This window comes from Enoplosus armatus, chromosome 17, assembly GCF_043641665.1.
Source record: "Enoplosus armatus isolate fEnoArm2 chromosome 17, fEnoArm2.hap1, whole genome shotgun sequence".
NCBI classification, from domain to species: domain Eukaryota; kingdom Metazoa; phylum Chordata; class Actinopteri; order Centrarchiformes; family Enoplosidae; genus Enoplosus; species Enoplosus armatus.
This window is the reverse complement of record NC_092196.1, coordinates 13,652,409-13,937,110: the sequence shown is the minus strand read 5'-3', so window position 1 is coordinate 13,937,110 and position 284,702 is coordinate 13,652,409. Positions and strand designations below refer to the sequence as shown.

The 284,702-nt window shown below is 41.8% G+C and overlaps 21 protein-coding genes across 34 annotated transcripts in view; 9 read left to right on the top strand and 12 right to left on the bottom strand.

The window, feature by feature from the left end:
• adgrl1a (adhesion G protein-coupled receptor L1a) overlaps window positions 1-21,712 on the top strand; it is a 48,591-nt gene extending 26,879 nt beyond the window's left edge. The window contains exons 5-25 of the mRNA XM_070923435.1: window positions 1,197-1,404; window positions 1,625-1,889; window positions 3,028-3,355; window positions 4,848-5,141; window positions 6,517-6,620; window positions 7,627-7,812; window positions 7,979-8,017; window positions 9,830-10,010; window positions 10,174-10,296; window positions 11,166-11,374; window positions 11,476-11,649; window positions 12,243-12,452; window positions 13,016-13,236; window positions 13,533-13,599; window positions 13,779-13,870; window positions 14,047-14,215; window positions 14,499-14,654; window positions 15,792-15,888; window positions 19,061-19,183; window positions 20,618-20,635; window positions 20,790-21,712. Coding sequence (XP_070779536.1) covers window positions 1,197-1,404; window positions 1,625-1,889; window positions 3,028-3,355; window positions 4,848-5,141; window positions 6,517-6,620; window positions 7,627-7,812; window positions 7,979-8,017; window positions 9,830-10,010; window positions 10,174-10,296; window positions 11,166-11,374; window positions 11,476-11,649; window positions 12,243-12,452; window positions 13,016-13,236; window positions 13,533-13,599; window positions 13,779-13,870; window positions 14,047-14,215; window positions 14,499-14,654; window positions 15,792-15,888; window positions 19,061-19,183; window positions 20,618-20,635; window positions 20,790-21,712 — 4,187 coding nt within the window. The remainder of the gene's footprint in view (window positions 1-1,196; window positions 1,405-1,624; window positions 1,890-3,027; window positions 3,356-4,847; window positions 5,142-6,516; window positions 6,621-7,626; window positions 7,813-7,978; window positions 8,018-9,829; window positions 10,011-10,173; window positions 10,297-11,165; window positions 11,375-11,475; window positions 11,650-12,242; window positions 12,453-13,015; window positions 13,237-13,532; window positions 13,600-13,778; window positions 13,871-14,046; window positions 14,216-14,498; window positions 14,655-15,791; window positions 15,889-19,060; window positions 19,184-20,617; window positions 20,636-20,789) is intronic.
• Window positions 21,713-29,405: 7,693 nt separating this feature from the next.
• Window positions 29,406-33,456, bottom strand: LOC139300727 (uncharacterized). Its single transcript, XM_070923906.1, has 12 exons — window positions 33,398-33,456; window positions 33,216-33,261; window positions 33,038-33,082; window positions 32,820-32,919; window positions 32,587-32,703; window positions 32,319-32,399; window positions 32,099-32,185; window positions 31,893-31,949; window positions 31,738-31,794; window positions 30,968-31,045; window positions 30,567-30,666; window positions 29,406-30,455 (listed from the first exon to the last, which is right to left on the bottom strand). Coding segments are annotated over exons 3-12 (717 nt in total). The 5' UTR covers window positions 33,039-33,082; window positions 33,216-33,261; window positions 33,398-33,456; the 3' UTR covers window positions 29,406-30,416.
• A 12,788-nt stretch (window positions 33,457-46,244) lies between these two features.
• ppap2d (phosphatidic acid phosphatase type 2D) lies at window positions 46,245-62,319 on the bottom strand. The gene is made up of 6 exons (XM_070923111.1): window positions 61,966-62,319; window positions 50,490-50,647; window positions 50,021-50,307; window positions 49,848-49,905; window positions 48,007-48,183; window positions 46,245-47,803 (listed from the first exon to the last, which is right to left on the bottom strand). The coding sequence occupies exons 1-6, from the start codon at window positions 62,168-62,170 to the stop codon at window positions 47,699-47,701; spliced, it is 990 nt and encodes a 329-aa protein (XP_070779212.1). The 5' UTR covers window positions 62,171-62,319; the 3' UTR covers window positions 46,245-47,698.
• A 9,531-nt stretch (window positions 62,320-71,850) lies between these two features.
• Window positions 71,851-74,957, bottom strand: tnfsf14 (TNF superfamily member 14). The gene is made up of 4 exons (XM_070923775.1): window positions 74,748-74,957; window positions 73,327-73,360; window positions 73,166-73,240; window positions 71,851-72,971 (listed from the first exon to the last, which is right to left on the bottom strand). The coding sequence occupies exons 1-4, from the start codon at window positions 74,940-74,942 to the stop codon at window positions 72,589-72,591; spliced, it is 687 nt and encodes a 228-aa protein (XP_070779876.1). The 5' UTR covers window positions 74,943-74,957; the 3' UTR covers window positions 71,851-72,588.
• Window positions 74,958-77,970: 3,013 nt separating this feature from the next.
• On the top strand, window positions 77,971-81,366 carry tmed1a (transmembrane p24 trafficking protein 1a). Its single transcript, XM_070923718.1, has 4 exons — window positions 77,971-78,195; window positions 80,465-80,562; window positions 80,803-80,989; window positions 81,148-81,366. Exons 1-4 carry the CDS (start codon window positions 78,019-78,021, stop codon window positions 81,364-81,366), a joined length of 681 nt encoding a protein of 226 aa, XP_070779819.1. The 5' UTR covers window positions 77,971-78,018.
• A 4,231-nt stretch (window positions 81,367-85,597) lies between these two features.
• On the bottom strand, window positions 85,598-110,402 carry dnm2a (dynamin 2a). Of its 5 annotated transcripts, none has more exons than XM_070923947.1 (21): window positions 109,952-110,402; window positions 102,602-102,675; window positions 102,244-102,393; window positions 101,050-101,253; window positions 100,684-100,782; window positions 100,445-100,605; window positions 100,205-100,347; window positions 99,753-99,888; window positions 99,564-99,631; window positions 98,796-98,934; window positions 96,792-96,878; window positions 95,429-95,499; window positions 94,086-94,137; window positions 93,031-93,042; window positions 90,529-90,639; window positions 88,660-88,769; window positions 88,397-88,508; window positions 88,040-88,204; window positions 86,843-87,066; window positions 86,274-86,537; window positions 85,598-85,950 (listed from the first exon to the last, which is right to left on the bottom strand). In XM_070923947.1, exons 1-21 carry the CDS (start codon window positions 110,110-110,112, stop codon window positions 85,878-85,880), a joined length of 2,616 nt encoding a protein of 871 aa, XP_070780048.1. In that variant the 5' UTR covers window positions 110,113-110,402; the 3' UTR covers window positions 85,598-85,877. The 5 variants fall into 5 exon arrangements, with proteins under 5 accessions (XP_070780048.1, XP_070780050.1, XP_070780051.1 ...); XM_070923949.1 differs by lacking the exon at window positions 93,031-93,042 and adding an exon at window positions 92,794-92,826; XM_070923950.1 differs by lacking the exon at window positions 98,796-98,934 and adding an exon at window positions 97,982-98,120.
• A 236-nt stretch (window positions 110,403-110,638) lies between these two features.
• qtrt1 (queuine tRNA-ribosyltransferase 1) lies at window positions 110,639-115,131 on the top strand. The gene is made up of 9 exons (XM_070923742.1): window positions 110,639-110,926; window positions 111,057-111,125; window positions 111,257-111,395; window positions 111,505-111,699; window positions 112,148-112,286; window positions 112,394-112,469; window positions 112,562-112,671; window positions 112,987-113,071; window positions 114,271-115,131. The coding sequence occupies exons 1-9, from the start codon at window positions 110,639-110,641 to the stop codon at window positions 114,421-114,423; spliced, it is 1,254 nt and encodes a 417-aa protein (XP_070779843.1). The 3' UTR covers window positions 114,424-115,131.
• Window positions 115,132-116,640: 1,509 nt separating this feature from the next.
• On the top strand, window positions 116,641-150,171 carry kcnt2b (potassium sodium-activated channel subfamily T member 2b). The gene is made up of 30 exons (XM_070923326.1): window positions 116,641-116,729; window positions 127,457-127,536; window positions 128,391-128,493; window positions 128,771-128,833; window positions 129,636-129,684; window positions 130,128-130,187; window positions 130,924-130,998; window positions 131,212-131,295; window positions 131,751-131,845; window positions 132,513-132,693; window positions 135,652-135,816; window positions 136,418-136,554; window positions 137,199-137,262; window positions 138,173-138,281; window positions 142,026-142,134; window positions 142,275-142,331; window positions 143,561-143,713; window positions 143,799-144,052; window positions 144,497-144,821; window positions 145,171-145,276; window positions 145,361-145,533; window positions 146,001-146,072; window positions 146,263-146,397; window positions 146,611-146,722; window positions 147,594-147,695; window positions 147,795-147,878; window positions 147,963-148,091; window positions 148,687-149,032; window positions 149,857-149,941; window positions 150,054-150,171. The coding sequence occupies exons 1-30, from the start codon at window positions 116,641-116,643 to the stop codon at window positions 150,169-150,171; spliced, it is 3,714 nt and encodes a 1,237-aa protein (XP_070779427.1).
• Window positions 150,172-152,362: 2,191 nt separating this feature from the next.
• LOC139300289 (C-signal-like) lies at window positions 152,363-154,961 on the top strand. Its single transcript, XM_070923328.1, has 6 exons — window positions 152,363-152,555; window positions 152,803-152,857; window positions 152,956-153,143; window positions 153,284-153,445; window positions 153,568-153,678; window positions 154,779-154,961. Exons 1-6 carry the CDS (start codon window positions 152,412-152,414, stop codon window positions 154,890-154,892), a joined length of 774 nt encoding a protein of 257 aa, XP_070779429.1. The 5' UTR covers window positions 152,363-152,411; the 3' UTR covers window positions 154,893-154,961.
• LOC139300288 (E3 ubiquitin-protein ligase TRIM39-like) lies at window positions 153,760-158,002 on the bottom strand. Its single transcript, XM_070923327.1, has 6 exons — window positions 157,372-158,002; window positions 157,020-157,115; window positions 156,108-156,338; window positions 156,000-156,022; window positions 155,785-155,903; window positions 153,760-155,639 (listed from the first exon to the last, which is right to left on the bottom strand). The coding sequence occupies exons 1-6, from the start codon at window positions 157,903-157,905 to the stop codon at window positions 155,080-155,082; spliced, it is 1,563 nt and encodes a 520-aa protein (XP_070779428.1). The 5' UTR covers window positions 157,906-158,002; the 3' UTR covers window positions 153,760-155,079.
• A 1,518-nt stretch (window positions 158,003-159,520) lies between these two features.
• On the bottom strand, window positions 159,521-162,307 carry gipc1 (GIPC PDZ domain containing family, member 1). The gene is made up of 6 exons (XM_070923384.1): window positions 161,932-162,307; window positions 161,635-161,820; window positions 161,332-161,512; window positions 160,588-160,700; window positions 160,415-160,496; window positions 159,521-160,325 (listed from the first exon to the last, which is right to left on the bottom strand). Exons 1-6 carry the CDS (start codon window positions 162,229-162,231, stop codon window positions 160,174-160,176), a joined length of 1,014 nt encoding a protein of 337 aa, XP_070779485.1. The 5' UTR covers window positions 162,232-162,307; the 3' UTR covers window positions 159,521-160,173.
• A 2,640-nt stretch (window positions 162,308-164,947) lies between these two features.
• On the bottom strand, window positions 164,948-168,586 carry dnajb1a (DnaJ heat shock protein family (Hsp40) member B1a). The gene is made up of 3 exons (XM_070923329.1): window positions 168,373-168,586; window positions 166,840-167,423; window positions 164,948-166,748 (listed from the first exon to the last, which is right to left on the bottom strand). Exons 1-3 carry the CDS (start codon window positions 168,581-168,583, stop codon window positions 166,518-166,520), a joined length of 1,026 nt encoding a protein of 341 aa, XP_070779430.1. The 5' UTR covers window positions 168,584-168,586; the 3' UTR covers window positions 164,948-166,517.
• A 2,867-nt stretch (window positions 168,587-171,453) lies between these two features.
• On the top strand, window positions 171,454-176,232 carry tecra (trans-2,3-enoyl-CoA reductase a). The gene is made up of 11 exons (XM_070923316.1): window positions 171,454-171,621; window positions 172,382-172,433; window positions 172,546-172,590; window positions 172,706-172,809; window positions 174,190-174,305; window positions 174,540-174,645; window positions 174,778-174,850; window positions 174,939-174,982; window positions 175,092-175,149; window positions 175,282-175,370; window positions 176,059-176,232. The coding sequence occupies exons 1-11, from the start codon at window positions 171,454-171,456 to the stop codon at window positions 176,230-176,232; spliced, it is 1,029 nt and encodes a 342-aa protein (XP_070779417.1).
• Window positions 176,233-177,362: 1,130 nt separating this feature from the next.
• Window positions 177,363-185,332, bottom strand: samd1a (sterile alpha motif domain containing 1a). The gene is made up of 7 exons (XM_070922961.1): window positions 184,937-185,332; window positions 182,015-182,363; window positions 181,450-181,592; window positions 181,267-181,327; window positions 179,459-179,540; window positions 179,054-179,168; window positions 177,363-178,675 (listed from the first exon to the last, which is right to left on the bottom strand). The coding sequence occupies exons 1-7, from the start codon at window positions 185,297-185,299 to the stop codon at window positions 178,529-178,531; spliced, it is 1,260 nt and encodes a 419-aa protein (XP_070779062.1). The 5' UTR covers window positions 185,300-185,332; the 3' UTR covers window positions 177,363-178,528.
• Window positions 185,333-188,709: 3,377 nt separating this feature from the next.
• Window positions 188,710-203,651, bottom strand: prkacaa (protein kinase, cAMP-dependent, catalytic, alpha, genome duplicate a). 4 transcript variants are annotated; one of them, XM_070923827.1, is made up of 10 exons: window positions 203,642-203,651; window positions 194,682-194,743; window positions 194,051-194,179; window positions 193,281-193,379; window positions 193,089-193,171; window positions 192,801-192,927; window positions 192,594-192,689; window positions 192,234-192,356; window positions 190,943-191,107; window positions 188,710-189,863 (listed from the first exon to the last, which is right to left on the bottom strand). In XM_070923827.1, the coding sequence occupies exons 1-10, from the start codon at window positions 203,649-203,651 to the stop codon at window positions 189,738-189,740; spliced, it is 1,020 nt and encodes a 339-aa protein (XP_070779928.1). In that variant the 3' UTR covers window positions 188,710-189,737. The 4 variants fall into 4 exon arrangements, with proteins under 4 accessions (XP_070779928.1, XP_070779926.1, XP_070779924.1 ...); XM_070923825.1 differs by lacking the exon at window positions 203,642-203,651 and adding an exon at window positions 202,811-203,525; XM_070923823.1 differs by lacking the exon at window positions 203,642-203,651 and adding an exon at window positions 200,566-200,692.
• Window positions 203,652-204,298: 647 nt separating this feature from the next.
• asf1ba (anti-silencing function 1Ba histone chaperone) lies at window positions 204,299-208,404 on the bottom strand. Its single transcript, XM_070923630.1, has 5 exons — window positions 208,309-208,404; window positions 208,015-208,148; window positions 207,147-207,262; window positions 205,766-205,942; window positions 204,299-205,074 (listed from the first exon to the last, which is right to left on the bottom strand). Exons 2-5 carry the CDS (start codon window positions 208,121-208,123, stop codon window positions 204,883-204,885), a joined length of 594 nt encoding a protein of 197 aa, XP_070779731.1. The 5' UTR covers window positions 208,124-208,148; window positions 208,309-208,404; the 3' UTR covers window positions 204,299-204,882.
• A 2,003-nt stretch (window positions 208,405-210,407) lies between these two features.
• On the top strand, window positions 210,408-213,174 carry crb3a (crumbs homolog 3a). The gene is made up of 4 exons (XM_070923930.1): window positions 210,408-210,519; window positions 210,835-211,037; window positions 212,496-212,542; window positions 212,637-213,174. The coding sequence occupies exons 2-4, from the start codon at window positions 210,866-210,868 to the stop codon at window positions 212,844-212,846; spliced, it is 429 nt and encodes a 142-aa protein (XP_070780031.1). The 5' UTR covers window positions 210,408-210,519; window positions 210,835-210,865; the 3' UTR covers window positions 212,847-213,174.
• Window positions 213,175-215,174: 2,000 nt separating this feature from the next.
• Window positions 215,175-217,631, bottom strand: tubb4bl (tubulin, beta 4B class IVb-like). Of its 7 annotated transcripts, none has more exons than XM_070923626.1 (5): window positions 217,575-217,631; window positions 216,601-216,709; window positions 216,360-216,470; window positions 215,884-216,232; window positions 215,175-215,409 (listed from the first exon to the last, which is right to left on the bottom strand). In XM_070923626.1, exons 1-5 carry the CDS (start codon window positions 217,629-217,631, stop codon window positions 215,175-215,177), a joined length of 861 nt encoding a protein of 286 aa, XP_070779727.1. The 7 variants fall into 7 exon arrangements, with proteins under 7 accessions (XP_070779727.1, XP_070779728.1, XP_070779729.1 ...); XM_070923627.1 differs by having other exon boundaries at window positions 215,175-215,414; window positions 215,916-216,232; XM_070923628.1 differs by having other exon boundaries at window positions 215,175-215,392; window positions 216,092-216,232.
• Window positions 217,632-219,649: 2,018 nt separating this feature from the next.
• Window positions 219,650-223,054, top strand: LOC139300504 (zinc-binding protein A33). The gene is made up of 6 exons (XM_070923621.1): window positions 219,650-220,171; window positions 220,413-220,508; window positions 220,589-220,819; window positions 220,905-220,927; window positions 221,021-221,139; window positions 221,218-223,054. The coding sequence occupies exons 1-6, from the start codon at window positions 219,773-219,775 to the stop codon at window positions 221,754-221,756; spliced, it is 1,407 nt and encodes a 468-aa protein (XP_070779722.1). The 5' UTR covers window positions 219,650-219,772; the 3' UTR covers window positions 221,757-223,054.
• Window positions 223,055-223,267: 213 nt separating this feature from the next.
• On the bottom strand, window positions 223,268-224,236 carry LOC139300809 (G-protein coupled receptor 183-like). The gene has a single exon (XM_070924000.1). The coding sequence runs from the start codon at window positions 224,234-224,236 to the stop codon at window positions 223,268-223,270; it is 969 nt and encodes a 322-aa protein (XP_070780101.1).
• Window positions 224,237-237,801: 13,565 nt separating this feature from the next.
• gcgra (glucagon receptor a) lies at window positions 237,802-269,379 on the top strand. Its single transcript, XM_070923203.1, has 14 exons — window positions 237,802-237,862; window positions 260,104-260,252; window positions 260,799-260,895; window positions 262,225-262,332; window positions 262,480-262,574; window positions 262,730-262,824; window positions 263,485-263,668; window positions 264,901-265,060; window positions 265,246-265,306; window positions 265,939-266,008; window positions 267,645-267,733; window positions 267,840-267,984; window positions 268,881-268,922; window positions 269,014-269,379. Exons 2-14 carry the CDS (start codon window positions 260,199-260,201, stop codon window positions 269,377-269,379), a joined length of 1,566 nt encoding a protein of 521 aa, XP_070779304.1. The 5' UTR covers window positions 237,802-237,862; window positions 260,104-260,198.
• The last annotated feature ends 15,323 nt before the right edge of the window (window positions 269,380-284,702 follow it).

The window sequence follows — 284,702 nt, the reverse complement described above, 5'->3', positions numbered from 1 at the left end:
TATTGGGATGGTTATTCGTGTGTGTGTGTGTGTCTGTCTGTGCATCCGAGTGTGCTGTATGTCATCTGTGTCCAAATGCCCCTGCAGTGTCCAATTAGTTCAGAGATGCGTTCAATCATGAGGTGACCAGCAGGTGTCTGTCGCAACCCCAAGCCAGAGAGCCACATAAATACGCTGGCAGAGGAAACATGGGGACTCCTCAGCTGTTTTATCTTGTAGGGCCTCCAACTCTCTCTCTCTCTCTCTCTCTCTCTCTCTGTCGCTGGTACCCCTGTGATGTCAGAGTGGCGATGATGCCAGCCGCTTTCCTCATAGATCACCTGACACGCCTGGTGGTCCCAGGGCACTCTTTCTGTCAGGCAGGGACACAGTGTGTCAGACAGCCAATTTACACCAATCCCCAGTGGATGACCTCCACCTGCCTAAAGTAGGCATCCTCTGTGTGTATGTGTGTGTCTGTGTGTGTGCTTGCTATATGGATTGTGTGTAAGGGATCCCATGTATTTTTGTGCATGTATCTATGTCTATGTTTGGATTAGGGACTGTTGTTTGTGGGTGTGTGAAGCTGAGTTGCAGTTGCAGAGGAAGGGGAGGCCTGGCCAACCTCACATCTTTACCCCAGGATGCTTTTTTCTTTGAGGCATTACTCTTGACTGAGAGCCAAATTTGAGTCCTAATAAAACAAGCACTACAATTACCATTTTACCACCCAGTAGCAGAGTAGAGAAGCAGAGGTCTTTGAAATAGAAAATGCACAATCACATAAAAAGTAGGCCACGATAAATTAGATTAGAGACTACATCTAAGTCGCCGTGGCAGCCAGAAATCTCCCATTTATCATATCCAGACGCTTTCCGACCACAATGCTGATGTTCTACAAATGAGCTTTTATATGTTCCTTCATTTTAAATCTGATATTGTACCTCACCTCACTCCCCCTCTCCCCCGCTCTCCCATTCTTCTCCAACTCTTTGTCTCCTTTTAAAATCTCAACTTACTTTTATCTGCTCACATCTCTCTTCCGTCCCCTCCATGTCTCTCTCCTGTTCTATATCCCATGGTCTTTGGCCTTTTCCCATTTCCCCTCTCCCTCCTCTGCCATCTCCATAATATCTCTCATTCTTACAATGCTTTGTTTTCATTCCTTTTTGCCTTCTTCTCCTCCTCTCTGCACCAACACACCGTCTCTGCGCCAGTCTTTGTGTGTCCGGGCACTCTGCTGCGGGTACAGGCGGCCAGCTCTCTGCAGGAGGCGGAGCACCAAGCAGGGGCGTGGTGTAAGGACCCGCTGCAGTCTGGAGACCGTCTGTACGTCATGCCCTGGACCCCCTATCGCACCGACATGCTCTATGAGTACGCCTCCTGGGAAGACTTCAAACAGAACCGAGCCACCACCACCTACAAGTGAGGGCGCCTCCCACTGTCCTGAATGATCAAATAGCATCTGCTGCTGTATTGATTTATTGGCTTTTGATGTGGATATGGATGGTGATAGCAGAATGGTCCCACTGTGGTGTCAGCTTGCTCACAGTGAGGCCATCTTGTAGGATTGTGTCATGCAGAGCAGATGAATTGACTTGTTCTCCTGGATTTCTGCACCACTCATGTGATTCTCTCGCAACAGGTTGCCCAACCGAGTTGACGGCACGGGGTTTGTTGTGTACGATGGTGCAGTATTCTACAACAAAGAACGAACACGAAACATAGTCAAGTATGACCTACGGACGCGCATCAAGAGCGGCGAGGCCATTATCACAAACGCCAACTACCATGACACCTCACCCTACCGCTGGGGAGGGAAATCGGACATTGACTTGGCTGTGGATGAGAATGGCCTCTGGGTGATCTACGCCACTGAGGCCAACAACGGGCGACTGGTGGTCAGCCAGGTGGGAGAGCAGCGCAGCACAGAAGGGGATGAGACGCGGATTATAAATGCAGGAGTGGATTATATCAAAATCTCATCAGACTAGTCAGGCAATAGGTCATATGTCACACATGAATGATTTACTATTGAGATTACACAAGTGCACTGACAAATGAGAAACAGGCCAAGAAAAAGGGTCACATAAAAATCAGCTTAAAAGGTTTTCAAATCCCATCATATCCAAAAACTAATCTTCACTTGTAAGGTAAATATTTGATTTGTTTTGTAGGTGCAACACAATCAGTTTCTCTCTGTCTTCAAACATTGTATGATTGAATTACTTACAATCATAAAAATGAGGCATTGTTAGGTTGCCTATACATTTATATAGTTTAGAACCACATACTGTACATACTGTTTTAAACATATCATACTGTTTGTCATCTGTAACCCAAAGTCACATTTCTTTGTCCTGCCCACTTGACAAACTCAAAACATGATCCATCGCTGTGAACTTTGGAGCGTTCTTATTTAAATACCAGTTGGTTCTTTGTTTCTTAACAAACAAAACTGCAATCAGGCAGCAAGTTTCCACACAAACAGAGTTTGAATTAATGTGTTGTTCAGATAGACGGGTCCCATTTATTATCACTATCTTTGACCTTACCAGGAAATTGTTTTTCAAACTGTATAAGTTAAACTATCCATCTAAAATATCAAACCCCGCATGAGCTATGAGAGTGTAGAAGCAATAAAGTAATAAACAAGAAAGTGATCACTTTTAGTTTTTATTATTTTTTCTACCCAGAGTGCTACAAACACATGGATTATGCCTCAGCATGCAGTTTGAAGGTATATTGAGCAGAAGCAGCTTTACATTAAGGAAAATAAATATCCCTTCTCCAAAGCTGAGGGTTTAATTACTTTTTAAATGTTTTTACAAGCACTTATAATTCTTTACATTATTGTTCAGAAGAACCATTTGTGCTGCCGTGTAAAATGAGTATTAAGGGAAATGTTATATCAAATAATTTCTTCTTTAATGGATTTTGTAGATAATCTATTACAACATGTAGCTTTGTTAACCAGACATTCATACCCTATACGATCATTTATACATTAAGCCTTGGCTCAGTTCAGCATTTCTTCTTTGCCCATAGGTGAACCCTTACACCCTGCGCTTTGAAGGTACCTGGGAGACCAGCTTCGACAAGAGGATGGCATCCAACGCCTTCATGGCGTGTGGTGTGCTTTACGCTGTGCGGTCTGTCTACCAGGACGATGACAGCGAAGCAGGCGGCGATCTAGTGATGTACGCCTACAATACCAACCACGCCCGCGAGGAGCCTGTCAACATCCCTTTCCCCAACCCCTACCAGTATATTTCCTCTGTGGACTACAACCCTCGAGACAACCAGCTTTATGTCTGGAACAACTATAATGTGCTACGTTACCCGCTGGAGTTTGGACCACCAGACCCCACCACGGGTAAGGAGTGATCCCACAGATACACAATGTGTGTGTGGAGTACTAAAGAAGCTTGTGGCATGCACATCTCTTTCAGAGGAACATTTGCTTCTAATCTATAAGTATGATACATTTTGAGTTTGTAAATTGGTGGAAACTAAAAGGTTATTACAAAAAAGTATGCATATGTTTCCTCCCATTATACTTGAGATGGAGGCTTTTTAGTATTTGCTGAGCTCAAGCTGGAACGGCCTATAAGGGTTAACATCACACAAGTTGGTAATAAGGTATTATGGTAGCATTGATTTATTCATAGAATATTTGAAATTGAGAATTACTATTGGACAGTATGATACTAAGTAAAAAAAAGTAATGTCCGATTAAGTTGTAAAACCCTTCTGATTGTTGATATTAAGAGTATTAACTCTTGACTCTTCAAAGAAAGTAAAACTCTCTGCTCTTGACTCTACAGCAAATATTCTGAGTAGAAATATTATGAGTGTACTTTATAGACCTCACACTGTTTTCTTCCAGAGGAAATTACTTTGATTAGAAATTTACAGATTTATAAGACATGTTCTTGCCATGACTGCATTTCGCTCATGATTATTTGATATTCGCAGAACATGAAGTTACGAAGAAGAACCTTTTAGAGTGTTTGTTTGATTTAGTGAAAAAAAGATGCTTTTTTGCTTGATCAGGGAACACTTCAAACAGCCCGTGCAGAATGTGTTTGTGACTGTTTCTTATCTGACATTTGGGTTCCTCAGATATCAAATCATTGTATTTCCATCCCCAGCCATAGTTACAGTAAAGAGCAGCCTCTCAGGTATGACTGCTGTAGCACTTCATATCAACTTCCCTGTGTCATGGATAATGAAAAAGTCATTCTGAAATGATAAGGGGGAGGATGAAATGAGAAGACCACACTGCATTTTGGCAGTCCATCAATATGAGAGGGAGGTTTGGATGTATTGTATATCTGAGCCGCATAAAGGCCTGTATGAAGCTCGGATTAGGCCCAGAGAGAGTAGAGAGGCAGAGACACACGGGCGGCGGCTCAGCGTTTGATCAGCTAGGATTTTGTAGTTGTGATGTGTTGCTTTTATCTTCGCATTAGGTTTGGTTGTTAGTGATGGTGACTTCTCTGATACATTTGATCAATTATTTACTTCTCCCTGACTTGTGATGATGCCTTCTCTCCATCTCCTCCCCTGCTTCTCCTCGTCTCTCTGGAGAGCAGGCTTTGAGAGGCTCAAAAAAGTGTTTGTCACCCCAATTATTGTCGGGATAACTTTTGAACTCAACTTCTGAGAGACATAGTACATTCATATGCATGTGTCCTTCACTCTCTTGATCTTTTTTTTTGGCTTTTGCTGTCAGGTTTTGCTGCTCACTAACAAATTCCTTACATCCTTTTATAACTCTCTAGATGTCTCTCACTCACTCTGGGTGTCATTCATAGCCTCCAACTCTGTCTTCTCTTCTCTCTGTATTACTTGGGTTACCTCAGGCCCTCTGACCACCACCCAAGTGACCACCACTCTTCCAGCCAGGCCCTTCACCTCCAGTGCCAGTCCCTCTACCGCCCGCCCCGTGGTCCCCACCTCTCGCCCAATCGGCTCCATCAACAAGCACCCTGATCTTCGACCGATCACAGCCACTGTGCCTGTCACCCGCCGTCCACCCCGTCCTCCTCAAGGCCCGGAGCCCCATGTCTGTGAGGCCAAGCTGGTCCGCGGTGTGCAGTGGCCCACCACGCAGAGAGGAGAAACAGTAGACCGCCCATGTCCCAAAGGATCTCTAGGTGAGGACATCTGCATGTGTGTATTTTTAAACTTGTGTGCATTTTTTCCACTCCATGAAACAAACAACATGGGTGTTACATGTTGTGCTCACACAGTTTGTCCTCCATGCATGTCGGTGCTCGTGCGTGCAATATATGTCTGTGCATGTGCCCAAGTGATCAGCATGTTTGTGCTTTCACACTTGTTATTTTCCGCTGTTGTCTTCTTCTGTCCCTTCGCCGGTCCCACCAGCAGGCACAGTCCCCGAGGACTCACAGATGAAAGCCCGTCCTCCACAAACGAAAGGCTCATCTCCCACAGAAACAGAGCTGATTGAAAGTGGCGAATAATAAAATGAAAGGCTAGACAACACAGGCTTCACCTCCCTTCATGCTAGCTTCTATACCTCTAAACATGCAACCATCAAAAAGCTCTCTTTAGTCACAGAAAAAAGATGTCTCCCTCCATCTTGCTCTCCAAGGCTCACTTTCGCTGTTTCTGTATGTTCTCTCTGCTAAAACAGCAGTAACATTAAATTAGCAGCTGGCTTAATTGCCGTGTCTTGGCAGAGCTCTCAAACCCAATCTGTGGTCGATGGAGGAGAGTATAGAGAAAAGTGGGAGAGGGGAGAAAAAAATCAGTGGGAGAGAGAAAAAAGGGGGTATGAAATGCAACGCCACATCTGCTCTGATCCTTCAACAACTGTGAAGCATTGTTGCATTGTCTCTGTCATCTCTGCTCTTCTGTTGTGCTTCTATCTCTCGCTCTGTCTCTCTATGGTCCCTCTTCTCCTCTTTTCTCTGCCTTGTCTTTGTGACTTGACGTTGGTTATGTGTGTTAGCAGCAGCAGATAGACCCTCTGGTTTTATCCCTGCGTGGTGTCCTTTCTCTGAACCCTTGTAACTAAAGAGAAAACCTAGCTGGAAATGAGGGTTAGTGGAAGGTGCTTCCCTGTGTTTTTATTTGACAGTGAGGGATCATACCTGATGTCTTTGGTGTGTGTAAATGTTATGTGGTGTGTCGGCACATGTTCCTTTTTAGACCGTTCCTTTTAGAGCATGAAAGCCTGTTCCTGCCCAGCCATCTTCTTCCTCTCTCTTCCCTCACTTTCTAACTGTCCCACACTCCATTATTTAACCGTTTCTACTTCTGACCCATTTTCTCTAAGACTTTTTACTCTACCTCCTCCCTCCTTCTTCCCTCTCATCTTCAAACACTTTGAGTATTACATTTTTAAAATTTATTTCATTCCATTTTTCTTGAGTTTGAAATCATACCTTTTTTTGTGCTCATCCCTCTCCTCCACACTTCCCCCTTTAATTGCAGACACCTAACGCTTATTATCTCTCCATTACTTCCCCCTCCTCTGTTTCTTCTCCCTCTGCTCCTCTCCAGGCATTGCTTCGTTCCAGTGCTTGGCGGAGCAGGTCACGTGGAACCCGCGGGGTCCTGACCTGAGCAACTGCACCTCCCCGTGGGTCAACCAGGTGGCCCAGAAGGTGAGACCTGGAGCCACACACCCTGGCCATGGGCCTGTCCCCTTCCTCTGCCCCACTGCCCCGACCATCCTCCCTATACACCTCCACACACACATTAACATATCTCCAAGGCTGGCCTGATTAAAATACAGACTAATTTCAACTGGCCCTTCATTACAAAGCATCTGCTCTTGATATTTAATTAACTCTCTTTATACTTAAATTACAGCTAGGTAAAATGATTTTTAAAAATCATACTGAAGGCCTCACAGCTTGCAAAGTACTCTGCCACTTCCGTTTCTATATAATGCATTATACCTGTGCAGTAGCTAAACATCATGGTTTCTAGATGATGTACAATGATTTTAACTTACCTCACTGCTATTTAAATTGCCCAACTGTGTTATTGTATACACTGTAGTAATCTGATTAATCCACAATTTAGGCAGTAATCAGATGTCAGAAAAGCCCACATAAATGTGAATTAGGAGTAAACTGGTTAACGTGGATACATTTCTGCAGGAGAGAACCCTGATTATTTTGCCATGCGTACCCTTTCTTAAAGGTTTTTTAAGTGTGTGCATGTGCCTGGAAGGGAAAGTAGCATCACGTTGAAAAGTAACATTGTTGGAAGAGTCCATTACACCTTCTCCTTTTGGCAAAAATCAATTGCAATTGCAAACTGATTGTTTAGGGTGTGATTTGCAATTGAAACTGCACTAAGGAGAATAAAAACCTCACAATGTGTTCTACAAGGTCCATCTTTGTTTACAATGATGCGAGAGGGGCTGATAATAAAGATCCTTTTTTCGGAGGGGGTCTGGGGAAATCTGATTGCTGAACAAACAAGCAGCATGCAAACTCAAAACATGTGATTCCTTCCAGTGTTAGTGCCTGTAAACATTTAACAGATTGAGTTTTCCAACCCCTTTCAATATGACTCCAGTCATGAAAGCAGATCTGTTTTATCATCCTTATACTACCACTGTATGTAAACATGTATGTGTTTGTGTGTGTCCATGTGCAGATAAAGAGCGGTGAGAATGCTGCCAACATAGCTGGAGAGCTGGTGAACCACACACGCGGTCGGATCCAGGCTGGAGATGTCAGCTCGTCCGTGCGACTGATTGAGCAGCTGCTGGACATACTGGATGCCCAGCTTCAGGCCCTGAGGCCTGGAAACAAGGAGTCAGCTGCACGAAACTACAACAAGGTAAAAGTGTACACACACGCCCACGCCTATATTTAAGTCAAGCATTAGGAAAGGACGCTGAGGTTAATGTAAATTTACCCCCCTAGTGCACATGCAAGGACGAGTGAGTTTTTAATTTACAGTTTTTTTTGTTTAGCTGTTTAATTCTTCGTTTTCTCCCTTCCAGCTCCAGAAGCGAGAGCGGACCTGTCGAGCCTACATCCAGGTAGCTTTTCTCTTTTATCTGCCTGCTTTACATGCCTGTGGAGTAGGACTGCTCTGTGACTTAGAATAACTGGGGGAAGATAAATCCTTGAGTAGACTGGGTTTGTGGATGAGATTCCTTTGGCTCAGTGTTCTGTATTATGATTTATATTGCCTTTTGGAATCATCACTTATAAAATTTCTGGTTTGTGCTGAAGAGCAGTGTGAGTAAGTTTTGGTATAACTCCTGGCAGACATCATATACAGTTTTTAAATGTTGGTGTAGTATTTCCTAGAGCAGTGAAAGCTGATTTGTAGTTTTTCTATTGCTCATTGTGTACATATCCTTGAAATATGGGTTCAGCTAATGTGGAAGTCATCTGTCTTTGACATACTCTTGGCTTTGTTGGACCGTTATACAGCCTAACTGTAATATTGGCATTGACCTCATTGTGCTGCACAGTAAGGTACAATATCTGCGGCTCTGTGAAAATGTAATTTGACTATGGTATGAAAGGCAACAGTTTGTGTTACTACACCCTTCTGTGCTTTTTCAATATTTGTGCAATATCTCTGGTTCTGAGAGCTGTAATGTAATATCATGAAAAGGCCTTGTGTATGCTCCTCTGTAATGATGAAATGCGGCACTCTGCAGCACACAGTCTTTTGTGTGTCTTGACCTGTCTGCAGCGTTCTGTAATATGACACCACATCTTCTGATCTCTGTTGGTGCACAATGAATGTAATGGCTGCTGTGTAGTATGTAACTGGCCGTTATTTTTTGTCACATACCCACGCTGTTCAGAGTAAAAAAACAAAAACACCCTTCGTCTTTAGCGTAGCGGACAGGGTGCATTCTGATGCTAAATTCATTTTGTTAACGGCAATGCTCTTTATTCCACGCAGCAGTCAATCCTTCATTTTGAGAGGCCTGAGCAAGAGAATTACATGATTCATCAAGCAGGCTACTCCAATAAATTGGATAGCTGATACAACCATCAAAATTGCCATTAAATGAATTGTAAGTGTGAAATAGAATGGTAATATGTCTGACATAGCATAGTAATAAATGTAGTACAGGGAAGTGGTGAGTTTCTAAGAAATTGGAATAGTGGAGACTTTGTACCTTGAAGTGGTCACGTAATATGTTTACACTTTATTATATGGTACAACAAAAAGAGTAATTACCAAGGAAAGAAAGAAATGAAGAACTAACTGATAATTACTGAATAGCTAATTAACAGCTAATAGCACTTCCTGAAAGCTGAGAGCAGACTGCTAGACACTGTGTCGAGAAGCAGTGTCTAATGATTAGTCACTAGATATTTGTGAATCTGCATACTAAACACTTTCTTAATGAATTGTTCTCGATTTTCTTAGAATTGTGTACGAAATGGCACAAAAACAATAACTAATCATTACTGCCCTATTATGAACATGGTATTTTGTGTCCCCTTGTGTGCAGTAATATTAGTTGCTCAGAATGCATCTTTACTTCATGATTATCTTAACATAACTAACATTTTTTGTTTCCTCAAGTACTGTAAAGTCGAGCAAAATCCTAATGAACTGCGAAAAAGCTACTACTTTTTCAGTGCAAATGAGCTATCAGTTCAAGAATGACACAAGGATAAGAATTCTAAAAAACACAATTTTTTCAGAGCATTTACATGTGCTTAAATATTCACATCGTATCTGTAACTACGTATGAGCTATTCATTAATTATCAATAAGTTTGTTACTCGTTCCTTGTCAACTACTCAGGATTTTGCATACCTTGTTGAAAAGTGTTCCCAGTAATAGTAATGAATGCTACACATTCTGCATGTGCCAGGCGGTGGTGCAGACAGTGGACAACTTGCTGCGTCCGGAGGCCCTGGAGTCGTGGCAGGACATGAACAGCACGGAGCAGGCCCACACTGCCACCATGCTACTGGACGTCCTGGAAAAAGGAGCTTTCCTGCTCGCCAACAACATGTATGGGAATCGCTTTTCCGACCGAGCACCCAGCATTGGTAAGAAAACAGTATTAATGGTGTCAATTATGGTGGATGTGTGGATGAACCACAGTTTGGACCACCTCCGGGTTGTGACTCTCATTCTCTTGGGTGTTTTTTTGCATCTTTGACAGCGCAGAGGTTTTCATAAAATGTTTGCGTGCTGTGTTTCCACCAACAGATCTCGAGGTGCATGTTCTAAACACAGAGATGGACCTGCAGGACTTATCCTTCCCACAGAACTATGCCAGTGACAGCACCATCCAGCTTTCAGCTTCCACTATCAAACAGTACAGTCGCAACGGTCAGCAGCCCTTAACCCCACCCCCATCCTCACCCCTGAAAAATTGTACTCTCCCGTGCAGCCCACTCTTATGTTTCCATTTGCATTTTCATGCAAGCTTAAAACAATCTGCATGCAGTTGACTTAGTTATTGGTTCATAATAATAGGCTAATCAGATTAACAAAAGTGCTGAGACAATTTCTTTTCTTGATGGTTTCTTAACAGCAGTCTTAATAGAATAGCTGGGGAGGCGTGTAGATTACAATCGGCCCCAGTCTGGCAGAGCAATCTCAGCACTCCCTCTCTTCTCTCTTCCCCATTCCATTCCCTCGCTCCGTCTCTCCGCCATCTTATCCCCCTCTCTCATCTCTCTTGTTTCTAACCCCCCCCCCTTCTTTCTGTCACCCCCCTCTCCATCACTCCCCTCCTCCCTCCATGGCCCCTCATCCCATACCCTTTTCTGTTTTCTGTCTCCGCTCGGCTCTGCAGTGGGAACGAGATTAGAATGATTGAAACAAACGCACATGAAATATTCATATGGAATAATAAGAGATCTGTGAATGCTTGAGGGATGAATGTTCCATTGCCCTCCACATTAAATCTCGCTCTCTTCCACCAGTCAAAATGAAACGGTCCTTACCATCATTCTAACCTTCACTAACTCCCTCTCTCTGTCTCCCTCTCGCTCACCCTGTCACTCCCCACTCTCTATCTCTGTCACTCTCGCTGCCATTACCATATTATGCCCCCATTTCTGTACCCCCCCGCCTCCTCCTTTGTTGTTCTGTCTCTATCTCCCTTTTCATATAACATCTGCCTTTTTTGCTTCCTTTTCTTTTCTTTCATTCTCTCTTTTCATCTTTCTGTGTTTCTCTGCCTCCATGTGCAGGACAAGTCAAGGTGGTGTTCATTCTATATAAAAACTTGGGATCCTTCCTGTCCACCGAGAACGCCACAGTGAAGATGGAAGTGGAGGGGCCAAGCCACGAAAAGAAGCGCCTGGCCGTTAACTCCCATGTAATTGCTGCCTCCATCAACAAAGAGTCCAGCAGAGTATTTCTCACTGAGCCGGTGGTCTTCACACTCAAACACCTACAGGTGGCCTAATTCAGTCCTTATCATGCTTAATTTACATTGTGACACATAGACTCCCATCACCATTTTGCATCATCCCTCTCTTTGTTCTTCTTTTTCCGCAGTTGGAGAATTATTACACTCCAAATTGCTCCTTCTGGAACTACTCTGAGCGCTCCATGACGGGCCAGTGGTCGTCGCAGGGCTGCAGGCTGCTGGACACCAACAACACACACACCACCTGCTCCTGCAGCCACCTCACCAACTTCGCCGTGCTCATGGCTCATCATGAGCCCGATGTAAGTAAACAAGGGCGTGGCAGACACACGGTTAAAATGGAAGTAATTTATGCAGACGTTCATTCGTGCAAGCATTAGTGTTTGCTCACTCTCAGTCACACACCCTCACGCACATGCACATTAATGTACCCTCTCAAGGCTGACAAGCTCTTTGTTTTGAATTTTCTCTTTTCCTTCTTTCACTCCGAAATTCAGGGAGGCACATGCTTACAAATTCATGTCCTGCTACTTCTAGCTGACATTCACATGAATTTGAATGTCATGTATTTTTTTTCAGGACGTCTTGTCTCTTGTCTCTACACTTTAGCTCCTTGCATATATTTACAAATATTAAATAAAGCAATTTTGCTCTTTCTCTCCCCTCCCCCGTGTTCTGTCTATCTATCCCGCTATTGTTTCTTCCTGCCACTATTCTCCCATCTATCTCTGTACTCCTCATCTCCCATTCCGCTGTCTTATCCTATATTTTTCGCTCTCCATTTGTCTCATTCTGTTGTGTATCTATGTCCCCCTGCCCTTTCTCTTTCCCCCATTCCTCGCTCCACACTCTCAACCCCCCATCTTTTGTTTACGCTACACCACCCGGATCTCAGTACCAGGGGCGAATGCACGAACTGATCCTGTTTGTGATCACCTGGGTGGGGATTGTCATATCCCTCGTGTGTCTAGCCATCTGCATCTCCACTTTCTGCTTCCTGCGGGGCCTGCAGACCGACCGCAACACCATCCACAAGAACCTCTGCATCAACCTCTTCATCGCCGAGCTGCTCTTCCTCATCGGCATCGACAAGACAGAATACCATGTGAGTTTGTAGCCACACGCGAGGATGTTAGGTTCTCACTCATGAACTGGGTTTTTCTTGTTGTTTTGGAAAGGAAATATATTACTAGATTTTTACTGCTCTTTTAAAAAAAAAGCACTGCAGTACATCCCCTCCTTTACAACTCACTTGATACACCTGTGCCCCTCATGAAAGTGGCTCACAAGATCAGGTAAGTTTTTGTATTTTCCAGCTTAGAAATGACATAGAGCGTTATAGTACAGCATAACACAAGTGACAACGTTTTTATTGAATACTGACTCTGAAACTAAAATTGAGGCAGTGTGTCTCTATAAAACATTTACTGCATGGAGTAATGAATTACCACTCAATAATATGCACAGAGCATCATCCAGGGGGCAGCTTTTCATTTTTCCTCTGTGAATGTCCAAAACTACTACCTGATAGTGACTCTGTTCTTTCCTCTCCTGTTTTTCACTCAGTTATATGCCTTAACCTTAACTGTTTCTCCTCCTTCATCTTAATATTTTCATTCCTACCTCTTCCTCTCCTCTCTGTATTCTCTCCCTCGCTGCTATCCTCAGATTGCCTGTCCCATCTTTGCTGGCCTTCTGCATTTCTTCTTCTTGGCTGCCTTCTCCTGGATGTGTCTGGAGGGTGTGCAACTCTATCTCATGCTGGTGGAGGTCTTTGAGAGCGAGTACTCCCGCAAAAAGTACTACTATCTGTGCGGCTACTGCTTCCCCGCGCTGGTGGTGGGCATCTCTGCGGCCATAGACTACAGGAGCTATGGGACCAAGAAAGCGTACGTGTGAAGACAGGCCTTTTGCACCTGCAGATTGAGAAGTAGGATTATGCTATTCCCCCAGCTGGAAATGTAATATGCAGTGCTGTGTGAACGGCTCTTGCACCTCCCCGCGGACTGGCTTTTCTGAACACACTTAGCCAAAGCCTGATGATTAGCCTTCATGAGATAATCCGCTGAGACAGGGAAATACTGTGTGTGTGCATGCCTGCCTGTGTGTGTGCACGTTTCTGTGTGTGTGTTTGTTCATACGATTCGTTGCGCGTAACTCTCTCTTCTCCTCTGTGCCACTCCAGATGCTGGCTGCGAGTGGATAACTACTTCATCTGGAGCTTCATTGGACCCGTTTCATTTGTTATTATGGTATTAGCTTTACTGTCAGACAGTATTATTCCCTTCTCTATTTTGATCACCCAGCCAAACCAAAAGTATTTCACCACGCTTGCTTTGTGAGGTTATTAAGAGTGCAAAGGCAGTATTTTTGGAGCAGACTGTAAAGTTCACTACACATTATTTTGATTATTCCTATCTTCTCTCCTCAGCTTAACCTCATTTTCCTCATGATCACTTTACACAAGATGATACGCAACTCTTCAGCACTCAAACCTGACTCGAGCCGCCTGGATAACATTAAGTGAGTTCATATCATTCAATGGGAGTCATACTTGAAACATGTTTTTTTTTTTCAAGAAACATAAACTTATGATAAATAAAGCACACTGTCAGATGGATTGCAAATTGATTCAGTTTCTCTGTGTATCTGTGTATCAAGTCATTATTTGTGAACATTTCCTTGTCCACTTCCTTCAGGTCATGGGCTCTGGGGGCCATTGCCCTGCTTTTCCTGCTGGGGCTGACGTGGGCTTTTGGCCTCCTCTTCATCAATGAGAACACAGTAATCATGGCCTACCTCTTCACCACCTTCAACGCCTTCCAGGGCATGTTCATCTTCATCTTCCACTGTGCCCTGCAGAAGAAGGTAACAATGCGAGAATAGACTCTGCAGAGTTACTATATATCGTGGATGTCATTTTGAATAAGCAGATGAAATGTTGTGGAGATGGATGGATGAATGGATGTGCATGTCTGATTGATATTCAGCATACATGTTCAGAGTGATTGCATTAAGTACATTTTGCTGTTGCCATGTGTTAAAAGCCTCTGTTGCTCCACATTGGGTCCAGGCTATTGAAAGTAAGTGTTTGTGTTTATGAGTGGCTTTAAAACCTGCCCACTGTGCCGGTGGTGTTATTTCTTTATAGGTCCATAAGGAGTACAGTAAGTGTCTGCGTCACTCCTACTGCTGCAGCCGCACCTCCACCACCAGCTCCCACGGCTCCCTGAAGAACTCGGGCCTGCGTGCCAACAACCGCTACTACAGTGGCAGCCAAGCTCGCCACGCAGCGGCCCACAGACAGGTGCGGGCAGGACAGACCAACACACATAAATGATGGCACACACAAAGCAGTATGCAGGCGCACCTGCTCATCTTTACACATCAATCAGACCTCTGTTGAGTTTTAAAATTGTGTTTTTCTTTGAACAAATGAAAAGAAAATCTGCCTGTACGGCAAAATGATTTCACTTGTTTTCAGTGGAAATCAGCTTGTTTCAGTTGGAATGAAACAAAAAATCAATTGTCTTGAATCAAATGACTCTCTTGATACAATCTGACTGTCAAAAAGGGTGTCCAAACTAAATAAATAGGTTCGGAAAATTTCCTCACCATGCTGGTATATTTTTCCCTTGTTTAAAAGGTCTGTTATGTAAGACTCTGAAGTACGAAATGAGTGAATCTGCGGGGGTTTGATTGCTGATCAATACCAATGACTCACCGATTACTTGGCGAAGCACTTGAATTGACTTACTTGCTTAACTTACTTTTCAGCCCACAGTCACGTTTTCATTAGCCAATGATGTGCAGCAAGTGAAACACCGGTGTTATAATACATTTTGTTCTCAGTGACAGAGCAGTATTAAAGTATGTTAGATCGTGATGTATGATGTGTTCATTAGACATTAATCAGCCGGCATGCTCACTTCTGTGGTGAAAATGTTGCTTTTTTGTTTCTATCTATTACTGGCAGCCGTGTGCTTACCAGAGTAGATGACTCATTAATAAAGACATCCTTTGAAGTGCATGTACTATATATAGACACAGGCACCATACAAGGCAAGACTGTGCATGATGGCATATGTGCAATGGCACAGACACATAAGGTACACACACACATTGACATTGACAACAAACAAGCTTTCCCACAATGTAATAAGATGCTTTCAAACAACAATTGTATCAGCTCCTGCGATCATGTCTTACACATCTCGAGTTTATTAGCCCCCCTCGTGATAACATGACATAGCTGTGTGCCTCTTTACCCAACGCCTCAATCTCTTTGTCTGCCGTGTTTGCCTATTGTTCTTTGCGGATTAGAGCGAGCCCCACAGTTTTGATTACAGCAGCCCCACTGAGTTACAAAGTCTACCCGCCGAGTTTCTATATTTAACTTGTTGTCTGTTTGCTGCCACTCACTGCGCTCTGCTCCTTCTTCCAGAGTCGGATCCGCAGGATGTGGAACGACACGGTTCGGAAGCAGACGGAATCTTCCTTCATGGCGGGAGATATCAATAGCACCCCGACACTCAACCGCGGTGAGGCCTCCCTCTATCACTGCTCTGCTTCCCCTCTGTTAATATAGCACACTTAAATGCACACAGACACACACTCATATAGACTTACAAAATAAAGCATGGGAATAGAGTGGACAGAGCCAAGGCAGAGCACTGTTATTAAGAGTTAAATGTGCTCATATAACATAGTATATGTTGTCATATATCAAGTATACACAATGATGAATGCACACATGTCTGGTGTATTAGGGTTAACTATTGATTCTGATTCCCTTGTAGCCAGCAAACAGCAGTTAACAGCAGCAGTAGCTTAAATTGAACATATTGTTGGAGGCTGGTTGGTGAGTGGTGGGCTTCAGTTTGCAATGCAGTGGCAGCCACTGGTCAGTGAAAGCACTTAGCAGCAGCTGAAATATATGGACCTCAAACGCTCCATATGTATTGGCTAAACAGGTACGCATGTACTTGATTACAATGTAAAGATGGAGCATTTGCGTTCTCCTGGCATTTGTAGATGTGAAGTCTCTCTATGAGCTGTAGGTGAAACTCACTCACTCACAGGATCACGATTAGCTAGGCGCACTACAATGTTTGCAGTCATGTGATTCTGATGACACTCAAAATTCAAAATGAGGCAGGAAGTTAAAGGCAGAATGGCTGAGATGGAGGAAAGCCCGCACTGTGCTAGTTGTTGTTTACTCATTGTGTCATCCCAGCCGATGTGTGTGAAGACCTTTGACCTGTGAGTCAAAAGTGTTACCTATTCAGTGTCCGACCAACTGTGAAATATGTTCATCAGTTCTTGAGTTACAGTCAAAAACATGTTTTGTAAGGTCACAGTGACCTTGACCTTTGACCACAATTCCATTCAGTTCATTCTTGAATCCAAGTAGGCGTTTGTGAGAAAGTTGAAGAAATTCCTTCCCGGCGTTCCTGAGATATCACATTGGACGGACAACCCACAAACATAACGCCTCCGGCCACGGCTATTGCCGGCATGGAGGCACAAGAACATAATTTGAAGAAGGACTGAGACAAATAATCAATATCACAATATATTGTGTCATGGTCTCTTGCTGTAAGTGTGGCACTTTCTGTTGCATTACCAAACCAGACATATTTTCTTTTTTCTGCTAATATAGGTTTGATTTCCCCCTTGTAAAAAATGTTCTTCCTATTTAGGAGGATATTTTCCAAATATCCACATGTCTAGCAATATAACATAGAATTGAATGTGTTGTGATACCATCATTCTAGCAAAATGTTGTAATAGCAGTGTGCCATGAGTTAACCCGAGATTTCCAGCCCTAGTTTGAACTCTTCTCAGCCTTTTATAGTTGCATGGGATCAATCACATCCAAACACACATCCATATCTTCTTTGCCTGAGTGCAGTGACGCATGCAGTCCCCTCTGAACTCCACACAGCACATGAATAGGGCACTAGCAATTACTTAAGACCTGGAGATGTGAAAAATGTGTGTGGAGTCACTGATTGTCTCCGCCTCAGCAACTGGTGGCGTCACCGCCGCAGCCATCAGTGACACAGAGACGATCAAGGTTGGCTCAGGTTCCGGGTGGGGGGGTGTTGTGTTGATGATGGCACAGAGGCAGTTGCTAAATCAGCCGTCACTCTCTATGCTAATTTCATCCATTTTCTTTTTAATGAACTGATTAGCTTGTGAGCGAACAGGGGGTAATTATTCTAATTGAGGAGAGTGACAGGAGCAAGGCAGGGGGTGAGGAAGAGGGGTGCTATGAGTGAGCTGGATAGATGAGAGGTGTGTGTGTGTGTGTGTGTATGTGTGTATGTCTGTGTGTGTGTGGGTATGTGTGGTCGGGCGGGTCGGTTTCCGGGGCTTTTCTTCACGATAGAGCAATCACCAGGCCTGGTGGAGACACAATGGGGATCATTCCATGTTGCGCTGTCAAACACAAGCAACTGTGCTGTGAAGCCTTTATTTTCTGTGCTTCTGAGAAAAGTTTGTCAGTTGGCAGAAAGTGAAAGACGAAGGGTAGTGCGGGAGGGAGGGAGAGGAAAAGAGAGATATAGAGAGAGGCGCTATCATGGAGGAGTAATTAAAGAGGCCGAATCTGGAGAAGAGACGCTGCGTCGTTATCACTGGCATCTCGGATCTCTTTGATTTCTCCACTTCACTTCTTCATGAACCACAATCTCTTCCTGACAATAGTAATGTGTCCAGAAAAAAAAGGCGTGCAGTACACACACACACACACACACACACACACACACACACACACACACACAAAGCCTCCCATGATTCCCCTTGCCCTACTTTCTCTCCCCACTTAAAGCTACTTCCTTTAATTTTCTACAGGGTATTCCTATGAGGTACACAAAGACAACTAATCCCAACTAATTTGGTGTTGTTTGTAACAATTCTGGCATGAGGAACTGCCAGAGAATGGAGGGAGAGGGGTTTGTGTGGCATGCCAGAAAGATGGACAAGGGGAAGTCTAAGAGGAGGAAAAAATGACAAATAAATAGCTGTGTGTGAGTGCATATTTTATTTTATTTTTTTGGAATTCCCAGCTCCCTTGCTGTGTGATGAACGGTAGGCGTGAGACCTGAAGGTTGCACTTTGCCTTGGACTACTCTCCGTCATGCTGTCCTATTTTTAATTTCATGGCATTTCTGTTCGAGTTGCCTCAGGCTGGAGCCATACATGGGCATTATACAACATTCTCAGTGTGCCATTTCTTTGAATTATATTTGTCTTGTAGTGGCATTCACATTTCACTGGGAAATTAACTGTGTTTCAATGGCTGCACCCCTAGACTACATAATGGCATGCATTACTGTTCTCCCCCATCTGACTACATTGTCAGGAGCCAACAGAGAAAAAAAAAGAATGGCAATGCTCCAAACAGTACCTTTCCACTGCAATTGTATTTTTACTCAAAGGTTACAATCAGCCTGCATAAACATCGAGGAGAACACTGTGAAATGCATTACTCCATAAAGCACCGGCAAAACAAAAATAGCCCCATCTGAATAAACAGTAAATATTTTTATGATTCCAGATGTTATTACTGAGTCTGGAAATGGGAATTCAAAACGTTACACCTACTGTATACACTGTTTCTGCTTGTGCTTGCTTTGCATACATTTGTGGCCAAGATAACAGCCCTTTTCTGATTATGCTCATTTTTTAAATCTCTGTGTCTAGCAGCGACCATGGGCAACCACCTTTTGACGAACCCGGTGTTACAGACTCGCACTGGTACCTCTCCTTACAACACTCTGCTGGCTGAGAGCTTCACCCCGCCCTCACCTGGCGTCTTCAACTCTACAGGTTAGCTCCTCATAAACGCTCCAGTCTGTGTGTGCATGTGTGTGTATATACAGCATGCACTCGGCTTGCTGTCTTTCTGTCCATTACTCTGTCAATAGTTTGACACAGTATACACAAACTCACTACTGTATTTGAGTGTTTACACATGTGTTTGTGTGTGTGAGCCTGTTTGTGTGTTGTTTTTTTAGACTATTATATGTAGCTGTCATACGGATTCACTAGGCTGAGCAGAACAGAGCCAAACATTGCCTACAGCCTAACCAGCCATCTGGTCAGATCTTGAATCTTCATGAGAACAGCCACAAATTGATTAGAAGTTTAGCTACAGCTGTGACTGCCAGAAATCTTCAGGAGTTTTCCTGTTCCCAGACAGAAAGAGTAGTCGGCTTAAATCATGACGGCCACAGAAAGGGATCAGACAGCTCGGTGGCCAGGGACAGTCCATCTGGGTGTAGGTCAGTCAGGTGTGAGTGCTCACTGTAATTGCCTGTGAGTGTGTATGTGTGTATTTGCTTCTATCTCAGAGTGGGACTTTATAAACAGCCTCATGGCTGTTTTATCGCATTGCTGCATTCCCACACTACTCTTTGGATGCCTGCAGCTGCTGAATTAGACATGTTCTGGTAATTGCCCCACTACAGTACCAATATTCACTTGGTAATGGAGAACTATGACTGTGTGTGGCTGGTCGCTGGCTGAGTGTGCACCCGCAGAGTATCAGGCCCAGTGTCTGAGGACTGAAATTTAATGCGGCGTTTCTGTTAAATATTTTAAAGCCCCTCCGCACAATACGTCAAGCCTGATGGCCACAGGCCTGGCAGCCAAGACATTTTTAGAAGAGAGTGGGAGAGGAAGTAGGGAGAGCACTTCATTAGAATGTCTAATTACCCACACCACCACTGAAGAAGAACGTTGATTAAAGTCATACTACACATTAAATTTAAAAAATGAACACACTTCTCACTTTTTGGGCTTTTGCTTTGCTGTGTGACGGTAATTTGGGAGAAAAAGCACAACATCTTCGGCATGTTGGAGGAAGTCGTAAAATAAACATCACTGCTACTGTACAAGGTTTTTGTATGAATTATGTATGTATCCAGGTGTCACTGACAGGAGTAAATAAATATCCAGAGTATTTTATGTGGCTTAGATGTAAATGTTGAAGAAATATGGTGTCAAACAAACAGGACTTAGTCTGCATAAATCAGAGTTAATGTGACTGTGCGTGTGATAAGAGTTGGGTGTGAGAGTATGAAAGAGACAGCGAGAAGAAAAGGGGCGGATGGACAAGGATATTTTTTATTCTGTTAATGGTTCCCTTTTGAAATGTCTTAAAAATGAATACATCAAGTTAATGTTGTATCATTAAAGAACACTTACTGACTAGTGTCTTTCATTTTATTCACTCCACATTACTTTCTCTGGTGTGCACAGGAACCTTCCGTGACCCAAGTAAGTGTAATTCACCTCAGTTCACATCACTGTAAGCTACCCCAGCTTTCCTTTTACCATCTGATAGTTATTCCTCCTCTCTTACTGACACTTGCATCTGACTGTATGATAATAATGCCAAAACCCTCTGTCTTCTGTTTGTGTTTGGGTCCAGAGAGCACGTTATCTAAGGCCCGCGACCCCTGTGGGATGGAAACTCTGCCCTTGAATGGTAACTTCAACAACAGCTACTCCCTGCGCAGTGGCCCAGGAGGTGGAGGCGGGGGCAGCTGTGATTTCCTTGGTGGCGGCGGCGGGGACAGTCCCCCGCCCCTCCTCAATCCCCGTGGCTCAGAGGCCCTGGGAGGCGGAGGCATCCGACGAAACCTCTCTGATGCCGCGGCTTTTGAGAAAATGATCATCTCTGAGCTAGTGCACAACAACCTGAGAGGTGGTGTTGGAGGAGGGAGTGGAGGAGGAGGAGGTGACGTAGGGGACAGGGTGTGTGGTAGCCTGGCCAGGGGACGTCCTCATGGTGGGGTTGGCCGGGGGACAACGGGGGTTGGGCCAGAGCCGTCTATGAGCATGGATGAAGACGAAGACTTTCTGAGAGAGGGGCGGCAGCGCACCCCGCAGGATGTAGAGCTGCTCTATAAAGCTCTGGAGGAGCCCCTGCTGTTGCAGCGCGCCCAGTCAGTCCTCTACCAAAGCGATCCAGAGGAGTCGGAGAGCTACACGGCCGACCTCACCGAGAGCCTGGGCCACAGCGGCCACAGTGGCCAGAGTGCTGGCGGGCAGGGAGGCAACAGAGTGCCAGACTCCCCTGCCCGTGACTCCCTGTACACCAGCATCACCAACCTGCGAGACTCACCCTACCCCGACAGCAGTCCTGAGCCCCTGGAGGTGGTGCCTCGTTCGGCCCAGCCCCCTGAGGAGCTGTACTACAGTTCTGGGAGGCCCGCCCTGGGCTCTCGTGGGGCCCCCATGCAGACCTTCTACCAGGCCCCACCCCGGAGACCGAGTGGGGAGGGACACCAGGCTCAGGAGCCTGCCCACAACGAGGGAGACGGACAAATGCAGCTGGTCACCAGCCTGTGACTGGAGCCTAAAGGAGGAAGTTGGGGACTTATGTGATGGCCAGAGCCGCCTCCTTGCCCACCTCGTTCTCACGTCTCTCCACTTTCTGCTTGTTTGGTTGCCTTTCTTTCTCTTGACTTTTATTTAACTAACAGATGAGCAAACAGAGTGACCTTCAGGGGGAGTCGTGGCTGACTCTGCAGAATCAGCCTTTATCTTTAGCCCTCCTCCGTCATATGGAGATGAGTGATGGGTGTTTCTCTGTAGAGCATTCATCGGCTCTCTCCAGTCCCAGTCCTCCCCAGTTCCTTTGGTAAGGCCAAGTCCAGCACTCTGAATGTACCGATTCACCCCCTTTACCTTCAGATATTTCAAAACTTTAAAACTTTGTTAAAGTTTTTTTATGTAATTTTTCTTCAGACCTGCCTCCGGAGATGGGACTATCATTTTATATTTTATCTCATTTCCCTTTCGTACCATCCATAGGTCTTTTTTGAGTCATCATTTGATAGGAGTAGTTAGCTGTGGAGATGGGAATATAGTACACTATTATAACCTAAAAAATGTCTCACAGAAAGCTCTTCATTGTTGCCAAAAATATCTTTTATTGAGCCAGAACAGAAACTAGAACATTCACAAGGCAAACACACACACACACACATACGCTCACTCGTCCGGAAGTGCTCATTACTGAACATCAAAAGTGAAAACAGAACGCCATCTAAGTAAAAGGGAGCAAGAGCTTTTGTTCCGAGCAGGCAGTGGGAGCGGATTCAGTGTAGTTGCCTTCATTTTCACTTGCTGTGAATCAACGACTATGTACAGAAGTGGAGTAGAGGCAGAGACAGAGACTGAGGAGGCGCTGCACCACCCCTCCAGAGCAGGAGAACCTGCATCCATAAGACTGGCCAATCCTCTCCACTCTTCTCTCTGGTTGTTTGCTTTAGGCATTTGAAAAGTTAAATGACTGCCTTGCTATTGTTTTGAAGAGAGTATTCAATTTGTTGACTTTGGGTCTGCATCCTCTGGGGGGCTGCAAGAGCGGACTGGTGTCGCCCCCTCCCCCTGTACTTTGCTGTTAGAGCCTAGCCAGTTGAAGTGGACTTGTTTCCTGTGTGTGGTTGTGACAAGCAAGACTGCAAACGTTGCAAACCCACTGGTCGACCAATTGGTATAACCGTGTACATAGGAATCACACATGAATCTACTTTATTCCTACTATGTAAATAGAGACACCAGATGATCAAAAGCAACAAAAAGTAACGAATACTATGAAAAATGACTTCTTGTACTGCAACAAACCGACGAAAGAAAAAAATAAAATGTTTTGGAGTTTGTGACCTGAATGATACACTCTATCTCTCTCCCCCGTTGCTTGATCTCTCGCTCTTGTGCCCCAGCACTGTGCCATTCAGTGAAAAATCCTTAGTGATCGGAGAGAGAAAGGCAGAGAGAGAGACAGATTATAATGTGTAGTAGATTTTATTTATACAAATGAAAAATGGAACAAAAAAATTCCTGGCACAATTTTTATGTAATATAATCCGTTACATGTTGTTAATGTTTGACCTTTGACATTCCCTGGGTGGAATTTGCCGAAGGCAGCGGGGGGCGGGAGGTGGGGGACAAGCGAGATAGATGTCGTCAAATGTCATACTGTGCCTCACAGGCATGATAAAGCATTGTGGGGGGAACGACAACATCCATTAAGTGATTTGGTTTGCTCTTGTATTATTTGGGAGGTATAACCAGATTACATACTTTTAACAACATGGGTTTTTAGCATGTATGATAATGACATTTGTTTTGCCATCAGAGAATATTGCATTTTGCTGTTTCTTAAAGATAGTTTCAGCATCACTCCAGAGCCTAATGTGACAATTCATTAATTTCCTGTGTGCATGTGTTTGTGTGCATGTGTGTAAGTGTGAATGTGTCTGAATGGCTGGTTGTGTGTATTAAGTCTCCAGTGTGTGAGTGTGAGTGTGTGGCGTGCACCAGACATTTGTATGTGCACACACATTTGAAAGGCTATTTTTTTGTGACATGACTTGAATGCACATCAGACAAGGGGGATACTCATCTCAGAGAGCTGCCATTACTTCTCAGCCTCAAATGGAAGTTGCTCTTACCGTGGCGTTCAGGTACAAGGAGGACAGGAGAAATCAGACCGCCTTGGGAGATGTGTGATAACCATATACCATGAAAATGACAAGCAGGGTTGACCGATGGGGAGGAACATGTTTCCAATATGCCACCTTATGCAAGCGATACATTTGAGAAATTAGCTGTCAAGAGAGAGCTGCTCGTGAGGCTCCTTTCATCCAGCTGAAATCTGTTTGACCTTTAAAGAAAACTGAGAGTTTGCCTTCTTCTACGCTGTATTTATAGGTATTTCTTATGGTTTATTTATCAGTTTTTATGTATGTTTTTGGAATATTTATTCACATTGATTTATTCATGGCATTTTTTTTTTTTTACTGTCTCCCTTGTAAACCTGCGGCAAGCGAAAAGAGTGGGATGTGTGGACGGAACGTGAGCAGAAAATAGATGCATCCACTGCAGTGTGACATTTGGCTAGGGCTTGACTGTCCCACTTCTAAGAGAACCCAAAGGACAGCTTTTAGCTGTGGCTCCTGGGGCTGAAAGAGAGAGAGGGTTAAAGACAGATAAGGGAGAGGGATTACAAGGATTTGCCACCATTTATTCTTGTTATTCAAATCACTTGTGTAACGATGAAGCTCAGAAAGAAGGCCCTAGTATCATCACTTGAGCCACAGGGGGAAGATGTGCAATACTGGTTTGATGGTACATGACTCGGATTTGAGGCTGAATCTTGGAGCTGTCTGTGTTTACAAATGAAAAGACAATATGCACATGTATTCTGCTCTGCTGCAGTGCTGGACAATGTGAAGCACGAATCTTATGGCTCAGTGGTGGGGCACCGTACCGAGGCAGCACTCGCTGGTCAGCTGAGGACAACTGAATGTATTTTAACAAGCAGGACTGAAGATAAAACAATTCACTCCAGGGTGGAAGTGTTAATGGGAAACACAAGACGGCCATCATCATCTCCATCCTCATCATTCTCATCGCCATCATCATTAACTCCATCCCTCCCTCCATTGTATTTGACATAATGTGCTGATGCCGATCTCTGCTGCTCAGCTGGGACCCGCCCCAGGGAGAAGCACTGTTTAGACAGACACTCCCCATGAGAGGAGGAATGTGCGTCACCTTGGGCCTGCTTCTCTTTTTTTCCAGCACCTCCCAGCTTCTTCTCTTTTCCTCCCTCTCCCCCCATCTCATCCACATTTTAATATCAATCTCAATGGACTCCATTAGTGCAGCACTTCTTTGAGAGTGTTAATTTGTTTTGTCAAAAGCTTTGTTTATCCCAGATTAATATCTCAATAAACAGAGGAGTGCTGTACTGTGGTAAATGATAGTGATTATACAGTAGAAGGTCTGCGGCCCATGCTGTTGGACGGAGGCTCACACAATGAAAGTTTCTCCATCATTCAAAGCCCTCCAAACCTCTGATTACAATAATAACACTGTGGGTACTAATTTACTGCAGTGAACTCACCCTCACTCTCTTTTCTGCTCTCTGTTTCTCTCTTTTTGCAAATGTGTAACACAATTCCCATTCCATGATGGTGGCAAGCCTGAAATGCTTCTTCTCCAGTGGTTAGGTGGGAAGTTGTTTAAAAGGTGGGACGCCCAACCTTTGACACAGTGCTGTCTCACCCCTGCAGCTTAGTGTCAGTGGAGACTGAGCTGTGGCATTGTTCAGTCTATCATTAGACAGCAGAGGTCCCAGCAGGCCTACAGTCCGTTTACTTGCATTTGACCCTTTCACACACACAGCCTTTTGGGTTTTTTTCCCTTTTCTTACCAGTGATTTTTGTGGCGCATATCACACCAGGAGGGCGGTTGGGAAGAGGGGGGGCAGGGGGGTGGCAGGATACTGGTGTGTGAGTTCAGCAGCAGAGGAGCAGAGGAGCAGAGGAGCAGAGGGTCATTATGTCTGCAAAGACTGGCCCAAGAGGGGACAGAGCAGGGATGCAGCAGAGATGTCACAGATGTCACAAATTCATAGCCATAGGCAGTGAGAGAGAAGGCTGTGCAGGGCTGGATCTGAAGATAAGGAGATGGATGTGCTGCTTTGTTTCAGATGGCTCTCTGTTGGTGGTTTGCAGTCCAGAGGTTATCACTTTATTGTTTAAATTGATCAAGCTGGTATGTCAGATCTCAAGATTGTTCATATAATAAAACAAATCTGCCTGTAGAGGAAGAAAGATGATGTGATTGTTATTTGGTCTAATGGATGCTTCCTTTAAAAAAAAATGTGAAAATGAATCCACTGCCGCATCAGCCGATTAAATCCAGATTTTTAGAGTGCTAACAAATGCAACAGGATTTTCCTATAGAGATTTTTAAAAAGCAAATGTAAACAATGATAAAGTAGTACTATTTTGTTATTGGTCTCTTGTTACGTGTCCACATGACTGCTATACAGTACTTAAAGCGTACATTTAAGAATATGTAGGGGTATGGCATAAACCCAGTGATGAAGATTGTGCTGTTTCTTGTTTGTGTTGGATATGTGTCCGTGGAGCTGTGCCAGCAATTCAGGCCAGCTGCCATCTTTGATGCAGAGGCTGGGACCAACAACAGAGGGGCTTTTGGATAGGATGGGGTTCTCCAAATGCTGAACATGTGAGGCCCATTCTACATAGAGACCCCAAGGTCCAAAACCAAAACAAACATATCTTTTGACACACAGACATATATACAACACAAATCTTCAGTCAGATTTGGTAGTTTTATACACTGAAGTGGAGAAAGACATGTATCTGCTGTTTACTTGTTAATATACTTCCATGTACAGCAGGCTGAATCTGTAGGCATGATTTTTTCTTTTTCTTCCTTTCCTCCACTGGGTGCACTGTCTCTGAGAGTGGGGAGGAGCTGAATTGTGCCTGCATGTGCCTGTCCGTGGCTGATATTGTCTATGGGACAGGCCAGGAAATGCTGCCCCAGACGATGTGTGTCCATCATCAGAGGTAGAATAGCTGGCTATAGCCGGTGTGAATGGGATATTCTGAGTAGCAGCTTAGGGCTGTATTAATTAGCTCAGTACAGTAGAACCTGGTCAGTATTGGACATCCCTGAAATGCTTAAATTTATGAGAATAAATGATTGGGTGCTTGTGGTTTTACATAGCAGGCTGTAGGCATGGGTAGAAATGCCATGTGGGGTTCTACATATTGCACCATTTCCAGAGCTTTCTGTGATTTCTTTTTATGAAACAGATACTTTATCATGTACCACTGAGACGTGTAAACTGAAGTTAATATAACACCTTGATTCTGTTTCTATTTTCTTTGAGGAATGGTGTTTATATGTTTTTTGTTTTGTTTTGTTTTTCTCATGGTCATTGCTTTGACAGCTGTCTGGGCCAAAGGGGATGATTTTCCTTGAGTGTTTGCGTCATTGCAGGTCAGAGCGACCTTGTATCAGCACATATTAATAAAAAACTATTGAAAATATACACCATTCATTCTTCAGGGTTTCTCTGGGAATTTCTTGAAGGGGCTCAATTGTGGTGTGTGTGCGTGCATGCGTGCGTGCGTGCGTGCGTGCGTGCGTGCGTGCGTGTGTGATGTTGTACGCTGTTGTACAGCATAATTGCTTGTGTGCTTTGTGTGGGCCAGTGTGATAAAAGCGTAACAGCACACAGAAATTATTAATCCTTTGCCGTACCATATGCATATACTCTTCAATATACCTCGTGATTCAAACTGGAAATGAAAAGACGTCTTTAAGCAATAATACGGAGGTTATGCTTTATTCATGGGCTGTTCTGCAGGTTACGACAGCATTGTGCTGCTCATCTTTGCACCATGGGAAGCCGGGACTGAAGCCAAGCAACCCAGCCCCTTCCTGAGTCAGCTCCCCTTTGAACCACACACTGTATGCATATGCAGATTTGACCTGCTGGTTGGGATGATGATTTTGTCAAACACTGGTCTCTGTCCAGTGATCAAAGAGATGCAGAAAAAAGCAAGCCGTCAGTTTAAGAGACAAAACCTGGAGCCCCAGCACTTTTAGTGACAGCGTGAGCTTCACGCACTGGGAAAGAGGAGAGGACTGGTCCCATACTAATTTGGGAAAAAAAGCAAGGCTTTGTTTCACTACAGCGACCCTAAGTCAGTATTACCGAGTCCATCTACAGTGACTCTTTCAACCATCTCATATGTATCTGTATGTACATGCAGACCTGTGGGCATACTTGCTCAGCTGGATTCAGCTTTACAAAGCATCAGTCAAGGTTAATTAATCATACGGTGTGGTGTGATCCCCGATGTACTCTTTTAATAACTGCCGTATGAATACAGCTCACTGACTTTTGAATGCAACACTGTTTGCTTGGAGCTGTCTGTTAAGCCACAACAGCACACACTAGTAAGCAACCTTTAGTACACTCCAGAGTAAGCATAAACATTGTGATCAACTAGAGATCAGTTAGGGATAACGCACCTAAGTGTCTGGGTTATTGCAGACCATCTAGCTTCCCTTAAGCCCTCTTACCCCCGATGTGGTGTGATCAGTGTTCATCTCCCACTGAGTTTTGTTTCCTTGACTGCTCATAACACCGTTAACAGTGGAGTGTGATTGGTAGCTAATTAGCCGATATCTAATTATTATGTGCATCAGAGCATAGAATATTCATCCATAATTACAGCCTCTCCCATGTACCTCTTTTTTCCATGTCATACTGTACGCTGTACATGTGTGATTACATGTGATGACTCACCCCCTACCCATCCACCCATCTGCCCAGCTCCTGCCCTGCTCCCATCTCGCTTGTGTCCCCTCAGTGAAACTCCCTGAGAGGGGAGGCTCTGAGGCCTTGACCATTCAATCACCCTCTTTTCACCAATGGTACAGTAACACTTTCACATGCTGACATACCAAACATGAGCAACAAAGCCTCTAACCCTGACACACTCGCTTCCCAGTACTTGGTCCATCTGAGAGGAAAAAAGGGTTTCTTTTTCAAGGTCATTGCACATTTATAGAAGCTTAAAATAGAAACAGACATGAACTAAGACTAAGACTCACAGCAACAGATCCCAAGAGATAGAGAAAAGAGATGTATTAAATTCAGCCTGAACTTCTGTGTGTTTGTCTGTAACTGTAATTACTATGACACATCAAGCCAAGGGGGAAACAAATCTTTTAAGTATTGTAACATACGTATATAACACAGACACTGATTGCATAAAAGAACCACACTATGGTAAACAGTACTATAATGGAGCCTTGATTTATTTGATTGATTTATTTCAATTGATTTATTTAAACAAAATTATTTTTGGCCCCACCCACAGTGGTTGATCATAAAAACACATTATGTGAAAATAACATTCACAAATTTTGAAGCTATTGCGATCTGGAATAAATACGCATTGATTGAGGTGTAGTTATGTTGCCTATGTACCTCAGTGTTGTAGGACTTATGACTATTTACTGCCCCCTCATGGTATAAATGAATAAGATTGATACTCCAGGTCTGCAGTGTTGCCTTAAATAGTTAAGAAACAAAGGTAAAAATGAGCAGGCAGTGAAATCCAGGGTGGAGTAAACCATTTATTTCATAATTCAGGACAAGAAATCATCATTTTTGAATATACCTATACCTCATTATTACTATATTTAAATTTATCAACTAATAAGCAAAAGCAATGTAACTGAGTACATAAGCAAGAAAAAAAAAACACAGAATCACAATAATATAACCTCCAAATTCACAAATGCGGCATGAAAAGCAAAGTGTGTTGTGATTCAGGAGGTAAAAATAAACAAGTTGCTAGATTATGCAGCAATAATGGAGTAAAGGCAGGCTTACTTATAACTGATTGGATAAATAAGAAATTACATGTAGAAAAGGGAAAAAAACATTATGTATTCTATTATGCATTATCTCATTAACATCATACATTCTAATGAGGCATAATTGATATAATAAACTATAATATAACATTTTATATGATACATTTGTTTAGTTTCGAAATATGTATTTATGCTACACATTATGCCTGTCATATAGGCACATTTATATTAAGTTGTCTCACAGCTGCGTTTGTGGTACTTTTTCTGACATGTTTTTGGTCCACCCATCCTTTGGTCAAGCCAAGCTCTTCATATTATCATTGTTGTTGTTTTTTGATGAGACCATCAATCAACCTATACTGCCATTAGTGTCAGGTAATTTAATAGTTTAGCAAAATGTAATAACTACTGTTCATCTAAATGTTGACCAAAATGAACATGTTACCTGATCAATGTGATTGACTGATCGTAAATCAATGAATAGGCTGAAAGTAACACATGGTCAACACCAGTTTCCACCAGGATTGTCAAATATTTCTATGAAGAAAAACTTAAGAAGTTGTAATAATATAAACTTCTGCACATAGGTCTTGTAAAAATATATCTGTCAGCATGCTCTTCAAGAGAGAAAAACATCGTGGGATGAAAATGATTAATGAAAAGTGCTGGACTTGATCCCAAAGGATCTGCCAGTAAATGTACCACCTACTCTGTGAGAATACTTTATGTTGTATATATAATATAAGTTATTATTATTATTATTATTATTATTATTATTATTATTATTATTATTATTATTATCAACAATCAGTATTTATGTATACTAGTTCTTCATGTTGGGTGTTGACTCCACGTCAGTGTCCTGCAGCAAACAAAACAATTGCTAAATCAAACACATGAAAAAAAGAGCACAGAAAAAAAGTATGTAAGTAAGTAAAGATAATGAATCATATATTGAAAGCTTTCTACTTACTGGTGCAGTAGAGCCCCTGCTGACCGGGTCTGGGTCTTGGCCGCGCCTGTTCACCAAAGCTGCGGCTTCACCTTTCATGTCAAAATGTTGGATGGCAGATCTGGAGACAGAAACAATAAGAAATAGAGACATGAGCCTCTGCACAGTAACAGCAAAGCTCGGTTTATGCTCACTTTCCGAGCAGATGTCAGAGACAAGTTCTGAAGTTCAGATTGGCCCTACAGATCTGGGATGGGGGTGGGGGGAGCAGTTCATAAAGTTACCCCTGACAGCTGTCCACACAGCAGCAATAAGCAAAATGAGAAAAGGTATGAAGGAGACTGGAAATTGGAAAGCGACAGCGATTTCTCTTTGGTCACAGTTTTGAGTGCAGAGTGACAGAGAGCAAGAGGCAGTCTCACAGCAGAGGTTGTCCTTCAATCTCATGATCTTCAGGACCGCCATCACCAAGAGTCCGTCCACCGCGCACTTCCAAGATCCTGGAGGAGAATTCACAGCCATCATCAGTTAACAGATGGACACAGAAAAACCCAGAGTGCGTACTTCCGGTCTTTTCACAAGACGATCAGGCTGGATGCTTCTCTGCATTTTTTGCACATTTGCCAAAATTAAAGTTAAATTTGATTTGATTTTAGATCAATCTATAGTCGTCTCATTGCCTTACCAGGATGATTTGTTTGTACTGGTTTTGTTTACATTTCAACTCAAACATTTCGGAAATAATAGTTTTTTGTGTTAGGGCATGTTGGCAGGCTGTTTAAATAACTCCATATTTAGTTTTTTTCTGTTTATCTTCATCTCATCCGCAAATTGGTAATTTGCATTTCGTCTTTCTAGCTTTCATTACATTTTATCACTGTGGACTTTATTTACATTTTTTGCAAACATCCGAAACAGAAGCCAACATAAACTGTGGGTGGCTGTGAAATAATTACATTTAACACAATAAATAATAAATGTTTCATACTGAACTACTAATAAGAAGTAATTAACCTCTTGGAGGCTAATATATAAAATACGTACATAACCATCTTCAATAGGACACATTCTTACCTCACATGCTTCATAAATGTGCCATAAATATAATACAAAAATTATTAAATTGTATACAATTATTAAATTGTATGTACTGTAATAATAATCATTAATAATTATTACACTAAATACTTACTTAACAATGTCTTTTCCTTTGTTGTCAATCACTCCTCGTGGATCATCCCCCAAGTTCCTGAGGCAGACATATACAATAGTTTTTAGATGATAGTGATGACTGAATAAATAATAAAAATTATTGATAATAAACACACTGACAATCCAAAAGCTTACCTGTGCATGGCTCGATGATCATAGGCACTGTTAGCGTCAGGGGTACTTGTGTGTCCACTACAAAACAAATACTAGATAAGAATGGCACTGAGTCTCTTCTGAGAAATCTCATTCACTGTCTGCCCAGTTAAAGGGACAATTCACCTCAATCTTAAAAGGAAAAAAGGCTACAGGCACAAGCAAAAGTAAACAATTCTCCTTCTCACTTTTTAGACAGCTGGATTCCCTCCTTGCTCAAGTTGCAGTGCAGACTGAGGGATTGAGGAGCCTCGCCATCAGCCTTAAGATCAATGCTATGGAGACAAAGGTAGCTTTTAGCAGATCACAGTCTAGACCTCCAATTGTTAATAAAAAACACACTTTGACAATTTTGACAAGCAGGCTAACAAGAGGTCAGAGTGGATATTGTTAACATGGCAGTCTAACCTGTGAACGTGCACACTTTCAAGTGTGTCATCTTCCTCAATATCATCTTGTGAACCAGTGGGAGATGGTTTATCACTCAGCCTAAAATGATGAAGGAAAGATGAGGATGTCAATAAAGTAATTTTCAAGTTTCCAATTCATTTTTTCTCTAGAGCATCGTTTTTACTAACTTTTCTTCATGTAAAAAGTCAGAGGTCAATGAGAATTTACTGAAACTTATTGACAGACAAATGAACAGTGCTAGCTGAAATGAACATGAAAGACTGACCTAGGTTCTTCTGCCTGTCCTGTCTCTGGCTGGGAAATAACCTTTCTGAGACAAGAGGAAGTCTGCAGGTATCTTAAAAAACTGAGCTGCGAAACTTCAGCTGTGTTGTGCTGCTTCCTGGCACATGAGACAAACAACAAACAAACATTTCTTAATCCATGCATGACACTGTGTAGGTAAACGTGTAAATGGCATTAACAGTCGATTGTTATTGCAAATAGAATAGAACTCACCTCAATTCCCTTTTCCAAGGCAGGTAAAGACAAAGCATCCCAATGATCCCAATGATCCCAATGATCACAATCAGCGCTATCACACAATATAGCACAAACACTGGACGAAAACACAATGCAAACATGTTATCATCAAATATTAATTTGAGGTATTTTATAGAAAATGTATTCATAATATTGTTAATAGTATTGTGAGGCATTAGAGTAACTGTACTCACTGTTGTAGCGCCATGGTGTTGGTAAATCTTTGGGATCCTGATTCTCTGCTTAAAGTAAAGAGGTGGGATAATTGTGTATATAATTTATATATGATATATATGATGATGTCTTTATGATCGGCGACATAAGATAAGATTCAGTAGTAAATCAGGTATTCATAACATCTCACTTCCTTACCAGTAGTTTTATAATTCCAGCAGATCTCTTTTACATGGCGCTCTCCCTAAAAAGCAAAATCAACGTCTATATTGTGACAGTGTATAGTACGTATTTCACATTTACAAACAAACAAAACAAATCAATATGACTTTTGTGAATTCAATTCATATAAGTACAAATTAAATTAGAGGGAAACTCACTTCACGAACATAGTATTTTACTTGCAGGTCCTGGCAGTCTCTTAAGATGACCGAATGGTTGTTCATGCTCATCACTTCAGGCAAACATTTAAAAGACTGACTGGCAAGCACAGCATGAGCAATCAAGGTCTGTTGGGAAAGTAATAAAAATGTACTTTGATTGACTGCAGTCAGAGCAAAAAACATTTGGGTTATTTGTCAACCTCAGTGACAAACTTTCCCTTTCCCTCCTTCCCCTTTTCTAATCCACATTGTAAAACCTTTGTAAAACTTACTTTATAAAACAAAACTATGTACTACTACAGAGTTAATAAGCAAATAAAAATACCTTATTATAATACACGTAAATCTCACTTCCCTCAGGACCTCCATGAAAGTACTTGAATCCTTCAGCAGTCTTAATGTCTTTGCAGGAAGTGTTTTTCTGAGAGCACCCTGTGAGACAACGAAGTTGTACAGTGTATCGTTACTGAAGCTCACAGCTACCGGAAAAGTTGAGAACAAGCCTAAAAACAACAAAAACAGGAGAGACATACATATGCAAAAAGCTCCATCTCTTACCTAGTGCTTTTCCCACACAGAGTAGTATCGTCATGGTAAAAAGTGGATACATTTGAAAGGTCATTTTGTCGAAGGAAAAGAGGTAAAGACGCTCAACAATGTCAACTGAACAATGAGGAAGTAGCACAATGTAGCTGAAGCAGGAAGTGAGGCATAAAAGAAAGTTGGATCCTGATTGGACCAGATTTATCTGGTAGTGCAAGGATACTTGTCGTCGTCTGGGCTATAATAATGATATGATATAATAATGATAATATATAATATAATAATGATTAGAATGATAATCAACGTATACAGTGTGGGAAACCATGTGCTGTTATTTTACACTTTCTTTTATGTCTTGCTTTTAAAATAAGATGAGACTTCATGCAAGCTATATGCCACAGTGCCAGGGTTTCGTGCCAAATTATCCTGAGTTATGAATTAATTACGTAAGTATTTAACCATGTTGGTTAAAATATTGGTTGAACTACTTTTGGATTTGTAGTTCACACATTGAACACCGGGGGAGGCCCTCGTCCTACAGGTCAGAAACACACATTGAACTGACCGCCCTGACTGACTGTGAAGAGACTTAGTCTCAGATCTTAATATCTATCTATCTAAGTGCTGTGGTTTCAACATGATCTCTGAAAAATACACACATCAGATGTGTTATTAGATAAGCCCATCCTGTGGTCCTTTATGGATTCTGTTCTGCGGCAGGATTTTTTTACTGCTCAGGTGGATGCATTTGTATTTATCCATGTTCACATTTGTGTTGTGTATATACGCCTGTTATCTTTGGAGATGGGTCGTGGACAGAGGATGGCAATCCTCCCGATATATTACCAACCATGAGAGAACAGAGGGAGAACAGAGGGCACCGAGTACTCAAAGAGGCCTCTGTCATTTCTCTTTCTCACACACACACACACACACACACACACACACACACACAGTGCGAGGATAAAGCAGAAGCCGCCATGGTGCAGCACGCTTCATTTACACTGCATCTTCTCTGGTCCACCGAGAAAACACAGACCATAGTCTGTGTCACTCAATATGGGCCCCTCTCTATCTCTTCAACTCCATCTACTTCCCCAACTCCATCTCTCTGTCCCTCTCTGCTTCTCCTTTGCCCTTTGCAATAGTCCACCAGCGTAGTCGAGCGAAAGGTTTCCACCTTAAACATAACTATCATATTGGCTTAGAAATAGATGAAATGACATTGAGACCAAGCAGATTTACATATTAGCCAATTTGGTGTGACTAACCAGTTCAACATTGCATCATTCTTGATTGCTTCATCCCTCCTTGGCGAGACCCTTACTGAATAAAGGTGACAGCATCACAACAGGCATGAATGAGGGAGCAAGTGATCCATTTTCCATAGACATCAAGTGACAGTGGGAGGCTTGGATATCTTACCATCCCTCTGCATATCCACACAGCCCCTATGTAAACAGAGGAGAGCAAAGATGACGCAGGACAGGCTGAAAACACACACACAAAACTATGAACACGCATGTCCGCGGCCCACACTCCAACAAACACTATGCATCTAGTTCTGAAGTCTGAAAGACGGAGTGAATTCCAAACAGTCTAAACGGGACTTTTAGGGTAAATAATTACAATTCTGCTGCTTTTGAGTCCCCTCCCCATCTGCCTCCACTCTTCCCTTCTTGTTCCGTTCATGAGAGTGACGATGAGAGATAAACAACTCTCTTCCCGTCTCACTGCCACCCCCTCAATCCCTCATTCTCTGTCCATGTGGATGAGGGTAGTACTCTTAGAGTTTGAAAGGTACAGAGTTTTGGCTCTGGAAGGAAGGAAAGAAGGATAGGGGTAAATTAACCCCCATAACAGCTGTACAGTTCACTATTTTGAACCCAAGTTTAACACAAAAACTGGGTGCACCATTCAGGGCGTGTGAGTTGTTGAGTCAAAGCTGAGGCAAAGCAACACCCTGAGAATCCTGAGTAGCTCTGAAACAATAGTGCTGGCTGCTCAGTACCCTGCTTGGCTTGAGTTCGCGTAGCTCCACAACGGTTTCAAAATACACCCGGTAGAAAGTCGGCCACAACCAAAACAGTATACACAGGCCAGGAGTGACTCCTTTTAAGAAAACAGTATCATGTTCACACCCTGACTTTCTCTGTAGATAACACATTTTCCAGTTTTTCAAGTACAGAGCAACATCACAGGCCTTTACGTGGCATTTTCCCCTCAACCCCAACCTTAGAAGTGATTGACCCGAGGCTAGGAAAAGCATTGAGTCACAAGGGGTGCTTTCAAGAAAAATGGTATTAAGCATAATCCTCATTCTCAGTGCAAGACCAAAGGAGAGGTGAGTTTAGAGAATGAAAATCGTGCTGGGACTGTTACAGACGCTTTGGTCAGTCCAGTCGGCTCAGTATGAAGCCTGAAACCCCCACTTGCACAGGTTGAATATCACAAAGGGACACCTACACGCTGCCAGCACAGGAAACCCTCCAACAGCAACACACACTGACATACAGAGAAATATGCACACAGTAATCACATTCACCTGGGCATTCAACCAGCTTACCCACTGGATAGCGATGTGTCCGTGTGGTCTGCAGTACATAAACATTCAATCATGCTATGTGGTTACATTATGGCACTTACATGCCAAAAAATTGAATAGCTAATAAAAGTAAATTAGCAAGTCTGAAAGAATATACTTCAGGAGTGCTAGGGGTGGAGGTGCCATGGGAATATATGAATATATGAAGTCACAGGGCCTCACACAATACCATGTACACCCCCCTCTCCATCTACTCCTACACACATATTAAAGCCCCTTCCATAGCGGCCAACTCACCCCCTCATTTCCAAAACCACAGCTCCCCTTTACAGAGCTTGGTTAGCCTGTGCACAGCAACCTGATTCAGCTGAGAAAGTCTTATAAAAGGAAGCAAATAAAACAATCCAATCAAAAACACCTCTCCTCCACAGAGCCAGACATGAAAGATCTGACCAGCCCCTGCCTGAGGGCCCATCAGTGTTTGAATATAAAGGCTCAGTGAGGCTGTATCACATACAATTGGCTATAACATACAAAGAGCCACGTCAAAGCACTTAACAGTATAATGCACAGCAGCTCTTATTCATATGGTGCTGAGGCACATGTTGTGCAATATCAGAGAACAACTTGGACAGCCTCTATTAATCTGTTTTCCAGCTCAATCTCCTGAGAGGGATCTCTGTCAGAAAACAAACCTCTCTGTTTGAAGCATGGCCTCCAGTTAAACTTCAACTTCAACTTCTGCCTTTCTCTGTGCATTTCACTCTCCCACATTCCCTCTCACTCCACTTTTCTTACCGTCACCTCTTCCTCCCTCTCTCTGCTCTTTCCTGTCCTTCGCCATCGTTTTCCCCTCTGTGTGTCTTTTCTTTACCCTCTCCATTTCTTTCCCCCCTGTGATTCGTTGCTGGCGTAAGTCTCAGTATTTGGCTGGGTGAACCCAGGGCGAGCGTGTCTTGTTACAGCAGTCCAGGCCCTCTGATAAAGCCCTACATTGTGAAGGATAATCCCTCAGAAACAATCAGGATTTTTATACCGTGCCCTCTGTTATTCCTGTAGCCTCACACATAAATATACATACAGCATGCACACACACACACACACACACACACACACATACACACACACACACACACACACACACACACACAGTATAACTCAACTCGCACACACCACCATTTGTTTTGACACACAAACAAGTACATGTGCAAGCACTGGCATGCACTGCACACTAAGTGGACTCATGAGAAAGTATGCAAGACGTTCACATGAAATTACCCTTTTGGTTAATTTTGTTTATGAGCTACTCCTCTGTGCATACTGCTTTCTGTCTCTCCCAGCAGAATCCGAGGCTGTCTCACCTAAAGCCATGAGTGACATGACTGGAGTTTTAGGGGACAGGGATTTGTAAAAGGGGAACTGCTGCAGCGCTGTAAAATGTCAGTTAAGTCAGTATGTCTATCACTGTCATGTTTTGTTAAGGCAGCCCTTATATAGCTGTTCACATTTGGCTGAGCCCTATTGTTAAATAAACAAAGCCTTGTGTTTGGCTGTGCTGCGGATCAGTGAGGCGATCAGGCACTCACCTGAAAAATTGGAGAGAGGGGAATGGAGGACAGAGCAGGAGAGCAGCACACTGCAAGAAGTGTACATTTTTACACACTTAAAAAACTTAATTAAAACAGCAACAATGGAACAATGTGCCAATAGATCATTTTCTGACATTTCGGCATGTAATAGCATGAAGAGCATTACAATGGCTGTGTTCCATTTAGGTGTTCCACTTCAAGGACCCTGGCACCTTACAGGGACACAACTGAGTGGAGACTGTTATTTGTTCCATCTGTGATTTTCCTGCTGTGACAAGTCAAAATATCAAACATGATGTAAGTCTGACCACTCTACCGATAAGTAGTACCAAGATAATGGTGTTCAATTCAATAACGTTCATTAATAAAGCTGATTTTTCACTGCAAAGAAGTTAAGTTGTTTAAATGCATTCTTTTTTAAATTTTTAGGTTTCTGACTTGTGTCCCCTTTTTTGCAGTGTGCGAGTTCCAGCCAAAGACAGCTGTTCAGTGTCTAGACAGGTAGATACCTTTGTGGTTCCAGGTCTGGGATTGTCTCCCTGTCACCCCTGTCACTGCCATCATTCCTAACGTTCCAGCAGGAGGCTTCCTTCACTGTTTTCCACGGCCTTCGTCATCTGTCACCACGACCAGTGGGAAGGAGAAACATAATTACAGGACCAAGGCAGCCATAACTCACCCCCCAAGGATAACACTAATAACAATGGTAGCCAGAAGCCGTGACTGTCGAACTGACATTGTTCAACAATTACACCAAATGACTGTAAACAATGCATAGTAAAAGCTGTTGTAGTCCACCTGTTGCCCAATACCCAATTTATTTTAAGATGCTAAGAGAAAAATAATAAAAGAAGAAAAGGAAAAACGAGCATGGGCAACCAATTAGATAATGAGTTATTACTGTTATTAAACTTAATATCTGCTAGTTACTTTACTGTACTTACTGCCCTCTATCTACCAATTACACAAGCTCTCCTTGGCAAGTGATGTTAGTGGATCAGCATTACACACACAAATTACTCACTAGTTCACCTCATTCATAACTAGGAATTACAGGAATTTTGTCGGGTGTCTGCTGTGTGCATGCTCATTAAACTGTTGGCACTACGCTATCATCACACTTACATGCAGACAAGCGAAGATGAAAGTATATAGACACACACAGCAGCAGAAAGAGAGAGGCCTGCACTGTATTTAACAGTTTCCTGGGCTCCAACAAGCACGTTTCATTGGCTCTCTAATGTACTGCAGTGTTGTAAGTGTGACCTCAGCACCCCAGGTTTTTTAATTCTCCATGTTATTCCAGCTGCTTCCTGGGGAGGGCTGTAATTAGGAGCACCACTGCACTGATAGCAATATCCTCACTATCACGCACACACTCTGCATCACGGTCTGGCACATACACCACTTTACTGTCCCACACACAGTGCTGCACTATAAGCTCTTACATGCTCAAGGCCAACAGCCATATACACCAAGAAGGAGACAGGGTAAATAATCGAAAAGAGAAAAATGGTGGATAATTTTAGTAAAACAAGCTGAATTTTAAAGTTGTCCCAAAACTGACACTATGTGACTTTTTCTGAACAGTGGCTACTTTTACCACAAGTGGCAGTTACAGAATAATGGCACATTGAATTTCCCTGTACTATCTGTTTTATGTTTGTGATGAAACCATTGAAATGTTTATCTGTGACATGATACAATGCAGTGAAAAAGTATCACATGTAGAGAAGAGTCATAAAGTCAGGAAACAAACTGGTTATTATTCAGCAATATCTATCTAAAGTTCTATCACTCATACCAGACCAAGTGAGACTCTAGTAACAAAACCCCTGAGATGTGCGTTGTATTGTTTTTCAGTACGTATTGTTATTGTAAGATTGTGTTATTTCTTCTTACTCTTCTGTGAGACTTTATACGTTACCATACTGTCCACACACCCCTATTCTCTTCCTCACAAACACTATCATTCTTTCTCTTTCTTTACTATTCTTCTTTAACATATGCGATCCCACTCACGCACACAATAATACTCTGAACAACATCAATATTTCTCATACAGACCAGTGTTACAATAGAGGGTGAGATGATATATGTAGGAGAGTATGATTGTGTGTGGGGGAGTGTACAGTGGTGTATACACTAAGTGAGAATATAATGTTTTTTTATTTATGACCTAAACAACCTCTGAAACACACACACAGATGTGTATACAGGTATGCGCATGCTCATACACATTTTAACATGTAAACATGCAGTCCAGTAGGCACAGATTAAACATACACACAGATGCTAATACACAAATGAGGCATACACTAAGTGTTTTATACACAGAAGAGATGTTTTCTCAAGACATATTGCTTGTGAGATCATCTCCTTCAAGATAAAGACTGAGCACTGAGGTCAGTTGTATACATCTGACTTTATGAGGTTCACTTGAGTAATATACTGTAGTTTCCTTAAGTGATGAATGGGCTGTTTGTATGATTCCCCGGCTTGTATTAACATGGGCTGAGTGTCATGTCACTATTACATTACCTCTGCATGTGGATGTGTGTTGCAGGAGGCTTAGCTTGTTGACCTTGGAACCCAGGATCATCCTCCCACCTTTCCATTGCAGTCGTCACCGACACCTCATGGATCCTGACTATTGTTTTTATTCCCATGATCTTGTTTTTGCATTCCAGTCTGCCCTCAGCAGCCTGCAAGTTATGGAACCGACATGAACACACACACACTAAACATCTCTCATTCTTCAGACCGCACAATATAAACAAAGTGGTTTGGTATCTCTATCGACAACGTGTCTTGTCTGGGTGCTGGTAGATAAGCTTGTTTTGTTGAAGAATGTTATGTCAAAGTCTAATTTGCTTGCTGTGCTCAGTCAAATCTTAACCTGTCGGTTTTATCCTCGTGTGTGGAAAGACTATTTAAATGTGTTTACTTCTTTTCACAGGTGACAGGGAGAAAGGAAGAGCTGGATAATTGGCTGAAAACACCTCTAAGGAGAAGCTGCAGGTAACTAAGGTCACCCTACCCTAAAACACCTTGACACTAAAATAAACACACCACACATTGTGGCGCCAAGTCTTATCAGGTAACCTTTTCCATTGCATTGTACTTTCGTAACACCTCCTCACCCTTACAAAGACAACAATATGACCTATTATATGGTAAATAGTGGCTTATGGGTATGTTGAGGCATGGTTTCTTTTCAACAAACCTAAAAATATAATTTAAACAATTTGTTACCTAAGGAAATGTGCAGCCCTGAGCAGTCATAAATGTTTGAATGTTCTTTTAAAAGGCTGACAGGAAATAGTTCTTAGAAAATTGTGTGCATCTTGTTTCTATTAATTGATGCTACTGTAAATCTTGTAACAGAAATACATAGGGAGGTATTTCATCACACTCTCACACATGCTCACACAGTGACTGACTGTCTCTCTACAAATCATTAGCGATTCATATAAGCTTCAAAAATATACTTCAAAAATGCTGTGCAGTCTCAGCTGACTAGCACGGTATGTAAGCGATGCAATCCTCATCAGATAGCACAATGACACTGTCCTCATCAGATAGTATGTGTACAATCTGATGTGTACATATGTGCTGGACTGATGAATTAGGTGTGCATTTACTTGTTGTGTAGTGTGTACACCTACACAAACAGACAACAAGGTTTCCACATTTGGCAACGAATGTGGCCCTGCTGTCATCCCGTAGTTCGCGTCAGTCAGTTTTTTTGGGGTTGATCTCTTTGCTTATTCAATGAGCCAACACGGCTTGGTTAATCCTAATCCGCAAAGAGCAGAGAGAGAAGAAAGGCGAAGCGAGAAGATTTATCTAACTAGGAACATGCAAACTAATGCCTTTCACAGACTCATATCAGGACACAATGTGCCCACTTGCAGTTCTAATGGCTGCAGCTAGTGCATTCACTGACTTTCATTACTATGGGAGATTTAGAAATATGCACAGCAGTGAGGCTGGGGGAGCAAGCCTGAACTTGAGCATACTAAAGAGCCCATTAATCCTTTTTAATTCTATTAAGAATTGGACTACAGCTGGATAAGAGGCCAGCAGAGTTCCAGAGACTACGTCTGTAATGCCTTGGAGACCCACAGCGAAAAGCTCTTACTTAACAAAAATTCATTTGCAAGGAAATTTCTTTCTTTCTTTACAGTTGAATCAATTCATTAAGCAGCTTTCACTTGGTAGTAAACAAAGATAGGTTGATAGGCTTGTGAGGCCTCTGCATGAGAAGAGGTATGTTTTACATCTTCATCATAAGGCCTATTTCATCACTTCAAACAGGGGCAGAGTTTGGCTAAGCTGCACATGCCTTGAAGATGTTATCAATGTCAGACAAAAAAAAAACAACATGTATGATACAAGTGTCCTTTCCTCAGACATGGAGGGATATGCAGGTGAGCTACGTGCCTTCCGCAGCACCCTTATCGTTGTGTTGATTTGGATCAGTGCTCTCTAGCATCCGCCCTGCTATTTTTGCACCTGTCCAATTTCACAAAAATCATAATCTTATCAAGGAATTCCCCAAAGTATGAGAAAGAGGGAGAAAGTGGGTTTTCTTTCACAGTGAAGCGTGCAGGCAGTAATGGCTTTCACCTGTTGAGATAAGAGTTCAAATAGCCCCCATTCTAAATGACCACAGTGCCCGGCTACTGTTCCTACTATGTGTACAGTCACAGCAGTGTAAATAGTGAGGCCTTTCTGCCTGGACCTCAGTAATCTGAACATACAGAATGTGCTTCTGCTTGTCGACCCCCGCATTCATTTCCATTAGGGCCAAGGGGTTAGCGAGGAGGACGCCGGTCCCAGTGTAAACGAGATGTCATGTTTGACAGGGTGTGTAAGCTCAGTTCAGTAGAGCAGCCATCCTCTCGCTCAGCTCAGTCACACACACCTAAACATGAGACAATAACAAGGAGTGAGGCAGACACAGATAGACAAGAACCTGTCACACAAGCACAGGCATATATGTTGCTCAGGAATGAAATGTGTCTCCTTAGTTACAGTATTATGAAACAAAACAGGCCTGAAAACCACAATCGCATTCCTTCCCACCCCAACACCCCACGCCCATCACCCTCACTCTCTCATATCTACCGCCCCAGTTCTGCCAACTGCTCCATTACTCCTTCCCTTCATTACTGGACCACTTTCCCTGCTCGTCTGTCCCCCTTACCTCAGCGTTATGCACAAACCCATTACTGAAGTTCTCCCTCTTTCTCTTTCTCTCTTTCTCTCTCTCATTTGCCCTCTCCGTCTGATCTGCTTTTTATTCTCCTCCCTCAGCCTGGAAGTGGATCGGAGAGAGAGGGAAAAAAAATAAATGAAAGAAAAAGCCTCAGACGCCCCAACCTGTATCTGGCTAAAGCATCTCCATGGTAGCATGACCCCCTGAAACAGCCCATCATGCTCCACTGCACTCAAAAAGAACCGGGAGCAGGGAAGGGGCAAAGCGAGGAAGGGTATGAAGGGGAGAGAGAGAGTTGTAAAGAAAGCAACTAGGAGAGCACTGGAGTGGAAGCTTCCAAACACAAGGAGGTTAAATCACTTATCATTTCAGTGTTTACGTTCGCTTTCAGCCCAGGCCTCCTCACAGAGTCTGGTATCCTGTTTCTAAAAAAGAAATTATGGCTGTATGTTGACTGATTTACAAATGGCTTAATGGCTTGCTTTACTAACTCTGCTTATGAGTAGCCAGAGACAACCGAGATGGCACTGAGATTAAGTATGTGTGTGTCTTGTACGCATGAGGCAGAAATTAAAACTTTCTAAGCCTGTTGTGAGAACTTCGAAGAAGTGGACCAGTGAAGCTGCAGAGGACCTGAAGGCGTGTTTGGACTGTACTGACTGGGATGTTTTCAGGACTGCTACCAACAGTCTGGATGAGTACACAGAGGCTGTGACTTCATATATCAGCTTCTGTGAGGACTGCTGTGTACCAACTCGGACCAGGGTGAGTTACAACAACGACAAACCCTGGTTCACAGCAAGACTGCGACAGCTGAGGTTGGAAAAGGAAGAGGTGTTTAAGAGTGGCAACAGAGCAGAGTTTAAGGAAGCCAAGTACAAGTTTAGCAAGGCGGTGAGGGAAGCTAAACGACTGTACTCAGAGAGCCTACAAGACCAGTTCTCCTCCAACGACTCTGCTTCTGTGTGGAGGGGGCTCAGGCAGATCACCAACTACAAGCCAAGAGCCCCCAACTCTGCTAACGACCGACGCCTCGCCAACAGCCTCAACGACTTCTACTGTCGCTTTGAAAGACAATGGGACAGTCCTGACACCATCCCCCACACCATCACCCACCAGCTCCAGCCCAACAGCCCCAACCCCCTCATCACACCTGGGGCTGAACTCTCACACCTCTTACCACCACAGCTGCCCCCCACAGCACCCCCCACTCCTCCAGCATCGACACCTCTGTCTGTCCTTGAAAGAGATGTGAACAGACTCTTCAAGAGACAAAACCCGCGAAAAGCTGCTGGACCAGACTCCATCTCCCCATCCTGCCTGAAGCGCTGCGCCGATCAGCTGTCTCCGGTGTTCACGGACATCTTCAACACGTCACTGGAGACATGCCACGTGCCAGCCTGCTTCAAGGCCTCCACCATCATCCCCGTCCCCAAAAAAACAGGGCCCACAGGATTAAATGACTACAGATCCGTCGCCCTGACCTCTGTGGTCATGAAATCATTTGAACGCCTGGTCCTGTCCCACCTCAAATCCATCACAGACCCTCTGCTGGACCCCCTGCAGTTCGCCTACAGAGCTAACAGGTCTGTAGACGACGCCGTCAACTTGGCTCTACACTTCATCCTCCAGCACCTGGACTCCGCAGGATCCTATGCCAGGATCCTGTTTGTGGACTTCAGCTCTGCCTTCAACACGATCGTTCCGGCTCTTCTTCAGGACAAGCTCTCCCAGCTGAACGTGCCTGACCCCACCTGCAGGTGGATCACAGATTTCCTGTCTGACAGGAAGCAGCACGTGAAGCTGGGGAAACACGTCTCAGACTCGCGGACGATCAGCACCGGCTCCCCTCAAGGCTGCGTTCTTTCTCCTCTACTCTTCTCCCTGTACACCAACAGCTGCACCTCCAGTCACCAGTCCGTCAAGCTCCTGAAGTTCGCGGACGACACCACCCTCATCGGACTCATCTCTGGAGAGGATGAGTCTGCCCACAGGTGGGAGATTGACCATCTGGTGACCTGGTGCAACCACAACAACCTGGAGCTTAACGCTTCAAAGACAGTGGAGATGGTTGTAGACTTCAGGAAGAGCGCAGCCCCACCTGCCCCCATCACCCTGTGTGACTCTCCAGTGGACACTGTGGAGTCCTTCCGTTTCCTGGGCTCCATCATCAGCTGAACATCAGCTCCCTCATCAAGAAAGCCCAACAGAGGATGTACTTCCTGAGGCAGCTGAGGAAGTTTAACCTGCCACAAACAATGCTGGTTCACTTCTACACTGCCATCATAGAGTCCATCCTCACCTCCTCCATCACCGTCTGGTACGCTGCTGCCTCCACCAAGGACAGACGCAGACTGCAGCGTATCATCCGCTCTGCAGAGAGGGTGATCGGCTGCAACCTCCCATCTCTTCAGGACCTGTACTCCTCCAGGACCCTGAGGAGAGCCAGGAAGATCGCTGCCGACCCCTCCCACCCCGGACACCATCTGTTCGACCCCCTCCCCTCTGGCAGGAGGCTGCGGTCCATCAGGACCAAAACCTCCTGCCACAACAACAGTTTCTTCCCCTCTGCAGTCAACCTGACGAACTTACATTGACACCCCCCCCCCCCCCCCCCCCCAGAACACAAACACAAGTTATACGTTATATAACCCCCTGCGTTACATTAAGGCACCCACCCCCTACTGGACACTTTACCTGGACACTTTACTTTATTCTGGTCACTGCACTGTTGTTATTTATCTTATCTTATTTTAATTTTTATTGTTATTCTTATTTAGCTTTTATATTCTACTTATTTGTTATCAAAACAATAGCACCTTCAGACCACAGTAAATTCCTTGTAATGTATGTTACTTGGCAATAAACAGTTTCTGATTCTGATTCTGATGAGAGGGACTGTGGTGCACTACTGGCACTAAAAACAGGACAGAAGAAGTTAAAAACATTCAACATTCATTTTATTGGTTTGGTTTTTTTGAGTACAGTGGTTATTTCTGCCTTTCTGGCATTCACAGACACAACAGATAACAATAACTGGGAACACAAAAAATATAGCTTTCTGATAATATCTGTGGCTCAGTCTAGTAGTTACAACAGATACAATAGTAACTCTCCGTACCTGATTGACACAAACGTAAATACAAACACTTAATAAACATGTAAAAACTGTCCAAAACTGGAACTAATACTTTTGAAATTCTGCGTGGTTTATAAAATGACAATAACTATTTACATTCAATTTGAATAATTATCATTTAAAGAAAAAAAAACATAGTGTATGAGTCAACATTAACAAAAATAAACACTGATTATTCAAACGTGTGATAAAATATATAATATTGATTATAATTAAAAGGTTCCATTATGTACGTTCAAGTGCTATTAATAAAGATGCACAGGAGAGCCACTGGGCTCGCAGCCACTTCGGCTCTCCTGTCAGAGTGGCATAAATCAAGGTGCAGCTCAGAGAGTCAGGGGACAAAAGTCAAAGGTTATAAAATTCAGTCAAACCTCCACCTCTGAGACACAGTCAAAGTGGTTAGTACAGAAAAGTGGTAGTGATGGGGAAGGAAAGCTACTCGGTCAGATTCCTCCCCATCACTCCCTTGGTTAGACAAGTAAGATAACATTGTATTACAGCACAAATACTGTTTTCTTTTCTTTGCTTACGAACAGGTTATTGTTTAGTCATAGTGATGTAGGGCAGTCTGATAAGAGCAGCGGCACATCAGGCCACTGAAGGTAAAGATGGTTAGAAGTTGAAGCCAGTGCTTGTTCCTTATCACTGCCAGTTCTGTCACCTGGTACAGAGCTGTCTTTACATGTGAGGTCTAATGGTCTCAGTTCACAGCTGCTGGGCGATGTTTTCCAGGCTGGGCAGAGGGTCAAAAACAAAGTGGAGGCTAGCGTTTTTTTCCTCTCTCACCCAAGACCAAAGAGCGACCAGTTCTGCTTAGAAGCTAACTAAAAGGACTGACCGAATGCCTCCATCACAGAAAAAAAGTTAAAACTGGAAACTATCAACATTAGCAGCTTCTAAAAATCCTCTTGAAAAATAGACACTTTTATTTTTTTCATATATAAAAAAATATCTGTAATATTACTATGCAGTTCTTTTCACTGGACGGGTTTGACTTACAGTCAAATGTGCTTCTTGTGTTTCACGCGTGAGTGTGTGTTAGATTACTGTGTGAATGTATGCGTATCAGTATGCCCAAAAGAGCAAACATGTGTTAGATTGTACTTTAATAGTATCATTCTCTTAGAATGATTCCCTTTCGTAAAAACTAACGTTTTTCTCTTTTCTCTGCTCTTCACCTGTGCTATCTAACATTCTGTCTGTCTTTCTGCAGTCCATCTTCTCTTCTGATTCCTGGAATGATTGCATGTGCCTGCTAACAGACAGTTTGCTGGCTGGACAGTGGACTCTCCAGAGACATGCTAGTGGGAGACAGGTCTGGACGGGCGCAGGGCTTAAACATGGAGGAAATGTAGAAGGCCTGCAGGCACAGACACAAAACATGTCAGGAAATATACACAGACCACACACGCTGTCAATCATTCACTGTTTATAAACACCATGAGAGATCAGAGTGAGGAAAATGAGGGAGGGAACCTATTGTTTAAGCTAAGAAGCAAATCCTGTGAAGACAGAGATAGCAGTTATTCAAGGCTATTTAGACAACAGTGATTTTCGACATACCACCCAGTATGCGGTGAGCCCTCCTTGGATGAAGCCTGTGAGGACGTCAGTAGGGTGGTGACGGTAGTCAGAGATACGGCTCAGGCCGGTGTAGATGGCGATCATCACTAAGAGGAACTGTATTAGCGGGCGCAACAGCCGAGCTCCTCGCCACGACAACCGCGCCTGCAGGTAGAACTGCAGGAAAGAAGATAAATATTGTAATTTGTTACTGACTTTATAATTACTACAGAAAAGTAATTACATGCATGTGGGTGCCTGTGTGTTAATGTATGCCCCACAAGCATAAACTGATGATTATGTCTTATAATTCAAGTTCTATAAACACAGGCAGAGCCCTTTAAGTGAAACATGGCCATCTCCTCAGTCTGCTAACCCAGAGGGGAAAGAGAAGCTTGGCACGAGTCCATTAACACTATCTAAACCCCATTTCCTCCTTTTGTTCATCCTCATCTCCTGCACCAGTGCTGCAGTACAGAATGGATGTTTGTGTCTGTAAAAATGGGGTCACAGGGTGAGCATGATGCAGAGGCAGGGCTTGCTTTATGAGGTGGCTGGAGGTCTGTCTGGACCCATCAACAACTCTGGAGCACATGGCCTACATTCCTGCAGTGAGGCCGACCCTCACCGGGTCCTTCTCTCCCTTTCCTATCCCAACTGAGAGCAGGTGTCATTGATCCTGTCTTAAACACTAGCAGCTGGCCACTGTCCGGGTGGCATGTAGCTACAGGTTTGACGACACAATCTCTCCAGGTTGTCTACAGTCTGCTGAAACACTAGCAAGCAGCAAACTTCCCTGCAGTGTGTGTGTGGAGAAACAATGGAGTGAGATGCAGAGAGGAGAGAAAACAGGTGTAACAAACACAGAGACTGTTTTTCTCAGACCACTTCTTTCCTTCAGTACTTTACCCTTTTATTCCTCTAATTCAGTCCTCCCCTACTCATCCTTGTCTGTCTCTTTCTGGTCAGAGATGAGCTGCTTTTCATTTAGACTTCTATAGTACACAAATGCAAATAGGAGAGGCAGTGATTTTCTTTTCTCCTCTCTTTGAATTTTGCACAGCAACATCCTCATTTCATTAATTTTAGCTTTATTAACAATAAAATATTTAAGTCACCTAAAACTATATTCTAAGGGTTAATGACGGGGAATACATGAGGAATGTGGACATTTTATGGTTAATAATGTGCTTTTGTCTCCCTCTAACTGTCGTTTCTCTCCCACAATGCACCCATGCCTACTGGGCAGAGCAGTGTGAGAGAAAGAGAGAGCTTGGGGGAGGCTGGTGGGGTTGAGAGGGTGTCTCTTGCTGAAAGAAGCCTGTCGATCTCTCAGCAGGCATATTCAGCCCTCCACCCCCTCCTCTAAATGAGACCCACAACAAGGCCTCCTCTGTCTGCGTAGTCTCTTCATCTATTCATGTTCCCTGTGGAAAACATTCTCCCTCATTCTCTTACTCTCCCACTCTCTCCCCTCCTCTCTGTCTCTCTGTCTCACCAGCTCTTTCAGTTTGAAGCGGGATGCCTTTGGAGAATTGCTGCTCTCAAAGATCTCCTCCCTCACGATGAGGAAGTGTGAATATATTCAACAGCACATGTCTTGGTGTGTGTTTGCGCATGTTTAATTAGCTTATCAAGTTAAGTTGTGCACAGTGTTGTTGGCCCCGAGGGATTGGTGTTGACTCTAATAACTGAAACGAAAGTGAGAGCTGTAATATTCCCCCAACTTTGTAAAAACAGTACCAAATACTGTAATTACACAACACAAGCTCAGGTGAATGTGAAGGTCACATTCCAGATGTGTGTGTGTGTGTGTGTATTTAAAAGTAGATGTGACTTACCGCCAGATAGAGCATGGTGTACATTGCGAAGGAAGCATGGCCGGAAAAAAAAGACTTCCTGAGGGGGTAATATCAATAAGATTACACATTAACTGGATGAGTCAAGCTATTGTACAGTATACCCCACCCTTAGTAAACAAACCAAATCATTTCTGAGCACACACACTACACACCTTGCTTCCTCCACCATCTTCTGATTATCCTGCCTGCAGACGACCTCGGGCACATAACTGCCCGGAGTGCAGTTGATGGACGCATAGGTGACGTTACAGACAGACATGAAGTTGGGTCGCAGGCGTCCCACACTTAGCTTGGCCATATTGGTGAGAGACTGACCCACACAGCAACCAAACAGGAAGCTGCCCAGCTCCTTGTACAGGCACGACACATAGCAGTTTCGCACAAAAGCCCGTGAGTGGACACCTCGGTAACGCACCCGGTAGCATTCACCCAGTGCGATCTGAGAGAGAAATAAGACAAGCGAAACTGGTTAACATAAGTCATACAGTACAGCTGCACAAATACTGAAACAGTGAAAAGTATATTTGTTTTACTAAAACACACATGCTTCATTACATCATATTAAAGCGATGACAACTTTTAACTCACTGTGCCAATACTTAACAGCTGTCATTGTCTCACCGTTAGGCCAGTGATGGCTATACCACCAGCAATGAGCAGGCCGTCAGGGATGGCCTCTCTCTCCACGTAGGGATAGGTGATGCTGGAGTCTCCACAGAAGAGGCCTCGTCTGTACGGAGTCACTGCCTTCAACTCACATGCAAAGAATGGGATGGAGGCTGATGAGATGTGGGGGAGAAAGGGAGGGGAGGCAGACAAAAAACAAAAGATGGCTTGATGAATGTCTGTGAGCATGTGCTCTGTGCAACAAAGATCACAGGGTGAGAGAGAGAGAGACGGAGAGAGCAAGATACAGAGATAGTTGGTACAGTCGGCTAATATAAAGATGGCCTTCTCCTGCCTCACAGGAGCAGCTTTAAAGAGTGTCAGTCATCCGGTGACATGATTTCCAGATTCCAGGGGGATAAAGCATTCCACACATAGCTGCTTCCACCAGAAGATCAGAGAGAAGGAGAGATGACAGACACAGAGAGACAGAGAGACGGGGAGATGGGCATGACAGTGGAGAATTAAGATGAGGAAGGAGGAAGAAGATATTAGGGGGCATGTTAAACAGGAAGTTTCACTGTGCCAGAAGAGGACAATAGGCCCACTGTAGGAAGGGCATGGTATTGTTTAGCAATGACACTTTGTTCCAGTGAAAGGCAGTTCAATCCATCTAATCTTACATCAACAATTAACCTACATATGTGTTCACTATGTTTCCTGGCTGGTCACTAATTAAAAGAACTCTGTATCAGGTGAAAGGCGGTCAAGGTCTGGCACACTTAAGCAAACAAACCTCACCGCCTGATGGTGAAAGTTCATAGGGTAAAAGTTGCGCCACATTTTAATGAGGGAGATTGTGCGTTTGTATCCCAGAAACTGAGGCCGAGCTGCACAGCTTTTTCTTCTGTGTTGTACTTCAAATAGCCAATAGCCCTGTAAAAGCCTGCCCAGCCTGCTCCATTTCTCTGTCCCTTATCCCATGTCCCCTCGTCACCCCATGGAATGCAGCGAGAACATGGGACTAATCATTAACCTCTGTGCCTCTTCCTGTCATCCCAGGCCTGCTGGTTGGCTGGAACGCACCCAGGCCAAAACACTGCTTCTGCCAGGGAATCTCTCAGAGTACGTGACTGAGTAGTCCACAGGATACACACAAAAATACACACTCGAGCATGCAAACAATGGCACACAAACATGTCTTTAAGCTTGATAAATCAACAAGTATTGACGGGCAAAGAACAGGACATGAATACCTGACCTACTAAAGGTAACTATTTGCACTTTAAGATTTGTCCACATTGGCTTTGTCTCGGTTTTAGCCATCATTCTGTGTGTTTGCAATCACAACCATACAGTCCACTTGTAAAACATACCATATCGGCCGCTCAGCCTGATAAACAAGGATAACAAGGGAAATAATCATGAAGAGGCAACTCTTAACTGCTGTGTGGCCAATAGCCTGACTGGATTAAGAATGTTATACTGTTGTCAAAAGCATGTGTTAGTGACCTGTGTGGTCAAAGTCATGCTGCCCTAACAGAAAGACAAAACACAGATAAAAGCCAGCCCACTTCCATATATGTTAATGGGGGTAAGAAAGTGAGGGAGGGAAACACGTTGCAGGCAGATAGCAGAGGCCGTGACGTCAACAGAGAGAGAGATAGAAAACACCTCTCATCTGACCCCGATCTCTCACTCATTCAGTCGCCACGTCCACAGGCGTCTCCTCACACATGTAGCTACATAAATTCAGCTCAGTCACGCACTGATGTACCTCATGTAACACACACGGCCACATACAGGTCACATACAGGTGCTGTTTGTTTTTTTAGACAAAAGGAATTCATCATCTGTTTTGAAGCTCTGCTGTTGTCTGGCCAGGATTCCTGTCTTTATAACAAATGCCAGTTGAATCTTGTCAAACAATAGGATGATTACTGAGTGTATTAGGTAGAGTATGTAATGCAATCCACAGAAATAACCCTTCTGTAGTCAAATCTTATATTGTAAGAATCTTGTAATGTTGGATTTTGTGTTGCCACCATAGTTAGTAGTATGTTGTATTTGACTGCATTATATTACAGAAAAGGTGATGTCATCTCATTGCTAGGATGACATATTTCTAGGAACAGTAATATTAAAGAAAACTGCTTGCTTGAATAATTCTGATTAGTTTATATCGGCTAAGATTGCTGGGAGTATTAAATAAATACTTTGGGAAAGTCCTTTTTTCTTGTTCGTTTAAAAATACATATCCTGAATGAGGGTTTCCTGGTTCTCTTCTGCCACCTGCATAAAATGCACACACCTCTCTTAATCTCCTAATCATAATCCCTTTATCTGTGTGTATCATACCTTGGTGGAGACCTGCAGAGATACGGTCTGGTTCGTCTCTGGTTCAAACTGAGTGGGTGTGGATTATTTTCATTTGATTTTAGTGCACTGCGCTCCATTTTAAATAGGTTTTAAATGAAAAACTATCCAACACACAGTCAACAGTCACAGTTTGTGTCATTGTAATTTTAATATTCCAAGTAATACCTAATAGTGACATATTGACCATTGATTGGGGAATGAAATTTAAATCTACTGATTGTATAATCGGCATTATACAATAAGTAAAGCAACTGTTTTCAAAGTGTCATTTATGCCCAAAAGTGGACAGAGCAGCTTATAATGAAGGGCTTTGTAAGCCATTTTTACACAGACTCGGACATGCTGCATTTTCTTCTGAAATGTGTTTTTGATCAAGCACATCAAAGGTTGCAACATAAAGTACAGCATTTGACATTTATTCTGCCATAAATAAATTGCTTTGGATGAAATCAGGTCAGTTTTGTGGCACATAGAGACCTTTTTTGCTTTCCATATCATCCATTAACAGGCTTACTCCTCATCAGATTCCACAATATGGCCAGTTCTCTCTCAATAATCAATATTTTGCTGCATTGACAGAGAAGTAATGGACAGATTCTCCATTAAGGACCAAACGCTCTGCGGTTACAGTAGGAACGTGGACTTCTAAAGGGATCATTTTCAATACATATGGAGGTCTAATGGGAACCATTAAGTGCTGAGCCAGATAACAGCATATTTTATGACCTAAGGCCTGCCAATACTGATGGTTGTGAAGTCCATGGACAAACTCGGCACTAATGGCCAAAGATCACGCTACTGTGGCAAAACTGTTTGCAAAGTTTTGCAATAAAATGAATTCACAGAATTGACCTCAACCAAAGTTGTGTCACAAATTCTTAGTACTGTAAGATAAATAAAAAACATAGCGATAGTGCTGCAGTTATACAAGTTACAAGTTATTCAGTATCTGCACGATCCTATACAAATTACAAGCTCCTGTGTCACAGTCAACCTCTATGCTTTACAACTACATTAAAACCGTTTTCACAACAAGACACAAAAACACTCCAGAGACCCTCACATCATCTGTCAGGCAGCTGTGAGCAAACCTCTGCACCTGGCCAAGACATGCTCAAAAGAGAGCCAGACCAGGAAAAGCCTGCGAGGGGACCCAAAAAGAGGCGGCGTGGGTTGGCTCACTCTGCCAGGCCAAAATGTGCTGCTTGCTGGGCCTGACACTCAAAGCAGGAATGCTTTCAAATAGTCAAAAGGAATAGAAAGAAAGAAGGGGGGGAAGAAGAGAGGGAGGGAGGGAGGGAGGGAGGAAGGAGAAGAGGAGGAATGAGAGCAGAGGGGATATGTGCCTCACTCTGAGAAACTCTTCTGGTTCTAATTTACACATCTATGACCACAGCCCAGAATGAGCTCACTGTGAGAGAAGAACAACAACAACCAAAAGCAAGAAATAAAAAAGAAACCTATGGAGAAAGTGATTAAAGGCAAAAAAAGAGGGCAGATGGTAGCTATTCATCGACATGCTTTACGGTCATATTGCTAAACATCTGTTGATCAATACAGCATCGAAGTAAAAACTAGGCTAAAATTCATGGCCAGGAGGCTAGAATTGACTAATGGGTGTGATGGCAGTAATACTGGGGTGAGAGAACACTGGAGAGATGGGGCCAAGAGAGATGCGGCAAGGGTTCCTCTACAGAGAACAGCAGACGGAGGCGATTAGTGGTGGTTCTGGAATGTGAGGGTCAGAGATCTGGGCTCTGCTGGGACCCGCTCTGTAAACACGACCCCACCTCAACCAGAAGAATACCCCCAACACACATACACATAAAAACCACACTGGGATGCAAACAGATCCAAACCCATAGCCACATAGACTAACAGACAACCAAACAAACCGCCAAAAAAACCCACCAGCACCTGGAAGAAAAACTAACCAACCAAATAAACCACGCTAAAGCCAAACAATCAGAGAGACATGCATTGAGGCGAACAGCCTATTCGCTATCACAGACCTAAATTAACTCCTGTGGATGCTGCTGCTGTCGGACAAGCATGACACTGAGCCTAAAGCTATATCTAAACCACAGTAATGACCATCTGCTTCATCACACCCAATAATGTTCAACTGAACAGGCCTCGTTCTACATTTGCCCTTTGATAGAACTGGAGGACAAACAATTAGTGACCTGTCAACGCAGGTCCATCTGGCCTGCAGTTTTGGACTGGCCTGGGCTGTGCAGCACCCTTCAGGGGCGGTCCACCCTTGCTGGGCCCCTGATCAGCTTGCATGTGCCAATGTTTCCCAACTAAATTTTATGCTGCTTTTTTACCTTCAAGTCAACCTTGAAAAAAAAGTAATAAAGAGAAGTGAAGTGTTGTAATTTGAATCTTTGCAAACACGATAATCCTTAGTAACAACATTACAAGAAGCAGTGTCACAGCCTGCCTAACATGCTCATAAAGCGCAGTCTGCAGTTGGGCTGGGTGGGCTTGTACTATTATTTGTTCAATAATGACTTTACCTGCACAAAGCTGCCAAGATAGCCTTGATTTGTTCTTTCATCTAATCACTATTCAGTTTGAATCACTTTAAGGTCTTTGTTTGTAGAGGCAGTCTGGGAAGAGACTGTATGCACCATCAGACAGACTCAAGCACACAAAAGAGAGAGAGAGACACACACACTGTTGTACTGTAGGGCAGGTAACACTTAAACAGGAGGTGAAGTCATTCGCATGAAGGCTATGATTATGATTGGCAACCATAAACTGCCACAAACCCAATTAAATTACTGTGCGTGTGTGTGAGTGACTCCCTGTTCATCCTTGGTGGCCCAATCCAAGTAGTGGAGAGGTGGGATGAGGGTGAGTGGTGGCCCCCTGCACTCACACACACCCATTTCTGTTTCCATAATTGGCCAGATCTGTTTTGTCTGCCCTGATCGCGACACAAAGAGACTAATCGGTGAAGAACAAAAAGGGACTGAGGAGCCAAAACAGGCCTGGATCTTTGTTAACCATCTGCTATCATCAGCATCTGCTATGCCTGGGCTCCACACAACCTGTTTAAGTAGACACCCACTGCTTCTTTTATCATGGCGCATTACCAACACCAAACAAAAGTGTGAGCAATGGAAGGCCTTTTGTTCTCTAAGACATATGGTGCACCTCATATACAGTGACATACAAAGACAGGGCACCCAAAAAGGCCAAGAAAGAAGCAGTGAGACTGCTGAAAGTGACCTGCAAGCTTGAAGCTTGAAGCTTTTGGTGCGCAAATTCACAAACTCAATCATCAAAGTCACACGTAGCAAAATAAAGTGTGTGTAAAGTAAAATATAATGTTTCTTGGGGGCAAGGTACTTTCGACTGCCTTTATGTTGCTTTACCTTCCACCAGCACACCAGGAGAACTCTTGCCACACTGTTACTGCTGGCCAGTGGAGACATGCTTCCCACAGCTGCTTCTGTTCTCTCCACACTTCACTGACCTGCTTCCTGGAGCCCGGATCTGGAGTTCAGGGCATGAGTGGGGAGGTCTGAAGTGGGCTGTCTGTCTGGCTGTCTGATTCAGCAGGAACATAAAGGACCCGCCACTCTGGTATGTACCTTGGAAACTTTAAAGGGGCTCTCTGGTGGTTTTTGTGGTGTGAAGGTAAGGGTGTGCGCAGCGAGGTGAGGGCTGGCAGTCTGCAATGTGAGAACAACACACGGTTGAGACTGTGGCTGAGACTGCAGGGGAGGTATTTGGCATGGAGCAGCCTGATTGTGGTGGTGCTGTATGTAAGGAAAGAGTTGAGGGCTGCAGGGTTGTTTTGTCAGTGTGTTTTGGTTTGCAGGAGAACATGCAGTTGGAACAACTTCAGAGTGGAGCTTGAGAGGATGAAGGGAGGGAAGGCTCCAGCAAATGAGATGTGACACAATGATAAAATGGTCCCGATGATGGGTAACCATGCTATGGCGCCAAGGACAGTCTAAGTCTCCTTATGGGGGGACAGACAGAAGAGGACTAGTCATTAGTTCTGCAGGCTGTATTCGGATTCAGGTAGATACTTTGATGGTAAGCCTCTTCAAACCCATTCTAGCTAATGAACACTGAGGGTTAGAGTACACATCTTTATTCAGTCATTACGACTAATACCTATGGACCACCCTGGGCACTTATGGTACCATCATCGAGGAGAAGACTGCAGCTGCCTCATTAAAAGTACATTTGAAGCTATTTCCTGTCTGAACCGTTCCTATCCCTCAGTACCACTTCCTCGGTAGGACATGAGCAGACAGCTGTGGATAAGATCCTTCAGGCGCCCCTGCGTCTGACCTGTGACCCCTACTGTAGATCCTCAACCCCTTCTCTCTTTCCACGCCTCCCTCTACTCTCCCACCCCGGGGCTGTTCACTCATTCAGGCTCTCACTTGCCCCTCAGCCTCCAGGCAACTGAGACATTTCTAAGGCCTGAGCTGGCTCTGGCGTGCTAATGGGGGAAGGAAGACGTATTGACAGCGAAAAACATGTGCCCATGTAGTCGATCTGAGGAACGGTGCAGCTAATGGATTCCTGCACCTCTGCAGTGCTGTCAAATGGGGAGGCGATGCATTAATACACTAACAAGGGAGTAAGCAAAATCATTCCTTCCACTAGCTAATGACTTGACTGAGCCCTTTTAATGGCTGTCAGCCGCAGAGTGACGCCAGCGTGTTCCATAACTTCAGAGTGTGTTGGATGAGGGCCTAAAACATGCAGCAAAACATTACCGGCAAATTTGTCAACAAACAGCACGCACATGGCAGCTGTAGTAGGGTGTCGAGCCACGATGACGCATATACAAAAACACCCACACCCACACTTTCACTCATAAACACACACACACAGGAGACAATTTAATATTCCTGGCCCTACACACACCGACATGCTGTGACGTGTTGCTGTCTCACTCACTTGGCAGCTTTCTCTGCCAAAAGAACAGCACCAGGATTCCTCTAACATAAACCTGCCACCCGCCCAAAACACACAAGCAGACATAAAACAGTCACACTCACACACCTCACTACATGGCTAGAACACCGTCAGTCCCGAAATAGAGTTTGCCTGAAGAAAAGAGGAGACAAAAGGAAGGGGGCACAAGCGGAGATAAACTGGACAGAGGGAGCTTTTAGAGTTAAGATCACTTAGGTAGATACCGGTCCTCTCGTCCTGGCATGCTGCTTCACGTCTAGAACAAAAACTCACACACAACAGTGATCAACTCATTCCAGCTTTCTCTTTCTATAGTATCCCAAAACTAGTTGTTTTTACTATTGACAGAAATGACCTTCTTGTTTTAAATAGACAAATCTATGCAGTGTGTCTACAGTTTTGCATTATTTTAACCCAGCCTAACATCTTGTGCATATCAAGTATGAAACAGTTTCAAACAATTAACCTCTACAAGAAGGTCAAGCCTACAGACAATCATAAGGTTCCTCTAAGCTGTATAAGCTAATAATGGGCTTTAAAGTGCCACCTCCAATAATTTCCCAATTACCCTCAAGAGAGTCAATAACTGGCTTTATTGGGGTGATGACAGAGTAAGGACCACCTGTGCAGGAGGGAAACAGCAGTGCAGGCTGGGAGGCCTGTCCCTACATGCTCAGCAGATATGACAAACGCCCGACACCTCCTGACCTCTGGGTGGCTGGACGCAACATCTTAGATGCAGCCACAGGGCGCAGACTCTGTCAGCTCTCTCCTGGTCAAACCCCTACAGCACTGCTACCAGGAATGCATGCACACACTTAGACACACAAGCTAACACTTGCACTCTGCAGCTACCATGGAACTTACTAACACTGAGCTGAACCAGGACAATCCATCTCTGTGAAGCATCCCTCGTGTGCATGTCGGAACAACCCCATAAACAAGACTGCCTTATTACTGGAGTACAACGTTAGACAAGCCCCGTGTTGAGTAAGAGTGTGATCAGGTAACCTGAGTTAAAGCCTCAGTTAATATCCTCAATATCCCAGCATTCCACAGACAAATTAAAGTTCATTCTTAATGCCACACCATACTATATGTCGACACTTTAAATGTAAAGTAAATACTAAAACGCATGGAGAGGCTGTGAAAACCTCAGATCATTGTGGAACCCCTCTTCAGCTGATGACATAATGAGGATGGGATGCTTCAGGGTGAAATTCCACAGTTACAGTAGTGAATGAGCCCCTTTAAAGGATGAATAATGCCGGCGGGTCAACCGTCTAAGGGAATCTGATGGTGGCATTTTTAAGGGAAAATTGGGTTAGTCAGAGATAAGAGGGTTTAGCTAAATGAAGGGTCCAATTCATTTCCCCGAAGTGATGGCATTCACTGCAGACAGCCCACAGATGAGTCAAGGTCAGGCCTGTGCTGATAACTGACTTGATGGTTAACAGGGCAGAGACAGGCAGGATGCAGTCAGACAGCAAGGAATCCATAAGTAATGTCATTACTAATAAGGTCCACCAGTAGAAAGAATGGGCGTAACAATACCTTACATTGTACTATATCATTCAATATTATGCTCTCATTTCAGTACACACAGTGCATTGAACATTTCACCACGTGTGTTGTGGTTATTGATGGTTATATAGATGATAACTCTGGTTTTGCTTGATAAAACTGTAAAGCACTGTTTTTGTTTTTGCTGCAGACAAACTACACTAAATAGTTGAAGAAAAAACCTCAAGTTTTCATCTCAAACTCTACTAACCTAAAACCTAAACTAACTAAACCTAAACTGAAAATGGAAACGTATCACCCTATCAACTCAAACCAGGTGAACTCCTTTTACTTTTTGATCACAAGACTAACTGACTCTCTAAATCCTCTCAGCTGTGTCCTGCTTAAGGCTCAGTGACTCAGCCTCTGTGTTGTAATCTAGTCAGAGGTGGGAGAAGAGGGGTCAGGGCGCGCAATTTTGTTAGAAAGCAAGTGGCGTTCTCAGTGCTTGTCTTAGGAGGAGAACTGAAAGAGACAATTTCCTCCGTTGTGCTGACCGATGCTGGGTCCCTAGCTACTTCCTAAACACAAAACAAAACTGCTGAAAAGTGAACATCTAATAGCATACCTGCAGGGGTTAAGAATAACACGACAATGAAACTAACTGCCTCACACTGTCTTTTTGTCGTTTTGTCTGCCGTGCTACTTCCTATGCCTTAACTGCCAACTAGGCTGGGACCTGTCTGTCTGCCTTGACGGGTTCCTCCTCTCTCGTGTTTGCTGCCAGTCCGAGTAACCACTCACTCACACAACACCGATGCTTCCTTCCCTATCATAGTCATGTGAGATGACAACATGAAACCTATGAAACTGTATTTTGTCTCACTCTTCACCAAATATCACCGTCCAGTACAGCAGGTGCCAAAGTGAAACTAGGAACCTTATCTGAGAGGATTTCAGATAATTCTTCACTAGACTGAAAACAGGTGGAAAGTAATTAAGTACTTTTATTCAAGTTCTGTAAGAGTCCAGTACAATTCTGAGGTACTGGCAGCTCACTAGAGTATTCCCATTTTGTCACACATTTACGGCACAACATTTGAGAGAGAAATATTGTTCCTTTTCCTCCCCTTCATTTCTCTGACCGCTTCAGTCACTAGATTCTTGGCAGATAAACATTACACATGAAAACATAGAATAATCTTCTAAAATATGATGCATTATTATTTGAATAACCTAAAAACATGAATCACTTCTACCAAGCACAACATGGACAAAGTTACTAAATGTAACTTCTACTTTGGGAACTTATGAACATGTTACTGCTAATAATTCTTCATTTTCAGCTTCACCGTCTGTTTTTGAGGTAACATTTAAACATTTTTTAAGAGACTTTTTCTGCCAATGAAAAGTTCACTCTCACTATTACAGTAATTTATGAACTGTGAGGGCACAATGAGAGAATGTGTAATTGTGTTCATATTAAGCTTAGCTTATATAACTGTGGTAATCCTGCCCAACATAATGACATTTATTTATTTAATTATGCTGCTCTATATTAAATTGATAAGCACAATTTGACCAAATCTTATCAGACAGAGGTGTCTGATATTATATGTCTCCATATAATAGATAGCGCAGATTCATTTGACTTTTTATTATCTATATATACTGTTTTCCATTTATCAAGTAAAAATACAAAACATTTTTCAATCTAGCTTTCCTCATTTGTAAATTTAAAACTTTTGGGTTTCTTGACTTCTGGTTACACAAAATAAGCAAAAATTCATCATGTGATAATTAGAAGTAGGTTCAACATTTTAAAACTAAAAATCTTTTGTTTACTTCATGGAAAACAATAATTACTTGTCACAATTATCTCATTAAATCCACTGTCAAATGGAATCCATTAGTAATGTCTATTGAGACTAATTTTGACCACTCCTTTATTATGGTTATGTCAGTGGCCCCTGACTTGTTGTTACTGAGTGATGTTCTCCTTGTGAAAGCTGCTGGTTAATGTTATTGAATGAGCACTGTTAATTGTTTGTGGCTGACATTCAGTAATCCTGCAGTGAGACAGACTGAAGCGCTCAGTGAACAGAGGTAATTTTCGGCACGAGAACACAAGCACGGGGCATGTTTTTATCCTAATTCCCACGTTCTTCTTTGGGGGTTACCATGGGAACAGATGAATTCCCGGGACAACTCTGCTCCTGCCAGCTGAGCCCCCCACCTCTCTCCTCTGTCCTGCCCCCACGTGCACCGAGGGGACCAAGCTGAAAGTTTTCTGCCCGTTTGAACAGTTTCCATTTGACTTCTGGAAAAATGCTTTGCAGCGTCGTTAACTTCAACAAATCCCCATCCAGTGTGTGTTTTTTTCCCTTCGTTTAACCTCCTTATAACCTCTGAAAGGTTGATATGATCCACAACGCTGGTGTTGACATATTCTTGCAATCAAAAGACAAGCTGACACGCTTCTTTTCAAAATGTTAAAAGTTGATTATTGTAAATTCAAAGCTTTAAAATGACGAGCGGTCTTTAGTGTTTTTAAATTGGAATTATGGTAAAACTACAGTCATTCCGCAATAACACAAAACTGTTTGCCTGAGGTCAAAACTATTAATTTAAAATAAGTAAATAGACCAATTCTTACCGACACAGAGGCATATTAAATCCAAACCGACAAGCATCTTCCTCTTGGTGCAAAACGAGCTCTCCTCCTCAGGTTGGGTGAGGAAATGCTTCCCCGCTCCATTCTTCCCCTCCGCGGCTACTCCGCTGTCAGTTAACCGCAGCTGGAGGTCCGCGTCCCGGGGCAGCGTGCTGCTGTGGGTGCCGGTGGAATTGAACTTCTGCATGTCTTTAACTTAATAAGTTAATGACAACTTGTTTAATAAGCAGTTGCAGCGAGTCTGTTTTGTCGTAGCTAGCTGGTGAATGATGGAAATCCTCAAACCTTTCAGTCCGTCCGTCGTCGGTGCAACAAATCCATGTCAACAAAAGTTTGACAGCAGCAGACCCCGGCCAGCCAACCAACCAACCAACCGCTGGTTGAGGAAACGTTACACGTTTGTTATCAAAAAGCAAAAGTGCAGAGAAAAAGAAAGCTGGACGCTAACTGGAAAGAGGAGGGAACACAAACATCGGCTGAACTCCTCTACAAACTTCTTGTGAGTGGGAGCATGTTGTGCTCTCCGCTCTCTAAACGTCCTGAACACAAAGCGCTCACATTCAAACATGAATCAAAAACAGGACTTTTGGCTCAAACTTTCAAAATAAAGTGCGTTCTTGATGAATGATAGTCTCGCCCCTGGTCGAGTGACTGCGAGACATTAATTTTGGTTTAAAAAATGATGTGATTTCCGGTATTACTCGGTTTGACTTGACGCAGCTGCGGTCCTGAAAAACCTCCACGTTAAAACCAACAAAATCAATGTGTTAACGATGAGCCTGGAGCTCACAACATGTTCGATCCACCTGACCTGACAGCTGTGTAATGACTGCTCCTCTTCACTGAGATGTCTCCTGTCCCATTACACTGTCCCACCCATGTGAGGACACGTCCCACATGCAGCTTCTGCTCTTCTCCAGACTAATAACGCACATCTAAGAAGATGTTTTCGTTTGTTGCACAAACCCTGCAGAAAAGAAACAAACTCAGCAAAACCTTTCAGATATCGATATTTAATGTAACAATTAATGCAGCCAACACAGTGGAGATTTCATTCTGGCTTAGCTGGGCAAAAAAAAAAAAATCAATAAGGCTGTCCTTTATTTTGATTAAAAATATATAATCATATTTATTGCACAACACTGATTACTGCTGTTTGACTGTCTGCCAATCATTAGCCAGATTAAAATATATATATATATGCAGGCAGACCAAACATAATCTGAACACATGATACAGTCTGTCACTTAGTTTATAATAAACTCATGAAATCTTATGGAATAAATGTTCCCACAAATGTTATTTCTTAAATCAGTCAATTAGCTGCAAATGCCATTTGACTCCTCACAGGATCCTGGTTGTTATTAGTAATGCCTTGCTCACTGTGTGTAGTAGATGGTGGGTAAGTGTTTTCCTGCCACCTGGTGTAAAGACAGAGACACAGCTGCTCATGTCTTCTTATTTAGATTCAGATTTCTATCATAAAAGACAAAGAAAAACAGCAAGTGAATTTTTGTCATTTTTGATTAAAGTTCTGTCATTCGACTAATCAATTCATTGACTGATCATTTCAGCTCTAAATCAGCTTTTCGCTGAGTTACATTTAACACTGCTTTTTGTGCAAATTACATTCGTATTTATGGGCACGTACAGTCCTAGATTTTAGAGAGAAAATGGAAAATCGATGATCTATTTATTAATTACATTGAAAATTACCAGGAAAATATAAAAAAGCCTTTTCCCCCTCAACTTTCCGTTTTCTCATCTGCTTCTTTTATTTTCATTTTATGAGCTGTATGTAAACTAGAAGGTGTAATCCTCATAAGGCCTTGAAGTCACTGATGGTCAGTTTGTCAGTGTTATTTTCTTGGAATTACAGTTAATCTAACAAATCTAACTCTCACTGTCTCACTTTCCAAAACAACGAGTTCTATTCTCTCCTTGCAAAAAGTATACTGTAATTTGTGAGTAAAAACAATGTCAAAATCTAGATTTAAACCAACATTTTGACCAGCTAGTGAGCCCTCACTGTCTAAATAAATGGGTCTAATGACATTTCTAATAGTGACAGATAGGCTGACAGAGTGCTCTACATCTTAATTAGTGATGCAATATCATCTCTGTGGTCCAATGAAACTAAAAGACAAATAGTTTCAAATAGACATCATTTTAAAGTTTCTCAAGCTTGATAAACAGGCCCAAACACGTTAGCACAACAGAAATGTGATACAATCTGTTAAAAAAATATATTTTTCATGTACTTATACACCACAGCTGTATTGCCACCTGTGGCTTGTCTGAGGGGATTCCCTCTCTGCTGTAATGAAAACAGACTTCACATGTGTTTTCGGACTGTACAGTGTTACAGTTATACATTTGCTGTAGGTCAAGACTGATAAAGCATAAAGCATATTGTTTTAGTTTTATAGGTGTTTTATTATTATTTTAATACCAGGTCAGGTGCATTATTGATTCACAACCACTAGATGGCTGTAAATCATCATTTGAAGGCCAGAGAAATCAGAGGAAGTAAACATACTGTACATCAACAGCAGTCATTGAGGAGTGGATCTAAAATGGCTGGAGTCACAATGATTCCTCCTCTACTGATTTGATATAATTTTGTAATGTGTATTAAAGGACGTCAAGTTAAGGCCTTTGACATGTTGTAGTAATATGTTGAATATCTCCACCATTGCTGTGTTTTGTTTAGTCAGTCTATGACAATCTACATGTTATCATCGACTTCAGATGATTTGGATCAGATTTTCCATCCTCCACTGACATTACACGTCACTCTTTCCACTATTAATTGAACCCATTATCACAAGTATCCATCCTCAGCCACTTCAATAATGTTGGATCAAAGGTCATTCTGAATGATTTCTGACACCAATTTCTACCTCCTCTGAGCCTGTCAAGTAAAACTATGAAGCATTCACAGTGATACCATTTGGTTTGGCTTTTGTTTGGAAAGTGTCACATCCCCTGAAAATGCAGAACTAAGCTATAAACATTGCTGAAACGATTTATTTTCCTTTGCATTTCCACCATGTTTGTCATCACAGGCCAAGTAACACAAGTTATTTCTCACTATGTATTGAACATGCACATGACTGCATACAGCTGACTCTGAAAAATGCACTTCTGCTTTCCCATCTAGTTCACATATGGTCTGCCATTTTTTAACTAAAATACTATCCTACTATTCTGCTGTGCACATACAGGTCTTCACCCACTGTGGATTAAAGTCAGCAACAAATCTGCAAATGTTGTTTGTTATTGTGTTACTTGACCATTACCAGTCATGAAGGTAGCCTACTACAGGTATCATTTTCCATCATCTATTCGGTCTGATGACACATACCTGAACCAAAGCCCATCCTGTTTTGCTGCCATGAAACTTTCCCCAGGCAAAGTACAAACACAGAAAGTGAAACCACATTGACTGACCTCAACCAGAATTTTAGATGCAGGTGGGAATTTTCACAAAGTGCAAAGAGTAAACAACATATGACATTTTGTGAGTGCCACCACTCATTTGACTGTGACATTTTGTTTGATGCATTGGGCCTCTATCTTGCTTTTTCAGATGAGAGCTGAGATAATTATGTGTTGATTGTTTGATTTAATCTAAATACATACATAATCTAACCACATGTTGATTGAATAAAAGTATAATGGTGTAGCCAACGTAGAATTACAAAATAATATTTGTAGTATGTGTAATTTCCTCCTGGGATTCTCAAATGTTTCTTATACTCTGTACTCATTATATCTCTGTAGTTTCTGGTCTTATTAGCCTTTTACCCAAATATATTAATGGAAACATTTGTACAGAGAAAAATGCTGCCAAAATCTAGCCTTCCGTGTTGAAAGTTCAAATAATTCAATGCTGAATTAATAAATTAGATTCTTCTCAATGCTAGCAAAAAACAAAAAGAGGATGATATACATACACCACCACCACCCGAACACTCTCATCATAAATAAGGAACTGAATGATTCATTTTGGAATCAATATGTCTGCACTCCTTCCTTCTCTCCCTGGTAGTGAGTCTTGTTCCTCCTTTTTTGTGTGAGTAGGAGAACAGGGCCAGCCCCAAGATGCAGATACAATCTGGGCCTGCTGCGTTTGCCTTCAGTAATATACAGGGGAAAGTACCATCTGGATTCCTCTTTGTTCTATATATACTCAGGGCACAGCAGAACACAGTCAGACATCAAAACGTCATCATCACATGCACATACTGAGCTCAGGAAGCGAACCCACACACTGCTTTGGTGCACAACAGAGGAAACTCAGGACCTGTACAGTCATCAGCTCTTAACATCTGTCTTCCTTCGCTCCCCAGGCTCCAGCTGCTCTGAGCTCTGCCGTCGGACTTACGATGCCACAGCCTACCCAGCCTTCCCTCATCTATGTCCTCCTGTTGTGGACCACCATCCTTTCTATTATCCAGGCTGTGTTCATCACCCTCTTCTTCACAGCTAGACATCATGGCCTGGTGAGACCTCTTAAAATATCCTCAGATTGAATTTACAGAATGCTACAGTATCTCATGGAGATACGAACTTTAATTATAAACTGTAAACAGTTTTACCATAGCCCTGTCACATTTGAATTAATTGACTTGAGTATAGGCTGAATCTCAGTGCTGGTATGTTCAAACACCTGTGCAGTGGATCTGTTCTTTTTTTGTGGTTTTGGTAGTAGCAAAGCTGGTGAGAAAGACACCCATGTCTGTGGTCTGCAGCTGGTTACACAGACCCCGGCCATGACTCCCAAACAGTGAAAGTTTTGCAAAATGTTCAGATAGAAATGTTTGTTTTGGATCAATCCATACCTCAGAGATAATACAAAGCAACACAAAAGATACAATCATAATGGAGCATAGCTGGTATTATCTACAGGAATAAATATAGCAATATGGTTGACTAATAAGCAAATATGTTTACTCTTAGTGTTTAGTTAGATATTCTACAGGAGAATGCTTTTGATAGACAATGCTTTGCTTTTGAAATTTTAATTTGGCAATGCAATTTAGAGACCTTGAACGGCCTTCAAAACCCTTTCGTAACATTTATTATGAGCATATTTTGTGCTTCTGTTTCCTTCTCCAGTCTCAGAACAGTAGTGCTGTAGCACCAGAGCTCACAATGCAAATCCCCACACCTTCGGTAAGATAACCACACCTTCAGAGTTTGTGCTTCTCCTGTTGACCTCACTGTGTTGTGTTATTTATTCTCACAATATGAACACGCATGTTGTTGTTGATTAAGATGTCATGCTATTGTTATTCGTTTTTTAGATGTTTTTACAATCCCAATATTCCATACACACAAATCTTGCAGACCAGGCAGATCTCAAATTACTTTTTTTCTGAGTTAGTTATGTCAGACAGTCTAACCGCTCTCATCACGTCTTGGAGGAAGCACAGTGACGTCATTGCCACATTCGGGGAAATGCCACTAAACTAAACTGTTGTCTCTTCATTTTCCTTCTGAAGATAGTTCATGATCTATTCTGTTCTCACTTTTAAGATGGAGGAACTAGTCTCATCGCCACGTTTAAAAAACAAATATAACATCAATGAGGCCGGACTGTGTGTCACTGTGGGAGCCATAAAGTTCACCACATTTAATGTTATTTTTTCTTTCAACAGTCCCTCTCTGAGCAAGGTCTTCTCTTGGGCAAAGGCAAAATGCTCACCTTTAAAGCTACCGAAGGTAAAGCTCTGCTATTTTAAGTATTTCCTTTCTCAGAATGTACAACAAAGGCTGTAAAAATGTTATACATATCTGCAGCTAATAGCATCTTTTCTGTCACCCACAGCCAACAGGACAATTAAATGGGTAGCAAAGAATCCAAGTAAAAACCTGGTCTCAGAAAAAGGAGAAGTTCTGACCATAATGAATGATGGATATTACTTCCTAAATCTTCAGGTGACACTGAAGACACCGCCTTCATGTAAAGAAACAAAGGGATCGGACCACACGGTCAGTCTGAATAGGAACAACAATGTTCTCCTGCAGGGCCGGATTAACACAAACACATGCAGCACAGGCCTCCTCGGCAAGGTAGAGGAGCTGTCTGCTGGAGACACCCTGGTGGTCGCCATCAACCTGCCAACCACTGACATTGAAGAAGCTGAATCTCTTACCCACCTGGATATCATCTTCATGCTCAAGCCTTAGATGCAGCTCTGATGTTATACATATCTGTAACCCTTGGCCTGTTCCAGGGCACCTGTCCAGCTCTGGGACCCCCTCTGCAGCAAACCTGCTAAGATGCAAAGATGGTAGAGTGAACTTATTGTTTCCCTGTTGCCAAACAGACCTCTGTCTTTGCCTTTGGATCACCAGATCACTTAACTGACTTCCTGCCATCAGAGAGGTGACTGAGTCACAGAGAGCGGATGACAGGGCCAGATTCAACATTGAAGACTGTCTCTTACCCACAGGCTCAGTAAAAACCTCACCCAGTTAATTTCTGGTGTACTAAAAAGAAAAATCCACCCTAAAACAGAATTTGCATTGATTCAATTATTTTGGCCAGTAAATATATTGTAGCGCAGCTCAGGATTGGTCTTAGGTTGACATCATCACTACAAACCAGTTTCTCTGAAGTTGTGCTCAAGGGAAGACTTCAAATTCACACTTTAAAACTCAGCTGTATAGTACTTTAGAAGTACTTTAAGTATACTGTGGGTTTGGGGGGATTTTCCCTTTTATATTGCATAGATTAGAAAAGCAAAGTTGGACTGTTGGACTCGTTGCTTCTCAAATAGCTGTGATCACGGAGCACATTTTTAGTCAGTGAAGCAGGTATTCAGAGTGAACCAATCTTACTTGATTGTTTAAATTTTCTTTCTTATTTATTTCTTACATTTAAAATGTGTAGAAGTGAACAGGAATGTATTATTCTAAAGTGGCAGAACTGTGTTATTTGCACAGCTCCTATTTGCTACTTTCTGATTTATTTCTTGATATGTTTTGAACTATATGAATTATATATTTATGTTGTATTTATTTATTGTTTAGGCTTAAAATATATACAGTATACAGGTCTATACTGTCTCAAACAAAATTCCATGGACAGGCCAGCGAATAACCAATGAATGTATGTCACTGTGTGACAATGTGTGTCATTGTGTGGCATACATATGCTATTATACTGAGTTACTGGAATGTATGTACAGTGTTTTCTTTATCAATTATTGCAATAATATGTAGCTAAAATTGGACAAATTGGACAACTTAGTTGTAAGGGTTTTTACAGGGGTTTAAGAAAAAGATCCAAAATGTCTTTTCACATATTTTTTCTTAATCATGTAAAAACAAGAACCACAATTGCATGCAGAACATTAGTATTTTATTTTCATAATCTAAATTTGAAATGAAAAGTGAAATGACTTGAACTACAAACCTTCACTACTTGTATCACACATTGTGACACATGAAATCACAACTCATAGTGGTTTATGGAAAGTTTCATGTGTTAACAGATATCGAAAGAAATATTTGGTTTTGTCAATGATTTTCAGTTGTCTTTAATGCAACTGCTTGCACTGCTGATGATGTGTGTACATTAGTGTGATTATGCATTCAAAAAGCATTGGATTTGTTCAGGAAAACCTTTAAACATGTGTCATATATGTATGTATGTATGTATGTATATACATACATCTGTCTACATCAACATAACTGCTGCCATGAAAAACATTGTTATAATTAAAGATTATATTTTCTTCATACTGTTCTTCATTTGATGTGTTTAAAAACCCCAATATGGAGCTAAACAGAGCTAATGAAATTACAATGATGAGTTAGTGCCTTAGTCATTTTCAAGACCCTGGGTATGAAGTGAAAGTGAGAGGTCAAAAGTTAATGAGTCACTAATAGAAAGATATAGTGGAGCACTCCCTCCGTATGCTGTCGAAGAATACCCCCTCCAGACTGACAAAGCAAAATAAAAAATCTGCCCCTTACACCATATTATACCTACTGACATACATCACAACAATAGAGATTATGAAAGGTTATTGGAACATGTCATTAGTCATCACAGCCAAGACACATATTTTCCAAGTTACTGTGGTTTCATCTGAAAAGTCTTCATTTCCAAACCTCAGCTGCAGTGTCCCATATCTCTTACCACTCGCTTATTAGCTGTTGCCACCGCAGCTTTCGATTACACTGAGGAGAGGTCTAAGCTGTTGAATTCAAATGCAGATAACAGACAAAGCCAGTTAACACCCACTCTGTCTCATTTATTAGAGACATCTGCATGGGTTGGTTTGTTCCTACCCTTGCTTTCCACTGCCCGATGTGCAAGAGTTGTGTATCCACATAAAGATGTGTGGCAGCTTCTGTGAAAACCTTGTTTCATCATTTCCACCCAAACGTTACTGCGTGTCGTCAGACATGTTTTCGATGAGCAGTCATTGAATAACATACCAGGACCTGCCAGTTAATAATCAACGAAGGATGATAATGAATGATTGCCCAGAATACAAGACATGTGAGATGGTTTGGGGGGAAAAGCAGCATCATGAATCCAGCCACTGGACCTTATACCTTGATTAAAAATGACATTACTATGTAATGTATGTTTTGCTACTATGTGTTAGCAAAAGGTGTGAATTTCCTAAGTGAAAGATATTTTCAGTGAACTCTGGACCCTCTGAATGCACTGCTTACAGATAATTAAAATGTCAACACTCCACTGCTACTCTACCTCACCTAGAGACCAACACAAGGGGACAGCATTTAGCTGTGGACTGTGTGCTACGTACCATGGCCACCTCTTTCAGTTTTGCTTTTCATAAAAATGTCGCTCTAGGCATCACCTGTTGCGTCATTGTAGATAAAAAGGCTTCTAAGTGACAAACAGGTAGTGGTTGATTTCCAAAGTAGCGTGTAAACAGCGTGTCTTGACAGGACAACCCTGCTTTATCAATGGAAAATGTTGGTTTCATATATGGAAGTGTGAACAATTTGTACTATAATAATGAATACTCTCATCCCACATATATTCTCTGTAAGTCATGTCTAGACCAAAGTGTAATGACTAGAGAAAAACCAACATCATGAATCCCAACCACACAGCTTCACCTCCTTTGCTACTACTGTTTCACACTTTACAGGTCTGCCAGCGCTGGAAGATAATGACTCACACATGCATCAAGAAGCACAAATAGAGAGAGAATGTACAAAACGTCTGAGCCAAGGCCACCCATGATTTGACAGATAATATGTTTACTTATGCATTCAGACTATATATAGCCAGACCCCAAACTGTAATTAGTCTCAACTCAGAGTGTTTTAGAGATTTGAACAAAACTTGTAGTGCATGCCTGATGGAAAATTAATTTGAGGTTCACTTAACCTATATACACCCACCGATATACACACACGCACACACAGTCCTGCTACAGTACATTTTCACCCGCCATTGCTCTCCGGGTCTGGGGTTGGAAAGTGAGTCAGGCAATCTGCAGCTGACACCCCTCCCTCCCCCAGCGGTCCCCACCACCACTTCCTCTTCAGTTTACAAATATACAACACCGTGGGTGTTTTCAAGAGCAGCTTCTTCGAACAGATACAGCTAAAGGGAAAGCGTAACAGTGAATGCATGAGAGACACCAAAGAGAAAGAAAAAGTTTGCTGTTTGTGCATGCATGCCAGCGTGCTTGTCGCCATGGTGATGAATTGAAAATGATCATCTATAGCATTACATGATGTGTGGAATTACATGATGTGTGGAATACACATATTGTCTTTGTATATATATATGTATATATTTGTCATAAAAGTTTTTACAGCATGAACACATTCTGGTTGAAGATGGTTGACATATTTTATTGTTCTGGGTCACTGTGGTATTAAAACAATACCCCCTCCATAGTGCCATGTGGTTGGACTGGGTGGGTGTTTTTTTTTTTTTTTTTGCAACTGTGACCACTTAGCAAAGGCCTGGGCACAGCCTCACCTGACGCAGCAGGAAGTGCATGCCGGAGCTCACTTAAACGATATGACGGCCTGAGGAAAGGCTTTCGAAAACCAACAAACAAAACTGTTAAATGATGATTTCTTTATTTCATTATTTTGTATACATTATTGCACATAAATAGAGCAGAATCAAAAAGCAGTTGTATCATTCATTCTACCTCTGGAGGAATAAATAAATACTGTGCAAAGTGAGTCACAGCATGAATGAAAAGAAATGTGTGGGGTTACAGTTTGTATGTTTTCAATTTTAGCATGAACATGACACATACGTCTATACTATACTAAGTTTTTTTAATTAATCATTTTGACAACATTCAGAAGATTAAGTAAGTATACAAGTAAGCATAGAAAAAAGCACATGATGTGAAAATGAGCTTTGTTACACTGTCAAACATAATTCTAAAATTGTTTCACACCCCAATAAGACTTGACCTCATAAAGCTCCGATACACAAAGAGGTTTTCACACCTGCCTCTCTTTCCGGTTACTGACCTGGTTTTTCATTGCAAAGAGAATCATTAATCCTCGAGAAGATTCTATGCTTCTCTTACTACAAACGTTCAGATTCATGGTAAAATATCAATGTGATATTTATATCATATATGCACCAAAGATGTTCTCAAAGGATTTGTGTCGCACAATTTTTGATGCATTGCTCACTTGCACAAAGAGGGCATCATCTTTGTGGAGGAGAAACACTCCACCCAGGTAACTGTTGGATTGTATGTTGCTGGACCTCTGTGAGTATTTCCTGGATGCCAGGAGGGGAATACTTTTGCCATACCGTTTAGTGTTCTTATTAACAGTGTGGTGAAATACTTTGGCATCTAAGAAGGAAACCTTGGAATAGACATAGTAATGACCCTCCTGCTGAATGACAAGACTTCTGTCTTTGTAGTCCATTTCATAGAGGAGAGGGTCTGCAATCATGCTCCATGCCATGATTTCCTTTTCATGAACTACATCTAGTCCATCTGGGGAAAAAACAGCAACAATGTGAAGTCAGAGGGTTTAATGATGAATAAATTATAAAGATTCTCAAATCACATGATGCACATTGACAACTATGCCTTCATTTCACTAGTAAAAGCTACAACAATAAATGTGATTTATTTTCTGCCTAAATTGAACACTATGGTAACGGAAGGGATATCACCACTGGTCTTACCTGTCAGTTGTGCAACCGGTTTGGAAGGAAGAACAGAAAGACCAGGCCTTTTAGTGAGAGAAGTAACATCTTCTCCTGTGTGAGAACCAGACATAATATCTTTGATGTGGTTTAAGTAACTGGGGATATTTATCAATTGATTAAAAAATACTGAGACATACCTGCAATGAGCTTAGAGGACAATCCTGTGGCGGCCTGCAATGGAAATAAAAATGGTTTACCTCTCAGTTGAATGTGTATATTTGTTGATGCAATCACCATTGGTGGATATGTGACCAAGTTGTGAAAATAAGATGTAAAAAACTACGATCTCGCTAATGTAAGCATATTTTTTCAAAATTCTCCACATCATAGAATCTGCAAGACCCCTGTCTGTTTTTCTATAACGTTATCTGTTAGAACAAAGTAGGACAGGTCTGTCTTTCTGGTAAAGAACACAAGGTAGATCACAATCATGGTACAGGAAATAGACCACTTCCTTTTCTCCGCCATACCTTGTTTGTACAATATGAATGTACAACTGTTTGCCTCACAGTGTCAAACCAAGAAAGCCATGTCCCCCTCCCCCCACCCAACCCATGACTGCTGCCCTCACACGGAGGATCAGACGAGGACAGGAAACTGAGTCACAGCGATACAGTGAAAGCACTGACCATCCAACATCATGGGACATCAAGTTTGCATGCTTCTGCCCCCCTGGGACGTCAATGGAGTTCTCCGTAAATGGGCCGGACATTAATGTACTTCTCCATCTCTATTCCGCTCTCTTTCCCATAATAGTGAAATTATTTCACCGTCAGCAGTTTTTGGAGACAAACAATCATTCATATGAAAGCATTAGATGTCACAACAGTCCTTTACGGTTTTCGGATGCATTCACTTCACTAAACTCAACAAGATCCCCGCACATAACTATTGTGTAAAGACAAGTGTTGGGCATGCTTTTGTCTCCCAATATGCTAATGACATTCTTTTTTAATTACTCCATAACTCCATCATGTCACTATGGGAAAATCAGTGATCAACAATTGATTCCTGGACAGTAGAAGTTTCCACTCTGGTTGTGCAAGTATGAAGGCAAAGCCTCCATAATATTTCATGATGTTGTTTTATTTTTGTTGTAGTTTTATTATTTTTAATAGTATCAATATGTATTCAATTCACTTCAAGTTGTTGTATTTGTGCATAAAATATCAAAGTATATATACGTAAGACTTAAGTGCTTAAAAAATTTTACATGTTGCTGAGAAAACCAAAAGAATTCCTATTATGGATACTTACAACTGGTGTTTAAAGGAAAATTAAAGATGTCATTGACAAAAACACAACACAAGAGTTTTGGGTTGAGAGTGACAGAAAACAACTATCTCAAGTAATAGAATTCTGTTGATAAATAAGAAAAGAAAACTAAAAGTGAGAATAAGATGTTAAATCTGAATGAGCTCTCATGACGAAAGTGAGATTCAAAAGGAAATTTAATGAAACAAAAAAGAAGCAAAGTGACTCTCAGTTCTCAAGAAACCACAGGATGAAAAAAGGCATTGTAGGCAGGTGCAGACTCAGAGATTGGGTTGTTACTCACAGATTCAGGTTTGTAGAGATGGTAGATGAAGCAGGCTTCTACGGCCATGCCACACAAGGCCACGCTCACCAGCAGGAACAGCAGGGTCTCAGCCGTCTTGGCATGCCGTCTTCCCTGGCTCAGCCTGGGTGGTACTGGAGGCCGGGTGGCATGGCTGTCCACCACATACACAGAGGGATATCCACCCTCAGCCATACCTACAATGCTCTCTCTGTACCTGAAAAACGATTCAGTGTGGAAATGTCCTCCAGAAGTTGTTGGAGGGTGTTGCTTCAAATGGGCCACGGAGACAAACAGAGACTTGAGAAACAGAGACGTATGAAAAGTAGCAAAATGGGTGGGCTCACTTGTGGTTGGTTCAAGTGGAGATGGCTCACGAGTAGTCAGATAAAGAACAGACTCAAACATAGAAATCTCAAGATGTATCACCAAAGCACCTTTTGCACGCAGTAACTGCAAACATTAAAATGAAACTTTAGTTGTCTAGTTTAATTAATTTTTCCAAAGCAGCTGCAGAACCTGACAATCAGATCAGATACGAAGCCTCAAGGTAGAAGGCGACAATCACTAAGTGGGAGACCAAGTATAATGCATTTTCACCTCCCTTTCACACCCTCCTACTTCACTGTAACAGCAATGTTGAAATATCTCCATTTACACTTCCTCTCTCTCACATACACTCTCTCTGCGTCTTGTCTCAAAGTCTGACAGCAACTTTGTCGCAGGGGATAGAGCAGAGTTTTGAGGCATAAGCCTCAAATATACTGAAGCCACCAGACTCAGCCGGGGTGGGGAGAGGTGAAGCGGCAGGTTAAGACCAAGCTTACATGTGAGAGCTTACATGTCAAAATACTGCAGACTTTAGTTATGTAATAATGTATGGCCTTTGTTAATATAATTTCTCACATAGACTCTGTAGTTGACAGGTAGTTGACAGGAAAAGGTCCATCCTCTAAACTTGGGTGACCTATAGTAAAGTTATGACTGCATGATTGTAGAGAGGGACCAGTGAGGGGGCTGGAAGGCCAAATAAAATTTAAAACCTGATATGCAGCAAGCTGGTGCACTGAGGAGGACTGCTGCTCTGTTCTGGACTTCTGACCGTCTAGTAGATTCTTCATGCAAAGATAAACCAAGTATCACAGTACTTTTAATCCATGTTACTGATACTACTCCAACATGTCATACAAATAAGATTTTCTTTCAAAGATATTTTCCCAACAGGTATGCATGCCTTTTTACATCATATATTTTTGAAGAGCATATAAAATCAAAATGTGGCAAAAAACAAAACAAAACAAAAGCCCTTCGCTCACTGGATTAAAAAAAAACATTGACATATACAAAACATAACAAAAATAAAAATAAAAAATTAACTCAATAAATAACAGAGCCATTTCAACCCTTATAAGGTTAAGTTATGCCTTGCAAGGTATATCATTACATTTGTATTTGAACATGACCCAATACTTAATTCATGAGAAGATTCCCATCATCGCTGTATCTTAAATTAGGCTCTGAGGTTTCCATAGGACCAGATGTGAGCCCATTATTCATTGATGATGTTAAACCTCTATCCCTGCAGTTTTTTGTCAAGATTTTTTCCAACAAACATTTGCAAAATAAATAAAGCTATGTATTTGCAAGTATTAAAGAAAAGGGTTTCCTTGAAATGTTATACTTTGCTGTGATTTCCTCAAAGCTTATGAATGTATCATCTCTATATAACAATAACACAAAATTCAGGCCCATTCTTTGCCCACAAGTGAAAGCCCACATCAGATCTCCCCGGTTTGAATGAAACATTGCCCCAAAATGGACTAAAACAAGATCATGTGTTGCCTATATTCATGTATTTATTTACACCATACCTTTATCATGTTAAGCACAATAGGGTTGATTGTGTTGATTTTAACACTGATTTGATAACAGGTTCATAATGTGATGCGACAAGTTAATGAGAGACAATTTTTGATGATTTTGAGGCATTGATTTCATATCCAGATATTTTCCCCAAACACCTCTTTTGAGTGATCTGCTATTGAATGATCACTTTTTGTTTAAAAAACAAGATAACATATGCCATGACAACCATTGCATGATCAGAGATGACTGTACTATCATATTGACAATCTTCAATTTTTGAAAGACCAAGAAATCATCTATTCTAGACAGCAGAATAGCAAACTCTCTAGCTAATGGGTTTAGATGCAGTTCTTTAATAAAATGCTGTAATACTTTTCTAGTCCTCATATGAGTATTATCCATTCCAGAAGACCTATCTATCTGTGGATCCAAATCTCCTGCCGTGATACATTTCCCTGACAGTGTGGAGATCTTTAAAAAGACATTGTATTAAAAGCTTGCATAATATTAGGTCGATATATTAATTTGATCTGATCACTTAATGAGGGTATTGATACCCTAATGAGTACATAATCAAGGTATCAAGTTAATTATTTCATTGCAGTGTTGGTTGACACCAACCACCCTAAAATACATAACGTTAATCTCTACAATCAAATATCTCTCTGATCTTGTTGTATATGTTTATGAGCTACTTGCTAATAGTTGCATGATCTGTATCTGCATGTCATTTGCTTTTAAAAACAATATGATAATGTGGTTGTAAACATACCATACCCTAATAGAAGACTACATCATGAACCTCACACTTTTACAGAATAAGGAATTAAAGTATCAGGAGTTTATGGTAACACTTTATAATAAGGGTACATAATACATGCTTTAGTAATGCAAAACTAATGCATGGTTCATGGGGATTTAAAGTGTGCAGTAAGGCAGAATGTATTCCTGTTACTCACCATTAAGAAATGATCAAGTCAGTGATGATCAAGTGAGTTTACCTTTTCAGTTATTGCTTAAGTCTGTCACGTAGTCAAGTGACTACAGTGGACAGCTATCCATTTTCTTGTATATGCATGGGTTTTTGATGGTATAGTTGCACATCAGCCACCACAGTGGACGCTAGTGCGTCATTAATGTTGCACCTTGTCACTCCTCAGTTTTGCATGTAGCTGCAGTCCAGACTGCAGAGCGCTGTTGGTCGACACAGATGGTGACTCCACTCATTCAGCTGGACTCAACTCAGTCAAGGGATCAGTTACTGTCAGGCTATTTTCCAACCGTATTATGAGAGTAAGCAATTAGATATATAGCAAAACCGCTTTCTTTTGGATGTGAAACATAGAACAAAGTTGCTCCAAGTTGGTGGAAGTGGCATGAATGGACTGTGCACTGCAGGGGGAGGATGATGAATGTGTCTCCAGAGCTGTGTTTGCTGGCATGTTTAATTCTGACTGTAGGTTTGACTTTGGGTTTGGGGCCAAACCAAAATATGGCATTTACATTTCTGTTACCTGCTGCCACCACGCAGTGTTTTTACCAAACCGCCGCAAAGAATGACAGCATGGAAGTTGAATACCAGGTAAATATAAACTTCTCTCTATCTCTCTCTTGTCTATCTGGTACAGCGGCTGTGTAATGTTGTATTTAATGTTTTGGATAGCTTTATTCAAGTTTGTGGATAATGTCTAACTGAAAAACACGTGAAGAAAGGCTTTGGACTTTGGTCTTGCATGTAGAGAGATAAGAAAAACATTTCTGTTGTTGTTGAAGACACCTGTCCTGAGATAGGGCAAAGAGGTAGAAATACTAAAAATGATACACAAACTGCAAAAACACATTGCAAGAGTACTTAACATGCATCCTGCACAAACATGCCTTTACATGACATTGTAAATACATCCAAAATAGCCACCATAATTAATTTCAAAGTTAATTTCAGTTTTTAACTTTTTCAAACATAGCACAAAAAATAGCAAGCTTCAAATAAAAAAGTTCTCTTACAATGTGTTATTGACCTCAATTATTTTATGGCCATGACCTTTGCGTGGCTTTATCACACCATAGTCATCGTACTGCACCCACTGGCAGCCTGTGTGAGTCACAGTCTTGGCTGCCCCCCTGTGACACATCTCAGTGCTTTCTGAGCATGGAATCAGAGAAGAGCCATCGACAATGGAACAGTTGACACGTGATGTTCCCAGGGCTGCAGCGTGGATGTGGAGGTCTTATTCATATATCCGCTGCCTTTTCCCAAACCTTCACTTCACTTAATGTGAAACTGTGGAACTTTTCTTTATTGCAGCCAAGAAAAAGACAGGAGGATACAAGAGGATCAGGTATACATAAACAGACTGTGAGTCATTTGTGAAGTTTATCAAAGGAGGAGAGATTATTGTACTGAGGTTGAAGCTTGATGTGAACAAACCTATTATGGTTTTCCTTATTTTCTGTCATATAAAATGTGACAATGATGGGGTATTCATATTAAACATTGCCAAAGTTTCAAATAATGAGGTAAACGTCTATAAAAGTAATTCATGTGAGCAAAAACCGTCAGCTCTGAATGCTATGTTTCCAATGTTTTTTTCTAATTTTGTGCCTTCATGTTTTTGGAGGTTGTTCAGTTTGTCTCACAGAAAGTTCTTTTACGGTTGTGAAGGAAAGTTGGTTATTTTCTTTGAAAGAGCATGATAGGTCCCCTTTAAGTATTCTAAATATATAATGTGTATCTAGATGCCTCATTGGATGGGGGTATGGGGGGAGGTTTCAAGGATCAGGTTTACTGGATTTATGAAATGCTGACAATCATACATGGATTCCATTATCTTAACAACTTGATAACAGAATGCCTTCAAAAAGTGGAGAGGGCTATGCACACTACGTCAAATTTATGTCCACAGTTTCACCAACAACTAGTTAGTATAGTTTCATGTTGTACAATGGGTGTTGGATTCCAGGTATTTCCTGCAGTTTGATACATTATTATAAATACATTTTGAATACAGCATTGGAAGCACTACACAGGGAAGAGCACTGCACAATGTGGAGAGGGGGGTAAAGCCACTGGCAGGGAGCTTTAGGCCTGCAATGCTTTTTTGAGCAATGTTTGTATAGGTTTTTTTTTTCAGTTTTGATGAGTGAATTAGGATGTTTCATTCACAAATAGGTATGAATCATCCTAAACAAGAACAGGATCTTGAGCCATGACCCTATGGAAATTACAGAAACATGTGAGTGTATGAAGATTCCAGTGAAGGTTATGTAACGGACCCCTTGTGTTGCTGATTCATCAGGAATCAAATAAAATAAGTATGCTACATATTAGTGGGCCCCGTAAAAAAGTAGACAGTTATTAATTAAAATCATTGTGGAGGGGTGTTCAGCCCATATCAACTACAACTACATAGGCTAATGTGAAATCCAGAAATGAGAAAAGGAATCATGTTTTCTAGTAGGCCTACATTACATGCATGTGTTTGAAACTTAAATGATCCCATGATGTGAAGTTTGCAAAAGTTACTCAATTATTCACATATTACACTGAATCCCTATCAGGACTGTTGAACTATGTATGTCATTGAGCTCTTCTTTTACTCGAGGGCAAAGAGAAGAGAGTAGAGGGTGGCGAATTTCCCTATGCAGATACCCAAACTGTCCAATTATTATCAATGTGGCATGATATGTGAGCTAGGTTGTCGCTCAGTGTGCTATCAGGGCTTTAATTTGAATTTCAGACAGCCGCCTGCATGTCTGGAGTGGAAACGTGAACATAACAGTGGAAATGTGAATTAATTCTGGTATCTGGATATCCTGCATTTCTGACCTCATTCCCTCTGTTTCTTTTGCAGGTGATAGCTGGGTCAGGTCTGGATGTTGGCTTTGCCCTCATCTCACCCAGCGGATACCGGCTGGTTTCTGACTTTAGGAGATCTGATGGCATTCACATGTAGGTCACCGAAATGCTTTTCAACAATTACTTGCTTTTGATGTGATGTTCAATTCCTGTGATACGAGTTAATTCCCCAAATAACCAAAGGGACTTGATTTCAGATCTGCACTTCCTCTCTCTTTATATAGAACTACACTGTACTGTATACATTTTCTAAAAACAAAGTGATTACACTACAGTTTTGTTGTGGTATTGAGTTTCGATCATGATATTGTCGAGAGCATTTTTTTCCTGTAGGGTGGACCCCACAGAGGAAGGAGACTACCGGTTGTGCTTCGACAACAGTTTCAGTAAATTTTCAAAGAAGATGGTGTTCTTTGAGGTAATTATTAATAGCCAGAGCAGTGCAGGCGGAGACCGAGATGAGTGGGCAGACGTGGCCACGCCAGAGAGCATGATGGAGTACAAACTGGAGGACATCAGGGTGAGAGGGAAAAACAAAGAGCCATTACATCTGCTGCAGCTATGATTCCCCTTCAGACAACACTTAAGAATTATCTGATGTCATTCTTTTTGATGTCTACTCATCACAGTATTGACTTTCATCTCCTCCTGTCTGCTGTTCTTTTCTTCCTCTTTCAGGCGAGGATGGACTCTGTGTACAGGCACCTGGAGAGGAGCCGTCAGGCCCAGACTGGGCTACGGGCCTTTGAGGCGAGGGACCGCTACCTACTGGAGGACAACCTGTGGCGGGTGTCCTTCTGGTCCTGCCTCAACCTGCTTGTCATGCTCACCGTGGCTGTCACTCAAATCTACTCCCTGCGACGCCTCTTTGATGACACCAAGCGGGTCCACACATAGTCACAACCAAACTGTTTCATTAACCTCCAGCCAAGACAGTGTAGAACCTGCATGTGCTTACACTTGAAAGTTTGACCCAGAACCATTAACTGACATGTGCCTTGTGAGCTTTAAGAGAATTTTCAAGGGATGCTTCTCATTAAACTGATTCATCATGCACTGGGAACTTTTTTTAGGTGCTTGCACACACCGAGACACATACCATCTATACATATATAAATAAATACACACACACAGCACTGCTATTTATAAACAATGTCATGAGCTAGAAAACACACAGCCGTTGTCACTGGAATGTTTTATTGAATTTCACACCAACATTTATGACTCTAGGCTATGTTTTATCAAAACAAGCCTTAGGCTGTTAAAAAAAACCACATCTAAAATCTTTACTGTGATAAAGACATGAATTCACACAGTCATAAAAGCAATCTCCCTGATCCATTTCTCCATCTGGAGGTTAAATATGCAAAAAACAGTGAAGTCATGCAGATGACAAGTTAGTTTTGGCTGAAACATTAATTTCCATGCCTTTATCTGGATGATTTGTTTCATGCAATTACACTTGCGAAGTGAAGACATACATAATGCAGTAGGCCAAAGCTGTTGTGCATTTCAATCTTTACCACCGTATTTTCTCACTATGTTGAAACTTCCTGCTCAACATTTTCTGCCTGTAAAACATATTCAGTGGTCATGGTGCACCACTTGACAGCAATTTCTTTCTTTGTCATCACAGAAAAGAGACATGCTACACTAATGAAAAACATTCTCATGTTGAAGTGTCTTTATGACATGGCACTGCATCATAATTAATCGTACTGCATCTCAAATTATTTGTTCAAATAAATAATTGAAGTCTTCTGGGAGATTGTGTATAAATTCTGAAACAGAAAATATCAGCATTAGATTTATGTGCTCAATTAGATTTCACACTATGAGAAAAATGGTTCTGACCCTCTGTGGAAATACTAAAATATCTATTTAGTGCTCAGAACTATTTTAGATAACATTCACTGCAGAGGAAATAACTTAGTTTGATGCCTCAATAACTAATGAGCTTCTATGTTTTACTGACAGCATCAGATTACTTATGTAGGTCTTCTAAAGCATTGTTGGAGTGTTTCTTTTACAGTGAACTGAAGATATGTAGTTCTTCTGTAGTCCTGCTGTTGTCATGAAGTCATTTCATGTCCACTTCAGGCTGGTCAAGGTCACCACTGGTTTCGACGGGGAGCTGGGCGCCTGTTCAGGAAGAATCAAGCAACATTAATCTCTTAACCTTGTGACATGCACTTACTTAAGTAATGCTACAGGATCCAGTCATCAGGAACAGCGAGGGCATTTGTAATGAGGCAATCTCCGTTAGCTTAGAGGGATCATCCTCCCCACTCACATTGGAGGATATGATTAATAACATCAACCTGGATTTATTAATTAATGCTGAATTGAAAAGAATTGTTTTACAAGATGTTTGGAAACATCTGAACAGGGGCTTTCTATACTTTCAGGGTAAACCCTATAAAAATATTCCCAGCCCCATGGAAGTCATCATGCTTTATTGTCTTACAACATTGAATTAAAGTATATGTTTTATTGTGACATTAAAAGGGTATTTCCCTGTTGATTAGTGTAAAAAGTCACATTAAATATTCATTGACTCAATGCTGTGACAAAAAACATTGACTTACAAGGGGGTGAATTCTTTTTATAGGCAGTGTAAGTCGATTCATAAACAAAAGCAACAGAAGGCTACTATTACTATGACAAGGTATTGTTTGATTTGTTCATCACTTTACATTTGGTGAAAATGCATGTGCTGACAGTAAAGAACAGTGACCATTGCCTCTCTAAAGCAGGCAGCCTGCCAGCAGAGGGTTGCCATAGGAACATTTGCAGGCTTATGTCAGTCTGCATTGGTTTAGATAAACAGAGGGAGGCAAGTGAGGAGAGGAGCACCAGGAAGAGCACTACATTATCTGAGAGAGAGGGAGACAAGAGAAAGTAGATCACACAGGACACAAGGAGACACCAACCACCAGAGCCAGTCCCTTTATTGTACACAACACCTCTTTATTTACTCTCCATTCTAAAAGTTCATTTTGTTTATTCAAATCAATTAATTGCTACAGAGGCACTTGACAAGGGTTTGCAAAACAAAAAGAAAAGAGATTTTTGCAGGTTGGTTTCCAACCCTTTCCACCAGATTCAGGCAGGGGAGGGAAAGAGGAAGGAAGCAGGGTATATCCATTATGGAGAAAGGCAGTATTGCCACAACCTAATGTACTACAGGGCAATTACAGTCTGGGATTCTCACGGGCAGGCTGAAGTGACAGGCACAAGGGAATTTCAACAAACTTTGGCCAATAAGAAGTTTTATCACACGAACTACTAACGTTTGTGTACCAGGGGTTTGTGGAGGATCTAATGTGAAGGGTTTAAATCTAAAGATTCAGGGCTGTTTTATAAGCTTCATACTGGCACTGTCACTGAAAGCCAGACCTGTAGAGAAATACAAGGGAAGAAAAAGCACACTCTGTCTCTAGGGTCTGTTGTTTGGAACAGTTTTGAATTTACAGTTTCTTTGTCATGTCAGGTTGTCTAATTAAGTTTCTATCCTCTGTGGTGAGAACAGAGAAACGTTTAGACAGCTTCTCTAGACAGGGTGTGCCTTCATAAACCACAAATCCCACCACCTGCTCACCACCACTACTGATCAAACCAAAAACAGAAAACATCCTAGTAGCCCAATATCACTCCCCGCTTGAACGGTTTCCCCCTAAACGCCTAAACATGAAAAACTTGAAATGGTCAAATACCCTCAAAGAGCAATCAAAAGATATCCTTTATCAAATGTCCGCCCCAAGTGCCCTCCCAACATACAACACGTTTAAACAGCTAATCCCTGCAGCAGTACCCCAAATAACAGTCCAGGAGAAGCTGGGGAGCAGAGTTGTACAGAGCTGATGCGATTGCAACCAAAAACATCAAAAGAAATGACAAATGCCCAGGTTATAAATAATGCATTAGGAGATGACCAATCTCTTTTTCCCCTACATCCAAGGATAATTTATGAAATGACAGTGTTAGTGCTTCCTTTAATATGACAACTACAGTTGCATTTTAACTTGATGGGCTTCAATTATAATCAATAGCATGTTTGTCATCAACCCTGTGCTTAAATGAGATATAAGTGCTAACTCCCCAGTATAGGCCAGCTATATACAATGATATTTTTAATGCATGGAAGCAGAACTGATAGCAGTAATAAATGTCCTTTACACCTAAGCCCAGAAAGAGATGTGCCAACTCCTAAATGCTTAATACCATCTTTATACTCTAAATCACAGATACGTCCTCGTCTACACACCTCACCGCTTCAGTTTTATCCTCTCTGAGAGGAAACTGTACTGTGAGCTCTGCTCTATACGACTCAGCTAATCCAGGAATGAACAAAGTCTGAAGGCTGAAGGTCTCACTGGGGTTCAACTGAGACTAAAGGGATTAAAATTCAAGGCTTTAACAATTCAGAATTAGTGAGAGAGAGAGAGAGAATGCATCCCACAAAGTGCCTTCTGCCTCTCTCCCTCTCCCGGGTTTTTGTGCATAGTGTTCTGGTAACGGACTACAACACCCCTGTTATGAGTGGCTGGTTGTAAGGCTGCATGGTTCGAAGTGCTTGGATAATATGGTCAATCTGGCAGACATTGTTTCAGCGTGGAAGGAAAATTCACAGAAAGGGGGGGGGGGGGGGGGGGCTGAAATGACTCAGTCTCGTGCAACCCTGCCCTGTGTCTTTTTATGCTTTGTTTTTTTTTTCTGCGATTAGGATTTCATTTTTAAAGCTACACTTATGATGGTCATTAAAAAGGACAAAGTCACTCAAATAAAATAACACAAGGAAAAGAAATGTAATCGACATCACCAAAATAACAACAGTGATAATAAGCTATTGTTCTTTCAGTATGAAATCAGTTAGGAAATGAAAACCCAGTAAAACATTAACAACAGGTTAAGTGTGTATATTACATAGCGATCTAGACTCGGGCGTCTGGGCCAATCTAAAAAGGTGGAGGGAGGGGAGAGGAAAGCCAGCCTGTAACAATTAATAAGTTATTCAATGAGCTTCTGGTGGGAATCTTGTCAGAGGAAGTAAACCAGTTATTACAATAAAAAAAAGCTCCTGAACTGAATTTGATACACCATCTCCTGCTGAAAGAAGTTAAATGCATCCCACAGAACTGGGTTTTATTTTGTATTACACAATTTCCACAGCAGTCAAATGTAATATTCAAGTGGTTAAGGGCTTTCGTTCGTTCATGTGCACTGATAAAGACGGTATTAGCAGCTTATTACATCGCTTGAAGTGACATATTAATACGGCTGGACGATGCATATTATGCACCGGTATCAGTCGGCCCCTCCCATTGAGCACCCGCTCACGGCTTTTAGTGTGCAAATACACACACCCACACACAAACACACACACTTAGGTGGGCTTGGCCACAGGTCTAGTCTAGCAGGGAGGGCTCAGCAGGGCGGATAATGGTGGGCCGGTGAGAAGGAGCGCCAGGGGGTCTTCGGCTGCAACGGGGAGAGAAGATAGAGAATAAGGAGTGAGACATGCTCACAAAAGAGACAGCGGAGAAACCAAAACAACCCGACAGAGAGAACAGAGGGAGGGTGAGGACTGAGGGAGAGTGAGAGGAGAATGAATGCCAAGAAATAATAATAAATATAGAGATGGGATAACTGGTGAGAGTGAGAAACGACAAATGACGCCTGTGACGCTTAAAAGACAGAGGATGATGAGATTTTAGTGACAAAAGGTTACAAATACAGTGCAACAAAAATTGAACAATATACACATGTGGTATTAGTGATCACATCATAACTGGAAGTCATACCTGGGTACACCGGGTGGGACACGGGCAGGCCGAGAGGGGATCTGTGGGGGTGCACTGAAGGGATCCAGGTTGCTGTTGAAGGCATTGATGGGTGGGCCTGGGCGAGAGGGGATTGGTGGTGCTCCGAAGGCTGGAGAGGGGTTGAGTGGAGCTCCAAAGGCAGGGGAAGGGTTCATGGGTGGTCCTGGTGTTGGGCCCCGAACAGCAGGCGGACGACTAGGGGGCTGGGCTGCTGCAGGAGGCGGCCTGCGCTGAGGGGTTGGGCTGAGAGGAGGATATGATTAAATGAAACTGAAACTCGTAAAAGATCCCATTAATTCTCCTGTAGAGTTGTTTGATGCTCTTATTCAAGGTAAGATACACTGACTATTATGTGTAATTGCACCTCTTTTCAAATTCAACAAGGCATGCGTAATACTACCAGGCTAAAGATTTGCTTTTTTCTCGCCGTTTCTACCGTCATATATCTAAAACGTGCTCGCTGTGTAAATGTGTTGAATGTGTCATTAGAGACCATATTTTCCAGCTGTTACACCTAAAGCTCAACTAAATGTTATCCCTTATCTCACCTGGCTTCTTGGATCCAGGTGTCATTTACGGGCGGAGGTACTGGGGTGGAGATGGTGTTGACGGTGATGTCACCAATAATGTGCAGTGCCTCTTTGAGTGCGTGATACATGCGTAACATTTCGTCTCTGCGCTGGGCCTGGTCAGCCGACTCCTCCATGAGACTGTTCTGGTCACCAGATGAGTAGAGGTAGGCCAGCAGCTCTGAGTGGATGAAATCCTTTGCCTGAATAGAAATTAAGATTATTAAAAAATAGGTGGTGGCAACTTACATAAAAAAAAAAACTCATGGTACAGCAGTTACCAAATTGAAATGATAGCTTGAAGATATTTGATCCTTAAACAAAATAATAGAAAACATCGGTAAAGGAGCTGCCCAGTGGACAATAGTGCAGGTGATGGTTTTGTGTGTGTGTGTGTGTGTGTGTAGCTGCTCGATTGGTGGAAGCCAGCAAGTGAGCTCACCAGAATAATAAAGCCTAATAAGGGACAGTGGACAAGTCATTGTGTGCGTGCATCATTTATTTTGTTAATTAGTGCCTTCAAGTTTATGACCCCGTGTTAACATGAAATACATGACCACTGCTACTAAAATGAACAAGAAAACTAAACTCTATTCTGATTAGCTCTATTAAATAGCAGTTTATTTGATCTCAGCTCAGATCACTGGTTTATCAGGTGCCAGGATTACGTTTATAGAGAATGTAGTAATGTAGGATGCTACACTTGCTGGATAATGGCAATATTTCTGTCATCACACATAGCTAATTGCATATTACATCCAAACATACAGGTTTGCATAGTTTGTAAAAAAAAAAAATAAAAAAAAAATGTATATGTAGGATGGACACCATGCAAAATTACAATATGCACTCTTTAGGTGATGTAGAGCACTGCAAAATTGGATGTTCACATTTACAGTGTTTAGGTACAGATCCAGCTACTGCTAGCATGTAGCATAGCACACAGCATTAAGTGCGAGAGCACTTTAACTAACCCACCAAATGTGCTGGGATGTACACTGCACTGTACAAAGTGGTGGTCATGGCTCAATAGCCTTCTTTTCAGTAAAGTCTCCATAAGTGAAATACAATGTAGCGTTGAGATAACAGACTCAGATCAACCCTTTTATTTCAAGTCAGTTTTCTAGTCTGCACACTCTGTCTGTTAATGGCTTGTCTCTGCTAATGAGGACTCACACTGTTGATCATGAGATGCATGATGGTCTTGGGCATGAGGTCTCTGATGGATTTGTTGATGATGCCAATGTATGAATCCACCAGGTTGCGGATGGTTTCCACCTGCCGCTCCAACTGAGGGTCCATAGAGAATGTGTCTGCAGGGGCAGCCTCTTCATTCTCCGTCTAACAATACACACACACACACACACAAAAGATAAAGTATAAATATATCATAAATACATCTTATAGTTGCTCTCTGTAGAAGTAGCAATTCTTACAACGTGAGAAATACAGAGGTGCATGTGTTAATGACCAATGTAATATTAAATAATCTATGGCTTTTATAGAAACCAAAAGCCCCACCCACCCACATACCTGGTCCTTCTCCGGATAAACCCCTGCCCTGAGGAAGGACGCTTTCCAGCTGTCCACATCCTCTTGAGAATCACAGGCCAGTTCTACTTGGCGAAGATCCTTGTACACGTTCCTGTACAGATAAACAGAAGACGAACACAAGTGCTTGTGAGTGTGTGGGCTTACACAGTAAAGACATGAATGCACACGCAAACGCAAACGCAAACACAAACACAAACATAAGGTACGTGTGAATTCACATGTCTTAACAACATAACCCTAACCTCTGTTCAGTGTTGAAGATTGCGAAGATGTGCTTTGTGGACATAAAGCCTTTCTCCACATCTCTGAGCTTCAGGTTATCCAGGGGCAGCATATACTTCTTTTCTTTCTCCTAGCATGAGACAAACAGAAGAAATGAGCATTTTAAAGCAGAACTGAAACCTGGAATATACAACAGAAAGAAGCTATATCTTTATAAAGTGGGCAATTATAGGTATTTTGGTAATGGAGATGAAAACCGAGGACAGCAGCACTAACACTTCTCCACCAATGAGCAGACATGATGGAATGCATTTCCTCTATGTAGACCACCACCAGGCTGGTGAGATGGAGAAATGCATGATGAGGGAGGAGGAGGAGAGTAAGAAAAGGAGGAGCATGAGGGAATTCTGGGGGGATGGGGTACCAGCTTTCACTGTTGAGCAGAGACATCTGGAAGCATTTACGTCTGCACTAACACAGAGAGCGGCGCAGGCCCAACAGTTACATCACTCACAGTTCCACACAATCCCCCCGCCCCCACCACACACACACACACACACACACACACACACACACACACACACACACACACACACACACACACACACACACACACACACACACACACACACACACACACACACACACACACACACACACACACACACACACAGGGCCAAATACTTAACTGCACGTGCAAAGACAAACAAATATACATGAGCCTGAACAAACTGAACAAACACATATCATGAGATTTGGGTGTGTGTATAAACATGCATTCGTACAGATATGACCAACTGCCGAAACACTAAATGGTACAGTATGTGGACACATGCACACTTGTACACACACAATCACACCCCCCTCCGGCCCCCGTAACCCAGTACGATTTCCTGCAAATTCCAAAGTCAGATCCCGGCTGGAACATTTCAGCCCGCCTGCCACGTCAGTTTGCCTCCACCATCCTCCCTCTCACATTCTCTTTCTTTCTCTTTGCTGTTTCGCGAAAAAGCGACAGACAGAAAATGCACCGTTTCCAGTTGGTGTTTGGGCACATTGAGGCCACTGGACTGGAGTTCATCTTTAGCAGTAGTTTGTAGTGGTATCTGTAAGGAGTCTTTTTATTTCGCTGGAAGAATGGATACGACTGAGGCCTTGGGAAGAAGATCAAGCAGTAAGTAAGGTAATTACAATGCTATTTATGCATTTTATGCACTTGTTTATGCAAATGTTCAACAATTAAGTTAAGTCAGTCTTTTCAATCAAGTCCAAAATCAAATGATCAATGAAAGTTGATCATTTGATTTTAGATCATATAAACTTGATCGATCAGTGCACTGACATGTCCCTTGTACTGATTGTTACTCTCCAAGTCTTTGAATACAATCTTTGAAAAGGTCTATAATATAAGTAAACTGTAGAGCGGAGCCTGCTGAGTGTGCACATACTGTGGTTATTTAGCCAATAGGGAATGCGGTCCAGCCATGGTCGGTTGAAGGCAATGTTATAAAGTTTAGATTTTTCATATTAAGCTCTATTTAAAACAACATATGTTTAATAAGATAAAAAGTATTGTGGCATTTTAGCAGTATGGGTCCTGATATATCAGCATTTGTGTCAATGTAATGTTTGCTCGCTGTGCCCTCTGTCCTACTGTCCTAAGGTAGCAACCTGCAGCCGCAATGACCTCGGGGTCCTTCCTCCCATCAGAGTCCTCCTCACCCCCCCGCCTGCCCAGTGTTCAGACTACCTGTTCATCAGGCTACAGCTGAACAGTAGTCTGCACATTGGTTAGGCTGGGCTGGGACGCACACACCTCCAGCCATCGTGGGTGATGACATCAAATCTCCACTCTGGACAGTTTATTATATTTATTTAATTGCTCTCACCTCCTCATCCTTGTACCAGGACAGGGACTCAGCAGTCAGGACAAACCAGTACTCCTTGGAGCCTCCTTTCATGATGCTGATGTTGATGGTTAGCCAGCCTTTCCTGATCACCTGCACAGCGAGGAGAAGATGTGGAAGAGAGAAAAGGGTGGTAGGGAGAGAGAGGTACCAGGAGGATGGAGGAAAACGGCTTTGTCAATTAGGTGAATGCACTGGTGACATGATGGTCCCATAAGTGTTGCACCATTAATACTGGGATGTGACCGACGCTAATAAAATCTTACCTGCTTGGTCACTGAAAATGTGGTTGTCTCTTATCTTTTTATTTTAATATTCAACGTTTTTGTGTCTGTGAGTTTAAGGTTACATAAATATTCACTAAAACACAGAAGCATGGATTAAATGTGAAACTTATTGAGTAAACAGCATGGAGTGACAGTAAGGACAGAAATAAATTGAATAATATGGCTAAATGTCAAAAGATTTAGTTGACAATACTGAAAAAGGATGTAGTCCTTGTTCTTTTTCACTCAACAGAAAAGAAATTCTTAAACCAACAAACAGGACCAGATGGTCTCCAGACCATGCTAGCCCCGACACAGAGTCAAAAATCAAAGGTTGACGGTGGTATGTTAGTGTCAGCGGGTCAGTAAAAGCTAGCCTATGTACTGGTAGTTATAAAAAAGCAGGGTTATTGGGGTTAAAGGGACTCAGATATGAGGGGGGGGGGGTTAAGTAAGATGGGGAGAAGTGAGTACAGAAGACGGGATAAAGGCGGAGAGAAGAATTGCAATGAAAGAGATTAAATGCATAGTTAGCTGATTTAGTAGAGTTCATAGAGGGACAGAAATCTAAACAGCAAAGTGAAAATCTGAAGTGGAGTGATGGAGAGGGAGGAAATATATCAGACTGAGAGGCCGAGTTGAGTGAATCACTCTGAGAAAAATAAGCCATGCATTTTGGAGGAGCCTTCTTAGCTACTATGGCTCTCAATTTTTCCAAATAGACTCCCACGCATTTCAAGCACAGTACAATGGGGGACACTACCTGTGAAAAGTGTGCTTGTGGTACGTAAAACTAAGTGGAAATGTCCATTTCAAAGTCTGCATTAGACCTCTCTCCTGCACTCCCTCTCCATCCAGCAGAGGACTGGAGTGAGTTATGGAAAAAAAAGATTCATTAGTTCAAAGCGCCAACTTAAACATGGGAGAGGAGGCAATTACATAGGAGCTAAACTGGTAGTTTGCCTTGGCGAGGAAATAAACTTAAACTTTTCAGAAACAAGGAAGAGTTTTAAATCCCCTGTATTAAAGTTAGCTGGAAATGTTATAACCATGTTGACATTAAGAAAGAGGAAACGATGAGATGCTTTTGTTTCTACACTATTTGTCAGTAGTAGACAACCGTCAACACATGTTCAATCCATTTCTGTAAATGTAAGAGATGCACGTGGTTAATTAAAGATGTACATTATATCTTAGATTAACTCCAATGATCCAAAGAAAAATAGCTTTAAATGATTAGAATGAAACATGCCAATTTAAATCAAGATCAGAAAGTTATGAAAATAAGATGTTAACAACGAATTTTGATTAAATCACTGAAATATATCCCAAAACCATGACCAGCCACCATACTAAGTAACAGAATGTTTGATCAGCTCTGAATACAGAAATAACAATTAGGGACAATTGGGGTTTTTTGTAGTGAATTTGGATATGAACGTACTTATGTAAGAAAAAAGGAAAGAAAGCACTAGAAATTAATATAAAGGAAATTTTAAAGAATCAAAAACTTTATTGTATTGAGTGTTGCTCAATCACTCCACACTCCCTCCCCGGTTTGTTCCCAGTGACGTTTAGGATGATTCTCACAAGGCAAACTTCTGAGTCACCGAGCATGAGGCAGCAGCAGAGGTATAAACCTGAAGACATGAGAACTGACGCCGTCCACGGTCAGTGGTGGAAGATTTCCCTGTTCTCTCTCTGTGCTCCTTAATAGAGAACACACAACTTTGCCACAATCTTTTGTGGGGGTAAAAGAATTCGTATCTCGTCTAAAATATTTGGTGGAGAAAAGGTTAAATGTTAGTAGCAGCCCAGATGTGTACAATTAAAGACAATTACTGTCTTATCATAATGAACCCAAGAATTACGACAGCAAACCTGCTGCGTATTACTGTAAAGACAGTTCCAAATTACTGGTAACTGCGCGCTAATGCTAGAATTGTAATAGATATCCGTTTGATCAGTCTGGAGACTCTACCTTCTCCTCGTGGACCTCTCCCAGTCCGCCAAGCTGCAGAAAGTAGAACAACTCATTACGGCAAAAGGTATCGACTCCTTCATTTGCAGGAAACTGTTTATCCTGTTATCTCCCAGCAGTTTGTCTTTTCCACCCTAACCACATTGGCTGACCTGTGCGTGATAGTCTCAGTTCTTCTGCATGGCCTACCCCTGCTGCTCCCTGGCAGGGTGTTGTTTAAATCTGTGGGGTACTTACCAGAATCTCACCCTGCAGTAATAGGAAGGGGAGGGAGGCAGTGTAAAATCATAGCCAAAAGAAATGAGAAAGCAAGCAAGCAAAGATGAGGGACAGATGAGAGGTAGGAGGAGGGGGAGAGGGAAAAGGGTGGCAAGGGGAGAGTTGGAAGGAGAGCAGAGGAATCAAGAAGTAAGAGACAGTAGAGTTCAAGAAAAGGTTGAAAAAAGGAGGGTGAAACGGAGAGAATAATAGGTTTGAAGGGGGCAAAAACAGGGGGAAACAGAAAGCAAGAATCCATGAGATGACCAGAGAAAGGCACATGAAGAGAGGCAGGAGAGAGAGAAAGAGACAGACAGAGAGAGAGAGACAGAGCAAGAGAGTTACATGCAATTAGAATTACTTCAAGTATTCCACAATTTGGTTATGTCATATTTGTTGCTCAGTTGATAGGTGCGAGGTCCATGCACATTCTGAATTTCAATACAAAAGATGCTTGTTAATGGGCAGGCAACAAAACAACCAACATAATTCTGTGATTAATTGTTGCTTTGCTGTGGACATGCCTGGATCACATGCAAACAGCAATTAATAATAGCCATGGAAACAAATGCTCGTCTCAGAAAAGCAGGGAAGCGGGGTCTTCTATAAGTTCCCTAAGGCAACTTTCCCCTCACTGACACTGCAATCTCTAAAGCTGATTAGCAGTATTTTAACCATGTTTCAGGAACTTACAAAACATTGAAATTAACAAATTCAAATAAATAAAATAAACATTGGTCTGAATAAAACAGAAAAGGCAGCAGCTTTACAACATTGTAGACAAAGACCAGTCAGTTCAATATGAGGATTAGACAAGACTGGGACTGGGTACAGTCAGTGGTTAAAGTGATGTACGGGTGAGGTATCGTTACCAGTTAGACATGTCGAGATAGATTTATGGCTATGGGCTAAATCATTGTTGGAGTGAGGTTTCTATCACATGGTTGATTAATAGGCTGGTAATGTGAGGCATCAGTCAAGGGAGATTAAATCTGGGATTGGTGAAAAGGCCACAGCTGAGTGATGAAATGTACCTGGTTGGGTATGGCCCTCTTCTTGTTTGCAGCTGTGTTCCTCTGCTGGGCACTGTGATTACACAAAGATGGACAGAAAAGACAATAAATGTTGATGACATCACACCAAAGACAACCTGTTCAAAATATACATACTAAATACATATATCACTTCTGTTCCAATAATATTCCATTCTTTTGCAATATTATGTTTGGTATGTTTTATATATATTCAGTCTTTTATGTAAATCAACTGTCTGGTTTTAGATAAGTGTAAATCCAAGGTTTTGTTGTCATCATTGTTATTTTTATGTTACTACGCACATACATGAAGGTGAAAGTGGGTTTTGGAGGAATTTGGACAAAATGGAGGGTCAAACTGTCTCACACACACACACACACATTGTACTCACAACCCTACATCCTTTCTGTTAGCCCACCTGTTGTTGCCGTACCCTGGGGGGCTACCATCATCCAGCCTTCTGTAGTCAAGACTGAAAGTGACGTCATGAGAACCGTTAAACAGCCCTAGCTGACCTGCGACACATTACAGCAATCCACTTGCCATGCAGAGGCTAGCCGTAATCCCTCACACACACACACACACACGCACGGGGACTTGCTTTGTTATTTGGTCAACGGCACGACCCACACAGAGGAGGGGAGCTCCACTCATCTGCATGCTACTGTAACTGCTACACTGGGGACTACGTGAATTCAACCATGAACTCTAAACCTCTTAGAGATATTCCACAAAAAACAGTGAGTGCTTTGCAGTGTGCAAATGAGTTTCCAGTGCACACCAGCAGCTACAAGTAAATGCAGTAAAACATTATCATCGCTCTGTCCATTGGTACAGTCAAACAGCCTGCAGCAGACAGGAAGCTCATCTGTCAAGTAATCAAGCATGCTTGATTGACTTTGTTTGGAGGGGGAGCGGTATTGTTGCATGCAGGAGGGGGAGAGGTGGGCAACTGGTGCTACCTTGATCATTGTGGCATCCACCTCCCCCACAGGGAGACACATGCTCTGATGTGGCTGGATCACTAATTAGCATGCTACATCACACTGATGCACCGCAGCTTACAACATGTGGCTAATTATAAGCAACACTTTGATTCAGTAGGAGTGAAGTAGTGGTGATTCTGTAAAGTTTCTGAAACGGCAGCTGGATTCCACATGTATTGATGGCTGAGAGTTACAGGAGAACAGGCCTTTTCCTTTGTACATCTACGGAATCACAAGTGCACCTCAGGCAACACGCAACATGTAGTTAATCTGTATCACAATGCCTGCATTGAGACTGGGGTCACCGACAAGCTGTAAGTTGGGCTAGAAAAGGTAAGGGGAGGAGGGTTACATACTTGGCAAAGCCTATGAAGTCCTCATGGTTGGTGTTGATGTAGGACAGCTCAATGTCAATCAGCAGCAGAACCTTAATTAGAGGCAGAAAATTATGATTAGAATAGAGAGGTCTCAATTAAACACCACTTACAGAGGGCACAAAGCAGAAAAGTACTTTGTTTCACTTCTAATATACTTCACACTGAAAAACAACCCTGACAGAGATGACATCTAAAGCTACATTTACCAAACCAATAGTCTGTCAGACTGATATTGTAAATGCAAATTGCAGATGTGATGGTTATAGGTGTGTGGAATATGATTTCAGTTTATAAACTCTACAATTCAACCAGCATCACTTCCTGCCTAACAGAGCTGCTACCAAACCTACTACTCTCATTAGTCTTGTTTTTTTCTGGAGTTAATGCTTATTTTTGGATCTGGATTTAGACCTTGGGGGGGAAGACATACTACTGCTCAAAATTACACAACACAAGTCTCATTAATCCCCTTTCTTGTAATGACTTGAAGTGATCTTTAATATCAAAGCCGCAAACTGTTGTTCATACATCAACACATCAAAATCCTGTTATACATATGTGACATAACAGTGGTGCCAACACCAGCCAACACGGTCAACTTAAACCTGAAACAAACTGAATAAAATCATATAATAACTGCTTTTCTACCATGACACAGAATGTTGCTTAGCTGTGATTTAATCATAACAACTAAATAAAACAGGAAGTAGGAAAATATGTTTGATGCATCTGTGGTTGATGACAAGAATAAGCAGATAAGAATCAGATAAAAACTTGTTTTAGTTTTAACTCTTTGATCAAACTATCGCTGGGGATAAGACCTGCAGAACTGAGCCCTAAAAATGAGAAAAAAATGGCTTCAAATCCATCCAGTCTTTTTCAAATACATTTAAGGCCTTATTCGATTTTCTCAAGTTTGCAAACGTTTATGAAGTTTCAAGGTCTATAAAAAACCTTGAATGATACAGGTAATATGAGATGAAAAGCAAATAAATGCTTATCAATAAATGAAATTGATTCTAAGCTGATGTATCTGGGCTAGAGTGCAAACATATACACAGGAAAACATTTTATATTTTGGTTATGCTCTGCTGGCAAAGCATAGCAATGACACCACATTACTGGTTAAGAATTGCAGGAAGACAGCAGCTCTGTCCAGCAATGGAAGGACCTTATGAGTTTTTCTCCATTTGACAAATGCTAAAGCGTATCTGATGCTCGTAAGGGCACTAAATGCAAATGTTATTTTGCACTAATGCATTGTAGATTGTAACTCTTACTGTAACCCGCTTGGCATGCTTGAGAGCAACTTGTCAATTTAATCTACAACCTAGCAACTCACCTGGTCCTTGGTCTTCCCTTCTCTTTCTCTGACATAGGTGGTGACAATCCTCTCAGTCTCCTCTCTCAGTCTGGGGTAGGAATTGAGCTGAAAGGCAACAGAACACACAACTGCAGCATTGAACGGAGACACACACACACACACACACATTTACATGTGAGCTTGAGCTTAGTAAGACTTACCAATAAGTATCAGAGAGAAACAGGAGTGAAAAGTGAGAGTAAGTAGACAACAAAGAAAAGGGAAAGAGATAGTCAAGTGACATTTCAGTGCCACACGTATCTAAACAACCAAAAAACCAACTCACACACACAGACTTTAAAAACACAGTGACAGTCTGTTCTACAGGGCTATAAAGGCATTTACTATCAGCCAGGGATGATGTAATGGATAATCAAATAATGTGGTAATGCTGTAAGTTTGGGATTGCCTTAATCATTAAACACACAACACATTTTATATTCTAAACAAATTTGTCATGTTAGTACAGTCATCTCTGGCTGATGGTTAAGTTTTGATAGTATTCATATCAGTGAAGACTGGATGAGAAGGGAAAGTGACAGAATGGAGTGAGACAGAAGGGAATGATGATTGTGTTCCCTGTGGTGTGTATGTTGAATAATTTCATTGTGTGCAGCGCCTTCTTCTGTCCACAAGATGGCAGTGGAGCACCGTTGCTATGGAAACACTCCATTCAAGCTGCCACTGCACCCATGGCCATTAGTATCATCTCCCCCCTGACATTGCTCCCTTTGCATCCGGTTCAGCAGAGAGCAGAATGTCAGTCTGCCATGTGGGTCAGGGAGGGAGCGCAGCCGGGTTGGGTCTTGGGCAGAGAGGAGAGAGGAAGCAATGTGAAGGTAGTAAAAAATGCTTTAATGAGCTGATGCTGAGGTCAAACAGCATGTGGGAGCTGGCTGGTGGAAGTTGTGCTTACGTTTTCAGACGTGATTTGAACGTCAGTGCTCAATCTGAATGGTAAGGAGACTCAGATGTAGGGCAGGGAGTGGGAATGGGACAATACACACATTCGAAGCAGTGGGCACGGATGGTGTCGTGGCAAGGGTGGGGGTGGGGCTGATTTCACTGGGATGAGCATTTCACTGGGATGACAGAGATAAGACATTTAGAAAGAAAAGGAATCCCTTCTCTTTTCATGCCTTCATCCCGGCAGGTGTGTCCCTGGTTACCTTAACGGCACACTTCATGACGAGTGCGGTGAGCTCGGACACCACAAGGTCCACGCATTTGAGGCTGGGCTCTTTGAGTTTGAGGATCTGCTTTTTGACAATCGCCTCGAAAGCCAGGTCAGGGGTGAAGAGCCCCGTTCTGAAAGGTCATGGGGTCAGATTGCATTTTGTTGTGGTGGTAGAGAGAGAGGGATAGGCAGAAATCAAGGAAAGGGAAAAAGAGGACAGCCAGGGAAAGAGAAGAAATAAAAAGAGAAAAGGTCTTTGTTCAGTTAGTCATTTCTAGTTGTTGACAGACAAATCAACCATTGGAGAGGGACAAGCCACAGGTTTTTCACATCCCCTTCCCTGACAAGCCACTTCCTCTACAACTAGGTCAATATGGCAGAGATGGACATGTCACCTCCTATTCAAAACCAAATTACAGCTGAAGACCACCCCTTGTTTTGCTGGCTATGTGTACTGAGCTGTGAAACCTGCAGCTTGTCCAGGAGAGACCAGAGATGCTCGGACAGGTTGAGTCCCTGAAACATCTCATATCCACGACAACACGTCACCCGTCACAACACTCCACAACACGACAGCACTGCCTGCACACAGGGCTAATGGGGCTCGGCTGGGCAGAGGGCAAACTGCACAGAGCGTTTCTTTTTTACAATTCAAGAACTACACACTTCAGTAGAGAGAGCGACTTCTCTAGATATTGTAGGAAGCTGTTGGCTAATGTTCTGTGTCAGCACACCCTCTGCCACACCCATGGTTGTCCCTGCCCTATGTCTCGGCTGGGTCGGGAGATGCTGGACACCTGCAGTACCTTGTTGGTGCACTGCCTGACTGTGTTGATGAGCTCCTGAATGACCAGATCGATACATTTGAGACAGGGCGTTTTCAGCTTAACGATCTGCTTTTTCACGATGGCCTCAAACGCCAGGTCTGGAGTGAACAGCCCCGTTCTGAGGATGCACAGAGAAACAGAGGCACAGCGACAGACAGATGGGACAGTTAACAGACATGTAGGCTAAAAAAACAGATGAATAGATGGATGATTGGGTACACAAAAAGACAAAAACAGGTGACTGAAGAGATCTGAGGTTATGGACAAAGAGAAAGAAACAGAAAATTAACATACTGACAGCCACAACAGGAGGAGGAAAGATAAAGCGCCAAAGAAGGCCAGGTGTAAATGTAATTAAGCACACAACCACAAATGAGATGTGACAGACGGGAGAGTATCAGTGAGGAAACACATGACAATATAGCGCAGTGGACAAAGATACATGTAACACAAAACCTCATAATAATTGAATGCTTCAGCAGACAGAAAAAAGAAAAGGAGTGGGTGGTGTTGCAGTGAGGAGATAAGGGGATTGAGGAAATACATTTCACATACAACAGAAAACACTTTCTGAATATGCCACTTTAAATGGGTGCTTTTAGTCTGTGATGGCAAGGCTAGATTATAAAAACTTGAATTATATGAGAATAACAGCTTTGATGAAGGAGAAAAGCGAAGCGTGAGGGTATTTCATGTTAAAAACAGGGTGGAAGTCGGGTTGGGTTTTTTTGTCTCAGCTCCACTTGCCTGACACCATGGACGTTCTTGATTGCATGACTGATTTCTCGCCTTAGCTCCTTCTCGTCAAACACAATCTGGGGGACAGCGAGAGAAGAGGCAAGTGACAACAACACTTAAATCTTTGTGAAGACTCCTACAACCAAAACACTTCATCAACAAAACCCAACATATCACTCCTCTTCATGGCACACTAACCTTGACCAGTTCGAAGGGGAAGCGTTCATGGAAGATGCGGTTGATCTTGGCACCACCGGATAGCTCATTGGTGTCCACCTGGTCCCCAGAGCCCTCGATGCACTTCTCAAAGTCCACACCAAACTGCTGCACCATCCTGATAAGAGTCAAGCACAAAAGACATGTGGCTGGTGTGAATGATCATTTTGCAACTACAGCTAGAGCCTTCCTGGTGCTCCACTGCAAAGGTTACTGTTCATTAATGCAAATTCATCTGTACTGTGATGCTACAGCTTAAAAATCAGGGTAAAATTATGTTGATTTGTGGTCACTGTTATAGTAACCCATCTTAGAAAGTGCTGAATAAATGACCATATGATCCGGTTTGGCAGACACATCACCCCCAAGCTATCTACTAGAGATACTACATGTGTGCTACATTGTTACGAACGGCAATATTCAGATGCACTTACTGCAACAAGGCCTTGGTCTTGCGTGTCGGGTCATCTGGACGGAAGTTCTTGTACTCCTCCACCTCCTTCTCCAGGGAGAGGAGCTGACTCTGCAGCTTACTGCGCAGACCAGGCAGGGTGTCCCTGATGTGGTTGGTCAATTGCTAGAGACAGACAGAGGAAGTACTGTTATTTTAGAGAACGGCATGGTAGAGGGGAAATTATAGTTTACAATTTAAAAACAAACAATTGATAGCAGACCTGGTTGAGTGTCTTTTGTAGATGCGGTGTGCCCATACGCTCTGCTATATGTCTGTAGGCAGGATGAGAGAGGAAGAACTTCCTCTCTGCAGCCAGAGCAGCACGAATGTCCTTCTTTCCATCGATGTCTTTCTGGCTGCGGTTCACCACACCAATGTAGCCTGCAGACAAAACACAAACAGTCACTCTAGAGTAAGAAATAAAGCCTGTGAATGTGTCTTTGTGTGTATAATCCTCACCTCTACGCAGTGGCAGCAGTTTATTTTCGAGGATGTCCTTTGCATCCGTCCCTTCATCCATCAGGTCCAGTTTTGTTATAACACCAATGGTACGCATGCCTGCACAAAATTATAAAGTGTAACTACATCAATTCAAAGAGATACCTCTCACCATTTTGTTTTCTACTACATGTCTAACAGAATAACAATAAGGAAAAGAACTGAAACACAGACACCTGTTTAAGAGATACTGACCAAATAGCAGTAGAAGATTAAATGAGAGGTAATGGTAATTTTTCTGCTTCATGGGATAGCATAAGAAAGAAGTGTTGTATTGAGTTTGTTGAGCTCTTTGACTTCTGAACTACTACAAAGCTACATGTTTACCCTGTGGGTCGACCTCCTTAGCAATCTTCAGAGCGTCAGAGTTGGCCAGGTCAGTATTGGCAGGGGTGACGGCCAGGATCAGGCAGCTCTCCTTGGTGATGAACTGCATCAGCATGTCCCTGATCTGGTGCTCTATGTCTATGGGCTGGTCTCCGACAGCAACCTTAGTCATTCCCGGAAGGTCGATCAGGGTCAGGTTCAGCACTGAGTCACGTGGACAGTTGAAGTAAATAATCAGGCAGAATAGAAGCAGAAGAGGCACACACATATCTTCACAATATATCATCATTTATTCATGTGTTTCCATGACCATTCATTTCTTTATCAAAGCAGTGCATCAAGTTTAATTTGACACATCATTGACTTGACTCAGCATTTGAAAGGAAATCCGGGTTGTGATGGACAAATAAATGTTTGATTAATCAAGAGCATTCTCAATGAAAGGGCCATCACCACGTTGAGAAAACAGACACAGCCTATTCATAGTGTTGTTAGTATGTAATTTTACCATCCTGCGTTTTCTATGCATGCGTCAACTTAATTTTCCTCCCTTTTCAAAAGAACATCAGCAAATATCTTCACTATCAGCCTCAATTTAACATGTTAATGGGCATCTGTGGTGGTTGGAGAAGCTTTCATCTTGTTTACGAGCCACAGAATCTTGCTGTTGTAAAACAGTCTTGTTTTTTATTTAATAAAAACATAAAAACACCCCCTGAGTTTTATTACTTACAAGTGTTAAATTTACTGAAAGAACATAAAAATGCCAAATTTGACTGTGATGTCCCTGCGACGGCTGTTTGTGAGAGTTATTCAGTGTTTTTTCTGATATCTTACAAGGCTCTCTGGGGAGGGGCAGATGTCAGTGGTAGTAGAAAAACTTGTGCATGACACATAAAACTTCTCCATACTTAGGGGCGCAATACAGATAAAAACCTTTTATCATGCCACACATTTTCTCAAAATTCAATTGAGAAATGATTTAAGGATAAAATAACCAGACATGAAAATCTGTTTTTTTTTGGCTTATCAAGTGAATAACCTAATACAACCACAAATATTATAAACAGTAGGGGACAATCTCTGATGGCTAACAAATTGTTGTCTCACTGTATATCTTGTCATATAACATGCAAATTTACTTTACATGAGCCAAAGAGCATAAAGTGTTTACAATATTTCACAATGACTTACCGTTGGGGGAGTAGACCCTGAGGTTAATTGGGATGGGAGAGATGCCTTTGTTGGAGCCCGTTATCCTCTCGGTCTCTGCCTCAATTTCCGACCGCACCTCTTCAAAATCCACAAACTTTTTCCCTTTGCAATGCAGGAATTCAGCATATTCTACACACAGGGGCAGAGTGTTGTACACAATGGGAGGTAGAGGGAGAGAAAGGGACAAAGAGAAAGAAAGAGCAGGGAAGAGAAAGAATATTAAATCAAACAGATGAAGGTAGCAAATAGCAGACAGTGATATTAGCTTGAGGCACTGTGACAGAGAGGCCATGAAAGAAGATGGGGGTGTGTCTGAACACAGGACTGGTACACTCACCTGCTTTATTGTTGACCAGCTGCAAAATGAGAGGTCTACGAGTAACAATGCCTGATCCACGTGGAAGAAAGTCCCTGGGTGAGAGAGACAGACAGAGGAAGAAAAATAAACACCAGAATTGTAGGGATGAAAAGGAAGGAAATCAAAACAAGGGGAGACATGTTGGGTAAAATAGGGGCAGTTCAGGACAGAGAAAAACCAAGCAACATAGAGACAGAGAGAGAAGAATGAGGGAAAATGCTCAATTATTCATTACACTCAATGTCCATTTCCTCGCAGTGCGGACTCTAGTAAATTGATGGGCACAGGGGAATTGCACGCCTACAACTTGTCTCACAACAAATCAAATGTGACAAAGTCATTTTCTCTCATCATTAGAGCTTTAGAGATCAATTCATAAACACCCACTCCTGTGGGAAAATCCACCTTAAAATTCACAGATGCTCTCCTTATGCTGAACTCAACAGACCGTAATGATAATGTCATCTACAGACAAATCCTAGAGCTGCTCCGTAGACTGAATAATGAAAGAACTCCTAAGACTCTATAACAGCAGCCTTGGTGATTTTACTGGAATATGAATACATTTGATTCACAGCTGAAAGGTCTACGTTCAAATGAAACTCATTTTGATGTAATATCTCAAACTAAACATACCAGACCACAGACTCATCCATATTAAGCCAGTTAAATTTGTAAACACGTTTTTTCTCTCGATTACAGCCCTCAGTTGAGACTAAATCAGCATTTTTCCCCCCAAACAGAGCTTTCCCAAAACAGCCTCCAAAATGTGTAAATCTTAAAATGCCGGCTCTGTGTTTCAGTGTCTACAGGGCCAGTTAACTTAAGAAGACATCCTTTAGCCGCCTCTAACTTTCTTTGTGACCACTCATTTTAAATGCACATCTGAATACACAGCAGAGCTGTTGACAATAACCTGGGTTTATGTTGATTTTGTCAGACAACGTTGCGATTATAAAGTAAGGATTTTATCACTGCAGCACATCAGCTTGGAAATGATGCTGCTGATAAGCATATAGTGTTTATGGTCCGCGATTAAATAACTATTTCATGCTCGGTCAGTTGTCTGACAACAGAAACAGTATAGGTGACCACAGAGAGTAGGAGGACACTACATGAAGGTGTCACAGGCTGTCACTCTGCATAGTAACTGGCTGTGTCTGTAGCCTAGTCACAGGCGGGGCTATGTGGCAGCAAAGTTAAGAAGGCAACTTCCTGTAAACTAACTTTTTCTGTAATCACGCATTTAAACATCGATATAACCGGTCATACAGCACAGCTGTTATCATTGAACTGTATTTATGTTGATTTTGTCAGATGACGTCCCGACCATGAAATAGTGATCTGGTCAGCTGGGCTGTCCACCAGATGTTGGCTATGATGTGCAGTTTTGCTGTTTAACAACTGAAAAGAGGGTGAAGAAGAGATTTAGCCAGTTTCATGTTGTTCAGGTTGCTGCGGACAGACGTCTCTGTAAAGAAGGCCTGGAAACGCTAATGTGGACGCAAAACGTTTTCACACAAAAACAGCGTTTTAAAATTTAGACGGCTTAATGTAGACAGTCTCGGTATCAATAGAATCAATTATCAGTCTTTTTAATTTGAGGAGAATGTCATCCATGTTTGTAAAAATATACTGATCAAAATCATTGGAAAAACACAATATAAATTCTGTTTTAGGGTGGATTTACCCTTTATGGTTGCAACGATTTTGTAATGTGGCGTTTTCCAGCTGAGGAACTTGTTCCTTGCTGAAGAATCAAACCGCTCGATTTACTGCACATTTAAAGGACAGGGAAGGCCCATGGTTTTCAGTTTTGCCACTGTTAGCTTTTGAGTGAGCCCAGGCTGTGTCAATACAAGTGATATCGTCCACAATAACGCCTTAACCACACTAGCTTCAGGCCTGACACTTGACTTTGTCTTGCTATTTGCACATTCTCAACTACAAACTCGCAGGGTGTTAATTGTACAACGTAATGCATTGCATGAAGCATGAAAAACAGCAGCAAATGCTATTGGTGCAACAATGCATTACTGAGACAATAGCCTATAGGAAACAATGACAACCCTCCCACAGTCGGCTTGTTTGTTCCTTTTAAAGTGACAAGGTACCGGAGGAATTTGTAACCACATGGCCAAAGTTGCTTTGTCAGCCCTCAGATGAGGCTCCTCCATCCAGTCTTCTGCATTCCCCTCCCTATTCTCAAGGCCCCTCTCCTGCTCTGCAAACATACTACATCTGGTGGTAATCACCAGCCCCAGCCCTGGAACAATCACAGCAGAGCTGAGCATGTCACTAACCCAAATTCTCCTTTTCCTCCTTACTGCCAGACCTACACGCCTGAGGGGACTATGGCGGTGCTCAGCCTGCCTGCTGACTTAAGACTGGAAGCAATGTGTCAGCCACAGGACCTGAGAAAAGAGAGTAGCTGCCATACTACATACTGCCTGCTATTCCTACACTGTAGTCCTGTGGTGAAACAGTGGGGAACATTCTGGATGTTCCTTACATCAGCAAAAATCCACAGGTCTGTGGTTCAGCACTGGTGCTGTGTCATGCACATAATGTGGCGCATGCAGGCATTTGTCCACACGGCGGACAGTATAGAAAGCCCTGGATGAGGAATGGGAGCAAGAGAGGGAGGGAGTTAGAGATAAAGAACAATGTGACTATAGGCTGATGGAAAGGGTAAACTAAACTGACTGGATGCGGACAATGGTGGCAAGATGCTGCTGAGAGGTCACAGCAAGAATGATCTCTTCAATTAACTGCTAATGTACTGATGCATCTCTCCAATTACAGGTGACTCTCACTGGATTTTCAGCAGTCAAACGCTGCCTCAACAAGTGGCCAAGTGCCATCAAAGTTTAAAACCCACACACAAAGAAATCGAAATGCTCTTCTGAGAAGATGTAACGCCAGTGCAGAATTGAACCAGTCATTCTTCACAGGCAGTATTGGACAAACAGCAGTGGCATATTGAAAAGAAGCAAGGGGCCAGGATTACATTATTGATGCGCTGTAAATGATAGACGAAGCTGAGCAGATTGTGTATCATTTCATGCATTATGGATGGCCAAGCAAAGAGCATCAGTCTGTGAGCCTCCCTCCCGCTATCACAAGAGAAAGCAAAAGCGAGAGAGAGTAGGGCAGGGAGAGAACAGGAGTGCCAACTCCCCTCCCCCTTCCTACCCCAACAGCCTCTGCCTCCTACAAATAGGCAGAGCAACTCTGAGGAGCCATAGCCCACAGCTGATCCTCCTTTTCCTCGAGTCTACAAAGGCCTGGCAGGGCTCATTTTCAAGCATGGAAACCGGTGTGTGAAACTCTGAGGTCATAGTACCCTCTCACGGGAGGGTGTAGAACACAAAAATGTGTTTGTGGTTTGGTGGGACTTATCCCATGGGTCTCTGATGCGGCAACGGACATATAATTATGGCTGCCCGCATTCCCGCACTACAGTCTGTCAATGTGGGTACCTTGAAGCATCACTAGGCAGCAAAGCCCTTTCAAGCACAACCAAAATCCAACTGCTTAGCGGAAAATCCCTTTGCTCTCTGCCACTTGGCTGTCTGTGCCTCTTTCTCACAGGGATGTCCACTGTGCTATACAGAAGCATTCAGACTGGTGAACATTTCTGTTCGGATTCCTTTACATATCCATACCACCATCCTGGAGCAAGTCCGCTGCTACAATAGAGATAGTAGCAATGCATTAAATACTAACACTCATCAAAAAGGTTTTAACGAGACTAACATATTTAAATGTTTTGGTAAAGGTGGCACGGAATTAGCGCAAGGTTGCCACATTTAATTCTTTATCAATGACAAACACTGTTTTTAATTAAGCTCTAGTAGAGCTTTAAACTTAGTAAAACTGTTCCACACTTTTGCAAAACTCCTGGTTTTTCAGTAGTCTACTTGCCACAGATCTGATAACAACCTCCACCCAGGCCAGCTTGCAGTGCTAGATATGACGTCTTTACTCCCCACTGGGACAATGACATCACAACACAGCACAGCCAAAAATTAAGACACGAGCATGATCATCATCTCTAAACTGAGAGTTAATTATGATCCAACAACATGAAACTGTAGACAAGCGAGTAAAACACTGTAAAATTAAACGAAATGTAATTCTGCATAAATTAGCTAAATCAAGTTCTTGACTCCGGTAACAATTATTTTTAGCATTTTGCAACCTTTTATGAATCTTGTTTTATATTCTTTTGACGTCTTTGTTGTTTGTATCTGAGCAGCTCGTGGTGATGGACAGTTTGGCTTGTCATAGAAACAGCACAGGTACAACTGATAACACCAATAATGGTTCTTTTGTGAGTAAGTCATGCCAGCGACACAGCATGCACAATATCAGGGCCATGGCACTGACACACCTGAATGGAATGCAGCCATTATTATCGTTATTAGTTAAACCTGTCTTGAGAAAGGTCTATTAGGTCTCGAACACTAAGGCTAAATTCTTGTTACCATAATGTACAGCAGATTTTAGTGTATATAATGCATTTAGTGTATGTTCAATGTGTCAAAACTTAAGGTCCCTCATTAGGTAGCCTTGATGCAAACCTTAACAAGCCAACAACACATACACACATGTCCCTACCAAAAGACAGAAACATTCACAAATACATGAGTTGGCTGTTGAGCCAGAGTGATTTGATTAGCTTCTGTCCAGCAAAGAATGCAGACCAGCCAGCCAATGCGTTCTGGTCTCCAGTAACTTGGAGGCAAACAGAGGCCAAAATCACATCAACAAGATGGGTCACACAGCACAGTGAAAAATCTCAATGCCACCTGACCTGCCTGGGCTGAAAATCAGGACTGAGACAACTGAGAGAAAGTAAATAAACACAGCAAATATGGTCTAGCCCTACTTTCCCCTACTCGGAAATGTAAAGCAGAAACTGAGCAATGACAGACAAGCATATTATGATGGCAGAACATTTGCCAGTTGTGGCAAGTTGTGCAAGTGGAGCAGTAAGTTAAGTCACTTGGCACCCATATCAGATCATGACATCAGCATGGAGTTCAGGCGGGAGACAGAAAACACAGATATTTACGCATTACACACTGAATCATACAGTGTATTGTCTGAAATGTGTCTCTTCCCAGCACTAAGTGACTATTTCTATTGTCAGTGGTGCCACAGAAAGGGAAAGAGGGATGAAGCCAGCCTTTCACACACAACATGCATCTCACCAAAGAAAAAGACCTCAGAAATCATAGAGCAACAGAGGGACAGTAGCTCAGTGCTCATGGTTAAAGTCTGTTGTCACCACAGAGATTTAGCAATTCAATTATCCTAACACTCATAACTTTGTGCAACAAATGATTTGCTTTTGGTATTGGTCGCTCCTGAGCTCAAACAAACCCTTAGATCAACAATGAGTCACCTCTACATGAGCGTGCCCGTTCCTATAGTGATATGCAGCACCTCCCAAGTGCTTCCAGGTTGAGGAAAGACTCGACCTTGTAGACGAGTTTGACTTCTACTGAACCACCTTGTCTGCCCTCATGTTCACCTGCACAGCAGCAACAGACATACAGAGTAGCTGCTGTACTTTTTTTTAGTCAAATGCTTCATAAAAAGGATCTGCAGGTACAAGTGTGTATGCCATTGCATATATGTGCAAAGTGCTTGTGTAACTTTTCAGCACATGGGTGTATGTTAGTCCTGTCAACAGGCAGAAAGTGGAAGGCCTGCACAAGCAGTGAAATTGAGGTCGCCATGAAATGTCTCATGTTAATTACAGCTGATATGTGTCAAGTGTTCTCACAGTGCAAAGCCCCACTCATCTGAATTAATGTGCACTGAGTGCGAGTCTAATCTGCGTGTATGTTCTTGCTTGAGCAGTTACAACATGCTCTCGCCAGTGTGTTTATAACCAAAAGCCTGTCTGCATGCCATCTTAATAGCCATTGTACTTCCTCTTCTCTGTCGGCTGGCCTGCGTGTACGTGTGTGATTGTGCGATCCCTGTGTGGGTTGGGTTGGGTTACACACACACACACACACACACACACACACACACACACATACATACATACACACTGCCTCTCAATGGGGTGGAAACCTGCTAAACAAGCTGCTTTAGAGCAAGCTTGTTTTGTTTCTTTATCTGCAGGGTGATCTCACTCACTGCTGATGTGGCTGAGGACAACAGGACCAGCCTGTTGAGGATGACAGGATCAGCTTGTCGAGGAGCACTGTAGCTTGACCTCAACAGCACAGAAAACAGAGAGAAGTCAGGCCTATTTCCTTAATTTCTAAAGTCTTGCCAAAAACTGTAACAAAAGAGGAAGGTGGTAAGGGAAGTTGTGTCTGCTACAGATGTGAGCTTGTGCTGTTTGACAAATTGTCACTGTTATTGTTGACGAAAGAATGTGTGCTTTGAGGTTAAAAAATATAATAATATATAAAATGCACTGGGGATAAATTCAGCTGTAAAAATCCACATCCCTGAGGAAAAGAGGTGGCTTGCTCTTACTCTACTGGTCTTTCCAATAACATATTTTTACTCCCATGACTGAAAGAAGAAATATACCAAACCAACAACAATCTCATATGTGACCCAATGAAACTCCAATCAACAGATGTGAGCTAAAGACAAAAACCCAGCTACTGGTAAATACAAATCCTGTGGGACTTTCTGGGTGTGGCATGAAATTATAAATAGAACAACAGGAAAAGTTCCCATTCAGAACTAAGGCCACACAAACAGATGGCAAAACAAGATCATCTGCACTGTGTCACAATGTGCACTTTACAGACACAAAACCTTAGTTGAGGTCATTTTTATAAAAAGGTCTTAGTTTGTCAAGTTCAAAATGTCAGAGTGTAAAGAGGGAACCAGGTACACAAGATATTTTCTGACAGTGTTAGAGGGCATACATATTGTTCAAAGTATTGTCAGTGATGAGAGGAACAACATGGGAGCCTACCAGAGCAAATACTAACTTACTTTTCAATAATTTGAAGATTGCCTTGTTAAAACTAAGAAAGCCTATACTATGCTCTGGGTGCACAAAACCTTATGTAAATACATTTTAAACCCACTGGTTTGCCACGTAAATGGCGTATTTACGTCAAGTTGATGAACCTGCAGCCACTACGACAAGTGCGTAACTTAGTATTGACGTTACGCACTGGTAGAGTAACTAACGTTAGTTTAGCTTTATGGCAAATGACATTTTAAAACATATTGTACCTGCAGGACAAAAACACAAATGGGAATGTTTGTACACACAAGAACCTATGTAAACTATGCCTAAACTATAATTGCAATGAGTAACTTACGTTAATCACTTACCTGCCAACAAAATTTTCCAGGACTGAGCTTTTTCCGGCGCTCTGTCCACCGACCACAGCAATCTGAGGAAGGTCTAAATTGCAACTCTGGCCAATGGAGCTGAACGCGTCTTGAAGCTTGTTGATCAGGGGAATCAGGTCTTCCATGCCCCGGTTCCCCATGGCTTCGTTAGCTCGGAGAGCCCCTTCAACACAACGCAGACCAGAGGCTAACGCTAGCCGCGCTAACTATCTGGGTAACGTTAGCCTAGCAGCAAGGTGCTCTCGGGTTACTCTGAAGTGTTGAGTTCCGCCGATTCAAACAGCTCAGACTTTTATTCTCTCCTTGAGCACTTTAGCGGTTACCGGTAATGCAATTCACACTAATATCATGTCGTGATCATTCAAGCGCATTAGCTAAATACTCAGTCAGTCGAAACGGACGGAAAACTCGCAAAACAAAACTTCCTCTACACAAACACTATCCGGTCTTCGTAGACGACATCCGATCGTAACCGGTGAGTCTAGACCCGCCTCTTGTCTGTGAAACAAGATAGTCTATTGGCTAACTCTTCTGCCTCTCCATCAAGCTAAAATTCTGATTGGCTATTAAAAAAGGCGTGTTCTTCGCTCTAAACAAATTGTTCATTTCAGATTGGTTAACGGGATTATCAATTGTCGCCGCTCTACGTCACATGTTCGCTCCAACATGGCTGCTGCCACAGAGTGTGGAGCTGATACAAACACTTCCGAAAACAACATGTCCCTAAAGAAAGCTCTGTCTGCTGCTTCTCCCCTCACTCTGCGAATCGTTGCTGAATGCCCAGTTACAAAAGCAAGAGCTTGTGATCTTATACTGCCACACAGCGCCGTCAGCACCCCTGTTTTCATGCCTGTGGGTACTCAGGGGACTCTGAAGGGAATCACCGTGGATCAGCTGGAGGGTCTTGGATGTCAGATTTGTCTTGGAAACACATACCACCTGGGCATGAGACCGGTAGGCTATACTACAATGATATCAGTTCCGTTTTTCTTATGATTCATGTGATTGTAATAATGGCTGTACGAATTCATGACAACTTTTCTTTTGCAAATGTGTTTTTCCTTTTTAACGTCACTGCCTGCAGGGGCCTGATTTGATCGAGAAAGCCAATGGTTTACATGGGTTCATGAACTGGAAGAGAAATCTTTTAACTGTGAGTGTAGCTTTCTGACACATTCATAGATGATGAAAGAGTTGAATGCAGGTGGAGATTTTTTTATATTCATAAAAGTACAAGAACGTTTTTTGCCTGATGTCTTGTGTTTCGCTTTGCTCTCCTTACAGGATAGCGGAGGGTTTCAGATGGTGTCTCTTGTTGAACTCTCGGAGGTCACTGAGGAAGGGGTAAAGTTCAAGTCCCCTTACGATGGCAAAGAGATCCTTCTAAGTCCTGAGAAATCAATCAGCATACAGAACAGTCTGGGTCTGCAAGGAGTAAAATCATTTTAATCAATATTAAGTAATGAAGACTTGGACCTTAATTTTCCAGTGGCTAATAGACAGCCTCTCCATGTTTCTCCTTGTTCTTCCAGGGTCAGACATCATGATGCAACTGGATGATGTGGTCAGCAGTACCGTGACAGGGCCACGTGTGGAGGAAGCCATGCACAGATCCATTCGCTGGCTGGACCGCTGCATATCAGCCAATAAAAATCCAGACAAACAGAACCTTTTTGGCATCATCCAGGGAGGGCTGAATGCAAAGCTGCGCAAAGCCTGTCTAGATGGTAAAAAGATCCTGCTCTGTGATGATCCTTTTTCCACTTTTGATCACCTATCTCTGTCCCTGTGTACCTGGATTGATCATATTTGGATAGAGCCATATTAACTAGAAAGTTTACACGTCACATCTCCCCTCTCCATGTATCCATGAATGTAAATAAGCTTTTACATACCGATCCGATGAGAAAGCATGTGTGAATCAAACAGGTGGAAGGCAGCTTGGATAGTAACAATCTTTTTCAAAGTGTCAGGATGTGAAGAGGAATCCAGTAATACAAAATAATTACTGTCAAATTTAAAGAGCATAAATATTGTGCAAAGATATTGTCAGAAACCTGCATTTTGGAAATGCAGGTCAAGTTGAAAACTAGCCATTTCTCAACAGTTTGACTGTGAGGCGCTGATGATAAGGGCTCAAACTTGTGCTTTAGACAGTATATCCTCCTCCTGTAGAAATGACTCAACGTGATGTTCCTGGTTTTGCCATCGGAGGCCTGAGTGGTGGAGAGGCGAAGGATGACTTCTGGCGGATGGTCACACTGAGCACTGACCACCTGCCACGAGAAAAGCCTCGATACCTAATGGGTGTGGGGTACGTTTGTCTGTATGCTGAAAATATCTTATGAGAACTGTCGTGTTAATGTTCTTTATGGTTTTATAAATTGACATACGAGTGTGTGTGATCCTCATGTGCTGCAGGTATGCTGTGGACTTGGTGGTGTGTGTAGCTCTGGGGTGTGATATGTTTGACTGCGTGTTCCCCACCCGTACTGCAGTAAGCTCTCTTTACCTCACACACTGATAATCGCTTTTAAATTGTCACTGTCATATCAAAAACTGGTTTCAACTGTGTTTCTTTTCCGTCAGAGGTTTGGCTCTGCCTTGGTGCCTTGGGGATCTCTCCAGGTAAAACATAAGCAGTATGCCAAGGACCTCCAGCCCATAGACCCAGACTGCCAGTGTCCCACCTGCAAGAAGTAAGTCAAGAACAAACCTTCATTGTGTAAGCCTGGAGGGTTCGGCTTCTCTTGTCATTTTTCGAAGCAATTTTCTTCATCAGGACAGGTATTGAAGTTTATAAAGCACACAGACTTGTTTGCCCAGCAGTCAGTTGCTTCATTTTGGTCTAAATAGGGATGTATTGGCTGTGTTGCTCTAAATGTTTGGATAGGCACATTTGGTTTGGTGCCAGTGGGTGGCGCCTGATGTTTAGACATTTTGTACCACATAGATGCTGTAGAACTGTATTACTGGAGGAACGATGTAAATAATATGCCTGTTTTTTGTTTCAGACACAGTCGGGCTTACCTCCACGCTCTGTTCAAGAGTGACACTGCAGCCATGCATCACATCACCATCCACAACATTGCCTACCAGGTCAGTACTGGAAATGAAAAAATCTTTTAAAAGTTCTCTCATAACTCAAGATTAAATGGCAACAAAAAACATTTTACCACGTAACAAAATACATTCCCTTAAAGAAAATATGTTTTAATCTTTGCTGCCAGAAGTACAAAATAGCAGTTTTGTGTTGCAAGATATTCCGTCGATATTATGTCGATAATTAAAAAAAAAAAAAAAAAGTCTGAAATCCACTTGCAGCTTAACTGCTGCTAAAAATGCTGTTGCTGTCAAATTGAAATAAAATTGTGTGATTATGAAATTCAACTTTGGAGAAAGAACATGTGTGACATGTTCAAAAATACATGTTTTTATTAATGTTAGGCACACTGTGCACCTGAACCTGAAACCTGACTGAAAACAGAAGATAAATAAAAATTAATTTACAAAACATCAAAACTATTTTATATTGTTCTATATTTACATTTTAAATACAATGACTTCAGTATTTGTTTTTACTGATTTTCTTATTTGCTTTAAAAGAGCCAATATATCTGAAAGGCACTTACTGCATGTATTAACTGTTTTATCAGTTCATTAGTTTCCTATATCTGTAATCCAGCCACTGAGAGATATCAACCCAGGCCTCAAGTTTACATAATGTGTTTAAGTCTAATTGCTCTGACAGAAATCTGACAAAAGATTTTGAACATTATGAATGTATGCGACATTATTCAGACTATGTCCTCGCCTCAGTCACAATCATTTAGTCCTTTGGTACTCTCTGAACTTCAAAGTGGCACAAACTTGCTTTGCTGCTCTGGCATTATCAAAACAATGAAGAGTCTCCTCTTCTGACAGATGTGTCCCAAAACATAATGTTCATGTTAAGAGATCAGAAGAGATAATGTCTGATTATGCAACATATTCATTTCTTTTTTTTTTTTTTCTATTTTCACATTTTAGCTGCACTAGCAGGATAGCTCTAGGGATGTCCATGTTAGGTCAGCCTGTTGTTCCGTCACTCTACCACTTTGAAATGTCAAGACAAGTATTTCATTGCTATGCAACATGTACATGTCACCCTAAAATGTTGCCATGGTAAATAGTAGCATGTTAATATTCTTAGTGTATACTCTGAGGATGCTGACCTGTAGCTGACACATTACACTCTCCCTCTGGAGATCAATAATCACATTATCCTTCTTCGACTCATCCAACATTTCTCTTTGCAGCTCACCCTGATGCGCTCTGTGAGACAGAGCATTGTGGAGGGCCGCTTCCCTGAGTTTATACGGACATTCATGAAGCGAATGTTTCCCTCTCGTGATCAGTACCCCGGCTGGGCTGTGGAGGCTCTCGCCTCTGTCAGCGTTACACTGGAATAAAACCTGGAAGGCAACTGTTGTACTCTGAATGGGGATAAATGTCAAAACAGTGACTGAAAGATTTTATATCTTTTTAAATTACTTTTTTTATAGATGATTGTTTTCTACCCTTTGTTTATATTTGTATATGCATTGCCAGATTGTTGGCAATGACAAAAATGACTTTTTGATCTAAAAGGATAAAGCCTGATTGTCTTTTACAACAACCTGCTTTACTCAGCCTCTGCAAATTGTCCTCAGAATACACATTATGATAATGTGAGACTGAATGGAGTTTAAATGAGGTTTGAAACACATGAACTATCTCCTCTTGATATGCTCAGGCACTTTTTGTTGTTACCATGGTTACACAGCTAGGCCCACCCACTTGAAATGAAATGTTTTGCCTTCCTGTCAACCTCTTAATAATTTTTTGTGCCTGAGCGCATTACAGAGGTTTTTCATATTTGCCAAAGGTACAGTATTAATAAATGTGTATGTATTCTGGTGGTTTAACCAATATCCTAACAGACTAGTCTTTGTCAGCTAACTGTTTGAACAGATATATTAATCTAGCTCACTACAGATTGTGTGCTTGTGTCATGATGACCACTAGAGGGCAAAATAGACAAAACCAGGGCAAAGTGACTGTAAAACTGAATGATATGCTGTGCATGTTCAGCTGTCTTTTTAAGTAAAAATAACATACAATTACAGTAGGATTAGGCATATGAGCTGAAATGTCAGCGGAAAAAAACATTTACATCAAAATGAATCACAAACTAAAGTCAGCTTCCATCTAAATAGTATTAAATCATTCTTGTCCATTGTTATTCTTAATTTTCTCATCAATTCAATCTGCAGTAATCCTTTTTGACCCTCTCAGTGAAGGTTTTGTTTGGCGCTTACAGAGGTGCTGGTTTATCAAGGCTCAATTGTGGGTGATTAATATTAATCATTGGAAGTTAATTTGAATAACACCTGTTGGCCGTGGCTTTGAGTCAACAGTCCTCTTAAGTATCACATTTGAATTTCATTAGCGCCTTTGTTATGGCCACAGGCCCTACGAAATGAAACCTGTGACATATAATGAGTGGCAGGCAAACTAATATCTAGCAGTGTAGTACTATTATAGAAATTGTGGGTTTGGTGCACTTTACAAGTGCTTATACCTTTTAATTACAAGTGTTAATTAAATAGTTACAATAAGAGCTAAGGATTATGTTATAATAGCCTACATTCATAGGAACTTCTAGTTTTGAATGTGATGGTTGTAGTGTCTTTTAAGTATATTACAGGATTATGGTTCTTTTTCGTGAGAAGTGATGATTTTTCTAGAATATCTTCTGCTTCCACTGTGTATTTTAATTATATTCAACGTATGGATGCTTAGTGAGAGTGCAACAGCACTGTGTTCTCATGTATATTTCAGTAAGACAGTTCCCACTATGTCATAATTGCCCCCTTAAACTAACTCTCAAAAGATCTATAACCCCATAATATTAATAGAAGCCAAGTTGACATTTGGAAAACTGTAGCTCTTCGTGCAGAAACAATAAATACACGTAACCGTCGTTTAGACTCACGACTGAGATGCGCGCAGGTCTCCACAGAAGTATGATGGACATATCTGGAGATCACGTGCACGTGTGACAGTTTTATTACCATTCAGGACTAGAGAAGATCGTCTGCTCATAATGCAGCGCGATGTTGATGGAGAACGCTTATTGTACATTACTGTAGATTTTTTTGTGAGTGTTGTTTTTGTAATTGTTGCTTCTTCTTTTTTTGTTATTCCTGAAATGAAAAGTCGTCGCAACAGTACAGTATAGTCCCCAACGGCTGGTTACACATTTGCAGCCAGCGCGTCCATGCGTAGCGCAGGCAGGGAGGATGCTGGTGTGGAGAGAGACAACCAGTTGCTCCTCAGCTGTCACAGTTAAAGTGGAGCCTCCCCTACACACCGACGGATGAACATCCTCGACCTGTTGCCTCGGCGGGCAGAAAAGTAGAGCTGCATTGTGAAGGGTGCCAAAAAGGAAAGAAGTTGATTTTTCTCTTTAGGAGGGAGGTCGAAGACGATGCCATGAGGTGTATCAATGTGTTCGTTATTAATCTACGTTTTGAATAGCAGAAGGAAGGGGACAGGAGTTGGTTTTGGGGGGTCCACCTCCTCGGTGTGGAGGTGCGGTTTGCGGTGATATCTGTCTCTGTCTCTGGGCTCTGAGGAGGAGGACCATGGTGGAACTGGAGAAGGAGGTTCTCCCGCTGCCCCCTCGGTACCGGTTTCGAGACCTGTTGCTCGGGGACTGGCAGACCGACGACAGGTAAGGATGCAGCTACTTGCATCGTTTACGCACGGCGCACGGAATCCGTTGCGCATCTGTGCGCCATCAGATCACCACATATACATATAAAGTGGCGATTTGTTTTGTGTTTGCATTTTCACTTTGTGATCTCGTTGATTCTGGTGTATGAATGTGTTGGGAGTATTTTACTGCCAGCCGTGCAGCTCTGTTGTTATGGATGCTGCAACAGGTTTACTCTTTCCTTCTCTTATACTGGTAATACAATTATTATCCCTCCAAAAGCAATATACTAATTAAACCATAAGAGAAAAATCCTCAAAAGAGACTCAACATTCATTCAGAAATATTTATTGAATTTATTTTCACGTCATGCAAGTGGCGAATTTTACATGTGTGTATTTAAAACATTCCTTTGGTGGCATCAACCAGGAAGGACACGAAGAACGAGTGAGAAGGGTTGTTACTCTATTTATGTTACTCCTCATGCCATAATTCCTGAGATCTACAGTGAACCATCTGCCACCTGGACAGGCTATTTCAAGTGGGTGCTCTCAGTAACTGGCAATTAACCTTTGCTTACACTCCATTTGCAGGGCAGCAGATTTGATGTGCTGTATGATAGGCATTGCTTAATTTGGCTATTTCATTATGCTGTCTAATGGAAAACCTTAACCTCCATTTCACGCGTGGTGTCTCTTGTTGCTAGGTGGAAATGAAGACCAAAACGCTTGTGGACTTGAGTGGGTGTTTTGAATCATATAATTCGGAAATCTTGCTATTGAAAGCGTGGACGACATCAATCCAGGTCTAGTCATTGCCAGGCTTTACTACAGAGACACCGCTGCATGCTCCCATAGAAGCCTGTCAATAATGCTTATCATATTATTGAAACTATCTATGCAAATTGTCCTATTTTGTGACATATACTATTATACTGTGTCTGTATCCCTGACCTCTGAAAGGGTCTTATATTGCACAGCTGAAGCCTTAACTGGTCTGCTCACTCTGGTCGTGCTCTTCTGGCCTTCTGTAATTTGTCGACTATTGCCCAAGGACTAATGTTTCCGAACCAGAGAGCAGTGTGACCTCGGTCACCTGATTACAGAGGTTCAGTGACGGGGTGGGCTGCTGCTTGTTTCTTGGAAGAAGCAAAATGACTTTTCACACTCCAGGCACCTCATCCTCTTTGGACGAGAAAAAAACTAAAGCAGTTGACAGCAACATGGATAATTTCACCAAATGAATGTAACAGAAACAAAATAGGTGTATAATGACAGCGTGGTTAGGATTGATTTGGAGGCTGCTGAGACAGTTTGAGAGGACTGTGTGTGCATCAGTGAACAGTGTTGTAATACCCACTAAACACATAATGTGCTGTCAGGGATATCCTGGTGTCGAACACTTTAAGGGCTCTAGAAGGTACTGAGGTTCAAATAAAACTTGTGTGGGCTGTGCCTGATACATCTATTTTGTCATAGCGCAGAGCTGTGATGTCCAGTGCACACATGCTGGCTGCTTCACATAGTAGGTAGATCCTAAGCATTTGTATGTAGCTGATGTGTATTATTTGATACTAAACATAAAAGGAATCTTTTCATAAAATGATATACAGTACAAAGTTGTCACGTATGCAGTGTTCCAGGTGGATAACTAGCAGATGTTGGGGCTCCATACTGATAAGACTCATTATAGTTTGGGAGTCTCCCTTGGAATGTGGGAGTTATACGATAGAGGTCTCTTGTCCTTGACCCCTAGACTGCTGTCCAAATAACTCGTATATCATAGGTTTTGGGGTACTGAGGGACACTAGGGAAAGATAAGTTTATAGATTTATGAGTTATAATAGGACCCTATGTATGCCTAAATGTATAAAGGACGAGGCTGAACAGTGTTCGAGGCAGCAGTACTGATTCGGCTACGGGTGCTGTCCAGGTTAAGATGCGCATGCCTGTTGATCCTGATCTTTGATGCAAATAAAGAATATTATGTGAAAAGTCAGTATCAGCGGAGTCTCCTTCCATCATCAAGTCATCGCCTACATCTGGGGAATGAAGAAGAAATTGACGACATAGCAAAGTAGAAATTTAGTCTTTTGTCTCTCTAAAGCTAAATCGGTGTGTGTGTCTGAGCATCCGTATGCACACTTGCTTTCATCTACAAATGTTGTGAGCGATTGACAGAGGGTCAAGATGTTGATCTCAGTGGCCAACGAGTATTAGCTGCAATAAAAAGGACTGATTAGAAGTAAAGCGAGAGCTGTGATTGATAGTGACAGAAAGCTTAATTACGGCTGAATCACACAGAGTTTGTCCACTATGGTCCATTAATCTGGGAGTCTTTAACTCACATCCCCAAAGAACCAGACGGCCTCGGTGGACACGGGTGCACAGATAGCTCCTCAGAGTATGACTGCATTAGGTACAAAAAAACTTCCACTGATCAAAATGTCAACATCTGTACGCAAAACGTATCTCCTTGACACATATGGTTGCACTCTGCTCTGGGAAAAACCTACATTACTGAGTCTTATAATCCCTCCTCTGTCACCGTCTGTGGGCCTTCCCCCTGTCCTCCTCTCCTCTCAGCTTGTATCCCTCTGGGTGTGTTTATGTGTGTCTATACGTCACCCTCTTTTAACATTCACCCCTCCACCGTCCCTCTCCTCTACATCTTAGTTCTGATTGAAGTGCCTCCAATACCATGCTTTTCCCCCTTTCAAGAGCTCTCCTTGAAATAGTGGAATACATTTTGCTGTAGCAGTTGAAAAGCTCTCTGCTGAGGCAATTTTCAACACAGACTTTTAAAGATGGGAATTGATTTAATAATTTATTTCACACACAGGGATCTCCTATCCTCCTGACTGTGCTATTACTGGTAGTGCCTGCTTTTTCTACCTCTGCAATTGTTTGTATTTTCTTTAGCTGACCTGTGTCCTAAGGCATGTGTGTGTGGGCAGGGGGGTGCCCTGGCCCTCAAGTATATACTCATAAATATTTTATACTTTAATTTGAACTGCTCTTTGTCTTAAAGCAAGATTTGGCTAAAACATATAAAACTGCAAACTTTTGCCAACCCAGCGTTGGCTGTATCTCATTTTTGTCAAACTGGAACAAACAGAAATTAAATTTGGCTCCGCTTTCTCTGTACAGTCTGAAACAAGCCTTCTCTCCCAGACAAAATTTGAATAGGGGTCTGCTGTTGAAAATTTGACTACAACTGCCAATTATCTTTATCTGTGTCATTCCCATAACCCATAACTTTAATCAAGGTTGTGCATGATCAGTATGGATGAATGTGTATCCTGTTGTTGTAGAAATGTGTCAAGGACAGAGAAGTAGGAACATTTTAATGATACTGTTCTGATTACACCAAACACCATTTATATTTTCTGGCAGTGAGTCAGAGGCTTCTGTTTTGAGGAAATGCCAGATGACTAAACAATTAAATACAGATCTTTTGCAGGCTGATGATTCGGGTTTTTGCCAGTCAAAGGCGCTGTCTGGTTTTTGCCTAAAATTAACACAATATAGAGCCCTGAAATGGATGAATTCTTTTTGGCTGGTTGTTGATATTACCAGTATTCTTTGACTAAATCTTATCACATCCTGGTTAGATTTGTCTCTGTCTTTCACCCAAACCCTCCCATCTTCCTATCTGCCTTTCGTGGACAAATTAACTTTTTTTATACATTTTGAGAATTCTCTAAAGAATAAATTTTCTGGCTCAAAGTACAGTAAGTACTATGTTACAGCATTGCAGAGCAATATGCCATTCTTCTCAGAGGTGATAGCATGTTCTTAACAGCCTATAAACACACACATGACTCCCACCACAGCACCGCTTGTATGTCTAACTTGTTAGAGGTGAAGTGAAATACAACAGAGTCTCCATTGCTCCCCAATAGAAAGCCTCAGCGGGTGCTTTCTTCAGAGTCCAGGATTATCATACAAATGACAGCCTTTTGTCCTTAGAACAATCTCTTATTGGCTGTCGCCTCCACATCTTCTCTCACTCAATCTCTGTCTCAGTCTACTCTCCGCCATCCTTTCTCCCCATGCTCCTACTCCCCTGCCTCCCTCTTAATTCTTCCAGTCAAGCCTTAATCTAGTAAGGCCAATGTAGAGCCTGATCCATCAATATTATCAATATTCATACCAATTTTACTATGCTTTGACCTCACTATAAGGTGGACGCTGGAGTCCTTTAGTGAGCCTTTCAGAGCTCATGTAAATTTCAGTCACATCACTTATAAAACAGTTTAGAAAGCTGATATCTCTGTCAAGAATTGTAGGATCATGGATGTATTATGCATAATGTCTGCAGAGCCAGAGCTGGCATAAAGGGAGGTTATTAGCAATACAAATGGCCTGTATGATGACAAGAGTCACTCTGTGAAAAGGTGATTTTATCAGATTTGGGGCTGGGTGAGAGAGAAATGGTGATGAGGGAGCATGCAGACCTCATAACATCTTTCATGACTTGTGCGCGTGTCCTCACAGCCATGCACATCATTCTGCCAGTAAACAACTAGAGTGAAGTTGACTTAAAAACACCCAGTTGCTAATGGATATTAATTGGAGGGCTCTGCATAGTCAATTGGAAGCTGGGGGCCTAGATTGGTGTGGGCTAACAAAACCAAAGCATCAAGCCTGACGAATATCCGTTCCTATTAATCAGAAAAAGCTTCTAAAAACCACATCCTAATTAATATTGGTTAGGAGGAAAGATTTCCTGAACATTAAAATAGGTCCGTTTGAGAACAAATGAGAGGGCATGGTGGGAGGATGGAGGGCTCATGCAGTCTGAGTGTGATCCTGCTGCAAAGGATATTGTGCACATGATGCCTGGTGAACATAAGCCGCCACTCTCTTTGTGAGGAGGCTGTGTACAGTGGAGAGACACCTCAGTTTGGACGCACAATAAGAGTTTATTAAATTTGACTCTTCGTTCTTTTTACTCCAGTAACCCCTACATCCTATGACAGTGTGTCAATAATCTTATATATATATACACACACAGTAAAAGATAGAAACACATATTGAATAAGCTTTATCCTTTTTCATTGTTAACACTGCTGAGCAATAGCTCGAAGCTGTAAAGAGAACAGAGTCAGTGCAGGGTTTGTCCCTGGTGGTCATCTGGTACTCATGTTTCTTTTATTTTTAGAGCTGTTTTTGCTACCACTGAGCTTTAATAAGGCAGATATTGAATTCCATAACCAGCCTTTCGATTAGACGAGCACTGTCAACACTTAAGAGCCTTCCTGCTGTGGATACTAACACAGCCATGGGGCTGACTAGCATGTGTCTGTGCACTTCTGGGCTCTAGCGGTGTTCGATGTTGCTGGAAGGCCCCATGGCATCCGATTGGGGGCAGGGATCCGCTGTGCCACTCTGTTGTTGGGGATCGCAAACACAGTCGTCCACCGATCACAGCTCCCCTATTCCCAAACTGTGTTAGCTTCATACTCCACAGGACTCTGCAGCCCCAGAGACACCAGGGAGAGGCAATAAAGATGATTCCTCTCATGTTTCACTCTTTTTGTGTCGCACATGTCATCCTCAAAGTGGTGATTTGAAGACGACTCACGTTGATTTGATCAAATGTTAAATATCTGCGCACATTTGAGGCTAATGTGAGGAGATAGAATGTCATGGAACGGCTTTTAATAGAGTTGTGCATCAATTTAAGCCATATTTTGTTTCACGGTGTAATGACGAATGGGGCGGGTTTTTTTAGTGAGCAATTCATGGATCCAAATGGTGCTTTTCTGTGAATTCAACAGTTAAGAGGAACTGAAGTAACTATTGTGTTCTCTTCCTCCTTCAGTTAAATAAATGAGACTACTTGAATGTGTCAACAGATCCTCCTCGAAGCAATAAATAGAGAATGATCATTTCAGGAAAGGATGAGGCATGGCTGGTTTACGTCAGGGAGCAGGGGAGGTGGGGGAATGGCTGGAGCACTTCCACTGATGATGTATGGAAAGTTTGAATCCATGGGAACCCGGGGGGTTGTTCAGGAAATGGCTCTGAGTAAAGGCTACAGTGCACGCTTACTTAATGCCAATATACTGTGGGATACATTACACATTTCTTGTAAAAGATGGCTGCCATTTTCCTGCTGTGCTTTGCCCGAGGCTGGTCAGGCAGAGAGAGTGATAGTTGGAGGCTATAGACATACGCATGCAGCAGATAAAACACAGATAAAATAAAAAAAAGTAGATAAGTCGGCCACAACATAGACTGGCTGATTTTCTCTCGTAGTTATACACAGATCAAAAGACTAGGAGAGAGAGACCCTTTAAAGGTCTCAGTCATCATTAAGTTTTTATGAAAGTACTTGCTTGTTTCATTGGAGTGTTAAAATCAATTTCATGGCAGCAATGAGTGGTATTAAAAAAAATTGACATTCTTTTCATGTGATTCTTCAGTCAGCATGAACTCATGCATTGTCAGTGTTAAAAAAAGAAAAATGTGCCTTTTTACCTCAAGAGAAGGATTTTTCTTGGAGATATGTACACATATTCTCATTTTCCATTTATTTTTCTTCTATACCCTTCTCCACCTAACAGTCTAATGTGTGTGATGGTTGTGTATCTGGGTCAGGGACAAGCTGTCCTGTCAGCCATTGGTTAGATGAAGCAGAGTACACCTTACACAGCTGTTAGAGTGGCCCCGTGGTAATGTGCAATTTATGTGTCTCTTGTCATCCCATTGAATTTCTCCTGCCCTGATTTATAGTCTGTGTATATTATTATTGTGTGTTTTTGTCTACCTCTTTCTAGTCTTTGCTCTTTTAGTTGCCCACTTTTCTCGGAGGATCCTGTATTCACCCATTCATCTTAAGCAATACAGTATGTGGAGAAATAAACTTCAAACTGCTTTCAGCGTTTCTACGTAGAATGGTTCTCCAGAAGATACATGCTTCCGCCAATTGATGAGAGCAGCTTTTGAAAAACTAACATTTCCACTGGTGCGCTGATGTCTGTCTTAGCACTTACTTTTTCTGATCTGTACACCTCTGAAAGTTTTGTGAAATAAATTACTTTCCATTTCCACATTACCCAGTATAGACCTGGCAGGCAGCCTCTCCCTGAATTTTTTGATCCATATTTATCATTGATTTTTCTCTTTTAATTGTGGGCATTCACATTCATCCATTTTTTTCCTCACAGCATGTTTAATGTTATGGATTTATTTTTCCAAAGACATGCTGCAAAATGAATTTCCATTTTTTGCTTGCTTACTTGGTTACCTTATTTCTTGTTTTTCTCTAATTCACTGGTATGAATACTATTTCTGTGATTTGTGTGGAGGGTGTGATGAGCCAATGCTGTGCTGTTGTGCACGCATAGATAGGATGGGTTTCTTTAGTCTCTTCCACTGTGTCATTAGCTGGCCAGTGCTGTGTCATTATGGAGCACAGGCATGGGTGGAAGCAGCAGGAGAACAAGGTTCAGTTCTCTCTCTCTCTCAAAGATCCTCCTCCGCATGTCCCCCTCTGTCTTTCTGTCCATCTGTCTGTGTCTATTTATCTGTCTGTATTTTTGTCTGCTATCTCCTCTCTCTCTCTGTTTCCCACCTCAACTCTCAGAGTGTATATGCAAATGTAGAGATGCAAATTCTCTCCCCAGGCTCAGGTTTGAAATGTTATGCCATGCTCCTTTCTTCATGGTCGCTTGTTTCCAGCTGTTAAAGCTGCTGTTTTTCGCTTTATTAAAGCCCATGAGATGATCCTAGATGCCTGACTCAAAATAATTAGTTTGATAAACCTATATTTTGAATGAGGAGCAGAGCAGAGAGAAAGAGAGGGTGACCTCTTTGGGGGTTATTCTCCCATGGTGATTCTTACATGTTACACTGACATGGTTGTTCCTTAATCCAGCAACATATGTTTTTGTTCTGTCCCAAAGCAGATTTTCCTCAGTTATCAAATCATTTATTTTCTCTGTGCTTTTTGGAGGGCCTTGGGGGGCTGATATGTGGCTATTGCCCAGAGGTGCCAGTGTGATGTGCTTGTGTGTCTTTTGTTTTGAAATAATGTTTTTTATGAGTTTTTAATGTGTTTTTCTCCCCCATCTTCCCCTTTGATTAAAGATCCCGACTCTCAATCTATCCCACAGCTCAACTCTTTATTGGGCTATATTTCCACTTTACTTTTCATCCTCTGTTGTACACTCAAGCAGAAAAGCTCTCGCTTTGAGAAACACATCAAGGGCAAAATGACCTCTGAAATTATCCTCTTTTCCTGGGTGGTTATCACAGCTTATTCTCTTCTTCCAGTTTGGAGAGGCTTTAAGGACTTTGATGAATGAAAAAACGCATGGATGGCTGGATTTAGAAACGTATGTCACCTTAAGTGTCTTAAGGCAACAATAAACAGGCAATAAGAAACTGGAGATTTGTCAAAGGATAGAAAAACACTGTCATGGTCAGGCGTGGAGCTGCTGTGCCTGAATGATTGGTTGTAAAAGAGGACATTAGCTTGAAGGAAAGCGAACATTACAGCTTTTACCATTTTGGTTTGTTATGAGGATGATAACCCTGAAACTTGCCACAGTGGAGCTCTTCAGAAGTCTTGCAACACATGTGCAATGATCTCATCAGAGCCAGTAGGACTTAGCTGTGGGAAACCTAACATCAGATGTAGATGGTGGAGAAGGTTACTTTTAATGTGTCACAGATGACTGATTACCCTCCTTACATTGTAATAAGTAATTCAATCATCTTGATTGTATCATCATTGTAATAAACCAATGATACTTTTTGATTATTTTCTAATTAAAAGTGCACAAGAATAATGTGTATGTGCACCATAAAAAAAGAAAAAAGTTAACTGCAGCTTCTGATAGTAGGTGAGGGGGAGGAGGGTTTGCATTGGATGTAAAGATTCTTCTACCAACAGGTTTACAAGTTCTCGTTGAATTTCCAACCACATGTTTTCTTGTCTTAGGAGAAAACAATATCCTCATCACTTTGTAACTTTAGCTGCCTGAGCTGACCTTTGCTCACAGGATGCAAAAATATTAAGTAGCATTTCTTACCTCTGTTACTTAATGTAGACTAAACCATTGGTAATCACTCAAATTTTGATTAGGACCAATCTCTGATTAGCACTGTTTTGCAAAGAAATGACATAATGCCATTACATGTATTCTGTTACCTCAGAACTCTGCTTTAGAAACCGGTGAAAATGATTCCATGAGCTTTTTGCCACCATGGTATTGACAGTTTGATTGCTCTGTGCATGAAAGAACTCCTTCAGTCATATGGTTGATTAGCTCAGACTCACCAGACACAGACACAGACACAGACACAGACACACACAGACACACAGACACACACACACACACAGGTATATACACACAAGATCTTTCCTTACTGTCCCCACTGTCTATGACTGCAAATACTGCAGGGCGTTCCATCTCTCCAGCAATTCATACAAAGTCATTTTCTAATCAAAAGGTGCAATTACACACCCCTGGGCTTTTTGCGATCTGCATGTTCCTCTGTTTTTCCATCATGTGTGCAGAAGCCTTATTGTCAGCAGGCTGCTGAGAGCAAAAGGGAGACATCAACAAGTTGGAGCGGGGCTATCGGCTCCGATGGCTGAACACACTTCGCAAGTATGTGTTTGCTCACATCTGATCATGTGAGAGGGAGGGAAAAGACAACAAATCCTGTGTTGCCATAGCAACAAAGAGAAAAGTTACCCCCACCCCTGAATGTTGCTGGGAAAGTGCAGCGTTGGTTTTAGTCTCTGTGTGTCTGACCATGTGGGGTGCTGGTATAGCATCTCACACACACACACACACACACACACATACACTTCTCTTCCACTTCCTGCAGACAGGAGAATAGATTGCAGTTGTTCTGCCTCTCTTTCATCTGTCTGTGTGTTGTGAGGAGACCACCGGTGAGCCAGGCCTGGCGTTTTTCATCCTCGACCTGAGTCATCCACTCTTCCCTCCATAGGATGAAAGGAGAGCTACTGAGAATTCTCCCCTGAGGTGGTCAGTCAGGAAATACAGTCACCTCCAGTCTGTCTGGTTGTGTGTCTGAACACATGTAAGAGCTGTTTGAAGAGTGTCTCTTTGTCATTTTCATCATGTCTCTCCATAAGCGTCCATGTCTGATGGGCGTGTGAATGGTCTAATAATCTTAATGACCTGGTTGCAGGTGTGTATTTTAGACCTGTGTGTGTACAGTAGGTGTGTGTGTGTGTGTGTGTGTGTGTGTGTGTGTGTGTCCCTCTAACAGAAGGGTGCCAGAATGGAAAAGGAGAAAGAGCAGTAATTATGGCCTCCCATGTTCAGCAGAAACATCAGAGGGAAGTAATTTGTTGCTCTATATTTAATCAGTGGAGATAACGAGACTGACTGCAGCTGTCTGGGCCTATGGGCAGGCGGACAAGCAGGAACACCATTTCCTCCAAAACCTATTAGTCTTTAATGCAGCCAGACACAGTGTCTTATTTCCATGCTTTTCAGTGTTCAAATAATCATTATCAGCCTTTTTATCTCCAATTTGTTCAATTGTACATTTTTTCTTCCTCACCTTTATTGTATTCCCTTTTATCTCCCAGCCCTCCACTTGTTTCGTCTTGTCTTGACTTGACTCCATAAAAATATGTATTTCATCTCTTCAATCATCTGCAGCGCCTCCTGTGTGCTCTTCTTCATTTTTCTCCTTATTTCTCTCTGTCTCTCTGTCTCTCTGCACATCTCTCCATCCCTCTTTTAGGGTGCAGGTAGAATTCTATGTGAATGAGAACACTTTCAAGGAGCGCCTCAAGCTGTTCTTCATCAAAAACCAAAGATCCAGTGAGTTGCCTGCGTTTGGGATCACACTTTCTCTGTCTGTAATTAGTTGGGTGAATTTCCTGTCTGCTGCCTGTTTCCTTTCCACATGAGTTGCTCATATTTTTTTGATTGAAGAGGTGCGTTTCATTTTAGTTAGTGGTGTGCTGTCATTCTTGCTCTGCATTTCATCACCAGTTGTTCAACTTGTCCACTCTTTGTGACTGTTTTGTGTGTCTGTGTTGGGATTTAGATTATCTATGGACTTGTTGATGGAAATGTCATACCTTTATATTTATTTTCTCCTGCATGCATAAAGACATACAAAATATATATTCATAAAAGCTTAACTTGAAGTAGAAACAGGTGTATATGTCAGGTTAATTTTGTTCTTAATTAGTTTGATATCAGCAAATGATTATATATTTTTTTATTAATCTCTGCTTAAATAACATACTGAATAATATAAACTGAGGTGTAAGGAAAACAAGATAAAATAATGAATACATTTTCTGCTATATTAAGCCAACCATTGTCAGTCAACCGCGGCTGCACATGCTTTATTGAAAAGATGTGATAAATCGTGTTTTGGAACAATCTGAAGGACTGATGAACTTTTTGGTAATGATGATAAATGGCTTATGAGGTGCTATTTGTTCCCCAGAGCTTTTCTTTTATTTGTGTTGTGTCTTCTAAAACCTTTATCTGTATCTTAGGTGCTTAGAGCATTAAACTACATTACAGAATCCTACAGAGCTTTATTCAGTGTTTTAAATCATGCATGAAGAATATTTAAAAAAACATTTTAAGCATATTAAAAAGTAAATGAAATGTGCCTATTATTTTTAATTCTGATTGTCTTCTTTTTTGCATTGCAGGTCTGCGAGTGCGGATGTTTAACTTTGCTCTGAAAGTGCTGAGCTGCCTCCTCTACATTGTCAGAGTCCTATTGGACAACCCACAAGCGGAAAGACAGGACTGGTGAGAGAAATGGTGATAACAGGGGCTTAGTGAGATGAAACAAAGTCTCTGTGAGTGTGGAGGCCTGATAGCAGGAACAAGTGCATCAGGTCTATAGATTCAGTGTGTGTAGAGTATCCCGTAGAAGGATTGGATGTGAGATGATGATGGGAGAAGAGAGGGGGTGGAGATGCAATCAGGAAAGCAAACTGATATTTGGACTGAGTTGTGGGTCCAGAGAAGCTGGACGAGAAGTTACTTTCATTGCCGCTTTTGTGTTTTTTTTCCCCCCTTGCAGCGTGAGCGGAGTGAACTGCACCAAACAAAACACATCATCCCGTCCCTGGAGTGAGTTTGACTGGTAAGCATGGGAGCCTCTAATTAGGAGTGATGGCTTTGGCCTTAAAGCCGCACATCCTGGAGAACTAGCATCCCCTACACCGGCCCACTGGTCGGATATGTTGTATAACGCAATCAATGCGACTTCACTGATGCAACTCACAATGCTTATATTGAGCATTGCAGATCCACATTCATTTGTCACAATCCAACTGTATGGATTACCTGTCAACATAATATGTATGAAGTGCCTGTGCAGCCTAATCAACAGCGATCTAGTGGAGATAAAGCATGTAATATACAATGGCAGAGAGAGGGGGAGAAATCAGGAAGTGTACATGGACCTGAGGCTGCCATGTCTCCTGCTCAGGGACCTATTGATCTAATTGGTGGCTGGTGACACTGGCTAAGCTCTGGCTCCACATGAATAAGGAGCCTGACAGAGTGAGCTCAGGAAAGGGATGGGCCGCCTCCTGCTCCAGGCAGCAGACTCGTAGGAGCAAATCAGAGCGCAGGCAGGCGAGCAGTCATGATAAGCCCCAGGGTGTCTTTGGGAGAGAAAAAAATGCCTTTCTCTCACAAAAAGGCTGTAAATTTCCATTTGACTGTGTAAATATTACTTTTCTCCCACAATATGAGCACATTAGCAGCTGTGCGCTCCACTGTTGTTCAGTTGTAAACAGGATACTCAAATTTATTGTAGTGACTTGAGCTGTGTTCATGGCAAGTGTCATTGTGTTGGGCAGAAAATAATTTTAATACTTTGGCCGCAGTCTAATTTTTGTCTCTTTTTTTTTGCCACATCTCTCTCCTCTGCTCTCTAGGAAACTGATCATCTGGGTGGATAGACCTCTACCCCTGTGGGCACTGCAGGTCAGATTGATTAGTCCTGTGTAAACAAGGCCTCAATCTGTTTACACATACACTGTATCTGCATACATGAACGCACTCACATACAGGTGCACATCATAATTCCTGAATTCCTTTTATCGGTTTTTCAGCATTTCATTTACGGCACATGATTTCAGGGCTAAATCAGAATATTTTACCTGACACAAGGATTTACACTTACAGTATGGTTACACACACATACAGTAAATGCACACAATCAGACACCAGACAGTCTCTTGCTTCACTTAAACCTGCTCTCTCTGAAGCTCAATCATCAGCACGCCTACTGATTCCACCCACGCTCTCCTCTTCCATCTCTGCGACTCCTTGTTTCTCTCTGCTCTGGTCTCTCTCTCTGACTATCTCGACTCCTCTCTGTGTCTGCATCTCTCAGTTTCTCCATGATTCTCCCTCTCTTTTTGCAGGTGCTCGTGGCTTTCATCAGCTTTTCAGAAACTATGTTGCTCGTGTATCTCAGCTACAAGGTGAGTTACCCGTGGCCCCCAACGGCCAATCTGAAGCCTTTTGTGATGTCTGAGACTATGATGTCTACATGTGTGGGAGTGCAGGCATGCGATATGCTTGAGGGTGGTGTTTGTCCACTTTGCACTCCTCTGTGTGTTCACTCCATGAAACTGAAGTATTCCTTTCTCCCCTGATGCTGCTCCTTTGCTCTTGCATTTAGAAAGCACCTCAGCGGGCCTTGAGGCTTCCTCATCACGTCCTGTTATTGACACATCAGAAAGACTTTAGGGGAGGCCCCTGTGTTGCTGTAGTGGGGGGCCGATCCATCAACGGGTTGCCCTGCCTTTGATGTTCTTGACACTATAAGCCCATAAAGGGCTCACTCTGCAGATTACTCTGGAGGCTAGAGGCCTTAGCATTTAGAGCTGACTGATTCCTGTGGACATACCCTGTGCCTGTCCACCTACACTAGTCAGATTCAGGTCAGCCATATGCAGGTGGCAGACACATAAAACAGCCATGGCTGACGTCTTAATTGCACGGCAAAGCTTAGAGGAAACTGAGTAATGCTGCTTTTTTTCTCAAAGGGCACAAGGGAGTCGTATAACCCTTATAGCTCACGATCTATTCTACGGTGCAAAACCCGGTCAATTTGTCCCCTTCCACTCTCCGCAATGGGGCCTGTTATGTGGTAATCCCCCAAGGTCGCCATGACAATGGAGTTGCCTGACCCCTGTGTGTGTTTTGTGTTTCCAGGGCAACGTTTGGGAGCAAGTATTACGTGTCCCCTTCATTCTGGAGATGATCAGCGCCGTTCCCTTCATGATCACTGTGAGTGGAAGGATATGCATTACTGAGCACTGACAGCACTCAAGCTCCGCAGTCCCATCCACCCCTTCTTGAACGCACATCACATGTTTAATACCTGCTACAGTAATACACAACACCTTTCCTTGCGAGGGATCCTGTGGCTGTATACAACATATGAAAAAATAGGTGATGAGACAGAGAGCCAAGCTGACTGAAGCTCTCTCCTCTTGACAGGTGATTCTGCCCACCTTCAAAAATCTCTTCATCCCTGTATTTCTCAATTGCTGGCTGGCCAAACACGCTTTGGAGAACATGATAGTGAGTGAAGCACCACCTCCCTATCCAATTTTTCCATTACTTTCATCTCAATATCTCTGTTATGTTATTTTGTTGGCATGCGATTGCCCCTTTCTCTGCCATTTCAGCTCACCAGCTTTTTCTGCCATGAAGGTCAATCAGTTACAAAACATTTAAATTGGTATTGAAGCTTTTCACATTCCCTGCCTCCATCTGTCATATGACATCAAGCTAACTAAGCTTGCTTCACACTTTTTAATAAATTATCTCCCTCTCTGCTCCACATATTCCAACACTTCGACATTTTAATCTCCTCTTTTTTAGAGCATTTTTATATTTCATCCATTGATTTTTATTGTCTTTTTGCTACTATCCATCAACTGCATTTTATCCTCATTTTACACTTTGGTATTGCAGCACTTGGGCTGTTGTTGTTTCCATACATTAATAATATAACTGTGTCTGTCTCTCTGCAGAATGATCTCCACAGGGCGATTCAACGGACACACTCAGCCATGTTTAACCAGGTGGTGATACTCATCAGCACGCTGGTCTGTCTCATGTTTACGTGGTGGGTACCCTCGCTGCTGACACTGAACTGAGTATGGGGGGGGCAACAAGGAAAGAAAATAGGAGAAAAGAGCTGTGGACAGGGTGAGGAAAGGAGCACAAAGAGGATGAGATGGACAAGAGACACTAAGCAATAGTGTGATACATACAGGAAAAAATGAGATAGGAGACAAAAAAGAGAGAAGAGAGAAAAAGATTGAGTGCCGAGAGGTAATTGGTAACTGTGAGAGTGAGATAGTGCTCTGAAATGACAACTGGCGATTGCTTCAGTGCAGTGGAGGATGTGTCAGCTTGCTACATATCTGGTGTGAAAGCCTGAGCTTATCCAGAAGATCCTACACACAGCATGAATTAAGCTCTCTGACCATTTCAGGGTTGACATTTGCCTGTTGACTCATCTATCCCTTAAAGAACACAATAATTTATGCAGCTTGCACTCGTACACCTATATACACAAATATACAAAGTCCCACAAAGACGCTCAAGCATACATCCACCCCCACCTCCACACACAAAGTCACACATATACACACAGGCGTGAAAGACAGCTCTCCACATATAATGGCCCCCACAGGCACCTATACTTCACCCAGCTTTTAAAGTCTCTTTCTAAGTGATGCTCACTTCCATGCTTTCTCCATTTTTCCCACCTTGCCAACCTCCATCAGCATCTGCGGTATCCAACACCTTGAACGAGCGGGCAACAACCTGACCCTGTTTGACTCGCTCTACTTCTGCGTGGTCACCTTCTCCACTGTGGGCTTTGGAGATGTTACCCCTCAAATCTGGCCATCGCAGCTCCTGGTGGTCATCATGATCTTTGTGGCGCTCATTGTGCTTCCCATCCAGGTAAAACAATTACAGTCAGTAAAAAAAAGAGATGTAATCAGTTGTAAAGTTTGAATGTAATGCAATGCAACAAACAAGATATCACTATGTAACAGAAAGCTTTAAAAGTGAATTTTAAAAAGGGATCCTCATTGATTTGATGAGTCGAGGAGCCCTGAAAGCAAAAACCAATCTCACATTTTATTTTCAATTAAATTTTGGAGCAGCCGACAGGGCTCTGCCTGACTGACCATCTCAGACGAACTGAGCACAGATGTGCCTTTGAAGTGATCAGAAAAAATTTAAAATCATTCCTAAAATTAACAGATTGGATGGCCAATTTGTTTTCTTTGGTAAGCTCATTACAGTGAAGTTTTCTCTGTTAAGTCTAATAATTCTTGTACCCCCCCCCCTGCACAATAATGTGATGACTCATTGCATCCTACGTAGATTTACAACACTATTTTTATTCAGAGAACAGTGACAGTGTCTTCCTTACTCGCTCAATTCCCCAAATCCCTCTCCTGTCATTTAGTTGCTGCACAGAGGGAACTTCAGGAACCATTTACACACACACACACACACACACATTATTTGAACACGTACTGATAAAAACACCTGACAAACATATCAGTCGCATTGTATCCTAATGATTACTCTTCATATTTGCAAACCTTTTGTCCTGAGGTAGCTGGCATAACTGTGTGTCTCCCTAAAGATGGAAGTGCCAATAGGAGGAATTCCCTCTGTGTGTATACTGTACCTGTTCTCAGAGGAGGGCCTCTCTGGGCAGGAAATCACCCTCACACTCTACTGATAACTTTACTGACATTCTTGTTTTGTTGTAAATTGGGTTTCTTTTGTGATGGCGCTAACACATCTTTAATAGCTTTTCTTTTTTATTTTATCGTGTCACATAAGCAGTAGGTGTAAGGCGGCATCCTACGCATGCCTGATCAGCCGGCTATTGAACACGCTCTCACTGTGTTGTCTATCCCATCAGCTGTGACCGGGGGGTAGCAAGCATCTTCACAAAAACCTTCACAAAACAAAAGATATGAACCGTGAAGACACTTTGGCTGAACTTGCACGAGCCGACTCATAAAGAAATGGCGATATGTGCATCACCAACATGGATGCCATGTCATCCTCCCCACTCCCTCTCCCCATCTTTCATCCATAAATACCCCTTGACATTTAGAAACTGGCCCCCCTTAGCCCCAACCCCAACCCCCATCCTGAGTGTGTGTGTGTGTGTGTGTGTGTGTGTGTGTGTGTGTGTGTGTGTGTCTGTCTGTCTGGTCCTGCCATGACCAGTCTCCAGGCTGCACCGGGGAGCCACAGAGCACATCAGGATTCATCAGCTGTCTGTTTCTTATTGCTGCCTCATTATTTGGCATATTACTGTACCTGTCCACAACACACCACAGGAAATGGACCTCTTAATAAGTCATTTTGTGTCATTTTGAGCCTTAAAAGGATATTGATTTGAAAATAAGATAAAAAAGCCAACCATTTTGGTAATTCCTCTTGTTTCCAGTTTCACCAGTTTGAAGACTTTCCTTGAAACAAATCACAGTACTCTAAAATAAATGATTGTTATACCACAAATCTTCCACAGTCTGTGCCATTGAGAACTGGCTGTACACAAATAATTGTTGTATGGATGCGTGTGGCCTGATGATGTTTTCCAATTTTAACGAGCTGGCATTATCTCAGCTCAAAATCGATTGAATTTATCTGACGCAGAATGGTTACTTCCCAGACAAAAACAGCACATAAATGAACTGTGTCTATTGAATTCTGTTGACGTGGCTGAGGTGTACGTTCAGAAACATTATCAGCCGTTCATTGCGACTGTTGCTGCTCAAGAGCTGAGGACCTCCATTAAAGCTGGCAGAGGGTTCAATGTATCAATAAGATTCTTGGGGAAAAAAACATTGGAAATGAGTGAAATTTGTGTGTTAAAACCAACAAAAGTCTCAACACCACTTTGTATGAAAATGATAGTATGGATATTTGGGGAACTGCACTTTTCCTACTTTCATAGACACAAAGTTGCATCATAATGGTTCTTGTTGGACCATCTAAAACAATAAACAGAATAAGAGGATAAATTAAGACACATTTTTACCTTCAGTGTTAATGAGGTTGACAGGTGTACGAAGGGCTTTCAAAGAGTGAATGATGAGTATCCCCTGCCACTAACTGAAGTTTTAACTATAGCTAGAGCTGATTATTTTTGTTTTCATTGGCATTTTATTATTAATCCAGAACTTCCAGAAATCCAGAAATCAATGCCACTTAAATCTGATTTAAAATCCTGATTTTAAAAATACTCCTTGCAACAAAACCACTCTGTAACTTACGTATTAGTAAGTAGTAAGTAAGTATCACACAAAATGCGCTTTAATGCCTGAGAAAAAAAGGATCGTCTCCATGACAGAAGTGAAAGGTGTTCGAGGTAACTGGAACCATGGTACACTGTGTTTTATTGCTTTATGTTTGACACTCACACTGTTCGGGGATTTTTCAAAGGGTACAGACATGAGAGTTGTATTCGTCTTACTCTATTGCATAATGGTGGTTTTTGAGTTTAGTGTAAAATATCTGAGTATTTTTCAGTGGAAATCTGTAAAAAAAAAAAGAAAGAAAACTTGTTCTTCATCTCTTCATCTGCAAAACCCTATAATCTATCCACCACATTAAAAAATCAGTGCAATTTCGCTCAGGCCTACACTTGTTTCCTTAACCTACCTTCTCCTGTTAATCTCTGCTATCATGTTCCATTCAGCCACCATCCTGAACCAAATCTCCACTTATATTAATTCCCCCAAACACTCTCCCTAATCAAACGGAAACACTATACAGCACAAGGCATTGTTTTCTTTTCATGTACCACCTGGCTCCTCCCTGTATTCCAGCTAACTTGATCCAATTTCCATCTGTTGAATGTAATGGATGTCGTCCTGAATGCAGTTCGAGCAGCTGGCCTTTCTGTGGATGGAGCGGCAGAAGTCTGGAGGGAACTACAGCCGCTACAGGGCGCAGACGGAGAAACACGTGGTGCTTTGTGTCAGCTGTCTCAAGATCGACCTCCTCATGGACTTCCTCAATGAGTTCTTCGCCCACCCCCGACTTCAGGTCGCTCCAAATGGTTTTAAGTAGGACAAGAGGGTGTTGGGGGGTCTTGTGTTTGTGTGCGTTTATTGTCTGTAATCCTCCTCAGGAGCCCGAGCAGCTGAGGTTAAAGCAGAGGATTCATTCAGCAATAGCACAGATCAATAGAATGGACTTTGAAGTGAAGAAGGAGACATCTTGTGTCGAGCAGTTAAACTTCCTGAAATGAGCAAAATTTTCATATTCATATTCTGGATATTTCAATGAAGGAGTAGATGTAGTTTTAAGAATTTCTAAGCAGGTAATTGTACACAAATTATTATCCAAAAGAGAGTATTCTTATATGTCTTAAAACGTGTTTGGAGGGGATCTGTAAGAAACCAGTCCATTGCCCTTTGACTTAAGACAAGAAAAGGATGCAGGCCTGTAGTGTTGCTAACTCGACTGCATGGTTGGGGCCAGCACTCTCCGGTTCTCTTCTTGGGTCACCATTAATATTTCCACAGTAATAGAAACTAAATGCAAAGTATATGCCTCTCTGCCTATAATCACCTGACTTTTGGCTGATGTCTTGCTTGTGGTTAAACCTTATCAATTGTCTGTGTATGTTTGTGTGTGTTTGTAGGACCACTATGTGGTGATCCTTTGCCCAGCAGAGATGGATGTCCAGGTTAGGAGGGTCCTTCATGTCCCTCTGTGGGCCCAAAGAGTCATCTATCTGCAGGGTTCTGCCCTCAAAGACCAAGACCTGATGAGGGCCAAGTGAGTGATCAAAAACAACAACAACAACAATCAACAGTCTAGAATTAAAACATCTATCTGATTTTATACATGTATTTAGTTTCATATCTACTCTGTCTATTATCTGTCTCTACAAAGCCATGAGAGACACTATTATCACAAAATAATTCTGCAACAATCGAGACCTAAAAATAAACAGAACAGATTCAAGTTTAGACACCTTGAAATGAAAGGCCTCTCGTGTAGAAGTCAGAGCTCATACATCTAAAGCACCTACAGCCTTGAAGTAACTGCTGTAATTACAGTTTGAGTCATATTGCTTATTGTTTACCCCCTGGCTTCCGATAATACAGCCACAGCACCTTAGGCTGGCTTTGTCTCGGCAAAAGAGAAGGAGCAACGGCCTATTTGTTTAATCTCCCTGTCTCCTCGCCTCCTACTATCTCATCCATAAATGACGTGGGCTTGAAAGACACGTTGGTTCGTTTGTTGTTCTATTGTCCTGCTTTTTTCTCTTTTGTCCTCTCCCTCAATAACATGACAATGCTCTCCTTCCCGTGTCTTCTCTCCTTATCACTTCCACAATTCTCTCTCTCTCTCTCTCGCTATTGATCTATCGCTCTCGCTCCCATGGCCACATGCTCTACTAACTTAACTGCCTGCAGGATGGACGATGCTGAGGCCTGCTTTATCCTCAGTAACCGGTTTGAAGTGGACCGCATTGCTGCTGTATGTTCCTCACTGCTTCCCTGTGTCGCCATGAATCCTCACACTGCAAAACATCCGTATTAAGACTTGCCTGATAATAAGTCTTAAAATTTTATTTTTCTCAAAAGATTTAGACTTTTAACATTTTTCTGGAGTGAACTGCTTTTTTTTAAAGAACAAAATTAAACATTTTTACTTATATAATAATTAATTTTCTAAGCAGGAAACACCAAAATAACTGTGATAAAATATGGAAGTGACAAGTAACCCTCACCCCACAAACTTACCTGTATTGCAGGTGCATTAGGGTGGCAAGGTAACCGAGATGGGTCTTTTTTTTTTCTTTTTTTTTTGACTAAACGCTTGTTAGCAGCATTTGTTCTACACTACATTATGTTATGACCAAATACCTGCAAAACTAATGACATTGCCATCAACCTCAACTGTACTTTTTATTTAGTGCTAACTAGCAAATGTTAGCATACTAACACACTAAATGGTGAATATGGTAAGCATAGCTAAACATCAGCATATTAGCGTTGTCACTGTGAGCATGTTAGCATGCCAAAGCCGAAATACAGTGTCACAGAGCTGCTAGCATAGCAGTCTTGTTATTCCTTTGACTGAATTTTCATCACCTGTCTCAGGGCCAGTTTTACTCACTTCACTCTTCATGGCTACATCTTCTGTGCAAACATGAAAACTTCTCCATCGAGGGATGTCAGAATTGCATTACTCTGAAATGTTGCGAGGACCATTCAATTGCTCTGTGCAGTCAGTGGATTAAAAGGATTATTAGAGAGCTACAATCTGACGCTGCTAATGATGTGTTTCTACCTCTCTTTCTCACTCTCTCTGTCGCATTTTTCCCCTCTCTCTCCCTTGTTTTCACTCCATCCATCTCACTCCCCTCCGTCTCCAATCCTCTCAGGATCATCAGACCATCCTCCGCGCCTGGGCAGTGAAAGACTTTGCTCCAAATTGCCCCCTGTACGTCCAGATTCTCAAGCCAGAGAACAAGTTCCACGTCAAATTTGCAGGTGGGCAGAGAGTGTGAAATCAAATACTCTGGCAGTGAGTTGAGGTGTCAGCGAAAGGTGTGTGTGTCTATCCTGTTTGGATGCAGCTACTGTTAATTGATCACATCAGGATTCAGGAAATAATGGGATGACACCTACTAAATAAAAATAAATAATACTTCCTGGCCCAATTTTGCTCAGTTTGAGACTTGGACGGTGTTGTCACCAGTCATGATACATAGCGATGTAAAAAAAATCAGTAATTAGGTAAGCACTTTTATTTTGCTTCTGCAGGGTTGCATTGCGATTACATGTGAAACTGTCAGCATTTTATTTCAGCTGTCGTGTCTCATTTTCCACCTGACTTTATTTGCTTCATTTGTAAGCCTGAAAATTGTCTTTTCTGTCAGCGTGCCTGTGCAGCAGCACAGCAAACTGTCGCCCCAGCTCTGAATAAGTGCTGGACAGATTGGCTCGCCTTGGCTGTAAGCTCTCTTGAGGGTCTCTGTGAGTTTTTACATTGCCTTTTGGAGATCGTCTCTCCATCTCTTCAACAGAAGATGCCAGTCAATCATCTTCGAGTGAAAGAAGAGGAACTAAACTCTCTCTCTCTCACCCTTTCCTCTCTCTCACACATCTCTCTGCCTACAGAACGTCAAACTCAATTCTAGCTTGCCGCCCTCATCCCAGCTGTCTATCAATGATTAACGTTTTACTTTGCTACCTTGGCAAAGAAAATCCCCTTCCTTTGATGAGTTCTGCTCAGACAGATGAGCTCTCCCCGCAGGCAATCCTCCTTTGCCCCTGCAGTGCTGTTTAAACACCTCACTGCCACAGGCCTTTGTTATTAATGGGAAAGGAATTGTCAGGTAGAAAGATAAAATCATGTTCAACCATGATAACACCTGTTCTATATCATATGATTGTCAGTTAGCCCTGTGGGATGAAAATCCCGCTCCTGTATGTGTATGTGAATTGCTTTGATGTGTTATCTTACATTGACATAGTGTTGGACATGTTCAAATATCCTTGTCGTTCATTTTGAAATATGATGTCTTATGAAATAGCCAGCATTGCCCTTGTGGACGCAGCAGCCAGTAAGTGCTGAGTACGAAATTCCCTGTAGGACTATATTGAAGAGTAAAGTGCCCCTTTTAAACACACAAAACCACAAATACCACATAATCATGTCCCTCTAATCCTGAAGTCACCATAGGAAGATTCAGAGAGCAAATCAGTATGCAGTCACATGGCCGTTACTGTGAGTACAGACGCCATGTTTTGACGCCACTTGGAAAATACTCACTAAGTGCTGGAGTGGGAGGCATTAATGAGCAAGAGATACAAGATTTAATTTGATCCGCAGGAATAGCTTAATAACAGCCTGGCGTTCATTAGGAAAGATCTGTCGCTATGATGCTGCAGCCGGGGAGGAAACCCTGAAGCGTTTGAGTAACCAAACAGAATTGGGTTTACATTTTGAACGACAATAGCCAGTCGTCCTCCTGAGCTCGGCTCATTATGGCCGCACGCCATTGATAGCAGCTCACTCATACAAACAATAACGTCCTACTGATTTAATTAGCTCAAGCGTGGTCAGGTTGTAATTGCCCTCTTGCAGAGGGTGCAAATAACCACATCTGCACACACATATCTGCACACACACAGGATTACACCTTTAATACCAGTCTGATACACGCAGCCTGAAGAGATGGCAACAATAACACAGATCCTCTAAGCGAGAGCAACAGAAAGAGAAAAGAGTGTGTGTGTGTGTGTGTGTGTGTGTGTGTGTGTGTGTGTGTGTGTGTGTGTGTATGCACAGTGTGTCGAGGTCAGTAATTGGTTTCTCTCCGGGTCTGAGTCCTGGCACCTGAAGGACAGAGGGCAGGATGGAGGGCTGTGGTGAAGGGTAAGCAGAGAAGAAGATGGGAAGTGAAGGGAATCTCTCTTCTGAAGGGAAGAGAGGTTCAAGAAGGACAGTGGAAATTGGAAAAAAGACTCAATTTGGTGTGTGACAACTGTGTCTGCTTTGGGAGTTAGGAGGGTGTGTGTGTTGCTGTGTAAGTGACAGACAAAGAGAGTGGAATGTGTGTAGCAATAATGAATGTTGTTGCTCCATAGATACAACATCAATGTTTTCATCTTTTTCTCCGCGGACTTTAGATGCCCATTGCTCTGTAAAAGCATCCAGACTGAATAGCAGGAGGCTACTCTGTGTGTGTTTGTGTGTGAGCTGCATTATGATGTACTGCTCTGATCCAAAGGAACATTGGTACTTCAACAAAAGATCCACAATCAGCAGTTTTAATTGTCATGTCTCTTACCTGCTTAGCTTCAGGCACACACAGACCTGACTGATTTATTAAAAACTGCATTTACATCCCAGCTGGCCTCCTGTTACTCAGACTGGCAGCTGATTGAGTCTGATACTTCATGTCAGGCTCTGACATTTGTCACCAATTATTTCCTAATACAGAGCACATACTGTGCTTTTAGGGCCTACCTCAACATTGTTGGTAAACAAGCCAGCCTTAATACGCCTCAGTGTGCTCATCACTGAAGATAATGCAATCAAGAATTACATAGCAGGGGAAATAGATGCTCCCTGGCCCTGATTCACTGATTGGCTTACTACAAACAATAATCGCTCTATTGGTTTTTCCTTTCAAAGAGGAGGCAGGTAAATCAGAGGACCGTCATCTGTGTTTGTTCACTTTGGTTTGGTTGGCTCACACAGGCAGGGCTTGTGTTCGATGATGTGAGTGAAAGGTGGTTTAATAAGGCTGACGCTGAATCACTGGCTTGTTGCTCTTCCAATCACCCCCAGAAAACTGAGCGGTGGGCCACAGCAGTGACATCAAATTTGATCCCATGGGAGCAAACAGGGAATGCAGCCAAGCAGGGGGAAGGGGGTGATGGAGGATTTTTGACACGGATGTCTGTTTGACTCATTTGTGTTTGACAAACATCATGTGACATTTAGATTTTCCAACATAACATAGGGACATATTTGATTGTGTGTGTGTGTGTGTGTGTGTGTGTGTGTGTGTATGTGTGTATGTGTGTGTGTGTTTGTGTGATTTTAGTGGTAAGCTGGAGGCATGTCTTGACACAGTCTAATAAATGCATAATACATTGTGTGTGTTTGTAAAAGCCACAGCCAACAGTTTCTTTATCTGCTGTAGAATGTAGTGAAAACTGAGATGCCAAAAACATGTGTTTCTATTGAGTTTTTAAAATTTTATTTTTCAGTTCTTTGAGCTAGTGATGAAACATTTAGTCAATTAACTGACAGTTGATTAGCAGAAAATCAACTGACAACAATTTTAATAACTACTGTCTAAGTCATTTCCAAAGCAAAAATGCCAAACACTCGCTGGTTCTGGCTTCTCAAATGTGGAAATTTGCTGCTTTTTATATCAGTATAATTTAAATATTTTGGGGGTTTTGAATTGTTTGTTGAACAAAACAAGCAATTTGGAGATGTCACCTTGGCAACTGGAAACTGTTTCACATTTAAAACATTGATTAAAAAACTAAGAGATCAGCCCTTCTTTTAGTACCACAAATTATATAGTATAAGCTAAACAAAACAGAGATGTATATCTCCAAACCTCAGCAGATACAACTGCTCACTGCAGGGTTCTTGGGTTCAGAGTGAAAATTTTTAATGGAGCATGATGTAAGTGTTTGTATTTCGCCGAGGAATGTGTGACCTCGGTCACTTTGCCCCTCTTGTTTCCTGTTTTCTGTTTTCTGCAGATCATGTGGTGTGTGAAGAAGAGTTTAAGTACGCCATGCTGGCTTTAAACTGTGTGTGCCCTGGTACCTCGACTCTCATCACTCTATTGATCCACTCCTCCAGAGGACAGTGAGTTCACTTTCCTTTCTCCCTATCCTTCTTTCTATTTGATTGTTCACAGCACAGTCTTACAGCCTTGATAGTCAAATATACAGTAGAAATAGTGAATAGAAGTGAGCTGTCACTCAACTTTGTTTTGTTTTTTTCAGAACGGCGCCCCAAGAGGCCTTCAAGCAACGAGTAGGAGCCTTTCAAGCCCTCAACCGGTAGGGTGCATCTGATCTGTATTCATACCCAGGAGTTCTGTGGCACATTTGTGTTCAGTCTTTACCCAAATCCTCTGTCAACCTCCATAGTTTGCACACTGTGCTGTGTGATTCTCTGAGGAGATTTTGTAAAGAAAAAAAATAGCTTGCTATTTAGAGATTGTGGTGAGAAGATTCATCAATGATGATCGTTGTGGCTAGCTTTCGATGTTCAAAATGGCAGCATGTTTTGTGGGTTTGAAATTCAGATACCCAGAAATCAGGATATCATGTTTGTGAAGCTTTACACAAATCTATACAAGAGAGGCAAAAAGTTATATATGAATGGACCCTAGTTTTGTTGTAGTTCATTCATAGCTTTCACCTGCTGAGTGTTTGGTATTAAGTAGCAGATCTATACTGGTGATTAAAATGGTGCTAGTTTAAATATGATTTATTTGTTGTTGTTGAAATCACAGTATATGTCCTTCCTGTACCTTTTCTTCAGATTAAATCTTGGTATTTATGTGACTGTCATCTTAAAGCCACAAAATGTCATCTTAACATAAACAACAGGGTGTCCATACAAAAAACAAACCTGCTATCACTCCTAAAAAGTCTAAGTCAAATTAGACAAGAACCAATGCAGTACAGAAGACCTATTTTTCAATTATGAATAGGCAAGAAACATAAAAATGAAAACAAATACTAATTCAAATACTCCATAGCTTGTGTCTGATGAGTTCAACATTCAAAAGTAGGGTGTTTCATAAGTATGTTTCTATATCTGGACTTGATGCCATTTGGTTTATTGGCTGTAACAGTGCTACATGACGAGGATTTGTCCTCCTCCTCCCCTGCCTTGCACTTAGTTCCTGTAAACTGCAAATTCGCTATAACACTTGTTTATATAATGCAGTCTTTGTCGCAGGCCACCCACATTCCTGTTGTCACCTCTTTAGCCTCCGCATCTAAAGCCATATCCCCTTAAGAAAAATGCTGTCCACTTAGCTGTGTGAATGTGTACATCTGGGACCTATTGTTCAGACAGGCTGAGTGTCCTTCCATACATCCGGGTGCTGATTGAAGTATTGATCAGCAGCTCTGACAGAGATGTAAGATGTTACCCCTGCAACCCTGAGTGGAATATCTTCTGATGTGGCCCCCGGTGTTGAGCTGGATGCTTTGTGTTACATTCTAAAGGTCAGTCTTTCCCCACATGGCCAATCAATCCTCTTTGTCTTTCTCAGGGAGGGCGGTGCATGTTCAGCGGACCAATGGCACCGAACCTACCGGCGCTGCTCAGCCAATGAGGTGCATCACATCCGCCTGGAGGATAGTAAATTCTTCGGGGAATACCAGGGCAAGAGTTTCACCTTTGCCTCCTTTCATGCTCACAAAAAGTAAGTCACAACATGAAAAAGCCAAGAAATGAGAACACACACCGACCTGCGCGGTTCAGAGCTGACCTTGTCTCTGCGCCTGCAGGTATGGAGTATGTTTGATCGGAGTACGCAGATTGGACACCACCAACATCCTGCTGAACCCTGGTCCCTGCCACATCATGGGGGCCTCTGACACGTGCTTTTACATCAATATCTCCAAAGAGGAGAACTCAGCATTTGTCAGGGGCCAGAGGGAGCCATCGTGGGGCAGCACGGGGGGAAATGCCAGGGGAGTGCACCAAACCATCTACCATGGGCTCACCCGCCTGCCAGTCCACAGTATCATCGCCAGCATGGGTCAGTCAGATGGACACGGCACAAAGACTGTGTAACATTTACACACTGACCTTCTGTTTGCAGTTTCTGTGTTGGTCAAACATGCAAACCTGTCATTAAACTGTCTTAGACAGCAGCACAGTCACAGCTGTCAGAATTATGCATCTCTCACATTTGAAACCTATCTGGGTGATTAGAAATATTCATAGCTTTTCTGAGGAATTGTCATGTATCTGATTATAAGTCACACTTGATAAGAGCAACTGCCAAATTAACTGAAATGTCAGATACTGTCGTTTTACAAACACACCACCTGGTGGACAACAATGAAATTGTCTGGCTCACAGGTTTTCAGTGCTCTCACTACAGAATGTATCATCAGGGATCTGTGCAAACACATCACGTATAGTGTTTGATCTTGATCTCTGGCTTGATAATCTCTGTGGCTGTGGGTGGATGTTTCAGGCACAGTGGCCATTGACCTCCAGGACTCCAGTGACAGCAGCCCAGAGGGCCAGGACCCGGGGAGCACCGGGCTGGGCAGCGGAAGAGGAAGCAGGAGCAGCTCCAGGACAGAGATGAGTGGTGCTAACACTTTGGCCCTGCCTGCCATGGGAGACTCAGCCGAGGAGAGGCGACACAGCATCGCCCCCGTCCTGGAGCTGGTGGACGGTGTCAACAACCCTGCCTTTGACCTGCTGGGAGACCAGTCAGAGGACGAGGCCGGAGAAGAGGGCAAGGAGGACAGTGACAGAGATGAGAGCGCCCACTGGTGGGGTCGACACTGCGAGTAAGCAATGACAATGCTGTTTGAATTTTCATTCATGGGTATGTTCAACTTGTTCAGAGGTAAGGCAGATGATAGCTAAACTATCATCCCTGAGGGAGAACATGTCCCACCCCATGTAGGACACTCTGGCAGCACTGGGCAGCTCCTTCAGTGACAGGCTGCTTCACCCGCGGTCTGTGAAGGAGAGATACCGCAGGTCTTTCCTCCCAGCTGCAGTCAGGCTTTACAATCAGACCTGCTCCCAGTAGACCACACACACCAAAATGGACAATCCACATATTTCTGAATGTATATCGAATGAGGATTATCTTATTTTATCTTATCTTGTAACTGTGGGCTTGTGCTACAGATGGGTGAAAGGATACCCGCTGAACTCTCCATACATCGGCAGCTCGCCTACGCTGTGCCACCTTCTTCAAGAAAAGATGCCTTTCTGCTGTCTGCGCATGGACAAGGTATGAGATTTAAATGGCTTTCTATCTTTACTTCACAAGTTCACATTGCCATCCTCCTCTATAGCCACTCTGCTCCTCTCCTAGGCTTGTCACCACACCCTTTTCGAGGATGCCCGCTCCTACGGCTTCAAAAACAAATTGATCATTGTGTCCGCGGAGAGTGCAGGGAACGGTCTGTACAACTTCATCGTGCCTCTACGGGCCTACTACCGACCCAGGAAGGAGCTCAACCCCATCGTGCTGCTGCTGGAGAGCATGTAAGGACACACCTACGTTATTTGGTGTGATGAGGTGGCCATGTCTGTGTTGCTGTGAGCACTACAGCTACTCTACAAATATAGAAGGATGGTAAAGTGGGCTCCTCCTTAAATAGCCAGCGAAGGAGAAAAACTGAGCTATATATGGTCACTGTAAACATGATTTGTGAAATGCTGAATGCTTTCAGGACAATGCGCTCCACAATCCTGTGTCATGTTTTGTGGCCGGTACACAAACGCAGTCAGCCAAATGAGAGTGGAATCCAATAAAAAGGCAATAAAATGCTGAGTCACTCCAGTGTACTGCTGTTATTTTCAGCTCTCTCTGCAGGCAGTTTGGCTGTGTTGTATTTCTCAAGCTGAGTGAGGGGGGTTCTGCCTCTGTGGGGACATTAGGTCTTCATCATGGCATGCATAAATCTCTACTGTTGGGAATCTGAAGTCTATTTGTGTTTTGATTGGTTCAGACCTGAGGCAGACTTCCTGGAGGCAATCTGTTGGTTCCCTATGGTGTTCTACACAGTGGGCTCCATCGACAAGTAAGATAAACCAAAGCTCCAGGCTGCTTTCATTATTTATCTTCCTCTTTTTCGTCTTTTACTATTTCCTTAATCTTTTTTTTTATGTATGTGTTTTTGCACTTCTCAAATTACTTTGTTTACCCTTTGATTTATTCTTCCTGCCCTTCAACACGGATCTTTTCATGCCCCCCCCCCCCCCTCTCCACAGTCTGGACAGTTTGCTGCGATGTGGAGTGACTTTCGCAGACACCATGGTGGTGGTTGACAAGGAGAGCTCCATGATTGCAGAGGAGGACTACATGGCTGATGCAAAGACCATCGTCAATGTCCAGACCCTCTTCAGGTCTGCTTTGTCCTAATGTGTTCTGCAATCTCACACACTAGCTTAAAGGCAGAATGAGTAGGATTTGTCTGTTGCGGTTTGTAAACACAACATTCTGAGCTACACACCCACGGCCCAAAGGCCGACCCCCAGAAAGTGTGAGAAAGAAGTTTTATCTGCTGAGGTTTGATTTACCCATTACTCTCTCTTTGTCTCTGTGCTTCTTCCTCCCAGACTGTTCCCAGCTCTCAGTATCATCACGGAGCTCACCCACCCAGCCAACATGCGCTTTATGCAGTTCAAAGTCAAAGACCACTACTCTCTGGCTCTGTCCAAACTGGAAAAGGTTCATACCTTCAAACCCCCATTTACTTTCTCTCTCATTTCCCTCAACCCAGACTTCAGGGGTCATAATGAAAAAACAATGAGAACAAATGCAGCACACTGTTTTGCATTATGACGGCCATCCTTTATTTAGTATTCTCAGTGGTTTTTAGAAATACATTCATTGAATCACTGCTAATGTGGCCTTGTTTTGATGAAAAGCTGCAGATTTCTTTTGTCACAACCATTGTTAAGTTTTGCAGAAAACATTTCTAACTGATTATAGCCTTGTGGTTTTTGTTCTCTTCACCCCATCGCTGCTTGCCTTTTTTAATTTCTGTTGTTGCTAATGTGGCTCTCTGTGTGGCAGCTCATGGATTTCCCCCCTGGGCATCAATAACATTTATCAACAAACTAGTAAATTAGTCACTGTTTGACATCACATTCCAAAAGGAATTTCAATCTGGGATTAACATTATTATGAGGTAACTTTTTGGAAATTTCTAGCAGTGTTGCCAAAGCAGGAAGGACCTTTGGTGGATTCCCAGCCTTTGCTTTGTTTGGGAAATGTATACACAAACATGCAGTGTTTCCTTAGGAGTTTCTGGTTTAATCCCAAGTTTCAAAATCAAGCAAGTCAGGTGCACTGGGAAAACTGTTACATTGCCTTCAGCCCAGTGCATGCTAGACTAGATGCTTGATGCTGTAAATATTTAAGATTTTAAAAAGGTTTTATGGGTGAAGATCAGATGATGATGATCCTTACAAACTGTCTGGATTAGAGAAACTTCCATCACATCTTCTCATCTCTACAAAGACTAGTGTAATCGGGAAAAAATCTGGCGTGTGTGTGTGTGTGTGTGTGTGTGTGTGTGTGTGTGTTTGATCTGCAGAAGGAAAGGGAGAAGGGCTCCAACCTGGTGTTTATGTTCCGCCTGCCCTTTGCTGCAGGGAAGGTGTTCAGTGTCAGCATGCTGGACACTCTCCTCTACCAGGTAACTCTTCAGTCTGACTCAACAACAAAAAAAATCCTGTTTCTCAGTGCGCCAAAATGCCCAATATGATCCATTTCTGTTGACTTGTTCTCCTGCCAGTCATTTGTGAAGGACTACATGATCTCCATCGCCAGGCTGCTGCTTGGTTTAGACTCCATGCCTGGTTCAGGTTTCCTCTGTGCTGTAAGTGGCCGGAAGCAAACAGCTTGAATTCAGTCTGTTTGGACTGTGAGGTTTGACCTGATTGTCGTGTTGTTTGTTTTCTAGATGAAAATCACAGAGGACGACCTGTGGATCCGCACCTACGGCAGGCTCTATCAGAAACTGTGCTCCTCCAATGGAGACATTCCCATCGGCATCTACCGGACAGAGGCACACAAGCTTCCAGTCTCTGAGGTCAGCTGCTACCGTTACTAGTTTGGTTAAAGTCACTGGACTGACTGGGACAATTGAGCAAGACACTGAAGTTAACAAGCTGACTCTAAGCAGCAGCTGCTAGAGGCCACAATGTTCATTGCATCCCACTATACAAAAGAGGAACAAACAAAATTCTTAAACCCTACTGATAGTAGGGGAAGAGAGAAAAGGTCAAAAGGTTTGTTCAATTCCCCAGAATTAAGTGTTCTTAGTTTTGACATGTGTGTTCATCTTGTGCGACAAACATGTCAATAAAAACAAAAATCCAATTTGCACAGTCTGAAAGAAATCTACATATTACACATTATGCAGTGACAATTGACAATTTTCTGGAAACGAGACTGATGACGTTTTCAAGTTGGATCCTTAAGAACGTTGGATTATTCATTTTATGTATCTTTCATTTCTAGTGTGATAAGAAAGTATTAATTCCTCTTAATCTTGGGAAATCAGCAATCAGTGAAGAACTGATTTAATAAAATCAGTGTGATAAAAGGTTGATAATGCTGCATAAGGAAATTAAAGGTGTGTGAATGTGAGTGTGTGAATATGTGGTTCTGTTTGCATGTCACAGTCCCAGGTATCCATCACAGTGGAAGACTACGAGGACACCAGAGAACCCAGGGAGCCCCTGTTGTCCCGGACCGGTGCTCATCGCAACTCCACCTCCTCGGAGCCTGTCTCCACCTCTTCCCACTCCTCAGACCACCCTCTGCTCAGGAGGAAGAGCATGCAGTGGGCGCGGCGGCTGAGCAGGAAGGGTGGTCGGGGCTCCAGCGCGGCCAAGGGGGGTCCGGGCAACGCGGCGGAGAGGATCAGCCAGCAGAGACTGACCCTGTTCCGGCGCTCAGAGAGGCAAGAACTCAACGCCCTGGTGCGAACGAGGATGAAACACTTGGGCCTTTCTCCGACTGGATTCAGTAAGTCTATATCAGTTTGTGTAAGAAAGTGTTCTGCTCCTGATCTCAAGTGCAGGTTTAAGTACAATTTTGAGGTACTTGTACATAACTGTAATTTGGTTCATGCCATATACTTCTACTCCAATCCAAATATTGTACTTTTACATGTTCCTTGTTCCACTAAAGCTATAGACACTAGTTACTTTGCATATCAAGATTTACATAAATACAAATATGTTAAACTTAAACCAGTGGTTACAAACCTTTCTTGGCTTGTGACCCCTTACAAAAATATAGTAAAGTTTCAGACATCAAGAGTTAAAATGATTCAATATCAGGGAAAATTAAAGAACAAAATATATAAATATGTGTTTTTTCTTCTTTCCTTCCCCATTAATCATCTCACCACCCCTCAGATTGATATTGGGACCCTTTGAAGGGGCCTGACCCCAATTTTGGGAACTACTGAACTAAACGACCTAAGTGTATATAAAGTTGTTAAAACTTCACAAAAACCTCAATAAAATGCATCAGTATTAAAAATCTATGTCATATATATTTGCATATAACTCACACGGGACTACTTTTAATTAATTGGGATTTTGAATGCAGGACTTTTACCTGTAATAAAGTATTTATACATTGTTGTACTGGTGCTTTAAATACTTCTTCCACCCCTGTCTGTTACTCTCTATGTTTCCCGCTTGTGTCCATTTTTATTTAAACACGTCTTCCTGTCTTGTGACTCATAGTAACGTTCTGTGTGTACAGATGTTCGCAGCCTGCTGTATATCCTGTTCCTACTTTATTTCCTGCCTCACTCACCTCTTTTCTTCCTGTGTCAGATGGGATGACAGACCAAGGGAACAGACTGTCCTATATCCTCATCAACCCGTCTCCAGACACCAGACTGGAGCTGCACGATGTTGTGTGAGTACACAACGCCACATATAACTGATAGCACTGTCACATGAACACAGCGTGAAAACCACAAATATAACAGGATTCTATTTTGTTGCCCCTGTCTGTGCCCCATCTGTAGGTACCTGATCAGACCAGACCCCCTCTCTCTGGTTCCCAATCAGGGAAGCAGCAGGAAGTGCAGCGCCGGGATCTCAGAGAGCCACAGGTTTGATACGCAGGACAGCACCCATCTGTGAGAGACAAATAAAAAGACAAATACACTGTCAAAACACTGCCAGAGAGAGGAAGAACAACAACACAATCAAGAAATGGTGAGATAGAAAGGGATGCAGCCAGACAGCACTCGGCCCTCGTATTCTCTCCACATTCAGTCTCCGCGAGCTCAGAGGTGCCGGACGTGCATGGACCTTTTCTGTAACGATGGGAATGTTTTATTTATGCACCTTCCTACTTTCAAAGCGGAGAGCTGTGGACACAGAAGTGCATTTAATGAAAAACTGTATGTATTTATCTGTGTATGTGCATGTTATGTACTGCATCATGTATGTGCAGTGTGTATGTGTGTGTGTGTACTGTATGTATGTGCTAGTGTGTGAATGAGTGTGTGTGTATACTTACGGATCAAGAGCAAGACACTGCCAATTTTATCTGGACAGCCAAAGGAATCTGCTGCCAAATGAAAGTCGAGGGATGGGTTTTTTTTGTGTGTGTGTGTCCTTCTCTCTGTCGTAGGTGTGTTTTGTCACACTTAATGTTGTTTGAGGTATTTCAAAGTGCTTAGTCACAACAGTGCACACACCCTGTGAGGTTTTATTATTTTTTTTTTTTTTTGGTCTTCATAAAGCCTTTTTGAAACTTTTTACCTGTTGCTCACACAGTCAAACGCACACATTCGTTTTACGCTCACCAGCAGCGGAGGAATCCAAAGAGCACGAGTCTCAATGATGGACATATGTAGACAGCCAGCATGCGTCATCAGTGCAGGGCATTCAGTCACACTGCTGTCTGAAGTATGTTACTGTCTTCAGTTCTCTCAGAAGTTTATCCTTTGCCTGTTCTTAAAGTCCCGCCGCTTCTCTCTGCTTCTGTCAGTCGGTGTGAGCCGTCCAGCCACCAGCTTGCTTTTTGCTGACATGCATGTTAGAGATGCAAGGGATGGGCAAAATAACAGGAACATATACCATAATATAATGCCACTCAGTACAATAGCCCCGCAGTAAATACTACCTTTGTGAAGCTTATAATATGTCAGTGAGGTGTTGTTCATCTCTCAGTTTTATAAGCTTTACAATGAGATATTTTCTGTATTTATTGTACACTGCAATAAATATCCACTTTTCAAGTATTTAGTTTGCTAATTGAGAATTGAAATCTATAATATAATTTGGTTTTCAGCCAGAAACAAAAATCTAATTTCTCTGAAAAATGTGCCAGTAGAGTGAGATCATTCTGCTTGTTTTTTCAGCCTAGTCTACCTTATTTCAAAGATTTTCAGTTGTTAAAAGAAACATGAGATTTATATCTGTCATATTGAAGTAAATCACTTGTTAGGGTGGACATTTATGCCGTTTGTATATCAAGGATTTGCAAGCCTCTGTGAATCTTTTGTCAGAAACTCTGAGTGTGCCATTTCGCACAGAAATGGTGCAGCCATGTGGCGGGAATGCTAACCGGCATCCCTGCCAACACCACTGCTGTAGCTTTAGTGCCATTATAACAGATGGAAATATGTATATATTAAAGTCAGTCATTATAGCTTGTCATTGCTTTATTGCTGTTTTTGGTGTCAGTTTGTGCAGCTACAACGATTTCACTCAGATTCATAACTTTAGTAGCATGTAAAACCACTTGACATCAAAGTACTCTCATTATCTTTTATTTCTAAATGAGTCACTTGATTGTCTGATGGGTTTTATGTGTCATTCCTGAGCTATTTCTACATAACACTGTATGATTCACACTGAATGGCTCTAATTCATCTACTGTAACGTCCCCAAGCTCAACAAAGACCACAGTGTACAACATGTGTTACATCAGTTCGTTCATGCATCCACATGACTTAAATGATCAAAGCCTAGCATGACTCATGTGTATTCTGTTGGGTAAGTCTGTGAGGGCAAAATGTAGAGTGTGTTTTTAACTAGGGGTCAGCCCACTGGACCTTTATGTTCAGGAAGTCATTTGCTGTTTGTGTTGCTTTGCCAAACATGAACTACACTCATTCTCTTCATCTAGCACGTTTAAACCTCACCACATCTTCATCTTATCAGTATGTGAACCAAGCCCTACATATGCCTGACTTGTCACAGTGAATTGCACAAATTTCGAGGTGGAGCAAAGGCTTGAATATAAACACACAGACACACACATACAATGATTATGAGAACGTGGGTGTGGCCAGGCTCAAGACAAAGCATTCAGCAAAGGCATAATATAAGAGCTCAGAAGGAGAACTGTGCAAACTGAGGCAGAGGAAATGGCGGCGCAGCCAGTCAGCGTGCTTATCACAGGAGCCAACCGAGGCCTGGGCCTGGAGATGGTTAAGCAAATGCTGGAGGCCCCCCATCCAGTGAGAAAGCTGTTTGCCTGTTGCAGGGACCCCGATGGACCCAGGGCTGAGGTGAGAGTCTTCACTTCCTCTGTGTCTCATTGAGCTCCTCAACAAATGAGTGTATTTCTACTCCCTAAATTATGGACAGAAAAACTTGACATTAACAAAAAATGATTTTGCCAACCACAAAGTTGCAGTGATTGATGCAGCTGAGTAGAAGCAAGAATCATATGTAGATAAAAGTGAGTCCATGTGATGAACTGTGTGCTGGATTCGTCTTCTGAATTCTGAACTTGTCTTCTCTGTGTATTTACAGGCCTTGCAAACGCTGGCAAAGAAGCATCCTAACATCATCTCCATCATGCGACTGGGTACAAGATGTTATACGCGCATGCACTGGCCTTGCCTCTGTGAATAGCCCTTGTGATATTTATCTGCTGTTGACCACCTTTCTTTCTCTCTCTGTCAGACGCCACTGACCTTTGTAGCATAAAACAGTGCGCCCAGCAGGTGGGCTCTCTGGTTGGGAGGGGGGGTCTCAATCTGCTGGTTAACAACGCAGGGTTCCTGGCCAAAGGCACCCTGCAGGAATCCAGTCCTGAGGACATGCAGAATAGCTTCAACACCAATGTCATGGGCCCTATGATCATCATTAAGGTAAAGGAGAGGAAGATCAAGTGTCATGTCTGAAACACAGCATTTTTTAAATTTAAAAGAAGGAAATCGGGTGGTGCCATCCTGCTGCATATTGTTTTCTGTTTCCTCTTGCTGACTTTCTTGCTGGTGGTCATCTTTAGGAGCTCCTGCCTCACCTTCGTGCAGCAGCGACGGCCAGTAAGATGCCTGGGATGTCCAGCAGAAAGGCAGCCGTCATCGGCATCTCCTCACTTCTGGGTTCGATAGAAGCTTTGAAAGAGTCATACTCCTTCTTCCCTGCCGCCTCCTACCGCATCAGCAAGGTAACACTGTGACCTGCTACTAAAAGGCTTCATCTTACATTCATGGAGTGGAACTGTTCACCTCAATTTCTCTGCCGTTGTTCATTTTGTTCTGTCACATCCTCCCTCTCTTCTCCTCTCAGGCAGGTCTGAACATGCTGACAATGTGTGCTGCAGAGGAGCTGAAGAAGGATGAGATCCTGTTTTCTGTGCTGCACCCTGGCTGGGTGCGCACTGACATGGGTGGAGAGGAGGTGAGTCAGCAGTTTTCACCTCACCAATCTAGTCATAGAGGACACAATGAAACAATATAGAGGAAACAGAGGAATCAGCTCTGAATGATGGTTTACTTTATTCATTGAGAAGCACAATATTAACATCATGTTATATGATTTCACATTACTCACATCATAGTTTTGAGTGCTAATGTACTCATTGGGTGGTTTCTGAAAATAGCAAAGAAACAACTACAGGAGTTATTAGTAGTAGACGACAGACAACTTTTTACAATGTAGGCTTAATTTGCATTGCAGGATTTAGGTTGTGTGTTCACACTCCCAATGCGTCCAATATCTGACACCAGCCTGAACAAGTGACCTTTATTAATCCAGAAGAACAATACCAAAGACAAGTTAGACAAATACTTGTGTTACGAAACACATAATGAACTTCAGCTCATTACTCACCATAATCGCATTCATAAAGCTATATTAAAGTTGTGTTTTACAGATTCAAATCCAATTCACCACCTAATCTTTGTGAAGTAACTTTGAGGGATGCTCATGCAGAAGTATAGACATTAAAGTTTAAGGCCACTTGGATTAAACTTGTCATCCAGTGTGTCATAGGTAAAATTGACATTTTACAACATTTAGCTTATTATTAGCTTATTATTTAGCTTATTATTATTAGCTTATTAGGCTTCAAACTAACTTATTCAGAGTTAGTTTGAAGCCTTTTAACTTTGCAATTTCTTGGCACTCACAATCTCTCTCTCACTCAAAAATCTCTTTTTATATATGCTTTGTATCAATGCATCATGTTAAACATTTCTGCTAAATATTACTGTCCCTGAAGTGAACTGGACCCACATGGTTGCAGCCGTCCTCCATGCTTCCACTTGCCAACACAGAGTGACATCAAAATCACATATGACAGTTTATATGAAAATAGTATGAACATTTTTACTGTTAACACTGACTGACTAACATTTCTGTGTCACAATTGAGGAAAAACATATTGCCTCTTAGTGTGAATGCACTGTGAACTGGTTTGTGGGTAGAAACATTTTATTTTTCTTAACTATGAGGATAACTGACCTCCTTCACGTTAACTGTGTGTTTCCGACCACCAGGGAGAGATTGATGCTCCGGAGAGTGTGCAGGGGATGCTGAGCGTGATGGCTTCTCTGACTGAGAAGCAGAACGGAGCCTTCCTGGATTATAAGGGCAAGACCATCCCCTGGTAGCTTTAAACATCCACTTTGTGCTTCATACACTGCATCAATCACTCAATGAACCCAAGTGAAATAAACCAATACTTGATATAATTACTTTGCTTGTATCGTGGTGATTTTACACACTAACATCATCTGCTTAAATCTGATTCACGTTTGGGTAATTTCTTACATTTTAAATTAACTCATGTCCTCAAAATCACCATGTCGCACTGTTCCACACGGCCACCTTGGCGGGGCAGATCTTAAGTGGGTTGGGGTTATTTCCATTGATGTTGGCTCCGGGGCAGAAGAAGGGGTACATCTTCTGAGTGAAGAAGTCGGTGAAGGTGTAGATGGGTGTCATGCTGATGGGGTTGGAGAAGGTCACCTCTCCGGTGTCGAAGTCCAGCTGTACCCTGACTCGGGTCAGCTCTCCCTCCAGATGCAGCGGGGTGCTGGGCCTCGTCATGGCCGAGTACTCACCCTCGTAGTGTGAGATCATCCAAAAGCCACCCTCAGGACAGCCCGAGATGCGGCCTTTCCTGTCTATGGACTCCTTGACCACCCCGAGCATCCAGTCCGCCTTGTCACCCACCTCCACCTCCCAGGCGTGGCGGCCCGAGGTGAAGCCCTCTGAGCCCAGCACGAACACAAAGTGGCCGAAACGTTCAGGATTATCCGGGAGCTTCTGGAGGGATCCACCGTTGCCGACACTGGTCAGGTCTGCGGAGAGGGACAACCAGGAGTAGGCAGTGTTGGGGTCCAGGGTGATAGGTGCTGAAAGGGAAGGACAAAAACAGACACGCCTGCATGATTAAAAACATATTGACAGCACACTGGTCCTCAGGGTCAAACTACAGATGACAAAATGAGACTTTACATGATAACAAACGTCACACACAAGAGCCAAGCGAGTGCTTACTGTACTGAACCAGCTCCACCATCTTCTCCCACACCTGGTACTTGATGGAACTGACATGCTTGGCCACATTTATAAGAGCACCAGACACTTTTCCTGGCTCCTTCTGTGGTATCTGTGCTCTGCGAGGAAAGAAATCACACCCAAGAATCAACCAATACTGAACAACTAGTGAGCTGAATCCGGTCTAAACAGTTGCAGAAGATTAGAAAATGTACCTTTTCTTTATGATGTTATAATTCTGAAATCAAAAGAGAGAGTGTTACAAACTGTCTGCACGTTCAGATGAATTCAGAGAGAAAAATGTAGAAAGAAAACCCTCTTACTTTAAGGAAGAGAGCATCACTGGAAGCAATCTCATTCTCGATGGCAATGATAGCGTGGGAGAAGGTGAGGATACCGCTGGTGATGCTCTCTGACTTCTTCTTCACCAGCTCTTTCTTCTCCTCGTCTTCCTGCTGCAGGGCACCCAGTCGAGCCGTCTCTTCCCTTTGCAGAAACTGCCGCAGCTGCTCAAACTCCTCTTTGATCTGCTTTTCTGTGGCCTGAGTCTGGTTCTAGCACACGTGGAAATGAGGGTCTGTTGTTGTGGTCTGTGGTGTACTTATCAGCCTCTGTTTATCTACATCCTCTCCTTGGGGATCCCCATAATTCAAAATGGGATAATTACCTTCAGTTAGATTTAACTCACCTGTGTACATCTTGAAAAGAGAGCGCCCCTGATAATTTGTAGATTAAATGTATTCCCTGGCCATAAAACAAAAAGAAAATCACCAAAACACCCTATTATGACCGTGCAGTTTCCTCATGTCCTGTATTTGCTATCTCTAAAAGCATCACTATGATATACCTGTTGGATTTAATCTCCTTTTCCGAGTTTTGCCACGATATCAGTCCAGTATCCCTTTAAAATATACTATATTATAGGGCTGCTCTAGTGCTCGAGTTTAGCAAACAATCCTGATACAAAAACCTTTAAGAGAGTTAGAGAAATTAAGAGTCAAATTGCTAACTTTGTGTTTTTATTTTTGAGGCAAACAGTAAATTACAAATACTGTAGCTCTGACCGCTCTGCCTTAAAACATTACGTCCCAATCTGAAAACAAACTAGGTGGCTCCCCTGACACCTTGGCCGATATGTTTACACACTAACAGTGCGTCGCTCAACTTCAGTCACAGTCACGGCAGCAGTCATGCTGGTCCTCTAGTGTTTAGTGAAATGCTGTGTTTATTGATACCTTGATGTGCACAGTTGTGTCATCACACTCCTGCTTGGCTTCATACAGGCTTCGCAGGTGTTTCTTCAGAGGAATCAGCTCCTGCTTCATCTCTGCCTGAAGGGTGAGGGTAGAGAAAGTGTCAAACAAGCGTGAGACAACATGCATCCTACAATCAAATATGGAAGCTGAAAATAATCCTGAGATGGGAAATGTAACTGATGTTCCTGACTTTGCACAGCTACTACTTTATCTGATGTGGAAAAAGTGCTTAAAAACAATGCGTTAAGCCTTGAGTGCATTTCCACTGATGATTGAAAACATGTAGTCTGTTTAAATAACAACAAACTGCAGCTACACAAGAACACATTACCTTCAGGTCCTGAGCTCCCTCTTCCAAGGGACACACTCGGTGTCCCTGGTGTTTCTTGGAGGTGTGACACACACAGCAGAGGACTTCAGAGTCATCCAGACAGAAGAGCTTGAGGACTTCCCCGTGTGTGATGCAGTTCACCTCCACCAGCCCTGCTTGCTCCCCCCCTGCTCCTGTCCCAGCTGTGGCCGTCTTGCGCTCCTGCTCCCTCAGGAAGGTGTCGGCCACGTTCTTCAGCGCCAGGCTGACCGTGGGCTCCGTCAGGGAGCACTTCCTCCTGCAGATGGGACACTCGCGCCGGGCCTTCTTCTTGTTCCAGAACTGCTGCAGACAGGCTCGGCAGAAGCTGTGGCTGCACTTGAGCACCACAGGGTCCTTGAAGATCTCGCAGCAGACGGGACAAGACAGCTCCTCTTCCAGCATAGAGCCTGACCGTGAGGAGACGGCCCGCGGTCGAAGGGCCGAAGCCACCTTGGGACTCTGGAAGAAGGAAAGTTTTCCAGGCTGAGAGGAAGCACGCGGGCGCAGCGCCATGGCAGGTTCCTGTTGGTGAGGGGCTGCTTTTATAGCTGTGGTTGTTTTGTTACAGAAAGTCCACTGTTACGAAGAAGACGTGCTGCTCTCTGAGTCCACAGAGTAACCTGGACCCAGTTTATGAGCAACCAGGGTTATAGATCAACAGGGACTTGAAGAACAGGTTTACTTCACTTCTAGTAAATAAAGGACATGTCATCACCCCTCATCTATGTAACAGGGCAGACTCCAGCTGAGCCAAAAGGCATGTTTTTCTTCTTCATAGAGAAATGCAAGAAAGTGAAAGGCAGTTTTTGGTCTATTTTTGAGTGAAAAGACCAGCAAATGCAGACAGTATAGGACATAGTTGATATTAGTCTAAGCATACTGTAAAAGAAGGTATGTAGTGTTGAAGTGGGGCAGAGTTCCCTTGATTTAAAACGTGAGGCCTGGAGGTGACCCCGCTGAGCTTCCCCAGTACTATCCAGTTTACCAAAGAGTATTTTATTACATTACCTCTGACGGCCTGCAGACACTCAAAGTGATTCTGTCACTGTCTAGTTTAAATGTCATGTATATTTCAGGAGGACACAAGAGTGAGAAGAAACACAAACACACACACCCGCCCAGCGATGGTTTCTGTGAATGTTGGAAAACACTCCAGCAGGTCACAGCACAGTGTTGTATAACCTGAATGTATTCCCAGTGTTGTGTTTAGGAAAAGACCAAACAGAAGGAGAAAAAAAAACTGCCATGTTGATGTTATTATTGCATTATAATTGGACATTGACAACAGTGTAATACAAAGCCATCAAAATAACGTGTTCTTCTCAGTGTTACAGTGTTCTAGCATCAGTTTCATTACATAACCAATTTATATATTCATTAACTCTGAAGAAGGAAACAAAACTACAAAATAGCTTCATATAGGTGAATAGACTGAAGAGGTTAACACCACAAAAAGTTTTTTAAGACACGTGTTTACCTACGCTGAGTGGTCGGTGCAGCATTGCCTGTTTTTTTTTCCTCTCTCTTAACAACAGAAGTCGCTGCGACACGCAATGGAAGAAGTTTGGTATCATTCTGCTCCCAATGACAGGATACTTGATTTTTCAGCACTGTGCACCAGAATGCATACTTCTAACAAAACAAAACGTATAAAATGCATGAAATGAAAGGCATTTTGTTCTTTACAGATTCCTTTTCTACACAACTACTCCGTCTCATGACTCTCTCTTCTTTAATACTGCCTTCTGTAATGCTTCAAAACAATAAAGTAGTCGCAACGCAACATCAAAAGTCTTCATCTGTTACACAAACCTGGTTTTAAAATAGACGTCACATCACTTTATATAAAAAACACTAGCTATAAAAAAATAAGTCAACACAATCCACAAACCTGGAAACCGACTTCTCCTTCTCATCTAATGACCTTCATTTAAAAAAGGTGCATTAATTTTCTGTAACACTGTCAAATGTATGAAAGTAAGACTGGAACGTGCTGCAGTTCATTACAGCATGGAGTGTGTTAACGGTGAACAAACACCACTGATCTTTAACTCAGTGAGCTACACTTTACTTTTTTTTGCAACTACAAGTTTTTCTTTTACCAAAAAAAAGAACATAAAACCAGCAGAATTCATTATGAAGATAAAAATATAACAGCACATGCTTGTAAAACTGATCCAGAAACAGTAACATCGAGTGGTTCAGGACGACACTGTCACTCAGGGGGGCCAATGCCAGTAACTGTGTCGCTCACCAGGTGAGGTGCAGTGCAGTCTCTGTTCACTTCTGTTGTTGGTTTTCAGCGCAGTGCAACACAGAGCAATGTGGGGGGAAAAAATATCACATTTTCTTTTTTTTTTTGCTAAGTGTCAAAGATTTACTTTGTGTTAGCTGCTGTCTTTCATTTCTCCCATATTAAGAGACTTGAGCTGTACTTGATCCACTGCCATCAACTACAACAACGACATGCGAGGGGGGGGGGGGTCATGTGACACAGCCAAAAGGGTGAATGCTCATCAGCGTGCTTGTAGTTTCTGGAAAATGCCGGAAGACAAATAAAAGCACTTGGGAAGTCATCACAGTCACCTTCCTCTCCCGTTAACTCGCATCATCCTCTTTGTCTAGGCGGAGTCTCCCACAAAGGGCTCTACATTTAAAATAGTAGGAGTATACACTGGAATAAAAACAAACTCATGACGGTAGTGTTGTGTTTCCTAGTAGTGCTGAATGTTGTGGGTGTCGCTGCACACACAGGCTGTTCTGCTCCGTTAGTTTCCATGGTTACACTCGCCCGACCTTAGCGTCGCCGATGGCACCCCAGACGTCGAAAACAAACTCATCTGGGAAGGCGAAGTCTCCCAGGGTTTCATCTAAAGCCTCAGCAAACTCGTCCGGGTTCTTCTTGTCCTTTCCCAGCTCCACCATGGTGGCCGCTGAAGAGACGGAGGGAGGTCAGAGAACATTTAGTGAACACAAAACAGGAAGTGACACAACGGACACCTTTAACAACCAACGCACATACCCAGCTCGCTGTCTCTGATGCCCATGTAGCTCTCAAGCAGGTCATCCACCTTCTCGATGGCCTTTTCCTCAAACGCAGAAGGCTGGAGAGAAATCCAACACTCAGACTCTTTTCCATTTTCCAAACAATATAGGAGCATGTTATTAGTCCACAAGTGTTGTAAAGACACTCACCAGCTCCTCCACAGTAGCAGGACCTTTAGAGCGCAGTCGCAGAGTCCCTCTGCCGGTCCCCAGCTGCACCCCCGATGCAGACCTGGACCCTCCAGACCGCTGGCTGATCATATCTACACACAATGATTAAACAGAGATCCCTAAAAACTTTGCACACACCTAAAAATCCTGATTTCCAACTGTTATTCTCCAGCTTTTCCAGTGCTGAACACCACCTCCTGGTACACTTCTTACCCCACAAGACCTCCTTTTTAGACAAACTCAATGTCAGTTTGCTCTCACTGCCCGTTTCTGATGATTAGTGCTTCAGCTATGAGTCAGTAAATACAGTTTGTTTGGACGTGTATGATCCTGTTTCACTTCCTAACTGAAGAAAATGGACCCAAAGTGAACTCAAACAGCTTAATATGCCACACTATGCTTAATATGTGCTGCAAGGGCACTTGTTTCATTAAGTCAGGCTTGTGTCTATTCATTTTATGAAATAAGATTTTATTATCAACTACAAATGTGGGAGCAACACTGTGAACCACAATACAGTGTAAAAAACATGTAGTACAGCGACTGAAACTTAATTACTGCTTTCATAGCCACATGTGACAATAAGTCGGTGTGTGCTGAGTTATCATCAAGAGAAAGCAGAAGAAGAAGAAGTTGAGGAGCATGTTTGCTCGTCTGAGATTGTGGAACTAAAACTGACAAATATCACAATTAAGCCCGTCTCTCAGATGACTCCACACCTACCAAAGGCCTTGAGAGGCTCCACCAGCTTGATGGTGAACTCCTTCCCTTTGGGCAGCTCCTTCAGCATCTTGGCAACCTCATAGTGTCGACAGCCAATCAGGCGATGGCCATTGATGGACTCGATCATATCGCCCACGTTGATGACCTGGATCTGGTGGATGACGCTCCCCTCGCGGATTCTCTGAAAACAACGAAACACAAGTAAATAATGCAAAACTGTGCAGCAATTATTCCCTAACATAGTTCCTGTGGGTCCTTCAGACAAAAGAAATCAATTTTCTTCGTCATTTTAACATTTCCCACCTTGATGAAGGCATAGCCAGCTCCATTATCAGTGATGGTCAACCCTAGTGCATCCTCTCCTTTGAACACCTCGATTTCCTTCCGCTGTCCTTTAATGTGGGCAAAAATAAAGTCCTCTAGTCCAATCTGACCTCCCAACAGTTTATCCATGTCCACCTTGTGAGTGTTCAGTGTGCAAAACATAACCTGTGGAAGGACACATCAATCAAGTAAGATTTACCGTAGTGCTTTCCCCCCTGGTGATGTGAAGCAAACCTACTCATCCTCACACTCATCACGATCAGCAGAATGACTCACCTCAGACGGTGGTATCCCGAAGGCCTCACCAATCTTGGCATAGAGCTCCCGCACGTTGCTGAAGCCCTCGATACGGCCTGTGGGGCTGCCGTGAGCGAGCTGCGTGTGGAAGATGAGGCGAGGTCGCATGCTGCTGGGTGGAGGAGGCAGACCTTCAGAGGTGGCACCTTCCCCCAGCCCGACAACACCTCCATCCAGGCCATCCATGCCTGCCACATTGAGACCCGCGCGGATAGGCTCCGCTTCCTCGTTCTCGACCAACGGGGACGCCTTCTTCCGTCTTCCCAAACCCAGAGGCATAGTAGTCCTGCAGGGAGAGCAGAGGGAAGGGAGGGGAGGGGAGGAGGCTGCTTCTGGGGAGTTATGCTACGGTCCAGGCCAACATACACCTGTTCAGCCAAATCAGCTACAGGTCTGTTGGAGGTTTACGTCACAGTGGTTGTATGGTCCTCCAGAACAGCTTGAAAGCTGTCTTAACCAGGTGCTGTATGGATTTACAAATCCACACATTAGAGCAGTTTACATAGCTGGATCTGTCAAGTCCAGCAGCCTGCAGTGGGTGGTCTTCAGCTGTAAGACAGAGACAGAAACTCTTTAATTTACCAAAGCAGTGACACCTCCATTATACCAGCAGAGCCATTACATCTCAAAGGAGTATATAGTGTTGGTTATCATTAAAGACATGTTTCAATGACTCCTATCTGCCGTTATACCTCGGACAGTCAGGACTTCAGATAGAGCTAATGTTAGCTGCTAGCTGTGAGGCACATATTCCTAATATCTTTCACTTCTAACAACACAAACACTGACAACTCTCAGGTAGCTAGCAACTTAGCATGTTGCTACTAATAACGGAAGCTAGTTAAATCAGTGACTGTTAATCCCCCTCGGTAATAAATTAACAGCTGAGGTTAGTTAGCTAGCCTCACCATGATCGCTGACTGAACAGAAGGGAGTAAACATGGCAGGCCAGTCATTCTTACCGGAGCAGGAGTTTTAGCTAACTGCCGTTAGCTCTTCCTGCTAGCTTAGCCTGCTAACAGTGCTGCTCTGAGTTGTCAAACAATAAGGTTACGCTTGCAGAGAAAGTCCAGTATCTTTTGCGGATCTGCTCCTGACAGGTTGACCTGGTCGGGGCAGATTGTGGGGTAAGTACAGTATCTGTGTGTCGGTATGCTGCTGTAGATTTAGCTCTCAGCCAGCCCAGCAGGGGTGGAACAATGACGCCTTCAGGTTTCCTCGTACACCCCAACTTCCCAGTGGAACAATTGTTCTAAAGTGTGTACTTCGTGTTTCAGCAAAACGATAAAGAGGGGGAAATATGAGTCATGAGTACTGTTTTACGTTACTTTTCAATTAATTAGAGGAGCTTTTTCACCCGTTTTACCAGGTGTTGGTCAACAGTTACAAGTATTATCATTAACTACATTAGAGGCATAAACCGCGGAGTAAGAACCTCTCCTGTCAATTTTGAAAGTTCTATTTTTAAACATGTTCACATTAGCATGTAATGCCTGCATTAACACTTGATAGAGTTGATGCTTGCCAAGACAGCGTTGATAGTTGTGAGTCTGCAATGCCCTCTGGTCGTCTCGGTGCGTCACTACACCTCTATCTACTGTAAGAGTTTTATTTTGAAGGTTGGAACCGGAAGTATTACTATGTTATATGTGTTAGAAATGACGTTACTCACTGTGGCCAGTAGAGGGAAAGAAAGAAAATAATGATTTTACTGTAAGGTAATCAGCGAGTTAGTGCATATCACAACTGTTGGAATCTATTTTTCATCAAAGAGAAAAACGATACGAGGTTTATTATATATAACCTGCTGTATTTCTCTCTTCTCGTACGTCTATTTAGTTTTGACAAAGTCATGCGTGTAGTTACAATCACGGGCTTTCCGGTCCTCTGGTGGCCGAAGTGAGTAATTACAACGACACTAGTGTAAAGTGAGACACAATAGCATAGCGATACTTCCGGTTAAACCTTCAAAATAATATAAAAAGCAGAATGCATGTAGTAACTCACCGTGTCCACTAGAGGGCAGTGTATAAACACGACTGTTGTAAACACAGCTACTAATGTACCTTGCAAAAGAAGACGCTTAAATTTCAATTAATTTGTTATTTGGAAATGGCAAAGGAAGTGCTCTTCTTGTAAAAGATAAAACAGACAAATATGATATATTTTTAAAGCTTTGTTCACGTTGTATAAGTTAAGTAAAGATATATGTCACCATCTCTGTTGTTAGGAAATTGTCCAATGAGGTCGGAGGGTTGGAGATAGGTGGGATGGTCTGCACAAATTGCGGACAGCAAAGTGTACATTATTAATATAGATATTGCTTCAAACGTAACTAGTAATAAACATGATGATAACCAGTATGCATTACTCTTTAATCATAATATTGTATTGTACTAGTGTTGCTGTTTGTAATAATCACAATAATTCAAGTTAAACGTCGTCGTTTTCGGTAGAGATATTTCACCCACCGTTTACTTGATATTGTTCAAATGTTGATGTTGAGCGTACACTACAGCAGATGGGTGAAAATATGTTGTTAAAAGGCATCACATTTTGATATAAGACTATGTTGCATACAACACAGACAAAGTTAATTAACTTTCAATCTCACCCTTATGCAACTTAAGTTTAAATATATATATATTGTAGACATGAAGAAAAACTGACATTTTTTCTTGAATCTTCTACTGTCAAATCTTTTCTCTAGATAGTAAGTAAGAGAAGTCTAACAAGCTGACCACCATGAAATTTGCTCTATTAATAGAATAATCACTTTTAATGGCCTTTGTTGTATTGTTAGTTCTGTTCAACATCCTTTTCATATTATTTCAGCTTTTATGTTTCATTATTGGTACGTCAGACTCTTCAAATGTGTTTACTGATCCATAAAGACAAACAGTGTATTGATTAAGGTCTACTGTGGAGACACATTTCAGGCATTTAAATTAAATTTGCTAAGATGTCCTCAATAACTAAAACATGTAGGCCACAATTGTTTTGCCACTATCTTTTAATGTGGAAATGCAAGTCATCACAGCATAGGAAAGATCTCTTAAACATTATCAATTCATAAAAGCTTTGTTGTTAAAAATCAAAATATCTTGAATCCCAACCTGAGGAATTTCAAAACAACGTGAACAAAAAAGGGAAAATGTTTGCAAGTTACACTTAAGAGAGATTACACATCTCTACATTCATGTTAAACCACGTTTGTGTCAATTAGAAACTCAAAACTCCAGCAGGCAACACCAAAACTAATAAAATGTGAAAGTGAACCAACTGATTTACTAACGTCCATCATCCCTACAGACAAAGGTGCACGGGGCCAAATGTGACAGAGTTCAATAGTTTTTTTGAGACTACGTACTTCCAGATTCTGTACATCTTGGAGCGAATTCTGTCGGGTACGACATGATATGTGAGAATAATCGAACAAAAATATATTCTGCAGGCCTTGAAGTCACATCTCAGTCTCTGCAATATTTAGCCTGATGCACCAGGTTTATACCATGAATATAAAATAAAACAACTGGCTTCAGATTAAATAAGCAGTTGAATCGACCGGAGAGTCGCATCAGACGAGGAGGAAGAGAAGTATCACACACACTGTACGCTGGGCGTCCTCACAGGGTACGAATGAAGTAAATAGCTTTAAGGTTTTAGTAGTTTGTCAGTCACACATGACAGGACACACACATGCTCTCAACGTAGACACACACACATATTATAATTACATAAGGACAATTATTTGGCACAAAAAGTCTTCCCACAAACATGTTATGTAAGTAATAAGCTCCCAGACAAACAAGATATTGTAAAAGTAAACATTTTGCAAGATGTGCCTTCTTAAACATCAGAGATTTTATTTCTCTTCTGATCCCTAAACTCAGATATGTAACTTCATGTCTCTTCCTACCGGCCCGCTGTGACTATGAGTGTAGACGAAACACTGAATTGACAAAGAAAAGTGTTTTTCTCGTTGATCGGTGCTGATCAGCTTCATAAAGTCAGTATTTGTGGATCTGGATCAGTGCACATCCCTGTTTCTCAGGGTCCACGCTCTGTGTTTCAGCCTCGATTTGATCTGTCGGCAACCAGAATCACGTCCTGGTGAGTAATGTAGTTGCAGCTACGTTCGAGCATGCATCACTGCACCTGAGGTATTGTTAATTAGCTGGCTGCGTGCTACTCCCAAAAATCCTCATTTACTAAATTACATTTTCAAGTGGTGCAAAACCCCCCCCAAAACACTGGTTTCTCCTTCTTGCAGCCAAACCATCACTTCCCACCTTGCACGGTTATCTATCTATATACACATTATATACTTTCTATTTACTTTTCCTCCATGAATGTGTGGCAAGCCGTTACTTAACACTGTTACTCAAACGAAAACGTGAAGTCAGCTGCTCTGTCAGCCTGACGCTCATTAAACTGACTGCACACTGGGTAAGAATATGGATTTGGTGTTCAGATGGTCAAATTAAACTTCAGCTGGAAACCAAATCTGCCCTGAGCCTCAATCGTCACAGGAAATGTTGACTTAAACTTTTTGTCATTTCAGGTCACGGCGGAAGGACCTGCTTGAGTGCATCTCGAGTGCTTTGGCCCAGTTTATCGGGGAACTTTACTGTGAAGTCTAAGATCATGTCCCCCCTCTTTTCAGGACACTTGGAGAGAGGGAGCCCTTCACCGGCGATGCGCTTTTTCATTCCCGGTTTGACAACGTCTCTGGAGGTCACAGTGATGGTCCGGCCATCCAGGGTCGGGGCGTTGACTGTGCATCCACACAGCGCCTGGAGGGAGGACGGAAAACACAGTGAGTACACAGCCTCTCATGTTCAGCTAAACAGCATCTTTTATTTTGTGACGTCAGGGCTCACTTACGTCTCTGAGTGATATTTTTGCGGGATAAATTATATCCGAGCCCTCTCTCCTGAACACCGGGTGGGGCTTATCTTTAACTACGAACACCACGTCTGCAGGAATGTTGGCGGGAGTTTCATCTCCCTCCTTGGGAAAGGTGATTTTTGTCCCCTCCTTCCAGCCGCGCTTGATGTCCACTGATAAGATCTTGTCCTCGTTCCGCATGGTGCAGCCGTCCGGGTTCAGTCTCTTGCGGGAAATCTTCATCTTTTTGGTGCAACCGGAGAAGACCTCCTCCAGGCTCACCTTCAGCTCGTGCACCACGGGCGGGTCCTTCTTCTTCTCGTGCGCCCTGTGATGGCCTCCTGGGTGGGATTTAAAGGACCTGTGAAACCCGCCCATGCCGCCCATTCTCCCCATGCCGAATGCTCCAAAGGGGTCGTTGATGTCCATGTCGTCCTCCCCATTTTGAGGGAAGAAATGGTCGAAGGGGCTGCGGCCACCGAAGAACTCGGCGAACATTGCATGAGGGTCTCCGTGGAAGGTGTAGTTGTAGGTTGAACCGCTGTGTCCTCCACCTCCACAACCAGTTGAACCCTTTAATCCTAAAGAGGAAGAAGACGTGGACAAATATTCAGAGCACAGAAGGGAATACAGTTTAATTGATGTACAAACATGAAGATATCAATATCCACATATAAGTAACAAGAAACTGCATGTCAGATGAGGGTTTGAGACCGTGTCACCAATTCTCTAATAACCAGATTCAGATTATTTAGATATCAGATGACATCAGGTTATCAGGCCTTTTAAACTCTTAAATCTCCAGTAGAAAATAAGTATCTGCAGACAGAGAATTATCATAATCACTGAAGCTTTTAGCTTAGCGAATAATGATAATAATGAAAGTGGAAAAAAGTGAATAGATTGATCAATTTTTGTCATCAGTCAAGTAAAAACACCAAAACATTGCTGGTTTCAAGTTAGAACTTAACAAATGCTCATATTAACGCGCTCACCTATGTTTAATTTTTCCTGTAAATTATTAATCTCCACAAAAATCCAGAGAATAATCTGAGGATGAAAGTATTCATTAGCTGCAGACTAATAATGATCATGCTGCTCTAGTTCGTGTATAAATGCAGCTTTTTAAGGCCTAAAAGTCAGATTTTGTCTCTGTCCCTGCATCATAACAATATAGATAGTAACATCACAGCCTAAAGGCACGTGTGCATGTTTTTAAACTGGTTAAACCACAATTATCATTCCAGTGTCAGACTGGCAGGACAGGCAAGAACTCGCTGTTTCCAGTAAGTTCTCCGGCTGAACCTATTGTGCGCACACACACTCTCTCATATTCATTGTCTGGTTATTGGTGTGTAGAAAGATGCCAGAAACAGCAATGACCGGTTAGGAGGATGCATCAACTACATCTTGACAGAACCAGAAAGTGCAAAATGCTGCAATATTACAGCAACATCAGGAGCTGCATGAAAAAAAAAGTACAAACTGCAAAAAACACATGCAAGTTGAGGGGAAGAGGAGTTCAGTTACCTTCTTCTCCAAAGCGATCATAAATGTCCTTTTTCTTGGCATCACTGAGGACATCATAGGCTTCAGCAATCTCCTTGAATTTGTCTTCTGCTCCGGGAGACTTGTTCTTGTCAGGATGATAGCGCAGGGCCTGTTTTCTGTACGCCTTTTTTATCTCATCTTCGGAGGCACCTTTGGCTATTCCGAGCACTTTATAGTAATCTTTCCCCATTACAATGACTTCTGGTCTCTTCTTCCACTTCATAAAGACATGTCGCGCAGATACGTCAGTTTCACAGCCAGCATGTCCCGTGTGCGGGCCAGGTTAAGAGGCTCCGCCGCCGCCGCCGCCGCCGTCACTGCTGCGGACGATAGCTTGCTAGCTAACTGTCAAGGTTAGCTTCCCTCACTTGTCACAGTCCGTTGACAACTTTCTACTCTTCACTGACACAAGCAGAAAATGTGTCATTTAACTTAAACCACGCAACTTAAAACAACGTGTACATGCAGGAGCGTCCGTGTGTTGCCGCCGAGCTGAAAACCGTGCGAGGAAACTTCTGGAAGAAGCTGATGCAGCTGATGTGTGTCATCATTACCGAGCCGAGAGGATTCACTCCCAACAACTTCCGGTTTCGCTTGAGCCGCAGCAAACGCCAAAAAGCGGACAGATCTGACTTTAAATGAAAAGGCAGAGACACATACACTGTTGTATGTGAACAGCAGCTGTTCCAAGTGAAATTGGTCTTGCTTGGGTTTCTGGAATAAGTCAATTACTTTTTGCATCATCCATAGGCCCTTTTGGTCTTTTTTTTTATTTGAGTACACATGCGCAGGCATCAAATCATTAATACATGTTTGGGATTCTTTATAGTATATATTTATTTACAGTTTTCTTTTTTTTTTATTTAGCTGGCAGCTGGCAGTTTATGAGGTACACCTAGCTAAAATGATCACATTCCCATACAACAGCCCTGCAGTAAATCCTACCTTCATGAAGGTTATATTGCAAACACCTCTGGCAACTGTGTGTATGTTGTAAGTAATTTGACTCTAGCTCTCAGTACATTTACACAGCGACAAGATCAAGTACACTGGAGGAAATATAGACGGATGACAACAAAGCTAAACAGAGATTAGCAAACAAACATACAGCTATTATGTACAAGCAAGTAGGTATGAAAATAGATATATACACAACAACAGTGGACAAGAACCAGACAGACCAGTGCAAGGTGTGCAGGAATAAATATTGTGGCTAATGTAATAGTTAATATATATACAGAGGTAGTTCATTGATATACAGAATATACAATCTGTTTAGTAAATGGATTTTCAGCGATCCTTGTGTCTAGTTGTTCACTGGTTGTAAAATGCTCTGTAGCGCCTACCAGAGGGGACAAGTTGAAATAAGTTATGTCCAGAGTGTTTGGGCTCTGCAACGATTTCACCATCCTGTTTCCTGGCTCAAGAGGTGTACAAGTGCTGCAGTTGGCAATTATCTTCTATTTAATCAGACCTACACACTCCAAAATTTGCATGTGGTAAAAATCAAAAGCTTTCTGACACAGATTCAACAAAAAGCTTCAGAGACGTACAAGTGTTGCTGTCACTGTGTCCTCCAGCTGCAGTTCACAGAAAGGAAAACAAAGGCTCAGTTTAATTGATGAAGTAACAGTATATGAATCTAAATTTTTTTTATCCTCATTGCATGCCATTCAAATTTTAAAAAAGTATTCCCAAAGCAAATTAAGAGATTAGAGTCATTATGGAAGATAGCACATTTACAAAAGTCCTCCCAAACTTCTTCTTTTAATGTCAAATCTTCAATTACATTAAAAATAAATGGTATTTTGATGTATCTTCGGGTAACTCATAAATATATTGTAAATAATGTGATAATGTAAACATGATGTTCCTCTTATCACGACGCTCTGAGTATCAGTGATCCCATAGAGTCCAATGTTATAGCATTCATCTCACCTCAGATTTAAGTGTTACCATCTTTGGAAAAGAAGTAGGTCCAGTTCAGCATGTACTTGAGATTGTTTTTCCCCATTTCTTGTTGTCATCAGAATAAGAAAGGATTAGGTTTGACACAGGGGTTTTTCTAATACAAGCTTCAAAAATGAACTTGGAATGCAAACAGTGATACCGCTGCTCTGCTGCTGGCTTGGACTGCTCCTACCGGTTATAAATAGACCTTAGAATATAGATATGTGTGGTGATGAGTTGACCCTGTGCAAGGCATCTTTGATCTTCTCCCAATCAGCTTTTTCTTCACCCTCCTCCCACCACAAACCTCCTTGAGGTATTTTAGAAACAATGTTGCTCATTCAGCATGCAAACCTTGAAGCACACAGGCCCTGAAATAAACATGTTTGTCTTTGTTCTGGAGGTCAGACAGAGAAAAGAATACCAGCCACACAGGTGGTCTGGGGGAGGGGGGATGTGTTGGCATGTGGAGGTCTTTCATCCCGTGGATCAGGCTTTTAATGGGCCCTACACTGTGTGACCAAGCGAGGAGCAGAGCACACAGGAGATGTGTCTTATAGGTCTAATGAGCACATTGGCATTTGTCACTGGGTAGGGCTGTATGTGGCTTCCCAAGGTTACCAAGCTGGTGCAGAGCAAATCAGGCAACTTATATTTAGCCTTGCAAATGGCGCGCTGTGGATTATGTCTTGGGGCTCTCCGGTTTCGTCTTCAGTGCGTTTTGTTGCATGAAGGGGGGCTGTGGATCATGAAGAGGCTGCTATTGAGGTGAGGAGCAGGTTCACTTCATGGTCTTAGGCCAGCTCACCTTCCACTTCTCCTCACTTTCTTTCTTGCTTCGTTTGCCTCCTCTCTCACACACACATACGCTCCATCTGTGGGGGGAAAAAGTGTTTATGGTCTCACATATTTCCGTCACTCTTCTTCTGGAGGCGGAGGGCTATTCAGAGAGTCCAAAAGACACCAAAGACGACACACTTGAGTTAGACTGACAGTTGTGTGGAGGGTGAGCAGGGGGTTGCTTTCCATACCAGTAGAGGACAACCAGCGTCTCTGGACATATCACAGATTATTTCACCGGGCTTCTGAGGTTGTGGATCAAACAGTATAATGGATGTACTCGCCTTAGAGGCAAAGAATGTAAATGAAGCAGAACCTGAGAAGAAGTCTTCAGCGAGGCCAAAACCGAAACCTCCCAAAAAGGCCAAAAGGATTGTTTACTTTGAGGTGGAGATTGTGGACTTAAAGACTAAAGAGAAACTGCTGCTGCTGGACAAGGTGAGGGTTTCTGATTACACTCACCTTTTATATTGACCATAATGATTTTAGAGGACCAGATAATACTTGCTTTAACTGGGGCATGATGCATTTTGGTCACAGATATAAGTCCTACACAACAGACACATAGAGTGCTTGAGAACTTGTAGCATTCTATAGGTTTTATGGTCAATTACCACAGTTTATTACCTCCTAGTGGATTCCTTTTAAAGTTTTATTATTTAAATTTGTTTTATAGCATGATCACTTTGCCGTGAAGTCAGAGGAAATATGTTTGTGTTAGCTCAAAAACTACAGGGTCATCGCTGTGAGCAGACGGGCAATTTTACAGGTAATCATCTACTTCACAGGCGGCCCAGTCAAGTGCAGCCATTATCAGTTACGTTTCTATTGAGCGAGCGTTGCGGTTAGGAGGTGAGAATTCCCTCTTCATCTGACAGGAATTTTCTGTTCCAGCTAGAGTACATGCCTGTGCTGCATGGGGCCCAACAGGCAGGCAGGCAGACAGGCAGGCAGACATGATTAGCAGCTTGTATAAATGTGTAGAGTCGTGTCAAAACATTGCAGATGAAAATGGCAAAATGCAAGTCTGACAGATTCCAAAAGAAATTAAACTTCTGCAGTAAAAAACAGTATGACTTCTGCTGTTGTATTTTTAGCACTCAATGTCTTGTAAATTGACTTGTCAATATGGCGGTCTGCACTCTAATGTTGCTGATAATAAACCTACATTAAATTTATTTTTACATTTTGGTTGCAGGTGGAGCCAACTGCCACTGTTTTGGATATTAAAGCTTTGTTTCACAAATCATGTGAGTAAGTTTACGTAATTCTCCATTTTCTATTTATTCCTATCTTCATTTTAATCTTTAATAAATGATCTCTCAAGCATGCCAAGAGTAAAGTTCCTCTCCATTTCGACAGATCCAAAGTGGTACCCAGCCAGACAATCCCTGCGTTTGGATCCAAGTGCGTCTGCTTTTTACAATCAATTCTGCATTTATCAAACTCGGTTGACTGGTGTTGTGATGAAGTTATGTAATGTTGTCTGGTCTTATCTTGGCTGATGGTTGTTGTTTCTCAGAGGCCAAGTGTCTCAGGGATGAGGAAGTTCTGCAGACACTTCCTGTGGGAACCACAGCCAGCTTTTACTTCAGTGACCTAGGACCTCAGCTCACATGGGGAACCGTGAGTCCACATGTGCACAGACACACAATATTTAGGACCATATAGTGGTATTCTATGCATGCAATCATGCATGCTTTACATTACTGCTATTTTAAGTATACTACATGACATGTTTTTGGATTGATTCCCACTTTCCACATTCATTTGTTCATTTGTTATCCCGTAATAAAAATCAACTTGCCAACATTTTTACCACAGTGTGGTAATTCAGTTTTAAAAAATATGCCTGTTGTTGATTTCAAGGATGCTCCAGCATGCACGATCTGATCCTCTGATTTTAATTAAATTCACATGGTCCTTTTCAAGTCCAAAGTTTGCATGCTCGTCTTCTGGATATGATTCAGCTACAGCAAACTGCAGCTAATGAATGCAATGGGTTTTTTTATCAGCTGACTATCAGGGAAAGAGGCCTGCTTTGCAAAATGGTCTGCAAAGTGTACACAATTTCTACTTAATATGCAAAAACATGCAAAACCTCTGGTATGGTCTTTTAAGATTCTTGCACTTTAAATATAAAGAGACACCCTCTCACCCACTCAATAACTCTTGAATATAAATATCAACCCACAGTGAGAGATAGAGGTGATTTGCTGTGGTTCTTTTTTCTCTCACCTCCTGCACCGCCTGTCCTCTGTCCTAGGACATATAATCTCACGGCCCCATTTCTCCCAAAGGTGTTTATCCCCCTGACCTCTCACTTGCCTTTCACTGCGCCTCTTAACTCACCCTTGCCCACCCAGTCTCTACATTCCCTGTCCTCACCAACCCTGACATAACCCCCTGCACCCTGCCAGGCTTCAGACTGATGCCACGGTGGGTGGAGGAGCATGTAGTGCCCCCAGCAGAGATCACCAGTAGCTATTGGTCAGGCATGCTGAGCCAGGGCTCTGCTCCAGGTGCTGATTCAGGGATCGATTTCACTGCCAGCTGTGCTGCTTCGCTTGATCATATCGTTTGTGGAAAGCTGGTATTACAAGCTGTCTTAGTGTCTCATTTGCTCTATGGGCACATGTTGAATGCTATTATTGTTACACTGAATGGTTGTCAGTGCAGGAGGGAAGTAGATGAACTGTTTTTGATTTAAGATGGCTTTGACAAGTGGGTTGTTAGAGAAGCCAGAGCCATATTGGTGTCAGCTGCATGATCTCCCTTTGGCAGAGGGTTTAAACGGACAAAGTGCTGATCTAACAGGGAGAAAATATTATAATATCACTGGTTCGTGTATTTACTGTTAGGGAAGTTAATTGTGAGAGGTGTTAATTAATTGGATTCATTCATGACGTTTTCTGAGCTGTTTTTAGCATATCTTTGCACTTATTCTCATGAATCTGGCTGCAAATAAAAAAAAAAGCATTTCTATCTTTTCTTTGTTCACTTCAGGTGTTCCTGGCAGAGTGCGTCGGCCCACTGATCATCTACTTAATGTTCTACTTCCGCCTCCCCTTCATCTACTCTCCGAAATATGACTTCACCAGCAGCAAGCACTGGGTCGTGCAGTGAGTGTCAGCTTGTGTTTTCGGGGATCTTTTTCGATGTTGCTGCAGTGTGTCTCACACAATCTCAGGCTTTGCACAGATATCCCCTAAACATGACAAACACTCATGTCGCACCTTGCTATGGTGATACTGAGTCGGGGCCTAGTGTAATGGACTTGGTGGGGCAATGTGTTAATCACAGCTAAAAAGTGTGTGTGTGTGTGTGTGTGTGTGTGTGTATGTGTCCTGTTGCAGCTTGGCCTGTATGTGTCACTCCTTCCACTACATCAAGAGGATTCTGGAGACACTGTTTGTCCATCGTATCTCCCATGGGACCATGCCTCTCAGAAACATATTTAAGGCGAGTAAGCTGCACAATTTTGACCTTTGAATGTGATATATATCATATTATTATTTTGTGCTGTGTTCTTATTCTGTATGTGGAGCGCTATCTTGACAGTTTGACTTATTATAGTCTCTCTTTCTATTCCAGAACTGTGGCTATTACTGGTGCTCTGCAGCTTGGATGGCGTACTACATCAACCACCCGCTCTACACCCCACCCTGTAAGTGCAGACCACTGCAATTCTGTCTTTAATTCATCACTTGAAGTTGACTTCCATCTTAATCCATTTTTCTGTGACGCATTGACAGATTACGGGCAGCAGCAGGTGAATACAGGACTTTACATTTTCTTGGTAAGTTTGAGATCTGTTTAAGTTGTATATTTCTGGCATCTTCCAAATATTAAACCCAACTATCTATAGTTATGTAGATGATCATCTTTGGCTGTTTTTATTCCCACAGTTCTGTCAAGTGGGGAATTTTTCCATCCATGTTGCTCTACGTAACCTCAAACTAGCAAGTGAGCATTTTCTAACAATGCATATAATATTAATTTGCATTTTTATATCAGTAACAATCTAATTTAAAAAAAAAAAACAACCAACAGTACAGGACAATACAATATTTTATTTGTGTTCACTCATCATCTCAGGTTTAAAAACCAAGAAGATTCCTTACCCAACGAAAAATCCCTTCACGTGGATTTTTTGGCTGGTCTCTTGTCCGAATTACACATATGAGGTAAGCAGATTCATAATTAATAAGGGAATAAGGAAAATAAGCATAATGTTTTTAAATTGTGTTCTATGAAAGAAAATAAAGGTGATGTCGTAAAAATGTTTGGCTTCACAGTCAGTTCAGTCAGCTATACAGATGGTCCGTGGATTAGTTTAATTAAATTTGAACTAGTGATTTGTATGATGTCGCATTAAAGGATCGGTTCACAATTTTTCAAGTCTGTCTTAAAACAATAATGAGGAGCCCATATGAACACTGAACAGGTTTTTCATACTGTAAGCATTCCTCTTGTTCATACTGGCCATTAAGTCATTCCCTCTTAATGTGTTTCCATTGTAAGTGACGTGGGACGAAATCTTCCTCATCCTTCCAAAATGTATTCCAAAGTTTATCTGAAGCTAATATGAGGCCTCAGCAGTCTGATTTAGTCAAATCAAGAGGATATCTTTAGAGTTAGTCATAATTTTCAGCTAGTAACGTTCCACATTTCAACACTGAAATACTGAAGTTGACTGTGTGTCTGTGCAACCCAGTGTCAATAGTACAGAGTACCTGTATTTCATCCTTGCAATATAAGGTGCACTATTGCTGCCATCTACTGGTTATGTCCTACACATGAATACACATAAATCTCAATGCCCTATGTGTGTGTGTGTGTGTGTGTGTTTGTGTGTGTGCGTCTTGCTCACAGCTGGGCTCCTGGATGGGCTTCACAGTGATGACCCAGTGTGTGCCTGTGGCTTTCTTCACTCTCGTGGCCTTCGTCCAGATGACTGTGTGGGCTAAGGGCAAACACCGCAGCTACTTAAAGGAGTTCAGAGATTATCCGACCCTGCGCTCCTCCATTCTCCCCTTTATCCTGTAGAGCCTGGCATAGAAAACAACAGCTGCTACACACATCCACCCCCTTGCTGATCGGGGTCGGGGTTTTTTTTGGGATGTCAGAAAGTGTGTGCTGAGGTTAACAGCACGGATGGATTTTGATCATATGGACTCCATGTAACATCTTCTTACGTGTCACTCCATAACAAGGAGTGGCAGTTACAGTTAATCTGAGTGTTGGACTGGTGAATGCAGGACTGTTAAAGGCAAAGAAAGCCTTCACAGTTAAATGCAGCAAAGTCTTAATTTAATGTTGTATGTGATCTTGAAGAAGCAAGAGGATGAAACATTTTTTTGCTACTTCGGTAAGTTGTTACATGTTTGATTGAGAGTGCTGTTTTAGTTTTTAACAAATCACATTATTTTCACTTTTGGCAACTTAATCAGAGCTGGGAAACCAAGAGGCTAATCCGCATTGTCAAACTAGTGTGCAGCCTGGAGCTGACAACTTTGTGGCCTCATACAGTATTCTACAAATCTGACTGATCCACGTGACCTTTAAACTACAGTAGAGTTAGCACTATCTGGATTACAAATTGTATGCTGATTCCCACGTTTTCCACCATGGGTGAGGTATTTTCTTTTTGTCTGTACACGGATCAAGTGTATTTCTGAACACTGCTGAGAGCATGAACAGAAACGTCCTACAAAAATATACTTCTTACTTATACAAGATGATTATATTATATAAAAAGTGTTCAATTGAAGAAGTGAAAAAATATCTAGTTTCTGTGCATTCTCAGCATTGTGCAGATCGTTTCCCACTCTATTATTTTTGTACTAATCTGAAGAGTTGTGCAGATACAAACTGCTTATTTTCACCGAATGTGCATTTCACATTTCATTTCACAGAACACTGCATCATCTGAACCTTCAGATTAAACGAGTTAAATTACTTTTTTTTTTTTTTTTTTTTAATGTCCTGCTATAATTTTTATGTGAGGAGAACATTCAGTCTTGAGCTGGACTTTTATCTGTAGTTGAAAGTTTGTTTACAATATTTGATCACTTGTCCTCACACCCTCTCAAGGTGACGCTGACCCATCCAGACAATTGTTTTCAGGCAAAATTATTGGTATGACAAGTGTAATAAACTATCACAAAACAAGTGACTGAACAGAGAGACACAAGCTTTATTTGTGACTCTGGAATAAGTATCAACGCTACAGATAAAAGGGGGAGGAGATACACTGGAGACGTAGATTACATCGTATGGAATGTCACAATACAAGAGATCAAAACACAGAGACGCTGGACAAATAATAAATTGATGATAACACAAAATATTGCATTTGATCAAGATATCTGCTCTGTAAACAGGCACTGAGCAGCAGTATTAAATTTAAAACAATGTATTCTGTAGTACAATAACATTTTCCCATGTTTATTACTTTATTTTGCTTATGTATGAAAGCAAAAATTCCATTATGCTGCACATTTCCTGGTCACATCTATCTGCAGTTGTTCCCCAAAATGCTGTATTAAGTTGGACCACTGCCAGATCTAAATTTAAAAAAACAAAAACGCAACATATTGCCTTCCCAGCAGGTATTTGGATATCATTATTGGTTATATCTCAGAGATACAGAGACATTGACAACATAATCAAACATCAGCAGCTATTGGTGTCATGATAAGTCGGGAGTCAGACCCTGGTGATGTAGATATGTGGATAGTGTGACTTCCTCAGCACTTTGATGACATTTAGTTCAGCTCATGTGTGAAAAGGAAAAAGCACAACAGATGTGCTTTATGTTTATCTGTGTGACTTGACCAACACAAGGTGCCGTAATAGATACAGAGAGGATGCAGGGAGACATTTTTGAGCCACAGTTAGCCAACATTTTCTCGTGGACCCGAAACTGTGACAACACTTTGCTCACAGCACTATGAAGTCACATCTCTGCCCATAGGTGGTCCACTTGGTGTAAGGCTCAGTTCCCCTCAATGGCTGCATTACCCATCTTTTACTATTGCAGAAAGGTCATTGCTCCTCCACATTAAAACTTACTCTGAACGCAGCAGTCTATCCTTGACAATGCAATCGAACGGCCACGTGTGAAATGAAAACCAAAGACCATAATGAGAGGTAGGATGACTGTCTTTCAGTTTCTGGTCATTCTCACAGTGAAAGTTAATTCCACCGCAGCCTTCCCCCCCACACTCACCCTCTACATATTCTGTATATGAAGGTGGGTGGCAGGATCCAGATGGGAGAGGGCACTGCATGCATGTTTGGGTCAATGCAGCATTGTCTGTCTGTCATGTGAATCACCACTTCAGAGGTCTTCGTATTCCAGGAAGTGGGTCCTCTGCAGCACCTTTACATGGCGCTCATAGATTTTGAGGGCAGGGCCGAGTCGGATAGACAAACCAGTCAACACGTCACAGCGCTGCATCAGGAGAAGGGACTTCCCATCAATTTCCTGTTAGGGAGAGAGAAGATATTTTACCCAGTTAGCGTCACCCATAGAGCTCTAAGGGGATGTTCTGAATGCTTAATATCTTTGAATGTAACTTGTGTTATTTTTAAATGGCCACCAGGACGCACTGTGTAGTAACTTTGTATTTCAAGAGAGAAATCTGAGATTTTTCCTAGTCACTTCAAGACAGCCAGTTTTCTTTTCTAGCAGCCTTTACCACACAGCTGGATGTAAAAAAAAAAATAGATTGATATTGGTCACAGCATACACTGCTTTTGGACCATGCAACACACTTTATATTAACTGTCTCTACAAATGCACTGTGTGGTTTTCAGTGTACATGTAGCACCCTCTGTGGCAGTTTTGTGGTGGTGCACTGACCTGTGTTCGAAACGCCGCAGCCTGCTCTGGAAAGCCTGCAGCTGAGAAGTAACTGGCCACATCTGCCACAGTCCACTGCAACAAGTTCTGGCTCATCTTCTCCTTCTTCACAGAGCTGGAGGAAGATCAGATGAAAGAGAGTCAAAGACACAGACCACAGAGTGACCTCTCTTCTTCCTCAGCAGGTAATGTCTCACTTTATTGTCTTTTTAGGTGACTGTCTGTGTGACAAGAGTTTGTGCCTCAGAAATATGTAAATTAAGTATTCAAGACAATAAATAAATGAAAAATAAGTCATGAAAGGTGTTTTAAACCATTGTAGAGAGGGAGGGGGGGCATGATTTTGAATCTGATAAAAATACATTTCTAATGCAGAATGTACTGACTTAATATCAGGATACTCACACTTCATCACCTTTACCACCATTCAGAAGACTGTCGTCAGGTGCAGTAAAGGAGGATATATCTATCTTATTCTTCAATGTACCTGGGAACAAAATGGAAGCAAAATTACTGCAAATGTTACCACAGTGAAACACTGATTTAATTAGATATCATGACTGCATGTAGTCTGCAGCATTTCTTAAATGATCACTAAAATGCAGAGTTGATTTCACTGGTTTCTATTAAAGTGATCGTTTGACAACATGTAGGAGAAACACTTCAGTATTCTGCCTTGTCCTAGAAAGCGAGAACACAACAGTGCCAAAAAACATTTTCTTGGAGTCAAAATTATCTGCGCTTGTTAATTTCACATCAAAGCCATCATGCCTCTTATTTCCTGCTATATCAATGTGCAACATGCAACGAATGGCTACAGTATGACTACCTTTTGGCCTCAAATCATTTATGAAAACTGAACTGAGATACTCCTACTGTCGTATTATGCATAAAATTAGTAATTAAAAGTTCGTATGACTCACTATGGGAGCAAAGAGAAGAGTTCATGAGAACCATGGTTCTAACGTATTCCAATTCTGCATCAATGTGCAAGAAATGTGCAGTTTTGTATCCTTGACATTCAGTGATGTGATGCTGAACAAACAGCAGCAAAGCTGTGATGAAATGGAAGTGATGCTTTCTCCATGGTAGTTATGTGTCACGCTGAGGCCTCTACTGTCACGGTACAGTATGTTTTTCCATTAGTTTGTTCATGGTTCAGTACAGTGAGGGTACAGTAACAGGCCACTTTCACAGGATGCTGGCAGGACTGTCTTCATGACACATGACAGGGACGAAACCCCCATTTTTAGCCAAACCCTATCCAGGCCCAGAAACAACTACAGCATCAGTGGCATTGTACTTGTGCAGTGGTAAAAACATTTTACTATTATTTATTTCTGTAATGTTAGTTATTTACTTGGAGATTTCTTGGCAATGTCTCACTACACAGTGAAAATCTACAACCGCCAGAAAGTCACATTTCAGATTTTAAACAAAGAAACAAACTCTGCAAACATAACTAATTGTGCTCATTGGTACACACAAGCAAGCTAGAGGAACCTCAACTGGGAATCAAACCTTGTGTCTCTGAGGTGGTGGATGGGAACTATACCCCTAGTAACTTTTCATCGAGTCCATAAATAAATGTGAAAGTGTCATGTTGCCTTGCTTATCGGCAAACATATGCATACCATAAAATATGAACAAGACCTTTTCTGAATTATTAAGAGCCATCTATACGCATACATGTTATGTACCAAGCAGCTCTTAAAAGCCATTTAAATTGACAGCTTTTAGAGACCCTCTGCAGCTGTATGTTTATTACATGGTCAAGTGGTGATTTTTCTTGAATCAAAATTGTGATGCATCCACTTCAGAACTGAATCAAACCATTTCAAGTCTGCTGATTTACATCTCTACACACCACTGCCGTTAACAATGCAGTATGGCAGAGGGGCAGCATGTTTTGAGCGACAACCTTTAACAGTAAAATGCACACCACCTGGATAGGACGCAGCAGGACAAGCTTGTGAAGCATTCAAAAAATCCAAAAGCATGCCTCAAGGCACGCACTAGTCGAAAAGGCTAAATAACAGCCAGAATGGTATTTGAAACATAAGCTGTCATTAGTTTCCCTTAACATGCGTGTGTCTTATTAGAAACCATTTCCCAAAACAAGAGAGTAGTCTAGTGATCAATTGGTCCATGGCAAAACAGATGCAGGCTATACAGCAGCTTTAAAAAGAAACAACAAACATTGTGTTACTCACAGTTGTCGGATGGAAAAGACAGTGTCTGTGGTTTTCCATCAGATACATTCTTGGTCTCATCCTGTTAGCCAAACAAAACAGAACAAAACAAATGAAACATGAAAATGTCAGGTGTGAAGCAGAGAGCTCAAAAGAGACATACAGGTGGTGTTATTTGACACAAAAGGATTACAGGCCAATTACCAGCCCTGCTGCATAGTCTGGTACCAACTGATCAGACGAAAGGCCATTATCCTCTGTCTTGCCTCCATCTTCTTTCTTCACGCTGTTCTTTAAAACACTGGGCCTGGAGGTTACAGGGTGGATTGCTGGCTTCGTGGCTGCTGCTAACACAGAGCGAACCATCTACATTACATGCTGATATAATCCATACTGTCACACCAGACTTTATTCTTGCATATTCTAGTGCTAATCAAAAACTAATGTAGCTGAAAGTTCTTTTATGTGTGTGTGTTTTTAACGCTGTTCATTAAACCTGAAAACTGGTACAAACAAGCCAATGAATGACTTTACGTCTTACTGCAGGAAGACATTGCTAAGCCATGAAAATGTATTATTTTCTCCTGCAAGTAAGTAAGTAAGTGTCTAGCTTACATTAACTAAGGCAATTCTACTGTCAATAACCATGTCACTCATCCAGCTCCCGTTCCTATTCACAATGCAAAACAAAGCATAAATCTTGCACATGAAACAATATTCGAGTGCCCCATAATGCCGGGTGTGCATATTAGACTACCAGCGTGAATACCTTTGTCTCTCTGCATTCCTGGGTGCTGGCGCTCTGCTGGGCAGACAGCAGAATGATAGGCCCAGTCATTGTGTGCAAGGGCCCTGGGGCTGGAGGGGGGCAAGGAGCTGGGCCTCTCACCAGCCTTCTGGAAAGAGACACAGTCCAGACCAGAGCCAGGGCCGCAGCCGGGGCTAGGCCGAGTGCCAGAGGGAGAGCAGGGGGCAGAGACGGCTCGCACAGAGGCACAGTGCACGGCGGCATCTTCATAAGCGCGACCAGGAGAGGGTCCATCCTGCCCATCCCGGCTCTCATCAGCCCCCTCCTCATCTGCATTACTGTCCGTGTCCATTGCCATAGAGGTGTCAGCCTGCAAAACAGAAGCATCATATAGTGCAACATATAATTTCCATCCCATTGTATTTTATTATTGTAATCTCTAACAATGATTAATGATATAATATTGAAAAAATCTAAGGTGGGTGCAGAATTCAACAAACATACATCAGGTGTGTACTAATCTTTGCTTGGGTCAATGGGGACAATAAGCTTGAGTGGATAAGAAACATTTAATTCAGTGGAAGAAACCCTCTATCAACAATTAAGTTCATTATTTTGACAACAACTTAAAAAGCTGGTAAACCCTGCAAGATTACAAGGGATTGTTTTCATGACTGAGTGTTGATTGTAGGCTAAGCGTGTCACATGAAAACACGCTCATACAGATGTCGCAATTTGACCGCTGTGGTGGTAAATTATTGCCTTTGAATGCCTTCGTCCCTCTCCGCGGTGCAGTGTTCACTCCGCAGACAGACTGTGAGCCCCTCCACCACAAACGTGTTTCCACGCTGTTAAACACTTGAATATAATGTTACCTGATTGCATATAACTAGTTTTCACATACGCACTCGTTCCTTTCCTTGGGGTTTTTTTGTCGACGGCGCCGAGTAAAAAATTACCTTGTGTGCGACTGCGTGTCCAAGACCCAGCAGTCGAGCACAAGAGCGCACTAAAGCCCGCCCCGCTCCTGTGAACAGAGCGGCTTGTTTGGCATTCACCCATCGCACTGCATTTCACATACGCTAACTTTCACCGAGACATGGTCACAAAAACACCCCGAGGATCTCAATCCAGCATGATTTTCACCTCGGCTCACACAAAACAGCCGATGTGCTCGGTGCGTCCCGGTCTTAAGAGGCCTTCTTGATTGATAACTAACACACGGGAGCCTAAAAATGGGCCGATGGGAGGCGTTTTTGGTTTTTCTCAAATTTCCTCCAAAGTGCGCATGGAGTTGGGAGCCGCGGTAGAGACCTCGCCATTGTGTCTGTGGTCTTTAACGGAGCGCTTCCCGGGGCCGAGCCACGGCAAAGCACACCAGAGATAAAAAACCGAGCTTTAACTCGACGGGCAGATCAACGCAGCACTCCGATCAGAGCGAGAACCAGTCGCCTCGATCACCAGTCTACTTTGACTTTGCACCGGGTCAACGATGTACAGTAGAAGCGACCGAACAGAGAGTAACGCAAATGAGTCCGTTATCGGACACGTCACTGTCTACATTTGACCCTCGTATTCAGGTAAAACCTGAATAACAAGCCCCGAGAAGCGGTCTGTTCAAAGTGATCAAACGTATCCGTTTTTGTAGCGACACACACGCCTTTCAAAGTCAATTTGATCTCAGCTTAACCCAAATCGGATAGGGCATCCGCCGGCTAGCGCTTGACGAACAGTTTGCGGTGGCTTTACGTTAGTTCAGGTCTCAGTGTGACACCGGCTCCTACATATTTCATTACTTTGCAGTGATCTCATCTTAAAATACTGTCAACAAATAGTTGACGGAAACAGAAGTGATGCCATTGCTGTACGGGACGAGAGGCCATAACAGCAGCCGACACCAAGCATTAGACGTGACCGGGCTTAGCTGCGTGTCCGACAATGGATCTAGGGGTTCGACTTTATGCACTGCGTCGGCAATCGTCCATCACTCGAAAAATAGACGCAGTTTCCATAAATTAACTCAATATATCTTTATTATGAGTACTTTGGCACCGATAATAATCGATTTTGTTGCTGTTATACGGGACATAACATAGTGATGGGCATATCTTAAAGTGCAGACGGAAGGGGTGAAATCTCGTCATGGGCAGACAATAAATGCGTCTGAACGTGGCTGTAGTGCCATTTGGTATTTTGCCTGGGATGGCTGTTCTCGTTTTTCCCAGTAAAAAAACAACCAACAACCCAACAATGTCCCAACGTCCCCCCATCAGGCTCCTACATCCGCGGTGTTTGAGACTTTTTTTCCCTTCACCCACTCCCACATTTAAAAGCCAGTAAGAATGAAAGCATGTATTTCCAGCCACAGCTTTCAAAATACAACCCTTACTGCTAAGCGCGTATTTTGACGCTATTATTTTGAAAGTAATTGTGCTCAACTTCCGGGCTACGTTTACTCATCTCTTGCTAGCTTGGCAGAGTCCCCCTCCCTTCGCAAAACGCCGAGTTTGGGGCTTGAAAAGCGCTTTCTGCTCCTGATAATGGTGGCTCGGGTTGTTGCGGACGGACAGGACGGTGCAACTTTTCCTGTCTTCAGTTTGTGCGTTTACATCGCCCGTTTAAAGTGCTTTTCAACCGACGCTATGTAAAATGTGCCATACTCTGACTACACGCGCACCTTCTGTTGTTTTTTTCTCGTCTCCACCTCGGTAGCGCTCGTGCGAGGTCCAACCGCCGCTCCCCGTCTGCGGCAGTTTTAGGTGCACTTGCAAATCACTCCCCTCACCACTCCCCGAGTAGACACAAAAAGACGTGTTTTTTTGGCAAACCACAGACTACCCCCGTGCCTTTGCTTTGATCTCCACCTGTTAATTTGGTGGGATGTGAAATGACAATGAGATGTGAGCTCGTTAAACGTGCCTCCTCGCGTCAACCTCAACATACCTCCAAATCCTCCTCGTCCTGGTCAACAGGACCGAAAGCGCTGTCCCCGTTGCTCAAGTCAGAATGACTGGCTTCTTCCACCGCGCTCCTTCTCGCAGCCGTCGTTAACGTTACATCGTCTTTTTTTCTGCTCCTCCGCTGAACCTTGGCGGCATTTCGGTATGAAATAGAGCCCTTGTAGTTAACTTTCAGCACGGTTTGTTCCTGAATCAGTTTCTCCAGTTCTGCGCAGGTTCGGTCAGGCTCGGACCCGTGTCGTCTCCGGACCATTCGGCAAATCCTCTCCAAGTCCGGCCGGGCTTTTCGCGACCGCAGCGAGTCGATAGTGTCCAGGATCCACTCGCGGTACTTGGATTCAGACATCGTTTTTGCACGGTTGGTTTTCTTTCTTTTTGCTTTTTTCCCCTCACCTTAGTGCGTCAACCTTGTACGTTACACACGGTGTTTTTCGTGAGCCGCGGTCCGAGCCCAACTGAGAAGCGGAAACCTCGCTGTACGCCTCCTGCGTTTGCGTGTGCGCTTAAGGTGGACCGACGGAGTTACAGCGAAAAGTTTGACTCGAGAGGGGTTTTTAAGGTGGTATTTGCAGTCCTGGACGGGAACGAGCGCGCGCACTCGGGCCCATGTGCGCCATAATGGGTGCAAAAGGTGGCCTTTTATTTCAAGAGTCAGAAAGTGTGACACTAACAACTACTAAGGTCCAGCCTTTGATGAGCCAACTGAAGCTACATCACTTGGCCTCATTAAAGAACCAGAGGCGTAGCTAGGAATTTTGGGCTCCATGTGTTGCCCTATCTCAAGATCTATGAAATAATTAATCAAGTAGATTAGATCGTCTCCTTAAATAAGTATATTATTTAGAATGAGAAAACACATAATGAAATCAGTAGCCTACATAGAATATAAAATACTGCTCTACTGATATAGATTGACAGATAGACTGAAACTTTTTCAAAAATTGTAATTGAAAACAGAATCATCCTTTTCCAATTGTTAACAAAAAAATAATGCCACCAAAATCCAAAACACTGAATTGGAACCTGCTGTGTCTCCCAAATAAATTCTTTTAATACATGGACTAACACTTTACAGCTATTCTGTATGAAAATCATTGTTTTCTGCTTTCATGCAGTTAATGGTTTGATTAACTTGGCAATATTTGTAAATACTTTTCTATCGTCAATTACGACCTGTTAAAAAATTCCCAAAATTTCTTGTACTGATAAACCACCACTTCTCAATAGTGTTTGTAAACATACCTGTAATTTATGTCGTCCAAAAACAAGTGGGTCTTTGAAGTTCTCGTCTTGCTTTTTAAATTTTTTTTTTTTAAATGTATATCTACCATCTTTCTTGGATTGAATTGCTAATTTGTTGCCCTTTTAATGTCTCATTATTGTCTAATTATCAATTAATGAATTGCTTCATAACGTTTGATTGTTTAATGGATTTCCATTCTTTGATAGATTCTTTCATTATGAGGTCTTTTACTTTATCTTAATTGCTTTCCAACCATCTGGATGGCCCTCTAGGCCCTTCACATATAACTGATGCAGATAGATGCACTCCTTTTCAGGATTGCACTGAGGGTGGGAATACATTTGGAGAGGGCTGCTGAAGGCTGGCTGGTAATTGATCCTGTACTGTGACAGGATGAACACAACACTGCATTATTCAATCGCACCTGCCAGCAACAGTCACAGTAACAGACAGGACGGTGAAAATACAGCATCCGCCCTCACCTACCAACAAGTATGTTCCTCTGATCCAGCCATGAGAGTAGCCTGAAGCTGTGAGCTGCGAGTACTTTTCAATGTAAAAAGTCTAATCTAAGTGTGACATTGTGCAGGGTGAAGAGAGAGCTTACATATAACCCAGACATATTAGTCTTAACAAGTAAAAGTTTATTGGAATGATACATTTTGCAAAATATTACTTTATGTATATTTTTTTTAACATACTCATTGTGTTCTAAGGGTATCTGTCAAGTTCTCCAGAGGGTAAGATAGTTAAGACTGTCAAAGGCAAGGATATACAGTATTGTTTCCCAAAAGGTACAATAGACTACACAATCACTGTACCCAGGTCATGAGGAAAAGATTAATGTTCTGTTTTTGCTTTTTTGCTTTTTTTGAAAATACAATTAGAAAATATGAACGCAAAACATCTCGGATGTAAAAAGTGTTATGTCTGAATGAAGAGTGTGTGGAAATTTGATGAAAATAGAAGGCAAACACAGGAGAAAAACTCAAAATTAGCACAGAGCAGTTGATAGTGTTTAACTGATAGAAGAGAATTAAAGACAGTTGACAAGAAGTATTTTTATGGGAAACAAAAATAAAAATTTAAAAAAGCATTGCGATGGCGTCAGTGTCTGAAGTGGATCCAATGCCTTTGCCTTCTACCCACCAACTCTGATTTAGTCATTTGTCAGAACATAAAGACCAAAGATATTACATGTGCTCTCTTCAAAGCATTACATTGTGTCTTAGACGTTTCAAATAATTAGCACAAATCAATTAAATAGGAGATTTCAAAGGGTGTGGTATGTGCTTCACTATTTGCAAAAGACCGGACAAGTTGGTTGGTGATCCACTGCATTGTTCAATGTGATGGTCTAACAAATCAAAAGGTGAAACAGCGACGAGACTGTCGGCTGTGGAAACAACAATTTCTCAAACATGTCTCAGGTCCAGGAGATGTCTTGCCGTTGGGTTGCTTCAGCACATGCAAGAAAAACCAAGCTCACCAGAGAAACATGTATTATACAAAACACACATCATGTTTCCAAAACAGCATTGAAACATCTCCGTCAGACAATTCAAGACATTCAAAAAGGTATCCTGCGTTTGATCTCAATTACATAAAGAGACTGCCAAAATAATTACTCAAGCCTACTGAAATCATTTAGAGTCGAAAAACATTCTCAAAAATGTCATGTTACAAGACTTTATGACAAATAGATTGATGCACATCAAACAGTTCACAGAAGCTTTTCAGTGAGATGGACAAAGTCTAGCACCTAGGGCCTATGGAGGGCGGGGTGGCGAAAACGAACATCCTTCATCAAACCAAAAAAATGTGTTCAGTCAACAAACCGGCAATTAGATTTGGTCTGCGATTGTCTTGCATCCACAGAAATAAACTTGGCAAAAGGGGACCGCTTTAGGATAGCTTTCTTAGTTTAATTTGTTACATAAAAAGCTGGAAAACGGAAACAAAACACTCCAATCTCATCAGTCTCAAAAATTTGGTTGGACTGCAAATCTATCTGAAGGTGTTACATGTACGGTATATACAAGAGAAAGGGGAAGGAAAAAAACCCAAACACAATTATCAAGGTGAGAAGCACAAGTTCAGTTACAATTATCAGCAAACTGTTGCCCTACAACTGAACAATGAACAAAGCCCAGAAGAACTCTCCGACACGTGTAACTGGGTCTTGTTCCATCTTCAAAATAGAGCAGCCGATAGTCCATTTTAATAATTAAGCATGTTAACCACGTGATCTCAGGTACCTCAGCACAAATAAAGCATAACGCTCTGCCATCTTTCTTTAAAAGTGATATTGTACAAAAATAACATGCACATTTTGTTGAAACGTTTTGCTACTTTTTTGCGTATTAAAATCCACCATCATAGTTACATACAGAAAACTTTGCAATGTTCTCAGTTTTGCAAATTTGGCAGAATTTATATTTGTTTATTTATGAAATCTTCAGTTTCACAACTATGAGACAATGTTGAAAAAGATGAATATTTCATGTTGGAGATATATATATACATATATATATATATATATATAAAAATGAATTAAATAAACAATAGTCAGGAGTGTGACCACAATGTTAGTTGCTGCTAAATCACAGCTTTTTAAACCCACCCTTGAGCACTAAATAACACACAAGCACAGAGATTGACATAAAAGGACAAAATGATCACCAATAGGATTCTTAAAATGCTCTAATAAATTCAGTTAAGAGAAAGACAGACTTAAATGCAGACCTCATGTTTACCATTTCTCACAGGTCTCAACGAGGAATAAGACCTAGATGAAGTTTACTGTGATAAATCATTTTCACTCTGATCAAAGAGGTCACCACTGCTTCAGCTGCAAGCAGCGAGTGCATCATCTACCCAATAACCATGCCACATTGAGCAGACAAAGGCAGGTGCAGAGAGTTTTCAAGCTTTAAAACCAAACGGGCACAAGGGCTGATGCCACCATGGCCAAAGCTCTGCACCAATGCTTTCGACACAGTTTTCCAACCAGTTGGCATTATGATAGGCACATCTGTTGGACTTGGTATTGCTTGGACAGATTCAGGATGGAGAGATGGAGGGGGGAACCAGGGTGACAAGATACAACAACCACTCTTTTGAGAAGCTTGTAGAGAGGGCCCGTCCCAAAAAAAAAAAAGGAGCCTAGCAGATTCAGTACCTTAACAGAAAATCAATGCCTCAACCTGCAAAGACTGAAAACATGTCATTACACCATCAGAAAGATACAAGTTTAGCTGGACAGCCACAATCTATGCCTGTTCTCCTTGAGCCCCTGCCACAAACACAAGAGGGATAAATAAAATGAATAGGTAACAGTTGAGAAACAATCAGAAAAGGCAACACTGCTGGTTCTGTTGGATCTTTCTTCACTTTGCCTACCTTTCCATTGGGGGGATTTTACATTGTTGTCGTCATTACAAATAAGCAAGTTAGCAGTCCACCTTAGCGCTTCCTTCCTTCTGACCCCCTTTTACTTTTCTAAGTCCCTGTCTCTCTCTCCGCTACCCGTGGTTGGAATCTAGAACTCAGCAAACTCCTTTCCACACTTCTCTGTGAAGGAGACTCTGATTTCCTCTTCCTCGTAGTCATCAAAGTTGCTCGTGTCACCAGGGCCTTTGCACTTAGGAATAAAGGGAGCTTCCACCTGGAACACACAGGACACTCAAATCATCAGAAAGATGCAATGTGGTATAATCGAGAGCACCAAACCCACAGCAAGTCACTACTGGATGACATCAGAATAGCCCCCAAGAGATAAGGAGACAATTAAAAACAGATTTATATTCACTAATAACGTGAGCCAAGACATCATGCTTATATACTTGAAAGACTTGTCTATTAATCTGTGGTCACATTGCAGGACTAATTTTGTGATCATGTGCTGTCATTTGCTTTCTCTGAAGCCAACTCATATATGTATCTAATTCCGCTGGTCACTTCCCAGAATTAATTTCAACAACTGCATGAAAAAAATACAAAATTGCATGACTTACTGACTTACATACTGATAACAAATCTAAGAGCTCAAGAGCAAGAGAAGACAAAAAGAATAAAATGTGTGTGTTTTAAATGTCATGTTCATATAGTGTTTATCGTCTGTATTGTTATCAACGTTTAACCTTTGTTTGCACACTATCTGCACTCATTTCATGCCTTACTGCCCTGAAGGGAGGGGGTCCCTCTCTGAGCAGCATTTTTCACAGCTTTTCCTGATGAGTCCAAGGTCAAGAAGAGGTCATTTAAACATGTGAACTTTGTGAAACCCGTTGACAATTGTAACTGTGATTCAGGCTTTATACAAATAAACCTGACTTTACGTGGACCAAAAAACGGGGTTCTGTTTGTATTCTCATCGTACTGTCAAATGAAGGAGGACTTAGTGCTACTTCTGGTCCACTTCAGATTCTTAAATGATGTTGCAGTACTTCTGTAATTCTACTGAATCCACAAACTTTTATGTTAAGAAAAAACTGGTGGGAAAACACGTTTTGTGTGTTTTAGACATTTTTCCATTAGCCTCCAACGTATTATCATCTGTGCAGAGGAAGCACAGATGGTGTGAAATTACCCGTGACCGCAAATGTAAAGACACTTCCACTGACCAAAGTCTCATTAAAGCCCTTTTCCTTTGTCAGCTTCACTTTTCTTCTGCCCTTCTGATTTCGAAAATGGATGTGGGCTCTATTTGTACACATTGAGACTATATGAAGGCTGGCCTCTCACCTTCCTCTGGTAGATGGCAATCCAATCAGTGGTGGCAAACCACTTGTGGCCCTTGATATCATTGACTCCGTTCCTGAGGTTGCCAAAGCGTTTGGTCAGGTCCACCTGCAGCAAATTTCTCAACAGATCCTTCAGGTCTGAGCTGAAATGGGAGGGGAAGCGAACCTGCAAATAGTAAAAGCAGTGTGAGTGTGTGTTCTCAAGCCAAGCGTTTTATACCTCATGCTATGGGCTAGAAATATACAGCTGTAGTCTAGAATCCTGCAGCCTGTTAGTGCAAGCCTATGAGTGGTGCGGTATGGCCTAAAATGACATTGTGCCCACCAATGTTGAATTTGGATGTGATTTGCCTGGTTATGACACGTCTGCCTGTTTGCACTATTCCACTTTCCCTTGACGAAAGCCAGAGATGACGGCCATTTGGGAGATGCAAAAACTGGCCTAACGTTAACTATGATGCCACGTTCAAAGTCACTGAGGGCACTTAGTTCCAATGCTCTGATGAAAACTAACTGATGCCAGGAAACACCGTCTACCTTATTTATGCCATTCACTGTAGTCACATGACGAATGACTTGCTAGGATGTACAATTTGAATGACATTGGTGTATGTACCTAATAAACTGACAAATCTGCGGCTATATGCCGTGACATGTGCTACAAGTTATTTCAATGCCAATGTCCCCCAAGACAAACACCCAGGTATGTTGTTGTGTTCAACTTCACTACAAACGAATGCATTTTGAATGAAATGCCACCATTTGATTGGTCCTTAAACGCACACTGAAATGAACGACCTCATCCAACACAGAACCTTATTATACCAAGTAGTGTATCTTTTAAAAATAAAACATATTCATAAAAAAACAAGCCAAAAGTAACATTAAAGATGAAAATATTTCTATAACAAAGTCAGAAATAATGTTAAGTGCAAGATTTATTAAGAAAAGGTATTTTCATGTCATGCCCTATTAATTAAGAGAAATATAATGCGCACTTAATTTCGCAAGGGACCGTATTTCAATGCAAGAGGATGAGTTAGGAGCAGTTGCAAATTGTTTTTTCCCTATATTAATGATGCAATGGTGCAAAGGGGAAGAGGCAAATCAAGGTCAGTCAATTAAGACACCTCACTATTCTACAAATGGAGTGATGAAAACTATAACTTGCAAACCACCCCTTCTGTTGAGCAACAGAGTAGAATTGTGCACTGTGTTGTTCTGGGACAATCAAACAACTTACAAAAATAAAAAAAGAACGGCATTATTTAGGTAGGATTCTCTAAACTCACCTTCCCTGATACAATCTTCTCGTAAATCTGAATAGGCTGGTCTGCAAAGAAGGGGGGGTAACCAGCAGCCATTTCATATATCAGCACTCCCAGAGCCCACCAGTCCACTGCTTTATTGTAACCCTGGAAAACACAAAGGAAATAAAGGGCAGTCAGATATGTCCTCAAACAAGAACTCCCACACATTGTGGGAGTGTTGGCAATAGACACTGAGCAGAAAATTGTGCCCCAGTCCTAAAGTTGATGTCCGGTGAGAATGAAACGGTTTCCTAAAAGAAGTCCCGTGTTGAGCTGACAACTCCCCTGCCCATGTGACATAAAGAGCAGTGCTGTTCACTATGGGCCGAGCTGAGCACTTACCTTACTGAGGATGATCTCTGGTGCCAGGTACTCCGGGGTGCCGCAAAGCGTCCAGGTTCGGCCCTTCACCCTTTTCGCAAATCCAAAATCTGTTACCTGTGGAACAGAGTGTACAGCTCTGAGCACTGACCGCACACTGCGAAAGCACAGAGACCAATCAAACACAATTGTTGTCGATGGCTAAGAAGACAAATATAAAATCCTTGCCTGTATGTAACCTTGCTGGTCGATGAGCAGGTTCTCCGGCTTAAGATCTCGGTAGATGAGATCCAGCGAGTGAAGGTATTCAAAGGTCAGTACAATCTGGGCTGCGTAGAAGCGGGCGTGTGGTTCACTGCAAAACAAATTAGGCACAATATTTACAGTCAACCAGTGGAACTGAAAGGGTCTAAGGATAGAGGGTGTTGTTTACTGTACAGATTGTAAAGCCCTTGAGGCAAATTTGTGAAATTAAACTATATAAATAAAATGGACTTGACTTAACAGTCAACTTACCTGAATCTACCGATTCTCCTTAAGTGTGAGAACATTTCGCCCCCGGGTACATACTCCATTATCATATAGAGATTAGTGTTGTCCTGCAGATAGATAAACAAAGTCTTATTTTGACATGCAAAACACACACACACACACATAAATTAGGTGAACATGCTTAGAAGGTAAACAGATGAACTTTTGAATGCACACCTTAAAAGAGTGCTCCAGTCGCACCAGAAAGGGGAAGCTGACAGCTTGCAGGATACGTTTCTCGTTTAGTGTGTGCTCTATCTGCTTCAGCTTCACTACCTAGGAGGGATCAGGATGGAGGCTTATTCAGGCAAAATAGGTATTATAAAAACAAAAAAGAGAGGATTCAATAGTCTCGTGTTATTCTTCTGTCTTACTATCAAACTAGCATTTGAACACACTCATCTATTTCAGACATGATATGTAACATCAACATGTTGTAAAGCCAGGACCTCTTTCGGTGACTGAAATGAACAGGAGTAGGTTCTTGGTACAACAAAGTGATCTTTATGCCTTTCTAATGATTTGCCATCAGAAGACGCACTTGTAGCTCTACAAAAAAATTGGATTCTGTCACAGTCACTTCTCCATGGAGCTGCCAGCAATGTAGCAAAGATTAGAGATAACTGTGACATTATACTGGTGATGACTTACAATTTGTAAGATCAGAAGGTTAAATAAATGTAATCTTTCTACAAAATCAGTATCCACTTTGTAGTCAACTCCAGGCTGTATACTTGTTAGTATGAATAGATTATTCTTGGCTCTCTGGTTTAAAGTTTAAAAGGAAAGTGCTCATATAAAATACTCATTAAGACTGTCCAAGTCTTGGAGTACTTACTACAATTTCAACAAAACAGATCATCATGTCAGAAATACAAGCTAGAGTGTCCAAGTCAAGCATTCATTTACCAAATTTCTTTTGAACATTATGCCTAAAACTACAGTACCTTCTGTTTGTCGAGTATTTTCATGGCAAAATGCTGGCTCGAATCTTTGTGTTTAACCAGCATGACTCGACCAAACGAACCAGTGCCTAAGGTCTTCAAACGCTCAAAGTGGTCCAATGCCGCAGTTTGCTGAGGAGTAGAAGAGGGTGTCAGTAAGAGGAAAACACACTTAACAACTTGCCAGAAACATACCGTGAAAAACCCTACTTTAGTTCAGTTCTTTCTAAATCATACCTTATTTAAAATGTATTGTCATGTCAACTACAAGTATTTATAAAAGAACTCATGTTGTTTTAATGTGAATTAGATATGTTGTCATTGAGTACAAACAAAATGTATTTCACATTAGCCCAGTAGAGGGTGCACTGCCCCTCTCAAATAAATAGAACTTAATTTGTTCATGGGCGGGACTATTTCCATGAGTCTGCCTGCCTGAACAAGCATGTGACAACAGAAGTCGAGTCGATTCAAGATTTATTATGAGATGCATTGTCACACAAAAAGGTAAAAGCAATAGTAAAATAACACTATATAATAATAATAATAATAATAATAATAATAATAATAATAAAATAACAAAACCATGATGATTAAACAGAAAAGGAGAAGTAATTCTCTTTCACTCTCTCACCTGTGCTGGATTCTCCCATTTCTTCAGGAAATCTTCTTTGGCTTTGGCAAGAAACTCCTTCACTGTAATTAGGAACAAAGTGCATATTCATTAGAGAGAGCTCATGTTTTAAAGACCACCAAGTCCAGACTTATAGGATTTTGTATAATAGGTCACCTCACGTAATCACCAAGACCTGGAAAAGACCACAATATTGGTGTTTTACAATAAAACATGGAAGCCTTAGATATTTCATCAACTGAGCATGATTTAAGTGCCTATGTGTACATGAACAAAGATAATGTCTACGTGATCAGCTGATGACAGTCAGATGAGTGTTTGCATTCATCAGTCTTCTCAGCTCGGACTCACTACTTTCTTTGATGTTGGGTGCCAAACAAGTGCTTCTACCCCAACCATGAAGGTCCACAAGATAAACAATAAGTAAAACCTGGCTGACTGTGAATTAAATAAATGCCAACAATGATCTAAACCCTAATATTGCTCAAGGTAGTAATGCACCAGCTTAACCATACAGTCGAACAAGACACATAAAATACAAAAAAGTATTGATTAGTTGAGTATTTCCCCCTCTTTACTATACCACACATAAATCATCACAGGTGCAGAGAAATGCTTTTAGAAGCCACATATTAAAGACAATTGGAGATCACCTATATAAAGCCAAGGTGTGTCAAGTAATTGTAGGTTAAATACACCTGAACCTGCAAGCCCCAACAGCTGATGAGTCAATTTCCTTGGACAAAGGACATTCCAAACCAACTCATGACAGCTTCACTGTACAGCAAGGTCAATCATTAAAAAAAACATGGAATACACAGGTGTAAATCTCTCTAGCACAGGACAGCTACTAGTAATGGAGGCCACTGTGAGGCCTAGAACAACTCTGAAGAAGTTTCAGGGTTCCACAGCTGAGCTGGGAGACATTATGTGTACAACAACAGTTAGCCGGGTGCTTCACAAGTCACAGCTTTATGGGAAAGTGGCAAAGAGAAAACCACTCGCGTGACATCTCAGCTAGTGTTTGCCAGAAGGCATGTGGGAGACTCTGAAAGTAAGTAGAAATCCTACTCAATCCTATCTAGAATTTGTGACAGCACTTGGATGCTGATGTTCAATCATAGTGCCCATACAGCTTAACACAACCTCAGCAGTTTTGCAAAGAAGACTTTAAGACCGCACATGCTGGTGGCCCATGCTAGTGCATTATAACCAAAGTTGGATTTGCACACTGTGTGACCTATTTCTGAGATATTCCAAGTTGATTTCAATTAGAAAAACAATATTTTGAGACTATTTTATTTTTTACACATATGGTCAGCATTTTCAGAGATTTGACACTGTACACTCTCAGTAGAGAATCCAATCTTCAGACGTGGACCCCAAGACCTAAGTCAATTCACTTCTGAATGCAGCATTGCGGAATACCAGATAGATTTGGAATAATAAATTGATCTGTGAGTGCAGTTTAACATGAGGCTACCATGCCTTTAGAGGACATGGCCTCTGTGAACACAGTTTATGACTTGGCAATGCAAAACTACACGCACACACACGCTATTATAGACCAACAAAGATTTTGACAGCTTGGCACACACCGTGTCATATGCATTAGTTCATTTGTCTTGCCCTCATCTTTATGGAGCTAATCATAGTGCTCTGTGGGAACATGTAGATAACCAGTCCTTCCTCATTCCTCCTTACTGTCTGTGTACTAGCTTTGAGGACACTAGCTGCCCTAGCAGATGAGGGAGCAAAGCTTTTTTTAGATTTTGTTAGCCTTGGACACAAGATGGTTGAGATTGTAAATATACATCTAATGTCGAAATAGGAATATAGTAAATGTATTGTGTTCAAACAAATGCATAAAGGCCATGTTAAGCCTTTCAGGATAATGTGGAAAGTCTATCTGACTGGGCAATTGATGAAACAGCCTACAGCACAATTTAAATAAAGCCAGTCAGCTGTCAATAGAGAAAGTGCATACTCATTTCATGACTGACTTTTAGATATTGATATTTAAACCAATGGGCTTTTGGATATGTTCAAACTAGAAAACTAAAATGAATATTATGAAAATGTTATAAACAAATATCAACACAGAAACGTCTCATGCAAACATCTGAGCATCTCACACACATGCACTTAAAACTACACAAAAGCTTAATCCTGATCTTGCTAATGTGATTTCCTACTAATTCTCCAAAGACCAACAGCTCCAACAATAGGATGGGAGAAAGCCAGCAAGAACGGCAAAGACCAAAGTTCGCATAAACATGTCGAGAGCACTGCTGCTTTCACAGACAGAAGCAGAAGCAGCCTGGTCAACAGGGAGAAAACATTTCCGTGAAAATTGCTCAACTCCCACTTCCAGGCAGAAACAGCCACAAATGGAGCTATTCCTGTCATAACTTGGAGCTGCTCAGAGGAAAGACGTGGTGTCTTTGAGGAATTCTCTTGATCTTAATAGAGTCTCTTTTTCTGAGGTTTGGCTGCCACAACTACCATGGTAATTACGGCTGAAGAACTAAGGCTCAACACCTCAACTCTCGTGTAACCCCAAATTCCTTACCATCTGGGATGACTATGGGTACCTCTGGTGCTGCAGCATCTGCCGAGCGCGACCCTGATTCACTTGAGCGCGAGGATGACTCCCTCTTCCCTGCATGCCTTCTGGAGCTCTTCCTGTCACACATTAGCCCTGCAAAGTCTCCCCTGTTCTTCTTCCTTGGCCTCGTCCTCAGAGTCTACTGACTCATGACCTATCCTCCCCCTCTGAGAGCACTCTGGTCAGATCAGCAGCCAAACTCATCCACAGAAACCAGTCAAGTGTCCTTGCCGACAGGGTGTCTCCCGTCTTTCCTGTGACTGTCACCTTGCAGGGGAACAAGTTCAGAAAGTAGCATCCACATTCAGCATCCAGTCAAATTTAGCATGTAGAGCAGCACTGTTCCCGTTACATTCACACAGATCAATTGGACCCTTGCTTTGGTTTGTATCAATATTTATTCTGTGCACAAAGTACTCTCTGCCGTTCCCTCCCATGTAAAAACACACACGCAAACACACACAGAGGCTATATATTGATCTGAACAGGGGCATAATCACCAGGAGGAGGGGCGTAAAACACAAACTGGTATATTTATCCAACCCAGAGAGGAAGTCCTATGGAAAACTAGGCCTAAGTGAAGACCCTTGAGATGAAGTAGACACATCTAGATGCAACTAAAACTTTCCCTAATTAGCAGAACCAATCAGATGTCGCATCTGCGATGAAAAACTTTCAGAGTTGATCTGGGTGTTTTAAAAAACATAAAAGTGGCTCTCTCAGGAGACACTAGCGAAGCAGGGACGCACAAACCACAGTGAAACTTTTTCTCCCCGCACAAATGCACAAGAGAATCTGCGTAGTGCCAGTGCTGAATCGATCCTCCAAAAATCAATCCTACATCTCTCCCCTGGGCCTCACTGGCCCACTCTGACGCAGGAACAGAGGGGTTATATTAGGGCGAGCTGACCGATATTTAACTGTGAAGCGCGCCAAATCAGGTCCCAGTCTTCACCAGGCCTTGTTCAGATAGCATATGTCCCCATGTGGTGCATAAGAAAATCAGTCAAAGGGCAAACAGAGCTGCATGTAAACCAGGAAGGTGTTTTCATTTGTGTAAAGGTGCTAAATCATTGCAGTCATCAGCTCAGTGGCAGTGGATATTTTACTGTGACTGGTGAGCAAGCAGTTACTAAAAAAAACACCAATGGGAAGTTACATCTTACGGTAAGAATTGAATTGGCTAGTTAAATGACTGATTCAGGAGCAGAGGAGTTGACAAAGTGAGGAGAGTAGCTGAGTTGATGGTCACATCACCCTTTCATGTTACATTCATCTCTATTCAAACGCATGTCAGTGTTTTCGTAATATACATTTTGAAGCGGTGGCCCGTCGCTCCACCACCGCTGCTTCAGACTTTTATCAAATGTCAAATTACAATTACACGACTATGCGGAGGTGTCTGCTCCAGTGAAATCAAATGAACGGTTGTCCACTCTCTCTCCACTTTGAGGATGATCAACTGGAACAGTGACAGGACGTCAATCACTTGCAAAGTCATGACAACCAAATAAACAACAGCGCAAGTACAGCATTTTCTCCTCAAGCAGAGCGACAAACAGGGCAGAGCATAGTCGGACATACTCAGGAGCACCAGGAGAAATCCCAATGGGCCAGTCACTCTGTGGGCTGCTTGAGCCACCCATTATACAAAAACAAGAGCGAGAGAGATGCGTAGTCAGCCCACATCCCCCTCCTCAAGATCCTCAATACCAGTTCAACTGTTAGTCAAGGTTATGAGACTGTAAGACAGAAGACAATATAGATAAGATAAGCAAGGTTTGGGTTTATGTGGTTATCTAACGTTATATCGGTGCCTTTTGTTGAAACATGTTCAACTTTTCATAAAGTCAATGCGCCGACCAATCACAGCCTGGATGGGTCAGAACATTAAAAAAAGGCTGACATGCTACAGTGCTACTCATTCTTATGCATGAATGGTTATGATTACTGACAAGTTAGTAACCACCCAGGTACAACAAAACCCCCAAATCCCAATGGTGGAAGGCTAAAAGCTAACCAGCTAAATATATCGTGCCTATCAGGTAGCTAATGAACATTTTACACCGTGTTATAATAATAAAAAAAATAATATAGTAAGGGTATGGCTTGAGGGTGGTCTTCTGGGAGCCCTCACTTCTGTAACATGGCATTATAGTATGCTGTAGCTTTATTTGTTGCAGAGAACAAGTGATCTCAGTACGAATGCCTGTAAATGGGACTGCAGCTTTTCAAGACCAACAGACACAACGATTACTACGCCTGTAGTTGAGGCGAGAGTCCAAAGGAAACTAGTATTCCTTTTCCGATCACTGAACCCCATCGTCAGTCTTGCTTTGCTTGCAGCTGGATTTTACATCTCAGGATCGTTCCCTGATAGCATGACAGCTCACCTGTTCAGTGCTGTAAGCTTATCTGAGGTGGCTGATTGGCATTTCAACAGTAAGGTCCACTGATAATCACTGCAGGCTTACAACAAAGCCCCTTTAACTGGAGACAGGAAGTGATGAGCGATCCAAACACAAACCTGCCCATGTTACACAAACCAGCTGCGTGCAGAGCAGGGGCAGGACATGAACCACACAGATATTTATAGATACAGGGAGTTGCACTTTGACAGGGTGCCACCTCATTATATGACCAAATTCAAAACACGAGATTCAATACAACAATCCTTTATGTCATAACTGGCTGTCTTTCTCAGATGTTTAAGAAGTATGTGAAGTACGGGAAAATATTTCCATGTTATCAAACACGCAAACAATCATGCAGACTTACAAGAGCCCAACCAGTGAGAAGGGCAATGACACAAGAGCTTTCTAACAAAAAATAAAGTGTGTGTGTGTGTGTGTGTTTGGTCAGGTTCAGGCTGTGCAGCATGGCGCCTGACAGACTTCCACTGTAACTGAGAAATGCCTTCCTTTGAACTGTAACTAGAAAACAATAGGCAACAGAGGAGACAAACAACAGGCTGCTGTTGTGTGTTTATTTGTTTACATGGACATATGCACACATACGTCTTAGCTGCTGGCCATAAATGCCCATACAACCAATGCCAGTATAAAAGATCACCCAACCAAAGCCAACAGACACTCATCTCACCAGGGCATGATATAAATTTAGTAACAAACATTATCAAGAAAAAAACAGCTTGATTATCTCTTAAACATAAGAATTTGAGCGCAGCCTGTGACTGGCTAAGCTAGTGGGACAAAGCAAGGGCCACAGCTCCATCCCTAACCCATGCTCCTATCCAGGTCTAGAATGAAAACTCACTGCAGCAGCAAGCCTCTAGCTCCTCCTGTGGTTGGTCATGTCTGCCTTCTCCACTGCCTGTGTCCCCTAGACAGGGCCCAGCTCGATGAAACAGCCTTCCTGCCAGCCTGTGAATAACAGACATCATACAAGGCAGGAGGGAGCCAGCTGATAGCCAGTGTAGAGTCTCAAACTGTATGTCCGGAGGTTCTAACGAGTGGAAAATCCAAAATATGTGATACCAACAGCGTCTTAAGGGTCAAAACTTTAATCTATCCTGGCCGGCTGTGTTTAGTTTATAGAGCAGTAGAGGCGATGACCAACTGTGCAGAGCCTGGGCTGGACCTTCCTTGCTCCTTCACTTCCTGCTGCAGTTCACAGTGTCTATCCGCCCTGCTTCCTCTTGTGGGCCAGAAATCAGCTTTGTATACTCGTGCAGCGGCTCTCTGCTCGTCTTCTGCCGCCTGGAAAGTTCAGGGGAAACAGGCCCTTCACACATGAACAAGCTCTCAACACTCTCTTTCCATTTTGCGTAGAAACCAAAAAGGACTGCCATGTTGTCCTTAACCTCTAGCTGCTCTGTGGAAAATTGCGCTCCTGGGTGTGGGCTCTGGACCCCTAGTCTGCACCTGTCTCTGGGGATCAGGGTGGGCCCTCGGCCATCAGGCTGATAAGGATATGAAGCATGACATGTGAAAAAACCTCTCACCAGCAGTGCCTCCTCTGTCTCTGCTTCTAGCCAACAAATCCCCCAATTTCCATTCCTTCTTTAAAAAATTAACATTAAAAAACAAATCTCTGTGCTATAACACCTGAAAGTCATGGGCCTTGTCACAGGGGTTACCAGTGATGGGTTAACATAACAGAGGGTCTGGAGGCCATTCTTCACACATACTCTCTACCAGCAACATAGAGCTGACACTCATTTTGCAGATACCTCTTCAGACTTTGCACTCTTGAGCGTTATTTATGGTATCATGGATAAAAACATAAAACAATGTCCTCCCTGGCCTTCTCTAGGGTCAGTGATACTGAATGGAGAAAGGACTGAGTTAATAACATTTTATTAAGAAATAGGATGTAGTTAACATTAGTGGTTAACCACTGAGGTTCATACTGTAGAACATTTATTGTGTGAGCTTATACAAATGTCCCCTATTTTCTTTTTTTTAATGTTACAGTTATAAAAACTGGTGTCAATCTCTTGTTCGACAAGTTGATCAACAAAATAAAAAGTTGTGGGGAGCAACGGGCCACAAAAAAATTACCATGAGCGGAGCATCTTTTCCTCTGTCACACACACAGACATGCGCACGCACACGCACATACACTCAGTGACACATACAAGTACCCTTGTTCTAAATGCTGCTCATCACATGATGTTCAAGAGACTCCTCAACTCCCAAGTTTCTGCCTGGAGAGGATCACCCTCATGCATCATATGACCCCATCCTGGTGGCTTTTTCCTTCTCTGATAACAACCAACTCCCCTCTACTCACTGTCAAACGCAGTCTGTGGGACTCAATGCTCAGGTCCACATTACTTTAAGATTAAACTCATCACTTACATCAACACCCTGAAATACGTGCATCTCCATTCATGCTTCAAATATGCATTTCTTAAAACATACTTGTTTATATACACAGAGGAATGTTTTGTCCTGAAACAATTAGGTTATTAAAAACTGGACAAGAAAACTCTGCACCAGGGTGTAGGGTTTGCAATGCCATTGCAACCTTTCATAACTTTATGAGATGAGGGAGAGAGAAAAAAAAAACATCTGAAACACATGAACCACAAAGAAACCTATGACTGTTGTATAAGGCCAGTTGTTGTCATCCTCACTGGTACCTCTTAATACAACCTGGGGCTTTTAATCACGAGCTTTCCCACAGAATCAGCGGAGAGAATGAATAACATCCTCTGCTGTTCAGCTGAGATGAACATGGTGTCACAGTAAAATAGTTTGCCTTCAGTTTATATGTGTATGCGAATGGCCACGGGTATCTTCCATAGGGTTTCTTCTAAAGTTGACAATGCAGTAAAGTTTAGCACATTCTGCTTAATCACCTCTCCATATTAGAATAGGGTGTTGAAAGCAATGTAATGTGGTGTCATTGTGGAGGGTCTTTGGGCCTTGATGCATTATACAGGTGTTAACATTTACTTTTAATTTCACTGCCTTATGTAATAATTACAGTAAAACAACCAAAGCAGGCGGCATGGTATAGCTAGCTGTTGCAGCTGTGGGTAAAGGGTACTCACCGCTCTCCATCTCATTGCCCTTCTTTGCGGTGGGCGTGTTGCCCATGATGGCAGGCTGATGGTGGAGTCCCTGGGCTCGGACTGAGTTTTCCTTTACAAGTCGTTGAGTAATGCTACGCCGCTACCGCAGTCGCTGGGCTCAATGAAGCTGACAGCTGGCTACTAGCTGACAGCTACCATTATTGACTAACTAGTGTAAATATATTTCCTTCAATACCTTTCCTTGGTGTGTTCGGAAAACTCCAAACAAGCGAGTATATCCAAATATGCAGCTAACACTACCACTTTAGGTTAGCTAGGCTAGCACGCTAGCAAACTCTAGTAAGGATGACCAGTGGATGTTAGCTTTGTAATGTTAGCTCGTCAATTTCCAAGCGAGCACCGGCAAATCAAGATGTCACTCGGCTGTCCTTTATTTCCAGAGACGGCTTGGTGTATCAAAAATCCAGTCCGGAGCTTTAGGCAGATCGTCGAAAGCTGTTTCCCGTCTATCTAACGAGCAGGCTAGCGTTAGCTTTTAGCGTCCCTCGCAGTCGTATCCTGGCCTGAACTAACCAGGTGATATCTCTGTGTATGCAGGCCTTTTCAGTTGAGACCTGGATAACAAAAGTGGTGTCCAGGTTATTTGTTTTTTCCGCTGTTGATTATTTCAAATGGATATATCTCCATTCGTTTCTAAGTCAGGCATCAAATGCAATGGTTTCCTGGGACCGACCATCTGATAGTCGATTCCTAAGATCAACAGACCCCTTCCATTAATCTTCAGACCGCAAGGGAAACTCCAGTCATCCATCCATCGGGTCCCACCCCTAGCTGGCTCTGATTGGCTACATACCCCCATACTTACGCGACAGAAGGCACAATTCAAGTGCTGATTGGATAAACATCACTACATCCAATCATTGCATTGATGCGATTCGTCTGTCAAATCGTTATGTCCGCCTCCCGGACTTGCTAGTAGCCAATACGCCAATAACTAAAACTGTGTTTGTTTCTTTTTGCTTGAAATTATCAGCTGTTTGTATTTATCTGTCTGAATTTTGTGCAGGAGACAAATCAAACGCAGTCTCCTCTTGCAATCATCAACCTATTTGCAGAGCAGTCTTTTCCTATAAACAGTTCTGTAGCCTAGCCACCCCTTTTACCCGACCGATCTGTGATTGGGTGTGACGTTAACACAGGCTATATTTAGTAAAATGTGAAAATATAAGATACTCACACTGATATTTGTGTTACAGAGCTGGCTCTCTGTTGTGTTTAACTTATCATTAAATTAAGCTTAAGTACTTGTTTGGTACAATCTTAACAAGGACAAGAGTAAAAACATTTGTTTTCAGCAGATGCATTCAAACGTGGTTTATATTCTGTTTTCCTGCTTCTGTAATCTAAAACCAAAAAAGGAAAGACAAAATAAGGCAGGTAATTAGGAGGAACATAGTTCTTACTATCACACAGTCATTTATACACTGATACAAATACAATGTTTTTTATTTGGAACACAAAATTGAAAAAAAATAAAAGAAGAAAAACATGGAAGAAGTGATATAGCCCATACAACACCCATCCAAACTCTGCAATCTAAGTGGGAAAAGGTTTAAGTGCAAAAGGAATTTCAACACAAATATAATGGCAGATTATCAAATTCCTGTCCAGCAACACATTGCAATTTATTTGCCTATTGCTTCAGTGCTGAAATCCTCTTACATGGGTACAAATCAGTTTTGCGCCAGTAAAAGGAAGGAAGGAGAATCACACATCAGCTTTCTGTTCTGTTTCAGTTCAGCTGTATCATGTCATAGTTACCGTTTTCCATTCCATGAGTTAAACTACTTCAACATTGCTTTCATCATGGCAAGGAACTCCCCATCTAAAAGTGATGATTATACCAGTGAGATGTTCACAATCTTCCTCATCTGAAGCCCAAGGTGAGAGTCCATGTTTGACAAGCTTCAGGTAAATAAGGGCAGCTGTAAGGCAAAGATGTCTGTACATCCACACTGTAATGTCCACAGGCATTCCTCAAAAATAAGGTCTCGTGCTGTGACTTATCACCTTTGGGGCAGGGGTCATCTCTATAAGCAGTCCATAGAGTTATCTGGTAGTATCCCCAAGGGTGGGGCCTTGCCTGGGAGACAGGATGGAGGGAGCATGGAGTTTGACGTGGGATCCACATTCTCAGAGTCTTCCATTCGCTCTGCACAACCTTCCCAGTTTATATGGAATCTGGTAACACGTGGGTTTGATGCCAGAATATTTCTCTGGAGCTGAAAAGGAAGACATAAATATAGATAAATACTTACATTAAGGAATATGTGCATATTGCTGCTATCAGTAATCAATTCATCCCACTTTATTTGGCATCTAGACTCAGGGCAAGAAGATGTGAACCCTGTAGATCAGAATGGTACAAATGGTATTTTTCAAACAATGAATAATCAAATAAACAACGATACATGAATCTACATTAAACTACAACTTTGCAACTGCATCACTCATCCAAGAAGTTAATGAATTAAGAACATTGGATTACAGAGTGTTAACATTTCTGCTTAACTAGTTATATAACCATGGGAATTTGATGGGATTATTAGCAATTTTTGAAGGATCAAAGAATCTTAGCGTTTTTTGTTCCAAAGTGCAGGGTCAACAGAAAGAAAAGCTTCAATTCTGCGATGTATTAGTGGACCACGCTGTTCGATGACTACCTTTGTTCTTATGGTCATGGTTAATATAATAAAAAACAAGTTCTTAAAATACTAGGGTTGTGTAGCGTATTAAGTCTTTCACCAATTACAAATTTGATTGTTAATTAATGTTTAATTAATGTTAACTATACATTCAAGCTCATGAAATATTACTCTCCAAATTATTATTTTAAACGAGTGAAATAAGCATTAGCAATCACATTAGAAATAGAACTCAGGAAATTATCTAGAAATTAACCATTAGTCTGACCTGTGTGTAGTCAGGCTTGATTGGTGGATTTTCACGAAGCTCTGGGTCTGTGTATTCATTGTTCACGTAGTAACCAATGCGAATGAACTCCTGGCCCCGGTATGTGCAGGTAATCAGCACTACAGTTACACCAACAGCATCACTTTCAGGAATCAATCCAGTGTTTGGGGCATCAGCCTGTTAAAAGAAACGCAACACTATGATAAGCAAAAACAAAAAGCAACTTTTTATATACATTAATTTCAGGAATTTAAACTGTCCACTTGTCAATTGTTTGTTTTTGTTTTTTCTATTTTGACCATTTATTCATCTATAAGTGGATTATAACATGGAACAAAAATTATCATTTGTAGATTTGTATACATGAAAGTTGATTTCTCCTCAAGTCAGTAGTTATATGCCATGTGACTTCAAATAACCTAATTTTAAATGGCAGTAGTTTTCAAACTAATTTTGTCCTGATTAAATGATTACTCAAATTAGGATTGCACTGATTAAATGGGCACCAACTGAAATTGATATTTGCTGATATTCATTACGAACAATTCAAAATATAGGTGAGGAAATCAAATCTATGTCAATTGTTTCTGCACCATCCAACCAAGGTTTCTGAGGCAGTTTATGATCCCATACAAGAGGCTGCTGGAGCCAGCCTGTTCCTTCTGTCCACATTGTTTGTCGACTCATAATAACATGTTGAATAGCTGCTATAGCTTGACCAATACAGGATTTTTGAACCCAATTCCTATACTGATATTTGAAAGTTAAAAAGAAAATCAATAAAAAATCAATGATATATTGGCCAATATTCATTTTCTCTGCACAATCCATTAAATAAACATTTTTGATAAGGTCACCTTCATTTTTTTTTTCTAGCCAAGACATGTACTGGGCAAAACATTACACAATTGAAAAATAAAGGTATCACTACTCTGAGTACAAACTATAGAACGGTGACACTGAGTAACTTGTGATATATCAGCCAATTTATCAGTCGGGCTCTAGAAGCCACTTTCTTTACATACAGCATCTCATCCTGTTGCTGCCCACAGTGTGACATAATATGAATTATTGTGACCTGGCCAGATGAACAGGTGGTGAGAATAGGAACTACAGTATAATCTCCTGGTAGATTGATGTAATTGATTGAGAATTATGTAAAATGTTTGTAAATTTTATATCTTTCAAACTGCTCTGTGAACAATTTGAAAGCTTTGCAGGAAAGGAGAACTGTCCAAAATATTAAAAGGCAAGAGGATGCAACTGCAGATTTTGAAAGGTGTAATAGAACATAACAAGTTGTTATATAATTACTGTTCCCAGCATATATGGCTAAACCAAGATAAAGCACTGGCAGTTAGTTTGCCTCCACAAAACACACCTGAAACACAAACATATGTCTCCCAGCAGGTACTGGGCCGACCAAGACGGAGTCGAGGACTTGGTCATACTCTTCACTCTCTGCTGAGCCAACATAGATGATCTTCCATTCCAAGTCTATAGAAAACAAAACAAATAAAGTGAAGCAGCCTGGGTAACATTTACAGAGACAGATCAAAATGTTCAAGTCCATATTATTACCTGTGCAAAACAATAGCCATACTATGTGTGAACAATGATCCACATGCTACTATGAGTAATAAAGAACACAGCAAAGTTGTTGGTATACCAATAACAATGTAAATATACAGTATATTGTAACAGTGAATTGAAACTTAAAACGTTGTCACCCACAGACAATATTTATTGGACTACGTGCTGTAAACGTAGATTAAAAGTAAACAGTGAACTCAAAATGAATTAATGATTATTCACACTGCAACTGAAAAATACTTTCCCAATACTAAATGACGAGTAACAAAGGCTAGGACTGACATGAAAGGTGTGAGATGAATGCACTTTAGGCTACGTTAGCCATCACTGACAATTTTAACAGTCTGTATTAGCATACTTATAAGTTTCACGGATCTAACGTCAACCTTGCTATATTACACAACTTAAATACGGGTCCATCATGGGCAACACATTCAGTCAGGCTGTGTAACATTACTTTACTATGACCTTGTTACGTTACGTTACATTTCAGAAATTTGACTTTCTGACTAAAGTTAACGTTAGCTAATGTGTAGCTAGCTAACCTAGCGTTAGCTGTTAGCAATATCTAGCAGAGCAGAGATACAAACTAGCAGCTGGCTCCCGCTTTGTCATCACACCCACAATTATGACAGCTTTTCTACGATGGTACATACCTTCGGGAAGGTCCTCCATACACTCAAATGTTATTTCAAACTGAAATGGGTTTCCAAAGGGACTCGGGTTATCTAGGACAGCCACATTCAACACCTGTACCTTCGCCATTGTTGCTGAAGCGCTAAAAAAGGGGCTAACCAAAAACAAACGTTCAAACCAGTTTCCCGGGGAATGCTTTAAAAGCAATACTACAACAACACGACAGTTAACAGAGTCAACAGTATTATCTGCCAAACACCTTTGGTTTTACCAAACTTAAGACTTATTTATACGACTAAATGCACAGTACTCACTAGATTAATGTTCAGTAAAACTGGCTTTTATTAAATTTGAGGATAGATATGCCACTCTCCCGCCGCTTTCCCTGTCCTTCCCAGGCTTCACCGCGCCGACGGCAAGCGGTGCGTGCGTGACAGAGATGCCGCCTCCTTGTAGGGAAAGGCAAAGTGCCTCTATCGCCCCCTAGTGGCACGGTCAGAGAGGCCCTGGCTTACGTATATTAAATGCACCTTGCTTACATTACTGACTGCAATTACTATAAACATAAGCAGATTATTCCTTTCCCCAAAGTACTAAAACAAGTTGGAAGCATTATTGCAACGTGACATACACCTTGCATCTATCAACTCTCAAGTCAATCAATATGTTGCAGGTATTTTGCTACTGTTTTGATTGCCGGCAGTTCCACGTAATTACCTTGGGTTGGGAGGTACAATGAAATGAACTGTCCCACCCCAGGATGTGCGGACAGCAGGCACATTTCGCAATGTAGCCGAATGCAATCAAACACAAAATTGCCACAAAATAACCTTGAAAACTCTTGAAACAGTTTTCAACTGAACAAAAACTGACATGTATACAGCGGCAATATTTATTGCAAGACTATTTGATGATGTTGTGATGTTTCCGCACCCTGTGTAAACCATATGCCTGCAGTCACGGTCTATGGGACAACTGACTGATACAGACTCTCTCTAGTAAAATGTCCATATTGCTTTATGCAACTGAGAGGACAACCATGTATACCAGAGAGAAAAGCTAAAAATCTATTGTTTTTAAATTGAATGTGTTCTTCATTGGCCAGTAGGTGAAGTGTAGTGAAGAGTACTCTGAAAAAACATGCAAGACATACAAATAAATACATTAATAGAAAACACAACAAGGCGTATAACTTATTCATAGATTTTCAACTTGGTCTGTCATGCCTTATTTGCAATGAAATAGCATTTCCGTTTTTTAATTGAATGAATCTTCATTGAATTTGATGACCACACATATATTCTGTGATATTACTGAATAAAATACCATATAACTCAGTAGGCCATATTTCCAGCTGTCCATGCACCACTACATTTCTTATGTATTAGCATAGTAGTTAACTTTGTCTGTCTGACTCATAATCTGTCAAAAATAGAATACTGTAAATCACACAGCAAATTAGGATTCCCAGATATTATATTACTGAAATACTGTATAAGACAGGAAAGAAAAACGCACAAAAATGATATGGTCATAAAGGGTGTATCTGCTCAGACTGACTCACAGCTGTAATATTGGAGTAATTTTCCATAGCAGTGCTCCGGTTTACAAAATCGCCTCACTGCTCTCACACACTGTCCAAATGAAAACTATCTGACCACCACAGATTAGGCCTGAAGCAGCCCACATTTTCTTTGCCCATCTGAGTCTGAGAGGGGGAGATTAGGTGAGGATTAGAGCCCACTGGACCAGCTGGCCGCCGAATTCATCCTTAAAATATCTCAGGAATGTTGATATCCTTTCTGATGTTGGGTAACATGAAACCTGATGGAGGCGCTATTTCATGCCAACACTACCACCACCAGCAGCAGCAGCAGCAGCAGCCAGGTTGCTAGGTAGGAGCTAGACAGGGAGCACAGTCAAACATTGTGCTCCTGCAAGTTGGAGCAAGTGAGAGCTACCTGGCATCATAGACTAACCAAAAAAGGTTACGTTTAAATCAAGTATCAGGAGGTAAATAGGAATAATGTGACACATAGGTGATTAAAGCTGCTTTTTAGATAATATAAAGTTTAATTTGAGGAGTTTTTTTTAATGGCAACAGGAGAAATCGGGTCTGCTCCGCTTCACTAAACTGCGTTTTTCCTCGACTTTGTACAAAGGAGTATCTGTCCGCTCTGCTGCAGGTGGATAACTGCGCTCAGGTAATGTAACACGAAACTGAACCATGTGACCAATGGCGATTTGAAGAGTAGACGGAAAAAAAACTCCTTTACATAAAACACCAACTGGTAGTGCAGACCAGGATGTAGTCCGGCACTGGATCATACATGTATTTCAGTAGCACGATAAACGTCTTTTTTTTTGTCTGCTGGTGTTACCTGTCATTTTCATTGGACTTAACCATTTGTTGCAGTTTCGTTTTGGACAAGGTGAGGCGGAAGCAACATGGTTCATCCGTGAGGAATCAACCTGCTCGATGTTTCCCGTTTAGCTTCGATCACCTGAAAACAGCCTGATCAAGGGTATGTGTCCAACAGAGCTTGTGGAAAATTGACTTTACAACAACATATTGTCTTCTTCACTATTACAAAATATAATAATATTATTGCAAATGAGATCGAACTTTAAAGATGTACTATTAATAGGTTATTATTTTCCTGTGGTGAGCGCAGGTTTAATGGTGATTCAACATCAGGCTGAATGTGTGACTCAGTGGTTGTGTGGTTGTTAGCTTCCTGACTCAACCTCAGATTAAAGGAGTCTATAAGAGGGTCAACGTGAACTCAAAATGATAAAAACTATTTATCTTTCCTTTACTGACAATAATGTGTTTTCAGTTGTTCAAGGGGGGCAATAAGACTAAAGTGAATGCTGGACCTAATGAAATGGACTCGAGCTGATGTCCCAAAGTCCCAGTCTGCCCTCACTTGGCCCTGCTGGTCTTGGGTAGAGATGGCAGCGTGTCCGGATGTGCTGGCCGTACCTGGAGTTGTGGTTGGGAGTGTTTTACTGCTGGTGCTGAGCAGTGATCCTGTGTGGGGTGAGTCAGTAACCATCCCTTCATCTTCAGTACTCCCACACAAATAAGCCATCCCTCTGACCACACACACACACACACACACACACACACACCATTAAATCTTGCAATGATAAATAAAAAAAAACAGAGGACCTTCCAGACTAAACCTGAAACATGCACAGGCTTGTCAGCATGTTGTAAGAACATTGGACTAAGAAATGAATTAAGAAACACACTCTGCTGTATGAGAGAGGTATATTTCCATCTGTTTTCTGCTTATCAACAATTACATATGCAAAACAATTCAATTTTACAATACATTCAGCTCTCTCTTATGAGCATGGCCCCTCCTGTAGCCCCTGCTTTTTCTTATCAAGTTGTACTTGTGTCCTTGAAAAGTTTACTATTTGCCCTGGTGAATGATTGACTCAGAACATGATAGAGGAGGGTTTAAGTTTCCAAAACAAAACCTTCTTATTAAACTGATTTTCAGTGGCTTTATAGTGCTTAACACAAACAAACAAACCAACAATAGATTTGGGTTTTTTCCATATTTCAAACAAGCATGTCATCTGACTCAGCTGACTGTATGTCTGCAGTACACTCTGCATTCCTGAGCTTCTCCTCCTCCTCATTCATGCTCCTGGTCAAGTAGTTACTCTGTAGTTTCATGACGTCCCTGAGTAGTCACATGGCCGGTCATGGATAAAATTGCTGGAAACAGCAGTACACTGGCGGGATATCTTGGTATGCTGCGTTTTGTGTCTGCTGCCTTGAAAGTGTCCATAAGGCTAAAAACAACTTCTGCTGTGCTGTTGGTTCTCCTTTTTTTTCTACTTGTGTAAAATAATGTTACCACTGCATTAAAAAAGGAGTTTAACTTTGATGTGAAGAAACTGCACAGTGTTAAAGGTCGTTGATACCACTGTCATAACTGCATGGTAAATGTGTAGCTGAAGCCAGCAGTCGGTTAGCTTAGCAATAACTACAGGACTACAGGAAACAGCGAGCTTGGCTCTGTCTGAAGGTAAAAAAAATCTGCACATTCTCAACTCTAGTTATCACTGATTGACACTTTATATCTTGATTGTGTAAAACGTTCTAAAACCAAAATGTAATAACAACAATTGACCATTTTACAGGGGCATGGCCAGAACAAGTAACTTCCTGGAGTCTCCGCTTTATTTCTCAAAATGTCGAACTATTCCTTTAAAGTCAACCAGATTACTCAGACAAACCAGATTACAGCAGAAGTAGGATACATGTTCTAGCATGCGGTAACCAGTTTACTCAAAAACCCAAGTTTACATGTGCTCATTAAGTAAAACAACTGATCCTAGATTATTAGTTAATGGACAGCCCCAATAGCTTACCAGCAATTAGGAGGCCCATACTCAACTGTATGTATACACATGCAAGCAGTGAGAATTATTTTGCATTGTTGCTACAGTGTTGTTGATGTTTCTGCTCTTGTCACAGGGAATTATACGATTCTGGAAAGTGACACCCGTTCTAATAACACTGCTGTAAGTAAATAACCTTCATTATGACCGGTAAATGACATCAGAAAGTGTCCAGTGTCAGCAGATTGATCACGGTCCTGTATTTTTCCATTTGCAGGGACCCAACATCGCAGCTATCGTAGCGCCTACGGTCATCCTGGGTGTCCTGGCCATAGTCTTGGCTGTTCTTGGCTGGCTCCTCTGCGTGGTGAAAAAGAAGAGACAGACTGAAGGGACGTATAGACCCAGTGCTGAGGAACAGTCCGGTGCAAGCAGCGTGGCGGCACCAGATGCACTAAAGTTACCAAAGGAGGAAAGACTCATTTGAGATGCTGTGCTTTATAGATGTAAAACATTTGCATGGCAGCATTCCTGTGTGACAAGGCTCCCTCCCTGGAGCCGATCAATGAAAGAAAAATCTCCCTACGTTCGAGAGAGGACAAGTTTGAGGCACCATAACATGATGCATTTACTTACCGCTTTCATTTTAACAAGCGCTGAATGGATGTAGTGGATTTTAAGAACAAGCGAACATTTCAAGGAGGTTTTGAACATTTTTTCTGCACAAATGAAACAGTATTTTGTCACCACTAATAGTTTAGTTTAGAGATGTTTTTCTTGTTTCAGTTGCCTTAATATTTACCACATACTATTATGTTATGAAATACTGTCACTGGCAATCTATACCGATCTTATACCTCAAACTTTTGCCCCTGAGAGTTCTGATGGGTCCATTGCATTTTAATTTGAGACAGATGTTTGTTAGCCTAATACTGGGTGTAATTAAACATCACAGCGCAAAAACTCTTGATTTTAGAAAGACTGCTGTACGTTAAAAATTAGGTTAAACTGAGACATTATATTGAGCAAAAGCAAGCAATTGTTTACACTTAAAGTATTCCTCAAGTAATCAAACTAATTTAAAGTCACATTATTTAAAAATGTTCATTTCATCAGATCAGTCATGCAGTGCAAAATGGCATCATAATCAAGCAGATGTGTTTTACAATGTCACATGTTTATTTATGCTTTTGTCAAATAAATAAAATGTTTGCGAGATAGTTGAATAATGAACTATTTAAATAATCTCTGAGGAAATCGTCCTGTTCTAATTGACGAGTTTTCTTAAAAATACATGATGCTACTAAAAGTATGATTATATTTACTGCATGCAATCCCACTCAAAATAAGATTTGACATCAAAAACTACTTGGGAAACATTGGGAAAAATGTCCATAACTATGTATTGTACGAGTCTTACTGTAGGATGATAAAACAGCGCTGCAGATAAGGAGTCCTGGTAGAGTGAAAAGTTCAGCTGCTGCAACAACCTGTCAGGCTGTACCTGATAAAGTCACTGAAACACTGAAGCCATTGTTAGTCTCTCTTGGGAAAAAAGGTTATCTATAATATAATGAAAAATTGTAGAGAGAGTCTAATCTTTTATGTACAGGTATGTTATAAATCAAAATATTTGGAAACTAGAGGAAAGGTGGCCAATATAATTCAACATTGACCTGTACTATACACACACATACCCATTCTCAATGGATCCAGATTGGAAATAACTATCAAAATTCATAGTCATCATGTTGTGTCATTTGCATTATACATTAGCATTTTCAGCTTCTCTGTGCTGGACCATCCTGGGACCTCTCACTCTCTATCCTGGCTGTTGGTGCCTCATTCCAGATGTTTTGGTGTTAACCTCTTCTCTGTCTCCCTTGGGTGCATGTTGTCTCTCTCTCCCTCTGTGTGTGTCTGTTCCTTTCTCCTACCCATGTGAATGGCGTGCTTGAGTTCTGCCTCTTGTGTGTTTGTGTAGTCTGTCCTCTTCCAGGTCTCCATGTTGGAGAGGAGGTCATATGACTCTGATTTGTTTGGCGACACCTGAAGTTGCTAAACGTCCTCCGGAATCCATATTCTTCATATATGTTTAAATCTATTTATAATTTTGTCATCCTGATTGTCTTGGTCTTAGTCACGTCATTCATTTTTCTGGTCGTTTTCACCTTCATCATATTTAATTTTATTTACAGGCTGTATACACAGTTAAACTGCCAAACCAATTAATTCTTTTTTAGATCAATTGTCCTACAGGTAAGAGGTTTACAGGCAACTAACTAATCAGTATGTAAATACAATTTTAATTTGAAAGCAAAAACATTTTTACGGGCCCCATAAATCATGCTGTGACCCTCTTAGGGGACCTGACCTTCAGGTTGAGAATTACTTCCCTTGTCAGCAGGTCGCAGGACAGACAATGAAGTGCAGTACAGTCAGATTACACATTAAAGGAATCAATAAAAACTCAGAAGCAGTAAAAGTGGCCTTTTAATCAGATTTTAATCATCCTCTAATTCAAGGCTTCACAGTTAAAATCACTTGCTTTTAAATTCCGCAAGGCAATGACAGGACAGATGTAAGGATGCCAATAAGTCAGCGCATTCACAACATACAAAAACACTAACCAAAAACTCCACTAGCATCAGTTAACGTCAATGTCTAACACTAGAGCAACAGTGACGTAGACGGTGACAGTTTAGTATGTGAGTGCGGCGGACCCTTCAATTTATGATGGAGAGGGATGAAAGGGATGGAGCTGGGGGGATGGGTGACGTGAAATTAGGTTTTTGCAGCTGGCTAGGCTGAGGTTTTAGGCGACTTCCTCCTCTCCCTCTTCCTCAAACTCGCCCTCCTCAGCGGTGGCATCCTGGTATTGCTGGTACTCGGACACCAGGTCGTTCATGTTGCTTTCGGCCTCAGTGAACTCCATCTCATCCATGCCCTCACCGGTGTACCAGTGGAGGAAGGCCTTACGGCGGAACATAGCGGTGAATTGCTCGGAGATGCGCTTGAACAGCTCCTGGATGGCTGTGCTGTTGCCGATAAAAGTGGCAGCCATTTTGAGGCCACGGGGTGGGATGTCACAGACGGCAGTCTTCACATTGTTCGGGATCCATTCAACGAAGTAGCTGCTGTTCTTGTTCTGCACATTCAACATCTGTTCATCCACCTCCTTCATGGACATGCGGCCCCGGAACACCGCAGCCACGGTGAGGTAGCGGCCGTGACGCGGGTCACAGGCAGCCATCATGTTCTTGGCGTCGAACATCTGCTGGGTGAGCTCGGGCACAGACAGGGAGCGATACTGCTGGCTGCCCCTGCTGGTGAGGGGGGCAAAGCCTGGCATGAAGAAGTGCAGACGGGGGAAGGGCACCATGTTGACAGCTAGTTTACGGAGGTCAGCGTTGAGCTGGCCAGGGAAACGCAAACAGGTGGTCACCCCGCTCATTGTAGCGGACACCAAATGGTTGAGATCTCCGTAAGTGGGGGTGGTGAGTTTAAGTGTGCGGAAGCAGATATCGTAGAGAGCTTCATTGTCAATGCAGTAGGTCTCATCTGTGTTCTCTACCAGCTGGTGGACAGAGAGAGTGGCGTTGTAGGGCTCCACCACAGTGTCGGACACCTTGGGAGAAGGCACCACGCTGAAGGTGTTCATGATGCGGTCAGGGTACTCCTCGCGGATCTTGCTGATGAGCAGGGTGCCCATGCCAGAGCCAGTACCGCCACCCAGGGAGTGAGTGAGCTGGAAGCCCTGGAGGCAATCACAGCTCTCTGCCTCTTTTCTCACTACATCCAGGACGGAGTCCACCAGCTCGGCTCCCTCGGTGTAGTGGCCCTTGGCCCAGTTGTTTCCAGCTCCACTCTGACCTGTAGTCAAGAGTATCAAAGGTCATTGATGAAACACAGGCAGGATATTCTTATGTCAAAAATCAACACAAATCAATTCTGATGTGATTACAGGTAAGTGCGTCTTTGCTAAATTCACATAGCTTACCAAAGACAAAGTTGTCGGGTCTGAAGATCTGCCCGAAGGGACCGGACCTGACTGAATCCATCGTACCAGGCTCCAGATCCACCAGGATGGCTCGGGGCACATACTTTCCACCTGAAATCAGGTCAAATGGAGCAACAATGTCACTTGTAAATCTTGATGATGCGTTTAATGTAAATAATTTTGCATAGTAGGAGATCTCTGGAGAGCTCTGATGTGTATTACAGCTGAAACTGTAGCTTACCTGTGGCCTCATTGTAATAGACGCTGATCCTATCGAGCTGCAGATCGCTGTCTCCATGGTAGGTACCCGTGGGATCAATGCCATGCTCATCACTGATCACCTCCCAGAACTGAGGAAGAAAATAGGCGTGGAAGGAGAGGAGGTAGAGACAGATGTTAATTTAGCCCAAGGTGAAAAAAGAAAACACAACATAAATAAATTAAGATACTGAAAATAGGTAACAGTACCCGGATTTCTAACACCCTGAAATGGCATACATTAGCTACTTTACAGGAAGCTATTTTTAAACAAACTGCAAGGCAGTTTAATTCTCTTTAATTCAGGTCGAAAGAGCAGTCTAATAGTTTGAAATGCAGAAGGTCTCGGGGAGTAATCAAGCAGATGGCAATAATCTGATAAGTAACAGTGTCTTCAATGCTGTAAAAACACACTGAACTATTAAAGGTTAACATTTAAAACTACTAAATACAATGATGGCACTGTTGAAATAACAAAATAACACTTTGTATTGGTGTAGAAAAGACATTTTTTCAACAGCAATTGGGTTGAAAAGAATCGTAAGTAAAAATAGGTCATAAAAGTGGAGGGGGAGGGGAGGCTGCTGCTGCTTCTGTGGCAACAGGGTTACAGTATTACTACAGTTCATCGTTCATCTAATTGCGTGCAGCACAGAAAGGTAGAAAAACTAATTTTGCATGTATTTACTAAAGTGAATTATTTTGTTTGTCGCGTGCACGAATCTTGAGCCCAGTGTGAGCCCTGCAGGGCATATCAATGAGCAAATAGTCTATGGTGTTAATTTTGATTCATTGCACGAAGCTTCAGTCAAGACACCGCGGTGGGTTTATTCTAGAGAATTCTTGGGGGGATGGATTAGACGGCTCCTCTCAGCGCCACCGTGGCACGCCAGCCTGCGCAAGTCATCACCAGAATGCAAAAACCTAACAGAGGAAAACAAAAAATCAGAAGAATACCTTGGCTCCGATCTGGTTTCCACACTGACCGGCTTGCAAATGCACAATTTCGCGCATTTTGGACAGATGGATACGAGGATGACCGAGTAGGAGATCGGGGATCCGAACAGCAGAGAGTCACAGGATGATGGTTCCTGCAGTCGAATGTCCGGGATTTGTTGCACCGCCTCTAAGACCGTCTACTGGGCTGAATCGGTGGTGCAACTTTACGTCATCGCCATGGCAACCAAACACCGGAGGAGAGAGGGAGGGACCAAGACCCGTGGAAATGGCGGATAGGATGCGAGGAGCTGCATCAGTCATCAAAAAGATTCTCATTATTCTCACGGACTGGGTGAACCCACGCACCCCCTCCAAACACCCCCCCCCCAACACACACACACACACACACACATACACGATTGAGGCCTATTATAGCCACACACTTTAGCATCAAGGTCATTGTTGTTGTGCAGTTTTAACAGTGTAGCCCACTGTAATGCAGGAGTTCATTATTCTGACGTTAAACACACAAGATCAATCAGCCATGGCTTGAAAGGATAAGGACAGCAACATGTAAAATGTATCAACTGGAGTTTGCAAACTATGTAGTGCTTGTGAGAAGTATTCACTTATTATCCCAAGTGCTAAGAAGGTCTGCAAATTCAAACAGGACAATAAGACTGAAAAGATATCCAGGGTGTGCAGCCATGTAGGGCAAAAGTGAGCTTTACTTATTTTTAATTATAGCAGCCCTTTTGTTAACAATCAAAATGGGACGTGAAAAGCGATCAGTCAGAAATGAATAACTGGTGTCCATCAAGTCCATGATCAAATAAAAAATAGACCCAAAGTCTATTAAAGGCTATGTTTACAGTCTGTTTCAAAACCATAGTAAGGTGCCCATATGAACACTGAAACAGGTTTTTCTTGCTATAATCATTCCTCCTGTTCATACTGGCCAGTAAAAGATCCATTCCCAATGTGCTTACAATGTAAGTGATGGGTGGACAAAATCCACAGTCCTTGTTCTATGCAAAAATATGTCAAAATTATAAACCCATCCTTTAAGCCCCTCAGCTAGTTTTTAAAGTTAAAGCAGCTTAGTTTTTAATATTTCTAAGTTATCACGACAGTCTATTTAACTGACAGAAAAGCCTATATTGCATGTGAACACTGAATATACTCTAACCGTAGGCCTAAAAGGCAGAAACTGTCCTGCACATTGTTGGGTTTTTACATTCAGAATCAAGGACACATCTAAAATTAGATCAGTCTAAAAACTTGTCACTTGGAATAACAACAGGCACCCACATGTGTAAACGCAATGCCGCTTCTCTTCACACTTTCAGATTAGATGTTCACTGTGATGTTTGATCTATTTTTGCATCTATTTCACATTCTGCCTTCCTTGGATTGCTGTCTTCTTTCAGGAAAGAAAAAAGTTTCCTCTGGTCCCTAATATGTGAGCAAATATTGACTTGCAGCATAAATGTTGTGTGTTATTATGTAAATCATAAAGACAAACACTAATGATGTAAATCACATACATACTGTTTTATGTAGCATACAGTACTTCAAGTGACTTGTTGGTAAGTATAGTCAAATCCTGTTGGTGTAAAAATCTTTCTGACTGCTCTGAGCTGGTTCAGCCAGTTTGGATCAAAACTCACTAGATAAAAGACAGAAAACCTACCGTGAACACTGATGCATGGAAGTAGTTGCAGTACATTTCATCGTGTTTTTAATGGTCAATTGCAACATAGATCATGAACTAATCAGTAGGTTAAAAAGTTTTCTGGTGTGCAGCCTTGGGCTGTTACATGGATGTCAACACTGAAACATTCACATTCAGATCCTGAATGATGACATTCCAACCACACAGCAAGTTACCAACCAGTTTTTTAGTTATCCAACAACTGGCCAATAGGGCTTTATTTCCTGTTTCCCAGCACTGCTACATACAGTGTTTTTTCACACGGCTGCATGATTTAAGTTACTCCCACAGAAGTCATGCACAGGAAAGCCAAGAGCATTTGCTACTTGAAGACAAGAACAATAGATAGGCAGTTAGTGCGCTCTGAGGCTTTCAGGAGACAAGTTTAACTAGGCACGCTAAATTATGTTGTTGTTGTTGAGAGAGGGATCGTTAAGGACTTAAAGCTGAGGACTTGCGTTGTTTTGAACTGTGGATTTACTAAATTGTACATGACAAGCTAATGATCATGTCTCTCCCAGAGGAGGACCTTACGTGTCCAATATGCTGTGACATCTTCTCGGACCCTGTTTTGCTGTCATGTAGCCACAGCTTCTGCAGGAGCTGTCTAAAGCGCTGTTGGGACACAGGGTTACGTGAGTGTCCAGTATGCAGGAAAAGAGCCTCCAAGTCCAGTGCTCCCTCCAATTTGGCGCTGAAAAATGTGTGTGAAGCCCTTTTGCAAGTCAGGAGACAGAGTTCAGTGCAGGAGGAAGAGAGGATGAACTGTAATCTGCACGGGGAGAAGTTAAAACTCTTCTGTCTGGTTGACAAACAGCCCATCTGTGTGGTGTGTCAATCCTCCAAACTGCACAAGACTCACGACTGCTCGCCTGTAGAGGAGGCAGCACTGGACTGCAAGGTAAGGGAAATAAACATATCAATGTGTCTCTGGACTACATTGTAACAGCAACCTGCTAAACTGACTCTGTTGTTTTTGTTAACCTGAAGTATTTTAGGTGACACCTAAAGGTAGAATGCAGTCTCACTAGTCTGTCCTGATTGTTATCCACTCTGTCCTCTTTCAGCTATGAATCCAGGCCTAAAACATCATTCTCTTTTGCTGTCTGATCTCTGCTGACTGAGGCCTGCTTCATTTTCAGGATGAACTTGCAGTATCCCTCAAGAGCTTGCAAGATAAACTGGACAGCCTCAAAAGAATCCACCTCACCTCTGCAAACATGTTCAAGTACATCAAGGTAACCTGCCATGAGATGACAGATATTTAGTTTTGTATAAAAAAATCTAATCTAACAGAATTTGCAATAATCTCCCTCAGAGACAGACGGTGGAAACACAGAGATCGATCAAGAACCAGTTCAAGCAGCTCCACGAAGTCCTCCACCAAGAAGAGTCAGCCAGAATAGCAGCTGTGGAAAAAGAAGCAGACGAGAAGATCGCAGAAATGAAGGATAACATTAAAGAACTTTCAGCAGAGGTGCTATCCCTCACAGAGACCATCGCAGTCATACAGGAGCAGCTGAAAGAAGATGATATGGTCTTATTGAAGGTCCGTACTGTCCAGTAAACATCAACATTTTCATCATTGGTCCCAAAAACCTTTCACCTTGACAGTGATTTTTTCTGTTTTCCAGAATTTCAAAGCCACTCAGGACAGGTAGGTCAACAAAGTTATGGATTTACACTCTTTCTTGCTTTGATGTGTTGACTGTGACATATTCTCAGTGTAAGGTATCTGTTGTCATCACAGAGGGAAAAGCGTTGCGCTTGGTTCAGACAACATGTCCGGGTTACTGATTGATGTGACCAAGCATCTCGGCAAGCTCAAGTATAGAGTCTGGGAGAAAATGCTGGACCATATTGACTACAGTGAGTACACAACATTGTTATCTTCTTCAGGTTCACTGGTTGAAAGCGTAGAATTGCTCAATCTTTCCTGTCTTTTAGCGCCGGTGACTTTGGACCCAAACACAGCACACCCCTGCCTCATCCTGTCTGACGACCTCACTTCCCTCCGCTATTCAAAGCAGCCCAGCTGTTGCCCTGACAACCCTGAGCGCTTCCACTCCAGTGCTGAAGTGGTAGGCATGGCCGCGCTGGGATCAGGAAGTCACCACTGGGTGGTGGAAACAGGAAGTAATCAGGACTGGCTCCTGGGCGTGGCCTCTTTGTCTGTACCAAGGGACTCTGAGATCTCGGCTCGGCCTGAGAACGGTTTCTGGACTTTGTGTTTCCGGGACGGAGAGTTCAGGGCAATGACCTCTCCTCCCACCCTGCTGACAGTCACGAAAACGCCCAAACAAGTCAAAGTACAGCTGGATTACAACCAAGGGATGGTGTCTTTTTTTGACCCTGCTGATGACACACTCATTTATGCATTTACACACACGCTCACAGATACTTTACTTCCTTATTTTTATACACAGAGCAGTCATCCGTTGAGAATAATGCCAGAGAAGGTACTTATCACAATGTTGCGTCAATAGGTAGAGGAATGATTTATTAATTATGTAAGCAAAGAGGATCACAGTCCTATTTTGATGGATGAGATCGATGCCAAAAGTTGTGATTGGTGGATTGACAGGTTATAATGTCTCTCACAGAGGGCATGCAAAGTATTCTTCATCCAAGTAATTTTACAGCTTCAAAAACGTGTCGTCACATTTGTTTTTGTTACATGTTCCTCCTTAAAGGAAGAGTCCAACATTTTGGGTAATACACTTTGCTTTTTTGCTGAGAGTTAGATAAGAAGATTGATACTGCTAACATGTTATTAGCATGAAGCTACCACCAGGAGCCAGTAGCATAGCATAGCATAGCATAGCATAAAGACTGAAAACGGAGGGAAACAGCTAGCCTGGCTCTGTCCAAAGGTAACAAACACTTATAAATCTCACTGCTTAACATGTTAAATTTTGTTTGTTTCTTTAACTGTATTTCCCCAAATGTAGAACTATTCCTTTAACCGCAATGTTCAGATAGTCACATCCCTGAATAAACTGTTAATATTAACTATGTGGTTAACTATTCTGTGCAGTGTAAGTGGCCAATATGGCTGTTCCAGACATTATTTCTGTCACACATCTTAAAATGCTGCATTATGAAATGCTCTTACTTTTAAAACAAGCTATTGAGTTACGTTGGCAAAAAATTCAGGGATGTTTCCTAAATTACTAATATAAGTAACTAAATATACATTGCACTCTGTGGTGGATGAGGGGAGAGCACATTTGCATTTGATGAAAATGTTTAAACAAATATCAAGATGTTTTAGGTTAGTCCATAACTGGGTTTTGGTGTGCAGTAAGCCCTTTCCTACTTTTTTATTCTTTTGAATTGCCTGCGACTTACATCCAAATGAATGTATGTATATATTGATGATAACCATATTATGTTGGACTGGGATGGGGAGATGTTTCTAACCTGTCTAGCACCATGCACTTTAAGAAATACACGTCACATACCACACACACGCACACGCACACACACACACACACACACACACACCCACACTCATTGTGTTAATTTGAGTGGTTAGGGAGATATAAAAATATATTGGTAAAAGGTACTCTTCATTGGAGGGATTAGACGCTGCAGTTTATTGGTCTCTTTTGTACACATGATGGCGCCAAAGTCAAACAAATATTTTGAAGGATTGCAGTTCAGAACAACACATGACAGTGGAGACTACTTTGAACACATAAACCTCATGTTGTATGTTGAAATCAATCATTCAAAACATGATTAATTTATGAAAACATGAAATTAAAATGTTGATTCTCCACTTGTTGACTCATTATTGATGCATATTTATTTTAAGATATATTTTTACAATTTGCTTTTTTTCAGGATTGCTTTCCCTCACTCAAATATATTAGATCAAAACACATATTTGGAAAATAATAGTATTCAGTGTTCACAGTATTCAGATCCTTCTCTCACATCTCTTCTTTAGAGACAAATGTTAGACTGATATGTGTATTAGATCTTCTTAAATCTAAGCAGGTGGGATTTGTGCAGGTGGGGTTTTGTTGTTCTCTGCAGAGACACAGGCGCAACACTTTTTAATGCAGGTGTCTGAGAGGAAAGGCACCTTCCCCAGACGAGATAGATAGACGAGTGGCTGAATGGTGCTGCCGATGTTGAGGAAAGCGAAGCCCACAGGCTGCACGTAGCAGCGAAACACATCAGGGGAGTAGTAGTCTTCAAAAGGAAACAGCGCTACAGGTGGCAGGTAGTTAAACACAATGATACAGAGGATAGAGAGCACCATCTTGAAAGCCTTCTTCTTCATGGGGTGCATCTCATCTTTCCCTGCACCGCGGGACTTCTTCAGGACCCACAGGATGCATGCATTACACACAACCATCCAAGTAAACGTTGCCAGGATCTCACCAGTGAACACCTTCTCGAAGTTGGGGAGGCCTCCCACAACCTTGGCTGCTGAGTAGGCAAAGGTGAGGCAGAATACCAGTACTGAGAGGCTCAACCTGTACTTGATGTGTTTGAGCTGCAGAAACATGACTGGAAAGAGCACAGCCACGAAGCGATCTAGGCAGATACAGGAGAGAAACAACGGGCCACTGGTGTCTTTCACACCGTAGGAGAACTTAAGGGCTGACCACACGTCCTTGCTCTGCCAGTGGTAAAGGTTTAGGAAGCTGATAGGGGTCATGGAACTAAAGTAGGTATCCATGACGGCCAGGCAGCCCAAGAATATGTCTGAAGTGGAGGGCTCTTTTCGATTGTGGATGAGGATTGCAATGACAAGTAAGTTGGCAGGGATTCCCACGACTACGTTGATGCACTGCAGGGTCAGGTCAAAGAGTATGCCCTCTACCTGATGATCACACCCGTCGAACACACTGAAGGGTTTCACTGTGGAATTAATGTCAGCGGTGGCATTGAAAGGGAGTTGAGTCGGGAGAGAGGTCGAACTGAGCGGTGAAGACACGTTTCTCTCCATGATTCTACCACTGTGAAAACCAGGACTCTGATGGGAGAAGAAGAAGAATAGTGGTGATCAGGGATTGACATATCTTTTGGACAGCATTTAAAGCCAGGTGTTGTTTTCATCTTGTTTTCTCAGTACAAATGATACAGCCTGTGTCATGTCAAACATACTGTTGTTCATTAGAACACTTCATTCTAATCTGCTGAGAAGTTTATTCTCAGCAGAGTTGAACTAGCCGCAGAGTAAAGCTAGACAGTTCCCAGAGAGCAAAAACATGTTACAAACACGGTCAGGGCTTCTCCTTAGGCTGTTATTTTGTTATTGTCTCTGTGTGGACCATCCTCTGGGAATTGTGATTCTCTGTATGAAGGGACGTCTAACTCACTTAAGGGACTCATACTAAAAGCACCACCCTTCCACAGCAGAATAAAAGGGCAGCTATTCCCAAATTAAAATGGCAAGGTTCATATTCTGCACGTAGACAATTGCTTAAGACTATTAGTTAGGAAGGGCAGTGGAAATTTGGTAATTTCCTGGAGCTCTTAAAAGCCCATTTCTGACATTTAGCTATTCCTAAAGCTAATTTCTGACCAGAAAAGGACGATAACCTAGAGAATAAATGTAATAATGGCTGGATTGATGGAATAATAACGGGAGGCAGACATGAAGCAAACCATTACAGGTGTCCTGGGCCTTGAGCTCTGTGCCTCCATCTACAGAAGGAGCACAAATGGAAGCTTTTCTTTTTGGCAGTTTTTCTAATACAGGCCCTACATGTCAGGTTTTGTTCTGGGCTCTGGGACTATTTACAGCAGCTCTGAGTCAGACTGATTTGCACGACCTCTTTGAGATTGTGGGAGTCTTCACACGCAGTCCACCTGAGCTCCCTCCACTGAATGGACTATTGGAGCCAGAGGCTGTGATCGTTCCTTGTACAGCCATCAAGGGGCCTATTCTGGTTTAATGTGGACCTTTCTCCCCCTTGCTCCCTCAGTGGATGGTGTTTCTCACCTCCCTCTGCCGCCGGCTCTACCTCGGGCCACGTACACTCCTGTGGGACTAATCACACTGACGGAGGAGTGGAGCTCTTTGCCAAGATGCTCGTCCCTGGAGATGGCAGACTTAATCAATTGTTTTTTTCTTCAGGCATATCCACTGAAAACGAAATAAACAAAACATGTATTAAACAATATTTTGGAGAGTTTAATTAGGTGCTGAATACCCTACAGTATGAATAGCAGTTAAAATTTTCAAAGTTCATACTTGGAAAAAGAGACTTATTACTAGATATTTTGTATGTTTTGTTTAAGATTTAGAAGCATGTGTCCTCAAAATTGTAAACTATCTGTAACAAATGTGTAACATTTCTGTTACCGTTTGTAATTATAAACATTGATTAATCATATTTAAACACACAGGACTTGTTATTAGTAAAAACGTATGGTAAAAAATGTTTGCTTATCTGCTTTTTTTTGCATTTTATATGTTTCAATATGTTCAGCAGTCTGAAAAATAAAAATAAGAATAAATTCATTCGTAAAATGTTTCAAATGAAAGTACAGATGTTCTTACTCAGGACTTAAAATGGAAAACACTTTTACAGCTGAATACACATTAATTACACATCTTTGTTCGTCAGTGAGAGTCTGAAATGTTTCCAGTCACATGCCCTGACCTTGAAGTTGCAAGGGACAGTGAGGTGACGGGAAACCCACTAAAACTCAATTCATCCACATTGTTTTATGCAAAATTATTTGCAAAATGGAGTGAACCACTTCTCTAGGTTGACATTAATCTTAATATGATAAATGTATTGTATTAATCTCTGTAAATAATTTCAACTGGAAATGATCAACTAAAATTTACCAAATCTAATTGACCAGTGGAGCTTTTTCAGAGTTGAAATGGGATTGTTTTTACTCACCAGTGTGGAAATGCTTCTGTGATGAGTAGTAAGTGTGGTGCAGTGTGGGTCAAACATCAGTGTGTGTTTGAGGGGTTCATTTATAAGTTCTCTGAAGTGTCGTGGATTTGACGCTGACCATGAGAGGAGGATCTCCTGGAGTTTTTGACATCATGACGGAATAGTGACTCATCCAGATGAAGCCTCTTTACGAACATGCCCTCAAGTCTCAGTCGTTCTGAAGATTTGGTATCGAATTGCAGAGATGGAAAGTAACTGAGTACATTTACTCAACTACAATTTTGAGGTACTTTATTTTAAGTATTTCCTGCTACTTTATACTTGTACTCCACAAATTATTGTGCATTTTACTCACTTGACAGTCATAGTTACTTTGAAAATTAAGATTTTACATAAAAAAAACATGATAGGCTTTTAAAATATGATGCATTGTTAAAGATTAACCTTTTTAGCTCTTTCTGGGCCCCTAATCTCATTAGTAATGATAACAAAAATCAACACAATATAGTGTAGTAGAATTGTTTTTTGTTTTTTCCTACCCCATCAATCCTCTTACGACTCCAAGATTTATTTTCTGACCCATCTGAGGGGGCCCAAACCCTTGATTGGGTACTGCAGAACGTGTACTTTTACTTTTGATACTTTGAGTACATCTTCTTCTTCTTCTTCTTTACTTTACTTAAGCAGGATTTTTAATTTAGTGGAGTATTTCTATATTGTTGTATTGATATTTTAAAGGATCTGAGTACCTCTTCCACTATAGCCTAACTGTGCCAGAGGTCATAGATATGTTTGCCTCTTTCTCATTCCCTTCTGGGTTGTCAGACTGGGCTTGACATATGGATTCAGGGAGCATCGTGGGACCGGTCTGGTGATGCTATGGGTTTCCTGGAGAGATATGTGTGATCCTCACTCAGCCCTTCATCCTTTCCGCCTGTGACGCTGAGCACAGGTGCACAAGAACAATATCAACAGCCTTGGAGCAAATGTCAGTGATGTCTGAGCCTGTTTCGATTGGTTTTTACTACATTTTCATCACTATGACATGCACAGCTAGTGAAGACCGTGATCACTTAACAACTGGAGGTGGAAAAAGATGCTGTTTGTAAGCGTGTGAAGCCTGTGTGTGAGTATGTGTCAGGGTGTATTAGGATTGATTGTTTTACAGGGTGGTTAATTATATTTCAGCCTCTGCTTGGGCAGCTAGAACCCAATATTCTGTTCCCATGTGAGCACTAAGACAAAACCTGCATTGATCCATTGTCTTATTGATGTGTAAATGACCAGAGAGAGAGGGGGGGGCAAAGAACAGGATAGTGTAAATTGGTTGCTTTATCTGTTTTTGGTCTAGGGGGGCAGTAGCGGTCTGCACTTATACTAGATATTTGACGAGGTCTGCAGGGTTTCACCAAAAGAACTTGAAGCTTTTGCAGACATGACATGATATTTACATTATATTAAATTCCCTGGGACAGTCTGAGATCTGTCAGATGTACTTTCTCCCGTTAAATAAACATTTTGTCTAATTCCTAGAAGTACCGCCAACCAGATGAAATGTCTCAATTTGTTTCACATGTGTAGTATTTTGGATTAAACACACACTTTTTGTTCTTAGCAGTGGCAGTTAAGGATCCAAAGATTGTTCTCTCTTTGTACTAGCTTCAGTTTTATGTATACTACTCGTTTCTATTCTCTTATTTTAGGCTCTGTTCTGTATTTTGCACATTTTCCGGTGAGTTTTCTGATAATTTCTTTCCCTACAGTGTGTTTGTATCTACCTCTGCCTCTTTGAAATGAAGATAACGACTCAACATAATCTCCTGGCATCATCAACAGTGTCAGTGTTGAAAGGGCTTGTAGGAACATACAACAACTTACACAGTTTGAAGTAAAATAATTACATATCCAGTGGAGAATGTATTCATGAAGAATCAAATAAATAGAAAAAGACAAAACACACAAAACTCATGGAATCTAATCTTGGACAAATCTACTTCAATTTGATATTTTTAGGATTAAATCAACAGTCTATTTATATAAACAGGCACTGGAACACAGGACGTATTCTGGCCTGCTCCAGTGGTTCATATAATTGTAACAGAGTTGAGTCACGTCTTACATAAACACATTGTAAAATCATGCTGTGAGAAAATCTCTCCCACTTTCTCTTATTTTCTACCTCCAATGTATTAATGTTAGCAAAAGGGCACTGCTGCAGGAGGCAGGATACAGTATGTGGTATCAGGCAGGATCAGGCATTTGCATATATTTCCCTGCGGGCGGTCAAGAAGCCAAAACCAAAATCATAATACGAGTCGTTATTGACACTGTGCAGAAACCAACCACACACACTGGATCACCAAACAGTGAAATCTTTAGTCCAAACAAAGAGAAAACATCGTCTACTATAATGCAATTCAAATGTAACAATAATGATTGAAAACATGTTTGCAAATGTGCTTCATGAGCTACGTTGGTCAATGTTTCAAACCCCAGTGTTATCAACACTTGAATAACTGAGTGTACATGTTAGGTCATATAAAGTCCACTCTGAAAAATGTCTACTGTGTGAGTTATTATGCCTCCAGTCTTCACTTAAGCTTCACTGTAATTGCAAATAACTTCACTTTATCATTCTGCAATACACCACACACTCACACAGGTAAACACACCAATATGCAAAAACGACACACAGTGTCACAGTGATTGTTGTACAAACAGCTGACATCAGAATAAAAGTGAAACAGATTTGCAGCCATGCTTGTAGTCGGCCTGTCGTTCACTACTTTGGTTAAGACTGAAACATCTCAACAACTATTGGATGCAGTGTCATGAAACTTTGTTTAGACATTCATGGTCCTCTTTGGTGATCTTCTCACTTTCCCCCTAGTGCCCACTAGCACATGAAAAATTTTCACTTATCCTATAAAATATCTCAACATCTATCAGGTGGATTGGCACATTGTTTTACACTCACAGTCCCCTGACCTTTCCTCTAGCGCCACCATGAGGTTGACATGTGTGGTTGTCTTGACAACTATTGTATAGATTGTTATAAATAAATACAAAATTCTTTCAGATACTTTGGTTTATGACCAAATACCAGCAAAATGACATTCCCATCAGCCTCAGCTGTACTTTGTGTTTCGTCCTAATGAGCATGGAAAAACATTATACCTGCTAAACATCAGCACGTTAGCATGTTGTTGTTAGCTTTTAGCTCCAAGCACCTCTGTGCCTAAGTGCAGCCTTACAGAGATGCTGGCATGCATGGCTCTACTTTTTGCGTTGTAGTTAAATCATTACATATGAAATCATTGTTGTTTTTGTGACCTGCACAACCATGCACTTTCCTCTGAAACAGTGTGGCAGTGAACGCAGCCTGAATAGACAGACAAGATGATTGCTGTTGTATGTTGCTCATTAATTGAGCTAGAATCTGTTGTCCAATGTTTATTGAAATCATGTGTCAGAAAGTGAAAAGACAGAATAACAGAAAGGCGGGAGATGAATTATCTCATATGGTCAGATATAAACACGAAACAATATTACACAACTTCTCTGTCCTTCTCTGTAATGGTTGAGAGATGAAATTGGCTGCAACAGAAAGCTGGAATTAGAAACAGGACTGAAACTTTCCTGTAAAAGCATACACCCTGGAGAAACTGTCATCAATCATAAACCCTGCCTTCTCAGACGCATGAAAGTAGAGAATCGAAGCAGAGAGAGAGAGAGAGAGAGACTGGTGAAGAGAAAAGAAACAGAAACGGACAGGATGAAGGACAAAGCTTATTTTTTAATAACATATGTTGATACACAGCTGGGCAGCAGTTAGAGCTTTAAAATTTTAGTTCATGTTCATAACATTTGATGGTCATGATGCTCAAAGCTGCAGGAAAATGCCATCGTATATTTACAACAGATTGTCTCAATATCAGCGCAGCAGTTGTACTCATTTCTATGCATGTCAGTGTTAACTGCATGTGCTAAGCTCCAGAGGATGAATAGACATCTGTGTGTGGAGAGCAGATACTGAGCTGACTCCTTTTAATGGGATTTTGATGTGGACGTATAGAGTGGAACTAACTGAATGGCCTGCAGCCAAAAATAGGAAGCATCCCACCAGCTTTCCACCCATTATTATAATTATGCCACTCTAAATATGCGGTAATCACAATAATTATGGCCCCTTAGTCTTAGGGAGGCAAACCAACAAACAAACAACCCAGGGTTTCATTTAGCAATCACTTCTTAATGGAATTAATTATGGAATCAAACAACAGGATGTGATTAAGCATTTTTCAGCTTTTAAAACGTATAATGAGCTACAAGACAGGATAAACTACCAAATTTGACTCAGTGTGTCATAACAACAGGTGTTTTGCGATTATTACAACTCAATCCAGTTAGCCGATTCATGTCACAAGCACAGTTTTGTTAATTAAAACAAGATGGAAAAGGCACTTGAGAAAGACCTATTTCAAGATGATTTACAGATTTGTGCTGCCGGTAGCAGTAACAGACCACAGCAATGTTGTATATGAGAATAAAATTGCTATTGGGGAGCAGATTTGTTCAGATACCTTAATCACATGCAGCCTTCTTGAAGTCAGAGCTGTGTGGCATCAAACTGTAGTCCAGTAGGTTTTGTAATAGGAATTTTATTTTGCTCCATGTGTTTATTGTATCTTCTTTGTCAACATTAACTGTTTTTTGAAGGACAGAGTTAATCAGTTCATTATGCAATTATCAATATCCTAAAAGTCTATTTGTTTGTGTCTTTATCTGCTCTTTCCACTTTTCACACGTAATTACATTCTCACTAATCCCATTTACACAAGGCCTGTTAAGTTAAGCAGTGGCTCAGTTAAGCTAAGCTGTGTTTGGGTGAGTGATGAATTTAAGGTCAAGAGACACTTAGAATAACAGTAGATGTTCATGATCTGAGTCAATACAGCAGTTATGGAATCTAATTTAAATGCTGTTTTGCTGTTTTTGACTGTTGGATGGTGTCTTTTAGAGCAACATTTAACACAAATCATGCTGACAAATACTTTTTCTCTGCCACTTGAGCATTTGATTGTTTTCACTTTGCTGCGATGACAGAATATACAATAGCTGTTTGCAGCTGTTTGCAGAATTGTTTTGTTGTTTAAGCAGCACAACATGGGAGGAGTGGTTACCTTTTATAAATACAAACGTGTGTGTCCACCTGAGACTCTAATTATCTGTTTCTGCAGAATTTAAATGAGTTCAAAATGTTTCAAAATGCTGACACTGGATATATTCTGACATTTTTGAATAATATGCTGTTTGTCTCAACCAGTCCAACTCTTTATAATTCTATGTTGAATTCACAGCAAAGCGTTGGCATTGTAGAATAACAAGATGAACCCAAATGAACTCTTGATGTGTTTTAATGTAGTTTAGATGTATCTTTGATCAACATTCAGCTGGAGGTGTGTGAAAAACAACACTTTCATAACGCTTCTGAATAAACAGTTGGAAAAAAGAAACAATACAGTTATCATTTATTCTAAAATATCATGTATGGTTCACTAACTTCATTTTTTAATGCATAAATTTGCTTTCAACTTGCAAATCAGAAACCTCACAGAATTTTGAATGTTTGAGCTTGGACTTCGAAGATGTTCTGAACAGAATATATGGGCATCAATAAAGATCAATATGATACAAATTAGTCATGAATGCAGCGGTCTGAGACACACATAGTGTGCGTTTTTAAACTGTATGTGGCGGTAAATATTTCATATTTAGCTAAATAATTTGTTAGCATAAATACTTGCTTTGCAGCTTGTCTGCAATGATTTTATGAATACAAAACGGCTTAATCTTGTAATGATTTCTAAACTAGTGTTAACCTCTTTCTTTACAATAGTAAACAAAAAGTACATACACATTTCACTCCACAGAAATATACATTCAAACAAACTTTTGAATCACATTCTGCATTTTAAACAAACTGTTGTCAAATGCTGCCAGAAAGAGCTTCGTGGATTCATTTGACAAGGAAAATCCTGCTGGGCTGCTCTTTTGTCTGTGTTTGCATTATTTAGTGGAGACTAATAAAACACTAAACCACTATTCAAGTCTATTCAAGGAGAGATTTGACTTTGGTTTGGACTCACTCCGCCTCAGCATTTTTTTGGGATTCACAGAAATCTGTAATGAGAACCCCGTTGGACGTAAGAGAGATTTGGCATGCCTTTAAGTTTACAAGATGACGGAGGGGCAAGGGGGGAGTAAAAGAGTGTGTCTTTATTGGTCAGTAGTTGTGTGAATAGGGAGATAAGGTCATCCGCCAAATGGCTATTTTTACAGTCAGGGACACGGTCCAACTCTGTGACATGGGCTGCTGGTCTCTATTGTACCTCTGTAGTCCACAGGACTAAACACCTGCTGCTGTTCTCAGAATAATTAAACATGCTGTCAATATTCTCATATCTGCTTACAGCTACAGTGTAATGTGTTTCACCATATGTTTATATATTGCTTATAAATGATACATAGGGGAGGGGTTATGCACATATGCAAAATTACATGACGGGTAAGTGCAAATCTGAAGGATACTATCAAATAATAAAGACCCATTGAAGCGTCTCTATTATTTATAAAAGCTCTTCCGTGCCATGAACCCAGTCTGAAGTGAGAGAAGGCCCTGTAGTTTCATTTAACCCCCCGAGGAAGGAGAGTTGATGTCTGATAACACCCACTCCGGTGTCTGTAGCGGCCTCCCAAGAGGGGTGGGGGGATCATGCTCTGGCCAGCTGGCTGTCAGAGGTAGCAGGGTGAGAACAGAGCTGATAGTCTTTCGGCATGACTATACATCTATCAGCTCCTCTCTGAACACCCTGCCATTACAGCTGATGGAGATCTGGCTGAAGAACACTCTGGCCGTCACATGAGCACAAGCAAAGGCTTGAATAGACACAGTTTTATCTGTTCATACAGTATGTTGCCTCAAGTTACCTGGTTTGGGAATGTACATGTGCTGTTCAGTTACGTGTTGATCCGCCACTCACATTACTCACCTCATGCCATTACAGTAACTCAAGTACTTCCACTATGGACAGGATATTGTTAGTTACAGGATATTGTATTCTGCAAAGCGACTGTCTTATTCCCAATATTGTTTTATATACGAGTTCATAAACAATATTTTGTGTTCATTTAAAAAAAACCCCACATAATTGAATCTGACATCAAGGCCACATTAACTTCAAAATGTTTTGAGGTCTAGCTAATCAAACAATAACAAATTGTTGATTGAAAGCATGACATTTCATTATAAATACTGCTTTATTAGCTCTGGGGAAAATACCTACCAAGTTGACCCTTAGGTGACCTGTAAGCTTTTGTGGTGAAACTTTGACAAAGCCCTAACTGAAGCTCCGTCTATTAAAACTACTTGAATGGAAGATAATGTGGCAAATAATGAGGAAGTGAAGCGCAAAACATTGTATATTCTCCATTTATTGATGCTGTATGTGACCCACATGTACCGCATGTACAGTAATTGCCTCGAGATGAACTGGAACATAAACCCAGGATTTTCTGGCCAATCACTGTATATTATGAACAAAAACCTGCTATTATATCAAAGGCCTCTAATCAGGTTCAAAACTATGAAAGATTTTTTTCTTGCATGCCGCAGTGCACTGATCTCATTGTCTGGCATGGAAAATAGGATCCTGCCAAATGCCAGTTGAATGGCCAGACTCAAAGAGCGTGACCAGACTCTGAAAACAAGCTTGTCTCTGAGGGAGAGAGACCAGAGGCCAGGCCACAGCTGACCCAAACACACAACACACTGCTGTGTACTGCACTCTCACCTGTTTAATCTACCAGCTTGCCTTTTTAGACCTTTTTCACCTCGGCACCAACTGCTCCCAACACTGCTAAGTTTTCATGGAAGTAAACAGTGTGTAGCAGAGATTATCTCAGCAGCAGTACATCCCACTGACGACATTTACATAAGCAATTTATTCTGATGAACAAATACCTCGACAACATGGGAAGTTATTTTTACTTTCATGCCTTTGTGTGACCAGGACTGTATTACACTTGAGCTTTTTTTATGTGACTCAAACAGTTGTTGCAACCACATAAAACCTGCCCCGAGCCTCTCCGTCATCCAGGCTACAGATTTTGTTTTTGTGTAACCTAGTCATGTTCCAAAAACAGTGTAATTATCTCAACTATACATCCAGTGTTTACATTACCTTTTCCAGTGGGACTAATCTCTCTTCAAATATTAACCTTGCATACAGTTGCTGACAGATGTGTGCGCCGTGACTGGATAGTGGATAGAAAAATATGGAGAGCCTGTAGAGACATGAAGAAAGAAAAGTTTAGAGAGTTTAGAGGAAAATCAGAACAATATTTTTGTGTTTGAGTGTCCTTTTATGCATCAATGAAATCAATGGTATGTGTCTCATTATTAATACTAATTCAGCTGCATGTCTCTTGGCAGTGTTCCACTGGCTCCCTCTGTTGGATGGTCTGGTCACTGCTCAACACACACACACACACACACACACACACACACACACACACACACACACACACACAAACACATTCACTGTCATTTGTTTAATACTATATGGCTTTTGCTATTTTCAGCCAGAGCCCACTTGCATATGCGTATAGACTTAATGGGTTTTGCATTTTGTGCCCAGAGGGTCTGTTTTAAAGCACAAGGAATATGTCTTACTTGTTGGTATTAAATTATTAGACATTTCTCTTTTTATAGGCCCTGGAGTGCCTCTAGAAAAAAAAGACACAGATGGTGTCATGATCAAGTAGTTATTAAGCAAGACTCCGTTGTTATTTTGAGTCAAATAGAGCCTATAAATGTGCCAGTAGGCTAATTCAGAGGCTGTTATTTATAATGTCTCAGGGGATGCGGGGAAAGATGTGCATCCGGCTCTTGACTGAACTTTTCCTTGTTTCCACCAGATCTAAAAGCATTACAATATAGAGGCAGTGATGTCTGTCAAGTGGACACTATCACAGCATTTAGTGTGACACTGTAGCCTCGAGAGAGAAAGCTCAACAACAAGTTTCAACAACAACATAATCAGTCAAATCATATTCTTGCATATCTCATGATTCACATCAAGAGGACAAAAGTCACAGAAGCTGCCGCCATCAAAGCTGGGCATCTTCAACAACAGCTGTTGCAGCACACGACTGATAAGAAATAGTGTAGGTGGAGACATCTGATCTGCTGACACTGTCCACTGGTACAGGGAAGTTGTGACTTTTCTTACCTCTGTAGTAAATAAAGAAAAACATTATTTAACAAAAGAAAAGGTGAACGGCTTAATAGGTCAAAAGCAATAAGATGCTATAAGCATGACAAATAGGACATAATGTGTGAATGCAACAAGATTGATAAGCATTAAACCATAGGACATATATTACGGCAGAAAAGCGTTTTTGTTATATTTGAGGGAGAATCCTGTCCGGCAGATCTTTGCTTCAGCTCTGCAGAGCTTATTGACACATGCAGAAGGTCTTTGACTTTGAACCCTGTTTATGAGCAAAGTTCATGTTAAAAACTGTGTGTGTGTCTGTGTGTGTGTGTCTGTGTATTTTGCAAGAAGAAACACTGTTTTGTTCAGGGGTTGTCTGCAACAGCATACAAAGATTTCCCCATTAATTCTGAAAAAACTGACAGTATTCAATGCATTTTCAGCAGCTCGCTCGGTCTAATCCTTTGTGAACACATCCGTCTGACCTTACTCCACAACGCAGTCCACGTTTTCTACGTGATGGGTTCTCTGCTTAAACATAAATTCAAATTCAGTCAGGGATAAATACCTCTAAGGAAGGGATTGATCATTTCAATTTAGCATTTGAGTAAAAAAAACTAATTTGCAGTGAAGAACTATTCCTGCCCCAAATTCCCTGAATAAAAGCATTAGTTCACTATAGGGAATGAAAACGATCTTGCCAAGGGTAAAAAAAACAACTCTTTTGCAAAATGACAACTGACAACACATCAGAGGTATGAGGCGTCCGGAGGGAGTGGGGCAAAGTTCACTCAGCCAATAAACGATTTATGAAATTGGAGTGAAGTTTGTTGACCTTGGTCTCTCAGGAACACAAATAGATCCCGAAATATTATATTAATATATTGAATAAAACTGAACTAATATGGTTTAATGAAATTACTAAATGCAAACATTATCAGTCCCTATAGGAATGTTATACATATATTTTAGTTAGAGGATGTCTCACATACTAACATGCACGAACACTCAGTCCATAAATCATTCATTATTAAAGAAGTAAGTAGTAGACATTTTGGGAAATAAATTTACTCACCTTCTTGTCTGTACAGTAAATGTGAACCAGGCATTCTTGGCTGGGACCAAGCACCAAGCTCCAGTTCGGGAAAGTGAAGCCAGTGCAGAAGTACACCTTTCTAATGGCCAGCAGGGGGCGACTCCACTGGTTGCAAAATAGAAGTCAGATTGTATAGAAGTCTATGAAAAAATGACCCTACGTCTCACTTGATTTATTACCTCAGTAAACATTTTCCTAATGAGTTTATGGTCTGGACGATAAAGATATAGATGGGAGTGCATAGTGTCCTCGGGTTCTCAGATCCCCAGCTCCAACCTCTCGTCCAAGTATGCTCACTTCTGGCTCCAAAAAACCAAGATGGTGACGGCCAAAATGCCAAAGTCAAGGCCTCAAAACGGTAGTCCACAAAGCAATGGGTGACGTCACGGTTTCTACGTCCACTTCTTTTATACAGTCTATGGCTGGGACCAGTAACTTCCTGGAGTATCTGCTGAAATAGTTCAGCAGGTAACCCTCTGTAAAACTGCGAATCGTCATTTTTACATACGTTTTTGTCCAGATCAAAAAACAAGGTACAATGCGTTCATTTGTAAACTCTAGAGGTGCTGGAAGGCAGATGTTACCCTTAGAGTCAGGCTAGCTGTTTTCACACGTTTCCAGTGTTTATGCTAAGCTAAGTTAGCTGGCATGCCAGCAGTAGTATATTTACCGATGATCTTGTCATCAATATGCTGTATGTCGAACTTTTCCTTTGATGATTGTTGTGCGTCACATTTATTGAGTCCCCAACATGCACATAAAGTTATTTAGTGGCAACCAAAAACACAAACAAACAAACAAACAAACAACAAGCATTAAAACCAGAAGTTCAGGCAGCAAATTGATGTTTCCTCTTTCAACAAACCCTGATGCTCAGAAACAGTGATACACACACACACACACACACACACACACACATTCCTTGTCCTGGGTTTAGACCCCCCCCCCCCCCCCCCCCCCCCCCCCCACACACACACACACACCACTGTTTCATCACACGGGTACAAGGACCGCACGTTAGCAGCGGTGCGCCTCGAGCTCACTCAGCCACCGGTGTCAAACACAACCACACAGCTGAACCGTCGACTTTACTTTTTTTTAAATTCCGTTTCGCTTTTAACTCTTTCATTTAAAAGCGGAAACCGTGAACTTATCCGCAGTCGCTGACAGGACAGAGGACTCCCGAGGCTGAACGAAGCAGGCGGTTAATTTATTGTGAAAGTTGGATTACAGCGGAGCCACTTGAACTGAGAGGAAATACTGTCTGCCAGATGCTGCTCAGAAGATGAGCAGAAGATGAGCAGCAGTGAAGTACAGATTGGGGAAATACGCTGTCAACGGTAGGATAATTTGTTTTGTATTTATTTAATATAGTTTGGTGATATTTCCACGTGTGCTTCAACTGAACTGAGCTGTCATCATTTACATGGAAAAAGATATTGGCTGGAGTAAATCTTAAAAGATCACCACACAAAATCTATAAAATTGAGAAATTACAGGGTGGTATATTAATATGTTTTTGTTCCAAATGCTTTTTATACGATTTACAAACTCATAATCGAGCCACAGACACATTTTTGGCCAGTATACGCTTCCCGTGAGGTAGCCTGCATGTTGGGACTCAGTTTAATTTCTGGAATCGTTTTTAGATTCCCAGCAGCTGCAGTAAGTGTCACTTATCGCTGCTGTTCAAATGCCGCGTTATCTAAACCATCCTTTATCTGGAATCTGCACTTGGTCTGCTGCCCGGCCCGTCAAACCCACAAGTGTGTTTCAGTTAAGTGGATGTCAAAGTAAATGTGACCCGAACACAGTAATGCAGTGTTTCCAGAGTTGTGACTGTTTGTCTGGCCACCTCAGCTCAGTCAAACCGAACTAAATCCCAGACCAGATTAAATTCAGACCAAAAATAACGGACATCCTAAACATTGTTTAGGATTGAGGAACCAAAAAAAACAAAACAAACAAACACTGTTTTGAATAACTAAGTTGTTTTGCCCTTTTCGTGCATTTATTTTACAGAATTATGAAACAATTATAAAAAGTGAGACCAAAATGTGCACAAGCTCAAGACTTTAAACAAATATTTAACATGACAATGTTTACATTATTTATTTATTAATTAATTTTACAATGGCTATTTTAAGGCACAAGCAACTGAACCATTGGCATCCTGAGCTGTATATTAGAAAAATGCGCCTAATTATGTACCAGGCAGAATAAACACATGAGTGCCTCTCTGCACACACTTTAACACTGAATACATATGAATTTAATTGTTTGGGGAGTTCATTGTCTGTGATTTTGATCCTAATTAGACCCACTTGGGCAGCAACACGCATGCGAGAGAACAAACATGTTGGCCCTCAGTCCCTTGTGCCTCTTGTATTCCACTGCACAGAATGTGGCTAATAAATGTAATTGTTAGGTAAACACTTCTCACAAAACTAAACAAACATGTTCATTACAACCACAACACATCTGCTGCAGTGATATAAGAGATGCAGAGATGAAGCCCTTGTGCAGTATGTGTATCGCTGTATGTCGTCTTTAGTGGTAATTTGTAAACATTAGTGGGCCGTACAGGTGCTTCAATGCATACAAACTACACATTAGTGCAGTTTTGTGATGCATAAAGCAACCTTTCTTCTTTCTAGGTGCTACTGCAATCAGCAGGGTGGACTTTTCTCGGTGCAGAGTTCCATTATGTGTGTGGATGAAAATGCTTAATGATAATGTGAGGGTTAGGGGTTGCATTTGTGTAGGTTACATATATATTTGACCCTCAAATCCATGCAGCACATTGTGCATTTGAAAAGCTCGGCAGCTAAATTACTCAAACAGGGGCTAAAACTGAAAACTGTTCAGCTCCAGCTCCCCGAGGTCTCTCAACTGTTTCAGGCTTTATCAGCTTTGGATAAGGACTTTTTTTTCATTCATATGAGAAAAGATGCATTTATATTGAAATTACTCAACTCTCCTTCCTCTCAATGCTGTGAGGTGTGAGTGTGCTTATGTGGTAGGAAACAGGAGGTTAGTTGTTGTTGGAAATTTCTTTCCACAAAAATATCACTGCTGAGAGCTAATGCTGTGTTGTGTATTTGTGCTTTGTCAGGATGAGCAGTAGTTATCTCAGCAGTAAGTTCGAGAGATGAGTAATAACAGGTGGTTACAGCTGACTATATGTCGCACATGATGACAGGGCAAGGAGCAGTCTGTTCATAAAAGTGTAACTGTCTTAATAAGTCATTTAGTCTTACATTCAGCCTTCAAGACAGATTTTTCAGGACTTTGTCTAGAAATTTGTATTAAAACAGCAGGATGGGCACATCACCGTAAAAGAATAAAGTGATTTGTATCGGAGTCCAGTGAAATAGTCCTACCCAGCAAGTAGATTTTTATCTGTTTTAAGAAAATAAACATTTACAACTCAGTAAGGGACTGTGTGTCAATGATTGCGGCGGTTTATTCATGTTTTCTTTGACTCTTCTCTTGACTTAGAAGGCATTGCAACACCCAACACATACAACATATAATATAACCTCCAAACATGTTGAAGAAGAGGGAGATGTCCTTACACTATTGAAGCTACATTTAGCCATACATCCATATCCAAACAGACTACAGTATATCACAGTGCTGTCTCCAAAGCGCTTTAGGGCTTTTCCTTGTTCACAAACATTTGCGTGTCCCTGTGCATCTTTGATCTGTAACTTGCGGAGTCGAGTGCTGGATACTCAGGCTGCCAAAGACCGATGTTATCCTGCCTGTAAACCTTCAGCTTTCTGTCTGTGGTAACTGTGGCTGCTGGAGAAGTATGGGGAAGACATTTGGTGAGGGATAAAATCACAGATGGGGAGGACACATAACACAGATCAATTGATTCTCTGGACTCAAGTGTATATCTTCACAGTTGTTGGCCACTGTTAAATGCATTGTATTGAATTTGACACGTTTTTATCTGACACCTGAAAATGCATTTTGCCCGTCCATGATGGTGTGCTGCAGTATGTAATTGACACGCTGCAGGATTGAGGTTAAAGAGAGGTGAACAAAAGAAAGACTTGACGCTTGAGAGAGGAAGAGAGAGGATAGTCTTACATATCTCTACCTCCTGTAGTTTCCTGAGTATGAGCAATCTAACAAGATGAGAGTGACAGAAAGAGCGAGTGAGTCTATTTTTTTCTTAGAGACGAAGAGGTAGAAACAGTCTAAATGACAGAGACACAAAGAGACTGAGCGAGCACACTGGAGGCAGAGCTAAAGAGGGGGATAATCAGGAGCTCCTCTGCTGGATGATGGCCTGTGGTGGTGCAGAGGACAGGTGTGAAGAGGAGTGTAGGTGTCAGCACCCATCAAGTGACCATAGACGTCCTGTGCAGCTCTACGGGCTCCGATTCAAACGGGCCCAGGAGGGCTAAGAATAGCTTCCACTACAAAGAGCTGTCACTCTGGATTATAAAGGTCCGTCTGGATACCGCCGCTGGGCTCCACTTAGCCCTGTGTTTTGTGAATAACCATCCGGCAATGTCAAAGATATTGCACTTCAAAAATAAACTGGGGCCAATCTGCAGTTCATACTATGAGGAACAAAAATCTGCCATTAAAGTGAGATATTTTATTGCAGCCATGTACAGAATACACACCAGTAAAACATACGTGCACTCTTTCTTTCTTACTCTCTAACACACTGTATACGTACAGATACACAGTGTTTATATACACAATTGAACAGGAAGGATCAGAACCGATCCCTTCCTGTTAACGGCAGGAAACATCTACAGCTTATTGAATAGACATCGACTCCCATGTTGCTTTGAGCAACAACTTGATGTGTGATTTCGCTGTCCAACTTTCGGGCACGTGCTGGGTTAAATGGATAAGTGAAAGAGTTTATTCAATCTTCCCAGGTACACCTAACAGTGTGCCAGTAGCAGAGCGACTGCCAGTTCCTTTAATGAAACTTCTTCGAAACAAGCTCTTTACCTCTCGAGGAAAATCTAATTGCTTATTTGTTTTTTATAGAGTAACAACCATTTGCTGTATGGTCATGGTGAAAGTGGAGGACACACACAGGTTAACTTACGATTTCTCCTTGTGTGGGATTTTGAGGGATGTTTTGATTGACATACATGCCCAAATAAGGCTAAACACGTTAGCGTTTCTTCATTTTGTTTGTTGCGTCTGTCATGGCTGCCTGTACACGTTTTTCTCCATAAAGGCCACAGCGCAGAGCAGACCGTGTCCTGATGTGGCTCTCTGTTCTCTGAGCAGCGTCTGTTGCCTTTCCTCCATGTTCTCCGCTCAGTACCAGGACCAGAATCAGATATGAGGTGCAGCACATTCCATCACTTACTGTGATCTGGGCGGTTGCCAGCAGCTTACCTTCCTGCCCCTGTGAACAAATCCAGACAATGTTTTGATGTTGCCTGCTCTGCGGTGGGAAAACGACATGATTAATCAATCTGACACGCCAAAATAGTTGTACGTCCCCTCACGGTGGACTCGCTGGATTGTTTCTGCAGCGGCGGTCAAGAGGAATCAGCACTTGAGCTTCAGCTGCTGTCAACAGCAAAGAGCTAAAACGTGGTCATCGTGTGTCTCGCCACAGTCACAAAACATTGCGTCATTTCTTTTCCCACTTTCAAGCGCTAGACTTAAAAAACCTATTCTAATATAGTAAATAAAGCAAAACCATAGATGCCTCATTTCATTCTTGGTTCTGTAAGAGCTTTGCTGTTTGATCCGCACACCACAAAGATTCAGCCAGACACCGAAACACTTAAATCATATTCCTCCCGTCTTCGTTCTATCAGTTTCAAGAACGTCCCACAAGGAATAGTTTGAGGATTACAGCATCACAGTGTGTACGAGGTTCAAAGGCGACTTGACTGATTGTTGGAGCTGGTGCTGTTCAGTGAAGTAGAGAGATTTATTTATGCATTATTTTAAATCAATACCTGCTCGCTGTAAATGTTGGTGTCATTAATAATGACTTTTTAAAATCATTCATCCTTTAAAGGGAAATCCTGTTTCTTCATTACAGAATTGCTGCCACAGAGAATGAGTTTCTGCAGAAGACTTATTTTGGATTAGTATGAAATAAGTGCCATCAGTGCCACATTTCAAGTATTATTATTATTACATGAACACAATGTTTCAGACATTGTAACATACAGTTAGCATTATTTTTTCAAACAGATATTTTAATGTTTTTGTGTAAGGAAACATAAATTAAAATGATGATGCCGTTATTTTTCAATTATTTTTTAATTTTCCATTTTTCAGAAAAGTATAAAACAGTCTTTGGACATATTAACAACGTCGGCCCCCCAGCTGGTTAACTGTAAACTGGTGTGGCTGCTTGAACTGTTGTGATTTTATGAACTATTTTTCATGCCTGCCTACACAGACATTAGACCTGTCAAACTGCAGTACCGACTTCAGAATGAAATATACATGCCTTCATACTGATTTCTTAGAAAATTTCAGTTTGCCTTTAAAATGTAATACACAGCAGAACACAGAGCTGATAAGAGTGAAAATTTATTGCAGGTATTAGGATGTCGTGCTCCAAAGTCTGCTTAAATTGGCATACACTTTTATGTAGGATAAAACAAGACATTGGCTTTCTTGCTGACTGCTGATAATAAAACCAGCAACTTTTGTGATTATTTTTTTCTCATTTTAAAGTGATAGATGCTGTTTAAATGAAAATCCAAACTGTATTTTGAAGTCTCGTATGTTAAACTGTCAACACCCTTGATTGTATAAAATGAACAAGGTATGGGAGTGAGAGCGGAGAGCCAACCGTCTTTGATATCTGAGCTCAACAAATGCGGACGAATAATAATTTAGTGCTCCCTCCCATATGTTAATACTTAACCCAACTTCTTAGGGTCATGGTAAATAGAAACTCCCATTAAATTCTACCAGAGCTTATGTTTTATAGATGGACTGAGATGTGCAGCCAGGAGGTCATGACTGGAATTATCTCAGAGGACTCAGATAAGTCATGTTGGCCTGAGAGAAGTCAGTGGGTTGTGATGATGGAAACACATCACTTGTCTTTCTCTAAGATGAATCACATTATCAGGCTCAATGTGACTTATATGATTACTCACTAATGACCAGCCCACACGCTCCAGTGTTGACCGAACAGGGGCCACGTGCACGTGGCAGCTCAGGGGTCACTGTTGGTCAAGTTGTGGATCAGATTTGAGAGTTTGAAAGGTTGTAGTTGTGCTCATGTCTGGCTCACGTCTCGCTCGGTGGGGGAGTTAACCTGCCCGTCCTGTGGGAAGTAAATTCCTCTTCAGTGCACAAAGAGACATTTCCATGCAGGGTTGAGACTAGAACAAAACGATTTATCGCAAGAGAATCAATACCAGCAGAGGTGCGGCAAAGGATTTGAAAAGATAAAAGAACACAACAAGGTTTTGCTTTTCTCTGAACTGCTTCGTAAACCCTGGAGGAGGTAATGGTATTGAGCCATTTTATGTTTGTTCAGATCCACCTCAGCGAGGCACTAAAAATACCCCCTCCTCCCTCGTAACGTGTGTGGGTCAAGGGTCAAGTGTAGCTCCTTTTGCTCCCCAACATGGCTATTATCACAGTACAGAGCACAAACAACAGTCGCTTTATCTCAACAACTGCTCAACTGGAAACTGTCGCAATCATGCCTTTGCCATGGGCTTTGAGTCGCACGCCGTGCACATGACAACTTTTCTCCAGCCAGAAACAAATGATCTGTAAATTCTGGTCCACTGCTCATTTTACAATGAACGTTTCATATGTCTACTCTCTTTATTAGTGATTTTTTTGCTTAGAGTTAAATGATTACACAAGTATGAAGACAGAGCATTGTTAAAGTATCTATGTCTCTAATCCGTCATTAAGTATATAAAATTATAATATTCTTTCTGTAGTAAGTTGCAACAGACAAACAAGGGTAAAAGCAAATAAAAGCAATAATAATCTAAATCTAAATCACCTACATCTAAAATGGTTAGATAAAGCACATTGTTTTCAGATTATAGTGATCTGTGAGCAGATTGATTCAAACTGCATTTATGTCCCCAGGCGTCTATATATGTTATGTTTCCATCTGAAAGAATGGAAAGAATCAAATCACTGTCGTTTGCTGTAAGTCCTCATGCGACAAACACAGCTCAGAAAATGCGTCTGGTAATCAAAAGTGAAGAGAAAACCTAAACGTGCTGCTGATAAGTACCCTCTGAATCAGAAAGAAAGAGTGATTTTGTTGGTAATTGTATATATTTTCTTTAAATCAGATTGTCACATGGAAAAGTACATTTGAAAAATAAAAAACAAAATCACTGACCAAAACTTTTACATTGAGGGTCTGAAGGTCTGAAAAGATGCATTGCTGCAGATTTAATCCCAACTGTGATCTCAAACAACGAGTAGGGTATATAAAACTGTTTACGTCAATTATTACACAAACAGTGTGTTTCTTGTTCAGCCTCTTCACATCTGTAAAGCCAAACAACCCATCCACTAAATCTGACTAAATTGCTCTTGAAATGGATCGTGACTTCAGAGGTTTTTCATCCAGCGGAGTTTTAGATCATTTGGCTAATAGACTTCAACCATAAACTGTGCCAGTGTATGAAATCATGAAGGGAGTCTTGGCTTACTTGTGTTGGAGTGAGATATGTGAATTTTAACACACAATATATTTTCCCTCTAAATGTAGAGTGAGCGCAGTTCATGCTTGGTAAGCTGCTGCAGCATACAGCATCCACAGGAGTGGAGACTATTCCCACGACTGGGAGAGATAGTACACAGTGTCCTTCCTGAAGCTCATATTCACAACACAGTGTAACAACTGCAAAAAAAAAAGTCGTTTTATTGATACAGAACAGAAAAGACCTATATCACAAATATAGAATATCATTCATATGAGAGTTATTTAAACTCTTCTTTTTTAGTTTACCTGATGTGATATGAGAACGTTCAACAATCTTAAAGGAATGGTTTGACATTTTGGGACATGCATTTATTTGCTTTCTTACCGAACGTTAGATTAGAAGTTTGATACCACTCTTAGCTTAGCGCAAAGACAGGAAACGTGGAAACAGCTAGCCTGTCTATGTTCAGCAGTTGTTTAATTCATACAAAAACCGAAGTGTAAAAATGACAGTTCGCCGTTCTACGGGGCGTTATGTGCCGGACTATTTCTTGGCCTGGACCAGTAACTTCCTGGAGTGTCTGCTGGTTGCATGGCAACTGGTCTCTGGCCTTTGTAACTGGGGGTGTATATCAGAACAACTTTAAGAGAGCAACACTTATCTGAAAACCTCTTCAGAACCAAATATCCTCCAGTGGTTGCAGGTGTCCACACTGCTGCAGTGCTGCTTGTCGTTGTTGCTGTAACAGTTAAACGTTCAGGACGAGGACTGGACATAAATTGAGGGATTGCAGACAGTGTCAGACTAATAACTTCCCCAGGAGCGTTTTTGTCTGTGTTAGCTTTCAATGAATGAAGCCTTTCTCTTCAGTGGTGACGATTGCTAGTGGGAGTTGAAAAACAACATGTCCTCCTGCGTCACCGAAGAGGCTGCTGATGTCAGTGTGTTTTTGACCCGAGGGGCTGGACATGGGCCTCCATGTGCTGTGTACACAGCCAGAGACATTGACCTCCATCCACATGTAACACACACACACTCTCTGTCACAAGAACACAGGACACCCCCACAAGGTTTGGTGTTGGTTTAAGTTACTTCATCAACCCTCTGTGACAAACATTGAAGTATGTTGTTTTGCCAAGAATAATTTTTACAGGGCAAGATAATGTATGCATGTTTCACTGGCATATGTCACCCTGCCAGCAATCAGTGCCATTTTCTCCACATATTAAGCTACTGTGTGTGATATTGTTCATCATCAGCATATTATTATTTATCTACATATATGAGTGTGGATGGTAATGTCGTACCCTGCTCCTCTCTCACCTCCACACAGCTGCTCAATCACAGTGTGTGAATGTTGGCTTGTCGGTTTCAGGGTCCCTGCTGACGGCCACAAGTCGAGACGCGTTGGCCTGACAAAAAGTTACTCTTTGTACTGCAAGTGTTGCTGGAGTTTTGACCTCTTCAGACTGTTTCCCTTCTCCATTTAACTTGGAAGGAGCTGAAGAAATCCATACTCTTCTTCTGCATCCCTAGACTACAATAGTTTGAGATGTAGATTTTTTTACAGGCCAAGATGCATTAAAAAATAGATGTACAATAAAACCACTCTGTGTTGTAACTGTACACAACTGTATGTCACATGCTGTACATGTTATTTCTGTGTGGGAAGAGCTTGGGGAGCAAAGATGTATTAGAATCATAATAGAAGTTGTGGTGCATCACACTAGATTAATTTTCAATCATTAAACCTTCACATTATACTGATAAATGAAGCTGTGTTTAATAACCAGGCATTGTCTTTCTGTTGAATGGGCTCCCTCTGAAGTCTGTATTGAATCTGAACACTCCTGGTGAGGATTTATACATAAGACAGAGATAATTCCCTCTAAGTTGTAACATCTGCTAGCATTTCATTGTGTGCTGTGTCTAAGCTTGCTGCAGAACTGAGCCATGTCGGGACACTCACCTGTCTGAAGCTGACTGACTCGCTGTCTTCTTCTTCTTCTTCTTGCGCTGTGATTCATACCTGCCACCTCGCCTCTACAGCTCTCTCCTGTCAAACCTCATTTCCTCCTCTCCTTCAAAGAGCTACCATTAACTATGCTCTCCTCCCTCCACTGAGCTGCGTTGCCATAAACTAAACACATCAAATATTCATTACAAGCTAGCACACTGCTGCTATGGAGTATTATTCATGCGCTCCGCAGACCTGTGTTGAACTGCTGAGGGTCTTTTAAGAGGTCAAGACAGCCTGACTCAACATCCCCCCAGCAGCTCTTTCTCTGGCTTTGGCCGTCAGCATAACAGATCTTATCTGCAAACACATGAGCAAGTGGAGGACAGACACATTTATACTGAATCCCCTCGTTTATAATCCCACTTCTCTTTGTATGCCCTTTCTAGTGTTACGTTATTGTCGCTACAGAGTGTAACATTTCTTCAGGGGGTCTCTAGATGATACTGTAGAGTTAGTCTTCAATTCTTCAAGAAGACACTTTAGGGTTAGGACGTGAGTTTAAATGTAATATACGAATATGTGTCGGTGGATTGGGAGTGAATAAGGATAGACGTAAAAGAATGTGTGTGTGAGTGTCTGTTTTTGTTTGCTCATCCGTCTTATTGCCTAATTAGTCTCTGTTTGCTGATTACATTACCTGCATTACGTTGTCACCTGAATGTTTCTAACAGCCGTGCTTTTGCAGGCGGACATAACTGCAGCTGTGACGCAACTACAGTATTACAGTACACTGACTGTCTTATATTGTACTGTTGTACTAAATCCATTTTCACCAGTTTTTATCTAAAAATTACCAGATTTTTTCAAAAAGGAGATGAGTGTAAAACAGGATTTAATGTCCTTCATCCTTTGAAATCTTCCTTTGCTTTCCTCTTACAGTAAACAGGGTCCAAGCGCAGATCATAATATGCTGAAGCTGGGGAGATCCTTTAATGTATTTAAAGTTATTAAAAATAACAATCAAGAAACAATACGGTTAGTTATTATCGGATTAATCGGATTTTCACCTAGAGGTTTTTGCTTAATTGATTTTTGGGTTTGGGGCTGTTGGTCAAATAACACGTGACATTTGAAGACATTTTTCTATTTGCTGACATTTTATAGACGAAATGATTAATCAATAATGAAAATAACTGTTAGTTGCCGCCCTAGTCCTAACTACACATATTATAGTGACTGTATTGTAGCAGATGAAAAGTATTGACAGCAGGGGGCTTTGGATTTATTCTTGACCTATATTACATCTACAGCTACTTTGCTCACTCTGCTGTGACATGTTAATGTCTTGTTTGCACCACCACACTTTCTTATGAATGACTGAGGATGTTGATGCTACGCAGTGCATGTCAGTCCTCCTCAGTGATGACAGGCAGGATATGTTATTATTTTACAGTTTATAAACAACATCTCCAACGTACCGACGTGGGAAATGATAACGCTGTAGGTCTCGTCTGCCTAATTAAATGACTGCAAACAAATGTTTGACGACACACAGTCCTCGTTCATGGATCAGCTCTCTGTTTTGCTTTTTACTGTCTCTCAGGCTGAAACTGATTTGTGTGTGCAGATAACGTCTGTTCCTACGACCCGAACCGTTCGTGTGGTTAATTCATTCACAAGTGGGGTCAGTTGCAACAAGTGAACCCACAGCTCTTCATGGGAGAATAAATAACACTTGAGGCCTATTTAGGCATCTCTGCAGCTCAGAGCAGAACAAACGTGTTGGCATAGCCGCCTTACATGCCTCACACAGGCTTTGTGTCTCTTTAAGATCAAATTCACTGAGGCACCTTTTATTTTCTTGTTGCTAACAAGCAGCTGGAGTCAAAAACAAAACAACATGGCCATGCATGAAAAACCACAAATGAGACACCTCTGGTGAACAGGAATTATTTTGGGAGCATTACAGAGCCCTTGAGGTAAAGTTTACATAATGATGGCTTTAAGCATCTACTGTAAGTGTATTATTCTGCTGCAAGTGTGTGTGTGTGTGTGTGTGTGTTTGTGGGTGTGTTTGAGAGGCGAGTGTAGAGAGAGTGGCACAGTGTAATGTGTGTACAACTGAGAAGATGGAGCGGCAGATAAGTCGCTTTGCTTTCTCTGCCAAGTGGTAGTAAGGAATTGAGCTCATTTAGATTGAGGATGATACAGATGCTAAGAGGGGGGAAATGGAGTGAGATAACACAGATGAGGAATACTTGCGATAAAGAAAAGGAAGGGGCTGTGGGAGCCAAGTGAAATCGAGTCAAATCTTCTCTATTTACTTTATGTTTCACAGTGGGAAAGTCCCCACGTTACACCAGCATATGATGCATGAAGACTTGCATCTTTAAACCTCTTGGACGTCTGCTTATGGCCAGGTTATAGTTCAAGAGGGAATTAATTCATCCTCAACACCCACTGAGCCAGACTGTGCTCAACACTTCAGACAACATTAGCATAAAGTGCAGTGGTGATTTGTTCAGGGCTTAATAGGATGAACTTTTTTGGGATAACATTGCTGTCAGCTCTGAGGAACTTCAACCTCACAACTTCACATACACATTACATTAATATTTCTCACTGAATCACAGCAGCAGTCTGAAGGGTAGAAAGTAACCAGCTGGGAAAATCTTGGTGAGCAGAGTAATAATTCACAACCTTTTCCTGGAAATTTAGAGATATGGCTGCTGTTATTTTATCTTCTTGTTATTATCAACAAATCCTGCGAAAGAGACCAGAATCAACAATGAATTTAACTTGTTAACAAATATTGTGTGTTTAGCCAGCGCCTGATATACGGTAGGTAATGTCATGCCTCTTTGTGATAGACATATAATAGCCATAACGTTGCACGTTATTCTGTTACGGGATTATTATTAGTGATTATACTATATTAATATGTAAGCAGTGCTTTAATGTTGCAGTTGGTCGCGCTGCAGCTAATTTTAACTTCTTCATATACTGTTGGGTATTTACAACTTTTCATTGAAGTAGGAGACATCTTGTCCATCATTTAAACATTTGAAATAAATAATAGATTTCTTAACAAAGTAATTTAAGCTTTTGTGGAAAAACCATATCAGATAAATGTTATTATTTCCAAGCTGAAAATATCATATGTGTTACAACATATCTGCAGGGGATCTATAAGTATAGTTCTTGATTGTATTTATTAAATTACTTTTTACCACTGTATATCTTTGTCATGATATTGAACATAGTCAGTGTTGTTCTCTCTGCGTGTGCAACAAAGTTCTGCCACAGAGGGCAAACTTTTCCAAGTACACATCAGACTGAGGCTCCACAGACAGTCCTTGTTAGTGGGATAAAGTCATTGTTGGCTCTCCTCAGGGGATTTGGTGATAATAATAAAAACATTAAAACAATACCAGCCTTCTCCTCTCTATTACAGTAGTGACTCAACCAACATCCACTTCATAAGTGCTTTCACATCTACTGTTTAAAGCCTCTGTAGTTAATATTACAAAAGCAAAAACAGAAACTGGTTTGACATAAAAATGAAATTACAGAAGAAACATTTTCTGCTCTGGGTGTCTTCATTGTTTACTTGACCTTCTGTATCTATGTATGGGGTCCACTATGCTGTGCAGCTCTGCCACTGTACATGACCCCCCCCCCCCCCCCCCCCCCGTTTCCACCAAGTGTTTGATGAATTCCAGGCTGATGGCGGAGTGACAGAGCAGCATAGAGGAGCTCAGGGGATTACTGCACATAAACACTGCCTGCCAGCATCCATGAGAGCTCAGCGTACAATAGAGCCGTGTGGATACAAGGTGGAGGAGACGTGGTGTAGGGATCAACCAGGCCCTTTCATAATTCAGCAGGTCTATTTGGAGTTATCTCATAAACATTAAACATTACAACGGACAGTGTAGGAGGGGCGTGTGTGAGTTCCTCTGCAGAACATATACATTAAATATAACACATTGTGGCTACAGTGAAAGGAAGCCAAGTAAGTCCTTTCTTTATATGTCTCTGTATTGTTTGTTTTGTTGTGGAGCCTCATTTCTGTTTATGCCATTTCTTAAAATCCCATCAGCCGATCAGCCAGCACATACAACATCTATCAGGAGCAGTCTCATTAGTGTAAGAATGTGCCGATGCCAATCTGGGCGTCCAATGTCCTCAGGTCCACTAAAAGTGTTGATCGTGGCTCTTTGAAGTCTGTCAGATCTGCTTTGTGACTCTGCCAAGTCTTCTTTTACTCTTCCTGGTGTGATTTTGCTTGTACAGTTACTTTCTTGGAGAGCCCAGAGCAGTGAAAATTATTTTTTTTGTCTTTCTGTAAGCTCTGTATTTGTTTATTTCTCTTAACAGTTCTCGCCCCCATTGGACTTAATTAGGCGGCCTTATCATGTGGTCTTGCTCTGATAACGGTGTTTGTTTGTCAAACAGTGGCTCCTGTCCTTGACCTCGAGCCCTTATTAGGACCAAGTGAAGTTGTGCATTGTCAGAGCATCGTAAGAAAGCCACTGATGGTCATGTTTAAATAGAAAGGCAGCACTGATTTTAAAAGAGACATTCTTGTTTTAGTCCAAATCCTGAAGTTTACTGGAAAGAAATTAAAGCACTGTCATTGAATCTCGCAGCTGTTGGAACATAGTCACCATTTTTCCCGTTTATCAAGCCACATCCTTTCACATCAAAGCCTGCTGACACCACAAACTGAACTGCCATACTCTTTTGGCACAGATAATGCTTCCAGTAAATGTCACAGTAAGGACTGTTTTCTATTTGCAGACAGCTGAATCAGTGCATTTCAGTGTCATGCTACCTTGCAAGTGTTGACAGGTGACATTGCTTGTGTTTCGCTTCGCTCCTTGCTTGCTTGTTTACACCAGATCTCATGCAATTGGTGCAAATGTCACAGGGAGATTTATTACTGTGACAAAACAATCCTTTTTATTCTCAAGACACAACTCAACAGCGTTGCTAATTTTGTGCTTTATATGCTGTTCTTTGTAGAAATATACACTCACAGCTCACAGGGTTGCATTTGATGCCCTGATGAATTCATTCTGCAGCTGCAGATTTAAGAGTTGTCAGGAGCTGAATTGGCTCAGGTTATATATGGTCCTCATTTCCAGCGGTGGAAGAAGTGTTCAGAGGCTTTACTTTACTAAAAGTAGCAATACATTCCTGCATTCAAAATGTTACTAAAGTAAAAGTAGGTATCAAAAGTAAGAACACTCATTATGCAGAGAGAATCATGTCAGTGTTTTATTTTTATATATGAATGTATAAATTAAAGTACAAGCAGAACTTTAATGTAGCTGGTCTAGGTAGAGTATATTCTGACTAGTTATCATCATCATATTTTATAAAGTGATGAAATATTTTGTATGTAAACACCCGCAGTCCATCCACACAGGTGTTTTCACTTATTTTCCAGCTTTTATGTTCCAGCTTCTCAAATGTGAGGTTAGTAGAGTGGTATAAGTGGAGGTGTAAAGTTGCATACTTAAGTGCAAATACCTCAAAACTGTACTCATATACCGTACTTAAGTAAATCTGATTGTGGTTCATATCCCTTTCTTGGCGTATTATTTCTGGCATATACTGGAAAGACGATGCACATGTATTGACACAATGCATAACCAGTGATGCCAATGCTCGAGGCCCCTGTGTGGGCCAGCTTAAATTGACCGTTGAATCTGTAGTTGGAGCGAGTGGGTTACCACAGAAACAGCGAGTCCAACAAAGAGATACGAGCAGCACAAACATTGTAGATATTTCCTTAAGTCCTTTTCGTGCATCTCTGTGCCAGCTAGGCCAGTGAATATCAACAAGTACACAGGCAGAGACCAATGAGCTAAGTGTTGTTCTTGTGTGAAGCTTGTATGGGTTTATTCCTGCCAAGCTCAGAGATCACAAATCAACAGAATGGTGGTCTGCTCTTTGCTGAAACTGGCAACAACGGTGGTCTGTAATTATACTGTTGTCTCTAAATCAGGTTTTAATCTCAGGCAACTAGTCATTCTGTGCTAAGAGGCTACAGCTTGTGTTATCAGGAGGTGTGATTGGCCTGGCTTGGTTTATCATTAATATAATTGTATTTTTTTGTAAGAAAATTGTCTGAGATTAAAGTCACAAATTTACTAGAAAAACAATTTTGTCATGAAGATAGAGAGAAGAGAATAGTCCTGGTTGCACCATGAAATCCCAGCGAGGGAACTGATGCCTTTGTGGGGGGCAGAAGAATCACCTCGTGAATATACAACAACTGAAATAAGTAGTTAAATTTGGAGGGAGGGACACGTTTCTTTCTTATTCTTGGACTTTTACTCAATGTATGACATCATTCAGTGATATAATAGATGGGCAACTGTATATGATAGGTCAGTTAACAGTAGTTAGCGGCAAACATCAGGGACACTTTGACTATGGCCATAACAATTATTTTTGGGAATTATTGTATATCATAGTGTCAGAGCTTTTCAATAGGATCAAATTGTGTGTTAAAGCCACAGAAACAGCACATAAGGATGACGCAGCATGTCCTTTTAATACAAGAAATGTATTAATCTTTGACACGGCCTGGACGATTTATCAGTCGAGCTTAATTTCTTACTGTCTTTAGTCTTCAAAAAAAACCAAAAACATGTGGGCTCATCCTCTGCAGGGATGATTGTTACGTATAAATCTCCACACTGAACGACTCAACTGGACAATCAATTGTAGCAGAAACAGAGCAGGATGGTGAACATGGTAACTGATAATCAAAGGCTCCCTGTGGAGATGTTGTTGCCTCTCAGCAGGCGCAGTTCACGGGTCCAACACACCTCATGAAAGAGTGTATGAAACAGCATCCAGCCAGTGCCAAACACTTCCCACACACTCACAGGTACATCTCAAACGTTATACAAGCGTTTGTCATTGTTTCCCGCCCACGTTCATCAGATGTGACCTCTGCATAGGAAAATGTGTTTACCAAACCACGAGAACGGAGGCTTCGAGCATCCAGCCGCTGGGTCACTGGAGCTGTGACAGCGAGACACAGGTGGGTCGCACTCTGCTCTCCCACATTGTAACGGGGTCAGTGACAAACATTTTGAGCAGTTCAGAGGTCAGCAATGGTACATAGCTGCTGAAATCTGAACCACCGTTTTTCATGTTTTCAGGCTTAACTTGATCTCCATAATCCTGTCATGTCCATGTTAGATAATGAAAATAGTGCAAAAATGATTGTTGGCCAATGAATTTCCTTCTACGTATTGACTGTAAATACTGCATGTTTTCTTCTCTGCAGTAATAATATGAGGAGAGGAGACTACCACTACTATAATTTGGACAGCTAAAAAAAGATGTGACGATTGTTAAGTGACTACTCGTTACTCTGCAAGCACAAAGCACATTTTATTGACCATTTGCATAATCGAGTTAGAAGTGTTGATCCTTCAAGCTGACACATTTGACTCGCACATTCAGTGAAGTACAATATCCCGTTGACTTTTTGAACACATGCTTCAAAATACATGCATGTAAGAGGAGCAGGCCAGATGTGGAATATTTTAGCAGATGCTTTCATCAAAATTATTATATTCACACAGGCATGGAAAAGGTAAAACGTCTGTGTAAGAGAAGGAGGACGAGCAAAAACATTTTCCAAACACCATTCAGCAGAGAAACGCCAGCAGGCAGCAAGCGATTAGCCGAGCGGTGAACGCCATGTTCCCTAACAAATCCAACAGACCTGACAACTGAATCCCACAGACAGACTGACCACATTAGACCACGATCATGTGTCAAGAACTCTGTTACGAAACAAAAATGTAACAGGTACATTTTTAACATCTTTTTTACACAGTCAGTTAAAGTAAATACTACCCAAAAAGATTTAACCTTTGTCAGCTATTGATGAAGATTTTTGGATTAATTTTGTTGTGTGATGGTGCATTTCTAACTGCTACAGCACAGTTACAATGCAGTTAGACCGCAGCAATCTAAAACATCAATATTAAACTTCAGGTTAGGCAGCAGTTTCTCAGAATCATACTTGGAGAAACTATTTGCAGAAAGCATAAAGAAATACCAGAGAAAGGGCTACCAGTAATGATTTGAGTATAATGACAAAAGAACTAAAGATTTCCCCGATGCAATCACTGACTTGTGCTGTCAGCCAGCAGGTTTGTGGTGCCTTGCATGTTTGTACTACTAAAGATAAAGGCCTGCATTTCTCAGAATGAAGGAGAAATGGCAAAGATCAAGCCTTACTACTTACCATTAGACTGTTGCTATTGACTATTGCCATGAACGGGACTCTTAAAGATCAATACACTCACATACACAGTGTGTTGTGTTTGAATGATTCATACATGTTTAAGACACACAGTGACATTGACACACACTCCACAGAAAGATGGGCTTTTGTTATCTTGAGCTCAATGAGCAGCTAAGGGAAAGCTTTCTCTTTGTGTAATTGTAATCTTTATGGCTGAAGGACTTCCAGCTACAAAAAGCTCTCTGGGAGAACCCCAGGTGCTTTTGTCTTTTGGTTACATTTCGGCGTGGTGCAGTAACTGCAAATCAAGCAGAATTACTAGTCTGCTTTTATTCATCATTTGCTGATATGTATTTTGGTAAAGTAGGACATCAACAGGAAGCTTTTGTCATGATGAATTTCCTGTTGTGTCTGACCTGTTACTTTGCCTTGATCATTTTGAGGTTTTAAAGATTTTTTTTTTTTTTTTTAAATGTCCTTTTTTTAAAAGAAATATCCATCTTTTGGTAATGTACCTTGCATATCTGTTCAGAATGGCTGCTAGAATACATTGACAATATAAGATATGAATGAAATCAGATATAAAACCAGGCTCCATACTGTGCATGCAATTATAGGCATGTTCTCTGGGGGTTTCCAAAAGAGTTTCTGGGGAATATTTGAGATGTGATCTATGGTGTGTTAATGGCTGCAGAACATCACACAGAAAGAGAGAGTGACTACGCTGAAGGTTAGTTTGTTGCATAGAACATTATCAGTCACTCAGCTACTGCACAGAAAACACACATCCCAGCAGTTTCAGAGTCAGAGAAAAGTCAAAAAGCTGAAGTTGATGGAACATTTGCACAGTAACAGATACTGTAAGTGTGCTATCTAACCGAAGATCAGGTTAGTCATGCAGAGAGCGATGCCTTGGTTTAAGTGATGTCTTGACTGTCTTCCTTTGCAGCAGCGCGTGTTGCAGCATGATGCTTTGTCTCCTCTGAACTCCGCTTAACCCCATTATCAGATAGTGGGGCTCTCATCCAGCACTGTCATGCTCAGTGTAACATCTGCAGCCTTAAGGTATGAGCATGGCGTGCTTTGCCTTGGCTTATTTAGTCAAAGTACGGGACGCGGGAAGAATACACATAGCATCAGAGTTGTTTAGCGATCATCTATTCGATGTTAGACTTTTCAAAAAATGTTTTTCAAAGAGATATTCGCACATTTAACTGTCTCTGACGCAGATGTGTTGGAAAGGATCACTTCAGTGAATTTATATGAATTCACATATAAATTAAATTGATGCTTATCTGTGTGCGGGATCTTTCCAGTAGCAAAGTTAGAGCAGTTGATGTTACTTCAGTATTGATGAATGCACGTAGGCCTCATCAATGGGATGTTGTATAAAATGGGTGATGCAGGAGGGGCTCTGCTTTTGGAAAGCTGCATGATGGATTGCTGCTCGGGGGCATTTTCTAAACTGGACAGTTATTATGTTTTCCAAGAGGTTTGTTTTTAAACCTCCGCACGCATTCATGCACGCATACTCCCCCTTTTGTAATTGTATTTGTTAGACAGCGTAATCAAATGAAACGTAAGTACTCTCAAACAAACAACAGTAATTGTTAGTGGCCTTTGTATTGAGCCATCCAACATGCACTTGAACACAAAGCAGTTTCAATGTTTTTGGGACATTCAGGGAGTTTGCGTCATTTATTTGAGATTGGCTGCGTATTTTTTTTTTCACAAATATAAATAAATGACCTGGCATCCTTCAAACAAATAGCTGTCTGTCCTTTCAATCAAAGGGAGCAATGAGCCTTTAGTATTTCTGTTAAAACTGCATGTATTTAGTTTAGTATTTGGCCAAGCATGACTAAGTAAGTCCAAGGCGAAACATTAACATTACTTCGTTTACGTGAATAAAAGAGCATTACATCATTTTTCACACACTGAACACATCCCCAGACAGAGGTGAAACATTCTGGCTTGGTAACTTGTTTTAGGATGAAAAACACCACAGAAAACTGGCCCAAACAATTCGAGAGGTCCCTCTGGCTCTGCCTGTGTGACTCCCAGCCGTCGTTCCACCTCTTAAATCAGATGTGCAACAATAGCGACAAAAGCTCCAGGTTACTTCCTGGAACAGAGAGCTAGTGGGGCTAAACAGCACATGTTCCAGAAGACCTTGACTGGTGTAGATCCACAGCGGGCTGTGGCTCCAGCAGAATATCATAACAGCAGAATACACAAGCCTAATTAGCCTCACACCTTCAAGCCCATTAGTTCCACTCCAGCCCCCACCAAATGGCCGATGTGATTCCCATCGTTCTGCATCAAAGGCATCCAAGCAGCCATATTGTACATGACAAATCTGCACAAATAAAGCACGAGAGACTTACAAACGTATGTCTTCAGGGTGTGTCTTTAAAAATCCTCTCTTGTTCTGGCTTTGCTGTTTTTCTTTTTTGAGCAATAAACATTATACAAGCGTATGCCCATTTTGGGAAAGCCTTATTTTGTGTTCAGCTTTGGGGCATTTGGTGATGTTACATCTAAAAATATGCAGATACAATATGAATCAAAGCAGAAAACTGCCACAACTGTGATGTGAGACAGAGGAACATTTGTGAAGGAGGGTAAGAGAAGGAAGGTTTTAAGGCCACAGCATAAGATGAAACAGGATAGGGGTCATCAGTGTGGGTTAACAGTTAATCACCTGATGTTGCTTCCACTTTAACTCAGAAGAGAATATTGTTTTCATATAAAAAGAAACATATGTGGAGCTCTGTCCATGCTCTTGGAAATATATTGCATACATATGCTATGCTATTTTTCAAACTCACATGACATTCTCAAATATGTAATGGCCAGTGTTATGAGTGTTGGGACATAAAAATGGGGTCAGGGGCTGGAAAGGGTTGAGAAACACTCTCACACTTTGTTATACCCTCTCTCTCTGTCTCTCTCTCTTTCGTCATCCCTCCTGCAGGACTCTACTGAATGCTTACTCTGGTTAATCATTGCTCCTACTTGGTGCTAAGTTGCAGAAAGTGGTGCAGGCTGGGTGTGTGTTAGGAAATGAGTTTCTATATGTGTTTGTGGGAAGGCAAAGAAAGAGAGAGAGATAATGAGGGAAACCCTTGGAAAACCGTCAAACACACACACTGCTGTAACACTCATGCCGTAAGCAAGAGCATGTGCTCACCCACATGCATGTCAGCCTCTCTGCTGTACTCAGGATTAAACGTCATACACTCGCAGAATGTTCACTTTCTCTGGTAAGAATTTAAATGTATCCGTCACACTTCAGTACAGATGTTTGGTATAGCAGAGCTTAATGCCCAGTCTGGTGTGAGTAAGATAGTTTGGCTGTTGTTTTGTGTGTGTAAAATGTAAAGCATCAGTTTTACATGAAGAAGACTTGCTATCAACGCCCTAATGGGCTGCAACTGATCCTGGAGTTTTTTAATCAAAGCTGACATCTAATAGAAACATCTCATATCAGAGATGCTGCAGATTCCTTGCTTTAAGCCACTTTTGTTGCTGTAAAACTCAGTATACAAAGTGTAATAGTAGCGGAACATGTCTGATGGTGTTAACAGCAAAAGAGTCGGTGCTGTGATCTCAGCTGGACCAGTCCTGACTCGATGTCAGAGCCAGACAAGAGTAGCTCTGATCCCTCAGGCGCCCGGGGCAATCAGTCAGCCTGTACTACAGCTAATGCTAACTGCATCCTGTGGTCATTTCACTGAACAGGCCATTTAGAAAGTATGGCTCTTTGGATTAGATATTATCTGAAGTCTGGCTTCCAGTAGAGCTTTGTGATATACGGGGCGAACCTTTAGATTGTGACTCCCGGCGGCCACTTCAACCCAGACTCCAGAAGCTTGTTGACTGCTCAGTCAAAACGCAGAGAAAAAAAAACTCTGATTTGAACTGAGGCTTTGTTGGGCACATACATTACATACTGTGCATCTGTCACAACACATTGTAAACAAAAGAAATTCCAAACACACCAACATGAGCCCGTCCTCCTCTCTGCCACGAGACTGGAACAGAATGGAATTTGAAACGTTTTAGCCAAAAATGTTTCCATGGTCAAGGTGTTTTTTGCAGAAACGTTTCAGATTTCGTTCCGTTCTCCGGCTTCAACCAAAATCAAGGGAGTTTGCGTCGATCGGTGCGCAGGTGAGTGACCTCTGGCACACACTGACACACGCTCAGTCAAACACTGACAGGCTTTAAGATGAAGGTGGACAGCAGCCAACTGTGAGTCACTGAGTGAGTGCAGCTCTGCTGAGCCGCAGCTGTCTCCCTGATGACAAACAGCATTTCCTGGAGGTTTTTGGCCCCATGCTTGATCTTCTGAACATGTCTAGTTCTGGGAAGTCCATCCCAGCTGTACACCTTGCTAACCGCGGCTATGCTTGGTATAAATGATTGGCCAGGATGGAAATGGGACTGGTCAGACTCACAATGGATATTCCCCTCTATATTAACTGATACAACTTACATATTCTCTTAATTTTACTTCCGCATGCCTTCAAATCTTGGTGTAGTTGTAGTGTGATAGATATGACCCCAGCCTTTTTCCTGTTTTGGTCCTCCTTGTTTCGCGTGGCCAAGTTGAGCCGAGGTAATAATGAGAGTGTTTGCAATGAGCTTTGATGGATTGTGTGTCTCTGTGTCATCCAGGCAGTGTGGCGAGCGTAGATAAGCCCCCCTTATGAGGTGAAAACCCTTCCCCATCCTGCAGTATCCCCTCCCAGCACCAACAGCAGGAATAAGGGATGTCACGGCTGTTCCTCCTTTTGGCAATGCTCATTGTCTGCTGCAGCATCCAGGTGGGTCCCGAGAGCGAGCGCACACACACACGCACACACACACATACACATACACGTACACACTTTTTCCCAGAGGTAAACAATCCCCATGAAGGTCTGTGAACTTCCATTAGTCACTGGCCTTCAGTGTGTGGGTGGGTGTTGTTTCTTTAGCTCTGCAGCCTTCTGAAACATGCCACAGAGCCGTGGTGTGGAAGCCTAAACAAACTGTCTGTCCCTGGTTTTTCCTTCATGACACGAATGTTACGGTGTACAATATATCAGCCTATCTATACAGTAGTGCAAGACCCCCCATGCAGACAACACATTAGAGTGAGACACAGCCTCATCCTGATGAATTATATTCCCTTAAGGATGGTTTGTTTACAGCTACTGTATATATGATGTGAAATGAAACAAATGAATGCCATTTTGTCTCCATGGTTTGTGTGAAAGCCACATTCTCAACATTTTTCTTGCAGACCTGCCTACACTACATCAAGTCCATGAATAACAGACTTTCCTGTCTGTTGTATTTTCCTCTTATGTGCGCCTCCGTTTCCTCAGGTGTCTCCTGCTGCTACTCTGGATGAGCTGAAGGAGAGTTGGAAATTGTACATGGAGGAGTGTGATCGCAACAACAGCCGAGACCCGCCAAGCACAGGTGAGCTTGTTAGCATACAGTTGCCTGTTTACACATCTAGCAGATACGAAGCAACATCATCATTCATTTGTAGTCATATTTGTGGCCACCTAATGAATTTAAGTCCATTATTCAGTCTCCTTTTAGCTCTGTTTTGGTTTCCACCAATTCCTAGAGAAATTTCAGGCTCTTGAGCTCATAAAGGTAGCGGGTTTGTCAGAGATTTTTTGATGAAAATGGCTGCTGCCAAAGACGAGGCCATGAGAATGAACCAAAGCATTAAAGCCACCAGCTGTAAAACCAAAACAATGCTTTAAAGGACGCTTTAAAGCTCTGAAGAGCTGGAATGAACTGCAGAGTCTGATGATAATTCTCAGTGGGTTGGCACTACGAGCAACACCTTTAGCATTCGTATGGGAGCCATTGTTAAATTAGAATTGTTGATTTTAGCAGCTTTAACTACGCTGGCATCACATCACCAATTGATAACAATTGTGGGCATTAAGGGCATGTTCTTATCCAGAGAAACAACAAAGTGCAGCATTATGATAAGCTATCATTCCTAAATCATCATTTGTGCTCTGACAACATTTCTGAGCTATGAAAGAGATATTTTTAATGTATAATTTGCATTCACATTAGAGAGAAAATCAGTATTTACCCTCTCCTTGTAGAGCAGTGGATACAATGTAATGCAGCAGAGCAGGTAATGGTTAGGTCGCATTGTTACCAGACTGTGGAGCGGCAGCAATTTCCGCTCCCTGCTCAAACCATTGTGTTATCACTCTGCTCGCAGCCGCTCCCAGTTTTCTATTTGCTGCTCCGCGCTCACTGCCTTCTGCTCGCGCTGAGAGAGATCTGGCTCCAGTTTGCTCCATCAGCAGAGTGTTTAACTACATGGCGAATGCGGCCCTTCAGTTGCATTATAGTCTGTTAGCTCGTGGAACAGAAGCAGAGGATGCTGACGCTCCGACTTTCCAATAAGGCCGCTTCTCACACTGCACACAAAATTACACCACTCCGCAGCACTCATACACCCATCCTATCACCCCATGAGTGTGAATGTGCATGAACATCCATCTGTCTGTACACTAACAGCCAGCACTGTTTTCATCCTGTCTTGAGAAGATGAAAAGTGTGGTGTAAGCTTAAGGTCATCAGCTCAGGTCTTTACTCTGAAGTCAAGATGAAAGACCATGATGTGTACAGATGCCATAATGACCACCAGCAGCCATCACTTCAAAGACTGTATTGCTACTGTATCCCACAACTCAGACCACTCCAGGCCATAGACATGGACATAGTGTGATTATATGGAGAAATCCCATGTTTCATGTTTTTTATTCCCAGGCCTTGTGTGCAACAGGACTTCTGCCAATTATGCCTGTTGGCCTGATGGACTCCCCAACACCACCGTCAGTGTGTCGTGTCCGTGGTATCTGCCGTGGCACCATAAAGGTAAGAGACATGTAGGTTAGTAGATACACAATGTGTGGCAGTCACGTTGATGCAGAGTAAACTTACAATATCCTGCGGAGAAAGACAGCTGTCTGTGATGACTGGATTTTCCAGTAAATCACAAAGACTGTGTGTGTGTGTGTATAGTTCAGCACGGCATGGTCTATCAGGAATGTGATGCAAATGGCCAGTGGGTGACTATGAAGAATACCAGCGAGTGTGACTCTAATGATCAAAGTCCGGTAAGAAATGTCTTTCAGTAAGGCATTAGACATATAACTACAAATACTTATATTTAGATTTTGCATTAACTAATTTAAAGAGCACATATTAGATCAGATGTTACTGTTAAAAATGAAACTAAAAACGTACCTGTTACCTGTGTTTTCATTTGCAGCAATACTATGGCCATATTTGGATCATGTACACAGTTGGCTATTCATTATCTCTGGTGGCTTTGGTGCTGGCGCTTGGCATCCTCATATTCTTCAGGTAATAATCATTTTCTTTTGAAATCAATTCTGAGAAATTAAGGCACATATAAGGAAACAGGAACATATGTTGACCACTATTCTGCATCAAACACAGCACGGAGGGGAAACATTACATTTAAAAGAATAGTTTGAATTTAGCTCATTTAGATAACAAATATCCGCCTCCCAGCACCTCTAAAGCTCACTAATTAACACGTTATGACATTTCACTGTTCTACGTGCTGGACTACTTCTTGGCTCTGTGCTGTAACTTCCTGGAATCTCCGCTGGTTTCCTTGCAACAGCTCCCAGCCAAGACAGAGTCTGGCACATCACCCCCCCGTAAAACAGCAAATTGACATGTTTACTCAAGATATAACATGTTAATTAGTCAGCTGTAGAGGTGCTGGTGTTTCTGTTGGACAGTGCCAGGCTAGCTGTCTCCCTGTTTCCAGTCTTGCTAAGCTAAGCTAACCAGCTGCTCGCTGCAGCTTCATATTTACCATACAGACTTGAGAGTGGTATCAATCTCCTCATCTTAAACACAGTAAGAAAGTGAATAACCACTTTTTGCAAAATCTCAAGCTATTCCTTAAAGTCGGAAGCTGTATTGCACTTGCAGTTTATCTGCGAATGATCATGGTTATCTTATAGACCCTTGTTGCCTCTCATTCATTAGGAAACTGCACTGCATGAGGAACAACATCCACATGAATCTGTTTGCCTCCTTCATCCTGCGAGCGCTGTCTATCCTCATCAAAGATGCTCTGGCCAACATGACATCGCAGGACCTCAGCAGAGACCGGGAGCAGGGATTCCCCCAGGCATCTATGCCTCCAGTGGAGCTGCTGGTCAACAATGAGGTCAGTTGTGATCTGCAGCTCAACCAGCTATACATGACAGTGTTTGACAATGATCATTAAAGGACTGGACACAAATTATAAGAGTGTGAGGGTTATGTGTTTTTTCTCTTTGCTAAGGGGAGGATAGTCTGTCTTTTTTTGGAGAGTAGAGAAATCAATGTTGCAGCCTTCCCTTACGGGATTAATTAAAAAAACGAATCAAATAGTTGCAAACGAGCCTTATAGTGTGCACAGGGGGTCACATGCAGAGGACAACAATCCTATTTCTGTTTCAAGTGTTATCTCTACCAAAAGTCGTTTCCTCCTTCACTTTATTTCTGCATCACAACAAAAAGTTAAATGTGTTGCCGTATTATAAGTGTATTATATGTTAAGCCTTTTGTTATGTTTGAAATAGTTCATTCAACTTCTAATCAGCACGATGGTGGCTACTGAAAATTATTATTTCACTAATGTAGTTCAGCTTGAATTAGATTACACTGTCTTGAATACTTGAATTCTTTTTTTAGTTATTAATGATGGAATGAGTTGTACCAATCCAGAATTATATTTTGAGATATTAGGGGAGAGGGTGCAATTCTAAAAGCTGTAATATAACATTTAACCTCTCTCCCAACCACAGAAATTTTCATGCAATTATCATGCTCGCAATGTCAAACTAGAAAGCACTCACAGCTGCACAATCCTGCAAATTAGTATCTTTAATAATGTTTTAATGTAATAATGTTTAATAATAATTTTTTTTTTACATTTTCTTAGACTGCAACTGGACCACGGTCTGCATCATTATCATACTGACTGTCTGATGTGGCCATTATGTTTGTATACCCTATAAGTAATGTACATCAATCAAAGATTGTACAAACAATCTGACCAGGATGTGCACGGCCATAATGACTGTATGATGATTTGTATATAGTACAACTTTATAAATGAATAGCTTTATGTACAGAAAATAATAATGGTAACCTTGTGAAATTGTAATGGTAGCCACAAAGATAATTGTAGCAGCTAATTATCTGTAAAAGGGGTGAGGGTCAATGACGTGGGTTGATGTGCAGAGTGTGTGTGTTGGGGGTCACAGCTGGCTGAGGCTGGGGACCAAGCCTGAACCCTGATGGCAGAAGGAGCTGCTGCACTGATCCCACCATTTACAACTGAATACTGTTTAACATCAGGCAGCTTGATATTTTTTTATCATTTGTGAAATAAACCCCACTGCTGTCTTGCAGACGACGGTAAGCTGTCGCATCGCCGTAGTGATGATGCAGTACAGCATCATGGCCAACAGCTACTGGCTGCTGGTGGAAGGCATCTACCTCCACAACCTCCTGGTCATCACCGTGTTCACAGAGAGGAACTATTTCAAAATCTACCTGTGCATCGGCTGGGGTGAGCTGGCCTGTCGGGTGTCTGTCAGTGTGTGTTTGGGCGTGTGTCTACAAGTCAGGGGATGCAAACGCGGGATATGATACGTTTTGCATGAAAGGAAATTAAGTCCGAGCAGACGTGAAAGACTATTACAGTGTTGTACAAAATGACTGTTTTGCATTTAGACAGCTCTCATTTCTTTACAGGTACCCCATTAATATTCCTTGTGCCTTGGGTGGTGACTAAATACCTATATGAAAATCAAGAGTAAGTTTCCACAGTGCTCTCCCTCTCTTTGTCTCTCTTTTTCTATTTCCCTCAGTAGCCGCTATCCCGCCAAACATTTTACATTTTAGCTCATTCATGTTGAATCCACACTCATAACAGCACCTCATATCAGAAAGAAAAGCTGGCAGATGGTCTTTCTCCTAAACATGTGAATGTTGATACTCGGCAGCTCATGGTCAATTTAACACGTAATTGCTACACGAGGAGTTGGCTGCAGCTAAATTTTTCACACAGACACGTTTTATCTTCTGCAGGATGCCAAATATGGAACCACGTTTTTAATATTTCATGTTAACATTCAGCACCCAAACTTTATTATGCTGTCTACTTGTGTACACACTTCACAAGGAAATGGGGGTGAAAGGGATTTTAAGGCCGGACTTTCTAAACGGCAGACACATTGTGTTGTTATATAACGCATTAAAAGCCCATGGTGGTCAGTCAGTCTCTCACATTTCATCAGCTAGGGAGAGGAAAGCTTTCTACTGTTGCAGGAGTTGAAAACAGTGTAACAAGATGTCTTACAGAGTCAGCCTGGTTTGAAAGTATGTGAGGTATTTCTGGTTGTCTGTCACTGATCTTTCCTCCATTGCTTCTTCTTCTTTTTTCAGATGCTGGGGGCAAAATATAAACATGAATTACTGGTGGATCATCCGTTCCCCGATACTTCTCGCAGTTGTGGTAATTTCACTTTCCTCCCTCTCATTCTGGTGCTGTCTCTGGCTTTTTTTTGACCATCCCCTCCATTCCCTCCTTTCCCCTCATGAAATGCTACTTCCTAAACATTTGCATCCAGAGTGCTATATAAGTTTATTATTTTTGTTTTGAAAATACATTGGCAAAAAAGTTTATTCACCCTAAAATCCTACATGTTTACCCAGCACTCTTCTTTTCCCCATTCATACACTATACAATATTAAACACGCCTCATTTATTCATGAAGTGTAAAAGGCTGTCTGTGCTTTAGGCCCAACATGTGGCAAACATCTTAAGAGTCAAATGTTTTTGGATTAAAGAAATATGATTTGTTTTTGCACTGTAACCCACTACACAGTTTAGCTAACCCTCTCCATACTGTGCCCGGCTCTTTATTGTAGATGTGTAGGTCTGCAAAGCTTAGTTCTGAGCTTTTATATAAGTACGATTTGTAATGGCTCTTATGTCCGGCCACTTTCACAGACATCCCGGCATTTTCCATGCATTAATCGTCCTGCTAAGAGGCCTGTATCCCACAGGAATTCCTGTGTTTGAGTTGTCGCAGGGACGGGTGGGCTGGTTCCCATTTCAGCGTTTCCCTCTTTATCCTGATCCCACAATGTTCAAGCTGCACATCAGAGTAGAAAACTACACTCAGTAGTAAACACTTGTGTGTGTGTGTATGTGTGTGACTGCCCCTGCAAGAACACATGATTTTGTTTTTGAAATAATTCATCAAAGATCAAAGTCTATGAAAATAGAAACACACGCACATACATATATATAGATGCTGTACAGATTGCAGTGTGTGTATTTACAGTATATGGAGTAATTAAATACACAGAGTGCTTATATAATTTTGACGACGAGAAGATGCAGAAAGCTGCAGAGGTTACGTCTGGGTTTTAGTCATCCTTTTTCCATTGAGTCCTGATAATCTGTTGTTTATCATGGCCTTTGTTTAACATTCCTGTATATACAAATACAACTTATACTTTAAAAATTCAATAATGAGCAAACTTCATATGTAGTTTGTTCTTTGGCTAGTAACTTTTGCTTCATTCCAGCAAATTTACTGAACTGAAAAAAAGCAAAAAAAAAAAAAAGAAAACAGCACTGTGTTTTTAATAACCACAAAATGCTTGGACAATAACTGCATAAACAAATTAGGTCCAAGCTTCACTTTCGTCTTCCAAGCACGTGCAAATTACCGGTAACAACTTAGCTGTAAATAAAAAGGTCACATCATAAATGGTTTTCATCAGAGGAACACCCAGTGTTTCTTGAAATACCAGCTGCTGTGAAAGTGTCTCCTGATGACAATGTGCTTCTGCTGTGTGTGCAATAATGTTAAACGAACGGTTCACTCAAATCACAAAACGCATGTCTTGTACTTACCACTGTTGGTATTAATCCATGCAGATAGTTTTGGTTTTATCTGCAAAAGTTTTGAGGTTTCTGGAAAGACACATTGCTGTTGTGTTTCAGTCTCAAAAACCTTTGCACATAAAACCAAATACATCTCTGTCAGTGAGGAAATATGTTTTGGCTGAACTGACCCTTCAAGATCTGTTTGTCATGCAATCCAAACTGTCAACACTGGCGTCTCTGTCTTTCACAGATCAACTTCCTTATCTTTATCCACATTATCAAAATTCTTGTGTCAAAACTTCGAGCGCACCAAATGAGACACACAGATTACAAATTCAGGTGAGTTCAAACGTTAAAGCAGTTTTTCTCTTCATATAATAAATATATTCTCTCCACTTATTCTGTGCTTTCTCTCTCTCTTTGTCCCTCATCCCCTCCATCTCAGGTTGGCCAAGTCGACTCTAACCCTAATCCCTCTGCTGGGTATTCATCAGGTGGTCTTCATCTTTGTGACAGACGAGTCCACCGAGGCCACCATCGGCCTGCGTCTCACCAAGCTCTTCATCGACCTCTTCTTCTCCTCCTTCCAGGTTGGAAAAAAGAACTTCAGCCAAAGTATCTATTACTATTTTCACGAACAAAGACCTCACTATTTATGAAACAACTTGTCATTCAGCTTGAGAACAGCAGGGCGGTTAATCAGTGGTTCAGTGGTTCGAGTGAAAGTTAGCAAGTGAAATCAGGCAGGTTGAGATCCTCATTGGTCTCAACCTCCCTGATTTGCATAATGTAGTTTCTGTACTGAGACAAACGGGAAAAGGACAAAACGTGTTTGGGGGAGAGATGTGAGAACCGAGCAGGAGATAAAGAGGTAAGACTTGCCTAAATAGGAAAACAGAAAGTTTAAAGCACGGTCTTTGTTCTCAAGTTTCAGTCAATCTGAATTTAAGATGAAGTGGAAGACGCACAACTGCAGCTGAGAATTAAATTTACCTCAAATGTATCTCTTTAGATCAAATCCAAATCTCAAAATTCATGCTGTACTAAATGAACGGCAAACAACACAAGTTGTTAAAAGTGTCGTTCCCGATGAGCTTGCTCAGTGATCTGTTCCCTTTCCCCAGACAACTGAGCAGGGCTTTATTTACTTGTGTGTCAGGAGGGATTACATCAACATAATGTGCTGTCTGCGCCACTAACAGGCTGTGTCACACTGTGACATAATGACGGTGACCTTTTTGCTACAGGGACACAGATGACGTGTGTCAAGATTACAGCCAACCAACAGGGGACTCGCCTTAATTAAGAGATCGACAGAGAGAGGAGGAGGCAATAAGAGTCCCAAAGTCAAAGACGACAAGTGCGGCCATGAGACTTTCAACTTATGATAGAAGATACTCTAATGTGTGATTGCACTGGTTTAGTCATGAAGCAACAAACTTGCAGCTGTCATGAGTTAATGCCTCAATATTGGTTGTCTCCACAGGGTCTCTTGGTGGCCATCTTGTACTGCTTTGTCAACAAAGAAGTGAGTCTCCTCATTTGCGCGACAAAATCCCCCGACTTTTCTCCCTTTATCACATTAATGACATCTGCTCTCGTCTCCGTCCTCTCTTCAGGTGCAGTCCGAGATCCTTAAGAAGTGGAAGCGCTGGAAGCTAGGGAGGAACATCGAGGAGGAATACCGCCACACCTACAGCAATACCCCCAACACGAAGACAGCCAGCCTGTTGAACCACGTGTCTCGACTGTCTCATCTCCCAGACATCGCCAAAACCTCCGGCCCGGTCTGCAGCGGTGAGGAGAGGCACAAGCTTGTGGCTGGATGCCACAATGGTATTGTCCACAGTAAGGAGGCAGACCAGTGCGCCTCCCCCCTACACAAGGGAACCATCAGCAACTGCACCCTGGTGGAGGACATCAGCCTTGCGGACAAGGTGCAGAGTTACGAGGGTCAGAAAGAGAACGTAGAGAGCCACCTGTGAAAGCCGCTGGGAACGAGAACTTGCTGAAGAAAGTTGGAGGGCCTGGAGCTCTCGTCTGGCTCTGACATACTGCCCTGGGTGGCTGTGAAGAGCTGGGCTGATGGATTCATCTGTCAGAGCGGCCTTTGCCCAGAGATCAGTGTCACTGGGAGACCGAGCGGCACTCAGCCCTCTCCACAGCCTGATAATGGAGAATAATACGGCAGACATCCACGCTGAGATGTCTAATGTGCTGTGAGCCTCGTGAGTGGATTCCTGCAGATGTTTGTGGAAGAAACTGCTGCATGTTGAACAATGCGACAACAGCATGCCGAGGCAGATAAGCCATGTAAAATAATGAGAAAAAAACCCTGAAACCTCAAATAGCAACAACAGATACAAAACAACAACAACAAAAAAAGACACAGGGTCCTTGCTTGAGCCTCTGCTTTAATTTGTGCTGTCAAATGTGTGTTTTGTGGTACTGGAGGTTAAAGACAAACTGGACATTGAACTGAATACACAAAGAAGACCAAACAAGTTGACACAAAACAAGATGGTTGGGAACAGAGGAAAACGCTTTGCTCTGATATCTGTAAATGGTTTCTTGTTTATACTCTGATGAAAATGTACAGAAAAAGAAGAAACATTCTGCTGACTGCACCTCATACAGAAAGGTGACCACAGTGTTGTTCAAGCGGCCCCATCCAGGGCTCATTGGGAATTGGCAGCTGCTCTCACCAGGTCATTCCTGGCTTACATATACACTTTAAAAGAGGTCAAGAGATGGTATGGGATACTTATAAATAAGCTAAAATGATCCTTGCTTGACTTACTTTGGTGTTTTATAATAAAAATAAATCTTTTTTTATGTAGGTTACAACCTACAGTTGTAACTGTGTAAATGTGCCAGGTGTGTTTTTAAAGTTTATAGTTGCAATTCTGTGCCATTACATATGTTTTCTTTTCCCCCTTGCCATCAAGATGTTGTCTGACTCACATGCCTTGGCATACTATATGAACTTCTGCACAGTAGCACACTCAACCATCGAGATGGAAGTTGATAGAAGTCACTTAAATCAAGGATAAAAATACGCAGCATATGGACACGACCTGTAAAGCCACACATACATAAAGCATGTTTCCAATACTGTGACTCAAAAGAACATGTCATCTCTGGCTACAAGGGTGTTTTTTCGATGTTAAATATAGGCGCTCATGCATGCCAATTGCGCAGATTTAGTGAGCTCAAGTTTTGTGAATCATTCGCTGAGGATGTGTGCCGTATACAGCGCCATCACATCAGTGTCTCCACTGTGCAAACGCCAAAAAGACAGAAAGCCTGCGCTAATGACTGCATGCGCCCAGTTGCTCTACAGACAGTGTTTATTATTCAGCCTTATCCTGTGTCTGCAGGGGCTGTGGACACTTAGAACAAAACTCTGCACCCTTAAAGTAGAACAAAACCTCTCTAGAAAGCATTCCAGTGACAAAGAACGTTAAAGTAGCAGTAGTACATTTGCTTCTGAATACACTGCATGTATTTTTAAAGAAGGAACGCCTCCTGCAGAGCATTCATTCATGTTTGAGTTAAATGTTTTTGCCAGAACTAACTCAACATGACTTTGTATGTATGACTATTTGCACAATGTTAATTTATAATTGGTAAATATTGTGTGTATGTATGTGTTTATACAGGTGATTTATTTGATTGCTGTCAATATATTTCATGGCATGTCTGTATAAATGTGTGTGTGTATATTTTCAGGAGGGAATGAATGTGTGTAGTTTCAGTGGATTTGTGGATGTGTTACAGTAGGATGAATAATTTGCTACAGCCAGATGTGTTGACATAAACCATGCAACTGGCTTCACACAGAGGTCAGAGGTCGTTATGAGTTAGTCCCACTACTGAATATACAGCATCGCACCACATGATATTCCCAGAAGTTATGCCTATATAAGGAAAAGGAAGACACAGCTCTGTGTTTTATTGTGGAACCTCCTCAGTGTAAATTTGTAGTTCAGAGCCATGCCAGCGACGTGTTTGCCATTCAGATAATAGCTCTGTGCATTTACGCTTCAGCCAGGTGCTGGTGTTGAGTCTGTGAAATAAATTGCAGGCTATTTTTCATCAGGGTCTGCTGGGGATTGTAATATAGCAGGTACATATCCAATACTCAGAATCGAGCGTGAAGCACACACTGGCACTGCTGTTGCTCAAAGGTGAAATTGTAGTGTTTTGCTGAGTAGGAGATTTGTCTGGATACTCACACAGTAACAGAGGAATAATGTGCACCTTGAGAGAAAGCAGAGTATATGTATGGTAAGTATGGTCAAAGTATATTGCTAATTTTATTTCAAACTGATACATGTGTTTTAAGCTGTGACCATAACCATGTATGTTTTTGAAGCCAGCAGCTCGGGTCAACCCCCCCTCCTGGACCAAAGTGGTTCTGTCTGAATGTATTCTTAAAGAGGCCCAAATCATGTTGTATGTTCCTTTTTATTTTCTCCTAAAGGTGGTTATGTACAGTATATTAGCTGTGAGGAACCAATCAGTGCAAAACTGACTGTGTTCAGGTGTGTACAGTTCATCATATATCGTGTCCGCTTGTCCAAATGGTGAAAAAATAAATTACAATATATGTGAAAGAGGCTTTTAACTTGCTGTGTCTTTTGTATTTGGTGAACATTCATAATGTTAAAATAAAAAAAGAGACAGCATGTGCAGATCGAATTTCTTGGCTTGTTGGTGATGTAGGCTGCAGTGGATAGCGGGCCGTCCATCTGGCTGGCTGAATGCCAGGTTCACTTATAAGAGTGGTGAGTATTGATTCTAGCCCTGGGGTCAGGTGCTGTTATAGAGCACACCATGATCCTTATTGTGGCCACTGGATAGGTCAGCTCACACTGACTTCTTCAAACCGCTCAATTTCAACTTACCATTATCTTTCATGTGCCAGTATACTACGAGAAGCCCCTCCCCCGACACCTTGCACTTCAATTTTAAAAGAAAGTAATAAAGCCAATTATGGAGCTCACAGTGTTGGTTAAGGCAGCACGCATCAGTAAATCATTTTCTTGCCATTTATGTGTGAGGGGAGCAAGTCAGCCGGCCCAGGCAGATAAGGACACTAATGTACATGTACATGTTACACAGGCCCAAAAGTCCCTGAAAAAAATATCTGGCGAGTTCTCTTAATATATACATGGTTCTGTCCTCGTTCTAGGACATTTAGAAAACAGAAAAGAAGAACTGATCATGTTTGCTCTTTGTTAGTGTTTCTTCTTCCACTACAGCTGATATCTCTCTCTTTCAGCAGTGTAATGTTGGTTGTAGGGACAAATGGTTCTAAAATGCAGTGGCTCTTTTGTGCATCAACATTTAAATATGCTAATTGAGTTGAATCCAGTTTTTCAAATGTCAGCCACCAGGCAGCCCCGTTCACCGCAACATCTGTGCTGCTCTCAAACTTTGTGGTTTTGGCTTTGAAACGTATAATGTCATTAACGTTAAGCCCATTTTAACCCTGTTAAAGATTCTCACAAGGCTGATAATTACTTGTTATTAAAACAAAAAGCGAATCCAGATTGTTGTGATTTTTTGCCAAAACTCTCTGCAACGGAGTCTTCTTGACTGCTTCTTTAGCAGTCTGTGATTAATGTAAGAAAAGCAGATGTTTGAGCTTAGATGAAATGTGGTTGAACATGTTTCTGCACAGCCATACCAAAATGAGAGCTGTGTGGAGCAAAGAAAGAGACATCCAGATTTGTGATGTAATAGCATGTCCTTGTTTGCCTTAACAACTAATTATGTACTTGTTGTTGAGCAGGGTTGCCTTCCTTTAAGAAAATACCACAGAGTCTTATTTCAACATGGAACAATTTAACATCTTTGGGTATAACAATATGGGAAGTGGTGGAAACAGCATATTTTCTTCAGTAAATATATTGTGGGTAAAGGTCAATGGATGTCAGTGTTTATGTTTTCTCCCTGAGGCCTGTGAACGGAACTTGTGTCCTGATATGGACAACATAGATTGTGTGTGATTGGACCAGTGTGTTGTTCTCCAACCTTCAGCTCTCTGACAGACTTTCAGGGCGGCCGCGTGGCTCCCGTGCTATCATCAGTTCCCAGGATCCTTAGCGTGGTGGCACAGCTGGAGAGGCATAGTGCACAGAAGGTGTGCATTTGCGAATGAATATTTGACATCTACACATCTCACCAAGTCACTAAGCCATTTAAATTCTGCATGAATGCAGTGCACGTAAATATTACTGAATTAGTTAACACTCTGGGTGACCTGTGACATGTGCTTTGGGCCATGTGAAATAATTACATCACAACGGACTAAGTCAGTGTTTTGGTTTAAGAATTGCAGTATATTATAAGCTATATTCATGGGTGTAATTTCGGTGCTGTCATATTCTTCTTGATGTCTAAATAAGTAAAAAGTGCTTCTCAGTTTCATCTGTTCATCTGATGACGGGATTGTGTTGTTTTAGTTCAGAGCAGCACAGTCACTGAAAATGCTGAATTGTAACAGGCTTTTCAAAACAAGCCTTAGTTGTGCAGTTATGACATTGTCCAGAGCACAAACGCAAGAAAATATCAGATATCACATTATTAACATGGAAATGAAGACTGCTCTCACAAAGTGTGTATTGCTTCTAGCACTTTCTCTTTTCCTAATGCTCTCTTTCTCTCTGTTTTGTTATCTTCTTCTCTCATTCTCTCTGTATGTGTCTCTGTTTGTCCAAGAAAGCAGGAAGTGAAGAATGTTTCTTTACTTTTGGCTGTTTGGAAACAATCACGGGAAACTATTAAATACATTGGGTGCTTATCTAAACTGCTCTTTGCTAACTTGGTTTAGCTATTGATGACTATAGACTCTACAGTCATCAATTACTAGCCTCTTTTATTGTCATATAAATCCCCGTACCAGGCAGCTCCCATTCATCACGCCACTCCAGCCACACTGAGTGAGCGAGCTCGGGCACTGCCAGAAGCAGCACTTGCAAACAAAATAAGGCAATGATCAAAAACTGCACTTTTTTGCATTCATCATTTCTAAGGTTAGCCAGTGTGTCCTGCTGTGGTAACGACATGGGAAGTTGTGTACACGATATGCCATTGTAATAAGTCATGAGAACACCGCTGCTACGCAACAGCAACATGGACTCCAAAAGACTCCTCATTGTTCTCTTGTCATTCTTCACTTCTTTCCAAGAAATGTTGACTTACTTTTTTCCTCAGACATATTATAAAATTAAGAAAATAAAAACTCTTTACAAGAAAAATTATAATAAATTAACTTACCATCCACCGAAAAATGAACTTCCATGGCCTCCGCCATTTCTGAGGTTGTGAATACCACAACGGGGGCGTTCATATGGACTCTTCTCATAAATGTGGTAAATACGACCATCTTTGAAGGCATCATACCTTGCAGCATTTCCTTTACCTTATGACCTATTTCAAGTTCACATGAAAACAGTTGGAACAAAAATAATTAAACCAAAGATCCAAAGAGGGTTGAAATCTATTTTTATTTTTGTGTTTATTTTGGTGTTCTCAGGGTTGACATATAAGTGCACATTGGAAGGATTTAACTAGTAAAACTTGTTCAGATTCAAATTCTGACTTCGGACTAACCATGTTGAAAGCAGTAAAGTTTGTAAGTTTCCCTAAAAAGAAAATATGTGATATTAATTTATCCTTTTAGACCTTTAAGCCATTTAGAAATGATCCCAGGCTAATAAATCTGAAGATTAATAGGTTTTGGACTATGTCGTAATTCAATTAAAAGTAATTTCCTCTTTTAACTGTGATGCTGACAGTGCCAATTTGCAAACTTAATGCCAGAAACCTGACAACCCAGCAAGCAAATATTCTCCCCTTCACAACTTCAGTGTTTGTCACATCATTTTTGTCTCGGCCTATGAAAGCATGTCACAGGACTGATAGAAAAGAATACTTAGCCTACACAAAAACATCTCTTCATGGAATGCTGCTCAGATAAATTAGCACATTATTTACTCAGTTTCACAGGAGGTAGAGGAGGAGAGATGAGCAGAGAGAGAGAGAGACCGGAGTCATCGGTTTGGTTAATGCATGAGCGTCATCAGTCAGGTTGTTGGAGCTCATTAGCTGTGTTTGAGAGGTCGTGTTATCGTCTCTCTCAAGCAGAGCAGAATCCCCTGGGTACACACACTCTGGGTCGAAGCAACCCAATCTACCAAAGCTTCTTCATCCCCATGTAATATGAAGAAGACCCTCTCCGCTTACGTGTGCGCACACACACACACACACACACACACACACACACACACACACACACACATCTGAGAGATCCCCCTCACCACAGCCTAATAGTCTGTCAACAGACCTGCATGGTGCATGCCAAATTAAATCAGCTAGATGTGCAATTAGATTATCGCCATCAAACACAGAATAAGTTGAATAAATCCAATATCTCAGACAGCGTGGTGGTTGGAGCGGAAGCACTGAGGCAGAGTGACTGACGTGGCTCTGAGTAAATTCACTGGCCCGGATGGGAGTCTGATAACCAAAAGCTTCTCTCAGAGGAAGATTAAAAGAAGAGCTTTCGGTGCACATTGCCATCCTGTGCTCAGCAGTGTGGCTCAAAATAACCCAGAAAAGACCATTGCTGATATCCTAGTTCAAATTTTGGGAAATATGCTTATTCGCTTACTGGCAAAGAAGATAAATACCACTCTCATGCCTGTATGGTAAATATAAAGCTACAGCCAGCAGCCAGTTAGCTTAGCTTAGCACAAAGACTGTCCAACAGTCACATAAAGTGTGAAAAAAACAACAATTAGGTTACATTACTTTCATGGGGTTATCTGCTGGACTATTTCTTGCCTATGAGCAGTTGCCAGGCAACCAGTAGAAGCTCCAGGAAGTTACTGGTCCTAGCCAAGAAACAACAAATAGCCTGACACATAACCCCCTGTAAGATGGTGAGTTTTTATTCAGATTAAACAAACAAGATATAATGGTTTAACTAGTGAGCTTTTGTTACTTTTGGACAGAGCCAGGATAGCTTTTCCCCCGTTTCCACTCTTTATGCTAAGCTAAGCTAATCAGCTGTCGGCTGTATCTTTATCAACCATGAGAGTGACGTCAATCTTCTCATCTAAACAGCCAAAGGAGGAATCAATCTGCTAAAAACTGGTCCCAATCTAAAACCTTCAGTCTTAATTCAAGCAGTCATGTCAATTTAATAGTGAAAGACACTTTTTTTCTAGCACTCTGCTTGTTTACCGTATCCAGAGGAGATTAGAATAAAAAAAGACAGCCGGCCTCCACACAATAATTGACTCAAATCAGGATGTAACTGCTAATGGCCTCAAAAAAGCCTTGACAATAACAGAAAGGCAATTTTACACATGCTATAAATGGTTCCTTCAATTGCTTTCATGATGCTATTATTTAAAAGACGCTAATTCTCTACTATTATATGTCGAAAGTCGGCGCACAGTTTGAACAAATTGCATTTAACAGCAGCTGACACATGCGTAACTGGTGGGTTTTTTTCCTCACTGAGTCATTCACTCTGATGGACCGAAGATACATGAATAATGGCGGCAATAAGACTGTGAGGAAAATAATTAGATGACAAAACAGATGCTAATGTGGATAATGATGCAGAATGTATTCAGTATGACATTTCTCACCGCTTGTTGTCATACGTTGTAGTTGACAGTTTTAATGTGCCATAACTGGATATGTGTTAGCTACAGTATGGTGGACCAGAGATTTGATTAGCATCAGCCCGAGGAGCTTAATGTAAAGTTTTTTCTTCACAGAGACAAATCTGTACTGCAGACACACTATTCCACCAATGAAAAGGCAACGAGTGCAGACAGGTAGGGAAATCCTGAATTGCCTAAAGACAGATTGCGTTGTTTTAAGCGGCTGCTGAAAAGTGTGTCCACAATTCAAAGTGACAATAAAGATTCCAGATGCCGCGAGGGCACCGCCAACTGAAGTACACTGTTACTCTACATAACTTTGCCCCAAATGAACTTCGTCCTTGTGTCCTTTGTCTGTAAACCACTTCACATCTGCTGTGCATCAAGAAGCAACTCAAGCAGCAACAAGGAGACAAATTTGTCCACACTGAGCCTCAATGGAGGCTACAAGGTGAGGTCAGGAAGAAATTTTGTTTTCTTTCTTCCTCATTTAATCTTCACCTTAAACTCAAAGTCAAATGATTTCTTTCCACATGCTTTATTTTATTATTTTTTTTGTAATATCCAACTTACTGTGCACACAATTAATTAATGATTCATTTTCCCTTCTAGATTTTCCTACCTGGTTGGATGATTGAAGCCACAAGCCTGATACAAGATTTAAATTCAATTCATCTTTTATTTTATTCCACAGAATGCCTGTGGGTATTTCCTGTATTTCAACACTCCATAAAACACTGGTGAAGAAAAACAAACATGGCCTAGGCTTTCGTCACATTTCAATAAGACAGTTTCTGGGTAGTAACTATTCCGTGCCTTACTCTGAATTACAAAACCGTGCTGCGAGGAAATTAGCAATTATGGCGTATGGCAAACATCCCAAAGACTTTGGGAAGCCAAACTCATGTTGCGTGTTTTTCATGGTTTCTCTGGGGAATGACAGTAGCCATAATTGACTGGGCAACCGAACAGAGTTTCCTAGAGAGACTCATACTCGTACTTTTGTACCTCAAAGACTGTCGAGCCTGTTCAGAGACTGATAAATTCCCCTCAAGCTCTTCATGTCTCACACTCCGTTAGGTTACCCCACCTGTCCTGACCTTTACTCAGTGAATAAGAGACTGGCTGTACTGTATCCCGACTCAAATGGACACATTTTCCTCATGAAGGCAGTTAGATTTTACAGTCAGGTGTATTAAGAAAGAAATCACACTGTATATGACATGTGTCACTAGAATTAAAACAGGTTATTATTCTTATACCATGTTAGCCTACACATGCACATATACAAAATAATAGAATATAACAAAATTTTTGACCTGGAGTAACTCAGTGACAAACACTCTATTCAAAAGCCCAGGAAATGGACCTGTCAGAGAAAGACATCTTGTTTTTCGTTTCTGTTAGAGATCAATCAATTACTAAAGTACAGACCATTATGTGTTTTTTTTTTCAGAGAAACCCTCAAAGCCTTTTATGAGAGGCTGAATAATTATGAGCATAAAAGCTTGTCAAAAATGTCATGCAGAAAGGGATGAGGATGTAATTGAAATGAGAGAAATGGCAGGGAATGAAAAATGGCAAGAAATGTCAAAAAGTAGTTTTAAAAAAAAACATCTTTTAAAATCTTTGTTTCATTTACTCACACTCCACAGATCTATCTGTCTATCTATCTGTCTATCTATCTATCTATCTTACTGATTGTTAACAATGATATACTGTATGTATGCTTTGCAGTTTTGAATGTCATATGCACATCATTTTGTACAACCAGAGAGTTTTCAGATGAAACTTGAGCTTGTTGTGGTTCAAAATAACCATATTTTAACCCAACTGTAATATAAAAAAATGGGTTTTCTACCCATGGGTACTGGGTAAAGTTAACCCAGTATTGTGTCTGTGCTATATACAATTTTAACCCAGAGATTTGTATTTGTAAACAGTGAATAATAACAGTAGTGGTTACAGACACTCCCTGTTTAAAACCATAATTAAGTGACATCATCGTCATTGTCAGGTATTGAATTTCAGCTGTACCATAACTCACCAGAATTAAACAGCTCGGCTCTTTATTATCCGGATTACATCATTAAAAGCTCCTGTATTGGATGTGGAAGTAGACATCATTATAAGATAAACCCCCAAAATTGAGCAACAACGCCCTGACTCAAATGGATTTTCCTGCCTACTGAAATCGATAAGCCTCGTGACCAGAAGCGGACTGCTTGACATCTGTGCGACCCTCTTAATGGGACTCTCTGACCAAACCATGACCTTCTTATTGCAGTGTCACATCCGTAGATCCACCCCTCGCCTGAAGGACCAAATGTAACTTCCTGCTCACGGTTTGATGACCTCGTTGATGGTCGTTCTTAAGAGTTAGCAAGAACGTATGATATGTCATTTCCATCTGGCCTTGTAGTTACTTAGTGAGACTGTTGAGCAAGAGGCTACATTAGCATCACGCTGCTGTGCAACCTGTTGCAGCTTCACACTGAAGAAACAGGTCCAGTGAGCAGAAGCTGCCATGAGATTAAAGCTGTCTCTCTGCACATTCATTTACCCAGCAGCCGATGGACACTGAACCCCCCTGGTAGGAGATGTAAACAAAGAAACTAACAAGTTAATGACTACCTGTTGGGAGTCTGCTCATCAAAAAAGCAGGTGGTTTTGAATAAAAAACAGAAACCTGCCTGCTTTGAATTCATGTCTGCTCATTACTCCTCACTGCTTGTACCAGGCGGGGCCCTCGAGTGCTCTAACTCCCTGGTGCCAGTGGCTGTGCTGGGAAAGAGGAGAGTTGCAGACAGTGATAGCCTGACTGAGACGCTCTACAGAGAGGGTAATTTGCAGATGTTGTATTTCAATCAGATGTTTCATTAGCGTCCGGTGAAGCAGGATTTGCGTTCTGCTCTACTGTATGGCAGTCACAGATAAGGTAATTCAAAAACGAGCCAAAGAAGAAGTGATGCAGAACTCACTGGGGAAGCTTTATTTAAAGTGGAAAAACTTGCTACAACTCCTAAATCACAACCAACAGTAAATTATTTCTGATTTCAAAATAGAAGACCACAAGATATTGATGGTCAAACCTGCATCAGCTGCTCATTAAATTGATTGAAACATCTCTGGCATGTCATGGTTGTCATTGTTTGAGCGTGAATCTGTTTATTTGGCCTTTACGAGTTGTATTTCTTTCCTCAGAATGTCATCCTTCATGATACAGACCAGGGGTGCACACACTTTTTCAGCATGCGAGCTACTTATAAAATGACCAAGTCAAAATGATCTACCTACTATAAAAATGCAAAACATATATTTATTTATAAATATATTGAGTATTCTTTATATGTACAATATATGTTGGTGTACCTTGCATAACTGCATGAACCCATATTGCACAATATAACTCTGTACATTTTTTGTCATTACCTTACTCTGATGACTTGCACTGAATGGAATCAGCCAGGGATGCATTTTGCCGCACTTGGCGCGTTTGTACGCACATGCGTGGTGACCTATGTGTCAGAAAAGATCAGATGTCTGACTGGCTGCCCTGTATGTCAATCAAGTGACAAATTTCATTGTGAGGATGGATGATAGGCTGACGTCTATCGGTAGATCGCGATCGACGTATTGGGCACCCCTGATACAGACGAATGTTTTATCCAAAGAGGGGGAATCATGATAGCGTGTTTTATGAAAATGGAAAAAACTCTTCATCTCTAATCCGTTCATTCCATTCTCCGTGTAATCCATCTAGTATAAGACCCCCTGATTACAAAACAAGCTATTGGCTCTCCCCACAGAGCCACATCCTTTGACCACAGACTCCTCTCTCAGTGTGCAGCCTCTTTGTGGTTGCCGATCTGCTGTCCGCCTACAAGCCTCTATAATCTGAGAAATAAGAAAGATTAGTCTGCTCATCTGAGACATCTACCGTTTTATCCCTGATCCCACCTGCAGTTCCAACTGGATACAGAAGCACTTCACTCTCTATTAACCCTACCCGCTCTGCCTGTTGTTATCCCACACTTATGTGCTACAGACAGCTCCTCAGCAGTGATGTATGTCATTACTGTGGTGATAGTTAGTCTGTGTTCTGCCCAGTTGGAAAAAATAAGCAAGTGAATGTGCATTTATACAGTGCAGTATTTTCTAAACCACATGGCCTTGAGAGAGATGGATGGACCAGAACCAGGCCAAACATGAGTCAGTCTAATGGAGTTTCATTTTTCTAGTTGTTTGTATAATAGGTGATGGGGATAGCAACTAGCGTACAGGCAAAACATGGGCAGGATTTGTTTCTGGTGTGGTCAATTCCAGATAAACTGGCAATGGTTGTATTGTTTGTTATTTGCATGTCTTATCACCAGTGTATATCTTTTCTGATGCGTTTTCTGAACACATTTTCAAACAAGAATCCTCAGCCATGCTAGCAGCTCTGTGAGGCTGTACTTAAGACACAGCAGTGCTAGAGCTAAATGCTAAATTGCTTACTAGCAAATAGAGTTTAGGCTGAAGGGAATGTCATTCGTTTTGCAGGTAATTGGTCAGGATAAGCAAAATATTCAAGACCTGCTGGCGGCGCTAGATGAAAATGTCAATCCACCATGAAGCCGCTAGCATGGCTAAAACTCTAACTACAACTATAGTCAATAAACTAACTGATGCTGCTCCTAAGTAGAATAATGGATCCCAGAGTATACATATGTTTCAAGGGTACTTGCACAAAGCTAAAGATTGCCCTGTGTTGCAAGCAAAGCCTCCAATGCTAAGAGCGCTGATAATGGGCGAAGCTGAAACAGCTGTGACCCTCCGGTAACACATCTCTAACTGCATATCCTGAGTACCACATCTCTTGTTAATGACCTTGCATCCACGCTAAAGTAATGTCTGCCTCATCACTTATCTTCAAAACAAGCTGGATCCTGGAGTGAATCTGAGCCAGCGTGCCTGCAGCCAGACTCTAAGTGGTAGAAATGCAAATGTGTCTGATGGGAAGAAAAGCTGAGCAGTGTCTGTTGAAGGGATGTAGAGGATTTTGCCCTTAGAGTAAAGGGGACATCAAATCTCCTCCTACATAGTTGATTACAACATCCATTCTAACCACACATCTGTAGTTTCCACAGTGCCAGTGGACTTTGAGAGGAGCTGTTGTGATGGCTTTAAGGAGCGGTTCATCAATCTTCGACAGGCAACAGTTAGGCACCTTGGCAATGAAAGAGCAAAGTGCATTACATCTCCGCTGACAGATTCTCATTTGTTACTTCACACCATACCATTAGACAATCATACATCACAAGCACGGTTTTTACTGGAACAAGCAGCAGAATAGCAAGCCTCCGTTTTTTGTCAAGAACATTTATGAACAGACATCATGTCTCCTCATTTCAAGAATGCACCATTTTTTTCTTTGCACTGGACACACCAATCAACTCAATATAAGGAAAGTCCATTTACCATGAAGTAGAGCTGGCAAGCATCTACAGAACATGTTTCTGTCTAGTAAGCTAGTGTTTAAATGATAATGTTGAGTGCAGCCACCTGGAGGCTGTGTTTATTGCTTTCAGTGGGTTCAGTTTGATATGTTAAGAACGACAAGGGAACTGCTTATTTCAATCAAAGAGTCGACTCTAGAGAACCTGTAGACTGTTTTATGCTGTTTTATGCCCTAAAAGAGGCTAAAAGGCTCAGTATAGCTAAGGGAACTGTAGAGTTGGCTGTTTACAAGCAACCCTTTAACAGTACACATTGTCAGTGGATCCACTGCAAATAAAAACACTGACTATACCAGCTTTAACGTTAGTTTTATCTACATCTTCTTCTGTTGCAATATTTCCTTCATTTCCCGCAATGCCCCTCCACCCAACAGGTGTGAACAAGCTACATGTAATTTATTTTCTCACTTATAGTCACATTTTATTAGAGCCTGTTCAGCTATGGGGCAAAAAATAACTGAGTTGCTCCTACTTCTTGTGGCAGAAAAGAAAAAGCAGTCAATCTCTCTTCAGAATTCATTGCACTAATTCAATTTTAGTTCCTCCATCATGAAGCTAGCAAACAAATAGCCCGAATAATGTGTCTAATCACATTAATTGTTATACAGAAATAAATCTTAGCAGGCTGCATAAGTACTTACTGTAGAAAGAGTTACTCCCTGCTGTGACAGAGGCTTTCATCACCAGGCAGTGCAAGGGCTATGGGAACCAGCACCACCGTAATGGAAGATATGATGCAGTCAGGCCACTTGCTTGTTGACAGAATCAGGCCACTATTTATGCCTTCCCTCACATGGTTATCTTTGGGTACCTCCATCCCTGTATGGATGTATGGTATTAATGTTCTGCCCTGAGGTTAAGTGTTTCCAATCTGCACTGTTTAGAGGTGATGGAGCATCCCAAGAGCTTCACAGACAGTACTTATCCTCTCTCTCACACACGCACACACACATACTGTATATGTGTACGCACAGCAGCTTTGCACACTCATATTATCACTTTGAGTATCAGCTAGTTTGCCTCAGGGGAATGAAAGCTAGTTTGCCTTGCAGATTAAATTTAAACATAATAGAAGGAGCTTCACATCACAGATGCTCAGTTCCAACTGCGATTAAAAACAAAACAAGAAAAAACCCTCCAGAATAGCACAAAAGATTGAAAAAGAGCCAACAGCCATTTCACTTGCACATCCTTAACATGAAATAAACCCAAGGACTAGTGCATGAAGAAAATTACATCAGCCTTTCACGAAGACAAAGCAATGTTCCTGGAAGGGGTGCATAACCAAATAATGTCTGCATCTCTCTCATTTCTGCTAACTCTCTGCAATCGCTTAAGACAAAGCATCTAAAAATGTTTCGATAAACCCTTCCTAAACAGCGATTGTTCGGTCATAGCTTTGCAACCATAACTTGCACATTGAAGCGGTGTGAATGGGGCTGTGGCAAGAGCGAAAGAGTTCAGATGGTGGTTTCTTTCATTCACCCTCTCCAAAACCAAGAACAAAAACAAAAGAGCAAACGCGTAAGGAATGGATTAAAAAGTGTGTCTGCTCTAACCTAAACTGAAATCCTTTGCATACCTGGCTTACTAGCTTACTACCTACAGTAGAAACCAACTCTGAACTGCAATATAAGAACAATACTGTTTCTTTGTTTCCATGTCTTCTACATTGATCATCAAGTGGTGAGGATGCCTGGCACGTTAGCCTCTGAGCATATGTTGCCATCAAGTGCATATTCAAGACCTCTTTTATAGGATCCTTGTTTTAAAACAAGTCATCTGGAAACGTTAAAAAAAGTCTGAGAGTTTCAACCAACTCATTGAGCCAATGTAGCTGCAGCTCATACAAATCATTTTTAGCTCCTGTCTGAAATTAAGGACCCATTGTTTCAAAGAATAATAAGAATTTCAAGTGATAAATCTGCTTATGTGCCGTGAGACAACATGAAGCTTAACACTTAAGCAACAGTAGCTAAGGGGGTTAGCATAATTGATGAGGGCCATTTGAGAGTAAATGCGGTGTATCTAAGTTAGCTAAAGTTTGACAGAGTGATGCTGATTACTCTTTAAAATGACTTTAGGGAGTCTTGCTGTTAAATACGCTCTATGATCCCA

Excerpts from the sequence above, each read along its gene's own strand:
- gipc1 (XM_070923384.1), bottom strand. The coding sequence starts at position 162,231 with ATGCCTCTGGGTTTGGGAAGACGGAAGAAGGCGTCCCCGTTGGTCGAG. Across the intron at positions 160,701-161,331 it reads GGAGCCTCTCAAGGCCTTTG|ATATGATCAGCCAGCGGTCT; the intron begins GTAGGTGTGGAG and ends CATTGTGTGTAG. Across the intron at positions 160,326-160,414 it reads CATCAGAGACAGCGAGCTGG|CGGCCACCATGGTGGAGCTG; the intron begins GTATGTGCGTTG and ends CCGTCTCTTCAG.
- LOC139300727 (XM_070923906.1), bottom strand. Across the intron at positions 32,704-32,819 it reads CCTTGGAAAAGGGAATTGAG|GAAGCAGCACAACACAGCTG; the intron begins GTGAGTTCTATT and ends CTCATGTGCCAG. Across the intron at positions 32,400-32,586 it reads GGACAGGCAGAAGAACCTAG|GCTGAGTGATAAACCATCTC; the intron begins GTCAGTCTTTCA and ends TCATCATTTTAG.
- prkacaa (XM_070923823.1), bottom strand. The coding sequence starts at position 200,692 with ATGATGTCTGTTATTCACAGGCTGGCAGGAAGGCTGTTTCATCGAGCT. Across the intron at positions 193,172-193,280 it reads GACTGGAGCACTCTTTTAAG|GACAACACTAATCTCTATAT; the intron begins GTGTGCATTCAA and ends ATCTATCTGCAG. Across the intron at positions 192,357-192,593 it reads CAGAGATCATCCTCAGTAAG|GGTTACAATAAAGCAGTGGA; the intron begins GTAAGTGCTCAG and ends TGTGTTTTCCAG.
- tnfsf14 (XM_070923775.1), bottom strand. The coding sequence starts at position 74,942 with ATGGCTGAGGGTGGATATCCCTCTGTGTATGTGGTGGACAGCCATGCC. Across the intron at positions 73,361-74,747 it reads ATCTCTACAAACCTGAATCT|GCCGCCACAGGATTGTCCTC; the intron begins GTGAGTAACAAC and ends TTTCCATTGCAG. Across the intron at positions 73,241-73,326 it reads GTCCTCTAAGCTCATTGCAG|GAGAAGATGTTACTTCTCTC; the intron begins GTATGTCTCAGT and ends GTTCTCACACAG.
- tmed1a (XM_070923718.1), top strand. The coding sequence starts at position 78,019 with ATGATGAATGTGTCTCCAGAGCTGTGTTTGCTGGCATGTTTAATTCTG. Across the intron at positions 80,563-80,802 it reads AGATCTGATGGCATTCACAT|GGTGGACCCCACAGAGGAAG; the intron begins GTAGGTCACCGA and ends TTTTTCCTGTAG. Across the intron at positions 80,990-81,147 it reads ACAAACTGGAGGACATCAGG|GCGAGGATGGACTCTGTGTA; the intron begins GTGAGAGGGAAA and ends TTCCTCTTTCAG.
- dnm2a (XM_070923949.1), bottom strand. The coding sequence starts at position 110,112 with ATGGGGAACCGGGGCATGGAAGACCTGATTCCCCTGATCAACAAGCTT. Across the intron at positions 99,889-100,204 it reads AAGACCAAGGCCTTGTTGCA|GATGGTGCAGCAGTTTGGTG; the intron begins GTAAGTGCATCT and ends GACTCTTATCAG. Across the intron at positions 96,879-98,795 it reads TCAGGCAGTGCACCAACAAG|CTCAATTCCTACCCCAGACT; the intron begins GTACTGCAGGTG and ends GTTGCCTTTCAG.
- LOC139300809 (XM_070924000.1), bottom strand. The coding sequence starts at position 224,236 with ATGGAGAGAAACGTGTCTTCACCGCTCAGTTCGACCTCTCTCCCGACT.
- dnajb1a (XM_070923329.1), bottom strand. The coding sequence starts at position 168,583 with ATGGGGAAAGATTACTATAAAGTGCTCGGAATAGCCAAAGGTGCCTCC. Across the intron at positions 167,424-168,372 it reads TGATCGCTTTGGAGAAGAAG|GATTAAAGGGTTCAACTGGT; the intron begins GTAACTGAACTC and ends CTTCCTCTTTAG. Across the intron at positions 166,749-166,839 it reads CAAAAATATCACTCAGAGAC|GCGCTGTGTGGATGCACAGT; the intron begins GTAAGTGAGCCC and ends TCCTCCCTCCAG.
- ppap2d (XM_070923111.1), bottom strand. The coding sequence starts at position 62,170 with ATGCAGAAGTTCAATTCCACCGGCACCCACAGCAGCACGCTGCCCCGG. Across the intron at positions 48,184-49,847 it reads ACACCATGCTCTATCTGGCG|TTCTACCTGCAGGCGCGGTT; the intron begins GTAAGTCACATC and ends TCTTTCCTGCAG. Across the intron at positions 47,804-48,006 it reads GGCTCACCGCATACTGGGTG|GCCTTCTACATTTCCTCCAT; the intron begins GTATGTCGAAAA and ends CTGTGCCTGCAG.
- asf1ba (XM_070923630.1), bottom strand. The coding sequence starts at position 208,123 with ATGGCGAAGGTACAGGTGTTGAATGTGGCTGTCCTAGATAACCCGAGT. Across the intron at positions 205,943-207,146 it reads GACATATGTTTGTGTTTCAG|GCTGATGCCCCAAACACTGG; the intron begins GTGTGTTTTGTG and ends TTCTTTTAACAG. Across the intron at positions 205,075-205,765 it reads TCAAGCCTGACTACACACAG|CTCCAGAGAAATATTCTGGC; the intron begins GTCAGACTAATG and ends CTTCCTTTTCAG.
- gcgra (XM_070923203.1), top strand. The coding sequence starts at position 260,199 with ATGTCACGGCTGTTCCTCCTTTTGGCAATGCTCATTGTCTGCTGCAGC. Across the intron at positions 262,825-263,484 it reads GGCATCCTCATATTCTTCAG|GAAACTGCACTGCATGAGGA; the intron begins GTAATAATCATT and ends CTCATTCATTAG. Across the intron at positions 265,061-265,245 it reads CTACCTGTGCATCGGCTGGG|GTACCCCATTAATATTCCTT; the intron begins GTGAGCTGGCCT and ends ATTTCTTTACAG.
- crb3a (XM_070923930.1), top strand. The coding sequence starts at position 210,866 with ATGCTGGACCTAATGAAATGGACTCGAGCTGATGTCCCAAAGTCCCAG. Across the intron at positions 211,038-212,495 it reads GAGCAGTGATCCTGTGTGGG|GGAATTATACGATTCTGGAA; the intron begins GTGAGTCAGTAA and ends CTCTTGTCACAG. Across the intron at positions 212,543-212,636 it reads CCCGTTCTAATAACACTGCT|GGACCCAACATCGCAGCTAT; the intron begins GTAAGTAAATAA and ends TTCCATTTGCAG.
- LOC139300289 (XM_070923328.1), top strand. The coding sequence starts at position 152,412 with ATGGCGGCGCAGCCAGTCAGCGTGCTTATCACAGGAGCCAACCGAGGC. Across the intron at positions 152,858-152,955 it reads CATCTCCATCATGCGACTGG|ACGCCACTGACCTTTGTAGC; the intron begins GTACAAGATGTT and ends TCTCTCTGTCAG. Across the intron at positions 153,679-154,778 it reads CTGACATGGGTGGAGAGGAG|GGAGAGATTGATGCTCCGGA; the intron begins GTGAGTCAGCAG and ends TCCGACCACCAG.
- tubb4bl (XM_070923623.1), bottom strand. The coding sequence starts at position 217,631 with ATGCGCGAAATTGTGCATTTGCAAGCCGGTCAGTGTGGAAACCAGATC. Across the intron at positions 216,710-217,574 it reads GAAACCAGATCGGAGCCAAG|TTCTGGGAGGTGATCAGTGA; the intron begins GTATTCTTCTGA and ends TTTCTTCCTCAG. Across the intron at positions 216,471-216,600 it reads CTATTACAATGAGGCCACAG|GTGGAAAGTATGTGCCCCGA; the intron begins GTAAGCTACAGT and ends ACCTGATTTCAG.
- kcnt2b (XM_070923326.1), top strand. The coding sequence starts at position 116,641 with ATGGTGGAACTGGAGAAGGAGGTTCTCCCGCTGCCCCCTCGGTACCGG. Across the intron at positions 128,494-128,770 it reads CAAGCGGAAAGACAGGACTG|CGTGAGCGGAGTGAACTGCA; the intron begins GTGAGAGAAATG and ends CCCCCCTTGCAG. Across the intron at positions 145,534-146,000 it reads GTGCTGCTGCTGGAGAGCAT|ACCTGAGGCAGACTTCCTGG; the intron begins GTAAGGACACAC and ends TGATTGGTTCAG.
- LOC139300504 (XM_070923621.1), top strand. The coding sequence starts at position 219,773 with ATGATCATGTCTCTCCCAGAGGAGGACCTTACGTGTCCAATATGCTGT. Across the intron at positions 220,172-220,412 it reads AGGCAGCACTGGACTGCAAG|GATGAACTTGCAGTATCCCT; the intron begins GTAAGGGAAATA and ends CTTCATTTTCAG. Across the intron at positions 220,928-221,020 it reads TTCAAAGCCACTCAGGACAG|AGGGAAAAGCGTTGCGCTTG; the intron begins GTAGGTCAACAA and ends TTGTCATCACAG.
- samd1a (XM_070922961.1), bottom strand. The coding sequence starts at position 185,299 with ATGTCTGAATCCAAGTACCGCGAGTGGATCCTGGACACTATCGACTCG. Across the intron at positions 182,364-184,936 it reads AGGACGAGGAGGATTTGGAG|GCTGACACCTCTATGGCAAT; the intron begins GTATGTTGAGGT and ends TCTGTTTTGCAG. Across the intron at positions 179,541-181,266 it reads GTCTTTTCCATCCGACAACT|GTACATTGAAGAATAAGATA; the intron begins GTGAGTAACACA and ends TTTTGTTCCCAG.
- tecra (XM_070923316.1), top strand. The coding sequence starts at position 171,454 with ATGGATGTACTCGCCTTAGAGGCAAAGAATGTAAATGAAGCAGAACCT. Across the intron at positions 174,306-174,539 it reads AGCAAGCACTGGGTCGTGCA|CTTGGCCTGTATGTGTCACT; the intron begins GTGAGTGTCAGC and ends GTCCTGTTGCAG. Across the intron at positions 175,371-176,058 it reads GTCCGAATTACACATATGAG|CTGGGCTCCTGGATGGGCTT; the intron begins GTAAGCAGATTC and ends TCTTGCTCACAG.
- LOC139300288 (XM_070923327.1), bottom strand. The coding sequence starts at position 157,905 with ATGGCGCTGCGCCCGCGTGCTTCCTCTCAGCCTGGAAAACTTTCCTTC. Across the intron at positions 157,116-157,371 it reads AGGGAGCTCAGGACCTGAAG|GCAGAGATGAAGCAGGAGCT; the intron begins GTAATGTGTTCT and ends CTCACCCTTCAG. Across the intron at positions 156,023-156,107 it reads GTGATGCTCTCTTCCTTAAA|AATTATAACATCATAAAGAA; the intron begins GTAAGAGGGTTT and ends TTTTGATTTCAG.
- qtrt1 (XM_070923742.1), top strand. The coding sequence starts at position 110,639 with ATGGCTGCTGCCACAGAGTGTGGAGCTGATACAAACACTTCCGAAAAC. Across the intron at positions 111,396-111,504 it reads CAGCATACAGAACAGTCTGG|GGTCAGACATCATGATGCAA; the intron begins GTCTGCAAGGAG and ends TTGTTCTTCCAG. Across the intron at positions 112,470-112,561 it reads TGTTCCCCACCCGTACTGCA|AGGTTTGGCTCTGCCTTGGT; the intron begins GTAAGCTCTCTT and ends CTTTTCCGTCAG.